This window comes from Ischnura elegans, chromosome 5 (assembly GCF_921293095.1).
Source record: "Ischnura elegans chromosome 5, ioIscEleg1.1, whole genome shotgun sequence".
Classification (NCBI taxonomy): Eukaryota; Metazoa; Arthropoda; class Insecta; order Odonata; family Coenagrionidae; genus Ischnura; species Ischnura elegans.
In genome coordinates, this window is record NC_060250.1 from 79,187,106 (window position 1) to 79,475,463 (window position 288,358).

Below are 288,358 nucleotides of genomic sequence, written 5' to 3' on the forward strand. Positions count from 1 at the left end.
ATATCTCGTTTCTATGTGTACTGAAATGTACAGATGTTTTATGCATTGGGGGTGTTACTAACGTAAAGGGATGAGTGAGAAGGAGAAAGGAGAAGGAATGCCAGGAGGTTGTTTTGAGGTGAAGGGGCGGTAGTGTGTAGACTGCCAAGGATCGGGGAATACCCAGATCGTTAGGACAGGTAGGAGTAGAAAATCCTTATCGCAAAAAAGGTTGGGAGTGCAAGGAGGCAATTAGATACAAAAGCTTGCTTTTTCTTCATCCTTCTAACGCTGCATGAAGGACAGGGAACAAAAGCCTTGTCAAAACGCCCCGCGGTGGCCCTCCCTTCATTCCAAGAAGGTCCAGCTCGGTGGGTCATTAGGGTGGTGAGAAGTTCAATCAAGTTTTGTGGGAGGGGGTAAGCAGGTGGTGAATGACGAATAAGGGAGCTTAGTGGGAAAGTATGGAGAGTCTCAATGTTTGGGTCAGTGAAACGCTAAGAAAGGAAACGGAAAGAAAATGTAAGGGAAGTCCTTCCAAAGTGAGGGTATTTTTGTCACCCCAGAGCATATTATCATCAGTTTCTCACGCAGATTTGGACGAAAAAAAGGCAGCTGCTCATTCTCCTCTACCACCAATAACGCATACTTCTAAGAATTTTTTTTTTTTTGGACTTCCCACCAATCCAGGAGTAAAACCTAATCTTATGCACTCCCACGCAAAACATTTACCCGTCCATATCTAAGGAAACCTTTCGCTTGGGCTACACGTCCCCAGTGGGGGAATGGGGCTCCGTGGTAGGAAAAGAGTACCGACTCTTCTAGCTCCATCTCCAAAGAAGCGTTGAGTTCTTTGACACGCCGCTTATCATCCCATATTATTTATATTTCAAAAGCCATAAGACTTGATTTTTTTTAATTTCAGGACATAAGCTCCCAGAATATTTGTAAGATTTGTCTTGATCGCCAGAATCTTGTAAAAATCACGAAAGTTACACTCGTCTCTTCACACTTAACCTACATCTGTTCCATTATTAACGTTTAATAACTTATCCTTCTATATACACTGCAAAGATATAACATATGGGTGGACGCTTTGAAGCAAAATTATGTCATATGGGCATAAACGAATTTTATTTGGTCATCATTTTTAGCATTTAGATACATAAAATTATAAACAATATAAACATTAAAAAGTGGAGTTTGCCGAGCTCTGCATATCAGAAAAATATTTCAAACAACAATTACTCACGAAATTAAAACTTTCACTCAAAAATAACATACAAAGGGAACTGAAATAAAGAGCATTACGGCAAGAAATGGAAAAGAATGCAGCGTTCAATTGTTTTTGTTATTACTTCAACAATAAGGGTTTAAATCTAGCAAAACACGGTAAGAAATAAAGATAATAGATGTATTTACCATTATCAATCAAAAAACTTGTAAATTCAGGCTAACTTTGAAAGATAATAGCAAAAAATGACGCGGCGCCGCTGCGGCGCCGAGAATCCAACGACGTAACTAATTTTGTAAATCCATATGAGGGTTAAGTACCCTCTCTTGGCTTCCTTTCAGCACAATGAGAAGCATTCATCTGGGAATAATGCAAAAGAATTGAAAAGGATGATTAATTAAAGGGAAATTCATGAAAAAAATGAGGCTGCAGTTACTGACAATGCTGCAAAAACTCAAAGGCTGGAATTCAACTTTTGATATGGCACTGAGAGTGGTATAAGTTCATTAATCTAACCTTTCCTTAAAAACCCTGGACTCCCCATATCTTGTGTCTTTAATCATTGAATAATTATAAATAATAGAAAAGTCATGTGCAATTTGTTTGGTGTTTTAGTATTGCAGAGGAAGTGAGAAGAAAAATATGTCATTGTATTAAAATTTATAGTTACATACATAAAGAGGATTAAAATTCTGACACCATAGGTAGTTAAATAGACCAGAAATTCCCACTCAAGTTATTATGTTAGCTCACAAGCTAATTGAGAAGACGCATAAATGCTTTCACCAAATTGAGGAAAACCAAATATGTATTATAATGTCCTTCCCAGGAGTGCTCAAATGCTGCTGGCGTTATTCTGGGTACCATTGTCGGTAAATTAAATGCTTCTGCCCACTATTGAAAGGAAGGAAGGGAGGGTAAGGTTGTGGATAGGAGGAATATAAATTTAATTATGTGATTCTCTCAGAGTGGGTGATGCTGGACAACTAGGTACTCGTTGGCTCAAGCACCTCTTCATCACAGAGAATCAGGAGAGGTTAGGAAACATGACAGGGTGATGAAAAGGAAAGAAAAAAATGAAGAAAGGGAAGTAATGGAAAATACTCAGGCTACTGCCGACAAACACCTAACTGACAAAGTCCTAACTGGACACCAAGAGAATCTACTGCACAAAACCACTGTCTCCCTCATAATATAATATTTAATAATGATCTCTCCATTTCTTCAGGGTTTTTCTTCCGCATCAGCTTGTTTGTGGATAACAGTTTCGCTGGCAGGATAGCCTGGCAATCCTGCCAGCAAAAATGTTATCCACAAACAAGCTGACGCGGATGAAAAACCCTGAAGAAATGCAGAGATCAAACCAATGCAGCGGAAACCTACATTCTAACAATATATAATAATGCCTCCTGAGGGGCTGGAGGGGGTAGCTACCTCCCCTCTCCTCCACTCAGGGGGGCAGCGAGGAATTAAGGCTTTGGGGGGGGGGAGAGGGGGGGGTTAAGGTGGGACTAATACCGGGGTGTTTGGGGGTATGGAATACCCACCAGGATAAGCGGTAGGTGCGAGATTAGTCAATTGCAGAATTTTAAGATAAATGGTTCAAAATGTTGAGTTTTACCGCTTTCTGAGGGAAATTTTATTAATCCTTACCCCATTCCATTAGTAATATCAATCCAATTAAGTAAAATGGATTAAACTTAAAAATTTCTCTGAGCTCTGGGGGGGGTTTTATCCCCCAAAACCACCCCCTCGCTGTGCCACTGCCTCCACTGACAGTGGCCTCTGCGGCTGTCTAAGGAAGTAACACAAAAAAATAAAAGGAGCAGTGGGCAATCCCAAGTGCTAGCATGAAAACGCCCCGAGACAAAATTGTTTCTTTTAACATATGCAACAAAAAATAGTTGCTTTGAAATATTCAGTCATAACCCAACCTCATTAAGTTATTTACTCTGGTTAGGTAAGGGGAGAAGAAGATAGAAATTTAGCAAGGGTTCTAGGCTGCTCATAACAAGAGGCACGGAGGGACTATGGGTTTACATCACATTCAGTTGAGTCCATACCGTGTCCATAGTATCACATCAGCAATCATAAGCCTTTAAAATTATTACATACACATTAAGAGTGTTAGCTGTTACCCTTGCAGTTCCACAAATTTGTAGAGAAGAAATTGAGCAAGGCCTGGGATAAATTAGGTCTAGAAATTACTGTGGGTTGATTTGGGGTGCTGTCATAGGATGGTAATGGATTTTTTAAGATGTCAGAATTATCTTCCAATGGTACACATATATTATCTCTTTGTGGATTTTTCTCAAGAATGATATCAATAGCACATGCCAATTTTTATCTGATGCTATTGATGTATTTATTTGATCCTTTTAACTTTTTTCACCCTCCCTTCCCATAAGCTTGATTATGCATATCAAACCCCCCTAAGGCTTCTGCAGTACACTACATGCTGTGAGACCCACAAGTGGACACCCCTGATGATTTGGGAAAGGATGCTAAATAAGAGATAAGAGGGAAGGGGATGGAAAAGCATGGGGTTTATTGCCAGTGTGGGTAGTGGTAGGTCCTATTCCGAACTAAAAAAACAAGAACTTCATGGAATAAGGGACTAGTTTGGATGGCAGTGAAATGAATGCCAATGTGATGTGTTCAATTCAAACCTACTATGACCCGTAGAAAATGTTATTACATCATTTTTAATCATTTCATTCCTTTTAAATTTCAATATCCCATATTTTGTTCTGTTAAAGAAGTTAACTTTAAACATTTTTCTGCAGGTATCAAGAGAATCTTTCTTTAATGTAGACCTTGTATTTTAATACTATTTGCCACTTTCTAAGAGTATTTATATTGCAAGAAATTAATGAGCTGTATTTCCATGTCTAATCTCTTCCATAAAAGTTTTCAATTATGATGTTATCTATATGCACAATCATGCTTTGCCTTCTTCTAACTTATTCTTGTAGATATCCCCCAAAAATTATGCTTTATCATTACCTCTAAGCACAATCATGTTTTGCCTTATCTAACTTATTTTTGTAGATATCCCCCAAAAATTATGCTCCACTGTGTAACATTCCTTTTCAACCATTTTAGGGATAGCTCCTGGAGTATGAAACTCATTAAGTCCTGCCATTTGGCCTAACTTTCTTGTGTTTTTCTCAAGAGGGTTTTGTTTTCCTTTGACTATTTTGCTACTCACTCTCCAGAAACCTACTGTCACATGCTGCAAAAGCACTGAACACACAGCAGGGAATAAGCAGCAGGAGGTATGCTCGCAGCAGCCAGTCCTACAAATGTACCAGGTATGTATGTCATAACAGCAGAAGGGTTAGTGTCTTTAGCAATTTAATTGAAGTAAACTAATTGTATGTTTTTCCTATTCTTTTCTTATGCAGTAGTTCATGAAGAAATGCATCTTTATTGTGACAGCACCCCATAAATAACAGCCAAAAGGTTTATTTCGTTGTGTGTTATATTTTGTTGTTTTACTTATTATTGTTCGCATTTTTTTTTATATCTTTTTGAATGAGTGAACAAATGAACAGTGAAAGTGATTGGAAATTAGTTCGCCTAGTTCCCACTATGTCGTCGCTGTTCATGCCCAGTGCTGACGACGTTAGTGGAGGGAATTTTGGGTAGTGAGTGAGGGAATAAAAAGGGATATGCAGAAGGAGAAGAGGAGTAGATAGTGATGCACAAGCAAGTGGTGACACACAAAGAGAGAGAAAAAGGTTCTAGTGAACGCACCACGACGGAGTTAACACGCCGAGAGGAGGAAAAGTGGGGAAAAGCTTTGCTTTTTGGACTACGTTACCCATGTTTCTAGGCATTGGAGGGTCGACGTTCTGGAAGAAGTACCTGCCACGATCCAACAGACGCACATGCGGACGCCATCTGTTTGTCAGAGTCTTCTATAGTTGATCCTCACCGGAAAGGAAGCGTAAGCTAACCACGCCATAGTCCCCTATTTCCTCTAGTGGAGCTTTTAAAGCTTAAAAGGTGTGCTCTAGTGCGTGCTTCATGCTCTCATGTATGTAAGGGTGAAGAAGAAGGACCATTTTGCTAATCTCTCACTGTACACTATCTACCTAAATTGCCTTGATGATTAAGTCATTTTCTTTTAAAGGCATTGCTAAAGGGTGTTAAATCTCATTGTTCATAATTATTGCAGTTTGTTGTACTATTCAAAGGGTATTTTGTGTTTTGAGGTTTCTTGTTCTCATGTTTTGATTTATTAAAATTGGTATATGTTAAAAAGAAATAGGCCTGGCATCCTGTTATTTAAGGAGGGATATTTGTCACCTTATTCGGCGATTCCTCTAGAACCCTTCAATTTTATTATTTAATGCAAATCAAACGGCGCTGTTAGCTTGAAATCCAAGTTCCCACATCTGGATCGCAGGAGGGGAGTGGTGGACGAAGGTCGTGAATCCTCTGACCCAGGAAAAAATAATTATGTATATGTCGCCCTGGCTGGCTAACCTCACTCGTCCAAATATCCTCGGAGAAAACGGAGGGGGGTGGGTAAAACCTTATCCGGGAGTTGGGACTGGCACAATATATACAAAAGAGGATGTCTGTTAGCCTGTCCCCTTGCCTTTCCATACAGCTGCATATTCTTAACTTATCTTTTCCAACTAACTTTTCTTTTACTAATCCTCTTGATGCAAACCTTTTTGTTGGGGTTTGTGTTCAAAAGAAATTTTTGGACTACGCAAGTACGCACACACAACTATCTATGTTTTGGAGCGGGGTATAAGCCAATCCCGTGCGCAATATAAGGAAATCGTTTTTTACATTGTTCACTATTCAGCGTCTTCCACTCACTGTCTCAGTTTGGATCAACCGTGGGATACATTGGGGGTGGGGTTCCTAGTTTCCCATTTCTGTGGGCAGTGGCGGATCCAGGATAGGGACAAGGGGGGCTAAGATTACGATTCTGTCTGGTGTAAATTGAATACCCAAAGGGGAGGGGGATCCAGAGAGGGTAACTCTATTGTTCTGAGGCCTTGGTGGCTCTTCCCTCCAAATATTAAACAAAGAAACTGCCCTGTTAGTCCTCAGAATCATTTATTTTGTGCGCACAAGAACACAAAAAGGAGCTAAGCTATGTTCACATCGTACAACTACTGTGTAAGGCGTATAGAGCCGGAGATAATCGACTTGAAAGAATGGACTCGAAATAGAGGTCGCGTTGTAGTGATTTGAATTTGGCGGCAAATGCTGAGCTACCGACGCTAACGCCATCAAAACGTAATGTAGGCAAAACTCTTCCCTAGCAATGACATTTTGCGTGGAGTTGATACACCATGACATTGGGTAACTGATGAATTCGGACAAATTCCGGTTAGTGACGTGCTTCGCATGTTCTCCATAGTGGCGGATACAGATAGGGGGCGCCCCCCCCCCCCTTGCGGGTCCGCCCGTATTGCCGAACATTGCAAAACCACAATTGTAACTTTTTTATCATAAGATGGCATTGTCTTTTACTTGTGTATAATCGCTTTAGATAATATTTTCTTATACTCAGCCTGTGACTTGATAATTTTTTATTACGATAAAAGTAAAGACAACTCAAGATATATTTTGCGCCCCCCTTGAGTTTTTTCTGTATCCGCTACAAGTTCTCCATGAACTATTGCCTTCGCTCTGAATTAGAAAATTTAACAAGACGATATATTTCATTTCCTTTATCCACACTGTATTATTATCAAAATAATATCACTGTATCATAGCCAAAACAACTCATTTCTGTTACCTGCAGTGAGAAGAGCAATGCAAATAATACCAAAAAATTATAGAAATATTAGCACTATAAATTTTGAAGCAAGGAAAACTTGATATTTACTTTTGAAATAATTTTGATAATCCGTGTTTGCGTTATTCAAAAATATATCCAGCCCTATGAAATGAATTTCCATTATGAAAAAGTGCGCTTGAGAAATGGGTCTCTATCCGAAGCAGTGGCGGCGCGTGCGTATACGCATGTTAGCAAGTGCACACCCAAAGATGAATGAATTATAAAAGAAAACTATTCCTTTACAACGAGAAGGATAAAAATCCTGTCTGCATATGCTAGAAACATGAACGCTACAGCTATCTCCTTTTCGAATTCACCGCTCTACAAGTGGCATCGCGCCGGGCCAAAGGCATTGGCCGGGCGCATTTTCGGTCTATGCGATCGCTTGATGGTGCTCTGGCGGGACGAAGTATGCGGGGGGTATATGCAGTTCAAATGGGTGATGGGAGCAGACTCAAAACGATGCGAGTGCGCACGCGCATATTTTTGGTGAGTGACTCGCAGGTAGTGTAGTGGTGTAGCCGCCACGTACACTACCTGCGCCCAGGAACCTAGTCCGTCTACAGAGTCATCTGTATGGTCGTTTTCTACAATACTTCCTCATAGGGTGTAAGGAAAGGAGAATGAATTTCGCCTACCGTCACTTGTAAAAGCGTGTTTAGAATAATTATTTTCATGCATGCTAATATTATTTCTGTTCATGCAATTTTAAGGTTAGAATATGCCAGTGATATGTTTTGCTTGCTATGTATTCTATTACGACGAAATATGATGCTCATGGATTAGTATTAACATAATATAATTAAATCATCCTATATCTGCTCTAATGCACACCCTAGATAAATTACCACCAGCCGCCACTGATCCGAAGGAAAGTAATAGGAATGAATGCATTAAACTAAAATATAGCAATCAGCTCGGAAGAGAACCTTTAGTATGGTAGAGGCTTGGGATTAGAAATTAACACGCACACACCAAACTATCAATACAGTATCAGATAAATAAATGAAGGGATTGTGCCAGACGATAGCAAAAAAAATAGTTGATGCATTAGATTCATTTGTCTGTTTAGGCGTACCAATAGGCAGTAGTGGAAAGAGCGCGGGAACGATAAATTAATTCCGATTAGCTATAAATGTTACATTCAATACAATGGATCAATCAACGGGCTGCACGATTAGATGGAAAGGGGTTCATTTGTAATCTGTAAATGGATCATCTGCACAAGTGAGGGTAGCCAATGGAAAAAACAAGGTGAGTAACAGTGGCGTATCCAGGGTATCCGGACTCCCGAAATATTGAGACACATTAATAATAAATTAAGCATGGAGCGGGGGAAAGTCTACAAATGATTGTGGAAGGTTAAACGGGATTTCCACCGGGTCAGGTTCTCCCACTCCATCTCGGCCGACGTTTCGATGGGCGAGTTGTCCATCATCTTCAGGTCATGTCGAGTCTTGTTCAGTTCAGTTCAACAAGGTTTATTTCAGCGAGAAAACAACATTATATAAAAATATGAAATATATAACAAGTAACATGATAACAAAATATATATCTAGCGGAGCTGTTTCGGCATACGCCTCTTCAGCACTACTGGGGTTGAACACTGGTAAGGGAGTGGTATTAGCCTGGCATATACCCTAAGGACGGCGGGAAACCAGTAAAACCGCCGTCAGGCCACCACGGTACAATAGGCTATGAAATATTAACGTGCCAAGGATTAACTACGTTAATATGTTAACAAGGATATACATATACACGATTAAGAAATAATAAATAAATAAAAATCGTCCTCCTTACATATGGATGACGGCGGTATCAACCGGGGCAGGTGTGATGTGATTGGTCGAGAGCTTCTCACGAATGCTCCTCAGCACTGGTTTCCATGAGGCGATCAGAGTGTAGCCAGTGTCACGGTTCATGGTGGTGTTGAGACGAATTTCAATGGCCTCCCTTGCCAGTCTTTCCCAAAATTTTTCTTTGCGACAAAGGACCTTGGTCTTCTCCCAACAGATGGCGTGGTCGGAGGAAATGCTGTGTTCGGCCACGGCCGATTTTTCAGGCTGCCCGAGTCTGAAATGTCTTCGGTGTTCTGTTAATCTTGTTTCGATGGTCCTCCCTGTCTCTCCAACGTACACCAGGTCGCATGTGCATGGTATCTGGTAGATACCCTGAGTCTGAAGTCCACAAGGATCCTTGGCCGTCACAAGTTGGCCTAGAAGTTTAGGTGGCGGGCGAAAGTAGGCTTCAATTCCATGCCTCTTGAGAATTCTGGTGATTTTTCCTGAAACGGTGGATATGAACGGAATGCCAGCCCTGGAAATCGGCTTCTGGCGTTCTTCCCCAGTCATTACGTTTTGTGTTGTAAAGGCCCTTTTTAGGGACTTAGATATATCTTTGCCGCTATAACAGTTCTGCAGAAAAGTCTTCTTTAGATGACGAAGCTCATTGGGAAGACTCTCCGCGTCGGAAATGGTTTTGGCACGATGTAGTAGGGTTGAAAAGATCGCCACTTTCAGTGAAGGGTGATGATGGCTTCGTCCGTTTAGGTATAGGTCCGTGTGCGTCGGCTTCCTGTAAACGCTGTGGCCCAACGTACCATCTTCCTTGCGGTGGATGAGGATGTCAAGGAAGGGTATCCTTTGGTTTTTCTGTCTCCAGGGTGAATTCGATGTTCGGATGTTAACCATTCATGTGATCAGGGAAGAGCTTCAAAGCATTGGGTCAATTGGGGCCATACGATGAAAGTGTCGTCTACGTAACGGAAGAAACACTTAGGTCTTAGAGGAGCAGATAAGAGGGCCTTTTCTGCGAAATCTTCCATGAAGAAATTGGCAATCACAGGAGAGAGTGGAGATCCCATTGCCACCCCATCAGCCTGTTCGTAAAACTGTTCGTCGTATTTGAAATACGTGGTGGTCAATGCGTGGTGAAACAGTTTCACCGGGTCTCCATCAAAATTTTCCTTCAGAAGCTTGAGTGTGTCAGTCAGCGGCACCCGGGTGAACAGTGATACGACGTCAAGGCTGGTCATCAGGTCCCCCTTCTCTAGTCAGATGTCGGGCAGTTTCTTCACAAACTCCGAGGAATTCTTACAGTGGTGAACACATTTTCCAACATGTGGTTGTAAAATCCCCGTGAGAAATTTTGCCACGTTGTAGGTAGGTGAACCAATGGCACTCACGATCGGTCTCAGGGGTACGTCCTTCTTGTGGATTTTTCGTGATCCATAGAGTCTTGGAGGAGCCGGTGCCGGAGGGTGTAGACTCTTGGCAGTATCCGTTGGCAGAGACGAACTCTTAATCAACGCGATCGTTCTCTTGGTGACAGAGGCAGTAGGATCTCTAGAAATTTTCCTGTAGGCTCCGTCTTGTAGTATGTCCTTGATTTTAATGGCGTAGTCGGCAGTGTTCATTAAGACAGTGGCATTCCCTTTGTCTGCTGGCAGCACTGTGATCTCTTTATTGCTGCGTAGTTCATGAATAGCCGCTCGCTCAGTCCTGGAGATATTGGGTCGTGGTGGAATGGCCCTTTTTAGGGCCATGGATATTTCAGCCCTAATTCGTCCGCCAAGTCTCCTGGAAGCGTCCGCGCGGCCGGTTCTATTCCGGAAATGTAGTCGCTGTAGGTAATGGTCCTAGGAGCTGGAGCAAAATTCAGCCCCTTGGAGAGAACTGTAATGGTGGCATCATCAAGGTTCTGGCTAGTAAGGTTGATCACCAGCCTCTTGGAGTCAAGTGGTGGAATCTTCGTTCTAGAGAACGATAGATTGTTAAACTTCTTCTTTAGTCTGTCGGTGTCTTTAGTGAGAATTAACTACCCCTTGGCCGCCGTCGCACAGTCTATGTACTCCCAATCCAAGGGTGAAAGAGTAGCTGCGAGGCGCAGGTTGAGCTCTTTCAGAGTCTTAGCCCATTGGTCAAGGCGTCTCCTTTTGTCATGGTTACGATCCCGGACAATAGCCATGCTGGCTCGTCTCCGGATTCGTTTCACGGCAGGTGAGTCAACCGATGAGCGGACGACAGCAAAAGGTGGTATGGCGTCTTCGTCGCGGCACGGAGGAGTAAGGCAAGAGAACTGAAGTCTTGCCTTTTCCTTCCGCAGTCCTTCCAGTTGGCAAATGCTTCTGTGAGTCTCCTCCCCGTATAGGTATGTGAAGAAAGATCACAGGCTTTCCCGGCGTATAGAACTGTGGAAGGTTACACGGGATTTCCACCGGGTCAGGTTCTTCAACTCAATCTCGGCCGACATTTCGATGGGCGAGTTGTCCATCGTCTTCACCGATTGATACCGCCGTCATCCATATATAAGGAGGACGATTTTCAAGAGTCTACATACCCTGAAGACGATGGAAAACTCGCCCATCGAAACGTCGGCCGATATGGACGGTTTATCCTTTTGTTTAAATAATGAAACAAAGAAAATTAAAAAAAAGAACGATACTTTGAAAATGCATGAAAAATGAAGTATTTCGATTCTGTAAAGTATATACCTAAATTAGTTTAAAACCCTATACTTAGTCCGCTGTTTTTTTATTTCACTCGGAATCCCCTGGTTTTGGACCCCACCTGACGAAATTCCTGGCTACGCCACTTGTGGGTGAACATTGGTTGAGGGGTGAGGCACTGAGACAAGGCTGTCATTTATCATCATAGCTTTTCAATGAATTAACACATGTTAATGCTGACGAGAGGTGAGGGAGGCGGGAGCGAACACTGCAACTGCATCAGCCTTCCACATTCTGCAGGGAAATTTGTCATGGAAGCCAGACCCTATTTTTCTGCCTTTGTGGACAAAGCAGGTAAAAGTTCACGTGATTTCCTTCTCATTCTTTCCCCCGAGGCCTATATGGCGAACACCACCCAATCAGGGACGAATAACTGGAATATCAGATAATTTGATGAATTACATTAACTGTCAAAATTTACAACACAAATAGTACATATTGTTATTTTCTCTTTAGGTAATTTGATAGCAAACACCAAGAAAATAAAGTAATTGATATCTACTCACATTGGTAAAATCTCCTCTTTGTATCTTATTTCTAGCATTCACTCTCCAGAGTTCATTGAGAGGATAACGTAAGGACAGTCTAGTACCTCAAGGGAATCAAATGCGACCGCTGAAAAAGTGAGGGAAGGACTAGTTTGTGTAGAAGGGGGGTTGCCAATGTCCCATTTCGGATGAAAGAGCTGGACCATAATGATAATAATAGTCTCTCAGGGAAAACGTTTTGCTCTGCAACTGCTTTGAAACCCTGTTGAAACTACTTTGAAAGATCAAAATCTGAAATGGAACTGCTGTGAAACTCATCTGTACCAAAAATTTCAAATATGAAGAAACTCATTTGTGAACCCATTTCGAACTGATATGTAGGTACAGAGTGTGTTCGTGTGAAATGCTTTCAACATATGTTGAACTCCTGAACGATTCGAAAAGATTTCCAGACGCAATCACTAGTATTTTAACTGCTGTGATATATAATATCATACGGATAATATTCATGTGTAACTGGTCTGCATACATTTGAAATTCCTTTTTCTACGACGCCAGGCGATAAGTAGACACATTTATTTTGGAATTAGCTTTAACGCTACGAAACATGTCATGGCGCGAAGGTTTGTTCCATTCGTTCGCTCGAGAAAATGAAAATTATCTGATGTATGAAGTCGAAATGCATTCACGGTCTAGTAAATAATCGCGTCAGTTAATCGAAATGAAAATCCAAAGTGAAAATTCGAAAGAGTTTAAAAAATAATTATTCTATTTTCCGTGTTTCGTTAACCGCATTTTAATGGCCGTTTCGAAATGCGATAAGGTTATCTTCTCTACGTGCCAAGAATCCTGGTTACGTAATATAACGTATTCAAAGGCAAATTCTGAAGTAAATAATGGCGTTTTTTAACGTACTAAAGGTCTCCCTATTGCCTGTAAATAATTTCTTCGGGAATTCTGAATACGGCCTTAGGAATTTCTCTTTCGTCGCCGAGTAGAAATAAAATTCAGCTGGTCCATTACAGGAATGCCATTGGCGTCACTTTAATTTACGGCCATGCTTTGCAACCATAGACATGATATTTACACACACACATATACATATATAGTACAGGGGCGCAGCTAGGAATAGGGTGGTTTCCTTCATCAATTAAAACGAAAGGTATTGATTGCAATTCGTTACCCACCATTACTGTATTCATAATACGATATAAAAATTATTTAGTTTTAGAAATACCGGTTTAGACGAATGGCAATGGTCCATTTTTATCCTCATTTGAAAAGGGCCAGATTGGCGCCCATGCGATGCCACTCCACGTGACGTCACAGGGACCTAGTTTCTATACGAGAAGATAGGAGTTATACATCGTCTGAGGTTACCAATGCATGCATGAGGCGCAGAGCTCAGGGAAACATGTCTTAATAATCACTTGTTAAAACTGGCTAAGGTCGGAAAGTTTTCTTCATTTGAAAAGGTATTAATAATCCTTATTTAAGCCAAGCGCTACCAGCCAGCAGGGTACTCAGCTACCCGCTAGCAGCCTGCGTCGTATCAGAGCTCAACTCGCCTCAAGGTCACCTAACAGGGCGGCAGCGGGAACCAGAAATACGCCACACGGAGAGAGATTTCCCGGCATTCATACTTACGCGTCTCGTTTTCGCGCGCTTGAAAATTTTCACTTTTCATTTAATCGCAAAAAATAGATATCGTCATTTAAAAATCTAAAAGCGTGAAATACGAACTCCAGGAGTAATAATCTTTCGATTTAGGCAATAAAAAAATAATAGGAAACCACCCTATTAAGGCTAGGGGGGGTTTTAGGCGCAACTAATACTTACGGGTGTGGGGTATTGCATACCCACCGGGGTAAGCAGGAGTTGCGGGGGCCCTCCTCCAGAAAAAAATTAAGAATAATGGTTCAAAATGGCGAGTTTTACGGCTTTCTGAGGGATATTTGATAAATTCTAACACTTTTCTATGAGTAATACTGATCCAAATAAGTAAAACGGATTAAACTTAAAAATTTCTCTGAGCTCTGGGGGGGGGGGGGGTTTATCCCTCAAACCCCCCCCCCCTCGCTGCGCCACTGATATAGTGTATACATTGACCTACGCAAGTTTTATGATGAAAAAATAATGCTACATGCTTCAACGAATCCTTAGAATATGACTTGAAAATTTTAAGTGGGTGTGAAGCCTGCCCTTAACTATATATATGCCCCACCATACCCAATCAAAAATTCCATTCCAGTTCCTAACACAAACCAAGACAACCTTATTTATTTTGGTTTGAGGTAATTTTTATTAACTGTGCAATATATTCATATTTTATAAAGTTGGCACATTTAAAAGCTGAAATACATGAAGTATCTCCTTAAACTAACTTGATTTTTTTTCGGAAAAGTAATAATTTACGTAGATTATTATTGCAAAAATGTAAATTTCGATGCTTTCGTAATTAACATCTAACTTATATGTTGAATTTTACGAAAATGTTTATTATATGTCGATATCAATAAAAAAGACATCCATATCGATGTATTGTCTTCCCGATCCCCGGACGATGGTTTGTTCCGTATTTTAGGACTTTTTTCGCCAAAAATGAATCCCTTCTTCGAAAGTGTTTCAATGTCGCGGTATCAGACCAGTAAGGGACCTCGGAAAAGCCTAAATTCGCATTTTCCATCGGATTTCCGGTTGTGTAACGTGACGAATTTCAAGAATAAACATCCCGAAACGAATGCATTTCACGCATAAATTAACGCCGAATGATCCACGACAATAACGCAAGACCGGAGTAAAGCTCTTGATAAGGACTTCCTTGACAACTGTTGTATAGTCTGTTATGTTATTTTATATTATTAGTTCTTTTTAATTACCACAATTTGACTCAGTCTGTTACTTCAACCATTGGTTTTATGATACCTGCTGTCTCCATGCGATCGAGCTCATTTCTAACTTTGGGCACTATTCAACAGGGTATCTTCCGTGCAGGGGAAACAACAGGTTTCACCTCAGAGTTAATGACAATTTTCACCTGTTGTGGGAGACAACCCACTCGGCCATTGAACAAGTCCTGATAATTAGCCAAAATTACACCTTCAGGATTTACTGATATTGTTTCGATCCTTGAAATTAATCCCAATGCCTCTGAAGATTTTAACCCAAGAATATTGGCACACTTTTGAGACGCCACATAAAATTCTATTGGATAAAAAATCCCTTGAAATCTGCTGTGCAAAACACATTTACCAATAACCGGAAGTTTGTCATTTGTAAACGAAGTAATTACCATTTTACATTTTTTTAATAAACCGGCATTCAATCCAAAAGCCGTGTACTGACAAAAACTAAGCACATTACAGTGCGCACCGGTGTCCACCTTAACCTGAAACACTTGCCGGTTCACTTCCAGACTAGCCGTGTACCAATCACTACCTTCCTGCATTTGTTGCTTCACTGAAGATACTACCACTGAAAGCTCGCTTATCTTTTGATCACTATCACTGTCCGGGAGTCCATTCATAAAGTTTACTTGCTGCCTTCCGCCTGCGGATCTACACATTCTAGCAAAATGATTATTTTTCTTACACCGAGAGCACTGTTTGCCGTATACCGGACAACGGCCATCTGAGTTAAGTGTGAATTTGGAACACTAACAGATAGCTTACTAAAAGAGCATAATAATATAAAATAACATAAAAGACTATACAACAACAACCAAAGCCCCTTACCCCATCTTAACTACGGGCGATAACAAGTTATGATAGTTTAGGAGCTTTTAGCCTGATCAGAAGACGACTACCTTGTCTTTTTTATCTTAGCCTCCTTGGAGTTTTACTCTCCCATCTACCGACCCCTGCACCGACTGGACAACGATTAGGGGTTACGAGAAAATGACTGCGCCATCTTTAGCGTCACCCTTTCGGTACATCGTGAGATCACTTCCGTCGAGTATTATCTCCATTCTCTTGCGCTAAGTTGTCGGCATGGCGTCCGGAAGTGGAAGCTTTGCCGCTGCGGCCGCCACGGCATTGAATCTGTTAACGGCCCTCACCAACTCGACTACCGCCCAGAATGAGCACGTAAACACCTACCGAGGGAGAAAGAGATCCCAGAAAACAGAATAAGAGTGTCACGCCCTTCCTTTGTATTCAGGACTCCCGCAGACGCCAGCCGCCCGAAATGGCGACAAGTAACTCATTTGCTTCGCTGAAATCTACTTTTATGGACCAAAATGACGTGATGGAGGCGACTAAGCAGCCGCCCCGACAAGACAGCCACAGTCCAACAAGAAACGGCCGCAGGCACTCTGCGTGTATGTCGTGACTATAATCACGTAGACCTAAGCCGCCTGAATTGGAGAACTGTGACTGATCAGAAGTTCACCGTCGCCTACTCTACGGACTCCAACCGCATAAAACTGACAAATGCAGAAGACTAAAACCTGATCAAGCAGCAATTAGAAAGCCAACGCACACAGGTGCAAACATGAAGTATCAGTAACGACAAAACCAAATTCTACACCATCTGGAACCTGCCTGGCTACTACGACCACGGGCAACTCCGAGAGAACGTGGAACTCTTGGGGATCCCGGACATACGCCGCGGCTATTTATTCCTTGTTGCCATAAAAGAGACGCCGGAATGGACGCTTCAGGAGATGAAGAAGCTTCGCAATATAGAAAACTCCAGAGTACGCTGGGACAAGTACACACACCTAGAACCGCAGATGTGCTGCCGGTGCAACCAGTTTAGGTGGTGCACCGGTGCAGGATATATCCATGATATAGCCAAGAGCAGTGGCGGATACAGAAAAAACTCAAGGGGGGGGGGCGCAACATATCTTGAATTGTCTTTCATTTTATCGTAATAAAAGATGATCAAGTCACAGGCAGAGTATATGAAAATTTAATTTAAAGTGATTATAAACATGTAAAAGACAATGCCATCTTATGAAATAAAAAAGTTACAATTGTGGTTTTGCAATGTTCGGCAATACATGCGGACCCGCAAGGGGGGGGCGCGCGCCCCCAGCGCCCCCCATCTGTATCCGCCACTGGCCAAGAGGCACTGCTCAGCAGCGCCTCGGTGCTTTAGGGACCACAAGGGACGACCATGCACCGATTAAGAACGGAAGCACATCAAATGCTGTGATTGCGGAGGAAATTATCCTGCATTCTTCCACACCTGCCCAAGATACCAAAAGCAATTCCCCAGACACCCACCGCCTTGGCCGCCTTACTGCAGAGACAATTGAAGACTTTTCCACTTGCCATGAACCAGCTCCTAGCCCGTAATAGTGACTAGACTAGTAAAAGATGTCTTCCTGGCGGAGGCATCCGGAGCAAAGTTCCCAAGCTCCTCACTATCGCTCAGAAGTGCCGAGGCGCTATCCTCTGCCTACAGGAGACTCACCCGTGGAAAGTCTACCAACTCACCTTCCCAGACTGGAAAGTCTACAGAGATGATCGCGACGGCAAAGGAGGTACTGCCATTGTAATCACCTCAATCATGTCATCAAGGCGCTGGCTGCTCCCGGACTCGCAAAATCTAGAGGCCACTGCTCTTGACACTTGCCTTGGCACCCTTCGTGTCACATCAGTATATCTGGCGCCCAGCTAAAGGTTCATCCCGGCAGACTTCGAGGCGATCTTAGACTTGCAGCACCCAGTTCTTGTGCTAGGTGACCTCAACACATAGCTTGAAGAATGGCGCTCTTGGGTAAGGAATCAGAAGGGACAGGTACTCCTTTCCTGGGCCTCTAGGAATGCAATCAAAACGATGGGACCACATGCTACCACGAGGATGAACTGAAATGGAGTAGAAGATGTTGTTGACATGGCCCTCCATCAAAAGCTACATTGTTCTCTGGCTCTTACAACATCACCAGTATTGGACAACGACCTCCACCTGGTTTACCTGTACTTTGTCTGCCAACCCACCTTGACACCACCGAGGTAGTCTGCAACTGGAGAGTGAAGAAGCAACACCTTGCAGATTCCATTACCGCGATCATCAACACAGCACCAACAAAGATGGTACCGACGACCCAATGGCAACCTTTCAACCTCCTGGAGCTGCCAGAATGCAAGATCGGACAGCACATAAAGCTGCTAAGGAGGCTCCAGAAAAGTGCAGAGGATGGGCAGCAATTTTGTTAAGCACAAACACATCTCAGACTGCTCATCAGCTCACTGGAGCAGCGGCAAGGAGTGGAATGGCAGGGTTGCCAAATTGGAGGAAGAGGATAGCACCCTGTGGAGATTGGCATAAACTCTAAGAACAAAAGGAACCGTTGAGGACTCTCCTTTAGCATTGCCCAATGGCATCCTCTGCACTAAAAAAGGCATCGTATGTTGCAGACTATTTGGAGAGATGCTTCACATCCAGTGTTCATCCTCTGGCTCCCAATGGACCTGACCTGCAACCGGAGGATATGGCAGTCGACTACCCTAAAGAAGAGCTGCCTAAACTGCACCCAAAAGATCCAAGGGCTGTGCGAGGGAAGCTTCCTTCCCTACCAAATCCTGGGTAGTGGGGTTGAAACTTACCTCAGGAGAATATCCTTTGAAAAGAATGGATGCCTTGATTTTCACCAGGGTTTATCATGAGAGTGAACCTTCACCATAAACTCAATGGTTGAAGACTAAATAAATGAAATTCTCATCATCAATGTGCATTACAGATAAAAAGCATTAAAATGATGAATTGAGTTTACATAAAAGCTTTGCTGAAAACTATGAGAAAACAAGAATTTTCAATACTTTTTGCTCCGATCACAAATAAAAAGTTGAAAGATCAATTTTTTACACAAGCAAAGAAGTAAGACAAAAGACATGGACAAGTAAAAACTATTACAGATGCTGTACTTACCTTTCAGAGAAGTGACGGTGACACCAAATAAATTTTAAGATCCAATTTCTATTAAAAATCACAGCATCATAAAAAAATAAGCTTGATGCAGAATGAAGGGCGAAAATCGGAATTTACTTGGGTAAGGAAATGAAGAATATTAAACATTAGGGGCAGAGATGTCACCTGGATACATGGAGATGGGAAAAAATATTTCAACTGTATTATGAATACAAATTATTCTTTAAAATTCGATTTTTAAATTCAAAATGTAAATTACACCAGAAAATTGAACACATTTTCAAAACGATTTATTAAAATAGAAAAAAAAATACAAGCACTTTTGCACTATAGAGTTCAAAATTTAGTCCAAGTAATTAAAATCTTTAAAAATTACCATGCCTAATTATTATTGGGAGCTGAAAATTTTTAAATATGTGTCACATATGCAACAAATTCATAAATAATTCCAGGGACTAAAAATTCATATAACTCCAGGTTTTCCCGGTCACTGGATACCCTGATGTAAGATTTTGAAGAAAAACCATGAGAAGAGACAGATCTGGAGTTTAACACTTCACGTTTACAGAATAGGCATAATGAGGAAGGAGGACAAGAAGACACAAGAAGCGCTAAAAATGTGGGAGTGAAGGAATAAATGGATAAAATGAAGTGGGCAGAGGAAGAGAAATAATAAAATGCAAGATTGAATGAGATTTGATTTTTTTAATACAAAACCTGTTGCCTGGCATCAGCCGAACAGATAAGTGAGAATGAAATACAAATAAAATGGTGATGAAATGAGTGAATGAAATTTAGATACATCAAAACAGACAGCCAGTGCTTGCATTAGCTTCCAATCACCTGCATTTATCCCCTTCTGCTCTTTTCAATGCAAGCATAACTGCAAACTATGCATTATGGAGGACTGGACAATAGGTGCCCATGTTTTAAAGTCCAATGGCAAACTTAACCCTTGAAACGTCAGTATCCAATGAAATTTTGCACCAACTGGTGGGAAACTATAGAAATCTTGTGGCAAACCACACACTGGAATTATCACAAGTTCTCCAATGCATTTCATACCAATACATTATGAAGATAATGGAAAAGAATTATCTCATTAATATGAAAATTTGAGCAGTGTATTTTCATAGCAATGACAGTTCTCACATAGACAATCAGGACATTATTCAACCCCATATTGCAACACGCAAGTTACTGAGCAAAACCAAATTTATGGTAAAAGTAAATCCTCAACTTAATGCAACCATAAAAAATACCTGCATTTAAGGTCTTATTCATTACATACACCACTTACCACTCCACCAGGACAATTTGTGAAGTGTTTACTCAAGAGTCCTCTATGGAAAAATTACATCACTAAAAAACTTACAACATTAAATGCAAAACAATACACTTATGCAACCAATAACAGCCACGGAAAGTCATAGAATGAAATGTAAGTGTTAAATGGTAGGCAACAAAATCACATGTACACATTTTACCTCATCTGGGCAGCTTTTTCTATCATTACATTTTTAATAAAAATAACTTATGCAACCCTGAGGATCATTACATATTTACAACTGTCTTTGACTAAAGCAGAAGTGTTAACCATGCCCCAGCAATGGTATACGAATGATTTTATACCTCCACTTGAGTCTTAGCTCAATAATTAAGAATTTCATAGATCCTATTTGCTTCCTACCTGCTTTCACACTGCAATAGCCACATTCTACCAGGTAAACTAACTGAATTCAACAAATACATAAACATACAATATGTAAATTAGCATGGTGTCTATGGATCATTCATACTGATGTTTACATATATGTACCCAGGGAACACCAACAATCAATTCCGAGGAATAAAATCCAATTATGTACATGGAAAGATAAAAACATTAACAGATTTCACCAAGATTCCCAAAATGTTACTTTTGGCTTAAAATCAACATATTGGTGTTTTCAGGGACTGCAGAATTGAACCAAAAGATTTAATACCCTACCCTCAACTGTGAGTACAGCAGAGTGCTGATGATCCCACTAATAATCAACCAATGATTGAATTATCTGCCAATCAACCCTCCAAAAAGTCCCCCACAGCCCATACCCGTACCCCCATACATCATAAGGTAGGTATATGAGAAATATCATAATTGCGCTAGGAACCCATCATGATTTTGAGATTACAATCACCACTTTAGATTTCCCATGTAATAGCAGCATATTCAATACACAGAATTGGCAGAAATAATTACATAAAACAGTCATAATAAGTCAATGAAGTGCTTTGGACAAATTAATCTCTAAAAACATTACTGGTACACAAAAATTGTACAAAATAAAAAGTATTTCAATGGAGCGGGAATGAAGATGAAAAAAAAGAGATAAAAACCAGAACTACAATTAAAGTTGAAAACGCATCTTTTTTATTATCACTCCATGATTCCCCCTTCATTAACATTAGCAGGCAGCACTCTACTGTAAATATTCGAAATAAAAAGACCATATCCACACATTCACTTCCAAAAGCAATTCTTAGAAAAACTTTCATATGCATTCGCAAAATATGCTCTCATATTTCAAACAAGTATATTCAGCCAAGACTACTACAGAGGATCAGACTCATGTACATGGCTATCAATGAGGTATTTCTCAATATCCTGTAGTTCTTTCAGTTGGATGGAATGCAAAATCCACTTGAGCTGCACAGCTTTTGCTTCAGGTGACCATTTCAAGTGGTTTTGATTATCTCCCTGGATTAATGACATGGATAGACAAAATACATAAATTAGGGACTATTATCCTTACTATTAATAGAAAAATACAACTCTATGTTATATTTATAGGTAAAAACTTTTCAACGGATGAAAAGAAGTTGATGTATTCTCATATGAATAGCCATTAAGTCAACATAATGCTAATCTATCGTAATCGCATGTATCGTATCGCATTACATCACATGTCTTCCTACCAAAATCAGGCTCAGGTAGAGATAATATTCGTTTGTACTTGCATATCAGAGCCAAAAGACTGAGAACACCCAAAATTATTGAAATACGTATCATGTGACATGAAACATGTATCACGTTGGATAAAATATTTTGATATGGGGTATCATACAGGGACAGCGTCCAGAGTACTGTGTACCGACTATGGAATTTCTCCCTGAATACAAATGCTAAAGAACAGCTCTGAGTGGGCTCTCAGTCATTTCTCAGCACAGTCTTTTTGGCTGCTACTTGTCTGAGCACTCATTGCTGATGAGAGGGAGCTCGAATATTGGCTCTAGGTGGCCAATGGTATGTTACTAGATGATTGAAAAGCTCCTATGTAGTGCCTGCTCAACATTTCCAATTGAGGGAGGCTGAGTAATGCTGCGTATGTGCCGAGAGAGGTAGAGAGACTCCCATGGGAAGCGAGAGCCCCGCGTGCTCACTACCTCTGTATGCACCCATTGTTTGCAATGCTACCATTGGTCTGCTTCTTTGACTTCCTTTCTGACAGCATCCAGGGCTAAATTTTAGGAGAACCAACTTAGGAAGCTATGAAAGAAATTTTCAAGGGTAGTAGAAACTCATCATTTTAATCTTGGAGTCAGAACATGAAATCTTGTAACGTAATGCACAACATAGGCTGAATATGGTCACATAAGGAAATTAAATTTTCTTTGCATGTTGGTACGAATGCTTCCACAGTGTTGCCTAATGAATGGCAGCATCTTCTTAACTATAATAACATAAATTTTTAACAACAAGCATGGATGAAAACCCCAGAAGATGCTGCAAATAAAATTTTTCTTTAGTTCCAAATATCTGCATCAATGTCAAATAAATTATAATAGAAATTTGAACCTTTCCACTATAAATTTTAATACATAGTAAACATACTGTTAAGGTAATTTTCACTCACATTTAAAAAAATAACTATGTACCTAGAGAGACTAATTCATGACTGCCTCCACAGGATTAAAGAAATTTTACTATTTATAGGCAGATCATTTATCTAAATTTTACTACTCAAAACTTACATTTGGGGCAATAAAAGTTGCTAAACTCGGAGTTACTATCAAGGAAAACCAGACGATACACAATTAAAGTAATAACTTAAACAAACCTTTAACTTAGTGGGGTGTACAATGTGTGTTGCCAATTCTGAATCAGTCTCCTCCAGAACAGTACCTCCATATCTATGCCTAGATAAGGATGAAATATGAGAGCACTTGCAACAGTACATGTAGAATTTTCTCTATAGTACATAAAAAAATTCTATCTTCATACCTATCACTGATGTACAAAATGAAGTTGATTACATCATGAAGACAAACAATAATACCAAACATTTTATTCCATTCTTTCTTAATTTTCTCCGCCTAGAAACTTTCATATTGAAAACAGATGACCAAACACAACCTGTGTTCTCCTGTTAATGCCCATATCACATACAGCATATATTGTTAGAACATATTAGATGTATTTATTTAATATTTTCCTTACCTCAATGGTATGAATTTTAAACAGCAATAGTTAGATACACAGAAACTCGGTTGATTCTTCAAGGTATGACATTGAGTGTTTACATGAAATGGACTGAACAGTCTGTTATAAAATAATCTTCAGTATGGAAAATTGTAAAATTATTTTCGTTTATTTATGCAACCATGATGAACAAGAAAAACTTAATGCCAACGTAAAAGCAGACATGAAGTTACACATGAGTAAAAACTATTCAATGTCAATCAACCAATTTATCATTAGACTGAGCTATTATTCCATCATTCTCACCATCTGACCCAGGAACTTGATCATTTGTGGGGGAAACAGGTTGCTGAGGAAATAAGAGGTGATAAAGTAATTACAGTTGAATGTGGTTCATGGTTCCCTGTCAATTGAAGCAGAGCTAATTTCTAAAATTTTAAGCCCATTTTACATGGGGCATGGAATTGCGCAGGTTAGAACTGCGATCCTATCTCTTTATGGCGTGGAATTGCACAAATGCATGGAAGAAAATGGAATTTGTTATTTTGCCATCTCTTGTCCACTCATTCTCATGTGTGTTCTTGCAATTATTCGCTTTACATGCACAATTTTGACTGCCCCTTCGTATACAACTCAGATTGCAAATATGTGCCCCATGTAAAACAACCTTTAGGCACAGGAATGCATTACCACAATTTAATCCACACCTGATTTTCAAATATAGGCCATCCCCCCCTAACACTTTTGATTTTTTTAAAACTTATCGTAAATGCTACAATTAGGAATCATGTTTTACCAAATGTAAAAAATGAGATTTTTTAAACCGTTTATTTATGTATGGTACTCACAAATGAGGGCAAATCATATCAAATTTACTTCATCCACTCACTTTAAAAATACCATCTTCAGTCAAACTTGAATTGGGACAAGAATTTAGGAATTTGGACCATTCCCTGACACCCAGATAAAACTAGATGTAAGGCATTGTTAGAGTTCATCAATTGTCAGAGCCAGTGCAGCACCGCATTATTGCACCCAATTTTCCCTGAAATATGCCGGAATGCCATTACGGCATGTTCTGACCCAAATTAAGTACTGAATTGAATGGAATCCCTGGTTGACCTCATGGGGATACACTCCCGGGGTAAGGCTAATAAGTTTGAGAGCCGTTAACAGAATTTGACTCACTCTACCTTAGGGGTACTGAACTCTGATGCAAGTTGAGCTAATTTTAGGGAATCAACTTGAACTAGAGTAATTTCTGCAACGTTCAGTCAGAAAACTTACAAAATGTGTTTACAAGGAAGCACCACCTCGGTAAGGATTCTGAAAATGCCTCCAGGGTAAGGATAAGCATGGAAGGGAAGGATGGAGAATCCCATACCCTCATAAGGATATTGCAGGCTACTACCAGTGAAACTGAACTTTCTATTCATAGAGAAAAGGTAGACCATTACATGAAATAATAATCTGAAGATATTTCCTTAGAATCCATGTTAATTAACCGGCTGACAATAGGACCATTTATTCTGATCCAAGTTAGCATTTTTATACAAATCTTAGGAAGATGAATGCGAAAATAATTTTTGCCATTCACTTGTTAATGAAAAATTGGAAGATCTCAATAAAAATATTTGAACTATGAATTATCAGCCATGCAATGAAATGGAGGGAAATGCTCAGAGCATCCATTGGGATGGATATCAGCAGTAAGCAACTTCAATACACTTCAAAACTCCTATTCAAGAAGGGGTAAGAGCTTCAAAATTTCACAACTGATATACTGAGAGTTGATGAATCAAAAAAGGTGGATGAGAAATGGGACACACACAGGACTGTTCTCGTGCATAATTACTTGGAATTTCACTTGAAAATGGCATTTTCAGGCGCCAAAACGAGACCCGTACAACACACGTGTAATGTGGGTTGCCTTCAACGCCTTGACGCTAGCAAAATGTGGATGAAGGATATTAGTGGAGACAAACGGAACTATCTTGCTCACGGAAAAGTAGAAGCCGCCGATAGGATAATAAGGAATTGCGAACTAATAATGTGAGACACAAGACAAAAAGAGGAGGGCAAAAGCTCAGGCATGTTGACCAATGACTGGGAAGGCATTAGGGAAGCACATAAAAGGAAAACAGATACAGCAGAGAGGATAACAGCAGAGAGAATAACAGCAGAGAGTTGCACTAGCAAAGGAGGCGTTCACGAATAGGAAAGAGCAGATGAGAGGATCGTTATGTACATAATAGCTTAAAGAAAAGGCTAGTGAGGAGTCTGACCTAATGAGCAGCGCTATGTGACGCAAAAGCATGGAAGGAAGGAGAATGAGAAAAAATTGGAGGCCTTTAAAATACGGGAATGGAGAAGGTGAAGTGGATGGAGAGGAGGAACGACAAAGAGCTGGACATGGTGGGTGAAGAGAAGCAGCTTCTAGATGAGATGTGGGGGAGAGAGAATGTTTGGATAAAGCGAATACTGAGTGGAGAGGGAATGTGTAATATTTCAAACCCTGCCGCGTGAACGGCGGTGAAATATACAAGAATTGCCATGAGAAAAAATTCCCCTGGACCGGGAATCGAACCACGGACCTTTGGCTTTCCGGGCCAATGCGCAGACCACTACGCTATCCAGGTTCTTTAATTCTCATGGCAATTGTACCGAGACTCATGGTACTAGGTGTTAGGCCCTCGCGGTCCATCAAGGATGGCAACGCGAGGGAGAAAGGACTTCCAAGAAGCCACAACCGGTTGAGAGCCTCAAACCTGCGATGGACCGCGAGGACCTAACACCTAGTACCATGAGTCTCGGTACAATTGCCATGAGAATTAAAGAACCTGGATAGCGTAGTGGTCTGCGCATTGGCCCGGAAAGCCAAAGGTCCGTGGTTCTATTCCCGGTCCAGGGGAATTTTTTCTCATGGCAATTCTTGTATATGGAGAGGGAATGTTGAAAACAGTTTTAGAAGGAATAATTTTGGGTAAATAAGGGAGAGGAAGAAAGAGAAAAAGCATTTTTGATAGAATGAAAGCGATCAGTCCTTGGTTAACATGTTGCGTACGGATGGCGAGAATTCTCGTCATTTTTTTCCTGAACGTTCCGGACGGATGACGAAGGTTCTCGTCATTTAGGTGCGTAAACTTAAAACAATTTTAAAGCGTACAATACGTATTCGTAAGTATGTTTTCAGTTATTGTTCGTTATTCATAATGAATTGATGCATCATAACGTTTGATTGGGTAAAGTTATTTTCTAAACATTAGCTTACCCCGGTATGCAACGTGTTAATTAAAAGTTAAGTGCAAATTAAAAAGGGAAGTTCATAAAGGGAGAGGACACTGCCAAGATACTTTGTAAATACTTAATGCAAGCCTACCTTAAATGGTAGAAAACTTGAATAATAATTTTGCAATGGAAAGGTTCATGGAGCTTAAGTTCCAGCATAACTATAAGTTCAAAAGGCAGGTAACAAGTTAGTTGGAGCTTTGGCAAAGCCTTAAAATCAAAGAAAATCTATGGGAGCAATGAAGGATGGAGGTCACCATTGCCAAATCATTTTGACTTGACCTCACATTGACATGACTTAGGATATAGTTTGTTCCATTATAAGAACAAATAAGAACAATAAGTATTAGGAGAATAAAAGATGACACTATGGGTAGGTTATTTAGACAAGTAACATCTCCAACAAAGGAAATAATACGGAAAAAGAATAAAAAATTAAATCCGTTCATTTAAACACATGGTTTTTAAAAGGATACGCCACAAAATGCCGTTCCAGCTCATGATTCTCTTTCTCTTCCTGTGGAATGACCAGCTTAATGCCTTTAAAAATGTTTGGGATTGGCTGAAATATAAAGATGGGATTAAAGAAGTAAATACATTCCCTTAAGTCTGTAGTTTCCTTGTAAAAGTTATTCAGATAGCGTCGTGATAAAGATCCATATATATGGTATGGTAAAACATATTAGGGCACTAAAATAAGATATACCTTTTTGGGTCCGGAACTTTTTTTTTCCTTCTCATTGCCTTTAAAAGACTTATCTTCTTCAGCTGAGTCCTGAAATCATATTAGGCAGAAATAAGTATTGCCAATCAATATTTCTTTCTCAACTCCATGAATTCCTCACTTTCAAAAAGTTAAGCACAAACCAATGAAAAATATTGAGACAATCATGATTTAATTCTGCCAACAATTATAGCGGTAGGCCACTAAATCACCAGAGAGTATCAAAATTAAAATAAATCAAAAGTAGCAGTTGGGGAAATAACAGCTAGTTAGGCAGCAAAGTACGTATTATGGCTTAGTAATGAATAATTAAATTTGAGAAGTAAATTGAAGTGGCACTAACTCAATCTTATACAATGATAATTTTGACTCCTTAATTCATCCAGCCACAATTCTAAGTGAACTGGCACTCATTACCAACATTTCATTAACATATCTACACTAATATTTTGCTGCACATGTAAATTCAAACTTCACAATCTCACAAAATGAGTGTAAGTGGCACAATTGAAAATGATTGACTGACTTATTAGAAAGAGAAAAGTGTCCAGTAACTTACTTTTTGAGAAGAATAATTTAATTCTAAACTCAAACCAATCTGAAATCAAACTAATCAAATCAATGGAATACCTTATGATTCACTTAAACGTTTACATCTTTTTATTTTTGGAATAACACTGACTGATAAAACGGGAAAAATATTAACCGATCGCATATGTAAAAATTATTGCAAAGATTTGAACTTGGACCTTTGAGTTGTCAGACTGGCTGTGATGCTACCAAATCCGTAATATATCTTACGCTAAAGATATCAACTGCTCAAAAAAATCAATTCCATTAAGGCTAATCTTGGATTTTATAGTCTACAAAATCACATGTGTAAAATTTAAGCCATTTGTATGTGAAATTTCATCCATAAAATCGTACATATATTAGAATACTAGTTCACAGAGCAATATCTCAGCCAATAATTCAATTTTAGTTTTGTGAACTTGATTTACATTCATAGTTTTAAATTATAAATATTTAATGAAAAACATTTTCATGTTTTATCTCACTAGGTATTCTAAAAGTTTACTGAAGATAAGTTAGACAAATGAAATTTTATTCCTTTTTGATAAAAGGTCTCATACAATAGGGTTGTTCAAGCCTATCAGAACGGTCTAAAAAAACGAATGTGTATCACTTCTGATGTAATTTCATTTCGATTGGGATGAATGACAGATGCGTTGAAAAAGTAATGATGGAATTATTAGCAATCAAAATTCGAACAATTTTAAACGCCGCCAAAAACGGTCGGCCATCTTGAAATAGAGGTGATGACGAAACAAGCCTGTACGGCTGGCCTGTACCCTCGATCGCTCGATGCCAAGCTGAGCACTCTGCATGCCGACTGGACATTTGCCAAGGTTTTTCCTTATTTTGAAATGGCCTATGTTGTGCATGAAGCTTCCGGATGGATCAAGGCGACATGAAATCCATTCTTCAAGTTAGGCAGGCAACGTATGTAGCGTTGACAGGAATTGAAAGTTTTGTATAGCTGCATTTGCTAGGAAACTACGTGCAGTGAACTTTCATTGTGCCTCTAGTGCAAGTGAACACAATTTGTGCCCTTAATGTACCCCTAAGTGAATGATTGCATAATGATTGAATGATGAAGTAAAGAGTGAAGTGAGTTGTGAATGTAACTGCTTCGACGAAATTATTCATTTCTTCCATGCTAGTTCAATCAACCCTATACATTTCGATCTAAGGTATCTAACTATTGCCTAGGGGATATGTTTCATATTTGATCTAGTTGTGCTTTAGGGATACATCGAACGCATATTAATTTCCAATCGTTTGTTCGCTTCTAAGTTCCGTTTGATTTTATTACCTATTAATTTTGAGCATTCACGAGTGTTTACATTTCACGAATTTCGTTGCGCTGTTGTTTGTTTTTGTTTTGATCATATTTTGGTTACGGTAAGAGTAATAGTGAAATTCGAAGTTTTTTGATGTTACAATAACCGATTTAGCTATTTGTTTCAGCCTATTCATTTCATTGTCCTCGAAATGTCAATGTGAAATAACGTAAACTGATTCTAAGTCGTTAGTGATGAGTGAGAAGTGAGGTGTGGAGAATCTTTCGAACTTCAAGGAGTGCAAATTCTTTTAGCGTGTGCAGAGTGATTGGAAAACCGATTATCATGTTTTATTAGTGTTTTATATTTATTGTGAGTCAAGCTTTTCATTGAAACAGTTGATTCGGAATATACTGATTATATGTATCAAAAAGACAACTCGTGAAATGTGTACGTTTTAGTGCTATTATGATATGATGAGCAATAAATATGTACAAGTAAGGGTAATTTTGCTTATTATTACTCTTATTAAAGGATAAATTTGGATTTTCTTTAAACACTGATCTGGCGGCAGACGCTGGAGATCTTGAAAAAAAGTGGAATAACCCTGCTGAGCCACTTAAACAACACTGCAGTAGGGCATCTACAGGCTTGTGACGTCACACATCAATTCAAGATGGAAGTAGGGCTTTTTGGCGTAACGTAAAATTTGTCACTGTTTAAAGCCTTCTCTAAACATGTACAATGAAGAAAATAGCATAATATTATTGTCATTGCTCCTTCTGAAGCACGATCTTTCGATTTCTTAAATAAAAAAAATATGGTGAACAACCCTATTGAGAAAATGGATTTACAGAGATTAGACACAAAAATATTCCTTTTTTATAAAATTAATGGTTTCAAAGGAAGTCATTATCACTAAAACACAAACTCATGAAAAGAAAAACTCACATAGGCAAAATAAAACTCCCGAGCTTTTGAAGCAGTAGCTTCTTTCTCAACATCTGAGCGGTGACTGGGGAGCAGGAAAGGAATATGTTGGACAAGGGAATAGGGTGAGAGGGGGAGATTTATGAGGAGGGAGGGTTAGCATGAGATGTTCAACCCAGAGAAGCTATTGGCTAGCAGATGCCAAATGCACGCCAATTCGAGTGTGTGGAGGTTGAGGGTGGAGTCACTCCTTTTTTATAAAAAATACATAATGAAAAAAATAATGGAAATCAATATCCCAAAATGAAAATTAATAAATTGGTCAAGGAATTGCTATCTGGACAGATTTTTCGAGACATGGCTTTGTAGACTCGTATTCTGACATAAGTTTTTACGTCTCAAATTTTACACATACCATTTTGTGGACTATAAATATAAGATATGCTTGAATGGAATGATTTAATGAGATACTACTCAATGGCTAGGAGTAGTCAATATGCTTCGGAAGATAGTCAAGCTACAGACATATACAATGGAGAGGTAGACAAATGAACAAATGAAATCCAACATGAGCCGAGGAAAATAGAGAGAACATCCACATGTGAACTGAAACCAGCCAATCACACTCACACCAATAACTGCAAAGACAAGATATGCAGACAAATTATTTTACATGAGACAAGAACTTGATGAACAAGGTGAAAAATTCTTACTTCTGATCCCTTGCTCTTTTTTTCTTTTTTGGAGACTTTATATTTTGAATCATCAGGTGAGGCAGAGTTGGACCCTGGTCCAGAGTCATGCTTATGCTTCTTTAATTTATTCTTTTCTTCACGTTCTTGACTATCCTGAAAGGAATGAAATTTTTAACATTTTTAGAATAAATTTATAGGTGAAATGGGAATTGACGGGCTTCATCTTTCACCTTCAGATTTAATGAGCACCTGATATATGTAGTGAGTGATTTCACAGGGTTATCATCATTCGTTAAACCAAGCTTACACTTCAGATGCTGCACTTCGAGCATACTTCGTTATGGGAGTAAGCAAAAATGTGAACACTAACAGAAAGATATACGGAGCAATCATTCGAATTGGGTAACCAAATATACTATGATGATGATAACATAAGCCCACCGAGTAAGTAAGGAGGAAGTGCTACAAAGAGTGAGAGAAAAAAGTAGAATTCTGTAACCCTAAGAAGAAGACGGGACAATTTACTTGGCCACATAGAGAGGCCTGACAAAGACAATCAAAGGACAACAGGACAGGAAGAAAGGCAGAGGAGGGACCAAAATGAGTTAAATAAGACAAATTACCAATCAGCTTAAGGTCGGAAGGTGATATTTGGTGGAATTTGTTCACAGGAAACATAATGAAGATACACTTTTGTATGTTCCACAAGAGTTTTTAATACCGACCCAGGTTTCGGCAGTACACACTGTCATTATCAAGGTGAATATACAAAAATTTTGCGAGCTTATATATACCTTAGAGAGAGGGGGGTTAAGACAGGGAGGAGGTGGTGATGGTGGGAGGGGAAAAGCTAACGAGGAATAGTTTCCTCAAGGTCAGTGGGTTTACTTGCCGAGTCCAGGCGAACTGATAATAAAGGGGAGGAGTGGGAGGGGTACAAAAGGTCGTTTACCACCCGTACATTTTTGTTTCGACATGCTCTTAAAATTTCGAACTGTTCAAGAAAATCCAACTTTTTACCTTTACAAAGATTGTAGAGAACCTTGACATTGAAATCACTGCTATGGTTGCAGTCTTATTACAAATTACCAAGTTCAGAGAGGTAGGGTAAAAGAGAAGAAATATCCCAGACAGCAAAGTCGCTTGTATACAATTTGTAAATCTCTTTTGCAGTTACAACTTGTATTAATGTTTGTAAACCATTGTATTCCAAAACCTACAAATAAATCAATAGTAAGACGACTGTAATACAGAACAGAAATACGAACGAAATTCAATTTTTGAGACCATCATATTTATCACGTACTTACTTTGTAAAACACGAGAAATAAGATTGTCCTTATGTTTTTAACGAAGCACTGTGTCACTATTGCCGAGAGTTAGATCAGCAAGTTCTTGTGCACGCGTAACTAAAAGTAACCACTAACTTTAGTTCAAAGATAATAAGTTCTTTTGTGATGTGACTCGAGATGAATGAGTGGTGTGATTGGTGACTCTCCGGTCTTTTTACACAAAAAGGAAATCAGGAAGTGTAATCTCATGAAATTTTCATTGATACCTATGCATGCACATGTCTTATACCAACCCAAGATACGAATCGAGAGGCAATTACTCTGCGATTTAGTTCGTGGCACTAAATGGAAAAAATAATAGCAAAAAAGTTAATTCAAGGTCAATAGTTAACAGTTGCCCATCAATAACTGACAGTTAACTATAGCATCTGGAGGTAACACCTGATGAGTCTTGCATTTATAATTCAGCTTAGTATTACAATTGTAATACAACCGACTCCGTTTTGTTTAAACCTTAGTAATACCATATCATTACAAATGTATTACCATAACTGCCGGGATATAAATATGAAAAGGTTAGCTGATTGTAGAACAGAGTGGAAAACTGTATAAAACTAATCTAGGGATTGTTGACTTATGACGCTGATGGAAAAACTAACAATTAAAAGAGATTAAAAAATATGAGTTTGGATGGAAACAATAAAATTTTAACTTAAAGACATGCTAAATGTAGTAGTATAATAGTGAATTAAAACTTACTTTATGCTTGCTATGCTTCCTATCTTTACTCCTCTCACTCTTAGATTCTTCTGCAGCTTTGACATCCTTTCTTTTCTTGCTGGGAACTGGATCTTCTACGCCAGATTTGTCATCGGAGCTATCCTGTATGTATAAGCATAGAAATTATTACCAACCGGGATAACGATGTAGCTAGATATTATAGAGGTATATTCTGAAAAATTCTTCTACATCCAGCCTCTCACTACAATCAATGGTTCACAAAAGTTGCCCTTCACTTAGAAATTTATTGACGTCGCAAAAGTGATCTTAAATCGAAAAAAATTGGCATGACGTAATTTTTTTGACTTATTGCGAGGAAATTTTGAATGGCTCATTCGGATTCCACCCGATATGGTCGGAAAAATACGCTACCCCGTCGGTATTTACGTTAATCAGAGCGGTCAAATAAACGCGGAAAACGTGGACCATTCAGTGTAAAAAAGGCAGTCGCTTGAAAACGGCCAATTTCAAAGAAGTTCACATCTGTGGAAGACAAACTTAAGACAATTTATTCTGCCAAAAAAATTACAAACAAAAATAAACATTATCGTCATAAATATAATCTACGCGGAATTTACAACATAACTTACAGAATTTTTTTTTCAAATAAATTGTACAATATTGATTAGAGCGTCATCTGCCGTCACGGTGTCTTGTACGTGAACAAAAAGGGGATAGAGTATACAACGCAGCATTCATTTTTTTTGGTACTATTAGCTACTCCGACCTCGACCTCGATTTATCCATAACGATCGTGTATAGATACAATGCGCTAAAGCGGCCGGTATGGCTCGATGAAATTCAATTCTAATGGGTATATTTCGACGCAGTAGCCTCAGTTGCTTCCTCCACCATATTTTCAGCTCGTATATAAACCACTCTTCTCATTAGTAATTCACTTTTGCGTCGAAAAACGATTTCCAGTCGAGCTTCATCATCACCGAGCGCCGATGTACTCCTAAAAATAATTTTAGCACTCAAGCGGACGGAAATAATTGTGGAACGAAAATTACTCATTGCATCAAAAAGTTAACCCACTGAGGCCAATATCTCCTTAGACATAAGTTGACTTCGCTAGCGGTCAAACGTAGCCAAGCTACGCCCCCGTCCAGGCAAATATAAACGCTTGCACGACCGCTGCCGAAACAAAGGCCCTTTGAATGGAAGGACCTTAAATCTCTTTTTCTAAGACCGTGGGAAGGACCCAGAACCCAAGAGGGGCAGGTTTGGAGTAAATATATGAAGAGCGCTTATCGTAGCACCGTAGTAGTCGTTAGCCGGTAGAGTCCGGCCGCAGAGAGTTGTCCGATGGCATTTAGAAGGGTCTAAATCGGGGTAGGGGGCAAGGTTGCCAGGTAAGAAAGCGGTTATATCTGACCTTTGTGCTGAGGAAATTAAAAAATCTATTGATGAACGTTCAAATTTGAAGTTAAATATTCCTTTTATTATACATGCGGACGAGAGATTCGTGAAGGAATTCACTAAAACTTTGTTGACAGCAGCGAAATACGAGGAATGACACTGATATAAGAAATTCAGATTGGAAAGCAGATAATAGAGTAATTTTTTCGTGATTGCTCCTCCACAGACGATGCTGAAACATCAAAAATTAGTCAAACTAACGAAGAAAGACGCACTTGGTGTGAATTTTGGTGCATTTGGGGCGTGGGAGAGGCGAGCGGGGAGGGGACGCGAGCGGCCTTAACCCAAACAAAATCCATTTAATCACAGCTGTCGGACAGTACCGGAATTGAAGCGCAGATTCAAAGTTCGCACACCTTTATAGCCACTCGAGAGGCCTCTTCATAGACCGTAGGCTTTTTTCTCGCGTTCTCGGATCTAAAAATATTTAATCACTTCTCTAAAAGTTGGTAACATCGATTTGTTTAACGCCGACGAGGCGCAAAATAAGGAACAAGTCGTCTCAATACGCATCCTTTTTTACATTCTACCATCTTCCGATTTATATTATCAAAGATGAACGCCCTCCTAGCAGCGCAAGCGGGATGAATTTTGCTGTATTATAGGCGTGGGAGGGGGAGAAGCGAGCGGGGAAGGGACAGGATCCGCCTGCCACTTTTGTATCCGCGACGCTGCGTGGGTGTTGGAATATAATCTTCGCGGAGCGGACCCAAATTAGGTATTCTGTGGCTGAACGGTGGCAGATACGTCAAAATTCACGAAATTTTTGCCATAAAAAGGAATGTAACGCGGCAAAATCTATAGGGAATGACCATAAAATATTACATTTTTCGAATTTTGACCCTCCACCCCTAGATCACATTTGAGCGAGGATCAGCGATTCACCCAGAGATCTCAAAAATTTCAGGCCACATTTTTGATCGGTTTCACAAATTTTTTCATTAGGCCAGATGGATTTGAAAAAAATCGATTTTTCGATCCGCCCAAATGAGTATATTATATTTTGCCTTACGTAGGTAATTACATCGTACAGGCAATTTTTATTGGATTTCCTACTTGTATTTTATTTTGTGTATTCAAATCTCTCCCATGTTACTGCCAAGTATTGCAATAAATTAGTCGTTGGGTGAATTTTATTGCGGTAAGAATACATAAAATCACGAAAAAACGCACAATCGATCAAATGCATACGATGAGAATTTAATTATCAATGACTGAATGCATCATATTGTAATCGTAATTAACAATATTAGATACTTTTCTTGTCACGGGAAACGAATGTTATATAGAATCAATTTCTGAACTTCGCGAGGTTACGTGAAAATGACTATGGTAATGAAAATACTGCTCCCATTATAGTGTGCATTATATCATTTGACGCATGTTGCCATATTTCAAGGCGAATGATCATGCTGAATGATCACGTGATCATTCGCAAGATCATGCGAGCAAAATAGAACATGTTCTAATTTTGACTGAATGATCATGTGCATGACGGTTCATTCGCAAAATTTCCGTTATGCACGGCGAATGATTTCATTCGCATGATCATTCACCGCGTATAGCGGCCTTAAGAACCGAAAGCTAAAAAATGACAAAATATGATGGTACCCTTTGCGCCATTAACTTTAAAAAAAGCTATAATGACATCAATTGCCGCCTAAATAGTTCACCATAAACGTCAATGTTTTCATTCATTGAGTCAATCCTAGATTTCCATTGTTTGAGAAAGCATTTTTATCGACGACGCCGTATCAAACCATTTTAAAAGGAGGGCCACGTAAACAAATTACCTCGTCCGTTGGCAGCAGTCTTGCAGTTACTCAACATAATTATTCACTCATACATCAAATATAATTTTATAAAATATTATTCACGGGGAAAGCCAACAATATTTTGCATATGACTTTATTCATGAATTTTGTGCAGGGTAAGTAACGTAAACTTTAGGATATAAATCTTACTTTTCTTCACGAAAAACGAAAATTCGCGAACGTTAAACCGAAACAGCACTAAGAACGTTAGCGACGTCATGAAAGATGAGATGAATTCGCCTGCTGGAGAGCAATAGCAGGGGATTATTAATCATAGCACTCATGGGTGGCTGCAAGAATTAGTGACAGGCGTACAAAAAATTATACGTCCCCTCTCCATCAATGAATAGGTTAAAAAAATTCGATATTTAACCACCTTGAAGTTCCTCCCATAAACTAAGACGTTAAACAGAATGTTTCTGAAGGAATCTGCAATGATTCAGGTGGTAGAGGAGACAGCTTAAGCGTTTTTTTTGTCTATAACATGGTATAGCAACTCCTTAGTTACTGAGCTATGGTAACGCAAACTTTTTTTGGATGCACTTTGCCGTTACCATAAAAATGGTTTTCTCGTGTCGCTAGCGTTTTCGACATTTTATTTAATACTCTGGATTTCAAAGGGCATTAAACGATTAAGGTTGGGAAAAAATGTGTGATTATAATTGCCTGCAACAATTAATCTTTGAGCTTAATTAAACGAGAGCTTTGAGCGAGTACCAACAATATCATTACACAATCTCACACGTTTTGAGAAAATCCAATCCATAAACGCACCCATAAGCAAAGTAAAATCATCCTCATGCCACAACAGTCTTCGGTAGAAATAGGATCAGTGCAGCGAAGCGATTACATAAATCAGGTGGAGGTGATGGGGTTTAATAGCAGGGATGGCAGCTGAGACAAAACGAAAATGTTACCCCACACAGTTGTTGGCGTTTAAGTTTTCTAGGCACACTCACGGAGGGGTTAACTCTTTCAGTTACTGAGCTATGGCAACGTAAACATTTTATACACTTTGCAGTTACCACGAAAACGGTTTTTCTTGGGTTTCCAGCTTTTTTGAAATTTTATTTAATACTCTGGATTTTAAAAACGTTAAATAATTAAGGTTAGACGAAAATGGGCGAAACAATCCCAAAACAGGTGAAATTGAGCAATCGTATTGTTGATAATCGCCCAAAGCCCTCGTTTAATTAGGCTCAACTTAATTCAACTCAAGCTCAACAACAAAACATTAATTAGTTCCCCTGAGAACATATTGGGATCAATTTACCAAAGAATAATATAAAGATACAAAATTTTAGAAGGGATTCCCTCCTCCATAGCCACGTGGGTCAGCTAAAAATCCAGGGCCGCTCCTTGCACGGCTAGCAGGGAGTCCATGTGGAGTCCTAAATCTTCCCATTTCACGCCCAAGGAAACACCAGGGAATTTAGAATCCTTATACGTCGGCTTGGTTCACTATGCGAAGGCCATCACAGTTCGTCCAGTTTTATTTGTCGTGAGAGGTTCCGTTCGCCGCTAGCGTCGGCGAATTTTATATTACATTTATTTCAAAAGCAGACAACCAGAGACATAAACAATGATGGCGTATAAGTTTGCGATGCTTCACTTCCTCGTATGGGAATTCGTTTTTACCCCGGACCATAAAGGATTTAAATAAATGATAATCGTAATTTCGTTGGATCATTTACTTTTTACGAGTAAACGGCTGGTGTCCAAATACCCCCTGCCATACGCCTCGTAGGCGGCTTGCGGGGTAGAATGTAGTTGTACATGTTAGCTACATTAAAGACCTGCGTCGATATCTATATTGTAAAAAATCATTTTTGCTTAAGCGGGTCACACGACACAACACTCACAGGCTAATGTGCAAATGAAATAACGCAAAATATGAGCGAATACAAGAATTAAATAAAAAAAAACCTTTCTAACATGGTTCATGCTTTCCGTACGAGTTACACGTAAAAGTTAAAATACAATCAACATAAAAAAGTTACATTTGAGAGTTAAAATATTTGGAGTTGATATAGATTTTCCATTATGCATGAAAATCTATATTTACTTATTTAACGCTTAAGTATAAATTTAAAATATAGGCCATTGGTTTCTGGAGCCATCCGCAGGCACATATCACTCGTAACGATTTAATTACGTGCGAGGAGTCGTAATTTGTCTTTACTACAAAGGCTCCGTAATAACCATGATAATGCATGCTCTCCCAGCCACAGGAATTTATACAAAATAAATAGCCAGTTAGATTCATATGACATTGAAAAAATAACACAAAAAAGAAGCCAAGCAAACATGTCACCACAAACGCACCAAATACATATGGTCCCTTAGTCTGCTACTTACGAAGACCTTTAAAGACTTAATCGAGAGCAAGAATATCCCGAGCACGTTTAGCAACCCCAATGAAAAATTGTATAAACCTGTATAAAATTTGTATACATTCTTATACACTGCCACGACAATTGTATAAAAATGCATACAAATTTTAAACAGGTATATACAATGTTTTCATAGGGGAAGACAATAAAGATTTTTTTTATATTCCACCGCTCTCCGAAGACAGCTGCCCAAAAAAACCGAACACACTTTAGGAAATTGAAGGTAAAAATCCGAGATTGTTTATAAAATTTTGTAGCCATATTAGTACATTCGTACATAAAATGTTGAATGACATTAGAATTCGAATTTCTTAATTAAAAACTGGTAACAGGTCGTCGCAACGTACGCATCAAGATGAGAATACCATTCAGGCACCACAGAATAAGTACTTATTTCTCATTTATGAGTTAAAACAAATACTACAACTACAGTCAAATGACGCCAGTTATACGAAACTGGCACTCTTTGAATAGGTATGCTAAGAGTTATTTAAGAATATGTGGATTGTTTTAATTTCCAGTTTATTCGTACATGACAGGGAATTTCAGTAATTGAGAATAAAACATAAACGAAACAAAATCATCAGAACGCACCATTGTCGCTCGACCGGCCGTATTTTTCCTTCGTTCGTTACATGTTTTTCTTTGAAAACACGCTATCATTTTGTTTCCGGGTATTCCGAGTGAACCCTTTTCAAATTTAACATGTTCCGTAAGATGGGGCCTTCACTTTGGCCGACTTCACTGTTTGTGCGTAAAAAAAATACGTTTAACTCATTAAATTTGATGCTGGATAATGATAAATAATTTCCATACTCCTTTTTTTGGGGTTATGAATATTTGTTACTCGAATGCCAGCAGCAATCGCACAGAAATGCCCTTCTGATTTTTTTTTTAGTTGGACCAGTGAAAACCCAAACTGGGGTTACCTTGTTCCACGTATGACATTTCATGGTATTGATGCTTGCTCTTCCTGATGGGTCAGTATTACTCCAAGAAGTAACTTTGCCCATCACATTACATCATCATACTTTTACATAATTTTAGAACCCTGAAAACAGTGAGAATCTTTAGCTTGTGCTGCCAACTAACGGTAACAGTAATCACTATGACAATATGCCGATTGAAAAAATCTGTTTGAAGATATAAAATATCTTTATAGATTGTGTGCCAAAGTTACCCAAGTTAAGATCTTACAGTACTTCAATTCTAAAAATTTCACATTCCAGAAAATGCCGACCTGAAATTTCATGCTTAAAATACAGGCAAATGTTAAACAAGGAAGACTCTAAATGTACTGGCAATTTCAGGACTAAATTTTAAACGAGAATACTTCACGATTATTGACTGGTCTAGCGGGAGTGATGTGCATGTAGCCTTTAGTATCTGTTTCGAAAAGTCATGGCGGAAACTCTTTTTCAAGAGTAATTGGACCCAATTATCCAAATATGCCTCCGCTAATAGGGAGAGAGGAGCCTCCCTAGAGAGAATAGAAACCTATTAACAGCGTGAACAAATTGCGCTCGATAGGTTCACTTTTATGCCCCATTTCACGGACACAGACTCGAAATACCGATACAGGGCATCGCAAACTGAGTAGAAGCTCCTAGCCAATGTGAACCCAGAAATACCGGAGTATTTCCACCACGCGCGGTGTCTGTTTTAACCGTTCTCTTACCACGCCTCCGACTAGACAAACACACGACGCGAGGCGGAAGAGCTAGAGGTGACTTGATTTGCATGTTACCACTGACCGTGATTCAAAGTCAGGAAAAAAATAAAATGAGGATGATGAGATAACGGTGAATAAGAAGGGTTTCGGGGGAATAAGAAGACCTACTGATTTGTCGCATCCATTACGAGCCAAGCACAGCGTTACTCGGACTTATCATCACATTTTTTTTTCTGTCGATGAAACTGCGCGGCTGGAGGGAAGGTGGATATGCAAAATTAAATTTCACGGGAGGTCCCTTTTGAGGGAGACCCTGGAATGGAAGGGGGATGTGGGGGACTCTGAGGAGGAGTACGCTCGATGGTTTACCTTGCACGCATAGGAGAGGTGCAGATGGGGAATGGGGGAAGAGATGGGATAGGGAAATGAGGACTGCGGAGAGTATAAAAAGGGGAGGAAACGAACAGCCGTCGCCAGTCTAGTTCGCAACCTCGCAGTCGGTAGCTGACGAGCGCGAAAAGAGGGCCTGAAGAGGAACTAATAGCACTGCGAAAGGGAAAGCCACACGACACATCTCCTATTCTCAGGGTACGCTTATGGTCGAGCCTAATCTTCTGCACGATGAAGATTGAGATACCGCAAAATAACTGGTTTATTTCATTTAATTCAGCCACCAGTTTATTATCTTTATATCCGCTGACGTTTGCATCACTCAATCATCATCACTAGTCAACAATCCTAACATTGAAAATTGCTTTTCGGATTGATGCCGGCTCGTCGACTCATTTTTGGTGGACGACCCTTACGGCCGCATTCCAGCACCCGTCTTTGGGTCCAAAAATGAGTCGACGCGGCATTAACGCGACAAAATATTATCAATGTAATCACAATGAGTCAGTCCATTGTACGCGAGAGGAAACAGAAACAAATCACTTGAGGTTAACTCTTAAGATAGAGAGGAAAAAAACGATTCGCATCTTAATTCTCACCATTACATTCGCTAATTCTGAAATTAGTATTGCCCTTGAATGGTTTCTTAAAATGCGATAAATATACATCAATCTCGGACTCAATCAATACATAAAAAACACGCCGTGCTAATATTTAGCACATGCAAAAATAATGTAGAGCTTTGGATTTTTTGGTCGAATCATCATCAGAGATTTTTCTTGGTGGTAGCAGGAACGCATAGAATCCTTTAAAAATGATCGCTAACGTCATTCGTTTCTGTCGACCCAAGGAAATAATTCACATTTTTTTAAAATCTCACATCTTACTTAATGACTATCGTATGCTTTCTTTTCATATCTCCTTGGCTCCTGTTTTAATTAGCTTCCATCATGCCATGAAAAACGATCACTTTTCAGAAATTGAAGTGCATTGATCAGCCTTCCTGTATTTATTTTATTTTCCAGCAAAGAAAATTTAGGAATCAACATGAATTTCAGCCACTCTGTCGTAGCTCACCCCCTTTTCCTGAGGTAAGTGAAACTAAAATTTTCTTTGAAGATCGAAATGTTTAGCTGGTGGTTAAGCGGATAGAGCAGACTAGGACTTTCATTGGCCATGGACTACCAATGAAAGCCCATAATGGTCCAATATTGTCTACCCCACAGAACACAGTATGGGCTACCCAATTATATTTATTACAGTCAAACATATTGCTCACTAAAATAATTTAAGCCTCAGCACACACCTTTTCAAGATAGCTTTCTCAGATATACATTCAAAGTCCACTTATTTGAGTACTGACACACCTGTTTTCATTTGTCTATGTAATATAATATATATCCAGAGTCACAAAAGGGCATTACCCCCACCCCCAAATAAGATTGTGGGGGAGGATAATCCCTCAGAAATCAGATATTCATTGGTTCTCATCTCATTGCCAACAATATTGGCTGCCAATGAATAGCCAACATTGGCCAAAATTGGGTGGCTAGTGCTGAGGGTTTTGGCTGAAACTGACTTGAAATGAGAAAAATTCATGTGAAATTGGAGGTCTTGAAACTACATATTTAGTTTCAATTTGTTAAAACTTATTCCACCTCCCAAGAAACTCGCATATGGAACAGTTCAAAATGTATTTCAATGATAATTTCTAGTAAATTATCACAAAAAATGTTTCAGAATGATGTTATGATTTTATGGATATGCTGAAGTCTTGATTCAAAAGTATTGATTAAATATTGGATAGGAAATGTTTATTGAGATAGGAAGAGGAAACTTGAGGATTTAACATTAAAAATAAAATGTGCTATCACAACTTATTTGTAATATTACTGAAGAAATGAAAAACAAGAAATATGAGTACATGTTTCACTTGATTAAATCATAAAATAGAAGTGGCATTCACCACATTCATGATTCAAATGTTGCTATAGAGGTAACTAAATACCATTAAAAACCGTAAAGGCTGCATAATAAATTAAACATTCATTTTTAAAATATTAGGAATATAACAAAAAAAGTTGGCAAGATCAATGAATTTCTCATAATGTGAAACGACCTTCTTTTAATTTCAGAGGAGCCTTGTCCCCATCATCAAACAATTTGCTGGACAGCGATGAGAATGCATTTCTTGGGTCCAGCATTGATGCTGACTACATGTCATACATTCATCCTCACTGGACAACCTTTCAAGCACCAGCAGCCTACCAGCATTTCCTCCTCGGCTTACTTTACGCTGTCATTCTAGTCGTTGGGATGACCGGTAACATGCTGGTCATCGTAACATTTTTCACGTAAGTGTACGAAGATGCCTCATAATCAAATGCTACAATATAACTTCATAAGAAACATAAAGTGGCATCATTAAACACTGTGTTGGGCCCAATGGTAGATCTATCACTATATCTACTATTCAAAACTATAAACTATCTATCCATGATATCTATCATGCAGTTCCGCCATGTGATTTTATTGTTGCTGGTCACGGTTTAGTCACTGAGTGACAATTTAAAAGAGACTTCTATTAGGAAAGAAAACACTACAAAAAGGCAAATAAGTGCCCTAAACATACGAGTTCTGTTATCTCATGAAATCTTGAAAATGTCACTTCATGATGAAATCATGAAGAGCAACAATAAAATTACAAGAGGAAGCAATGAAGTACAATTTTTCCAAACAATGCTACCACAAAGGTTATCCATGGGGTCCAACCCAATACAATAATTTAAATTTATAAAGATATTGAAAGTTATAGAAAAATTGGCTAAATATCAGAAGAAAATTATTTTTCAATAAGAATTGTCATGATCAAACATTTAAATTTAAGAAAATTCCAGCTAAAGGGTGATTAAATCCCTGGATCCATGCCCGGTGGGTTTTATTCTTGAATTAACAGCATGGTACAGTTTTTCTAGGGTAAATTGCACCTGTAGACTTTGATCACTACATCATTTAATTATGCATTGCTCTATGAAACTGTTGTAACTATGCAAGGTTTTGGTAATTACGACCTCCCAGCAATAAAATGAGTTTTTGATCAAGTTAACTCAACTAAGGTACAATCATGAAAAAAATTAGTTCACAGTAGCATTATAAAAAAAAACTTTCATCCGAAGTACAGTGATATGTAACATCATTCAAACAGAGGATCTAATTCAAAAATCCTTGAGCCAGAAATGCAATATACGGAGTGCTTTCTTCTCCAAAACTGTAGCACAGTATTTCATTAAACATTATAACCCTATGCTTCTAATAAATTTACAATGAAATCACACACAAGTTCTGAGACACTGTTTAAGGTATTTCGTATCATCAATTCCAGGACTAAGGGTCTGCGGACGCCATCAAACGCCTTTGTGGTAAATCTGGCCATTTTCGACACTCTCATGATGTCAAAGCTGCCCATGTTTGTACTGAATTCTGCTGTTGAGGGGCAAATATTTGGCAAGATTGGATGCGACATATACGGCTTGATTGGGTCATATTCTGGAATGGGAGCGGCAATAACCAACGCAGCAATTGCATTTGATAGATACAGGTAAATATGTTTACAAACAGATATGAGTTTAGTAACAGGAAAAGGTAATGAGCCTTAGTTACAGCAACTTTTTAAAATTTGTAATTCCTCAGGAGCACCAATCACTATTTGAAAATGTAACTATCTGAAGTCAAAGTATGATTACAGTAGATTTTCATAAAAATTTGCAAATATATCCTAAAAGGCAATTGCACAATATTTTGGTGCTCTTTAAAAAAATAAAGAGTGCATTACACCAATAATTCCCCATCAATTATGTATGTAATTGTATTATTACTGTGGATAACATTCTCAAGATTTTGGCCTAAACAAGAAGATATGGCAAATAGTTACTGCATCAAATTTTACTTCTATATTCAAGATGACTGCCTTCTCACAGGACAGAGGGCTGAGTTGAGAAAAACCTCACATTGTTCTATTTAATTTGAAGATGGATAAAAATGTTTCATTCATGGCAAGTTTCAGTATCAAATTTTACTTTCATATCCAGGACGATTGCCTTTCCACTAGACGGAAGGCTGGGGATGAAAGCAGCAATCGGACTCGTCATCTTCACTTGGTTATGGGCCACACCCTTCTCAATCCTGCCATTTTTTGAATGGTGGAGCAGATATGCTCCAGGTGAAAATAAAAACTTTGCCATGCTTAGATTAATGTTGACCAGCTTAGCTTCATCCCTGCAAGTAGCGATTCACTACGGGCCAAAACTAAACCACTGCACGAGCATCAATTTGCACTATATTTTTGTTTTGCTCCATAAATAAATATGTATACAAAGGAAACACTGGTATGTAATAGTATTTAGTTACACTGCTTTCATATACTCAATGAACTTAACACATTTCACTGGATTACCATAATTATTCATAGAATTAACACAGAAGATCCATACGTAAACAAGTGTTTTCTTTGCTATTTAGAGGCATTTCTACAAAGCTCACACAAAGTCAATCAAATATATAGTATTAATTTTAAGACTGTGTGAAACCAAGCACTTCTTACTTTCCAAATACCTTTGTTAGGTATTACTTTTAATATAGGGAATGAACCCTAGAACACAATGCTTTATCATTGAAAATGATCAGCTTTTAACTATGTATAAACAAAACCAAGAGGAAAAGTACAAGGTGCTTTATTTCTCTCAGTTTGACAACAAGAGCCTGCAACAGCATTATATTTATTTTGATTGCCATCAAAGCTTACTAAAAATGATGTAACTTATGCAAGCTTCATCTTAAGTATTCAAGAATCATAGCCGGAATGTCAAATATTTGGAAAAAATTTCTTCTAAGTAGTGAGCTATTCCTCAGCTAATTTGCCATCAGTATCCCAAACTAACACGGTTTCCCTTTCATTTGGACAGAGGGATACCTGACAACCTGCTCCTTTGACTACATGAAAGAGGGAAAGTCGACCCAGTTGTTCGTGATGACTATCTTTGCGTGGGCATATGTCTTCCCACTCCTAATGATCGCTCTATTCTATTCAAAGATACTAGGACACGTGCGAAACCATGAAAAAATGCTGAAGGAGCAGGTAATGAAACATTACAATATTTATGATTACAATTAAACCAGTTAAGGTAAGTTTATATGGCACATTTCATAATTATCCGAATTGTTACCTCTTCTCAAATTTAATTTTCTTCCTCAGTCAGGTCTGCACTCTTTCTCAACTCTGTTCTCTTCCTTCCCCTCATTCCTATACCATCCTCCTTTCTATTACGGTTTCCTGCACCAACCCTCCCCTCTATTTTATAATTTGACATAATTTATCAAAACCCTCTTGTCTCCTCTTTATCCCATGTAAAAGTTTCCTCTTTTCCCTATCACATCCACGGATTCCTCATTCCCTTTCCTATCCATCTATTTCACCTTCTCCATTCTCCACCGTAACCACATCTCAAACTAGCCTCCAAGATATTATCATCCTCCTTAACCAGCATCCACATTTTCACCCTTCAAAGCAGTACAGCCCATATGAGACTACTAACCGGCCTCTTCTTTTCTTTCGTACACAACAGTCATCTCATCAAACCTTTCTCATTCATTACAGCCCCCTCATGCCACACAAATTCTCTTCCTGAAATTTTTTGCTGCTGCGACAGTTGTCCTCCATTATGCGTTTCCCAAATGGCTCGTGTTTTACTTACTCAAGTTTGTGCAGACTCCGTTATATGACTGCTTTTTATGTAAAATTACACCTTCTAATCATTAAAAATTTGTGAATTTCTTACAAATCAAGAATGTGAATTTTCATCTTTCAGGCTAAAAGAATGAACGTCAAGTCATTATCACAAGGGGATAATGAGAAATCAGCTGAGATTCGCATTGCCAAAGTTGCCATTTCCATTGTGTTCCTCTACATTTGTGCATGGACACCCTATGCCCTAGTGGCCCTTATCGGCTGCTTTGGAGAAAAGTGAGTGGCAATACACCCAATAGTAAAACCTATCAACCGGCAAAGTTGGTTGTAAGGATCTCATCTCATTCCTGACGGGCACCCCAACATAACTGCCATTAAACATTCAATAAAAGTAACAGTTCAAAATTTTTCCCTTTATATAACCTCGTAGAGTGGCAGCAAGCATTAAAGAAGTTGGTGGTTTCCGTCAATACTTAGTGTAATTTGCTGAACATTTTGGATGAATGAAATTTAAACTTTGTTTTTCCACAAAGGATTTTCCAAAATTTTTTCTTCTGGTCTGTCCTGGTACCAGAAGATGACATTGACCGTCAAAACCATGGTCATGTTTTAATAAAAATTATGTGGAAAAACAAAGCTTAAATTTCATTCATTCAAAATGTGCAGCAAGCATTAGTAGAAACCAATTTAAAACTCTCACTGCAGAATAACTGAGCTTCCAAATTATGTTGCATAACAAAAAAAATTGGAAATTGAAAGAATTGAGAAATTATGAGTCAATATAACCTTGTCAGCAAAACCATTGCAAAATCGATAGTAACCCCAGCCAACTGAGATGAGCTAAAAAAATTATTTTCGGAGCATACGTGATTATGCACGAACTAATCACTTCTTTTTTAAATCTCTGTTTGCATTCCTGGACAGAACCATGATGACTCCAACCTTCAGCATGTTTCCAGCAATTGCATGCAAAACTGTGGCATGCATTGACCCATGGATTTACGCCATCAACCATCCACGATTCAGGTGAGTGATAGTAAAATCACCAAAGAAGAAGGTTCACCAAATTGCATGAGTAGTTAATTAAAACTGACGTAAAATATCAAGAAGTATTGGCAAATTTATCAGTAGAGAAATCAGATCATCAAATTTGTATATGCATCAACTACTGACTTCAACACTACAAACACACAAGAAAACAAAATGGTATAGCGAGATACATGTATAGGATGCTCATTACCTCAGGGTATGAGAACTATATATTTGTTCAAATTAAACATATTAAAACGGATATCAAACAAACCACGAATCCTGGCATCTAAAACTTCCAATTCTGAAATGATGAGGAGCTATTGTACCCAGTCAAAGTCCTGAGTAGAAATTTCTGTTGGCCTTTTCCTGAGAGAAATCTGAAAAATGTAACACTCAAATCTCAAAAACTGTTGGAAACCTTCTTTCTTCCGATTCCAGAAAATGACTGTCATAATGAAAAGTAACAAAAATGACTACAAATTGGATTGTAGTGGCACCCTTTTAACATCCTGTGTAAGTGATACATATACCATAAAGAACTGACGATAAGTAAACTGAAGATATCTAGTCTTTTCTACAATTAAAAAATGTTTATGGAACTTAAGCATAGATTCCACAGATGAATAAGAACTTCGAGGATTTTCCAAGGCTCATATTATAAATTTCCAGACTAAAAAGGATATAAAATTTATGAGCTAACTTGAAGGCCTGTGGTTCGATAATTTGTTCAATTGAAAATTTATTGAATGAATTCAACATCATGGAATCGCGTACAACCCTATCAATCTACTACAATTGCCCAGCAATTCACTTAATTAGTGCAGGAATTACATATCCTCTCCTATGCTTTTGTATAAGAGAGGCAAACACAAAAATTTTGAGGTTGAGGAATAGGATGATTCTCTGGTCTTATCTATTACTTACAGAACATTCCTGACTCTTTACATCCATTCCATCTCCAGAACAACACCATTTGCTTCCAAATGCAATGCAACAATTTTTTCTTTTCAAAGTTACATTGACTTATAAGTAAATTAAAACTATGGCTACACTCTGAAATATGGCATACCTCTGTTTTAAAAAATTGAAGATTTTCACACGGTTTTGAATGAAAATGTTTCCCGGTCTTAGTAGTGGGAGCTGCTTCGTAAAGCAGTCGATACTTTGAAAGGTGATTTTTCGGGACACCAGAATTTTTCTCCCTTTTACCCAGTTTGATAAAATTCCCACATTTCTAGGAATGCTAGACACCTTGAATTAAGTTTCACTTGCTACAAATAAACTCACAGTTTCAATTCAAGCAATGCTATTGAAGGAATCAGCGCATCAAAGGTATTCACTGTCATGAAAAGGTCTGTGAGAGAAATGGGGAGCTGGGAGATTTGCAAATGTCATCTGGCTGTATGCAGTGAATCCAAAAGTCATATTTTATATCCTCTTTCGTGGATTACACAGGGTGGATATCGCAAAATCAGGGTGGCCACTTGAAGTCCAGTTGAAATTCCATAAATTTTCCATTGCTTTCAGACTAATAGATAACACATTTTCCAGAGTATGCTATTTCACAAAATATCCATTGTAATTGACAATGTCAATGTGCTTACGTGGAGTTGAAGACAAAATCTACAACTGAGTAAGCAAAATTATGATATTAAATAAGTTTTAATATGCAACTTTCAATGCAAAAATATTTTTTTCCAGTTTCTCCACAACTCCAGGACTCTCCAGGTTTTCCATTAGAGTGACCATCCTATAAATATGTTTACTCATTATTTCCAGGACGGAAATCCAAAAGAAGGTTCCATGGCTGTGTATCTTTGGACCAGAGAAGGACAAGTCAGACAACAAGTCTATGGCATCTGAGGGAACTGAAGTCAAGTCTGAGCCAGCATAAACCATTTCAAGGTAGAAAAAAAAACAATAACCTGACTGGCCAGGTGAAAATTTTTGTTAAACAGACTCAATGCTCACCTGGAAAACTCTTCATGGCCATATGAATAAAAAACTAACTGTAACTTGCCTGACACCTGAAAATGGAATAAAGTACCAGCAATATCCTGAATGTGTGACATGTTATTTTACACAAGAAACCTCAGAAATGATATTCCCATTATTCTAAGAGCAAGGTACATGATCCTGCCCAACTCCAATGAAATGAACTTATTTTGAGGAATTATTGCCGGTAAAATTGCAAACAAAACTCATCAAAAATTTCATGTTGTGAAGGTTTTGTAACTAAGGAAGCCAAGTAATCAGCAATGGAAGAAGCGAGAAAGGTATAACCCACGCAAAGATAAGTTGTTGTACTAAAAGAAGCATTTTTTTGACTCGCTGCCATTCTCTTTAAATCATAGAAAAGTAAAATGTATGCACTCAAATGTGAAAGCCAACAGTTGCCATCCTTGATACTCTAGAATATGAATTCAGCATTAACTCTTGTTCCATTGTCATAGTTCATTTTAATGTCATCTCAAAACTAAGGAGAAATTTTTGCCTTTGCCTATGTCTTGGATAAATTCTCAAAAATAAAAAACGATCATGCTGAAGTGACGAAAGTCTACATAAACTCAACGATCAAGACTTCGTTTGAACTTTGTGCTTTATTCCCAGTCAGTCACTTTAAAATATTTGCGGCAATGTCTGAATGTGGTGTGAAGTGGAGATGATTTTGTTCTGTCTTCTTCATGCCACATTCGTCGTCAGTCGGAATGATGGAAGTCACATAAAATTACAATATTCAACCGTCAACACAGTAGAAAATTCCTGCCTAACAGTAAGAAATTGTTATCACTGTATCCCAGGGGCCTAACCAAAAATTCCTCATTACTAATGCCAATGAGGACCTAGTTCAAGCAGTCTTCAACTCTTTTGGGCATACACGAGGATGATCCCCATTACAAGGCCTTCATGTAGGAACAAGCAAGAATGGATATCCTGAAGTTGGGAATGGTCAGCTTCATGGCATCCAATGCATTTCATAACATTTTAGTGTGATCCTCATGAGTGCATTTACACTACTTCAAATATAGAGAATATATGGATTGCTTTGTTCTCAACGCCACACAGCATACATTTTTTAAAAGAAATTAAAAAGCATGCGAAATAGTGGCATAAAACAAACTGGGGCATCCTAAATGTAATCCTTTTCCCACAATTCTCATTGCAGTTGCAGGATTTAACACTGTTTTCCCAAGGTTTTGAAATACATGAAGGTAAAATGAAGATAACCCATGCAAGCTTGCATGCATCTGAGATGATGCAACAGGAAAATCACTTCTGGGGAATGACTTTCCCATAAACAAAACCACAAAATTTCTGTTCTTTGAATTCCATTAATGAGAGGTTTCACTGTACGAGGTGGGACACAAAAATAACCCCACGGAAATCACTGCGCGCATCGCTCTTATAGGTATTTTGGGGTTCTCCCACTAGATGGGTGTCATTTCATCATTTCTGAGTCAGTATGCAAGACGGCGTGGATATAGAGGGTTGCAACAAGCCACTGTGACATTTACATTCGAAGGGTTTTTTGACCTCTTCGATTTTTGAAATGGCTGATATTCGAGAACGCTGTGCAGCATTGAAATTTTTCTCTCTGCTCGGTAAAATTGACTCGGACACAATTATTATGTTGTCTACACCTTATAAGGAACAACCTTTAAAAATAACTCGAGTTCACAAGTGGTATTTTGCAATTAAAACGTGGCAACATGTTGATCGAAGACATTAAACGTCCAGACCGGCCTTCCAGGTCCAGAACTGATCAAAATGTGGAAAGAAACTCTTCTATTAACCTTGTGTGCAACGATAAGAGGCGTACTATTGACGGACGGACTCGCTGAACAAACAGGTCATTCGTGGAGTTCCATACAGCAAATTTTAGCTGCAGATAAGCAATTGAGACGAATTGCGGTGAAATTCATCCCCCGCTTGTTGCCCCCTGATCAAAATCTGCATGTGTTGCTGCTTGCCGCAACTTGTATTTTTGGTAAAAATTGCATGATATTGCTTCCTCACCCACCCTACTCACCAGATCTCGCAACTTTTGAGTTCCTTCCGTTAAACTGGATGAAAATGGTGATGAAAGGGAAATGTTTTGGTCATATTATGGAGGTGAAAATCAAAGGTGGCGCTGCAGGCATCGGAAAAGAAGAGTACCAAAGGTGTTTTGCGTAGTGGAAAAAAAGTTTTAACCTATGTATCAGCATAAATGGAGAGTACTTCAAAGGTGACTAACGTTTGCATGACAAAAAATTAAATTTTGAATTTAAAAAAAATTGCTTCCAGTTATATTTTTGAGTCCTACCTTGAATATCAAACATTCATGTAAATCATCACAGCATTACGATAACTTTGTTCGAATAATGTGTAAAGAAAAAAAATGAATAGGGAATATGACTATGCTGTATGTCTCATGCATGACATATATGATTAGCAGCAACTTTTGTGTCAGTTACAGGGATAACATTAATTCCTTTGAAGTAGAACCTTGTTGCCACAGCAAGACTTGAGTATTTCAATGACCGCTAGAGCTGCACTGGCGGAGTAATTAACACCTGATGCGTATGATATGTACCAAAGATAAAGTTTGGAACCAACATTAATTTAAAAAAATTTTTCCTACGGGATTTAACGTTTCACGAAATTTCATGTTGCTCCACTTAATTACAATTTTCATGGGACCACCAAAGGGCCCAGCAAAATAAAGTGGGAATGCCATGACTTGACCGGATTTTGCAATCTACTTTCACAATTTTCTAAATTTACCATAACATATGTACGTATGTAGATATTAGAGAATTGTCATTTCTAGAGATGGCATATGAAAAGGCAGCATGAAAATATAAACCCTACCACAAATTAAGAATAATTAAGCACCAAACAAATTTTTATGGTGATGGTTAATTGATTGAATTACTGATTAGAACCATAGACTTTTTATTATCCCGGATATTGCACCCCTTTCTAGATAGAATAAAATTCACCAAATTTCTTCATACATGGAAAGAATAATGGTCACCATGTAATTATAGCATTAAAAGAGGACCTACACAGCTCATAACATCAACACAAAGTTTCATTCTGACTCTTTCACATTGCATCGTAACACTATCAAAAATGTTTTCAATTAGCTTACATCCACAGATTAACTCAAGCTCACAGTCTTCATAAAAATAAAATGGTATATGTTATATTCACAAGCAGACCTGTGTACCAGCAGTAAAAATTCGATGGTGGAGGCATCCCAACATGTTTTTTCAGCATGCAGTGGCATCCATGCTGATGTTCTCTATTCCGTGAATTGGTTGCAAATAATTAAAAATTGACCACAAAGAATACATAAAAGACAAACTAAGATTGAATACTGAGTATGCATTCCAGTACTGAGTATACTCTGGACCTTATTTTCAGCAGATTAAGTGTTGCACTGCAGTGTGGGTGCAATGCAAGTTAAATGAGTTTCCAGAGTCAGTTTTGCAACGGCACATAGGCCTATTTGCAATGGAACCACTTCAATGAAATATGTGCATGGCCCTTACTTCTTTGAAGGCGATAATAGCAATGCTGTTACAGTGAACTCGGAGCGCTATGCCGAAATGATCACCAACTTCTTTTCTCCTTAAATACGATGATGAAGTGTTCCATTCCGACGTGTGTGGTTCCAACAGGATGGGGCTACCACCCACACAGCAAGAGAAATGATGAACGTTATTCACTAACTCTTCCGTGGTCACCTTATTTCCAGTTTGGTGATGTTTATTGGCCTCCACGGTCCCCAGATTTATCTATCTGTGATATTTTCCTATTGGGAAACCTCAAGGCTCATGTATATGAGCACAAGCCCCAAACTCTGGACAAGTTGAAGGAGACAAATCGTGTGGAAGTCACCCAAGTTGAGAGAACGAAGCTGGAGAAAGTCTATGCGAACTTTCAAGAATGCCTGCAGTAATGCATAGTCAAAAACGATCACCACATGACTGATGTGATTTTCCACACTTCATTGTGACAAATGGGATTTCATTGTGAACTCAATTTATTTAATAAATTTGTTTTTCAGTAAAATGTACCGATATTGTGATACATATTTGAAAAACTGTCTGTCCTTTGTGCTAGACCCTGCACATCCAACAGCCACTTACCTTGCTCTTGCTTTCCTTTTTCTTTTGCTTTTTCTTCCCTTCAACCTCTCCTTCTGAATCACTTCTTTCTTTCCCTGAAATTTGGTCCTCTGATAATGCTCTCTCTTCAGGATCCCTCTGCAACATACAATAAATAAATTTATTTTTAAAACAGCAGTTTGTGATGCTTAAACAAAATCCAGTAAGAAATTCATCCTTCAACTTACTTTATGCTTCTTCTCTTTCTCTTTCCCCTTCTCTTCTTGCAAATTTTTATCCATCTTCTCTTCTTCTGATTCACTGCTTTTACCCTTTTTACGTGGTAAATACCCTTCGGAATCAGAACTTTCAATATGTTCCTGAAAATGACATTTTCAAGTAGTAAGGACTTTCACTCTTCATTTCAAAACATACTAAGCTATTTACACATGCAAATATAATGGGTACCTGCTCGGCTACGAAATAAATGCGTAATGTGCATTACAAATAGGGAATCAAACCAGAGCAGAGTGTTCCCCATGTTAATTGCTCTACCCTGGAGCACTGAAGGCATTCACCAAGATCTACCACTTAACTACAGAGCTGAAAATTTTCATCAAGTCCTCCAGATAGGAGCAGAGAGCATGACGATAACTTAGCATTTCAGTTTGGGGGAGGCGACAAAGATTTCCATAATACCAAATGTATATGGCAACCCAAAGTGACTATTATCAAATTTGAACATTCAGAACCACATGGTGCTAGGGCAGGGCCCATTAATAATTACTCACTGTAATGTGAAATCTGTAACGTAAGACATCTTGGAAACCAAGAAATATAAGAAAATTGATGTTCAGTATTTGACGGCATATAAGATGCACCCTCATTTCAGTATGCACTAGAAAAAAAGTCCACACGAAGGCGCTGCACCCCAACAGCTTAAGTTAGTTCCTCTTAGATATTATACAATCCTATAAATCAAAGTGAGACAATAATGTAACGTATAAATATATCAAGCTTATTCGATCTCTCGCTCCCATTCATTCAATATCGCAGAAATGAGGAAAAAAATAGTAATATATATCAAAATAAATAAATTTTAAATGACATCACATAATAGCAATGTGCTAAATGATAACAATAACAACTAAAACATTAATCAACTGAATAAAAAATGTATAATAGTAAATATGTACAATGGACTCAGTATTGAATAGCAAGGTTAAGCCTTCACACATAAGATGCAGGTGATTTTTTTGAGCAATTATTTTGGGAAAAAGGTGCATTTCATGCACCGTCAAGTACAGTAATATCTGGAGGTCAATTTCAACCTCATCAATCAACTATTATGGTGAAACAAGGAGTTTCATAAGCAATTTTGTAATTAACTGAGGCCTCGTGGTACCCTTATGCTTTTGGCCAGGAGCACAACACTGCACTCCAAAGCGGCAGCATAAGAACTGCAAAGTGGGTTCGGATCGCTAAGGAACATTTTCCAAGCTCCAAAGATGCTCTCGCAATGCCTCCTCCCTGGCCTTCACTCCTCTCCAAACTCAAGAACTTGAAAATTTCTATGCTCTGCTACAAACTGTTATGATGGTTCACAAAAATACAGGTTTGGCAAAAAATATTCAGTTTTAAATTTACCCTTTAACCCCATTTTAAAATATGAGCCATCTGCTAGTTTCTTTGATTCTTAGCAATTAAAAAAAATATCAGTTGACTCAATCTAAAGGGGCTTTCAACAGATATCAGAGGGAATCTACAGATATCATGAAGGAGAGTTACTACATATGTGCCTTATAAGCATCACATAAGTAGTGGTTACTCCGAGGAACATTTTAATTGATAAAATGATCAAATGATGCAACCACAGATATGTGACAAATGAACTAACCTTTGGCCTCTTCTTGACAGGTGTATTGGAATGTTTTCCTTTTTTAGGGGTTTCAGGATCAGGTATTTCGGCATCCTCATTCATACCTTCGCTACCTTCATCATCATCCTTCTCTTTTTCATCATCATTCTCTTCCTCAGCTAGTCCAGTGAAGTCACAGTGTTCTTTCGATTTTTCATAAAGTACCTAATGAATACATACACTATTAATCACAGAACTATTAAAATAAATTCTTAGAAATTGCTTCACGAATCTTTACTATTAAATCTAAGCAACTAATAAAAATGATATTGCACTTCAAAAATGAAAAAATTGCCTTTTATCGTAGAATTGTCATTTATGCAAGCATATTAAGATTGACAGGGTACAAAGGAAGTTAAAATGAAGTCATAAAAGCCAGAATTATAAGGAAATTAAACTTCTAATACACTGAAATCATGATTAGCCTCTCCATCGATGAGAATGCAAAAAGAAATTAGATGTGACACACAGCATTATGTTGACTTCATGTGCTACAAGGTGAGGCTTACCTTCAACACAGAGTTATTGCATGGTTTATGACCGACTACATTATTCCCTAACCTAATCAAATAAAAACTATCAGATAAGTATGCTGAACACACCTGTAATTCTGGCAGTGAAGTAGCTTCCTTCCATGTTTTATCAGTCCTGATTGCTGTGACACGTGGAAATCGGACGGATATTCCATCTGCAGTATGGACTTCATGGCGTGTGAACTCAGCACCAACTATTTCCCACACTGGAGATTCCTTCAATTGGAAAAATAAAATGATGTATCACCATTCCATTTTCCACAAAATATCCATTTGCCTCCATTTCCATCATTAGACTCAAGTTTCATTTCAATACAAATTATTCCAAGAAGACTTTCATGACATTCCTGGGAAACCTCCAGTATTTCAATATGTACTCCTAAATAAAACCATCAGCTAAAAAAAGATATTTTGAGAATTCAAATAGCTTTTTCTTTTTGAGGGCATACGTAGAAAATCCTCTGAGGAAATATAATGCAGCATGTGAAAGCATAATAGAATAAAGAGTAAATAATAAATGGTCACTGCTATACAAAAATCATTTCACAATTTTTTTACAAAAAAATGAAAAGATTTATGCACCCATCATGTGTTTGACCCAGTTTAATTTGTATTCAAGTAAACCAAAAAGAGCACACAAAGGCCTTCACTTTTGGGGTTACCCACATTTAACAACTGCTGAAACTGAAAAGAGTACCCAGGGTGGACTTGAATCTGCAACTTTCAGTTTAGCAGGTAAGGACCACGGACCAGGCACAGGGCGGGCGAACTGTTGACAGCGTGCGACAGCTTGGCATTGGGCGAGTGTGCGCTTGAACTAACGCTATGGTTTGGTAAGATAGTTTTGATTAAAAAAAGTTATTGCGTAAAAAATGATTTCATAACTTGTATAATGTCACTCAGTTGGTATCTTTAATAATAAATAGGAAATATGAAATATGTGTGCTTCCTCTGTCTCACCCATTGACCAATCATGGATCGGCCGATGAAATTTCATCTCCTCAATTCGAACGTTTTGATCGCTATGAAAACATCTACTTACTGTGGACCGGTTAGATCTTGTGTTGTCGCGATGTACGGTTTTAGGCGTTGTTTGTATATAGTTGTTGATTCTATTTTAGTTTAATTCTCTCTGCATCAAGTTTTTAAGCCTCCGTGTGGTGTGTGAAGTGGTTGACAACGTTATATTTTCGAAAAAGTAGTCACGTATATTCAGCCCATTAACGCTTGTATGGTGATCTTGATTTTGCTTACGTATTTGTGTGTTTCAACAATCAATAATCTCATATTCAGTGCAGTGAAGTGGCCACTGGTAAAGGAATTTTCTTTGTGGTGTTCTTATTCCGTAATTTGTGATGACACTGAGGAATTATAGTTTGCTGGGTACTTATGTGTATAGGACTTATGCGTACACAAGTGAGGCATGGAGAGATGCTAGTCAGGCTTTCGCCATCCTGTGTTTAACGTTTATTAATTTACTAATTCAAATCATTGTACTTGCCAGCTGAGTGACTTTTTATGTGAACTTTTATAAAAGAAATTGGCATTTGCTTTGCACATTTTGTGATTTTATTTCAATGATATCCCGCATAGTATCCCTCCAGCATGCAACACGCAAAGCAAGAATAAAAGTGGAATGGGGATTGGAGGGGAGGGAAAGCGGTAGGGGAGGGTACCAGTTTACAGAAAACCTCCACCGAATGCGCTGCAGTCGCCCCAGTCCACTATGCTACGCTATCTATACTTTTTAACATTGAATGTCACATCTATGGTAAGGACTTAACCCCACCACCACCGGTTTTATGACTAGATCAGAAATAAGTTTCGGAAACAACAAGTCAGATGGGATTTCAAATTCTGTTTGCACTCTTCCTCACAAATTTTCAGGATTAACAATTTTCTTGGGCAAATAGAGTTCACAAAAACAAAAATCGAGGCAATATATTGCACATGGGTTATACAATAAGAAAGATGAAACTTTGCCAAGCCATCTTCCTCAGATTGGCCCCGTGATAACTTTTCATTGCTTACCTTGGGATCTGTAGCCACAAAATCAGGAACCATAGTTTTGGTACAAATGAGCCAATCAGGGACTCTAGAAGGATCCTTGCTAATTTTAATCATTTGAAGTTCAGTCTGAAAGAAAGACAGCACATTTAACCAACCTTAATATGATACTTATAGAAATAAAAAAATGGAGCAATCACAATTGGATAATATGGTAGTTACATACGTAAATGATAATTGTTGACTTTTACACATAATAAAACGTGCAACATGAAGGAAAAATTTTTGAAGGCTATTACATATTTTGGGTTGATGAAATGTTCTGTTCAGTATGATCACATAACATGAACATGCACAAAGTTAATCATATCGTGCAAATTTTCCAGGCAATCCTATGTCATTGTAATTTGTTATACTTCCATGAATTCGTCCAAAAGATCTATTCCATCTCTAATTTCAGCATTCATTTTCAATGATTTCCTTGCAATGAAATCTCGATATGCACCCAATATTAATATTTCATCATGTTGGTACTTTGTTCAGATTATGCCCTAAGTGCGAGTTTCTTTACGCCACACCGGGTCGCATCAGCCAACTCAAAAGTTGCCAAATTTGAAATTTCGGGCATGCTTGAACTTATCCAATTTTCGTAACTCTGAAAGCTTTGAAATCGTATATTCGTAAGAAGAGGACTTACTTTACATCCAATTTACGAGCGGTAATGAGTGGGTTAACATGATTCCACAGGTATGAAGCTTATCATATGATGTTGAGTGCACACTGAAGTATCTCCTACTGAAGAAAGAACCATAATTGATGCTCTTACGCACAGTGCACGAGGAGAACATAGCGTAATGGTTATAACATAGCGTAGTGCATATTCACCTAAATGCCATTCTTTATTCGTGGAACTTCGTTATAAAGTTATTTTTGAAGCCGGCGGGACTGGGACTGAGGTTGTAATTTTGTAATAACGTTTCTTTTAACATAGATTGGATAGGCCGTTTCGTCAGATCCAACCATTTGCTTCGTTATAACGAGGACTTCATAATAAGGTTGCTCATAATAACGAGAGCCTACTGTATCATTTCTGCAGCAGGCGTAGAGAAACGGCTTACCCACCACCAGTGCCATAGCGAGGGGGGAGGTCCATTGATTCCCCCACTTCATAAAAGAAAACAAAATATATTGAAAAATTATGAATTTACAAAAGATTTCTTTGACAAGTGAAGCTTTTCATTATGAAAAGTGAAAAAAACCCTCTTCTTAGTACCCTTTTTTAAAAATATTTTCCACACTGGTTTTGGATAACCCCCCCTCCTCCCGAACAAAATTCCTGGCTACCCCACTGCCCACCACAGTGCTCTAATACCTAGATGACTTAAGTTTTACAGCAGTATTCCACCAAACTTTAGAGCCTCCAATATTTGTTTAGATGGAAGTGGTGTACAATACTGATAACTCTGTCTCAACAATTAACTCTCTCTCTCTCAGTGGTTAAACCAGCATGTTTGTTTAAATAGGTGAGGGAAGAGCTTGACCCAGACTAAGCCACCAGCAAGTGATTTTTACACATTCAGGGTTATAAGGCCAGTTCCTTTCCTGGTTCTGGTACCTTTGAGGTTGCTTAAAGCTCCAAATTATTTGTACTAAAATAATGTAATTAGCTATGGAGTAAATATACATTATACGAGGACTGTCCAGAAAGTAACAGACATTTTGTCTTGGTGCGGCAGTGGGTAGGACAAGTGCCGCTATGTTGGCGTCAGTGTGTTCCTACACTCTGTGCGCAACCAGCCACGGTATCTTGCGCATCGTGCCAATCGTACTTTGTATACAGTAGTGAGTTAAAATGAGCACTGCAATTGAAAATTCTGCCAGTTGTCAAATACAAGCCAAGACAAGGTTTTTGTCGGCAAAAAATCACAAACCAATTGAAATTTATCGCCAGATTTGCAATGCATGCAGTCAAATAATCACTCAGAAAATTCTAATGACTGACACAAAACAAGCATCGAGGAAAACTCAGCAAGAAAGTTTTGTTTCTCCATCACAACACTCATCCACACATGGCCAATTGGATGGTTTTGGATGGGAAGTTTTCAATAACCCGCCGTAAAGCTCAGATTTGGTGCTGAGGGACTACCACCTGTTCCCATCGATGAAGATACGCCACGCTATGCAAACAATTTGACGCTGATGCTGAACTGCATGCAGGTGTACCTAAACCAGTGTTTGAACTTGCTGGTGACAGTTTCATACAGAGAGGGTATAGGAAAGCTTGTACCACGTCATGATAAATGCCTTAATTTACATGGTGGTAATGGATAAAAATAGCCAAAGAGTTTAACTTCAAAATGTATATGATTAAAATTTTGATTTTTACTTTGTTTATTTTTAATTTAAAAATGTCTGTTACTTTCTAGACAGCCCTTGTACATACACCTCTCACTTTGAGGATTTTTGGCTTTGGCCCAAAGGCTTTGTCAGGGATTTGAACCCATGGCCTCTTTATCAGTAGCTTCGTACTATGTATGTCAACATACTCACTTGTAGCTTTTCCAATGTCTTATCATCATGTCCTCCGTGAACTTTTGTTACTGTGCAAAACTTTTTTTTCTTTGGGTCCCAACAACCCATCAGAAAAATAGACATCATTCCACCTGTAAAATGAGATGAGAATGGAATTTACACGAAGAAATCAGAGGTTTTAAGGGCAAGTTGTAAGGGACAATAATCCAAGTATAGTACTGCACACTATTGTATAGTTATTTTGGAGATTTTTCGATACTCGAAGAAGACCATAACTAAAAAATATATAGGAGTTCAAAAGGAGTGGGCACATTCGAAGCTGTATTTCTCCAAACATTTTGGGGGAAGTGAACTGAGGGTAACAACTGTGTTTGGGGATGTATGACTGAACATGAAATTGCAGCAAACTAATGATGACTTCATTTCTAGAGATTTTACAAACATAGCTTTATACAAAATTTATGAGTGAAAACAATCCTGCTGGCATGAAAAATTAGTGGAAGTACGCAGAGTCAAACATACATAAACTAAAACAGAATAATTTGGTACTTGATCAAACATTTCCAAAACAATGTAAAACAAAGAAAAAATATGGCAAACCTTTAGATCCTGACCCAAACCATGCACCCAAAACAACAAGATCAGCTGAATCAGCCATGGCTCCACCCTTCAAATAATCCTTTTTGACTTTCAACCAATGTCTTTTACCAGGTTCATAAGCGCTCTGAAAAAAATAAACATAATATACATATTAAACAATATAATTTGAGATGAAGCAAAAACAGAAAACAATTCTAGCCTCTCTCTCTACAAATTACATTATCATATTTTAACTTAGGTTTATTCAGACGGATGAAGAATGGACAAAGAGCACGGCAAAATGATGTATAGGGAATAAATGATCAATTAAAGTGTGAAACTAAGAGGGTAAGGGAGGCTTGGTGGAAAAGACTGCGAGGAAATGGTAAAGTTTCAGAAGGAAGGGGAGGTAGGTGCGTTGTACGCCAAAGATAAGCCACTATCGGGTGTCTAATACATATTAAGGCTAAAGATGGAGGCATGCTAACCAAGTAGGAATAGGTACAGAGTAGATGGAAGGAATACATAGGTGGACGAACTGTATGACAGATGGAACAGGCCGGAGATACTGACTATAGAGGAGGAAAGTGCAGTGGAGGAGGATAATCTAGAGCCGGGGATCCTAGACGTGGAAATCGATAGAGCCCTTCAAGATATGAAAGCTAGGAAAGTGAAGACATGGACAATAGGGTGGGCCGAAAAAAGGTTTTTTTTTCCTGATCAAATTTGCCCTAAGCGGGAAAGTTGCGAAATGATATAAGGATATCGCACACAAAATTTTTTTCAAATTGGATAATATTAACCACTGCCGCCCGAGCTCTAAAGTTTAAAATTTTGCGAAAAATCAGGCTGATTTCAGAATCAAACGGCTATCAAGACAAATTTTATGAAAATATGGGATAATGGATAATATCAAAGAGTGGATACATGTTTATAGTTTATGAAAATGAAATTTGAAGTTTTTTTGACAAAATTATTGGTTAAAAAAATGTCTATAAATTAACAACAAAATTAGAGTATAGACCACCCGCACAACACAACTTATTTTTTGCCTACATTTCTAAAACTCCATTTTTGGGGCTAAATTGCAGGTAAAATAATATTTATTTCGATTGAATTTCATTTCTTATCAAATAAGTCATCATATGGTAGTAAATAATCCCACAAAAAAGTATTAATAAGGTAAATTATTTGAAATTAACATAAATCATAATGACGAATAACGCACCTGTGGAGCTATTTTCAACAAGAAATTCAGCCAAGGCTGAGAAAAAACAGAACCTGAACACCAAGCATTTCACTAAGTAGCTCTCTGCTAGTTTCGTAAAGAAACTACCCAGAACTCACCACGAGGAAGAGGCTACCATCGAGTTCCACACCTGTCCCCCAGCCAACCTTCCAAAGGACACGATTGTGAAAGCACATCAATTACTCTGACAAAACTATTTTGTGATTTTTTTCAAATTTCAGCTGAAAATCTCAGTCTCTATGATCAATTTAGTTTTAGAGAAGGAAAGTCAACTCGTGATGCAATAGTGATAATGAGGTCCCTGGTGGAGAGGAACCTAGAATATAACCAGGACATGTATGCCTGTTTAGTGGATTTTGAAAAAGCATTTGATAGGGTGAACTGGGTAAAGTTAATGGATATTCTCAAGAAAATAGGCATAGAATAAAGGGATAGGCAATCTCCATACGGTCCAGAATGGGCAAGTGAGGGTAGTAGGTGATGAATCTGCTTTTTAATGTGTTCACTGAGGAGATGGTAAGAGAGGAGTGGGATGAATTGGAAATTGGAGTAAAAGTGGGGGGAATTATGTTGAAATCAGTGAGCTTCAAAGGCGATTAGGTGTTGATTAGCAAGTCAGCAAGAGGGTTGCAGGCTCTAGTGAATGTGTCAGACAAGCATTGCAAGGAGTAGGGCATGAGGGTCAATCAGAAGAAGAGCAAGGTTGGGGAGTTTGGTCAAGTTTCGCGAGCTAGGAACGTGAGATTCAAGATAAAAATAGGGAGGGCAAAAACTTGAGCAGGTGGAGCAATTCAAATATTTGGGCAGCAAATTACAAGAAGATGGATAAAGCAGTACGGACATCAGGAAGAGAATTGGGTTAGCAAAAGAGGCATTCATAAATAGGATGGAGCTTATATGAGGATGATTAGGTAAGAATTTAAAGAAAATGCTGGTGAAGAGTCTGATTTGGAGTGTAGTGATCTTCCATATGGAAACATGCACTCTTAGGAAGGAGGATGAGAGAAGACTGGAGGCGTTCGAGATGTGGGTCTGTGGCTTCCCCTAGGATTTGAACCAAGGACCCCCTGATTAGTACCTAGCCCAACACACTAACCAATGGCCCTTCGAGGTGCTCACAAGGTGGACTGATAAAAATGCAAATTTCCATAATAACTTATATGGATTTTAAAAAGCTGTAGGGCATTCTTAACCTTAAGTCTGAAGGAAGGGAAGCCACGCAAAACTGGATTGTGCAGGTAGGAAACAGTTGACATTGCTTTTGCATCACTTCAGCCATGGCAGACTAATGACAAACTACCTGCAGCCATAACAATACTGAATAATATAATCACAGTCAAAGAGGATGGTTTTAGTGAGCAAGTACATTTATATTTTTCTAATATTAAATTATGAACTAAACTGCGAACTTGCAGCAAATTTACAGAGCGACATAACTCTCCGACACCTACTTTCATTCATTATAGCTAACAATACGGTATATTAATTAAAAAAATGAAAATTCTACATAGTTCATGATTTCAGATGCTCCCTTGTTTAGAAATTAAGAAAAAATAATTATTAAAATGAATGAAGTGCGATCACAGCTGACATGCAAAAGCTACAAAGCACTGAAATTTTTACATTTAAGATATTGCTGAAAGAAGCTTTAACAAATTAACTTAAGTAAGCATAGTAAACAAATAACAAATTAAATCACACAAGCAGGTCCCTGCTGGACCCCTTCTTAGGGCAGTAGACAGCCATGGCTGGAGGGCGTAGACACTATGCAGGGGGAGGACTACCAGAATGATCCAGAATGAATTATATTTATTAAAATTCTTGTTTTGTTTACTCAAGACAGTGCTAATTATGCTGTTCAATGAGACATTATTGAAATCAAGTTAACTGCTCAATTTCGGTATTCTGACTGCAAAATTTGTCAGTTTTGGAACAGGAGGGCGCCAAAGATTTCCAGGCTGGAGGGTACACTGGAACACGTCCCAGTGTCCCAGCATGGGCCTACAGCCAAGTTACATTGCACTAACCTTAAGATCTTTTAGAACAAGTCCTTCTAATCCTTGCTTCAACACTTTTGATATCATGGCTTCCAAGTCTTTCGGTTCCTGGAGATGAAAATACACTATTAAAATAAGAGAATGCCATCAATGGATAAGAAGCAGAGGTATTACCACACTCACATGTACTTCCTTCATTTCGGAAAACATCACATGATTCTTTATTTCTTTCATATTTTGGATCAAGAATTTTCTTCTTTCCACAATAGGCCTTGAAGAAAAATAAGTTAACAGTGACATAACATGATAATACCCACATTAAAATACCAGCACAGTGACTGTGCTTGAGCTGTACAAGAAACTCACAGGTGTAGGTGATAGCACTATTTTTCTTATTGTTTTATAACTACAAATTATTATAAAAATTACTTATCGTAACTTTGTCAGTCAGCTAAAAACACCAGCTCTTATTAATTGGAAATGTATTGAAACATAGTTGACAGCTACAGAGTCAAAAAAGACCATTTTTTTAAATCAAAGCATTAAAATAATAGATAACACGGAGAAAAAATTTAATTAAACTACACAAGGCTTGAAGAAATACTTTTTTTGGATAAGTTAATATCATACAGACACTAAATGTAGCTCAAGATATCAGTAAAAATAAGATTGACAGGAGAAAATAAATTTGATTTACTCACTCTTTCAGTAGAGACTTGCCATTGTAATACAAGCAGTCAAAAACAAATAAGCACACAGATGCATTTTGGAAAGCATTTTTCTGAAAAAATAGAAGGGCATTAAAAATCAACCTGCATTTAAATGTGGAGACAATGGTAGCTATAATACAAAAAAAAATAATCCTACCTTGTGAACTCCTAGCGTTCCAAAGGGCAAAGGCTTTCCACTTTCAGTGTCAACTAAGAGAATTTCACTGTCCAAAATAATATCCTCTCCATATGGGAAAGCCTTGGGAATGTAATCCTTAAAGTGAGCAATCTAAAGATAGACAAAAATATGCATAAACCACTCTCATTAATTACAAACAGTTTTCTGCAGTTCCGAAGAAAATTACATATAAAAGTACATGTATGGAAGCTTTGTTACTGTGTAATTTCACAATTACAAAATTTTTCCTAGAGAATGTTGCAGACAATTGTTGACAAAGAGGAATGCATTCAGCATTAATGAATTCAGTTAGTCAATTGAATTACTTAAATTAATTTTAATAACTTAAAATACAAGCTGACTACAATTACAAGCTATGAGTGAAGTCATAGCAAAATTAAGCAAAAAAGTTTTGCTACGTAAAAATGAATGTCATAATAACGAATTTGCTACATTTTAGTTCCTTGATATTTATTATGTTGAGGTTACACATACTATAATTTGAGGACTTACACTACCACCAGAATGGTAAAAATAAGTATAGACTTACTTTATGAGGGAGAACAGGTTTCAAACTTCTAGAAAAGTACTTGAAATCTTTTCCTTTCTTATGAACTTGAACTCGCTCACCATCATACTTAATTTCTGAAATCATGCCATTGGGGCATTTTTTCATTGCATACTCCACAGAGCGGCAAGGTTCTGCCTGAAATATATTTACATGAAATCAAAACCATAAACATCAAGCCTGTTCACAACAGAGATTAAATTATGGAATGCAGAAATATAACAAAAAATAAAACTTAACACAAAATTAGAGAAATTAGAAGAATGAGATAATTTCTCTTAAGAGATTGAAAATAGAAATCTATATTCCATGAGGTAAAGATTTAGGTACTTAAAAACAATCAAAAATAAGGTTTGTTTCAAATCATGGGACAAATTTTTACTTTGAATTACAGAGGAACCTCGATCTATCGTTTTTCAGGGGAACGGACGAAAAAACGATGAATGCGGGAAAACGATCGATGCGGGAATGTTTGGCTAGTTTGCATATGTCCCAGGAAACGCTGGATTTTGGCGCGTAATTATGATATTCGTTAAAGGATTCAAACAAGATTTTAGCCAATTACAGGAATACTAGTACTTTATAGAGACACTTCGGTCATATTGTTGATTCGAATAATAACTCTTTCAAATATCCTAAAGGAACACGCCACCTCGCTAAAAAATGTCTGCTCTTTACTCGGCATTTACCCTGCTATTATGGATTTCTCTCTGATGTAAAAATCCATGAAACGCCATTTCCAGTACACGTATCCACGAGAGCAATGTGCATTTTATGCCTAAAACAACCGCTTTCGCCGGCGCAGTGATTGGTTGTGAGATGGATCATATAGGCCAAAAATAGTCAATTATTTGTAATGTTCCTGTCTAATAAATATATTTTTCATGTAATTTAGGCAATGTAAAAAGCGTGAACAATGTTGCGTTAATCGTCGGTGGCACGCCGGCCTGAGCCTCTGCTTCATCCCACTTCTTCTTTTCACCAGGTAGCTCGCTCTACCCCACCCCTACTGTCATGTGCTAGCGGACAGCCCGAGGCGTTCTCCAATATTCACACACATCTATCCTGGATGCTTTACTTCATTTTCAATTATTTTCAGTTCATCTTTTAAAGTACTCACTTGTTTCTTCGGAAGGGCGATGGTCCGAAGATGGATGAAAAGAAAACTAATGAAAATGAAACCTGACTTTATTAAACCCACACGGAAAACACTTGCTAGTTTAAAGCCAACCCACCCTGGAAAGTACGGAACCACTTGTGCGAGGTGAAGTTCATAACTGATGCTATCGCATACGTCTTACGCAGAACATACTGCAGAGGGTGAAGCATAAACACATGACTGCGCCATGAAATTTTTTGTCCTAAAGAGAAGGCAAATTACACATTCTTTTCTAACTAGTTAGTAGGGAAAAACAAAATATCTTGAGAAGATATCCCTTCCTCAGTAACTCTTACAACTGAGACTTATAGTATAACTCGTAAATTGATAACTGATAATAACCTGATATCCTGTTTTTGGAAAAATGCCACATTTACTGCCGAGAAGCTCAGCTACGAGGATATCGAGTTTTGCCAGAAATCACCATTGTATTTTTCCAACTACATACTTCCTTGCTTTAAATGCTTAAATAAGGTTAGAAATACATCGTGTTTGGTCTCATTATTTTTTGAATTACGTGCACTTTACAAATATTTCAATCTAATAAAAGTATAATGCCAATTGCCGAAATTCATTGTTAGACTGCTAATAGGTGATTCATGCCGCAGTTGACCTCCAGAAACTGGGAACTTTGAAGCAGGTAGGCTGAAAAAGATCAGTGGGTAGGAAAAGGAAAGGGGGCGCGAAACACGTTTCTATTGTTCTTGTGTAACTTGATATTTTTTTTCGAAGCTAATGTCTTCGTAATACGATCCCTGCGCAAGCTGGGACCTTTTTTTATTTCGGAGAAGAGGAAAGCTTCAGAGGGGGGGAGGCGAGTGCTGAATGGAGGGGGATAGCGGATCTTGGGAAATGCGCTAATGTAGCTATACCAAGGCACTCCGCTTCTCCCAATAGTAGTTCAAACTCCTCGGGGTGTCTGTCGTTATTAGCCACAAATAACCCGTTGTAAACACTTCGTCTAATTTTCGTGAAACGATGGATGCAGGAAAATTATACGATGGGACCTCGATCTTCAAGTGATCAATGCGGGAAAACGATACTTTGGGGAATGATGGATGCTGGAAAAAATTAAATTGCCTTCATGGAATTTTATTTGAGACCAGGGATGGCGAACGATGAATGCGGGAAAACGATCAATGCGGGAACGATAGATCGGGGTTCCACTGTATTTACATCAAAGGCAAAATTTGCGATTAAATCATTTGGATTAGCTGGAATAAAAGAAATTTCACCTGGAAATTTCAATTTTCATTGTATGTATTCTTTTCCATTTCAACAAAACAAAAATAAATCCTTGAATCCCTTGAATACTGAAAAAGATAAGATAATCATTCAATAGAGTATGCCAAACAGTCAGACATTTAAAAAGATATACTTACAAGCATTGGTAGAACAGGTGTTAAAAGTGTCATTCCAATTTCCAATGAAGTACCTGCTTTGGCTTTCATGGGTTTGCTAGGAGACTGGGAGACCGATACATTTCCTCCTAAGACTTTATCTATGACTGCATCCAAATCACGAGAGGTTTGAAAAGCTTTGTAAGCATCAGGGTGCAAAGCCTCTAACCTAAATTGATGAGCAAAAAATTATGCAAAAATTAGGCATTTCAAGAATTTTCACTCAGGGAATACTATAAATGGTATTACTGTTGCTTGAAAAATAATTAAACAATTCATATCAAGCAGCTTTGCCAGAAAAATGGATATCAAATCACCTTAAAGGGTTCTTTAGCATTTATAAGATGATTAGAGTGACTCAAAAAAATACCAATAACCTTTAAGAACACTTAGGCAGGGAAAATCTGTCTCTTTTAATGAGAAAAAAGCATAAGAAATAAGTGATTTTAACAACTTCTGCAAATGCATCATACTTAGCATTTGGGACAGTGGATTTATTAAAGGTGATCATACCAATAAAACAGATTTGTTTGTTCAAGACACTCATTTTGAAATCTGCCAAATGAAAAAAAAAACACTTCACAAATGTCAACATTGCTAAGAAACCAATAATGAAAACTATAATGATAATGCAGCACAGTAATCAGCTGATCTCCACAAACATGACAGCATCAAGCAGATTTAACTGGAATTAACTGGGTCTGCGCAATTCATACGGTCTACATATTTACTGAAAATTCGCAAGTGCTAAATGAAAAACTGGAATCGAGAACTGAAACTAAGAGCCAAGCTAGAAAAAATTGGAACTGACCCAACCCCATGAAACACATGACGATTGTCATTGAATTTCAACTGCATAATTACTACAGATGTCAACAGGATCAGAAAAATGATCCAAAATAATTATTTTATTTTTGAGTAATAAATTTTTCAACCATTTTCAAAGAAAAACAGTAAAAATGTTATCCAATACAATAATGTTAATGCTGTAAATTTTTTGTGCAATAGAAATACTAAATTGACCTAATTTTTTCAAATTTATGCTTCCCTTAAATTCATAGCTCAAAAAAAGAATGTGTACATCTTACTCAGGGGCATATGTTACATGACAATATACAGTAACTCATCAAGATTATTTAAACATGATGCCAATTAAATAAAGTTCATTGAGAAATGTGTGATGCACTTTCTCAGAGAGGAAATAATTCATATTTTGTATTTCCTAGGAAAGGGGATTCTTTCACAGCAATAAACATGAATAACAAACGGCTAATCAAATAAAGTGCCTGTTTGCACTATAGGGAGTCCTATGCTATAATCCCCACTTGCTTGCTTTGTTGTTTGTTGTGGACCCATGTGGGTGAGGGCGTGATTGTTTAAAGTTATTGTTTATGCTGTTGCTGGCCATGAATGGTAGTAGTGAATGGTGAATGTGTCATAGTGTTGGATTGGTCTGGAGCCAACGTTACCCTGAGAAAGCCATCGACAGGAGCCCGACATTCAGTTGAGTGGTGATTTGGATAGTGCGGGACTCCTGGCACATATACAAATACAGTCTATTATTTTATAGTCGTATCCCGTACAGTGCCATTGCCAATTATAATTAAAAAATCTTCAGTCTCATTCTTAATGCATTCAGTTACATAGCGTATATTGTTGGAATAAAGTAAAGTAGGTAAGTGCTAGAGACAAACACCTAAATAAATGATTTTGAGATATAACAAGACCTACACACATTTTTCAAGCAAAAATATGTAGATACATACACATGCTTTGGGCCAGCTGATGTCTTGAGATCATGTACAATGAGGCGAATTACTATCTTCAAATCATTTGATGTGCATCTGAAAGAAAAAGAAAGCAAAAGTTTAGAGACAGTTCCAACATAAACTTTCCATATAGCCTTTGCCCTGGCACATAGTTTAAGCTCTCCACTTTTTTTGCTTTAGAGGTTGGTTCACTAATTATGAATAAATTCATCATTTTTTCCTCTCATGAGTTACCCTAAAATTTTTCTTAACATAATTTCCACAATAACCAAAAATTATTTGAAACTAAGCAATTCAACTTAACACTGTCGTAGGCAGAGAAAAAAATCTTTTATTGAACATAATGAACCAATGCGGGTGGAATCTAAAAATAGTTACAATCGGTCATTGTATATGGGTGCAAGACCCACAAAGTCACCCTGCAGCCCTTCTATTGTACAAGAGAAAGTGATTTCAACATAGCCCTCACTTTTGATGCTATTCAGAGTTTTCAACCCTTTTAGTGCAGCGGGCCGATATATCGGCTCTTATGTAGTACAGTAGAACTTGTTTAGTACGTTTCTGAAGGGACCACAAAAAATGAATGTACTATTTAGGAAAACGTGCTAGCCAGGCAAGTAGATAATAGCCATTGGGGTAATTGCACTCTGTGGAAAAGTCGTCATAGTTACAATTACATTGGGAAGTTCTCGTAGGATCGCCTTCCTGAACTCTTTCCAAAATGAAAATCAAGAAAATGAGCACTGCATTGAAAAAACAGCACCATGTGAATGAAAATCAATGTTTCATGGATTTCCCTTTACATAAAAACGGCATCATTCTCCCGTGATTTGTCATGCACATGTTTTAATAGGACAACTTAAGCGAAGTAATTACTTCTTTCTCACAGCTTACGACGAGAATATGATGATAACTCTGAGTAAATCATTTGGTTGTTTTAAAGCATCATAAAAATTGTAAAAACTTTATTTACCATGTTTAACATTAATCACGGCAACCACCTCGTGCATTCGTTCTTGGAACGAAACCATATATGTTGATTGTAATATCGATTGATATATCAATATTGATATGACAATTGATAATGCACTTAAAGATTATTACAAGCACATTTTTATATTTTACAGATTAAATTAACTTAAAAAACGTTGTCCCATGTAGTCTACTTTCTATTTCTTGTGCCAAAATCAACTATTTTTGCGCTAAGCTTCGCATGGAGATCCAAAGCATCGTCTGCTCCCGCAACACTTGTCAAGCAATGGCGTACATTGAGAAATGCCTTTTGGATGCATTAAGGTTGTAGAAAGAGAGGTGTGGGATGAAAATAAAAAGGTATACATATATGGCTGATAATAATAATATAACTTATGAATTTGAAAGTTTAAACACCTTCAGAAGATATGAAGAAACGACTTGCAGGTTGCGTTATGACAAGTAATTGAACATACTACCCAGGAAAGCAACACTACTTTTAAACATACAAACCCAGTAGTTTTACCTGTATTTTGTTCGGATGGTGCTGGGACCGAGAGAAATTGCTGTGTTATGGAGGAAAATGTGCTTAATAGGAACGTACTAACCAAGTTCCACTGTGCATTATTTAATTTGCTATAACTTATTACATTGATATATTTTATTTCAGTAAATATAAAAATATTACGTCCATATTAGCCAGTTTAACCTCAATAGTAAAAAACCGTTTATGGATTTGTAATAAAATTTGTAAACAGTGATAAGCAGGTTTTATGTTTTCTCAAACATTTTCTTGCGTCATATTATTTATCATGATCCACTAAAAATAATTCAATAACATATCTTTCAAGGATAGTTGCAATGGAGAGGTGTCTCTTATAGTTCGTAAACTTTTTCTTGACGAAGTAGTGACTTCATAAACCACTGTTCCTGAGATTTTGGGTCATAAGGCATTGTAAACATAAGAGGATATTTCTACTCTCTTCCTTACAATTGGTAAAATTAAATTTTAGAGACTCTAACACACCAAAAAAAGGGAAAATAATTACTAGAAACTTCCTTTAAGTTCACGGTCTCTAAATTAGTAGCTGAGGAGGATCACCTAGGGAAGGCAAACTATTTTAATTTTAAATAATTCCTCCACCATTGTTGTTCCCCTGAAATTGTTTTGCATGTAGTAGTTACATTCTTGATGAAAAAGGTATGGAACGAGAATTTTGCTCCATCAGTGACTGGCAAGCAGGAGGCACCATGATGCCATGCAGTGTCTAGGGTGCAGAGGGTCCCTACCCACTAAATAGTCATTGTAGCTAAATGGTCGCAGATATGACAATACCTATTTTTATCCAATGACCCATATCTAGACAAATTCTAATGGAAAAGACAATATCTTTTGACAAGTTTTGCATTTTTAGACTTTCAGCCTATCTCCCTATAAAAGGTCATGGAGTGAGGGTCAACAGTTGACCTAGGGGTCTCTAATGTTTAGAGTTTTATTTTGTGTTTTTTCCCATGTGCAAAATAAAAAAAAATCAATTTCCTCAATTTGAATTAAGGCTCATGCATTTGCACCAATCCCCTACATTCACATTACTTAAATTTATCAATGAAAAAATTAAACGTGGGGCAGGAGATTACAATACTCACTTCTTTGCCACTTTCGTTAAAAGGTGCAGCTGTTCTTCCTCTTTAGTAAGTTTGGATAGGTCTTCCAACCATTCATCAACCTGGAGGATTAAAAAAAAAATTTCAGACCAATGGTTAAGAGATACCAGGTTCCCCATTGTTACCCACAACTTACTCATGGAATAAATATAACATGTTTACATATAATACAAAAAAAGCAGCCACTAGCTGAGATAAATGCCTTTTTGAAAAATATTCAACGAATTAGACCCTTTACTAATAATATTAATCCATTCCAGAGGGACGATTATTCAGGAAATACAATTGTAGGTTGAATAGGGTAGTTTCTTTCATCAAAGAAAACGAAAGGCATTGATTGCTATTCATTACCCACCATCAGTGTATTCATAATATACAAATTATTTGGTTTTAGAAATACCGGTTTAGACGAATGGCAATGGTCAATTTTATCCTTATTTGAAAAAGACCAGATTGGCGCCCATGCCATGCCACTCCACATGACGTCACAGGGACCTAGTTTCTATGCGAGTAGATAGGAGTTTTACATCGTCTGAGATTACCAATACATGCATGAGGCACAGAGCTCAGGGAAACGTCTCTTAATAATCACCCATTAAAACTGGCTAAGGTTGGAAAGTTTTCTTCGTTTGATAAGGTATTAATAATCCTTATTTAAGCCAAGTGCTACCAGCTAGCAGGGTACTCTGCTACCTGCTAGCATCCTGCGTCGTATCAGCGCTCAAAGTCTCGCCCCAAGGTCTCCTCACTTGTGGCAGTGGGAACCATAACGATGTCACACGGGCTTTTCCCAGCATTCATACCGCCGTCGCATTTTCGCACGCTTGAAAATTTTCACTTTTCATTTAATCGCTAAAAATAGATATGTATCGTCATTTAAAAATGTAAAAGCGTGAAATACGTATTCCACTAGTAATAATCTTTCGATTTAGGCAATAAAAAAATAATAGGAAACCACCCTATTGGAAATATTTCTGGATGATGAATCAGTTTAAAGAGCATCAGCACATGTTAGGTTGCTATTTTATAAAATGTGTTTTGTATAAAAATAAGGTTTAAAATTACACAATTGATGACATATTGTGCAATGATAAACAAAATCGGTGAAATTTTAACAGCATACACAAAATCAGACCAGATTGTAAGCCAAATCCACCGTAAGTCAAATCCATCAAAAAGTCGGGAGCTAGAGCACACAGAAGTCGTACTGCCATCTCTCTGAGGAGGCAATGTTTCCAGCATAGAATAATTTTTCCTATCATCTCCAAGAATAACAAGAAGGGTAAAGAAGGATGGGTGGAGCAAAACCAGGCATTACTTTAACACCGACAAAAGTAATCAGGAAACAATAGCTTACATACCATATCTCAGCACATACCAGATGGAATATGCTCCTTTGAGTTCCCCAAAAGCACTCCAAAAGTGATCAAGCCTCTTTCGAGAAATCTAAGATTTGAACTTAAACATTAGGGGTGCTAAGACAATGCACCTGCCACAACATTAATTCAACACTTCACATATTAAGAAAAATGTCTACCCTAGGACATAATTGAGAATAACCAAAACCAGGGGGGAAAATTTTTGAAAAACAGGTTACTAAGTAGAGGGTTTTAAACTAATTTTTACACTTTTCATAATCGAAAAAACTTCATTTTTTAAAGAAATATTTTTTAAATTCATGATTTTTCAATATTTTATTTTCTTTTATGAAGGAAAATAATTGTTTTTTCATATTTCGGGGGGGTCCGGATCCCCCAGACCCTCCCCCTGGCTACGCCACTGCCTGGATCCAAATCATACCTCCATTTCATGAAAAATATTAGAAGAATACCTCATACATACGTCTTGCATTGTCACTTTACTCTTCTTGGCAGGGGGACATTTTGTGCTCTCCTCAAAAAATTCTCGGATGGTTTCAGACACATCACCTTTCTCCAAATCTTCTAGCATGTCATCCATAGAGCAGCCAAATATCTAATATCAGAGGAAGAAAAATTAATAAAGCAAAATTAAATAAATAACATCACAGCATGATGAACTCAAACAAAAAGGTTAGATTTATAGCTCAAGAATGATACGAATTTACAGCAAACAGATTAATTTTAATACATAGCTTTATTTCTCCAAACAATGGACAAGGAACACCTTGAATTATAAACACCATTAAAACCTTTTTCTCTTTAAATTACTCGGCAGTTAGGTGAGATTTCCTCAATAAAAAAAACGAGCTAAGGCCAATAGCATAGAAGAAAAGTGACATATCCAAGACCAATGCCACAAATCTACTAAAAATAATTTAAACCAAGCATATTCTACCAATTCAATTTCTACACAAAACACTAGGGCAAGTAGGGCAAAATAAAAAAATAATATCAAGAATTAAATTGTAATATGATGGATAAAGAAAGACTTAGATTGATACACGGCCAAGAAATTGAGAACAGCTTTGGACAGCCACTAATGAGGATGGGGAACATATGTATATGCATCTCAACTCGCTCCATGAGGAATTCACACTCGCTTGCAGACTAAGACTTGTGCGAATACCATCATAAGAATTATGTACTTTGCTGGTCAAATTCCCTTTCTTAATGAGTGGTCTACTCCTTTTCTACCACAACAAAGAATAATCCCTCTCTTCTAAATTCCACAAATTCTAAAAAGAATTTGTGATTTTCCGATGCAGCAGATTAGCGAATTTAGCGTCCATTCGGGACTTAGAAAAATTTTGGCTCCAGGGTGGAAAGATTTTTGTGTCAGGGATTATACAGGTAAGCGTAATATATTCAAATCTTGGCTACCTTGCTAAATAACTTGATCAGCTGTTTATTGTGCAGGTTGTATACTCTCTTCACAGCCATAGGTAATAGCAACCGAAACAACAGGTACACATCTCCTTTGTAGCTATCTGAAAAAAAGTGAGAGTGCTAAATTAAGTTAAAAGATAATAGTTTGCAAACTGTCACCCGATCAACATTTATCAGTTAAGTAGAAAAATGGAATTTAAAAATACCCAAGTGGTGTGACTTAAATATTGCTATCATGGTGAGCAATGATAGGTGGAATAAGACTACTCAATATCAGGATTAGTACATGAAAATGGGCTCGTTCACCAATTTTTTTGTAGATTACAATAGAGTTTGAAAAAAAAGAGACCAGTATTTTTCCTTTTTTGATCCGTTGCCAATTTCTCTAGCTATTACCAGCAAAATACCAATGGGGACCCCATTTGCTAAAAAGTTCATAACATCACTGACTCTTAATGAACTGGTCACCACTTATGCATTACTTCTTGGCCTCATCAATGCATCTCATGAAGTTCACTGCCACAAACACTCTTATGAGTGATTCTTTCCATCAAAGATTGGATCTCTGTGAATAAATTAATGGACCAGAACTTAAATGTAATCTCTAACTAATGAAAAGCAGATGGCAACTTTTACAATTTTTCATTTTCAAGCTATGACATAAAGGCTGCAAGAGGACGACTTTTCTATTTATTACTTGTCTTCCAATTCAATCTACCAAACTATATCATTAAATTGCAAAATCGGATCTGAGTGAAACACCCCATGCAGCCCTGGGGTAGATGATTCTTACTCCAAATTAATATTAGCATGACAATAATGATTGAGGAGCCAACACTGCTAAGAATTTACAGCTTGTACCATGAAGTTATTTCATTAATTTTTTGTATCATTCTATGAAATATTGGATTTCATTGCAATATAATAAGTATATTCAGGCCTATATCATTAAAAAATAATTATGTTATGATTTGAAGACCTTCAAATCAATATAAATTCACAATTCCTAACATGGTACATAATTTCATTATGATACAGTAGAAGATTCATTCAAAATGGATGCCAAAATTTTGGTAACTAATCATTTTTAGCTTCCATGGAGGATGGGATGAAATTTATCGATACATTGTAAATGTGTGCCATTCATTGGAAAGCTCAGAGATGAGAAACAATCTATCTAGACTTATAGACCGAGCACATGAGTGTCATTTGATAAGAAAATCTGATTTTTTCAAACCAATTTGGAATGTATTCGAATCATATTCAACGATATGACCTTCCATATGGTGGGGAAGCATGGGGTTGAAATCCAATTTTAGATATTTAGGCATATATACTTATTTAGAAATATAATATATAAGCAGATAGGTGCCATTACGACGATGTGGAAAATTACAAAGATGCACTTTATCAGTAACTTTTATTTTGCTTTCAATTTGATACAGCCGAAATAAAATTATATCAAATTCCCCATGCTGGTAATGGGCAAATGCGATATCTCTGCAGATCCCTAAGCTGCGAATAGTGATGGCAGTTAAAATAAAAAAAATAAAATTTTTGTTCATCAAAAATATAAAATTTTGCAGGATCATTGATGATTGCTCTCTTTAAAAAAGCCACCATCAAGTGATATTGAACATGCGCCGCGAATAAGACCACTTGTTAAATGAAAGACGAATCCCCGAATATAACTCCTGATTTATTCTGATGACCACTATATTCGCCGAAGCGAGCTATTGAGAACGCGCTCCTTGCAATGAGACAGACAAGCGCGCCAATCGAAATAAAAAGAGAAATGAAACCAGACGTCTCGCGTTCAGGATATAACCAGATTGAAGAAGAAAAAGCGGGCAGCTGGAGTTTTCGCGTGTGTCGGCCTCACTCGCCGTCAACGGATCGGCGAACGGCAACAATTAACTGCGCGCCAAACCCCATCCCACGCGTTTCATTGGTCTCCTCCGCATGTCAATTTCCCGCCTTTTGCCGCACGGCTTCAACCCATGGTGATGTGGCCGTTAACTCGATGTCAATTCTAACTCATTGCCTTCTTTTTATTCAAAGGCCACTCGCAGACGACTCGGCGCCGCGCAGAGTGACAGGGAAAACTTCTGTCTGATTAACAGAAGGATTCGAAGTCGATAGACTCCTAGTGGCATTTAAAGTGACTTTCAAGAAGGTAGAAGTAAGTATGCGTAAAAAGATTTTTTTCAATAACACCTGTAACGTGGGTAGAAAAATGATACGTAAGAGTGAAGAAGAGAGACAGAGCATTGATATCAGGTAGTGAACACCGAAAAAGAGTGCTAGAGAGTAATTTTTTTCAAGATTTTTGAACATTTATGAAAGTTTACATCAATTGAATATTAAGTGATTCCACTTTTTAGGATAAATATTAAGGTTACGCTCTTCAAAATGCAAGACAGTCTCGCTGAGCCAGTCAGATCAAAATAGAGTAATCAATTATTTATAATAAATATTTTCTGGCATAGAACATCAGGCCCGTAAACAGGATGGGGCATAAGGTACAAAATCTCAGTAATCAAAATTATATTTAAAAAATAAAGAAAAGCCTATTTTGTTTATACCTATGACGTTGGAGTCCCGGTATGGGGCAAGACCTACATTTCCAAATATGACTTTTACTAGGATAAAATTAAGAGAAATGCGTATTTAGAAAGAACTGTTGAGGGATCGAAGCTCAAATGAAAGGGAAAAGTTGGACGTGTGCATTCTGTACAACAGTATTATTCAGAAGTATACCAATACTTCTGAATAATACTGCTGAAGACCCCAGGTACCAAAAGGTAATAAAAATTAGGTCCTGGTTCCGCCACGGGGCCCGGCTGGGCTAATGTTAACCCTGACCTATATTGACGACTTTTAGGCAACGAAAACTGAGGAAACTGGACCATAAATATGGATAATACCACATCAAATGCGAGCAGGAGATGATGAATCACAACAGGATTTCCATTGCATTGACATAATAACTCTGCTCTCCGTCACTGACGATATGATAAAATTGGCACCACGGCGTCTAGTCTACTGGACTCGACGCGACGGCAAAGTTGAGAACTGAAGCCAATACCATCAGGCATAGCCGTCATGTCTAATATTCTTGTTTAGAATTTAGTGTAATTATCTAGATTTAGTCTAATTTTAAGTTTCTCTTTCTCGCGAACAAATCACTACACCGACAAGGATACACGCACGCCATTTACTGTATTTATTTGTTAACTGGCTGGTTAGGGTGAGAAATATCTCACCGGTACAGCTGTCAAGTTCGCGCCTACGGCGCGGCCATTCATGTGGAAAACTCAGTAAATACAGAATTATTGCATGACAAACTTGTCCCACTTTTTTTGGGTAACAGTAGTCGTCATAAGTATCCATTTCAAAATCATTTATCAACTGGGCAATTTTGACTGCTTAGTTTTAATATACTCTCAAATAATAAATATTTACCATCATTACAGCTGATTTCATCTCATTTATAAAGAGACATTTATATCTTATAAAGTCGCAAAATTCAACTCAAACATTTATCGCACACCCCTATTTACTCTTCAGCGCAATAGGTAGCCGTAATATAGCAAAAGTCAGACCAATTTAAAATGAATAGGGTAGAAATTCTCTGTTGCGCTACAAAAATAGCCTTTCAGATAGATACTACATTCACTAATAAAAGGAAACCAATTACTATGAATTCGTCTTAACTACACGGCATTCTTCCCCAACAGGGGCGTAGACATTGGTGGTCCAGTGCGACTGAAGCCCCTATGGTCCCAGATATAGTGATGAAAAGGAAATTAAATAAATTCACTTCACAATAAATATGTAATATAATTCATTAACACACCAATTCGAAACAAACTTACGCGCTTTTTATGCAATGATGCGACGCACAGTGGTCCGGATCCGGAAAAAGGTGGACAAAAATAATTTTTTCGACTTTCTTGAAACTCACTTAGACTATAGAAGTTATGTAGTAATATGTCTGGGTTATCACCTTTCATGCTTACTTTTTATAAAAAAAGTTGCTCGCTTAGATATATTGCGTCAAAGTAGCACTATTTCTAATGGAAACTTGATTTATCCGTTTTTTCGAAAATTACGCATTTTAGATCTATTTTTGGCTTTACGCCGCCGATTATATTCGTAAACTAACTTTGAACTGTAGTAATATAGACATTTCACTGTCATAAAATATATATTTCAACCTTATAGAGATGTTGATGATTGCTCTAGCATTATTTGAAGGGGAGTAATTTTTTCGGAAAAATTCGCATAAATGTTGAGTTATAAAAAAAGTGACGTCGATTTGCGCGAATTCGGCTTTGGTGACAATAAAGTACAGTATTATAAAGATATTAGTAAAGACATCAGCTGCAAATCTGTGCGAGTCAGCGAATAACAACGATTTATGTTCCTAGCCGCGGTAGACGTGAGCGTCGACACGCTAGCATCAGCGCAGTGTAGGCACATGGCAAAATGTGTCTCCCAATGTTTCATGGGCCAGAATCACAAAAATAAGAATTTTAGCATTTTAAAACCTATTTTATACTTTGTAATCATCCAAACTTTATTTTTGTGTGGACCAATAGAATAATTTCGGAACAATTTGAATTAGGTTAAGCGCAGTTGGGACGCTGGGAGAGGAGATAAAATATTTTCGTCGATCGCTTCTCAGAACGACTTCAATCGCGATTTGGTAATAGATTGAAGTAAATACGACAGGCTACATGCACTGCTACCGGGAAAACCCACAACCGCCTTCCCTTTCTTTCAATCCGAAGTGGCAAGAGACCCGTTATCCGAACACGTGTCGGACCTCAGGGAAGTGGGAAGGGGTCTTTAGTCGGGACATTTTGCCATCTTTTGTCATTGCCACTTGGCGCACCACCCAACTTGAGTTTATTGCTTTTCTAGGGGCGGTCTGGCTTGCAAGTGAAGCTGCACGTGTTAATAGATGAGGTCTTTACCCTCCACCCGCTTCCTTTTGGACGGATTTTATTGCAGGTCCACCGCTAGTATGTATTTTCGCTCAAATCAAAATATATCACATTTTCTTTACGGGGTCCAACCCTACCCCAACAAGTTATCCAGGGGAATACCCAAGGTTCTTAGAGTACCGTCTAAGAACCTTGGGGAATACCCACATTTCCATTGGTAAAGATTACTCCTCTTTTTAACCCCATCCAAATTTCGGTCGAAACATTTTGGTACCCTTCAGTTTCAACTTTTCTGTCGATGTGAACACATATCCATCACTAATTGCGAAGTCCTATTTTGGCTACAGTTTTTGTGATTTACAGTGATCTCGCAAAGAAGTTATAGTGTTGTGATAACTAAAAAAATTGTGATTAAGTGATTTATTAGTTCCTGACAACCACATAAATAAGGATTATGGAGCAGGTATACTATGTTTCATTTATTTCCGTTTCTTGTTTCCGTTTTTTTTAATTGGTCTGAGACGAGGCACCGCTCTAATTTTTCATATTTTCCCTTCTAATTGATATTTAAACTTTCTAGAAAGAAGACTGTTGTGTAGCTTTTTGCAAGCCTGTGTTTTTTATTGTTGACTGTCAACAATGTCATGGGGATTTACGCGGCGTAAACTGCACGAAAAAATGCTGGAGAAAAAAAGAGAAAACCATGGATGCTCGAAAAAGGAATTTGAATGCATATCTCGAGAGTTGTTTCAGATTACACGGAGACGAGGAGGCAAAACTAGAGCTTAATAATTTTTTAAAGATGAATTTTTTCTTATTCCAACGAGAGAAGATGGCGAGCTAGTTCGCGATCAAACTCTTCTTTTTTGAAGAGGAATTGCACTTGGTTGGACAAAATTGTTGATTTCCCTGATGTTGTATTTCGCAACCTTCAAAGCACCTCAGGTTCGTATTTTCCTTTTATTCTAATGGTGATATGGGGTACCCTGGGATATTGTTCTAGTCGTCTTATTTTTTAATAGGTACCTACGAATTTAAAAAGAGAATGGGCCTTTTAGTTGATGTGCCGAAGCCAAAATATGGTACATCCAGTGATGGAAACTCAGCTAGGCGCTTCTTCAAAAATTCTCGCCTATCGGCTGAAATTACAGGCGAGGGTCAATATTTTTGAATGCTTTCTTTTCATTGTTGCAATATAACATCTTTTTATTATTGCTTTATGCAGTACTTTTCACATGAAATAGCATAGTTAATAAATTTTCAGGAGTAGAGGAAGAGTTAATCTTTCAATTCTCAACAACTTTAAGGTCTTTGTCTTGCGGATTTTTGATTGATTCAGTAAAATTTAAAAAGTTTTGTATGGATACAGTGGAAAATTTTGTGAGACATTATGGTTGGTTTTACATGCCACCCACTGTGCACAAAGTGTTAATACATGGTGCAGATGTCATCGAGTCGGCTCTTCTTCATATTGGAGAACTGTCGGAGGAGGCCCAGGAATCTCGTAATAAAGACATTAGAATATATCGCGAGCATCACGCGAGAAAAATATCTCGACTTCACACTAATGAGGGTATTTTCTGGAGACTGATCCTAATATCGGATCCTTTTATTGGCACATTAGGAACTGAACTAAACAAATGCCGGGGCCTTAAAGATCTTCCGCAGGAGGTTCGTGATCTCTTCGTCTTGCAAGAGTCTCAACATTCTTCAAGTGAATGAGAAGAGGAGGATGGGTAGGATTCAGAAGAATCTGATGCTGAACAATTATAATACATAATTGTACATTTATGAGGAATTAACCATGCTTTTATGAGAATAAAAGAGTCACTTAAATACTATTTTGACACTTATTTAGTAATTACTTTTTAGTCCACACAGAAGAATCTCACGAAATCTGGAAATCGCACCTCTTTAACGTAAGTCAATGCACCCAAATACCCTACTTTTAGTCGTTTTTTTTGTTTATTGACTAATTTGAAAGATCATTAACTCATTCTATACAACTAATTATCATTTATTTTCATATTTTATCATGATTACCGTTTATCTATGCGGCCAGCGATACAATTAGCCAGTTAATAAGTAAAAATTCCACGATATCGCATGAAATAATAGTTTTTTCGTAAAAATAACTGCAGAAATGAAAATAGCTCGCCAAAAAACATGTAGGGAGCAATTTTTAAAGACATCCAACGAAAATATGATTTTGTCCAACTTTTTCGCGATCCGGACCACTGTGCGACGCGAGCTCAAAAAATATTAAGATATAATCTAGTCTCATCAACCTCCTAAGCCGTCTTTCCATTCGCGGCATGACGTGCAAGCATAGCTTTTCCGGTGAAATACAGCAGACTAGATGGTAAATTAATTCACATGAAGTAGTATGCAAAAAGCCTCAGAATTAAGCAATTGTTAACAAAAAATCACAATTTTCAAATAATGAGCTAATACTAGAAATACAAGACGATTACTTTCATACGACGCCCAGAGTCCTCTGGATTGTCGATAATACACTACATAGTTAATATGCCGATAATACAGTACACTACGTACACTAAAACCCTATGAGAGAGTAGAGTAGAGAACTGCCATCCAGAGGACTCTGACGACGCCATTCTCGTAGCGCCACGGCCCACGATTCTGGCAGTAGGTGTCGCTGTCTGTCGCCAACGGGCGCCTTCGTAGAAAGAACACACGAAAAACAATGATCACGAAATATTCACGCTGACTCCGGAGATATTTTACGGAAGCAAATTCCAGGAAGGCCCATCAAAAGTTATGGCCCTTCCTGGATATCAACGGCGCGGCGGCAGTTACGAAATACACATGAGTAACTTGTAATTTTCCGTCCATTAATCACGCCCAATTCTTTTAGGGTGTCCAAACAGGCGACTTCGTAAGAGAAGCGAACGAAAGAATAAATGATAACAAAATATTAAAGTTGACTCCGGAGATATTGCATTTTAAAAGCTAGAAACTAATTCACTTGTCGGGTGATTGAGACAAGTCCGCAGCCCAAACTTTAAGGGTTAAGGATCTGAAATTTTCGGTTGTGAAAATAAAAAAAATATTCATCGGGAGGAAAAATCTGAAAGCTGAAAAAAGGTCGACTAGTTCTTGACATGCATCGTCCATAATTAACTTGGGTGCCTTATGGAACAAAAATGTTTTCGTTAAAGTTAAATTTTGGAAAAAAAATTGAAACATGTCTGACAATGAGTATATTTTGAAAATCGATAATTATTTTCTTATGGCATTAACCTGTTTTTTTTTCATTTTGCATCAAAGGGTCTTCAACAGTGATGAGCTCATATCAACGGCGCGGCGGCAGATACGAAACAAGCATAAGTAACTAAGTGATTTTTCGCCCATTAATCATGGATAATTCTTTAAGGGCGTCACATGAGGCGACTTCGTTGGAGGGGCTAACTAAAAAATAATTGGCAACGAAATGTTGAAGTTGACTCCGGAGATATTTTACATCAAATATACATCTACAAATACCATGCGAGCCACCTCTAGGCTGTTTGGCAGGGGGTGATCAATCACTAGCATGCGGGAATGCAAGAGAATTACCACATGCACACCATACGGTCACAAAAATGTTACGCGTACTAGAAAATTATACTTCCACATTCACGCAAGGGCAAAACTTGGCAACTACCGTGAACCGGGACAACTCTTTCAAGTGGGACAACTTTGCCAGGTTTTGAAAAAATATTATGTTTGGTGCTCTACTAAGTTTCCTAATTATCCAAGAAAGGGCTTAAGTTTTCATCACACCGAAAAGATATTGAATGATAGCCTTTCCACACACTTTTAGTCCTACGAGATTTTTGCAGGTCTTTATTAGTGTTTTGTTTTCGTCGCGCCAAACTGAATATTTTGGTAGGTATTTTTGGGTCTCGCCCTGCCCATTTTTTCAAACGAAAGTAAAAACTTCTGGTATCATTCAATAGAGCATATAATTTACTTTCAGAATCGCTTTAAATGGTAAAATGTATGTTGTACTCAGGTTTAATAATATAACTTGGCAATGTTGCACCAGGAAGCGTGGTGGAAATGGGACAACTTTGCCAACTGACAATATTGCTATTTTTCATATTCTAGTACACTTTTTCCTAAGTGTTTTTTTTCATATTCGTTTTATAGACCGTTCAGATTCCAAGACGCTTTAATACCAAGTTGGGAGGCCGCAGGTATCAAAATTATGATGACACTACGCTGCAACTTGCTGTCACTGCAGTGATTAATAATGAAATGGGCAGTGGAAAAGCAGCCCTGAAATATAATATTCCACATAGGACAACTGACAGTAAGGTGAAGTGTCGCCATTCAAAGAATCCAGGGCGCCAGACGGCATTGAGCAAGGATAAGGAAGAAGAGATCGTCGAACATGTGCTTTTTTATGCTGACCGGGGAATGCCTTTTAATGCCATTGATTGATGATTGATTCGTTTTGTGTTCTTACACCATCGTCCAATCATATATGACAACCTTTTGATGTTTCAGTCTTCGCTCCTTGTAGTAAATAAATGGAGAGCCATACTGACATACTATACATTGTGGAACTACTAGCTATAAAACTCTCTAAAATAGAGCATTTCCAACACTTTTGGCAAAAATTCTCAGTGATTTGGATGAAGGAGGTAAAATGAGCTCAAACCTCATATCAGGATTCGAGAAATATGGCATCGTGCCACTCAATCCCAAAGAAGTTTAGTCTTGAATTCCGGATGCATAGAAAACTGATCGTAATGACACTCCTACAAGAGTAAGTGATTCATTTTTGAATTATCATCAAGCCTGTCACCGTAACCCAAACAAAAGTTCGCCATAGAGAAGAAGACTAAAATTAATGTGGACCCAGGAGAAACCATGGAAAAAACACACTTGATCACTTCCAAGCACCTTCACACATCATATTGGGGGAACTTTTAAATAGAAGAAAAATTAGGGGAATAACCATAGTATGTTCAGTGTTTTGAGTATCTGTGTGTACCATTCTATATTTAAGAGTTTTCTAAGTTAGAATTATTTATTCCATTGTTTTATTGAGGTTTCCGCTGGATATAACTCCGTTGGCAAAGTTGCCCCAGTTCCAGAGAATCTTTGTCAACTATGTTTTCAATTTTTTTAAAGTATAAACATTTACTTAAGTTGTGATTTTTTCACACATTTTGAAAGTAGATACCAAGAGTAATGGCTGATAATGGTTTTAAATCATTGTCGTACATGAACTTACAAGAATACAGTTGAAAAAGAAAAAAAAGTGGCAAAGTTGTCCCGGTTTACGGTACTCAAGAAGGCAATGTGCCTATGAAGCTAGAACATGCAGAGCATGCTATTAGAAACACTAGGACAATTAAGAAACGCATTAAGGAATACAATTTTACCTAGTCTTTCAGCTAGAAGGCTACACTACAACTCAACTAACCTATTTTCAAGTCCTGATGCTGCCGTTATAGTCTCTTATCGATTGCGGAAAAAACGGAATTCTGATTCTTTAAAATGGCCATTAATGTGCTCACTTCAACGGCGTCAAAAAAAGTTATAAAAATACGCATGAGCAACTTAGTGATTTTCCAAAGTTTCCAAGCAGGCATTCGCGGAGATTATGACGGTAGGCTGCGATTCTTCCTGGTTTCCTTCCGCATTTATCCAATTTACTGGACAATATTTTGCCAACGTTCCACTGAAGTGGACCTGAGGAAGCCAACCGGAATGTTGGCGAAATATTATCCAGTAAATTGGATAAACGCGGAAAGAAACCCGGAAGAATCGCTACCTTGGGAATTTTCCGTCCAATAATCACGGACAATTATTTCACGGTGTTCCAATCGGCGACTTAGTTGGAGGGGCAAAAGAAAAAAAATTAATCACGAAATATTCAAGTTGACTCCGGAGACATTTCACTCCAGCATCCAAGAATTACGTATGCGACGTACACAAAGGAGAGCTTTGTCCGTAAGTGCAAGCGACATCAATTGCTGGGCACCGCTGATGAGCAGCTGTTACTAATACACGCTAGGGAGGCAGCAGTCGCCTTTTCATGTGAACCATCACGGTGGCCTTCCGCTCATCCGGTTGCGTAAAATCGTCGACGCGAGCTGGAAAAGCGAGGAGTCGTCTTGTCTCAATCAGCTCGTCGTCGACGCCATTAATGAAGCGCGCCTCTTTCGAACCAATGGACCGGACTTTTTTGGCGCGCACATGACTCATTTGGCGGCTTGACCCTCACGGTCCGGGTCCACGGGAGCAACCGAACCTTAAGAGACAGACTTGCTCACTGGGGACGGATCAGGAGTCATTTGCCAAGGGGTCCGGTTGAGGGTTCATATTCAGAGGAAAAGGTGTAGCCAGGATTTTGAAATGGGACGTTTTCCGGAGATTTCGGGCAACTTCCGAGGTGTATGGAAAAAACCTCAGGGCAAAGGGGGGTCCTACCCACGGAAAATTTTGGCATTTTTGATGTTGAAAACGTGATTCTTAGGGCTAAAGAAACAGTAATTTTGTAATAGTATTTATTAAAACATTTTATTGAGGCCATCTTACACGTTTTTGGCGCCTCTTTAAAGGGCTGAAATAGGGTGGGGAGTTGTAACCTGGAAAACACCCCCCGGTACAACGTTCGTTCGGGGGCACGGGATGCACATGACGGAGCCGTGAAATAAAGGGTAGAGAAAACTTGAGTCACGAAATTTAAACCCTGGATAGGTGACGCCGATATGAACCAAAATTACTAACGATTAGAGATGCGTGAAAATCGCAAATGCGATGTAGATGCGATGTGCGCAAATAAATGCGATATAGATGCGATGACTGGAATTTTATGATATTTTTACGCAAATTTGCCTTTTCGATGGCAAAATTCGTACATTTTGTGCCGAGCGCAGTTTAAATGCTCCGCCGACACTCACCGCTTAAAGCATGTCAGCGACTGGCCAGCTATAAGTTGGCTGGGACTCTACGTGGCCGCGAACTACAAGTGGGCGCGGGCAAGCTTCACCTCCGCCACTATATATGTTATTCCTCAATTTATTATTGTTCGGCAACATAATTATTTAAAATATTCTGTATTTTGGCATATAACTGTGTTTCACTACATCTTATCGTCATCTACCTCAGTATGAAAATAAAAAATAGACGCTACAAAATGCGATAAACTGTTATTGAAAGAGCGATACAACAAAGTGCGATTTTCACGTATCTCTACTAATGATGTTTAGGTCGAGAACCATTTTCGAACAACTTCGAGCCAAGCGCTGCGATTGGCCGCGAGTTTGTCGAGTTGCCGCATGCTCTGGACGACTCATGACTTAGAATGCTTCGCCTGCCGGATGTATCGCGATATATCCAAGGCATCCGACAACAGGGAAAACTCGCGGCCAATAGGAGCGCTTGGCTAAAATTTTATGTTGTTGAAAAATTATGCGTTTTCGACCGAAACATCATTGAGGATTTTGGTCCCTACTGGAATAAGCTTACCTCCCATCGCGGCGGCGCCTCCTTCCTTGTTCCTTCCCGTCCTTCCCCTTCTGGGTGCAGAGGAGAAAAGCTCGCGCTTATAGCCCCTGCCCCAGGAGTGCATCCTTGCGAGCCCGCCCTGGAGTCTCGTTTCCACTGGCATAAGCTTATCTAACGATTTCATCGTTGGATTATTCTTCCTCATAGAATGATCCTCCAAAATCGTTAGAACATTAATAGCTTTGCTTGGTTTCGCCATTTAGTTGGGCCCTCTTCGCTTCTATAGCGTTGAGGCGTTTTCCCCATCCCGTCCCTTCCGCAGCAATCCTACCCCAGAGGCTTCGACGGGCTCCTATCGCGACGGCGCCTCTTTCCTTTTTCCTTCCTCTCCAGCCCCTCCCCGGGTGATCTGGTGTATAATTCATTGACTTGGTTCCCGGCCCCGGTGTGTTGTATCCTCGAAGGGCTCCCCTGAGCCCTCATTCTCTGGCATAAGCTATCCGCGGTTCAACTTTCGCGACAAAATGTTTCTCTACCCAGAAGAAATGTGACGTCTCCAGTCCACATCACCGTTTTGATACGGATTCTTGGAAATTCCCAGGCTCATTCATAATATCTCAATTCTAAAAATTGGTTAACTTCCGCCCTCCGGGAAAAGTCTTTCCCCGGATGACAAGAAACGTTTCATACGTCAAAACGGCACCACATCTGGTTGAAAAATCGAAAAAAATCATCCATACATTCAGTCATACCAAAGACTGCACCTGGTGAAGGAGAAGACACTCATCACTGTAGCAGCGCACCAGCAGCAATTTATACGATTATCCAGTGTTTATAATACATATAAAACATTTAGGTGAGAAATACTCCTACATTAGCAAGGGCATTCCCAGGATCATAAGTAGAGGGGGTGGCAAGCCATAGGATTTATGAGATCATTTCCATGAAAAAAATAGTTTTATTTTAGTTACATATCTTATACTAATATGTATCATTTTTCGTGAGTTTAAAGAAAATTTGTTGAATACTTTCGTTTCAGTTTGGTATTGATTTTGCTTAAAGACTTTTGCGATTTTTGCTTCTAGGGGGGGGGGGGGGGGGGCAGCTGCCCCCCCTGCCCCTCGCTGGGTACGCCCATGTACATAGGTAGGTCAACGAAGCCGATCCCGGTGACACCGACCGGCCAATGGGAAGAGCTGGAGTAGTCCGCGCAGTTGGTTTTCCTTGGTTCCCCTCCACACATCAGAGATCAAGCCTCTACAGTCTATGTGGTAGACATGAGGGGAGATAGGAAGGAAGGGGGAGCGGAGTGGAGCCCAGCAGCCTGGTAAGAAGCGTGGAGAGGTCAAGGGGTCGCCTTGCGGGAGGCTGACGACGGAGGAGCTGCCACAAGAGATATGACGAGAGGAGTGAAATGGAGTACGACGCCCACGCCTGGTGACCCGGGGGGAGGAGGTCCATTCGATGCGGCAGGCTGGACCGATTGACTCCGGAGAAGAGGACTGCATTTCAGGGGTGAGCCAATCGCTCATCAAATTCACCAACTCATGGTGCGAAAATTCCACAAAGAAAAAAAATCATTCGCCTTGACCGGGATTGGGAGCCGGATCTCTCGATTTACGGCCGAGTGCTTTAGCCAGTAAAGCTACCGAGTGCTGCGGAAATGTGTGGACTATACCGGACAAGATGGTTCACAAATTTCCTCTGAGGGGAATGACGTCTCGGTAGCTTATACCAGTCAGGACGTATTCTTACCCTCTGATTTCCGGCTTTCCTTAACTATCCCTATCTTTCCTTAACTATGAATTAATTTGTATATGTTTGTCCTTAAAGCGTCGTGTGGATGAATGAAGTAGAACAATGAAAAATAATAACATTCAACAGTATTTTCAAATAAAATAATAAATAATAGTAGTATTCAGGGGGTGGTGCGAGAAGTAGGGGGAATATTACGACGGAGATGCAAAATGGAGGTGGAAGAGAGATGAGAGTTGAAAAAGGATCAAAATTTAGGACACATTTTGAACAGGAGTTACTGGAAGAAGGGAGTTTGAATAGAAAAGAACGTTTAGAGACGGAATGACATTAGAAGTAATCTGACCTTTCCCAATTTTCCCTAGCAATCGCCCTCCTACAAGGTCTCCATAAATCCAGAAGTATATGCCCCAAATCCTCAATAACTTCTGCATTTCCACGCCTAGGCTTTGCAGGCCATCAGAATTTGAACCTAAGACCCTCCGATCAGAAGCCAAGTGCTACACAAACAAGGCCACCAATCTCACCCACAAAAACTTAACTATGGGTCCAAAAATTGAAATATTAAGAAAATGCGGAAATTAATCGAAAAGTCCCGTAAAAGAACACTATGAAAAAATACGAATACAGTCATAAACTCGAATTTGTCCTTGACACGTATGATTACAGCTGATCTCATACCAGAGGCATTCACAGAGGGATCACTCCACTACCCAGAATTAATTCCCGTTATTTTCCACGTATTTATCAGCTCAATTCCGAATATTCCGCAAGCAGAAGGAGAAAAATTCATGCGATAACTGGAGGGAAAGAAATCGACTGATGATTAATTGCTCTTGGCCGCTGAGAGGTTTCCGTTTCAGCCGAACTGCAACGCTAGAGTGTGAGTTTCTCCATTCTCCTAACTTCACAACAGAAAGCTTCGTATGAAAGCCTATGACTTTATGTAGGTCTTTAGTAAAATTTAGAGGTTTTATTGCCAGCTAAACAAATGTTTCATGTTGAAAAATTTGGCTAAATAATCACCGCTAAAGATTATATCAAGGCAACGACTAGACCAATGAAATAACAATACAATACGAAGAGTTTTATTAATAAATTCGGCTTGCCGGCCTCGGTGGCGGTGGGGTCAAATCCTCGCCTGCCAAACCGTAGGTCGTCAAGAAAGATTTTGTTCTTTCCCGGCGAATGAACTTACAAGGGGAGACCACGAAACTTGCTCCTCCTTTTTCAATGCCGTTTTTGTTATGGCCTTCGGAATGGTGAACACATACCTGAACTAGTAGTGGTTCCGTTGAATGGGCCTTAGTTTGGCTGTAATTAATTAATTTTCATGCGGCACTTTTCACAATCAGCGTATAGTTCCATAATGTCGCATCACTCAGCAGGCGGGTCAGGTGGGGTAGTGGTTAGCGTTTACGGCTACCACCCAGTGGACCAGGGTTCTGGGCTCCATGATGGCTGTAAAGTTTGTTGTCTTCATTGTGATAATACGGCGTCATCTTTTTCATTAATTTTAATTGCGACAAGCATAGACATGAGACTTTTTTTTAATCATCATAATGGCGTTTAGGTATTTAAGCAGTGTCATTTACAACGCGGAGGAGTGAAGGCTCGACTTTTTTCTCTCCTCAAAAACATACCGAAAGATAAGCGGGGGGCTAAAACAGTGGCTTTTTTCTTCGAAGAAATGACATTTGTTGGTGGGCATCTTGTTATTATATTGGAAGGGCTACGAAAGATTTTGGGAAGCGGCGAGCACAAGACACATTTGGTGTAATTGTTGCTTTTAACCCTCTAGCCGGCACGACTGTTATTTCCACACAACCGGGCGAATGGCGTACTTTGCCCATGTTATGTGCATATATTATAACACTCGATTTTTTAAAAATTAATCTTTATTTGTAGAAATTAGTAAAATCTTGTACATTTATAGGTGATACAGATATAAAGGTACAAGGTGGTACACGGCCGGTCGCGCGGCGTACTTTATAGGCCACGTGTGACGGGTTCCTCTCGCTGATCTAATAAAATTAGCTACAATATCTCGAACTTTGAAAACTCGCTATATAGACCGTCAAAGTACATTGTAGGAATACCCGAGACCATTCTAGCCCAGAATGGTCTCGGGTATTCCCGGGTATTAATAAGATGTTGCAATCCTTGGTTTTCGAAGGTTGACGTATTTTATACGCCAGCACGCCCGGTCCAGGGTCATCAACTTTTATTTCATCCTATTTGTTAATTAAAATCATATTTCGGAATGGTTCTTTTAGCACATAGGTACTGTGTAAGTAAACTCCTTTATAGTCGTGTTCTTATTATGTCTGTACGTATGTTGTTGATCGCCGCCAGCCTTTAATGGCACGTGCTCTCACAAGAATGGTTTTCATTTTTAATGTAGAAGTTGATCAGTATAAGCAATGAAAAAATTAACATTTTGGCGCACACTAGCCCTTGCTAGTGTACTCGTCGTATCTCCGTGTTTGAAATGACACTGCTTAAATACCTAAACGCCATTATGATGATAAAAAAAGTAGTCTCATTGACATTGTCATGGCACTCTTTTCACTCTTATATAACCAAACTGTTTCCTTTGCTAGTGTAGTCGTCGTATCTCCGTGTTTGAAATGACACTGCTTAAATACCTAAACGCCATTATGATGATTAAAAAAAAGTCTCATGTCTATGCTTGTCGCAATTAAAATTAATGAAAAAGATGACGCCGTATTATCACAATGAAGACAACAAAATTTACAGCCATCATGGAGCCCAGAACCCTGGTCCACTGGGTGGTAGCCGTAAACGCTAACCACTACCCCACCTGACCCGCCTGCTGAGTGATGCGACATTATGGAACTATACGCTGATTGTGAAAAGTGCCGCTTGAAAATTAATTAATTACAGCCAAACTAAGGCCAATTCAACGGAACCACTACTAGTTCAGGTATGTGTTCACCATTCCGAAGGCCATAACAAAAACGGCATTGAAAAAGGAGGAGCAAGTTTCGTGGTCTCCCCTTGTTAGTGAAGAGTTCTCGGGATCGCCACCGGGTCAGGAACTCCATAGCTGCCGACGTTTCGTTGTCCGACTCGGTCATCGTCCTCAGGGTAAGTCGTGGGTTCGAATCCCGCCTGGGTAGGTGATCCCTATCCGGGGCATGGGTGTTTGAACTTTATTAATATTGGAAACCCTCGTTGTAAAAGGCCGTTATGTGCTGTTTACGGAGGAGTTGATTAAAAAATATTTCTGCTTCAAAATTAGAGAGAAAACATAATAAAACCATTCCAAATAAATTCGGATTTCAAATAATTTTTTTCGTCGACGTAGTCGCGCTCTAGCTTCACCAAGCACCAAAGAAAGCGGTTATAAACTACGCCACTGTTTTCGTTAATTAATACTTCTCTCTTCATATAAAGTATAGTACATTTCCAACCTCCCTCCACGCATTGCCGACGCCGGATTTCTCTCCAACATTTCCTCCTTACCTTCCCCTATGGCGCAAATGACCTTAATTGTCGGTCGTCTCCTTGAAATACCATACCATGCCATGAATTGAAATTCCTCGTCTGGGAAAACGACCCCATTTATTGAGAAGAATACTGGAAAAATTACAAAGGCAGTGGTTCAGTTATACTGAGTTAAAAAAGGATCTTTTGGCCCTCATGTACCCCCAGTGTCTTTCCTCATCTAAAACTCCACAGTAACGTCGATTCGATGTTCAAACGCTATCAGCACCACAGTAAAAACTACGCTATCTTGATCTATCTCATTCGAAGATTTTTAGTCGACTCTCGCCCCCTAAGTGGGTAACGTAGGTTATCACAAGCCCTAGGACCTAAAAATTATTTCCACCACCAACGATTTTGTTCCTTATTTTGTTGTAGATCCAACCTCACAGCTATTATTCCAACCATGGAGTCAGTTCTCCCTTTACCTCACAACTGTTCAGTCCCCACCGTTGATTATCACTGCCCCTATTAACTCTCATTATCTCTACCAAATACCTTCTCTTTTAGCCCTCCAAAAATTTCTTTCTCGATTAATCATATAATATATCATATAATATAATCTCGGTTCACATTCCTTCCGATTTATTCAAATTATTTCGTACCCGTAACTCCGATTGCCAAGCTATTGAAATATTTTTTGCGCATCTTTGAAATCAATGCTGATCTATTCGAGGAAAATGTTTTAGACTGGGATAGACAAAGGTCATTTTCACGGCACTAACATTTCAGAGAGTTAGGCATATCCCAATTTAACCCTAATTTTTCATGGTATTCTAAGGAAAGAAGTATATTTTATATTTTCAATTCCACTTCTGGTCTACAAAAATTGTGAAAAGTACATGAAATGCTTTAGTTTCCCTCAGTTTACCATCAAAGTCCGACGGCATGGTTCCGTTCTTGAATGTGATTAGTTAAGCACAGAATCTTTCTCTGACACATGACGTCATTTACTACTTAAGCCTAACCGATGAACGCATTACTTCGATAGTGATGCGAAAACAGCGGACACCAGTTCGCATCAATGACCACATCCACGGAAAGGTCAATGGCATCGTGGACCGGGTCAAAGAGACGCACGAGAAAAAAAGAACTCGTTCGGCTGGGCCCAAAGATTCGTTCACGACGCAACACGGTTGCGTGCATGAGGCGTGGAAACCAGGTCGCCTTATGCACACAAGTGACATGGTTTGGTTTCGCGGCGGGCGTAGAGATACATTGAAAGAAATTCGCGGGCCACGACGATTGATTGAAAAATGGCGCGAGGCCATCTCACGAGCGCGCATTTCCAAACAAATATTGGCTGAACACAGGTCTGGAAGGATATGGGGGAGACAGATTAGAGGAAAATGAAGGAAGTGGCGGGGGAGCGTGGTGGCCTAGTGGTTGGGACACTTTGCTAAAGCTGCGGTTCAAATCGCGGATGAAGCCCTCGCTCACCTCAAATCACTCTCTTATAAATCTAGGTGGACCAGGGAAAGAAACTCAATAAACACATAATTTTCAATTATAAGCCTTCCCCCTTACCTTTAAGCCTTTGATTTTTTCAAATTTGCAATAAAAGTTACAACGAGGAATCATGTATTAACAAATATAAAGAAAAAAACATTAAAACTTTTTTTATCTACATACGTTACTCCTAAATGGAGACGAACCGTATCAAATTTAAATTAGCTATTGAATTTTAAAAAATGTCTTGAGTTTATCTATTATTGTCTACCAGGAAAGAAACTTAATTAATACATAATTTTCAATTATAAGCCTTCCCCCTTACCCTCAAACCTTCGATTTTTTTTAAATTGCAATAAAAGTTACAACGAGGAATCATGTTTTAACAAATATAAAAAAAACATTAAAACTTTTTAAATCTACATACGTTACCCCCAAATGAAGAAGAACCGTATCAAATTTAAATTATCTATTAAATTAAAAAAATTTCTTGAGTCGGACTTGAATTAGGAAGGATTCCTGACAACCACATCACACTACTAGTAGATGCGATGCGTTATTTGAGTACGCCTGATTCAGATTGCGCAATTACGTGCCCAGTGTAAAACGGCCTATAGAGCTTATCTATTTGTACGTGAAATCGAATCACTCTGCCCATCAGCGAAACGATAGGCGAGCTTTGTAAATCCATTTAAATATGCGGTGGGTGACAAAACATATAATTTCCAACAGAAGAATCCTCCATTACAATATTCGCGGGGTAAGCTTCCGCTAGGGCAGCGCTCGAATGCCCCCTTGTTTAGAGGCAGAGAGACTGTATGAGTAAAAGATACTCCCGATGAATGACAGGTTCTGCTACGAACTCCGTAGCGTGAGAAGATTCGCAGAGAAACACGTGTGACCTAGACATTCACGTGCGTACATCTCCAGGCACGAACGCTGCACATAATGAGAGCAGAGAGGGTCCAATGTGATGTTCACGGATCGGGGTTCAAGACTCCTCAATTTAGGAGGTTATGAGGGCACTCCAATTGCAGAAAATGACCACCTGCTATCGCTCCGACGGAGACTGTTTCCGATACAGGAGAGAAATTAGTGCGGATTGAGTACGTTCAACTGACACAAGAGAAAAGAACATTCTCCATCACGTCATCAAACGAAACGGGATAAAGACAAAAAAAATGGGAAGGGAAAAGTGACATAAAGCATCGATTGATCTTTTGGGTCGCGATAAGGCCAACTGGACGGGACGAAGCGGAAATACTATCTCTTCCACGCAGATGTCTCTTGTAGTGAGTAAACCCAAAGGAACCAGAAAAAAATATGAGCGAGAGGACAACGCCATGCTCTGATATGAGAGGGTGATCTTTTCTTTGAGACGAAAAAAAGGAGGAACAAAAATGGGTAGGGTAAGATACGACACTGCATAGCTTGATGCAATGATAGAGATTACTTGCTCCATAGATATCAACATTGAAGGATGACATCGCACTGCGTAGGAAGGAAAACTTTCGGTCCCAATTTTCCCAACCGGTTAAATTTACAATACTTCCATGGACGGCTTCAAGGAGGTATGGAGGTACTTAGCCCTTCATTTTTTTTGGCGTATTCCTCTTTTAATTCTTTCAAGATAAAACTGAAAATTTCAGGGCGTGTAAAATTAAACTTTCGTGACATTTAACAAGTACCTCAATACACATGTTTCCTTAATACACAATACTGAGATAAATAATTCATATCCAATGTGCAGAAAATTTTTGAAAGACTCTAATCTAAAAATCTGATCTAATACCTGATCGGGAGATATCAGTTAGTGACAGTTTCTCACTTCGATAAGAACTAAGATATTAGGCATGAGTCTCTGAGAGTTCGTGGCTAAGGCGTTAAGCCCTTCAATGAGGGATTTATTACCAAAAAAGATCAAGATACAAAACAAAAAAAATACATATAATACTATTAGCATACGAATTAGCAAGCAGTGAAAATCATAAAATAAGACATATAAAAATTACTTTTAAATGAAGCGGCACTCATGATGGCATAAAAAATATTAGCAAGGAATACTGAATTTTACAACCTGCTGAGAATATCGACTTTTTTCGGAGACCTAGGTTCTAGAGCATGGAAAAGAGGTTAATGGCGACACATAAAACCTTGCTCAATACAATCGGCAATGTATTATAGCTGGCTAAACGAGGCTGGCTCGTTACATCAACCGATGAATTGATTTCGGTTACTTTTGATACCACGAAATTCTTCATTATTCAAAGACTGAAATAAATTTTCGAATAAATACATTGAAATTGTAGTTGGAAAATATTTCCATTATACGAAATACACGAATTTGGTCTTACCAAAGTGGTATCAAAAGGGATCCACCCTTTACGTTAGGGTAAACGGAGGATTATTTTAATGACTTTACTGAAAACATCTTTGTGACATAACTAAAGGCGGCTTCGGTCACTGTGCAACTTGAAGATATATCGCAATTTACTGCCTTCATAAATATTTAACAACAACTTCTTCACAGCTTTTAAAAAAAACCCACCATAATTCCTGTGAAGCCCCCAATAAAAATATAACTCTCAAAAGATCTCTCTTTAGAGGATTCGTTATTTTTCAATGTTAACTGATGAGTTATCAGCCCGTTCATTTAGTTCGTATCCCACGCAACGAGTTCAACAGATTGTATCATCAATTAGTTTCAATTAGCCTTCGATTAATATTTCACCACGCAAAACTATTCCGGGAATTCATAACGGACTTACAGCTCGGTAATTTCCTCGCACGCATTTCATTCCCTACCTTTTCTATGAATAGATAATTGCTGCATACTTCCAATCAATTATCCAATTGGCCGTTTTCAAGCATGAAGAGGAGCAATCACGCATTAGATAAATGACTAACATCCACGCATCGTTAATTTCCCAGAAAAATCCGTGTCCGCACATGGCAACCACATTTTAAAATATTACCGATGCTATATCCATTTATATCACTTCAATTAACATTTCAGCGAAAAGGTTATTCAAAAAAGGCTCAAAATACCCAAAATTCCCTGAAAAACAAATACCCCGACGTTATCAAATCCGTATTTCAACCTAATGCCCATTCAAACTGCTCTTTGTGACACTTGAAATCATATATTTTTCTTCGCACGTCCACGAATACTGCACGTAGAGAAATACTTTTACAAATATTTACTTACATAAATCCAACGCCGTTTTTCGCATACATATTAGGAAACAATTTTCATTTTGAATAGGCTGGGCACAAAAAGTAGTAAATAATTTATGGAAAAATATAGGAAAAGGCACAAATACCTGAGAAGAGCAAAATACTTGTAATAACTACTTATTATGTAGTCAACCAGTTGGTTTACTATACGATCTGGTACTTTTTCTTGATGATGAGAAAAAATAACCCGCATATGAGATGCTTATCTGTGGCTTCCACAAAATAAGGACTTCGGATCATGCAGTTGTCAGAAGAAAGGAAATGGCAAGCTAAAGATATATTAGGACAGGTAACATTCACATGTATTCAAAGAAGAATCGAACTAATTCTAGACGAGATACTTCTTTGGCGCTAATGCTTCTCCATCTCGGGATTCTTTCTCTGTTCCTACAAATGAAGTCATATTTTACGAATATAACGAGACCAAATCTCATGGACAAAAAAACGTTTTTTAATGACAAATTATATTCAGCATAAAATAACTGTTATTTACATAAATAACTCCTTTAGTTATTACAAAATATGAAAGATTAGCACCTCAGAAATCATACGTTTGCAACTCATTCAGGCCAGATAAAAAAAAATTATATTCATTTAGCAAAAACATGGATTACATTGAGTGGCTTAATTCAAATTCATGACGTAATTAATGAACGTCAGCCTACATCAGAGTTACAGGATGAGAATACAGATGGGCCAATTTAATCATTGAAAACCCCCTTTTGTTGCTTGAGTCATCAACAGAACGATGGCAAAATAATTCATAGCTCGCGCTTGCATAGTCCGCGAAATCTCTCAGTTTTAATCAATTCTAAAGCTACTCAACCGTCATTTATGCTCAAGTAATACACAATATTCTGAGATTGTTTGCAAAATTGAAAGAGGGCGTAGCACCGCAATAGCGAAGTCACGGTATCAGCTACTGCCAATACCCAATCGAATGGTGGTTTCTCTTATTAAATATTTGACAAATTCTAGTTGGTGAAAAACTAACAGATTAGTCCCTTGATATATACGGGGGTAAACAAAACGAAGTGTTACCGTGAAAACTGAAACAAAGTGATAGAGATAATCCTTCAAATCTATTTCCTAGCGAAAATGCCCCCTTCTTGTAAGCCCAACTTCATTTCATTCTTAAGTGATTCTATTCGCTAACCCAACACCCTTTCCTTTAACACGGTTTTCAAAATCACCTCACACCTAGGTATTCCATCCATCCAAACCTTGTCTCCTCAAGTACGTCAGAAATATCCTCTCCACAAGCACTGGATCTAGGATAATGACAAAGGGAGGGCTAGGTGGAGGGCCTTGAGGAGGGGGGGGGGGAGCAGCAGTAGAGGGAGTCCGAGCAAAATTACCATTCTATCTATTGTATATTGGATCTACATCTACATAATGCCCCGCAAGCCGCCTAAAAGGCGCGTGGCAGGGGGTTTTAGGACACCAGCCGTTTACGAATAAAAAGGAAGTGCTCTAAGGAAATTACGACTAGCATTAATTGATATCCTTTATGGCTTGGGGGAAAAACGATTTCACATATCTATCCGCTAGGCCAAACATCTCTCTTAATTCATCGCTTCTGTCGGACCTGGAGGTATAGTGCGGTTCTAATATTATGTTCTCCGTGTCGCTCTTGAAGATATCCATTCTAAATTGTTCAAGCAATCTAAGCCTAGCGCAAAGACGACTATAGCCCCCTTTAGCCTCTCTCTGCATCCGCCACTGCTCTCCACATCCACCCAAGTAGCATTTCCTCGTTTCTTTCATTGATATTTAGAAAGATTCCACTTTCCATCCATCCCACAATCTCCATTCTTTTTCATACACACATCTAGAACTCCTTCACTCTTTTCTCGACCTCTTCCCTGAGCGTCACGTTCCCGAACCGTGAAGTGCTGCGATCCACATCAGACTCTTCACAATCCCTTACTTTAAAACCTTGCATAATGATAATTTCATCAGTTCTCCCCAGCCAAATACGCCTCCCCAGCTAAAGCACTTTTCTTCATAATATGCTTACTGGTGTGGTTGTTCGCTATTAACTCTGATCATAAGAGGAATGGGGAAGAGAATATTTGAATGGCTTCCTGAGAAATTGGGAAATTGAAAGCCTTGTTTTTTGCCGGAAGAAGGAAAAATTAAGAAGGGAGAGAACTTTTTTCTCGAGCCTTTCCCAGAATGATTTTACAGGAGGGAAGGAGACTGATAGTTGCTCGGGTTCGCCACATACCACTTCCTGTTCACCCGTTATAACAGTTGACAAAAATACTAATGGCTTACTACAGAAAGTCTTACAAAACCTTTCGGTTCCGAAGGAGTATAAGTTAATGTAGCTTCTCCGAAGTAACAAATTGTTTAGCATCGCACCCGACGGCAGTTGGTTGAATGAACTTGAGGAAAACATTCCAGTAAAGCGGGTGGGTTTCGAACACGAACCCCCTGTATTAATAAGCCAACGCAGATGCATTAGATGGACCCGGACCTAAAAGCAATAATGCAAGGAGAGAAAAATTGATTTCAATTGCCCTAATACTTGAAATCATGAACGGTACTTCATCTGATCTTTTATAATCCCATGCCACATGCTCTTCACAAAGGAAAACGCTTTCAAATCAGCGTAGTTCGAAATAAATGGCGTATTTATAGGTATAACTCAATATAAGAAGAGGAGATGAAGCATTGTGTAGCTCTTAAATTTATATCAGGTATTAATTGCCCTGAATTTAAAAATACGTAGAACGTACTTGTTTCAAGGCCGAGAATACGATTGAACCTATCAGAAGCGATTGAAATAAAACAGAGATTCAGATTTGGTAATTATTCGAAAACGACCGTTAAATACCATGAACACATCTAAATCACTCTTGATTCAGCCTTTAGATAACAAACTTTGCGTTGATATTTCCACAGGAGTGTGCAAGCCACGTGTCGGTTGAGTGCGGATATTTGACGACACTGCACATAGTCGTCCTCCTTGCTCTTTGTACTTAACTCAATGATATTCAATCGCAAACGCCTCAATTACTCTGAGCTTCAATTTACGCATCCAGAGTAGTTCCTTTTTCTGAGTCACTTCGCTATTTGGGGGTGTACAACGGTTTCACCCGGGATAGGAATCCGGTATCCCTCGGACATAGGCTAAGAACTCTACCCACTGGACTACCACGCACCATTTAATCGCGATGGATCTGACAGGCACAGCACGAGAGTTTTCATTTCTCCGCACCTCTGTGCGGTATAGACTCTTGAGCCTTTATGCATAAGCTTTATGTTTTGACACACTCTATGCAGCCTTTCACTCTTCGCAATTTATGTTGACATATCAGTGGCGGATTATTCACCATAAGTGAGCAAAATAATTTCTTTTTCCCCAACCTAATATTTACATCAAGACATTTTTTGCTCGATCAAAATCATTATTTCACCATAATGACGATGGACAAGTCTAATTAAATCGGTGGTAATACAGAAAAGAATTCACGCAACATTCTCTGCTCTCATTTTACCTAAGAACTCCCGGAAAGTGATCAAATTTTACAAAAGGGAAAAATTTGGCAATTTTATTCACGAAAATAGGATAAACACGTATTTATATCAGTATTAGAAGTTAAAGGACTAAAATTAGGATACCGTTCAAGATGAGAGTTCAACCGGTTAAAAAGACAGGTGATGGTTGAGATCCAACACGAAATGAGATGAAAAAACCTTGGATAAAACAGAAGAATTTTATTGAATTTTTCATAAGGCCAGGTCTCAATATGGTTGTGTCCGTGATTATTGCGAAAGCGATATAAAAGCATTATTAGATAAATAAGATAAGGAAATAAAAATAAAACTGATCTTATAGAGTTCACAGGCTAAATACATTATATATAATAATACTTAATGGCCTGAAGAGCAAGTTTAATCGCACCTTGCTGGATTGGCCTGGGGCCGTATGGGGCATGTAAAGGATTCTACGGATAGCACGAAAGACATCATGTAAGTGTTCAACTACATTAATAATAGTGCTTTAAACTTAAAAGTACACCAGTGAGCCATGCTAAGAGTTAATAATGTTTTTTTCACATCTGTGCCTGTCAGGCATATTGCGCCTGAACGAAGCAGTACCAATATTGCGCCTGACGGAAGGTTAAGAACTCAGGTAACTTGTTGCAGGAATACCATGACAAATTACAACAAAGAGGATGGTAAATTAAGAAAATACAAAAATCGAGAATTTAACCATAAGGATGGCTTTCGCGACTAATTATCAACTTGCTACTACTTCTATATCACTTAAAAACCTTCAGTTGAGTATAATTTAAAAAATTCTTTCGATATTTTTCATTCGCGTACATGTAGTTTACTAAATTGTCTCTCATGTCTATCAAAATATGCACAGGAAAAACTTTTCACTCAAAATTGTACGCCAAATGGTAATTTTTATCACCATTAGCAATTGAATTACTGTAGCCGACATCAAGCAGAGAAAGCTCTAGTCTTCGATAAAAGGATAGAGATGATCTAATGAAACAGTAATCAAAGGACGGATATTGAAATTGAACTGAAACCTAATGCACCAGACTGACGTCAAGTTGGACGCAATTGCAGTTAAACAAGAGTCTATTTTCTTTTCGAAACAAATCGAATTATGATTCCAATATATTCGTGGGAAACCAACTTGATTGCACATATTTACGAACGAAACATGCATCGTACTGTCTACTCGAGAACAATCATTGCGTTCACTCTTAAAAGATCGAATATCCTATCCATGCAACTACTGAAAATAAAGACGGCGAAGAGAAAATACCGCACTTATGAACAAGAAAACTTATACCATAAGAAGGATTTGGTTCTTTCCCGGCGAATGCTGTTGATGAAATCTTCTCGGGAAATCAGCCGGGTGATGATGGCCATTGCTGCCAACGTTTCGATGGCCTTCTCTGCCATCGTCTTCAGGGCGAAACGTTGGCAGCAATGGCCATCATCACCCGGCTGATTTCCCGAGAAGATTTCATTATACCATAAGAATAATTTTAATGCCAGAAATGCCACAGGAATGGCTACAGATATCATGGTGTATGGAAAAAAAAACTATTTTGACGCACTGTACTTGTTACTTCGTAAATCTATAGCATGAGAAGGTCAATACAGAAGATTATGAAGAGCGAATTGCAGCATAGCTTTCAATTGCCGGTCAAATCCACAGAGTTAAGGTTACAATTAAATTACGTACCGACAGGAATGGTTGTTCATTATCGCATCTTTTATAATATTATCGCTATACTTTATATAAGTAATTACTTCTAGGCTGCATGAGTTGTACGCACTTAAATATAACACGAAAATTATGTGAAAAATTAAGTTGGGTCAAAACTTATCCTTTCATGCATTCACTGCAAGTAATTACTTGCGGTTTCTAATTCATCGAATTGGTAATATTCTTTTCATTGTCTTTACTTTTAATTTACGACGCAGAGCGGTAACCATTCTTACTATTTATGGTATCAGCATAGAATGGTGGAGGTAAGTTGACCATAAGGAATGAAAGAGAGAAGCGAAAGAGGCCGCCGAAAATTATTTTCGTAGGGTGAGACATACATCCGAGACGAGACATATACCACGCTGCCGCCTGTAGTAAAAGCGGAGGTGAAATGAAAACCAGCTGACTGTCATGTATAACATAAATATAGCCCCCAACAGTCAGAATTTTCACGGTGTAGCGATGTCAACTCTTAATTTAATTCGCTGAATATATTCGAGACAGAATCTAGTTCATTTCCACTTCGGTATGAGGTTGTTACTCCTACTTGCTGTTTCAGATTTTAAATCACCTTAAGAGCTAAGGTTTTTACTCATTCCTGACTAAAAGTGGAGATTTAGAAGAGAAACCGAATAGCAAAAAAGGGACAGAAAGATCTCTTAGGAAATGAAACGTAGCTCTCTAAATACCGAAAGTAAAAAATAACCGAATGAGTAGTCCTTTAAGGTTTCTGAATTACGTTGTTCTACCCACCACCAACCGAAATGTGATTTTTATTTCCGTAATTCCCCGAGTTCACTAACAAGGGGAGTGTCACAAAATGGGTCTCAGATTTCAATCAAAATTTGTAGTGTTGTAGTCCATCGGTAGCTGTCCACGAATCACCCACCATATGGGGTTATATAACCAATAGTTTAAACAAAAAACGGGGTCAAACATTTACAAGCCTAATACATTCCCTTAGAAATTCGCTACGCGTTGCGACACCGAAATAACACACTTGAAAGTAGGCATCCGTGAGAAAAAAAGGAAAAACTGCAGACGCATTGCAGAAATACAAAATTTTCCGCGAAATTCATAGAAATAATGATGAATAGCAGGATTCTGTAAAATGAAAAGCAAAAAAAAAAAAATAAGAAAAAATGTCGACTCCGAGAATTAATCCGGTGACCTCCGGACAAGTGTCGTGCACCGTAACCACCGGACTATATTTCATTCGTAATGGGGGTCTGTTTCTAAGGGAATAAATATATTAGGCCTGTTAATGTTTAAACGCGTTTTTTATTTTTACTATTGTTTCTATAATTCCATACGGTGGGTGATTCGTGGACAGCTCCCGATATACTACAACACTACAAAGTTTGATTGAAATCCAGACCCAGTTTTGTTACACCCCCCCATGTAAGTTTTGTGATGCTGTTACTGACTGAGTTAATTCATTTTATTGTTTACTGATAAGTTTAATGATAATTTTTGTGTTCAAAGAAGCCTCTTTTTCACATTGCCGAATGATAACGTTACCTGAATGCCTATTGTTAACAATTCCTAGGACAATTTCACTTATTTGACTCTTAATTCCCTGACTGGCTTATTCCCGCATTAATTTCTTGCAAGCCAATGTAAATCAATATTGTATACCAAAGGAGTTAACTCCTAGACCAATTAATACATTTATAATTATTATTACCTCTAGCAAGTAAGATATATGCCACGCTGTGGATAATTATACCAATCGCAGCAAAATCTTCCAGAAATTTTCCAACACTCTAAAATTCATGTTTGTAATATGGAATATTGACAATAGAGAAGCTGGAAAGATTAAAAAGAAGCGCTTCTTTAGTTCCTCGGCAACTAACTGAGCATTCAGCGTCGAATCACGGAAGTCCTAAATCGGCTTTAAGATACGGAAGGGGACAGTCATGGACTCATTCGATGCTCTAGTGCACCTACCACAGACGCAACAAAATCCTCCTTATGACGTTATTATTTCCCAGCGAATTCATTGCGTGAAGTCTTTTCAGATTCTCCACCGGTTAACTTCGTTTTATATCACCAACGTTTCAATGAGAGACTCGTCCATCGTCATCAGGGCGAAAGAATAATTTTGAGTGAACAAAAAATGTTGAGCTGTAACTATAGACAATTACATAAATCAGGCTTAATTGGATTCCACACATTGCTAAGTTTTATGCCCTGTGTCTCGATTAAAGGTATTTTTATTAAGTCTAAAGGTGCGTTCACATTGTGTGACAAGCCATAAAAAAACAATGCGTAGTTTCCGCGGCGTTGTCTAGATGATGTCTCCATGTTTCTGGGTTTCACCGCGTGGATTTTCTTTGTGACGACAGTTTCTCCGGTATTCCAACCGGCGTCTTCAGGGCGATCCACGCGGTGAAACCCAGAAACATGGAGACATCATAAAAAAACAAGTTTTATATCATATGCTTTAAGAAAAAGTTAAAAATCCGGTTAAAAATGTTATATATAACTTGTTTTATACTACATGTTACACAGTGTAAACGCACCATACGGCTTACTAAGGAGGCCATACGGATAAGGCTTAAAAAAACCTTAAATCGAGAGACAGGGTATAGACGCGTGGAATCCCATTTTAAAGATAATAAAAAAATGATATAAATCCTCTTCTTTACCCGAATCAACTCGATTTTTCCGGGCGATCATGAGTAACCTGATTGTTAATATTATTTATATTTACATCACGACATTTTTTGCTCGATCAAAATCATTATTTCACCATAATGACGATGGACAGGTGTTGAATATTTGTGTATAAAACGAATTAAATCGGTGGAAATTCCGAAAAGACTTCACGGAACATACTCTGCTCTCATTTTACCTTTGAACTCCCTGAAAGTCATCGAATTTTACAAAAGGGAAAAATTTGGCAATTTTATTCATGAAAATAGGATAAACACGCACTTATATCAGTATTAGAAATTAAAGGACTAAAATAAGGATACTGTTCAAGATGAGAGTTCTACCGGTTAAAAAGACAGGTAATGGTTGAGATCCGACACGAAATGAGACGAAAAAACCTTATTCTTGGACAAAAAAGAAGAATTTATTGAACTTTTCATAAAGCCAGGTCTCAACATGGTTGTGTCCGTGAGCATTGCGAAAAAAATGGCAGTTTTTATCAGTTGACTTCCTGATACTGATGTTTTTTCTTTATTTCTAAAATTATATCAGAACCGGTAGCAAAGAATTCCGCGAATCAGTCCTTTAAATCTATTGAAATCTAATAATAAACGATGTAACGCAGCGAAATACCACCATGTTATTTATTTTTACTTTTTATTGGCTCCAAAAAGTATGAGCTGCTCACAGCACAGAAGTTAAACAGAAAACATAATATTTCACCCAACTGTAATGATTAAAGGAATACACTAAAATGAATTTAAGAAAATGATGCAGACAACAAAGAATTTTCAGAAATCATACCGGAGAAGGAGAGATTTCACAATCCCTTTCCTTTTCATATCAATGATCACACACCAATGACGCAGGATACCGATGACCTGAACTCGGGTGAGCCCGTCTAATGGAGTCAGAAGTAATGATTTCACTACTGAAAACAAACGCATTCATTCCTTGGTTGGAAATTTTCACTCGGCACCTTTTTTGACCGCTAAATCACTATACTTTACGACCTTCACCAGACAAAAAGGATACCGAGGCACTTCGAAAATAAAACCACAAAATGCTTTCTCGCATTATAATAATAATCTTCACCCGGTGTGGAGCTCGAGAAACCTTTTTAAACCACGTAAAGAAGTTTGAATTCTCAGCCCATCAAGATCCTGACGGATACCGCAAGGATAAACCCTTGAGACCGGACTTAAGTCTTAAGCATTTAAACCCCGCAACTAAAGAGGCAGGGAGGTACAGACAGGCAGAAGAGACCGTGCCGTGTCGAGAGGGTCCCTTTTACCTTCGTTGGGTGTCGAGAAGGCTGAGGTGTCGAGACGACGGTTTATTGAAGGTTGAGGGAGAATGGTTCGCTTTTGCACTGTTTGTCTAGATGAGAACTGTCCCTAGAAATATGAAAGATCATTCTAAGAAAATATGATTCAGAGGTTTTTCTCTCTGAGTGCAGCAGCACTACTGATGAAAAATAGAAGAACAAATGGCAAGAGTAATACGAGAATAAAACAAATATCATAAATAAAATAGACTATGGATAGACAACACAGAGGATTGGAATTTCAGAAATGCTTTCATGGTAAGCTATGCCCAGACTAGGATATGCTTGACTGGCGGCAGCTGCAGAACCTAGACGATTTGGAAATATGCCGTCACCACTGGAACGCTGAAGGTCAAACAGATAGGGAGCATCAACCTAGATTGTATTCTCTCGCTGAGCTAGTCTTTTTTTATCAGAATTTGAGAACCTTCTTCTGAGAAGTCCTTCAACAAATTTCCCTGAAAATTAGGAAATAATGGGAAGGCTGTGACGGGATGGCTTCAAACAGATTTTTCGAACAGGCCTAAACCACACAGCGCGGCAATTACTTTTACATATGACTCCATCAAATCAATAACCAAACTGACTTCGTGAAAAATACCTGGGAAAACAAGATATATTATAAGGAAAAACAAAAGAAATTGCGTACTGTACCAAACAATTTGGCCCCAGGCGAGGTAATAATGACAAGAAGGTTAGAAAACTTTAAAAACCAAGAAATACTAATCAGAAGTGAACACAAAAGAAGAAATCGCGGCTACATTTTTATGAGAAAATAAAAATAATGCGGCCTTACTCGAGATCAAAATTGAGGAGGTGGTGGGCTAGAGGAGATGTTTTCCAAACGCAACGTAATCGACATAGGAATAAATATGATACTAGCGGGTTGAGCAATACAGAAAAACACATTTCTACGTAAAATAGATAACTGACAGCTAGGAAGACTAACTTGAAGCCATGGAACAACTTGAAATCTATGATATACAGTAATTAATAATAGCAGATTCCGCGATAAAAAGACGGGTATACAGCATCTTTCAATTCTTGGTACAACTGCAAGCGCAATGCTGCATATTTGGCGGCAGCAAAATAATTCTAAACTTTTAAGATAATATTTATACATACTTTGAGATAATATTTATACATACTTTGAACTACAGTGGAAGTCAATCATACATGAGGGAAGGTCGGTTTGAATAAAAGCATAGAGTATATTACAAATATAATACAGATTCTAATTTCGAAATAAAATATTATCAAATTACATATTCTCCTATGGAAAAGAAAATTTTCTGCCATGTGCATGGAGGAGCCAATTAATGAAGAAAAAGCAGTCCATCGTTCCAGTTTTCGCCTATATGGAAATGAAGGCTTCCATTCGGCAATTACCGCACGAGAGAGGACTACTATTTTATAAAACTTGCGGCACTTCATCAGCAAGAAACAGTTTACTTCATCAGTCTAAATTAAATGATAATTCCTTAATTTTGTTAATATCAGTTGCAAAAGATCACTGAAAGCCCTTAGTCCATACACAGTACTTGCCATCGAGAAAAAGCGTAATTTAAGTTTCATCCTTAACCTTTTCGCGGAATTTATTTTCTAGAGAAATATCTGAAAATGAAATAGCAGTTAATATAGATAAAAATGTAGGTAATTATCACAACTGAGGTAAAAGAGAAAAAAGTCATATGCAAGAAATAACGAGATGAAAAAGATGGCCATTTGGCTAAACATTTCGGCCAAATGTTTATACACCAGGAATTGTATCAAAAATACGAAATACGTTTACATCACAGAGAGATCATCGCATTCCTAGCAGTTGAAATAATAATGCTGCCTTCAATATGCACAAACAAAAGAGCTCGGCCCTATCATAGGACATATCACCCCCACTCGACCCCAGACTACCGTTTAAAGCCCACTCTGTCATACTCAAAATTTTGATGGTATTTAGAGTAGAGCCTTGTCGTCAATTGATTTCTCTCATATACGAAAGTATATGAAAAGTAAATTCTCCAAAGGCAAAGGCATCGCAGCATGCAGCACTACGAAAAATCTAGCCACCCTGCCATGCTTATTGGTCCTTCCCCCTTGCCGTCGCAAAAGCAGTTTCTCATTAGCAAGATAATTTTCGGCGCAGCACCCATTCGCGATGGGCGTCCCGATTGTTACTCCCGCCGAGTGTGAACTGCGGTTTGTCATTAAGTTTTTGCATGCCAAGAGGGTTGCTCCAATTGAAATTCATCGCCAATTGGAAGATGTGTATTGTCCGAAGTACATAGACTCAAAAAAATATTCGGAAGTGGTGCCGAAAATAGGGTAGTTTCCTTCATCAAAGAAAACGAAAGGCATTGATTGCGATTCGCTACCCACCATTAGTGTATTCATAATATACTAATTTGGATTTACAAATCCCAGTTTAGACGAATGGCAATGGACAATTTTAACCGCATTTGAAAAAGGCCAGATTGGCGCCCATGCGATGCCACTCCACGTGACGTCACAGGGACTTAGTTTCTATACGAGTAGATAGTGGTTTTAGATCGTCTGAGATTACCAATGCATGCCTGAGGCACATAGCTCAGGGAAACATGTCTTAATAATCACCTATTAAAACTGCCTATGGTCCCTTATTTAATATGGTTATAATCCTTATTTATGCCAAGCGCTACCTGCTAGCAGGGTACTCTGCTACCTGCTAACAGCCTGCATCTCAGCGGCGCACACATCCTCGACCCAAGGTCACCTCACTTTGCGACAGCGGGAACCAGAATGACGTCACACGGGATTTTCCCAGCCAAGCGCAACATGCTAGCCTGCATCGCAGCGAAGCACATACCGTCGCCTCAAGGTTACCTCACACGGCGACAGCGGGAACCAGAATGACGTCACGCGGGGTTTTCCCAGCATTCATACTTAGCCGTCGCGTTTTCGCGCGCTTGAAAATTTTCAATTTTCATTTTATCGCGAAAAATAGATATCGCCATTTAAAAATCTAAAAGCGTGAAATGCGTACTCCAGGAGTAATAATATTTCGATTTAGGCAATAAAAATAATAGGAAACCACCCTATTTACTGCTTGACGCCTCAACGATCATGACGAGGAGTGGAATTCTTAAAGCCGTTTTACACGGGGCATGGAATTTCGCAGGTTAGCACAGTATTCATTTCTAAAATGGCATGGAATTTCGCGAATGCATGAACAAAATTAGAACAGGGGCTATTTTGCCATCTCAAGTCCACGCATTCTCACATGTGTTATAGCAATTCACCGCTTTACACGACGCAATTTTGACTACGCCTTCGTACACACGTCCGATTGTGCAAGTACGTGCCCCGTGTAAAACGGCCTTTAAACTCAGCGGGAAAGATTATGGCTACCGTATTCTGAGACAGAAAATGCGTCATGCTGGTTGATTTCATACTCAAGGGTGCAAAAATCAACTACGCGAGACACTTTGAGACCTTAAGCAAACTTCGAAGGGCTGTTCAGAACAAAAGACGCGGCAGGTTGACAAAAGGCGTACGATAACACTAGGACAAAGCGTGATTGATCAATGATCAACCACCTTACAGTCCAGACATCACTCCCTGTGAATATCATCTCTTTCCTGCCCTCAGACAAGAACAAACGAAAATTTACGAACGACGACGACGTTCAAGAAGCTGTTCTTACCTTCCTGCGGGAAGGGGCGTGAAGCTGGTTCGAGGAGGGAGAACGAAAGTTCATCTCACGGATGCGGAAAGCCATCGATTGCAAGGGCGACTACATCGGAAAATTGCTAATGTTCAAGGTTTCTAACCATGTAATATGCATTGGAGAAACATCTCAGAAACTATGAACAAAAATTTGGACACCTTACTTTTCATACGCCCCTCGTTAAAACTGAACATTCGGGAAATTAATGAGGTAAAATTTCCAAATCCGAGGTACCAGTAAATGTTGACCAGGGTCTAATACATAAGAATTCTGAATATTTTCAGATGATATCATGAATTGAAAACAAGATATAAATTTAGAAAATATACAGTTCGAGCGAGAGGAATGCTTCCTCTAAAGCGAAATATTCAAGATAGTAAGATATGCCAAAATAACATGAGAAGTCATGGATCTATAGCTACGAGCCTGAATCAAAACGCCAATCTTCAGTATGGGTTTTCCAAAGTAAGCTCAAACCGACAAAAGTTGTTCGCTCTCGCAGCGTTTCCAAGAAAATGGTCGCATCGTTCGTAGCCAAATCAGGGCATGTAGCGACGACTGCTCTTGAAAAATCAAAGAACAGTTAATACTCGATGGTATACGACCATTTGCTTGCCGGAAGTGATCGCTGAGCTTCGGAAAGATAACCCAAATCGACGCATTACGCTCCATCACGACAATGCAAGCTCACACACCGCTCGAGTCACAAAGTCGTTTTTGGAACAGCAAAACGTAGGAATTCTTGATCATCCTCCATGCAGCCCGGAATGAAGCCCCAATGATTTTTTCACATTCCCCAGAATCAAGAATATGCTACGAAGAAGGCGCTTCCAGACGTGTGAAGAAGCGGTTGATGCCTACAAAACAGTCATTTTGACTACTCCTACTTCCGAATGGAATAAATGTTGTAACGACTGGTTCCATCCAATACAAAAGTGCATTGATTATCGTGGAGAGTACTTTGAAAAACAATAAAAAATTGCGTTATTGTACCTATTATAATTTTCTCCATTCCCGACACTTAAAAGGCTACCCTCGTACCTTTCCCGAGCTCTGAAAGACCTCTTTCTTCATAGTTTGAGCATCTCCCATCGAGTGAGGATACACTATCATTTACTACTTGTCACGCGAAAAATAATACCTATGTTTAATTTCGTTCAAACTCTAGGTAAACAGCTCTTATTATGGCCTATTTCTCCGCAAAATTCGCATCGCTCTATCGAAGTTTTTTAAACCAATTTAAACACGCGGTGGGTGAAAAAAATTTAATGGCCGACTGGAGAAATGCGTGAAGATTTTATACCATCAGTTGCAAAATGACCTAGCAGTCGACGCACCCTAATTCTCCATTCTACCACTATTATACCCTCGTGCTCCAAGACCGAGGTCGGAGAAAGAGTAAACAAACGACGAAGAAGAAAAAAATGACGAGGGCGCACGGCCGGCGATCTTCAGATGACCGTCCCATCGATGCCACTTCTCCTCCATCACGACAAGAGGGTGGGGGGCTGGATCGGGTGAGAGACACATCGCGAGCGTATATAAACTCCACTCCGTCGGCTTCAGAGACGAAATAACGGTGCACACTCAAACGCTGAGTCTCCTCAAGTTTTCCCAAGATCTCGTTCCAAGCTGCTCAACTTCATTCGAACTTCTTCCCAAATAATCACAGTACAGCTTACAGGCTGAACACTCGAATATCTTCCGGGGAGAAAAACCGCGAATTAAGGGTACCATATATTTTTCTCCACATTAGGTGACTCTAGTGCATTAAAATCAGTTGGATTTTCTCCACGCTCGCAAGGAAGACAAAGAAGAAACTGCGGCCGCTTTTTTTATCGGGGAGTTCACCGGACATAACAGAGTGGGGAGGACATACTTGGGGAAACCAAACGTGAGTAAACACGCATTTTTTTAATGACACTAACCTATCCTCGTGATTAACGTAGATCAGCAGTACTCAACCTTTTTGTTCTCCCGTACACCTCTACATGCATATAACTAATATTGTACCCCCAAAACGGTAACGTTCACATTTTATTCCATAATTTCACTACGGGTTGGTGAGACTTTTAGTTATAAATAATTTTTAAAAAAGAAACTTTGTTTTGAATATCACATATAATATGTATACATATTTCCTGGTTAAGAGATACGTAGTTTCTGGCGTCCGCTATCACCGATTATCTTCGGCGTACCCCCGACTGGTTCGTCGCGTACCCCAAAGAAAGTACGCGTACCACCGATTGGGAACCTCTGGCGTAGATAAATCTTTCTACGGATTATGGCCGGATGAAAATTGGCTCCAAAGCAATTTTTCGGCAGCTGGATCTATTGTTCGTAACCTTAGAGTAACAGTAGGTTATTAATTTTTTTATCTTTTGGCGACTGCTAATACTAAGATAAAATTTTCCTAAGAAAGCGGCAACATTGAGAAATAAATCAATCGACCAAGTCACGCCATCGCTTGCTGTTATCATTTGAGGATCCCGAAGAAGTCACATGTCAATGGCAAATATCTTTCATCACCACCAAAAAATTCCGACCGCCTAACAGCCCTAAGGATATTTGAAAATGATTTTATGTACTATGTTAACCACGAAATGGTACGGGCCAAGTTTTTATTACTCAGCAAGACATTCAAAACCTTTCCAAATCATTTATTTTCCCATCCATTATCTTACTTAGAAAAGAATAAATTCACTCAATGGACGCAAGTTTCAACGAATAAAGTTAGTAATTAATATTTGAATCACGTGCTCCAGTAAAAAAATGAATAAGATGTGGAGAACAAATAACTGTTCTTTGAGGCAACGATAAAAAATTAATGAACACAGCCTCAACATCCGAAATAAGGAGGGTAGTTTAACACTTCAGCGTCACCACACACAAGATTTACCCGTTGGATATGGCATCAAGATAAATTTTAGGCCATTAGTAGAACGGAGTGCATTCTCACCAAGCGATCGGCGCGTTGGTCTACCGTTTGCCGCAGAAAGTAAATGCAACTTATATCAGTGAGAAAGCATATCGCTCTTAGAAGTAGAATACCACTCTCCCGCAAAATACGCGAGTGAGGCGTCTAATAATACGCTTTGTATCTACGCACGGATGCAGTAGAAGAAAGCTACTTAATAACGACAGCGTTAAATTGGGGACGAAGGACATAATAAAACGAAGTTTATCTACCGGGAAACGAGCCGAATCTAAGAAATTGAAACAATTGTTTTTCTCTTTACCAAATTAGGGATAAAAATGAAACCCTAAATACGAATAAACATAGAAAAGCATTTTTTAGCATCAAATGAACGTGCCAATTAATTTTGAGAATTTCAACGTATTCGCTGACGATTTAAAAATGTAATTAAAAACTGAAAACTATTCTGTTGATAACGGCATTGCGTTTGTGATAAATCCTACCGTCAAATTTATCAAATGCATAAGGAAGTCGGTGGAATTTGAACAATTGCTAACAAATTTTCCTCAGACCTGAGGAAAACAAATGGAAAAATTCATAGGTGAATAAAGGATAACTCAACGGCGTAGTTGAATCTTTTGTTAACGAATCACCGAAAATAGAAGAAACCATAACGAAATTTCGCGAATTCCACACGCAACATTCAATACTTACCCAAAACTTCGCGCGCAGTTACGATTTTCCTTAGATTAGACAGATTTGCGATTAAAATGCAAACAAAAATTTTTTTTACGGCTAATAAAATTAATGCATAGTCGCGATACATCCGGTAAGTGGGGCGGCAACTGTAAAGGCCGCTATACATGGTGAATGATCATGCGAATGATTATGCTGAATGATCATGTGAATGAAATCAGCGGCCTTAATGCTTTGCCTCCTCGCTGGACTGGGTTTAAGGATCAACGGATAGTTTTAAGTTAATACTTAAATCTGTGATATTATACAAATTAAAGCAATTACTAAAAAAATAATAACTAGTAATAAGTATTATTGCGAAGAGGAGTTCTCATGTCTAAGATTGGCCACTACGCGTTACAACGGTTAAACTTAGTTTAGCAACAGCGTAATTCTCTACTGAACATGCGTTGAAAATCCCACCAGCTGCTATTTTTATGTAATTAGAAACCATCCCTTAAATTGACAGAAAATTAGGAAAATAAGAAATAAGCAATTTAGTATATCACCCTTTCATTCGCATCATATGCTGCACTTCTTATATGAGACCCATAAGCAAGGATAACTAAAGGGAGATTATGAGGTTTCCAATTTCAATGTAATTATTTTATTCACTTGTGGCGAGGATAAAATCTGTGAAGAAATTCTTGGTAATAATTGTTTTCCCAACTATTGTAATTTCATTTCATACATTTGCTTATCTTATGATGGAATTGAAAGTAAAAAAATGCCTATCTAGAAGAGTAGCGGTAAAAAATTAAGCTGATACTGAATGAATCACTTCACGCAGCATCGATCACATTCAGGACAAAATTCTGAATAAAAAATCAGAAACCTCAACAACCAACGAATGAATGCGTGACTTCTCACAGAATGGTGCACACATAATATAATATTTGTCCATATTTATTAACAAGCCCCACAAGAAAGACTTATTATAGAAGTATGAATCTATTCCTCGAGTCACGGATGGTCTACCTCTAATCTAAAGCAAATAAATCCTGAAAGGAAACAATAGTTCCACTGGGTCCATAAGAAAGAAAAAATATCAATTAAAATTCTCATCTTGATTACTTCCATTAAGCCAATTTCACATGGGGCACACAATTGCGCAGGTTATAACTGCATTTATTTCTTATTATGGCGAATTGTGCAAATGCTCGAAGGAAAGTAGAATAGGGGCTACTTTGCCATCTCACGTCCATGAATTCTCGCATGCGTTCTAGCAATTTACCGCTTTACACGACGCAATTTTGACTGCAACCATAAGATTGGGTATTACGTAACCCGCTGTGAAGTCATGGCAAAATTAGCAGTGCCGGAACGCACTTTACTTAACTTTTTTTAGGAGTGAAATATTACTCTGTGTGTTTTTTATTACAAGTTATTATTTACATTTTATTACTAAATGTTTTGTTTTGGCTACGAAAGTACTAAAAATTTTGAGGCAACAAAATTGATAAAATTGTTATTTGACAATTATATCTTTTGTTAACGGCGTTCCGGCACCATGACACCACAGATACCCCGTGACGCCTTTACAAATTTTCAACTGCATGAAGTGGGTTGCAGTCAAAAGGCCCGCTCCTAAAATTCCCAACGACAAAAGCCCCGAGACAAAACGCCCGGGACAAAATCCCTGCGGCCTTATGTCCTCAGGCGGTTTTGTCGCAGGGCCTTACGTCCTCAGCGGGTTTTTCACTGGGGATTCTGCGCCGGTATTATGTCGGTAACCAGCAAGAAGTAGAGGTACTGCAGCAGTTTTTTTGCGAAAACTCCGGTCAAATACAGAGTCACGGAGAATCACTTGACCACCAGATATAACTGGACTGTACTGAAGGACGATAGAGGAAAAGGCATCGCCCTTTCCACCACCAATAACTTCAACCCGTCACCGTCAATGACCATCTCGAGAATAGGGAAGGTGGCGGAAGGGTAGAGCCAATTTAGTATCGGAACAACCTTGTGGAGGGTCAAATACGCTTTTTCCTTCCAGGAAATAAAGAACGATGCACCGTTTTCGATTCGCTCAACAGGAAAACTTTAACCTTGAGAGAGGCAAAGACGCGGCGAAGGCTAATGATTAAAGTTCCTCAAGGGCGTTTTATACGACACATTTACTTTTTTTCAGAATCATGTCCAGAGACAAGGGTACGGAGGGGAAAGGGGACATAATTAAGGTATTATGTCGCCCACGCCGTACTGAACAGACTACTGAAGTACGATTATTCCCTCAAAATCTGCAACAAATACTGACTCTGCAGTATAATAGGCCGGCCGGCAACCGACAAATGAATGTCATAAGTTTATAAAAAGGAACGTGTAAAGGAATCGCGTTCAAACAACACAGGAATCGATAAAAGTGAGGATCAAGATGTCCTTTCAACAAAATATAATCCAAAATGCTATCCAAAGTGGACTACAAAGAAGTTTAAATATTCTGTTGGAGCGGTCAATTAAAAAGATTTTAAAAAGGACGAAAACGAATAGCCTAAGGTCCGAAGAGACTGTTAAACGACTCCTAAGTCAAAGGTAACTCCGATAACATCGCCAAATGACATCACTCGCAACATTATTCATCAACCACTTCTTACAAATATGTTGTGTCCTTTCCAGAATATTTGTCAGGAAATATTTATTTGAAAAATGTCATTCGTACATAAAACTCAAGTTTTTTTTCCTAAAATTTATAAATACCTAAGGTGACAAGGAAATGGGTAAAATTTTGATTTTATAAATGACGTACTTACTCCCACTACGCCTCTTAAAAGTTTTTGATACGTTTTTTTAAGCCTTAATTAAGATTTTTGAGAAAGGCCATGTTAACATTAGTAAAAATTTCAGTGATTGTCACATAAAGCGTGCTTTTGTGTTTTATTGTTAGCCCTAATGAGGGGAAATAAATTGACAGACGCCATTATTCTGTATTAAAAAAAAACTCAACAAGACTTCAGAGAGGACATAAAATATTACCGAGAAATTAATTATTCGCTTAAAATTAATCATAAAAAATATAACAGATTTTTATCCATTACCTCTCACATTCAATATAAAAACTGGGATTGAGACAAAATTAGACACTGTATGGGGCCGGCGATCCACAAACTTCCATTTATTATCAAAGGTTCCCCCAATAGGAAACGACTGCATTCGAATCCGTGGCCAAAACCCTGAAGAACTTGGATTTGTACCATACCTCGGAGCAAATATAAACTATAGCGATTACGGGCTTCTGAACCTGCGACCACGATAGGACTGATAAAATACTCATTAGCCTACTACGACAATTGTGTTTGTCTGTATGTTGTTCATTTCGATTGGAAATTTTATTTACATTAAATTTAATATACACGTCAGTATTATTTAGTAACCAAGTAAGAAGTCAGGATTTCAACATTAATAACAGGTATTTTAAACGCTCAAGTTTGCCATTTCCTTTAATAATACTGAAGTTGGGGTTACAATATAAGCCTTAGCTTTCGAATCCACTTTAGGTGAACTTTTATATATTTATTATGAGGAGGCTACAGTTAAACTCCTACATGGAGAAGTTTGAAATGGCGAATTTTAATTCGCGCTATCTTACAATTCACATCATTTCATTTTTACAGACTCCCTCGCCCAGCTGTTGTGAAGCCGTAAGAAAGCTATTGAAATTTTTAAAACTCAGACTTGAGCTTGGAAGTAGTTAACACAAGGTTTCATAGGCCATTCCGTCATACCGGATGTACAGGATATTTGGGAACGAATACGAAACCAGAACAGGGTAATAAGTATAAAATTTGATCCATGGATGTGTAGTAAACGTGACTATCCATGGACCCTGGATACAATTTAACGCTTGCAGACCAATGAAGAAATTTTTCTGGCTGGGAGTCACTAAAGAGTTGGAGGCTAGATTAGTTGAGCGATAGGGAAGTTTCCTTCATCAAAGAAAATGAAAGGCATTGATTGCGATTCGTTACCCACCATTAGTGTATTCGTATAAAAATTATTTGGTTTTAGAAATCCAGTTTTGACGAATGTTATTGGTGAATTTTTTCCTCTTATGAAAAAGGCCAGATTGGCGCCCATACGATGCCACTTCACGTGACGTCATAGGGACCTAGATGCTATGCGAGTAGTCAGGAGTTTCACATCGTCTGAGATAACCCATGCATGCATGTGGCACAGAGCTCAAGGAAACATCTCTTAATGATTATTACTTATAATCACTCATTAAAATGCCTATGGTCGGAAAGTTTCCTTCGTTTGATTGGGTATTAATAATCCTTATTTAAGCCAAGCGCTACCTGCTAGCGGGGTACTCTGCTACCTGCTAGCAGCCTCCACCGTAGTATCGCTCATAGCCTCGCACCACGATGGCCTCACACGGAGGCAGCCAGAACCAGAATGACGTCACACGGGCTTTTCCCAGCATTCATACTTAGCCGTCGCGTTTTCGCGCGCTTGAAAATTTTCACGCTTCATTTTATCGCGAAAAATAGATATCGTCATTTAAAATCTAAATGCGTGAAATACGTACTCCAGGAGTAATTATCTTTCGATTTAGGCAATAAAAAAATAAGAAACCACCCCATTAAGAATAGCTATCTTCTAGAGCGATTCGGGTTCGGAAATCATCATTTTCGAAATTTATTATATTTCAAAGTACGACAGAAACGATAGATTAAGGAAAATATTTGGCCGAACGGATAGTTAGAAGCATCCGCTTTTCCCTGAAAAAAATTACAGGAATTAAGTTAATGCTAGGCGGGACTCACCTTTTTATTTGTTGACGGCTAGTGTCCTTAAACCCACCGACTCGCGCCTATTAAGGCGGCTTGCGGGGTAGTATGTAGATGAAGACAGAATTCATGAGGATGGCGATATTTTTTTAACTCTCTTAGTACCACCAAAATAATTAGGTGGTACTAGCGAGAAGTGCCGAGGTGAATTTAAAAATTTCTCAGTATTTTATTAAAAAGCTACATCAAGTTATTATTTTAGACATGAGTGTAGTGATTTTTAATTTTACAAGAAAGGAATAAATTTTTTGTTATAGTATTATAATTCATTTATTAAGTTATAAAAAAAATTCATTGACTTATTACGATTTTATATCTCGTATACATTCGAGCCGATAAATCGGCTTGTGGCACTTTTCACCCGGGGCACATAACGTCCGTGTAGCAAAATCCGGCATATCGGCCCGTGGTCTACTTTAATTTTTAGGGTTACTTTATACCCTGATAGAGAGGGTTAATTTAAATCTATCACCCCGAAAACAACTCAAATTGTCCTTTACGTCAGGGGTTTGAAACAAACATCACTGGTCGCCCACTAACCTACCCAAGCGAGACTCGAACCCGCGATCTTCATTATGGCAGGCGAGGGCTGAACTCCATCACCACCAAGGCCGGCAACAATAGCCAGAGCTTCCGCGATCACACAAGGTTCGGCAGGGGAAAAGACCCAAGAACACGTGCATTCCCCACATCTCCCCCCTTCCCCCTTCGCTTCACCCTCCCAATCCGTCTTTCATCAAAAACTAATAAAGCGGCTCGATAAAAGCCGCATCTTCGCGTCGTCATTGTCGGGACTAGCGTCCGACAAGGCTATATCACGAGGCATCAAACAGGCGGCATCGTTCCCGAACGGATAAGATCGTAAAAATTACGACTCTACACCAAGTGATGCGCGACGCTTGAAAATGGCCGCTAGAAAAATAGAGGAAAACAAAGTTGAATGTCTTCTTCCATTCTCTTTCCTGCTACCCCAATCAAAAAGGTTTCTGATGGCGTCTGAATTAATCAACGTTCAATTCTCACTCTGCCTTCCTCCCAAGGAACATGAAACGCGACAACATCGGCCGAGGTCGGAATGCCGTACCAAAAGGTTTAGCACTACATATTGAAATTGGTAGAGCCTATTTGAAAATCATTCATTGAAGTTCATTTTTGCAAAATTCACACAATTGCTCCTCTTTTTCACCAACTTCAACACGACTTACGAGCCATGGAGACATGCTGAACATAAGTAAACAACCTACAAGCCCCTTTTATACTGACTTAATTTCGCGTAACTTGTCTAGTTAAGACAGCTCGAAAGCTAATCATGGTCCTACCATAATCCTGAAACTTTTTTTTAAGGACCTTCGTATAAGTAGCATGACTCTCAATATTCAAAACTATGCTCCTTGCATATAGATAATTATACGAGATAGTTAGGTTAATGGAATAAGTAAAGGATCTTCAGGTACTCCCTATGGACTCGTTCGCCGTATGACTGCGTCGAAAATAGTTGGACGTGAAAAACATTAAAGTGGACATATACTACATCCTTGACGTATTTCATTTATTAGCATGTTTCACAATATTCTGCCTCACACCGTTGATTCAAAGAGATGTTTACTCTTTTCTCATCTAATGATAAAATGCTAAGTCGAGTTTTATGTTTTTCTAGACCATCATACGCTCTTCTCATTGTCAATTGTCTACTACTTACGCCAAACTAGGCCGTCGCGAAGACAGCTATAAGCCACAGGATTCTCAAGTCTGTAGCAAGAATTGTTGTCACTCCGCGCGCACTAAATACAGATTTCAAAATAACCTCTCGCGGCCCTACCACTCATCGATAATAACTTTTCACGATGAAATACACGGAAGTAATACGTAACTAACAAGGGGAGACCACGTACCTTGCTCCGTCTTTTTCGATGCCATATTTTTTATGGCATTCGGAATGACGAACACATCTCGGAATTTGTAGTGGTTCCATTGAATGAGCCTCCGTTTGGCTGCAATTAATTAATTTTCATACGGTGCGAGCTCTATTCTCACCAATCCATACCAAACTACAGGTTGAATCACTTGGGTAATTGCATGGATTTATTCGTCCGCTTTCATCTGTATTTGCCCCCTCAACTATCGTATCAACAACGTCTCGGTCCGGTTCGAGCTCTATCCTCACCTATCCATACCAACCCACGGGTTTGAGTCACTTGGGTGAGTGCATCGATTTATTCGTCCGCTTTCACCAGTATTTGCCCGCCCCACTCTAATCCTACCACAAACACCTGTTCAGCCATGGATGCAACCAAGCACTCACACTGCGCAAGAAATTCAGACCATTTTAAGGAGGAAGAGGTGGTCACCGCGGCGCCGTGGTTGTGAGCTGGACGAATCGAACGCGCCAACCGAGCGGGGCCCAATTATAACGCAGCAGAGGAGGCGTTGGAGGTAAGACGTGCGACATTGCGGCCGCATCTGCACTCCTAAGGCCTCCCAATTGCGCAAAGCAAACAACGCCCACGCGCGGAAAAATTGAAGCGACTCAAAAAAGGTTTTGGCGAGAAATTTCCAACCCAAGCCTTCTGCACCTACATTCTCCTCCACTCCTCCCAATTATCCGCATCTCTTCGCAAACATTTTGAAGGCGTAAGGAGGACACGATCGAATAGTTTATTTGCCTCTTAATAGAACGCATACCTCCTGCCCCACGGGTTTCTTTGGGTGAAGGATTACTCGCTTTAAACTTAAGCTATCATCTTCAAAATTTCTGGATTTATAAATTAGACCGTAGTAAACATTTGCTTCCACCACAGGTTAGAAAATTTTATCCGTTGTCATTTAACGGTGAAAGCTAAATTTTGCATAACAGTTAAACTTTACAATACTCTCCTCAGATGTAATTTTTTTAACATTTGAGATACGAGCAGTGCTTAATTTCGGCCGGTACGCGCCGCGCCAGTTCCTCTCCGGGAAAATAGGGTAAAAAAATTCACAATTGCTCATTATAACAGTTATTACAAGTTTTAAAATATCGGAAGTTTTTTTTAGGGGGGCTTGCATTGGAGAAAACATGCGGATTAAATGTGTTGGCATGCGTTCCGGTGGGTACCTATAATTTTAGAAATTACGCACTCGACACGGGGAAATGTTGAACAGGGTCTTCTCTGCTTATGTTGACCACGTTCCACTCTATACCCTGACATTTTCAAGATGATATCATTAGTTTAACGCGAGTAATCTTTCACCAAAATAGGGCCGTCGAGAAAAAGGTAAGCGTCCTCATAAGTGGAACCATTTATCTTAATCTCGAAATTTACAGGATGTGTTGAGATGACTATTTTCAGCATTTACATTTTTTTTCAAATAAAAAATATCCTCACAAAATATACTGACAAGGAGACTTTGCGTAAGCTTAAGACGAAACCGTTCGAGTAAGAAATTAAATATGTGAAATTTAATCGGTAATTCTATTTCACATGAAGTAGTTTCACGAAGCAACGCCTGAAACCATTGATCATATTATGCTATCATCTTGAAAATTTCAAGTTTCAAATGATGTCGCACCGTGACGACAATGTTCGAGTATGAAATTAAATATGTGAAATTTAATCGGAATTTCTATTTCATATTAAGTAGTTTCACGAAGCAACGCCTGAAACCATTGATCATATTACGCTATCATCTTGAAAATTTCAAGTTTTATGGAGTAGATCCTGGTTAACATTTACATGTATCTCAAATTTAAAAATTTGATGAAAGGGCAAATGTTAACTAGGTTCTACTCCATAAAACTTGAAATTTTAAAGATGATAGCATAATATGATCAATGGTTTCAGGCGTTGCTTCGTGAAACTACTTCATATGAAATAGAATTACCGATTAAATTTCACATATTTAATGTCTCATTCGAACGGTTTCGTCACGGTGCGACATAATTTGGTGTAGAAACAGGAAATACCAACTCTTAAATAAACTAGGTAAGTGTGGGCGGAAGGGTAATGACATAAGGTACGGTAAGGTAATGTGAAGGGAAGTGAAATTCGAAGTGAACCAAAATGAAAGGGTTTTCCCCAGGGATACACTTCGAACGTCTCGTCCCTTCAAACAACCTTACCCCACCTTCTTACAAGTGAAACTTACAAAGTTATTTTATTTAATGTTGATTCAGTGTCTTGGATTATAGGTCTATTTGCATCATACGCTCTTCTCATTGACAAATTTCAGCTAGGAATTTCCGCCAAGGCCGTCGCGATCAAGGCTTGAGGCATTGGTGTCACTATAGTCACCGCCAACTCTTACGAAATTATTAGATGTTGTGCATAGACAAGGAAGAAAGTAGAAGTAGATAGAGCACTTTTCAACTGATCGGTCTTCGATTCGAATCCCGGGCTGGTCACTTCCTCCGGTTTGATAGTATTATTGTCAACGTATGTACCACCAGTGGAAATATCTAATAGACCCCTTTGGACCGTGACATCAAAATGACTTGAGTACGTGTAAACTAAAAAAATACAGAAAGAAAAGACAATCCCCGGTTTAAAAATCATGGAATGCAATAAAAAATCCGGAAATATAGGAAGATAAACGGCCTGGTTGTGGCAGAATAAAATTCTGGAGATAAGAGGATACACATAAGTGAGAATAACACGGAAAATTCAATTTCCGATTGAAAATATCGCGAAGTTGTTATGAAAGATTTGGGAAGAGAAAGCAAACAACATCGTGACAGCTTAGTTAGATTACATGTTATTGAGTATTCACAGCGGTATAATCCAATTCGACCTCAATGACTTTTCTAAAAGGATATCAAGTATGGGTTTCTGTAAATTTCCGTGAACTAAACTCATCTTAAAAGTGCTCTATATCACATGAAATAAATCTAAGGCTTGAACCGATATTATTTATGATCAAACAAATTTCCGGGAAATGAAGTATTTATGCGCGTAAATCGTAGCGGCTAATTCTGCTTATTAATGAAGGTCAGCGCTGAAGCGGCAGTGGAAGCCCGAGGACAATTTGAACATTTATTCTCATTAGTTTTCAAATCTCAAGTTGGTAATGCGGATCATTATGCCCAAACTCATCGCCTCTGACTGATTAATTCCTCGATTAAAAGCATGGTTGAGTTTACACATATGCTGTCTGAACGCCCGTAGACTCGCGAATATCTTAACACTTTGTTTAGATGAAGCCTGTTATCACAATAATCTTGCAAGTAGAGCGTGATGGTTAATTAGGAAGAACACTTGGCTACTCATTACAGGGCCCCTGGGTTCATATCCCGCGTGAAGCCTTCAGAAGACTCAAAAAAAATCCTCCATCTGAGACGTGGTCCAAGGGAAGGGAATGGGTCGTTCACAAAAATTCGAAATCTAAATTTCTTATAAGTATTTGGTAGATGGAAAGTTAAGATAAGTAATGGTGAGAACGAAGGCTTTATCATGGCAGATAAGGTTGTTCCGTCTCATTGTCAAAGTTTTCATGAGTATTCTCTTCTAGCAAATTCTTCTTAGGACTTCTTCATTACTTACTAGGGTCGATCCATTTGATCCTCTTCATTCGTGTTCCTGCCATCCGCCAAACATTAGCCGGGGTGGGTCGACCGCTTGCGTTATAATAAGTTACGAATCTTTGAAAAATTGTCAATCAAAAGTAAGCGTAATTTGTAATTATTTACTGCATTTCTGATTTATACGTGTGATTTCACGAAAAAATAGTCTAAACACGATGGAATTAAGTCAATTAGTTTCGTAACACTTTGTGGCTACAAAAATTGTATTTTGCTTTTTTTTAAAGCGATACACAACTAATTGACATAATTCCATCGTGTTTAGACCCATTTTTCATGAAATCACACGTAGAAAACAAAGCTGTAATATAAAATTACCAATAACGCTTACTTTTGTGCGATAATTTTTTAGGTATTCGTGACTTATTGTAAGGAACGCGGTCAATCTCACCCCGGCTATTGTTTTCCGGACCTCGGATACGCGGCTATTGTTGGGCTCTCGAGCGGTGCCTAAATATCTTAGCTGCCTTCCCAGTTTGGACAGACTATAGACGAATTTTTCCCCCAATGGTAAAGTTTTTTCTTCGACTTTCATCTCGACTTAACCTCATGGCATTACCATACGCCCACGGTAACCCAGGACAGGACAAGAGGCAAAGGCATAGCGCGGCTGCGGATGGATCGCGGTTACCGGCGTGGGACGGCCCCCGCGGCGCATTAATTATCGCGGCAACGTCATCTCGCCGAGGACAGCAAACATGACTACATACTCGGCCTCCGTATCCCATAACTTTTCCCGAAAGCGCCACGCCAACGTCAGAGGTGGAGTGCGAGCCTACGTCAGAGCTGAAATTCAATTTACAAGTCCACCGAAACAATCGAAAGGGAAACGAAATCGCCGAGAGAAAATTGAAATGTGGACGAGATGAGGGCGAGGACATGTTTACAGTCCACTTCAGAGCGGGCAACGAGTGGTTATCGGACGTGAGAAACTTGAATGGCTTCCATTGTTTCTGTGGCTTGGATTTATACTCGTCTACTATGAAGACTAAACCCTAGTTAACAAAGATATATCTAGTCTTAACTTGCATGGGAACAGGGTTGGGCAAAAAACAGGCCGAGGAGTATTTGAAATACAAAATACCGCTCCAAATGTATTTTAAATACAAAATACGAAACACTTTTGATTACGGTATTTGAAAAACAAACAAAATAGTACATGAAATACCTTTTAAAAAATACATTTGCATGGATCCTAAGAGATCTGAAATAATATAACCTGCCCTGGCACGTTATGGATAGTAGCAAACAAGAATAGAACGATTATGAGAAAAATGAAGTATTCTCTGAAGCATAATGTTACAGAAGTGCTATTAGGACTATATCAGAAGTATTTTACTTTATTCTTTATGCATTTTTTATTTTAGAATGGAAAAATACCAAAATCGGTATTTGAAATACAAAGTACAAGATACATTCAGGTCGTATATTTTAAATACCAAATACAAATATCAAATATATTTCACATAAGTAAATGGAGAGCTGCGTAAAACCAATCTTAGGATTGTTGATTAATGGTGATGCTGATGAAACTACGATTGAGTGAAGAGTTGAAAAGATAAAAAAAGGCGTCTGTGGGTTTAACAACGCAACTTAAAATTGCTTACTTTGACTAAGGATATATTTAATTGAGACCGGCCCACATTTAACTCAAAATTAAGCAAGGAAGCATTTTCATTCGAAAGACTAAAAACTATCCGAAGTCCTCTTAAATCGATTTCACAATTGATGCGAGCTATGATTTTAATAAAGCCTTAGTCATTAATTGGTCTGGTTCATGAAAACCCAACGTCTTAGCCCTCTCTACGCCTATCGGCTGTGCCACTACATAATTTCACGCGCGAAAAAGTATTTTTACAGCTAGATAGACGTGTAAAAACCCGAGGCTTACATTGTAGAAGCCTCATTTAAGAATTTAAACTCTTTGCCTTTTCCCTACTTCAACAATTCAAAACCCATTTTCGCGTAAAAGGCAACTCTTAAGTCTCGTATGTATGCCATGATAAAAGCATCCGCCATTAGCCTATGAGTTAAATATAAAAAAACTTCGAGGCTTCGCAACGGAGAAGCATTGGACTTGGCTAAGCGTTACACCGGAGATCCGCATGAGATGAGAAAAAGGGCAGGTGTGCACGAGTCTAGGCGCGAGTGCAGCAAAAAGAAGGACAGTGGATGTAGGAGGGAATGCTTTTCTGAAAATAAAAATACAACGAAATGCTGCCACCAGCCAAATCCGATCGTGCGTGATAAAGGCAAAGGTATACAGGAGCAGATTGGATGCGCGGGTGCAAATAGAAAGCAAGTCCACCGGCGAGGAAATAGACAAAGATGGGGAAATTGAGAAAAGCACTCTGAATCAATTCCCCAAAATCCAGGGTGCTTCGTCACATTATCCGAATGTCACTGCACTAAGTCACCATAAATACCATAATGAAAAGCCTAAATGAAAAAAAATATATTAAAAAAAAATCATTGCACTATCTTGGTATTCGGGGGGAATCATCGTCGAGTTGTCCCTGTTCACATACCTGGCCAACGCGACGTTTCGGAGGCGATCCAGCACTCCATCGTCTGGGCACCACAAGCAATCAACTGATCAAAGCCTTAGTCATTACCTAATTGGTCAAGATCGTTTGGTGGGCCCAGAAGATGCACTGCTCCATCGCCTTCGAGACGTCGCTCAGGTATGTGAACAGTGACAACTCGACGCGGATACAATCCGAATACCGAGATAGTGCAATGATTAATTTTAGCCGCGTAAACTCCCAGTCACCATCTCTTTCCAGAAAAAAATGTCTCCAATGGCACCGTTTTTTCCCACTTCTGCAATCTATTTCGTAAACACTACATTACGTACTTTGGCATATTTCATCCTATGTATAAGAATTATAATTGCAACTGCGGTGAAACCGGCTCTCCTCTCCGCATCTCTTCTAGAAGTTTCCTTTTCACGCTCAAAATGTCTATAACTTCCTCATTCCTTTTCCTCTCCAAGCACTTCAACTTCTCCACACCACATCTCAATCACCTCCAGTCTTTTCTTGCCCATTCTCAAAAGCATCCACGTTTCTGCACCGTAAAGCGCTGCTCTGCAGGTCAGACTTGGGTCGTGTAAGCGGTAAATTGAGAGAACATATTCGCAAATGCATGCACTCAAGGTAGCAAAATGGCCCGTGCTAAATTAAAGCGCGCGCGATTGAGAAAAGCATGCAACTTTCGATAAAGATGCATTATTTCGCTCTTCGTTTGTTACGGATAAACGTGTTATGCGAAGAAAGACTTTCCCGGCGTATGTAAGCACTGTATGTTTCTCGGGCTTCCACTCTGGTTCAAAACTCCATCGTTGCCATTTCCAAGAGCGCGTTGCTCATCGTCTAACCATCCTGAAGATGTCCTCGTAGGCGAATATGGAGTTTTTAACCCGATTGGATTAACGTGCGTTCTCTCATTCGAAAAATCTTTAAAATTGCATTTAAATCTTTCAATGAATGCAATGACATGTGAGCGGTGCCGCACTATTAAGGAGGGAAATTTTCCCTCTGGAAACTACGAAGGCCAATAACTTACAGAGCAGGAGCCAGGAATGTTCACACATATTGACATTTCATCCGTTATTCGCCAATAAATTTCGCTACGCCGTGGGCCTCTTTCCCGAAAACTCTTTGCTTTCAGGAAAATATTCTTGGTACTACACCGAATTAAATCGCCCTCGGAAATTCTGGGAACTTACGTTAAAATTCCATCGCCACGCTGTGTGTTTAGGCATGTCGATATTCTTTTAGAACTTTGGCGGAACGTTTACAAATTCCGATCATTAAAAGAAAAGGGAGAATACAGCAGTTTCTCCGAAGAATGCGCAAGTTTGGATACCTATGAAGGTTACTTGGGACGAGTGCATAATTTATTCATTGAAAAGAGAAGGAAATGTCCGAAAATAGTTCGGAGAAAAGAGATTTTGGTACTCTGTTTTGTGGCGGCAGGTATAATGAATTCACCCTGAATATTTTTAGATAACAAGCCATGGGTTAAGTTTCGTTATGAGGCATTTCTCCTTTTCCATGTGTCCCAGGCGGGAGCCATTTCAGAATGATGCAACTAGACATTTCACTTAGAACAGGAGCAAGAAATTTCACTCTGATGCACATTATCAATTGTAATCAATCAACTCATATAAACAATGTAACAAAACTACGTGGCAATGTGATACCCATATTTTGAATAAGGTAATAGGACCTGCGGTTATTATTAAATAAAATTATGAACAGAATAATTCCTTACATATGGCTTCATATTATTATGGCTTCTCAATTAAGTCCACATTGTATCTATCATGTTTAACGGGAAATGTGTGTACAATCTGGACCTGATTTGGATTTCCAATATCTTCCATTCATATTCACTAACAACTATACCATAAAATTCCCTTGTTTTTGTTATAATAAAAAAATGTTTCATTTTTTCCGTAACGGCTACATGACACAAAGATGCATCACTTTGGTGAGATTACATCATTTTTATAGTACAAAAAGGAAGGATCGACAAAATAAACAAACCTTATACAGCAATAAATATATCATCAATTAGCGCCGAAAACATGTTTGGGAAAAAAGTTTTTTGACCCGGTGTCGTGAACTCTCTTCACCTTAGGATTCAATCTAGATTGATCTCCACATTTTTTGCTTTCTACAATACTAATTTAAGTTCTTGAACGGATTAATGAAACATTTTTAATATTGTAAAGAACGCGAGCAGATTATAGGGAATACAAATAACGCATATTTGTTAAGATAAAACCTAATAGGGTTTATTAAAATTAATTTTTCCTTCATACAATTCATCTACACAACCTATAATATACTTACCGCCATTTCACACATACCTTGACGAGCAAAATGAATAATTGAATCATTTTCAGCAGACACAACCTTCCTTCATTTGACCTGTCACCTTAAGTTGAACCGCTAAAGTTGCATATTTGAAGAGTACCTGCGTCATGTACCGACGTTCGTCATAACCCCGGATCGACCACGTAACTCCGGCATCGCGATTGCACGATTTGTGACGCACGAGGCTTTTTCCCAGCAGGGGAAATGTTTTCACATTCCTATATTTAGCCCCTAATAACTCCGGGATGGAGCAGAAAATTCTACGCTTGAAAAAAAATTGAAGCCATGGACTCCGGGTGTAACTTTTCGGGGCTATAAATCACTCCGAAACGAAACAAGCATTTCATAACCAGAACGTTTCATTAAAATATCGCAGTAAAACTAGCTCCGGGCTTCAGGGCATCGCCAAGTTATAATTGATATAACGCCCCGCGGTCTCAAAAAAGAAACTTTGATTTAATAGTTATACGCCTTTTGGTTTGAATTCGTAGAAAAGCTATTCAAAATTGATTCTAAAGGGTCCATAAAAAATTGAAAAGAACAAAAATAATTCCAGGATAAAAAAAAAAGAATTCGTTAAAATGATGTTGAAATGCAGGATATGATATATCTAATGTTTTCTTAGAGAAAAACGTTTTTATGAATAGTTTAACCATGAGAAAGCTAGCAGATACCATAACACAAGTGAAGAGAAATAATGGGGAGATAGAAACAGACATCCAAGGGAGAAGTTCACCATGAAAATGTATAAGCCAGGATTCTAACCCGCATCTCAAGATCCGGGTTTGAATCCTCGGTAAGACAAAATATTAAAATTCATGGCGTCTTTCACCCTCGGTGAATTTAACTTTGCACTTGTGCGTATGAATGCGGGATTAAGTCACTTGATTCATGCAATGCTTAGAACTACAGGAGCATAACAAAAAAATTAATTTGCATTCAAAGCGATTGAATAGTTTTAACTATAATATTTCAGTCACAAGTACTTCCACACAAAATACTAAGCACCAAGGGCGGGTCTAGGATTTTTTTCTGGGGGTCACAAGGCTCTGATAGGTAAACGGTCTTCTCATATTTGAGATTAATGCCTCGTTCACATTACGATCGTCCGAGCCGTCGTCGGAACTATCGTGCATTCACATTACGATGGTTGAAACCTGTGCTGCCCTCAAGTGCTGACATCTAAAGTGAACGGGAAATTGAATGTTAACAAAGCTGTTGAGGTATGCATGGACAAGATATTACTGTGTTTATCGTGTATTTACCGAATAATTTTTCTTCCGCTTATATTCTTCCTTCCAAGGACAAATCCATGAAATGTCCATGGAAAAAATAGAGCTTCACGAGCTTTTCGTCTTTCTCTTGTCGCTTCCGTTTCCGGTCTCCCAGCGCCTAACCATCGTAAAGTGGCAACGTTCGGAACTACGTCAACTATAGTCAGAACTTGCATTCACACGGCTAGTTCGGTCAACTATCGTTAGGACGACGGCTCGGACGATCGTAATGTGAATGAGGCATAAGAAAAATATACAACAATTGATGAACGAAATATTATCTTTAGATTTTGATATAAATATTTTAAATATGAAATTACGTGATTGAGGCTCCGTAATACAAAAAAAATAATGACAATCGTATTAAAAGCTTGTCTAGATGTTTTAAGCGTCTGGGGCGGGGGGGAGGTTAGTTGGCACGTGTCCCCGTGCCCCTCCCCTAAATCCGCCTGTGCTAAGCACACATGTATTCATAGTTACATACGTGGTTGAAGTTTTATTAATATTCATCCAACAGCTTCTACTTTTCAATTATACGTTTATCGCATGGTCCAACACATTTTCAGAACATTTTAATATATTAGACCCCTAGCGTCTTCTCATAAGTCATTTTACAGAACATTTCACAGTAATTCATACCACGGGAAATTCAGTGATTACGTTAACGTCTCATATACATTTTTACAAGTCACTTTGGGGGAAGATTGGGGTCGTTATTTCATACATTATCTAATGTTCGCAGAAAGATGGAATCTTATGCTGTTTTCGATCAACAAAGGACGTAACTTAGCAGCTTTTTATGGAGAAAATTGACATAAACTTGGACCACCAGTTAAAACACAGCCTATCCATTTGAAATTCTCATTGCTGCACCATGCACCTACCTACAAACCGAAACAATAGCTACGTTGCCGACAAGTTTATTAGTACATTGATAAAACACTTTTCGGGCTAATTCACCGCGTCAAAAATACCAAAAATGACCTGAATTGAAAGTGGCGAGTTAGGGTAGTTCCGTGGCTGAAGCCAATTCCAACCACATAAAAACTCTTAATTAAAACTTTCGCAGGTGATTGTCATGGAGATTAATTTTTTTTGGGTTATTTCGCCCCGCCATTGTATGGGTGGCCCCAGGCCCTTGCATTTCCCGACCGATGCCGGTGGCTTTTTCAAGACGGTCATCTACTTCAAGGGATTCCCTAGAAAAAGCGACCGGCATCGTAAATGCAGAAGGTACCCAAACAATGACGCGGTGAAGTAGCCCAAAAAAATTTTAATCACTATAACGACCACAAGCGAAAGTTTTAATTAAGAGATTCATGCGGTCGGACTTGGCTACAGTCACTGAACTACTCCATCACGCCGGTAGCGTTTTGGGTTAAGATTGATAGTTTATACTATAGGCAGTCAAATCTGCAGACAATGGGTATTCTACGGCGATACGCAAATACAGGTAGCAGCTATTGATAATATAATTGGTACATACTAGATGTTATATATATGCAACTATGAAAAGGGAGGTTGGGATTAAAAAAAGGCGTTATAATTTAAAAATGACACTATTTGAGGTGAAATTTGTAGAAAAGCTTGGCAACATAAATGTCATTGAGACAATATAAATATTGGTAGAAAACAAAGAGAAAAATTACACTTAAAAATGACAAGGAAATTACGAAAATTTTCCAGAGGCCGGTCGCGCAAAAATAGTACGTTATTTAACTAAGAAAGCAAAGTAACGAGGTTGAGCAATAGAAACTATCGATTAAAAGTTCAAGCGAAAGCTCACGGCGTTACGCACAGGACCACGTTTAAACTGGAAAACTGTAACAAAAAAAACCGATTGTCGCAGGTGGAAGAACAACGCTGGCGGGCTCATATTTACGATTTTCGGTGCTAACTTAGAAATATGTATACTGCGTAGGTCTTCAAGGAATATGAATGCATAAGAGTCACAAGAGTGTGTTGGCTATATGTTCCTTGTTAACAAATAGGTCGATTTTTAAAATGAAATGAATGCGGCCACAACCTTAGTGTCAATATTAATCCTCAATGAGGCTTTCATCAAAATGAAATGGAAAACCACCATGGAAACGTGAAGCGTGAGGCTAAATATCCCCGCACTATAGCAACAAACACTCCTTTTCTCCGAAAAAGACTAATTTTATCAGGTAACACCACACACGTCATCAAAAACATATAACAAATTCTTTATCGTCATCTCTGGTCAACAATCCAAAGATTGGGTTGACTCTCCACTCAATTTTCCTATCAGATAATATTTTCATATCAACGTGTTTCTGATAAATTCAATTGATTCGGCTTTTACTTCGTGAAAATCCATTTGGAAATGAAAATACACAACCTTGGTAACTTTTCACCGGAAAAACTACGTGTTTCCTCTTTTTCACATCCTTTACCTGTTCCATGCATCTTGCTCGAGGTCTTCATTTTCTGTTCTTGCCATCAGCATATCCTATCACGATACTCTTCATCAGGCCATCACGTCTCAAGATATGGCCGATTAAGATGTTCCGTCTTCTTATCAAGGTTTGCACGAGGATTAGCTTCTCCCCTACTATTCTTAGGACTTTCCCATACCTTACTCGGGTCGATCCATTGAATCCTCATCATTCTTTTGCAGCACCACATTTATAAAGCCTTTACCCTTGATTTCTCCGCTGCTGCCATTGTCCATGCCTCACTTCCGTATAGAAGCATTCTCCTGATGCAAATTCTAATAAATTGTTTCCTTCCTTCTCTGCTTAAATTTCCCTCCGTAAGCCTGGGATACTCGATTAATAATTTCTTTCCTGCATTTTCCATCGCAAGTTATTCTATTTCCCAAATAACGGAAGTCATTCAGCTCTTCCATTTCTTTCCCTATGTTAATGTTAGGCTTCACTTCTTCTCTTTTAGTGCAAACTAATATGTTAGTTTTCTTTGTGATTACCTTCTGCTGATACGTATTTATTATCCCACACATATTTAACAGAATATTCTTCAAATCATTCTCCTACCTATTATCTCTCTTTGCCTATGAAGGTTATGTCATAGGCAAATCTAAGCATGCTGATTTATTTATAATACCTATGTGATCGCATAACAATTATTACTTAAATAACAACAAATCGTTTAAAAAAGCATGGCGAGTCTCAGTAACGTCTTTAGAAGTCCTTGTCGGATTCCTCAAATTATCGACCAAGGGAAATGTAACTCATCTTCTATGAAAAAACAGGAAAACGCGGTACCTACAGAGACCTGTACCCTTCGTGACAAAAATGAAGCAGAGAGAATATCACCCAGTACTCACCTCCGTCAGAGCCCTTCTCGAGGAGGTTCTTGATGATGGCTGTTTTCTCGGTGTAGGCGGCCGTGTTGGATACCTCGGCGCAGAGGCGGCGGAATTCGCGGAAGGCGTGGTCCTTGTGGTCGGGGTTGGAGGGCGGCGGACGATGGCTCGGCGCCGCCAACGGGCCATCCTCTCCATCGGCCGCACCTCCATCCTCCGCAGCCTCTTTTGGGGCCACGCGGTCGCTACCTAAAACGGAGAAAGGAAAACAATCCACAACAGGGTGGGCCAAAAAATGACCCAGGAGAAAAGTTGTGTACTCATACCATGACCACAAATCAAAATTTTATCAAAAGAGGATGATATGAACCACTGCCGCTGCGGATTATAACTGAAATTAAACTTATCTTTTGAGTAAAAACAATGAAATATCTTAGAAGAACGATAATAGTCTAAGAGAACTTTACATGATTTTTCTACAACAATTATAAATGTGACTTATTTTTTTAAAAGATTATTTTTCTAGGGTGACAATAATAAATATACATTTAATTTTTTCCAAGGTTTAACCAAACTTTTCAGCGAAAGTTTTCTTGCGATTAGCCGTCTTCGAACGCCATGATGTCCGAAATTCCGCTTTATCCTAGGAACTGTGACATTATCTGCATGAGTACACGATACCTAGCTACGTTGAATGTGGGGTTGGGCATATTATTTTATCTCCATTCCACCGAAAACAGCACTAAAGGCAAAAAATAGGGGTTTTCCAATAAAAACACAATTAAACGTACTTAAATATCCATGCCGTAGATAGGGGCAACCAAGCTAAGCGGGACTGGAAGCCGCGGCCTCCTGTTTGGCAGGCGAGGACTTACCCCGCTGCCATCGAGGCCGGTATGATACCTTGACCGATGAAATCTTCACTAACCTATGAGAGCGATGATCTCTTCTTTGTATTCGTCATCTAGCTCGTCCCAACCTTCCAACTCCTCCTCCGGACACTTGAGCCTCCGTGTCGTGGCTCTGGCCTTCTGGTACGAGTCGAAGAAGCACTTGGGGTGGAACCAGTTCTTCATCAATCCGCCTCCAAAAGGACTGGGAACTATCTTCGCAAGGCGTAGCGTATGCACTTCTATCTTATCCTATGGGACAAAGGATAAAAATATGCAAAATCAGTGTCTTAATTCAAATTGAGAGAAATTAAGAGAAGACCACTTTTTCACTATCTTCCTTCCTTTTTATACGTTTGTTTTAGCCCTGAAGAATTTTTATGCAACTGAAAAACGTTGGTCTGTACTAATGAACACATGGATTAGAAACAAAATCTCTCCATGAATTTCGTTGGTGTGCCTTATCTCCATTTTGGAGAAATATAAGGGATTTGGATTTTTTAAGATTACAAATAAAGCAAACACTTTATCAAAACATCTCATTTTTCGCAATAACTCCGTCATATTCTAAAGTAAAACATTCTAACTATATTTTCGTATCTAAAGGAAGGATCGCAAGTGCGAAAATCACGTTAACAGCTTCGAAAATTATCGAGAATATGGGCTTAATACATCGCATGAGTTAAAAAAACAAGACTTTTTGTTCTAGAATATTTCTCAATATCATCCAGGGGGCGATTCACAATGCTTATTTTGCTGTGATCTTAATGGACTAGCGCGACGAAGTTATTACTCCCAATATGATAGTAAAAAACAATAATAATCCAGGTCAAAAAAATATGAGGACCTAAAATAAAAGACACTAATGGATAACTTCAAACATTTCTGGCAGAAATATCCTAAAAAAAAATCATTCGTCTTGACCGGGATACGAACACAACTCCCTCGATTTCCGGTCAAGTGATTCAGCCAGTTAAGCTATCGAGGCGTCATTCCTTCCTGTGGATATCGCGGTCAAGGCGAATGATTTTTTTCTCTGGGGATCTTTCGTACAATTGTGCATTGCGGGTGACTCCCGTAAAGTTATCACCATGGGTAGGCCCGGTATACTTAAAAATATTTCTCCCAGATACCACAGGGACACCGAAAGATTGGTCCAATAAAATGATACCAGCAGGAAATTAAAAAAATATAAATTTACCAAGTAATTGATGGTCATACCTTGCATTTTTTACACCCAGCCCGACCGGTCTTAGCTTTCTCGGCAGCAAACCATTTCTTCTCCTCCTCGGGCTCACTATCCGCTGCATCTGACATGGCCTCGGGTTGAGCAACCGCTTACCCTACCTGAAGCGAAAAAAAGTAATTACATAATAACCAGTGGCATCGTCCCGTACACGGAACGACATGATAAGAGTAACAACAATTTTACCAAAAACACAAGTATCTCTACTGCAACAATTTCATCAAATTGCGTGTAGACCAATTAAAAATAGGGCAACTAAAATAAATATTCCTTCTCACGAGGAAATGCATCATATTTGGAAAAAATGAAAATTATAAGTAGGCGCACTTAGTGAGGGCTTTAATAAAATTTCCCAGAGACAATACCTATTACATATAACGCTACATGGAAGCTGTATATAAATATTTCTTACAGAATAATGACTGTTAAAAGTCAAATTAAAATAGTAAAACCCTTAAAATGCATTTTATTTTTTAACATTAAAGGAAAAAGTGTTCGATAAACATAATGAACTGAAACCTGCACTCTTCGATCATCTGAAGACTTGATATGCACTGGCACTGCAGCATATAATAAGCTGAAAAAAATCATGCGGAGTGATTGTGTCCACGAGTGCATACACGTATAAGCGAAAATGAGGGAAGGTTGCTACGAACTGTGTGAAATAAGAGTTCCGGGGAGCGCTATCGCGCTCTCCTTGCTATGTCACTCTTAGATGCTAATAGTTCACTTTTCACATTCAATAGTCAATATTCCTTTTATTAAAACATTAACTATTTTCTTTTAGATTTAAAAATTAACTAATTTACCAAAAATTCGTTAAATAATGCATAAAAAAGTGAAACCGCATATAATTACGTTTTCCTAAAGTTTTTGAACATATACCATAAGTTGTTTTTGAAACCTAATTCTTTTTTACTAGTCCACTGCAAAATCAGCAAAAATGCCTCGGCACTTCTAGCATAGTATATAAAAATAATAATAATAATTGTTTATTACTCCAAAAAATAAAAGTACAGAATAGGCTTTTTTTTACATAAAACGGAGTAACTTTAGGTAGCCATTAAGGACCTGTTTTTTGGCTACCATCATTTGCATAGGGTCATGCTGACATATAAACATTTGAATTGAAGCAAGCACAACATTTGAATCGGCTGGCACTCAAAAGGTTAACGGCTAGTTAAGTACTAAAGAAAGGAAAAAGAGTACAAAATACTAGATTATTCCTAACGTCTTCATTCTTAAATAATAGTACCAATATCATCCACCTCATCGATATGAAGTTTTACACAACCATACCTTTCAAAGCGCTTTCTGATGGCTAACACGTTACTAGCGACCTACACCTACCCACACCACCTTCATCACTGGATAAAATTTAGTTTAATAATATAAAACTAGGATTCCGCTGAAAATGAGAGTTAAATAGGAGCGGCTGAGAGTGGGTTGATTCCACCATAGTTCAACACTTGTTTGTCAATTTCTTTCCATGACGATGTCCACGATAGTCATAGCCTTCAATCCCTTAGCAAAACAAACAAAGTTTGGCGATTTAAAATATAAAAAAACTGGACATCACTAATAAAACCTACACCATGTATTGATCATTTTGTACATTATAGTCTTTTACAGAAGAAAGAGACCCACGACCAATGCTAACCAGGGGTGCAGCTAGGAATTAAGGCTGGGGGGTTAAGGTGCAACTAATACCGGGGTGTGTGGGGGTATGGAATACCCACCAGAATAAACGGTAGGTCCGAGATTAATAAATTGCGGAATTTTAAGACAAACGGTTCAAAATGGAGAGTTTTACGGCTTTCTGAGGGATATTTTATAAATACTTAAACTATTCTATTAGTAATATCAATCCAATTAAGTAAAATGGACGAAACTTTAAAATTTCTCTGAGCTCTGGGGGTGGGGGGGTTTATCCCCCAAAACCCCCCCTCGCTGCGCCACTGATGCTAACTATCTCTATCGCATAACTGCGCTCACTATCTCTACCGTATGACTGCGCTTACAGCAGCGAACTTATTTGGCATTACAACAGGTGCCTTGCCAACATCCAGTTCATATTTTTTACTCATGCAGTCGAATTAGAGTTATTGAGGTTCTCCATGAGCATCGACCGAATGTGAGGTGCATATTTCTCGTCGAACACACTAAAAACTAAGATAACCGAAGACTTCTCGGAATATTTTCAATGGAAAAACCTTGGAAGTTAAAACCGCCAGCTAAATGTATCCCAGAGCGCTTGAATGAATGAAAAAGGAGTGCCAAGAGAAACATTTTTATACACTTAAGAAACGTTTCCTATAGATGGCAACTAAAAATTTTAGACAAAGACCCAAAATGCACGTCAAGATAATCAATTTGAAAACAACTTCCTGCTGCAAAGGTTGGCTTTGAAAACTTAATTAACACGTCGAGCGGGAAACCATTTATCTGCAATTTACAGAAAAGTAAGTTTCACCGCAATTAAGATCTTTAAAGTGAATAATAACCAGGAACAAACTTTCAGAAGCCAAAGGAAATACTTCAAAACTTATATCAAGACAGGAATGAAACACTTAATTCTGAACTAACAGGTGAGGTGGATAAAAATTTGAAAGCCTTTTTTTTACCGGGATTGTCTACCTGAAAAATAAGTTTTAAGACGTCAAAGTAAACAGTCGCGCGAATTTTCTCCCAAATGATCGTAAGAATGGAATGTATCCAAATGAACATCGAATAGCCCTTCCAGGAAGAATTGTTTGAAAACCAAGACACCCATTCAAAAATTTAGGCACCTAGGAATCCGTTTAAACTAAGCGTAAAAGGTATCCCGTCATTAGCATCGATCATTTCCTACGGTATAGTTCTCTAAAACATTTTATCTTTGGTCCATAATTTCTGACTGCCGAAGTATTTTGTAGGGCCTAATAATAATGAGTATACTCCAGTGGCGAACAAAGATAATATTTTTGGCGCCGATACCAATTATAAGTTATTAGTAATTACAAAAAATGTTTTAAATTAGTTTTTGGTATCTAAATTCAGACAATAAGTAAAAAAATAATAATAATACGTTCATTCTTAAAAAATAATTTTGTTTTAAAAAGGAATTACTTTATATCACCATTTTCTCACGCGCATTATGCTTTAATTTATTTAGAGTAATTATTTTTTTTCCATTTTGGGGAGGTGGGGGAAGGGGCGGGCCCCATTCTTCTATTCCACCCTGGAATGCACTATTGCTCCATTCATTCAACACACTATATGGATCATAAGTACCGATGTATGGGTGGTCGATATTTTCCTTTATAGTTTTTCATCAAGATCCAAAATTTTAAACAGGAAACTTAAACTAATTATTTTAAAATTCACTTCCCGTTTTTGCATCCCCTTTTCCATTTCATTTCCTGATTAAGAAATAATCCTCCAATCACAGACTTCTAATGGCAAAATATACCAACTATCCCGCACATATATATCTGCCAGAGCTCACGTCAAATCCCCAATTCGAAGAGCCAAATGAGGGATTAATGGATGAGACAGATCAAACCCCACTAATGCCGCCTTCCGGAGTGTGTACCTTTTTTTCCTAAACAACCTGACATCGCGAGGTAGTTTTCCAAACCCTCTAACTTAGGTAGAAGAAACTTAAATACGAAAACGACAATGAGACCTACGTAAGACGATAAAATTGCCCGATCAAGTACAGTAGTGAACAAGTTCAGCTTCAAAATTGCTCGATATAAATAACTACAATTCTTAAAAGCGTGAACAAAAACCTGAATGTAAGTTTTAAATCCTTAATAAGCTCAATCATTCGTTCTGCTTTTCCTTCCGGCACAAGTTCGTATAGTTTGAGGTACAGTGTAAATCAGACTTTCAAAGCTATGAATAAGTGAAAGTACATTATACTGACAAGCTATGTAGAAAATCTCGCACCAAAAAAGTTTACCTCAAGCTACTAGGACAGCAACACGAGCTTTGATGAGGAAAGACGTCACCAATCACAGCAAATAGTCGGATAGATGCAATTATTGAAATAAATTCCCAAGAGGCCTAATGAATCTAATCAATAAAATCAGCGAAACAGCGAACATGTATTTAAGATCCACAAGGATTACTACAGGATACTTGTATTTTAATAAATACCAATTTAATTCAATTCCCACTCCCGAGGGCAATCCAGCAATTCGATGTCATTAAATTATGGCATCTAATAAGGTGATCGGAGGTTCGCTGAAGTAAAAGTAAAATATAGGTCCATAAGTATATTAGATTTGCCATTGGCTTTTAACCTTCCAACAGACCTCTGTGAGAAACAATTTATAGAAGCCAAAAATTACGACGTACAATATAAATATGATATTAGGGGAAAAATATGAAATCTACGTCATATATGTAAAGATAAATACGACGAATCGCCACCGCTTTTTGAGATTGGAGGTTGGGATAAGCCTGTTTACCAAGAGAATAGCCTAGAGGCCAATACCGCGCGAATTATAATTGAAAAACAAAACACAAACACATCTTTTTCTCCATTACCTCAAATTCCCATCGCCCACATACCACAAATTTATAGTTTTCTCTGATGGCCCAATAAAAAAAATTCAACACAAACAGAGAAAAGAAGGCACGGGAAGAGATAAAGGGGAAGGAAAAGCTTTACCGAAGGGGAGAGGGGGGATGGGGATGATAAAAAAAAAACACGCAGGACGCACGTGCGTAATTTAAGCTCACGGGATTGGAAGGGGCTGAAAGAAGGGATCTCTAACCGCAGATAGAATTCTGGAATGACGGGATTGAGCGAGCGGTGTGGAGTGAGGATGGAAATTAGTTTCGGATTCAATTTAGAAGAAACTTTGTGTTCTTCTACAGGTCTATTTATTGTTAAACCAATGCGTTAAATCGCTTACAGGCATCATTAGGGAACCGAATCTTTGTCTTTCAACTCCCCGATGATGTCGTACAGCGGTGAAATGCGTAGGTTAAGTGATAAAAAGAAGCAAAAGAGAACAATACAGAGTTAACTCTTAAATGAATAATAGCTATTTCTACGAAGTGAAGCCTCGAGCTGTTGGTCTCATTATTTTAGGAATGTTGTCGCCCACTTGAGAACAAAAGACTTTTTTATGTCGTACAAACATTTATCTCCAGCCAATGAAAATGAGAAATGGATACAATACACTCACTTGAAAAAGGAATTTAATTTTTTTAATTACACTCGGCCGGCGAGAAATAATTACAGACAAATTTTTGTCCATCAATAGGAACATTTGGGAGTTGAATTCATTCTCGGAGTAAATGATGAATCCAAACCCAAAATGTGATATAAATAAAACAAGAGTGCAGAATAACTCACTACAAGATTATTTCTTCTTCGACAAAATTCCAAACTTCGTTATTTATGCTATAACTGTAGTTCATACCAGTAGAAATAATATATACCTCTTACAATTAGATTTCGGCACCTTTAACTGCCTTGAATAATAGCACTAGGCAACGAAAGCAGACGTAATATGATAGGGTAGTGATCAGGGGAAAATATTTCCAAATGATGAACCTAATCACAGCGAAAGCCTTGGAATAACTTTTTTAAAGTATTAAAATTTGGAAGAAAAAGAGATGGAAAGGAAGAAAAAAAGAAATATGACTTTGATTATATAAGAAAGTTGCAAAATACACCTGCTCTCATCCCAAAACAGACTAAAAGGTGGGGTCGTTAGTACAGCCAGTTTTAACAGCTACGACAACAAAGAGAGGTGAAGGGGCGGAGAGCGACGAAATGAGTAACGTCACTGCGTGACCCCTAACCGAGTGACGTCATCGCTATCCCGCTCCAATCACATGACACGTCTATCGTGAGCCTGCTTGCCACCTGCGAAGCATTTCTATATTCCAGGTAGATATTTATGTATCCGAGTGCCTACATTACGTCCTTAAGATTGGCCTCCCGATCTTTTCCGAGCAGAGCGAGTTAGGCGTGGGTGGGCCGAAGGGAACGCCGCCGTTGCAGCGTCCGTCAGAATGTTTCGCTTTTCCGGAAGACCGACTATGGAAGGGTGGATGGGGTGGGGATTAATCTCCTCGCCCACTTCTTTCTCCCACCCCATCCTACGTCACCAGGCACATTGTTCCCACCTGGCTGGTTATGCCAACTCCCCCTCCCTCTCCCCTTCCCACTCCCATTTCTCCACCTCTCCTCGACCCCATTCTTTCCCCCAAAAGCGTGGCTTATGATGCCATTCATGAACTCTCCGCACACGCCACGAATGAAAGGAGTCTCCGCCTCTTCAGGGGTCCATTAAGGAGGAACCAGTCAGAGATTGAGGGTACCTGAGATTCTAAGTTTTTCCTGGATGTACACAATTACTTATACCACTTTTTTATATAAGAGCACGACCCGGGTTTCAATGAATAATCATCATCATCAGGCGCTAATTATGATTTGTTTATCTTATTGTTACCTAGTTACTTGATGAATTTTAAAACGGACGCCAGAATAGCGGAAAAGGATGGGTAGAGATATTCATTTATAAGAGTAAAAATTAAGATTAAAAAAAAATTATTGAAAGTCAAGACAGTACTCTTATAAATGAATATCTCTACCCATACTTTTCCCCTATTATGACGGCCGTTTTAAAATTCATCAAGTAACTAGGTAACAATAAGATAAACAAATCATAATTAGCGCCTGATGATGATGATTATTCATTGAAACCCGGGTCGCGCTCTTACATAAAAAAAGTGGTATAAGTAATTGTGTATATCGAGGAAAAACTTATAATGGAATACCACAAGGTTAACCAAGAGTTAGTGAATTTTTTTTTAACCTGAGATACTGCTTAATGATCACACTTTCGGCCAGAATTGAAAGCAGGAAGTGAAAGGGATGGCAGTCGAAGTAAAATTACAAAAATAAAATTATGAAATCACATTAAAAGTTTTCGCGAAAAAATGTAACTGTGATTCGACGCCTTCTTAAGACCATTAAGGAGGAACTAGCAAAATGCAGAGGATGTGAGGTTATGCTTAACGACCACACTGAAGGATTGAATGCGATTTCCAGAAATTGGAATTGCAAGGGACAGCAGGGACAGTATTAAAAGTTAGTCGAAAATTAGATATACAATAAGAATATCACATTAAAATGCTATCGCGATGTTTTTTTAAAAATGTGATTCGATTAACGAAGCATAATAACTTCGTTTAAAGAATGAACAACCTTGCGTCGTGCATGTAAAAAAAAACTTCGATAAATAGGAGACCGGATACGTCCCTTTTTAGGTACACTGATTATACGAAGCAGATGGCCCCAATATAAACTATCTCCAACCTGGATCATAAACATTACACAGTTTATGATTTCACCATTCACGACATGGCTTCAGCTAGTAGTTTTTAGTGGCGCATGCAACGCAATTCTAGCAACACATTGTGTTGTGATCACCACTCATAAAACGAAATGCAATATATATTCGTGCAATAACCTATTGAAATATCTAAAAAAAAATGAATCAAACGTTACCGTAACTATTACTCCTCATTGTAAGATAAAGCAAGACCTTGCTGGAACAGGTTGGATGAATATTAAAACATACCAAACATTTCAGGTGGTTTTCAGGACATCATGTGGTAGAAGGGAAGTTCGAAGCGGTTTCATTCAACGGGCAGAGAGATATACAAACAGGGCGGATTTAAGGAGCTCAAGCATCACATGCGCCGTGTGGAGGATTTCCCACACACACAGGACAGCGTGACTGAAAACGGCCGACTGACTGAGGAATGGCCTTTAAAACTGTGTGTTCATCGCCCCACACACGATGGATTTCGCGACGCAAACCGAAAAATATGGACCACGTTCCAAAAAAAGGGCGGAATTGATCGGAAAAAAATGTCAACAACCCATTCTTCACCCGCACTATTTTAAGCCCGTCCTTTCGGCGCTTTCCGGGAGCCAGCAGCATTATTATTCTTTTCGAAAAGGAGGATTGAAGAAAGGCACAATGTCCCCACGAATATGGAGAGGACAAACCATCTTTTTTCACCAAGGGGCCGCTTCGCGCTAATCGTTTCGATTAAGGTACGTCCCACGTCGAATGCCGAAGGTTCGGTTGGACGCGGATTGGGCTAGAATATTGTGAACGTGGTAAACAGAAGAGAGATGCATAAAGAAATACCTTCTGATGATAAGAAACGGTAAAGAACGACAAAGGGGAGCAGAGGGCCAAATATCACGGATTTAGGTAACTGGTGCTGGAATTGTGGTGATATTGGGCACAATTTTCATGGTTAACTATGGCAACTATTCATGTGAAATGCGTATGATAGACAAAATTTCCGTTTGACGAGTTATTTCAACTACTTAGATGATATTACGCGGCTTCACACGATAAAATATGATGCCAAAGTGATATGAATAAAAGTGATAAAGTGATATGAATAAGATATTTAAATCGAGCAACGTTTTACTTGGAATTCTGCCACAGAATGCAGGAAAGAATAAGAAACAAATATGTGAGTTGGAAAAAATTTCATTAAATTCCTATTCGAATCTATGACTTGGTAGGTTAATTCAATATTTTGCCTTGGCTGTAATAGATATTTTCTATTTAACTAAAATTACGAGGGCAAGCCAATTCATTGCATAAACGAAGTATCGTATGTTCAAATAAATTCACATCGCGAATTAGCTATGCACTATACTATTGATACGCATTTATATAAATAGCTAATTCTTTAAGATGACTTAAAGGCACTGAAAGAAGCTTTTCATGAGTAACCGAATAAAAATAAGTGTAAGTTTAGCACACCTACACGAATTAATAAGGCTACTCAACGCTCATTACTATTTACTAAGCGAGACCTGATGTGCGCGGAAACTTTTCTTCCTTTAATTAAGGCTAGAAATTTCCATAAGCAATAAATTGAGTTAGTCAACTGAAAAGAATTTAAATAGTTCATTTTTTCAACGTGGGGACGGAACAGATCGGAAGGCGGACTTTTCCGAGAGTCTTGAAATTACTCCAACTATTAGGATGGAGGTGGAAAATGAAGTCGATTTAAATCATTGCATCAAAAAGTTTAAAGTCTTCAGCTTCATTGTTCTAGAAAGAATGAAAAAAGCCTTTTCTTCTAAAATTCCGACTGACTATGAGTAGCCAGTCATTTCACACTAAAAATTGTTAATAGATTATTAAAAGTTGTTCACCAAATTAAAAGCAATTAAAAAATTTTAAAAAATATTCAAAGTATAGTTTTTCAACAAATGAAAATAGTACGCAAAAAGTACCCTACATTTCCATACAACTGGAAAACTGGTATCGCCGCGTCGTCAAAAACGTGAGTGGAAGGAAAAGAAAAGCACTAATATCAAAATGTAATTCCATAATTTAGATGCATAGGATTATACCATATAACATTCACGAGGCCAGGGCCATAAATCATAGCGTAGAGCCATAAACATGGTTGGTAATTTAGAATTGGCGACCGACAGCTATGGTCATCTGCGCCGCTGGACGGAAAGAATGGAGAAAAATCCACTGCGATCGTTTTATAACGCATCCCAACTCAGGGCAGCTAGGCGTCATGAACAGAGTAAGTAGCCAAATTCCCGAAAAGCTCAGCATGGCCACAAAGTGCAGAGACATTATCATGCTATGTTAGGCGGCTAGAATTAGCGACTGTAATGGTCTCGATAGAATAAAGTAAATCTGAATAATCAATTCAATCTTGATGTTTTTGCAGTTGCACACATTCATTATGGGCTCGTTAATGAACATTTTTTACTCATAATCCTAAGTCATCAATCGCAAGATTAGTTTGACGCAGGTCTCCATTCCGCTCTCCTGCTATCAGCTGACCTTCTCATACTTACGTATTTCTTCTCTTTAGAATCCTTAATAATCTGCTCAATGTAACTAATTCTAATTCGTCCTTTGTCTTTCCTACCAACCAGTTTCCCTCCGACGATTGCCTTCATCAGGCCATCATGCCTCACAATGCGCCCAATTAACATAGGCGCCGACTCCATGGGGCTTGAGGGGGCCCGAGCCCCCTCAAAAATCCGTTATGGGTGTGAGGTAAAAATGTGTCGGGCTTGTCGATTTTCCTCGGAGTGTCCAGATATCGAGATTCGAGTTATCAGGGATCTAATGTTGATCATATGACTCTTCTAAAATGCTTAAAAAACTTAATACTCACTACTTATAAAATTTCCCGGGCAAGATCTCCGGTTTGGGCACCCCCAATATTTTTTGTAAGTCGGCGTCCCTGCCAATTAAGTTTTTGTTTCTTAATTAAGACCGGTTTTCAAAAAAATTCTCATTTCTCCTAATATTAATAGGATTCTATCGATCCATTTATCATCTGAATTCTCTTTAAGCCGCACATTTTGAATGCTTAAACTCAACTACTTATCTGCTGCTTTCGACATCCATACCTCGCTGCCTTAAAAAAAATGTGCCCCACATCAGGTGAATCATTTCCTGCCGACAGGTATTTTTTTGGTTCCTATCTATCACCTTCTTGTCTAGCTATTAAATGAGAAAAATCGACGAACTTATCCCTTTACCAGACAAGTTGATGACGTCACGCACTCATGCCCAGCGGGTCTCTTTGCATCTCAGCTATTCCTTGGCCTCGCGTGATTTGCTGTGGTTTGCACTCCTGTGAAAGGTCCTATCTGGACGAGTTAACTATCCAAACTTCTAATGGCATAACCAACACATGAAAAGTGAGCGGCATATTTCTCATTCGGGTCGTACCGCGTTGCATAGGTTACCTTCCGACGTTTCGCGACCCCTGCCGGTCGCTTCTTTAAAGGTGATCGGGCTGCTTTCGGCGTGGGTCAAAATTTATACCTTTCAAGTCGGTGGCTTTGGTGTGGTAAGGGAAATGAGGGAGGGGAGATAGGTGGAGGACAAGAGTGTTCAAAACGGGCATCCAGAAATTGCTCAGTTGGAGGCCGCCATCCCTGTTGAAATTGAGTTTTTGTCTTTCGGATTTCTATTCGAAGACCCGACAGACACGAAAAAGTTTATTTTAACAACCATGAACCACGAAAGCCTCAAGAAAGGCATACTTCTTGTTTATTCATTAAAACGATATGAAAGAATGGCTCTATATGAATTTTTTATAGCAACTTATCTTTCCTTTAAATGAATTGCGATTTTGGGTCTTGGCGAACCATCATATTTCATACAACAAAAAACTCGATAAAATTAGAAAAGTTATGCGTAAACAAAGCTCAGCCACCATGAATAAGAAAAAAGGCGAGGAAAGATTTACAAGTCGAAGTGGACTTCTATGATAATGGGTAAAAAATATACCTGGAATTATAATTACGCACAGAAGCGCCCCACGAGGCCACTATACTTATTGTTAGTGACGACAGAAGTGGAAAAACAAAAGATTTTCTGGTGGCAAACGAGAAATATTTTCCGGTCATCTATATTGTGAGAAAATGCAATTAAATTTTCTCTTACGATTACTCATTCACAAGTTATTAAATGGAAAAGTAGCAAGCTGTAACAATATTTTTCTCCACTAGTAGTTAAATCAACGTTGACGCTTGCGATATACCCAAAATCATACATTCCTACTGCGCTCAAAATGACTGCTTCAACTTCACTAAGGCATCGATTCAAGATCAACACTTCCTGAATCGAGTCTAACTCCTTTCGTAATGCTTCGCAGTCACCGTCCACACGAGCGAAATGAGCCGAGTAGTTGTCAATAGTTGTTGTTAATAGCTATCCATCTCGACTCGTAAAGCTTTCAGCATAGCTGCCTCTAAATGACAGAAACACAGGGGACCGAATAAAGGAGTAGAGAATTTGAATACAGAGCTCTCTAACAGAGATAAGGATTTCTCCGCAAAACCACACTCATTACAGGATTTGAAAACGGACCACACAGAATTAATGATAATACTGTAGCCATCACAAGCAGATACCCGCTAATACTAAACCATTGACACTCAAACCTTCAAGAAACTACCATAACAAACAGTATCCATGAATACCTTTACAAAATAATGTAGTCCGGGCGCAATAAATTTTCAAACGGTGGCGCAAAACGGTATATACCTTTACCTCCAGACGAAAGTTCATACGCCGGATTCGTGGTATGAATAAACATGATATTAGTAAAAAAAATGTGTATCAAAAGCAGCAATCACCGCATAAGAATGTTTGTCCCAGTTTGACGTGGCATTGAAAAAGATTCAACAATGAAGAAGACGATACAATTTATTAGCTATTATTATGCAAAAATAGCAGTTCCCGTCAGTTACTAGTGATGCCGATGGCAAATATGATTTCAAAGCACTAGTAGTGAATCAGCAGAAAATTGTACGAAATATCCTCAGTTAATGCATCATACACGACTGACTAAGCTGCACTATGAGGCGTTACCAATACATTTAGAAACAGTATAAAGGACTTTCAGCCGACGGACACTTAAGCCAAAATTACGAACCTAAGTGAATAAGTTGCAATACTTGCGAATTGTAAGGCAATACAACAAAACAAGAGAAAAACAGAGAATTCAACTAATTTCGGCAATGACTTATGATCATTATTGGAAGTTAAGTTATATCATTGAGTGGAATAAAATTTTGTGAAATTAACAATGGAGAATCGTTCTCATAAATTAAGGTCAAAAGCTCCCATGTAAATTACACATTCCCATTGGCCTTGACAATAATGATACGGTAAAGATCCGACGAGTGAAAGATGAAGGACAAAATAGTTTAATTCCCATAACATACACGCGATAAGATAACACTGCAACGAACAGGCAAACATTTTACGATAAAAAATAAAGCACATCGAGACCAGAGAGATAACTAAGCGCAGAGAAGGAATAAAAATATTACGAATCGAATCGGAAAGTTTGGCGGTTAAAAAGAAAATGTTGGGGTGATAAGAACTCGCGTGCGACGGAGAAAAAGAGGTTATCTCAGAGGCGTGGGGGAAGAGGAATCTTGGGAATCAGCCATGGGATGTGAGGGTCTGATCGGTTCCATGAGGTCTTGGGCGACCACCACATGGGATCTTAAGAGGAAGCATCATTCCCGCTTGGCTGGTCTTATTTCCACTTCATTTTTATATTGAACTCGTTCACAACTTACGCTATCAACTTGATATTTTAAGAGTATTTAGAGTAATCCCTTTTCAACGTATACCTGCACTCCAAATATAAACATTTTACCCGAGAAAGCGTGCTGAGGTAAACTTTTCAGATTAAATATGTTAAAAAATGTTGACAAGAGTTAATTCCCGGAATTTCAACTCGATATCTATATGTTTGATCTTAGGTTTTCCCGGCGTATCTAGTGCAGAAAGGTTTCTCGGGTTTTCCACCGGTTAATGCTCTCCATGTCTCACGACGCTTCGAGCAGCGACTTGCTGTTCATCTTTTTAGGGGATTTTCTGAATGCCGTTTCTCAAAATTTGACATGTATATTAGGGTGGGCCGAAAAAAGGTTTTTTTTCCTGATCAAATTTGCCCTATGCGGGAAAGTTGCGAAATGATATAAGGATCTCGCACACAAAATTTTTTTCAAATCGGATAATATTAACCACTGCCGCCCGAGCTCTAAAGTTTAAAATTTTGCGAAAAATCAGGCTGATTTCTGAATCAAACGGCTATGAAGACGAATTTTATGAAAATATGGGATAATGGATAATATCAAAGAGTGGATACATGTTTATTAATTATGGAAATGAAATTTGAAGTATTTTTGACAAAATCTATGGTTGAAAAAATGTCTATGAATTAACAACAAAATTGGAGTATAGACCACCCGCACAACTCAACTCATTTTTGCCTACATTTCTAAAATTCCATTTTGGGGGCTAAATTGCAGGTAAAATAATATTTATTTCGATTGAATTTCATTTCTTATCAAATAAGTCATCACATGGTAGTAAATAACCCCACAAAAAGTAATAATGAGGTAAATTATTTGAAATTAACATCAATCATAATGACGAATAACGTACCTGTGGAGCTATTTTCAACAAGAAATTCAGCCAAGGCTGAGAAAAAACATAACCTGAACACCAAGAATTTCACTAAGAAGCTCTCTGCTAGTTTCGTAAAGAAACTACCCAGAACTCACCACGAGGAAGAGGCTACCATCGAGTTCCACCCGTGTCCCCCCCAGCCAACCTTCCGAAGGACACGATTGTGAAAGCACATCAATTACTCTGACAAAATTATTTTGTGATTTTTTTCGAATTTCGGCTGAATTTCTCCGTCTCTTATGCATGATAATGCCCATCCATGCCTGCGTTCTATACTGCACACGGATTTTGATGCTAACATTATCATTTGTACCATCCTTTCAGCTGCTTGTGAATGGCCAGGAAAAGGTACTTCTAATACAGATCTTTCCGTAAAAAGGTCTTCCAAGTTTTTGTTTGTCATCCCAGCTACTATTGGTGGTTGATTTAGCTCAATTGGTTCCTAGTCAACCGAGTCAATATAATTTTGAGCATCGAAGGTTAGAAAGATTTTGTGCTTTCCCGGCGAATGGGCTGAATGAAGAGTTCTCGGGATCGCCACCGGGTCAGGAACTCCATATCTGCCGTCGTTTCGATGTCCGACTCGGTCATCGTCCTCAGCGCTGTGAAGTGTTCATTCACAGCCCTGAGGACGATGACCGAGTCGGGCATCGAGACGTCGGCAGGTATGGAGTTCCTGACCCGGTGGCGATCCCGAGAACTCTTCACTCCATCAAAGGTTAGCTTTGGAAAATTCGAATTTCCTCAATTCCTCCTGCTGAGTTTCTCTTGATTTCAATGTATTTGTGATCGCCATTGCACGGATTTGTCTGCGTTCATTGGCTAACATTGCAAGCAGAATATTCTCTGCGTGAGCAAAATTTCATTTCCCTGAATCATAGAGTAGCGGCGTTATTTGATGTCTCTATCTATATGTTTCATAAGAAGAATCATGTTCATAATATGCTTCGGGCCTTCTGTTCAATATTGTCTCAATTTAATTGAAAACCGCATTGGGGCGTAAGCTTCGATAACAAATTTTGTCAGGGTCGTCAGTTCTTTTGACGGTGCTGAACGATAGTTCATTGCAATGAAGCAGGCAAACAAACCAATGCAAAGGTCTTCTTATGGCCATTTCCATTCTCCTGATTAATCCGGCATGGCTTCCGGTGTTAACCTCAGTTCCATCGCACACAATTGCTTGGAGTCCATCGATAATGATCATTTCCTCCCCTAGAAAATTCGTTATGGAATCTTAAGAGGCCAATAGCTTTGCTGACACATGGGGTGACATGCCATAAGTAGCGTAAACCGGGCTCTTGAACGAGAGTTACATGCTCATTACCTATTGTTTTTCACTTTGATTGACTATAAACGAAAGCAGAGTCTTTCCTCTCGTCGAAGTGAAGCGCTTGCAGTTTAACAGTTCCCACATTCCTCCGAAGAGACGTGCGCAATCTTTCTCTTTTCCTTCTAACTTTGTTCTTGTCAACAAAAAGTACATTGACTCCTTGAGTAACCAACCCGATATCTATTAGGTGCGCAGATGCAAGTGCTGCAGAGGAATGGTTTGATATGCAGAATTATTCACAGGATGATGCAAATCTTGGCAATTTCAAATTACTTACACTAGCCTTTTTCCATGAAATCCTCTCCTTCACTTGCATTACATAACTCTCCGTACAATGTCATTTCATCACCTGAGTCTTCCGAGCAGAAGTGTTATGACAAAAAATAGGGTGGAATATTCGGGTGTTCATTTTTTCCTTCCAACCTGCAAAGCCTCGTCTTCCTATTTTTAGTCTCCTGCACATCGATGGCGCCTATAATCATTTCCCTACCACTTCTCTGTCGTTAGGGAATTCCCATTATAAACTAGGCATTTTCGAAAGAATATCACAAACAGAATCAGTCTCACTAAAGCAATTTACATGCCGCAATATCAAAAAGCTGACGCGCGTGACGAAGAAAGCATTCTTGTTGACAGATCGAATAATATTGCGATTATTTCCATGATATTGAATAATTTGTAAAACAATTTGCCTATATCCAAAAACTGGGATAGAGGATCTATGCCAAATGCCTTCAATGGCATAAGTCACTGTCCCCGCGATACCCGGCAGAGAAATAATGGTATTTTAACTTTCTTCTTCAATGTACCGTGAGTACAAAAACATTTTCATCATCTCTTCATAAGTGGGCAAATCATTACCCATGAAATTTTCGGGTGCAACAAATATCACGCACTCCACTCCACGGTACGCTTTCCCTCTATTCTAACTATTGCGTCCATCCTCCCGTAATCCTTTGGAAGGTTGGCTGGGGGGGACACGGGTGGAACTCGATGGTAGCCTCTTCCTCGTGGTGAGTTCTGGGTAGTTTCTTTACGAAACTAGCAGAGAGCTTCTTAGTGAAATTCTTGGTGTTCAGGTTATGTTTTTTCTCAGCCTTGGCTGAATTTCTTGTTGAAAATAGCTCCACAGGTACGTTATTCGTCATTATGATTGATGTTAATTTCAAATAATTTACCTCATTATTACTTTTTGTGGGGTTATTTACTACCATGTGATGACTTATTTGATAAGAAATGAAATTCAATCGAAATAAATATTATTTTACCTGCAATTTAGCCCCCAAAATGGAATTTTAGAAATGTAGGCAAAAATGAGTTGAGTTGTGCGGGTGGTCTATACTCCAATTTTGTTGTTAATTCATAGACATTTTTTCAACCATAGATTTTGTCAAAAATACTTCAAATTTCATTTCCATAATTAATAAACATGTATCCACTCTTTGATATTATCCATTATCCCATATTTTCATAAAATTCGTCTTCATAGCCGTTTGATTCAGAAATCAGCCTGATTTTTCGCAAAATTTTAAACTTTAGAGCTCGGGCGGCAGTGGTTAATATTATCCGATTTGAAAAAAATTTTGTGTGCGAGATCCTTATATAATTTCGCAACTTTCCCGCATAGGGCAAATTTGATCAGGAAAAAAAAACCTTTTTTCGGCCCACCCTAATGTATATATACCCTCCCAACCATGTTCAAGTGTAATCTGATTGGTTCCTGCGGGTTCTACTTTTCCCGTCATTTTTATTATGCATATAAAGGGTTTCATTATTGGTCTCCAAGCATCGCTGATTTAGAACCCCGTGTCTCTGTTGATATTGTTGCGGTTGATACGGATATGAATGTATTCCTTGACGCGGCGGCCCCAGTAGCCATGTGCACGGCAGAGCAGTTTCGTGTCCTTCCATTGTATGGCATGGATCTCACTGCTGCTATGCTCCGCCACTGAAAAGTTTTCCGGCTGGGCCAGCCATAAAAGCCTCTGATGTTCCTTCGTCCTCGTTTCAATGGTACGACTGGTCTCTCCAATACATGTCTTCCCGCAATCGCATGGGACCTCATAAACTCCTGGTGTCTTCACACCTGATATCTACATATATTAATTTTGTAGCGTACCAGTCTGTCTGCATTTTGCGCAATCATACTTTAGGGCCTATCTTAATCGCAAGAAATGCTATAGGGATAGGGTTTGGTGCGTTCGACGCAGATTTTTTGCACACACAAAATGTAGCTCGCCTCTGCGTTAAGTTGCGGGCAAAGAAACGAGCAAAAAAGGACCAAAAACAGTCTGCCCACAAAACGTGAGAGAGACAGTAGCAAGCCACAATCAATTCCTGTCTCCCCACTGCAGTGGTTCTCCTTAGCAAAACTCTACCAAAGGAGAGCCAGGCAATGTCATGCAACAATTAATTCCATGTTCCCCAAACCCCCTGTGAACATTTCTCGCCACTGGTCCATGATTCACGCGATTGGGCCATGATTCTTATGATTGAGCCATGACAAGCAACAAGGTAGCGATCGGTAGCCCACAAAGGCCGACCTGGGTGCAGGGCACTGTTGGTCGTTAGTGAGTATTAAAAAAGTAATAAGTGACGAAAAAGGAAATGTCAAGCGGGGTGACACGTCATCTTACTATTTCCCGAGTTTTAACGGAGAGAAAATAAAAATTAAAGGAGCAATCGAAAAATAAGAACTTTCATCGAGTTCAACATTCAACCCAGTTGATGTTTCCCATTTCTGTCGACTTTTCTGGGAGCAAGTCTCGCCGAAAATCTTCGGCCAAAGTGGAAGGAAAATGAAACAACTTCCGCCTCAACATGAAGGGATTCAATCAAACACAGTTTACTGAAAGTCACTGAAACGCTAATTAACGAGCCAATGTGCATCACGTTTCACAAATAAACACCAAATTACTAAATCGTTATCATTAATAAAATAACCAACTAGTTCAAAAATCTTTGAGGCCAGGTTGTAAAAAGATCAAGAACATTGCGGAGTTATTAAAATAAATAATTGCAATTTTACTCATGTCACTATATCATCTTCAAGGTACGAAATGGCAACTATTTTGTACACTGAAGATGATATAGTAGTATCGGAACCTAGGTCGGATTAAAAATTTTTAAATCTTAGAAAAATACAAGTATTTATTTTAATAAGGAAAAATTCAACTCCATCACGCTTGAATCTTCGGATTTTATTATTGCCGGTTTAAAATTACGACCCCCATAAGTAAGCTGCCTTTGCTTCTTACGCGCAAGTAATTATTATAACGAAATTGAATTTTTAAGGATGTTTCAAATTAATGAATAGATATCACCCTAAGAGAACCATCACTTTCCCAATCGCATCCGAGTCAGTAATTTTTTTTTTCGGGACAAGCGACAACCTCTTGGTGACCTTAAGGGATATCAAACAGGACGATGCGCTCGAGTGGCATTCCGCGAAGCTTCGACACGAGTGCCATTTTGTTTACTCCTCCGCCACACTAGGTCGCCCCTCGCGCGAAGAGATAACAACAAGTTAGCTCGCATCATCACAAAACGGAGCGACGAAACCATCTTCGTTGGAAGTTTCGCGAATGAAGTGACAACTGAAGTGACTGGAATGCGATGTATATGCTTGAACTGCAAGATCTGCACGCCAAAATAATCCATGCTTCACTTACATAACCGCATGCGGCCCAGCGGTTAATTTATTGCGAACCCCAGAGACTATAGAAAATATTCTATCGCGCCACACAATATAAAATATACATCGACACACTCGTCAAAAATAAACAATATCACAATAGCCTTGATTGATTGAACTTTTAAACCAATAATGGTTATAACACTTTGAAATTATTTGTTTTCCTTAATTTCATTGATGTGGTGGTAGAGTTACGTGGAGAATTGTGGTCCTCTGGACGCTACTTCGTTGGTGCCTGAGAAAAATGCTCGTCATATTTTTCCACGGAATCAAATACGACTGCCCGAGCTCGGGTCCCTGGTAGGAAATAAACATACCAAGGTATACTTGGGCCTGGCTTTCAAGAGTTAATATATGCTTTTTCCATAGTTAGGGAGCATGCATTTTTGGTCTAATGTACTTACGTAGCCTCGCTATAAAAAAGCGATTTAGCTACAATGGAGAGAATAGCAATTTTACGGTAAGAGATATGGATAAATTTTTTAATGCAACAGCCAGAACTATATATTTGTAAATTAATACCTTGCAATAAATATTAATATGTAATTACTATGACTATTCATCAAAAGTTATGCCAATTACGCTATTACTTAATGACTGATTTCATGGTTCAGCCTTTAATAGTCATTGAATCCAGAGATTACAGCACCCAATAGAGTTACTTACCGCTAGTCTGATGTAACTAGTATTACTGGAGTAAAATGTCCAAATTTTACTACGGGAGTAAAATTTGAACATTTTAATCCCGTATTTTCGCTGATGGGATTTTTCAAATTAAAGATACAGGTAAATGCTGACGAGGGCCAAATCTGTATATCTTGAAAACGCCACCAGGACAGCTTCCGTTACAAATAGCATGTCGTGAAATACGACAAGAAGACGTCAGTTTGAGCGAGTTTTATGCCTCTTCACATTTACTCCAGTCTCTACACGGATGAAATCTTTCAAATTAAAGATACAGGCCAATATTATAGTGCAATGCGAATGCAGGTTGACTAAGCCTAAATCTTGAAACTGCGACGATACCAACTGAAGTTACATATAAAATGTCGTGAAGAAAGGCGACCAGTTGAGTGAGAGTAGTGCGTCCTCTTCTCCTTTACTCCAGTCTTTTCGCGGATAAATTTATTCAAATTAAAGAAACAAGTCAATATTGACGAAGTCCAAATCTTGAAAATGGCACGATGACAGCTTAAGTTACAAGCAACATGTCGTGAAAGATACAAAAGATGACTAGTCGAGCTAGTATGACAATCCTCTTCGCACACCTCCGACAAACACGTGAAAAGGCCATGATAATCTTTTAATCATAGCGCTTAACACGAGCAGGCTTACTACCTCAATGGTGACTGAGCACATTTGTTTGAACGAATGATTTATTTCGCGTTCCGCAGGACTGCTTAGGAAGGCGTTTGCTAGAATGGTCGAGGGCATCGGAAAGCTGATTACGGTCGCAGATGGCATCGTATCCCGCAATGGCGCGTATTGGTGACATCATTTGCTGGACGAGCCGAGGCAAGACCTTCACGTGAGAGCACGCATCGCTGGGCACGCTCTATAAACCCTGCCCCGACGATGATTTAGGAAGCGGGAGAGTTGAGTAGGGAAGATTTGTAAATGAAGTCTGCTGTTCGCCCTAGGAGGGGAGGCAGTGGTCACGTAAGATAATTTCAAAAAGGACAGGAACGGAGCTAGGAGCAACAGCGTCGCAAAAGCATGATTTGTACGGGATCCCACGATTCAATCCACGATGATTAGAAAAGAGAATCCTGAAGTCGGCCCCTGAATGTGTTGTCAACCACCGCGCATTTGAATGGATTAACAAACGTCGACACTCGCGTCGTTTAAGGGCAAATTGATCCGAGTTTCACGGAGAAATAAGATATAATTAGGTGTATTAACCGAAACTTATACAATGATGGTTTGATCTATCAAATTCATTACTTTTCAATACTATTCCTCGCAATGAAAAACATTATACTGCAAAATATTGGAAAAAAAAGTGGATCACAATGCTTTCATCACCGCGCCGCGGACATTTTTGAAAACCAATTAAAATGCGGCCGAAGTAGCAACAGAAATAAGGCTGCTATGGGAAGGAATTGGGCAAATGGGTAGTCCCGTTGGTTGAGACGTAGAGAAGATTGAAAATGTTTCTGTTGGCCTTAGAGAGAGGCAGTGGTCACGTCGAATACTTTCAAAAAGGACAGGAACGGAACAAGTCAACCAACATGACAATCGATGTATTCGAACCTTGTAATTGGATTTTTATTGTCTTACACTGCGCTAAAATGATACCAACCATAAAATGGCGAGTATCACCGATTAATATTAACGAATATAACTTTTGATGGAGGAAGGATGCCATACCAATTAAAAATTACACATGCACTTTGTAATTACCATGAAAAACATTGCACCATGCAATGACTTTGTACGCCGACACGTTCACAGGTGTAAAGATACAGCAACATACAAAGTATTTGACACGAATCGGTAAGAAAGAGTATTCGGACTAGTTATGTTTACTCGACAGGGATTCGAAATACCGGATTTGGTCGGCGAGCCATCACACCAGATAGCCATCTAACTCAATTTGGAAGGAGATTTCTCATTAAAGCATTATGATTGGCTTTAAGCATCACATTTATGATTGGCTTTCTTCCCCTTTGTTGCGAAATATTCTCAACAGCGATGGAATAAACTTTTTATTGACTATAGAAACTCTAAAAAAAGTCATTTTGTCCCAAGTATGCAATAATGCAGAATTCCAATAACTGTAACCAGTAATTCACTTTGCCCTAAAAAATAAACAAATGCATATCTCCAAAAATTTGGATTTTTTTTAAACGCATGGTAGTTCTTTTTCAATGTTAACAAGTGCAAACGCAAAATATTCGAATACTCTTTCCGATATAAAATTAATTTTCTTTCACAATAAGCTCCGACCGCTTAAGAGTATTAATACAACGGGAAAATCCACCAGCAAAAACATTTTGCAAGATGGCTTTTCATCCTTCCGGCTTCAATTCGGCAACGTCTTTATTTCACAACATGGAAGTGGGTCAAGGAAAGGATAATGACGACTCTACATACGTCACAAGAACATAAGTATCAAGGATTCGTGCCAATTTGGGATCTTACATATGACTGCAGCGAGTCAAATTTATTAGCCAAAACAGGCCAAACTTTTCGCGCAGCCATTTGATTTAGGTCAACCTCTCCGCGAAAAAATCTTGTTCCTCATGGGCCCACGGTACAAACCCAGCGATGAGGTTTTATGTGAACCAATGAACCAATGTCTGAGAAAAGTGAACCAATGCCCCTGAGAAACTAACTTGTTCACCACACATTGTCTTATTCATGAACGAAACTCAAAAGCTCAATTCCATGAAGAGGAGTTAGTGTTAATAACTTTTTTAGATACCAACAATATTTTTGCATTTATTTTATTAAAAAAAAAACAATTTAAATTTCACGAAAAAAATGTAAGAAAGATTTTGTTCCAAGAAGAATGCCAACTGCCACGCTGCACTTAAATGTACCCGAGAAGAACATGCCAGTCATAATTAGTGGTTAAAATTTAGGACCTCAAGGTTACACGCTCTTCTTCTGACGAGCGTTACCTAACGATGTCTATAAGCTCTTTCACACCCTTATCTCCCCCAATTACCTAGTAGTATTTTTCCATGATTAACGATTTCCTAATCCTCCTCCTCGCAATGAATTCAATCGACTTCCACGCCTCTTTTATATTTTTATTGTCTTAACCCTTTCCCCGAAGTCTCCATGCACCTTCCTGTCGTCATCGAATTGGCCATTCTCTTCCACTATCATTTTTTCATATTCTACTCATATTAAGCCTTTATGTCACTTTATCAAGATTAGGTTGCGGCCTCAACCACCGTCGAGAATCTGCGACAATTTTTTACACTGTACCTACCCCTCGGTATCAAAAATGGTATAAATGTAGTTAAAAAATGTATAGTACGAGGAGAAGACACCCTAAGCAATGTTTTAAGGACAAAAAAGTTCTAAAGCATTTATTACCATATGCTTACCCGTAAAGCATTTATTACCATATACTGCAACTGAAATTGAAAATATGAAAGGTCTCTGCTTTCATTTGTCACCTCAATTCAAAATATTCATCAGCATTAACTACTAATATACACACTTTGAACGTATTTATAGCCGTTCCAAATATAATCACGACATAAAATCATTAAGAATCAAAAAGTATAAAAGGTCATTCAAATATCACACCAATCAAAAAAATGTAAAAATAAAAAAAATTAGAAAGTTTTACCGCAACGATAATTAAGTAATTGATTCACTATAGTTTATTCTCACGCAGTTTTCCAATTTTTTTCCCCCAGTGAAAGTCATACACGAAGGGTATATTAATTTGTTATTCATAGGAGCCGCAGGAAAGTGTTGTATTTTCCTCATAAATAAACTACAAGTCAAGGGGTAAAGCTTCCATTTCCAAAGTTTAGAGATCACGTGCTTCGATAATATATTCATAGAGTAAATGCAACTAAAAAGGTACACATCATTAGCATTCATGAAGAAAAATATCCGTTATAATAGAGCGCATTCCTGACGGAAATATCATCCAATAATTGTGTTCTCCGTGTCACTTGAGTAAACAGCAGAAATTAAATGCCTATACCTCAGGAACCATGATAAGTAAAAACATTCATAAAAAATAAATCTCCCTCAAATTACGAGGTAACAGAAAGTAAAATACCCCGAGGAAAACGTGAAATTTTATCCCTAAAAAATAACAGCCCAAAACATTTTTTCAGCAATAGGCTATGTTGAATTTAGATGATTATTTGTACTAAAATTCACCAACACAATTAGCACATATTTATAGCCGTTCAAAATATAAGCAGAACACAAAATCATTAAGAACAAGGCGGAAACATGTAAGGTCATTAAAATGTCACTTCAATAAAAAAATATGAGCATCAAAAAATCAAAAAGTTTAATCGTAACGATAATTAAGGTTTGCTTGTTAATGCTATGCTCTGTGAAGGACCAGCAGCCTGAAACTCAGAATTTCCTTCAGGGCTCGATGTAACGATCCGTACTGGAAACTGCTTAATTAACTCAGCAATCCTAACCTTTTATGAGCCAATATCGTTATTTTCCTTAATTTATAAAATCTTTTCAGCGCCTTTATTTGCTAATGATTGCCACTACTCTCCCGTATTGAATTTTGTTTCAGTAATTGCGAAACCTGTTGAATTTGGATCTTCCATAGTTTATTCGAAAGACATCTCATAAAACTAATTTTTAATGAAATGTGAACTACTTATAGGATACTTTACGTACTAGTACGTTCTTGTGAATACAATCAAAGGCGGATCGACTCAATAATTTTCTCTATGATTGATGCCGTTTGACAGCTGACACGTAAGTGATGAGATCATACTCAATACTATCTCGTCTGCTGATATAATGGCATTCCATCCGAGAATCGCTAAGGAAATCCCAGAAGCTTACGTCCACGTTTGTTTTGAATTGCTTATCTTTCCTGGTTGGGCAACTAACCTAACACAGACGGGAGGACGAGGAAAAATCCTTCAATACTTAGACGCATCAATCCTAGAGAACGCACCAATCATAGCAGCAAAGCCAGAGAACCTTGGAGACAATGTCTTCCACGAAACTAAGATATTACGCACATAACGTACAGCATGTTCCTTTCCATAAGATAAGGTAAGCTAAGATAAGGATAAGCGTCTGTCATGCCAACCACAATTCATCACTAGCATTGAATTTAATGATATAACTTACGAATGCGTTAATCCCCTTGTAACGGTCGTATTTTGCTTTTTTTTCGCGAAGAATTAGTCGTTCACAACTTCTTCTATCACATTGATATTTCTGGGTTACATGGAATTAAATCTTGATAGATTTCGCATGCATGTAAAAAATACAAAGATTTAAAATTTGAGAAAATACAGAGGACTTTTTGTATCTTGAGAACAAGCAAATGTTGAATGCGTTCTGCTCTCTATGCTTTGAAAATTGAAAAATGATAGCGTTAGTGTTTATAGCTAGTGGGTCAATCTCCAATAAACGTACATTTTCTACGGGCAACATTTAAACAAATTAATTTTTGTTTATTGAGAACCAAAATTGTGTAAATACTGTTTGTCAATCATACAATCTAATGACGTAAGTGGCAGAGATCGTTAGTAATATTTGTACACTATTTTATTTTTACTTTTGTGCTATCTACGGACATAATATGTATGCAGTCCACGGACATAGCAGAAGAGGAATATTGTGTTTACTCACGAGAAAACTTTTTTAAAATTTGTCAATTAACATTCTCTAACTAGCCTTAGTGTAGGTATCATCTTGTCCGTTACCATCCGTCATATCCATGGACTGCAGATTTCACGAAAATGACGTCTACGGACATGACGATTTCCTCTAAATTAGGATATAGTTGGGACTTACAATAAGTTAAGGCACTGTCCTTACTACATTGAACTTGCATTTTACATCTGCAAAAGATATTTCAATTGTAATTAGTAAAAGATTTTACTTCCACTAATTTTTACCTGCCCACGGACATGACTGATGATCTTGGCTCTTTCAAAAAACTGAACCAAAATTTTTCCTCCAGCGTTAAAACATTCTCTAAAGCAAGTATAAACTCAAACAATCCAATATAGCTGTGAATATCTTTTTATACACTGTTTGTTCAGGGCTGCCACCATATCCTATGAATAATTCCCCCTTTTTTCTTTGTTCCACGGTCATTGCTTTTTTTCGATAGGACAAATGTTTTTTTTATATTTTATAATAAATATTATAAAATAAAATCAACCCAAAAAGACCATTTTCAAATGTTTATATTGTTGTAACTTGTTTAATTGTAGATTTTATAATACACTATTTCGTAAAGGTTTTTAATGCAATAAACACCTCTTCGAAAATCTATGTGGGACTGTCCAAGGACATGACGAATCATAGTCTATGGACATTAAATTTTGGGAAAATAATTTTTTTTCTTTGATAATTTGTCACTTAAATTATTAAAAGGGTGCATAAAATTATATGCCACTTTATTTTTGATTAACCAGTTTTGGTTTTTTTTATGGAAGTCCATGGACATAATTACGTACGATTGTGGGAGAATGACTCTAGTAATACGACACGAACCGACCGATCGAACGGGAGTGATGCTTGACCTCAAGAATGATAAAAATACGAAAAAAAAGGAAACGACCTCACGACATATCCCTAGAGGGTAGAAAAATTATTGCCACCGTTCACCATTGAATTCATTATACCGATTGAGAAGAAGGTTCCACTTATAAGAGAGCAGCATCAAGATTTCCCACGCCATCAGCGACAAGTGATTGATATACCTCACTGACGAAGAAGTGCTCGATTTACTGGTAAATTTCATTTAAAAAGAGTTGAAAATGTCTGAAACGTATAACGTCAAGCTAACATGGTCCTCAAACCAAGTGGGATCATGCTTCATCACACGCGCTATAAAATCCTCGCTTGAAATGGTTGAAATGACCCTGAAAGCGCAAAACGTAACCACGATTTCTTAAATAGCACTTTTTGAGTTTATAAATAGTATTCACTTGCACGGTAATGTTGTAGTATTTATTTAAAAGCATTTCCCGGTAAGTTTGAAATTAATACAACAGCTAGTTAGGGATGGGATGGTTCTATTCTTACACGGTTACATCCGTTCTTGAGCTTAGGACAAGAATCGGAGTCGAAGCAAAAAAAAGTACCGAAATAATTAACGCGAGACCCTATTTCAAAACTTTTATAGCGCGCAATTTACAGTGCAAAATTTTAATAAAGCGATAAACATAAAATGATGTGAAGTGGATCCAATCACTAGCGTTGTAATTTCATGTGTTATTTTAGGCAGATTCCGTTTAACTTAAAAAAAATTATTTACAGCTTTACAAAATTATTAAATGAAAATAAAACACTTGGTCAAGAACTCAAACGAAGACCAAATAGCAGTAACAGAACGGAAATCCACACCGCAGTAAAGCGGAAACCCCCAAACCTCACAATTAATTTATCCCCAATGTGTCGATGAAACGCAGCCCATCTACTGAACCGAAGTTTTCCCGCAATCGAATTGAAACAGGAAGTTACTAACGAGTACATATTTGCGGTGCCCTTCTTCGGTTTTCCCGCTTAGGTCAATTACGGAGAAATACTGCGAATACGAATTTATTGAATACCAAATACTATTTCTACCACATCATCTCGATTCTACGTATTCAATCACAGTAAACGCAGCAGTTACGACGTGGTATTAGAGGCTTAATTACATCATATTCTACATACTTGGGCACCGCAAAGAAAACTGTTTGATTATCGCGGATATTTTTTGTGCGCACGATTTGGACTGCTTGTCGCATCTTATGCTCACCAGCCCACGCCACTTTGATCGGTACAGTCCTCCAATTTCCACAGAGGAGGAGGACGCCTCGGAAGATTAACTGGCTAAAGCATTCGACAGGAAATCGGGATATCCGGGTTCGAATCCCGGCCAGTCTCTCTCAAATAAAGGATCTCATCGTTCACATTGAACTCTGATCATCGTAGTGTCATGTTTAAGGTACTTACTTAAAATCACATACCTTTGTGTCATTCATCGTGTATAATGACATGTTTAATTTGACGCCAAATATACTACAGGTGAATGATATTTTTCTTTGTGGATTTTTCACATCGAGGATATTATTCAACCACCCTTTAAACGGAAATTTGATGTCTCTTTCACCACATCGGAGTCATATCCGCCAATTACTACTTTTTGCTTCCGATCACTCAATATCGTCACATATTAGAAGTTTTTTTTACATTCATGTTGATATTAGCAATTGCTTTATGCTGTGGAATAGTAAAAACAATAGCATTAATACCTTGTTCATCTTAGAATAAATTCCATATCCATTACAACTTTATGGGAATGCACACCTTATGGTGATACGCAGTGAAACGACTTGATCAGCTCAAGCCATCAACATTGACTTGATCAACTACCTGAATAACAATAAGTGAACAAGATCAACCTTAACAAAACATCAAGAGAATGTTATGGACAATATGCTTATGAAACGATGTGAACTATGTTATGAGCTAAAGTAATGACAGAAAATCTCATTTGTAAAAGAGCCCTGGCGCAGGGGAAGGGTGGGTCGGTTTGTGGCCTCACCAGGGCCAGATCAAACAAGACAAGATACCTCTCCGTGCTCCGTTCTTAAGTCCGTGAGTTGGTTTGAGAGTAGAGCTCATCCCGGACAAAGCAATATCGAGTGAGTTCACTAAGTCTGGGTAGGGAGGGCAGTTCTTTTTCTTGAGTCTCTTCGTACCTTGGGATTTACATTTTTTATGATATGTTAAGGCTTCGTCCGGAATTTGACCATTCGCCCACCTCAAAGCTCCACATGCTAAGCCACCACGATGTCCATTATAATGATTTTTTCTAATTTTTTACAGGAAACACCTAGTGGCTGAGGAAAATCAAACAGTGACTCCCAACTGAAGTCGTGAACAAATCATAAGAAGGTAGTTCCGAAGGAATCCCTCGTATCCGAAAAAAAGGCTAGCAGAAGAAACCGAAAAAGGGAATAAGAAAGGAAGGGAGAAGTGAGCATTTTGATCCCGGGAGGGTTCAGAGCGGGCATCGGGCAGCAGTAGTCAGCGCGGAAGTGGTGATCCGGGAGGGAGGCAGGCGAAGGCCAAGCACGGACCGGGACCAGCCAGCGTGACTCGCCACAACCATGTGTCTTCGCATCGAGAGTGGAGGCCGCCTTGGAGGCGCGTTTCATGAGCAGGGCAAGCAGAAGAGGGGACGAGGGACGGGCGGGTGGCGGGGATGGGGGACACAGGAGGCGAAGAAAGCGACTGGTGAGTACACGCCGACCACTCGGGACTTACAATACTACTCTTATGATTTACTAAAATTGGTAAATTATTGGGAGCAAAAAACTTTCTAACAATTAAACTATTCGATACCCATGAAGTCGAACATTTTACGATCATCAACTGGTAAATGCAATTACCACTACCCATAAAAAACATCCGTTTAATGGAAGGACAGTATTCAACGAATGTCATTTTAGAGTGGGTTAATATGTCGCAACCAGTGGACGTCTAAAGAGTGTCGCCCAAGCATGATCTCTCGAAACCACTCGGGACTGTAATAAATTATTGGGAGCAAGAAAATTACTATCAATTACATGATCTGTTGTATGACATACTAAGTCAAACACATTTTTAGGATCATCGTAAATGCAAATACCAATGCCAATTTTTTTATATACTATGAATTAGGAGGGCAAGTTTCCACTAACTGTCGTCTTCGAATGCGCGAATATTTCTAAACCGGTGGTCGTCTATAAAACAGTTTTAAATAGTGAAAAATTTCTATTTTATTCGAAACTAGAAAAAGGAGAAGTTCCAACGCATCAATGAAAGTACCTCAATCAATATGGGTTTCTTTGGGAGTTGATGATTAAGAATAGTAAAAATATTGCCTTTACTAAATATATTACACCACATATTGCCAAATTTTGGATGGTGATTTCATCTCGTTTATAGTAATGGCGAAGAAAAAATAAATTACCGAAACTGGTTTACTGGTGAACGGTAAATAGTTGGCACTGCGGAAATAATAACTGGTAAGGTCGTCAGGAAATTTCTTTGTTACGCCTCTTAAAAAAAAAAAAAAACTACATGCATCAGCCCAGGATGATTCAATCCTGGTTACACCCTAGCCTTCACCTAGTTGGATACACCAAAAATCATAAAAAAAATAAAAAAAGCTTTCCCTGGCACATTAGCTACCTGCTTTCGCCAAGTACACCTGAGTTTGTTATTACGTCAAAATGACGCGACTTTCGTGGCTCGTAAGCTTCGTTCCCTTACGGAATAGGGCCCGAGTACGGAGGCAAGGGGAAGGGAAAGCGGTAGGAATGGGGGGGGGGGAGTTTTGGGGGAGGGCAGGAAAGCGACAGGTGAGTGTGGGCGAGGGATGATGTCAGAACCCCTTTGCCTTTTAGTTTTACGACCGACTTCCCAACGCTCCCGCGCGGTTAAGAGGAGGAAACAGTTGTAAATCCCCCCAAAAAAAACAACGCCAAGGAGGGGTGGAGGTCGGACAGTGTAATGATTACGGACGACGTTTCCCCGAAGCGACAATGCCTCCCCAACGGAGCTTCAGTCTCTCGAATTTGAACCTTTTAAAATATGTGCGATCTAATTTTAGAAGGCACACGGGAAAGTTCTCTCTCAAGAGCTATTATTTCTAGAAGCAGGAATGATGTATCGACGAATTTTATAGGGGTTCTCTGTCTCCTGGTGCGTTGCATTCTCTTCAAAACACAACGAGGAATAGATGAGCTGAGGGCATCACGTGAACGGGATCCTGCGGATACAGTCGTATGGCGAGTTTCTCGAAAACAACAGAGCGGAGGAAGGCGCAGCATAATTTACAACAATGGGGTCCAAGGACAAATGAAATACTCGAATTACGTGGTCCATGGGTAGGTTGACATGGATATGATTCTCTACTACACGTAGAAACAAATACGGAGAAATAACGATGCACCGAAGGTCTCCAATGATATCTCCGATGATGAACAAGATAAGAAAGAATTTCCGTAGGAGCACTCTGAAACAGTTTGTGAAAATATTGAAATGGTGGCATAGTAGCACATTTGAGCAGGAATGATGAAGCTACGACTTCAGAATTTTAGTCACCAAACCCTCTCATCTTAATGAAGTCAAAATATAAACCAATTTTTTTACATTAAAAATTATACGTAATACTAGTAAAATATGCAATGTCTAAAATAAACAAAAAAATAAATGTTAACTTTCATTTCACAATGAGGTTCCACCAAGTGAAGTTATCAAGTTTGCGACATGAAATCGTGCATTAACTGTCCTTCCATTAGTTAAACCACTCATTAAGGAGGACCAGAGGGTCAGCGAGTTTTCAATGTTCGTCACATTTTATTCCTATAAATTTGGTTAGGAATTTTGTCTTTGGCCGATACGTTTACTTCCTCAACTACTATCCCTTGAATCACTAGCTACAATTTTACTAACAACCACAAACTTTGATTCCACCAACTGTGGTAATTGCAACATGTGGAAAATGTTTTTACACCTTCTTCCAGGTGGCTATTGGGTAGAAATAGCAAATAACACGTGTAACCATGAACGAAAGTACAAAATTATAATCGCTGTCCAATATCTTTCAGCAGTAAAAAAATCTCTTTTACTTCGCTTCCGTCATTTATTAAGGGAGGTGGCACACTGCTTTTACCTTTTTGGGCCTCCCTGGTACATTGAAAACATAAATATATAGTATAGCCACGAGAAATCTCAATATTTTTCTTTAAAGAAACCATAAGAGAATCTGCACTCACGCAAATAAAGACACAAGTTAACCCATTTATTCAGAGGAATTACTTCGAAAGGAATTTCGGAAATGATGAGGACCGAATAAAAAAAGTAAATACCCGACGCAATAGTTTTGGTTTTTTAATTACCCATTAAATTCAAATCGTCAATAAAATATCTTGACTTCGCTACGGCTCATTGCCATCGGCGACTTTGATATCCCGAAAGGTGGGCCTCCGGAGCATGCAGACAAGACATTTACGTTGCATAAGTGCAAGGGGCGAGAGCACCTGAAATTCTATGGGATTAGGTCACCCGAGAACAACCAGTTGCACGGTCGACGCTTTAGAATGATCATCCACCACAAGTGCCAGTACAGTTACATATGCCTAGAACCAGGGTTGATAAAAATCATGTTTTTGTTTCAAAAAAATTATTTTTGTTGATTTTTTGATTTAAATCGGATTTTATTGATTTAAATGAGATTTTTATGATTCTCCATTCATCAAAAATTCAGTTATTTGCAATACTAACTATTTGGGCAGCATATTGGAGAATGATCGTTTGCAGAAACAATAAGAGGCAACATACTCTAAACTTAATACAACATTTAGTCAATCAGGGGAGAGAACTATGGAAATGCCAATGGTATCCAATTAAAAATTACACCGGCATAATATAAAATTGCCATTGGAAGTATCAAATGTGCTATATTATGCGGTTCTAAAGCATATGAAGTTTAGAACAATTCCGTAATTGCAACTTTGTATGGTGCCTACGCTTAGAAGTTAAATCAGAAAACAAATTTTTTTCAACGGATACACTAGTATTCTAACCAAAGCCATTTTTTTTAATTTTCATGTTACATGCATTCCTACAGTATCATTTCTATTTAAGAGCCACCATTGTGCTGATAACTGTCGATTCATTGTATTAATTAAGAAATAAAAATCAAAATTATACACTTACAGCTTCCTTTTCTTGACTCTTTAAAAATCAAACGTATAGATCACGTTATGATTTAAATCACCTGATTTTTTAAAATAAAAATCAAGTGATTTAAATCAAAGTGATTTAATTCACTCAACCCTGCCTAGAACCCATTCAAACAAAAGAAATTGTACAAATGAGAATAGATGAATACAAAACTAGGCATCACCATACCAAAACATATCTCATAGGCTCACCATTTTTTAAGTTCGAAGCCCTGAGGTCTTTCTCATGAATTGCGTTCGTAAATTAATCCACTTTCCCATCCTAACCACTTTGACTTCATCCTTAACACAATTATAGGCTATCCCCATTGCACAGAAATCTTCCATCCACGAAAATCCATTGAAATAGATACTTTATGAGTAAATTTAAACCTTCATAGCACAGTAATCCTTGTATAACACATTTGTACTTAGGTTAACATTCAAGAAAACACTTCAAACTAACGATTACAGAAAAAAGGCATTTCATACAATAAGTGCTTGAAAAATAAAAGAAATTCCTCACACGATGCAACTTTTAAAAAATTAGTGCGGCCGAAATCTATAAGGAAAAAATACTTTTGAACAAAACGCAGTGTGGCCGCAATAAATACAAATAATGGCCATGGACAAGAAAAATTTCGACGAAGCGTATGAAAGGAAATGTATGAGAGGAATTAATAAGTACTTTCATTCATCCCACCGATTCAGCTAAGTAAAAAGTTGCCATAAATATAACCAATCTTGCAGGTTACTTACGAAAGGAAACAAAATGTTGGATACTTTATGTCGAATCGCACCTAAAACACACAAAAATACTTGATCACCGTGAGACCACTGGACAATATAACTGGAAACCGGTTGAAGAACCAAATATAGAACAAAGAACCCTATGTTAATACCCCCATCGCATTCAATTCAGATTAATAAATACAACAAAAATAACATGTAACACGTTTGAACGCGAACCTATTTAGGCAAGCAAAAGGGATTGGCAAAAATTCTGAGTTACCAAGACTCAATTCGCGGCGCATAAATTCTTCAGAGAAATTAGCCGATCCAGAGACGGAAATCATCCAGAGAATTCTACGTCTCTCAGTCTTAAAGCAACACCCACAAAACAAAAGAACCACGGAGGATGAATAATTAATGCGAACGAATGTCTTTCTCGAAACGGGAAAATATTTTTAGACCTATAAAGGAGAGAATTCCGCGAAAGTTGAACTCGGCTGACGCAGAAATAACAAGGAAATCGAAATCATTGAAAAGGATACCAGAAGTTTTCCTTCTGTTTGTCATTTCATGACCCCGAGATATCATGCATATTACAATGACTAGAGATACAATTGTTCAAACCCGAAGAAACAATCACAGAATGGGAGACAATAACCTTCGAGGAGTCAGATCAAGTTGAATTTTAAGCAATTACGGCGACTATTACTTGCACAAATTCAATTACCTTTATATGTAACTCCTTCCTCAATTTCAGAGAAAAAAATATATTTACACCAAACGAAAAAAGATGCTACATTAATGTAAGTGACGGACACACAGATTTTTGAAATCACATTACAGTATATATGAGGTAAAGTTTTCCGAAAATGAATTATTCTTCACACTTGTTCCATCACCATGATTTTATGCACTCCGCGACATAAAAACTCAAATTCCACCCGGATAACTATGAAATCAATATAAAATTCAAGTAAACATGTGCATCAAAGTGATTTTATTTAACTAGATTAAATTATACATCGTGTGATTTAGCAATTTAATTTAGTTTTATATTAGCGATTATTTCATGAGAAATAATTGCTAAAATACAACTAAGTTACAGTCCCTTGGCTTCAATGAAACCGGAGTCGGTATAACAAAATCTAGAACAAAAGTTGGATCGTTTTTCTACCGAACACGCAATTTGAGGATGAAAGGAACAGGTTGATCCTGAACGAAGTTAAAGCATTCGTAAACTTACCACTGGTTGAAGAAAAGCTCGGAGTGTTCTCAACTAAGAGGAGTCTTTTACCCACCAAAACTCTCTGAGGCAGAATGACTGTTAAAGCATGACGCAAATGGGCAGGCCGTGGCGTGGAGTTCCTTTTCATCACTCCATCTCACACGAAGTTAAGGACGGAAAAGTTATGACCACGAAAATAAACGCGGCGAAATTGTGAGGTAAAACTTAATGAATAACGTAGGAGTGGAGTCACAGGTAGCAGGGAAAATCCTTGTTCTTTAATACTCATCTCTTATTTCGGGTGAAATAAGTGCGTCAGGGGGCAATTACGTTTTCAATGGGTCATTTCATGCATGCAACACAAGCAAGACATCACCAGGAACTACCACAATAGAACAACAGACCGAGACTGCTACAAAAAACACGGAGATGCTTTAACGCAAGCTCAATGTACCTAGAGCGCGTATGTTAATTCTGGAGACTCCGTCAACGACCCTTAATTAAGCTGCCTAATTGGAATTTTTGTTTTTAGCATGAAAATGAATTCTCTTATACTCCATTTAACTAATAAAAATAATATACAAATACAACACATAAATATTAATATGAAATTAATGCACGCATTTACATGTCAACAATAGTAGTAAGTCAACTATTTATACTCTTAGTAAGCAAACAATACGCCTTCGTTACTGACAGCGATGGTATAATAAATTTTGGTAACCGCTACGAGAAAAATATTGCATGCAGGACAAATAAGAACCCAGCCATGACAGCAATTTCCTAGATACCGAGCTACTGCGTTCATAAAAGCGGCTCCCAACACATAGGGCTCGAATTCTAGGAGTGACTTGGATTTAAAACAATAATTCCAATTCCTTTTAGAGGATTACATGGAGAGAAATTCAACTGAATACCTAGGAAAACATAGAAGAGGTAAACAATATAGAGTACTCTAGCAAAATTGAGAGCGGGCTAATGCTGAGGCTGTTTCCCTTCATGCTGCCTTATAGTCATTCCAACAGAGGACATATTCACTGGAACACTGATTATTAACGGGCCAAACATATAGGAATCATCCTGAAATCTTTTTTATCGATCGTCGTTCCTAGATCAGCCTTCAAAACATCGTTGCTCTTTCCTGCGTCTCCTTGGGAGTCACCACAGCTATACTAAAACGGAAATACCAACAAATTTAAGTTTATCCTCTTCCTGAGGGTATTGAGAATAGCTAAAGTCAAAGAGGCTACGTTTGCTAGACAGGTATTTAACATAAGTTTCTGATATGATCGAGTACGCGCCAGCCTGGTGGCTCTGGCTTACAATATAACAGTCGCAGAGCATACCACTCACCTCCTAGCAGCAATGGTACGGTTATACCAAGAGGTTGTAAACATACTGGAGACGGCACCACTGGTTTCGAGCGCGGAGCGAAGTGCGGCAGGAATGGGGGTGCTTGGGTAGGACAAGCCACGCCCACTTTGACCAAAACATTGACAATCCCAAAAGGGTAAATTCTTACTATTTGGTGAAATTTTTGGTCATAACTCGTTAATACGTTAAAATAGCATAGGAACCCACAATGTAAACCCTTTTTTTCTTACTTCATTGGTAGGCTTCGTGAAGTTATGATTCAAATATCTTTTCCCACGGAAAAATTATTATCAATCACCACGGTTACGTTCTACAACCAGCTCAGCTGAAAATAAAATTTTACGATAATGCACAAGTCATTTGCCTGCACTTATATTGGCATTTAATCTTATTATAGCCAAATACACCAACGAATGAAGTTCACCATGAAAAAATATTTGACTTAGCCGGGATTCGAACCCGAATCTCCCGATTGCCGGTCAGGCGTGTTAACCACTTCCACCACCAAGCCATTTTCTCAGTACGAACTTCGGGATGGGTTTTACCGAACAAGGTGCTGACGTTACAAGTCCACACTGTGGCACATGTGGCGAGGGTCGTTCTTACTAAGCCACTGTCGGGGTGTTGGGGGAAAAAACCCTTGCTTTGTCGCTGGTATACGACGACGAATTTCAAAGCACTGCAGGATCAAGTGACTTTGTACGCAGTCACGCGCATGGGTGAACCCCGAAAGTGGCTTGGTACGCACGACCCTCGCCACATGTGAAAAATGAAGAAAAAATTCCCATTCATGGAGGATCTGGTGAATGATATCAATGAAATAAAAAAATCCTCGAAGAGCAAGGAGACCCAGGGAAAGGAACTTCCCTCCTTGCTGTATCTGTGATATTCACACGCCTTTGGTCTAGTCCCGGAAGAGCACTACCTTCACCTATCAAAACAAAACTTCTCGTTGAATCACAGAGACACCTGACACAACAATGAACGTGAAAAAAGTACCAAACGGCAAAGACTCCCACATAGTGTATTATGCAATTAAACTTGGTTCCTTTTCATACTAATATAAATCAAAAATTCTAAAAATACACCGCAAAAAAGAAACACATACACTTCGCCTTAGTCTTAAAATATAAAAAACCAGAATTACAACCAGGGAGATCAATGAATGAGAAGAAAAACCAGACATCCGGAATAAAAAGAATAAAAAATGTCTGAGATTGATTAAAACTCAAGGGGTTTAATTTGACATCTCCACAGAATATGAAAAGCGCTCCCCTTGTTGGCACCGCTTGATTTTTTATAAAGAAAGAAAAAGGAATGGAATAAGGGGATATGAAAAATGACTGTGAAAACAAGGTCAAGAAAAATGAGGCGAAAAGGTACACCGCACAAGCAACAAACAGACCTACGCAGTGAAATGAAATCCGACAAACGGCCGGAAATGAAACTTTCTTGCCTAAAATAATTTTTAAATGACAAGGGTCCAAAGAATATGGGCAAACTCTGCGGAATGGGGATGCAGAAACACAAAAGATGGCTAATTTTTACTCGAAAAACGAGCTTACACTTAAAATGTGTTTTCGCTGACGGCAAAAAACGAAAGTCCTTAAAAGTGCAAGAATAGCTACATGAATTTGGTTCGCAATGACAACCCCTGTTTTAAGTATCGCATTTTCATATCCTCTACAATATCGTAACTTCGATCGTTTTATACAGAGCTTGCCACACAAATTCTTCTCGTAGCACAACATTGGACATTGCCTATTAAGGAGAGTCCGATAAATTTGAGGCTTTTTGTATCGACTCAAGCAGAGGTGCTAGGTTGAGCAAGAAAGGAATTGCTGACAACGGTTGACAGAATCCCAGAGTCGTATTTAGCCTGCTCCTGAAGAAAGGCGCCAAGAGGGCTACAACTTAGCGTTCACTCCAACCCAAGGATTGCTCAGCCTTAAGTATTTACATTGACACAGAACCGAAGCAGAGATTCCGATCCCCAGAGAAAAAACATGATATGACTTTTATCATTGTATTTTTATTATTATCTGTTTTCCCCGTAAACGGCGCCAACATAGCCTTTTACTACGGGGATTATTCAGCAATTAACAATGAACGATCAACGATCAAAAACACCCGTGTCCTGGAAGACCCAGGCGAAACTCGACCCAGGATCTTCTGTTTGGTAGTAAAGAACTCTACCTCGCTGCCACCGAGGTCTACAATTTTTTCATTTAGTACTAATCATTTCGAAGATATATATAATAGTTTTATAAAGAAATCTTCCTCGGAATGTAATTACTAGTATAACAAAAACTCGCAGATATTTCATCAGAGCGATGAATCAAAGTATTGATTTGGCTTCGCATTAGCGTGAAATCTCCGGCAGCAATAAGCTACTTGGTTTTTACGATCATACAAACGAAAACGTTAAATCCATTTGACACCATCAGAGTATCGAGCTATTTCTAAGAGATACATAAGTTAATAATGAAAACGTTATGATGATGATGATTATATCACCTTGTCACGCCGCATTTTTAACAAAAATTAGTACATTACTTTTTTGATAGAAAAACAACATTGCCACTATCTATGAAATAACCTATAGAGGCTAATATTTGCACGAGCCGAAAATTGCAACACCCATTTTAACTCCCGTTCATCTCACAAACGGATGTTGAAACTGAAGAGAGTTCCAAGAAGCACACTAGCAGGAAAATAGTTTATATGGGTAAAATCATTTAACTATTTTTTAGGATTACTTTAATTAATTGTGTTACTTGCATTCGTATTATTCCCAAAATGTTGTTTTGCGAGCCCTGGTAAAAGAATTTCAACGGTGAACCAAGTGCCGGCGGTCCCTCCTCATTCTGTGCATCCCTGATTTATCTTGCCATACTAAAAAAATCGCTAATAAGAGAATGCATAATCCTTCACAGTCTCTTTAATCTAAAACGATATGTAAACAATGGCTCAAAAATGTAGACCTTTGCGTTTCATAAAATAACATTGATAAAATATTGACCAAACAAAAGGATTCACTGCTGCTACCAAATATTTCAACGCCAAAAAGGTGAAAATTTCTCCTCCCGGATGTTTTCCTTTGAACCCGCCTTTCATGCAAAATGCATGGCGGCCTGAAAATTCGCCTTCAAAAATACAAAGGACTGACCATCCACAGGTACATGGTTAACATATATAGGTAGTCAACTAGGTCATTTAAAATTTTACGATGACCACATCACGTGAAAGAAAGGAGGATCTGGTCGGAATATGGACTGGTAGATAATAACGCGGTGACTTCAGCAAAGTTTGGAAGGATGACCACTACGTAGCCTTAATCAGCTTCGGTAAAGAAGCATCTTTCATTTTAAGGATTTAATTATTTGCAATACGGTACGGATAGTGGCATTGTGAATTTTTGATAGAGAAAGGTTATTTTATAACTATTTTTCACAACTTTTCCAGATAAGTATAGTCTTTGGCTGCCTTTTAAAATGATCCAGTGGAAGCTTCTACATGTTATTAGAGGTTACATGAGGTCATTCTAAGTTGCAAACTGAAATTTAGGCCAAAATTCAACATATTAAGTTCTCCTTTTGAATTCTTTCGAAGAGATTTCGAAAGATTGAGAATGTTATCGAAATTGATGTTTTGGGGGAGGAAATATTTGGACTAATTCATTAGACGCTAGGACTTGTGATCCATTTTCTTGGTCTTGCTGGATCTTGCCTCCGCCACGACAAGGCAGGTCTTCTTATTGAACTCTTTCCATGCCAAATACTCGAGAACAGTCAAATTCCTCGTCAGTTTGAAATGCCATGACTGCCAAATGGCTCCTCTTAGAGTAACGGAAATTTATTTCTTTGAGTAAACTTTTCCGTCTTACTTTAATGTTCAGGTGTCCGTCGAGTCTTTAGTATAGCGGGAAAGAACTGATGAATTTAGGAAAGATATCGTTTTGCTTGCAATTTTTAAGACTGCGGATGTCTTCACCGATCAGTGAAATTCTAGTTTTGAGTTGAGTGACTTTATTCAGCTCATTAGAATGGAAAGTAAACAGGTAAGGTGAGCTCTACGGCCTCAATAGTGAGACAGAAAAGTAGTCTCCAATCGCCGTAAGGTAATACTTAGTCACAGGTACGAAAGAAATAACTGTGTTGGTTTGCTGGAACGGTAGGACTCACAGCAGTGACCAACCTCAGTCTCTCAATCGGTACCCCTTCATAAGCTCTCATTTAACTCGAAGGATCAGGCACTTCCTAATCAAGTATAATATTATGAGGGATGAAGAGGCGTCGCTAAGGTTGCCTTCATTGAGATACCACTTACACAAACCTATATGCAACACTCACTCCTCGAGCTCAACTCCAGGAACAAATTCTTTGGCTTTAGCGATGGTACGGTTAACACGAACGGGATAATTGCATCGGTCTCGAAATCAAAGATTCACTTCTCAACACAATTTAGGGTCGGTTCTTCATACCGACAAAATAGTGACTGATCATATACGTTGGACAACGTTAGGAATACAAAGGTGGAGGGGGAGGTGAATGTAAGGTAAGGAGGGAGGGAAAATTAACGTTTGAAGATGGGTGTGGGAGAAGGAATGAATGGATGACCGTTAGGGATGGGTGGATTGGGAAATTACTGGTGACGGTTGGACCCATTATGGTCTCAAATGAAACAAAGGAAATAGGGCAGAATTAGGGTGGGTCCCTCGTCACTTTAAAAAAAAGGCGCTCTTTATTTTTGTAAATGAAAATACTGCTGTAAGCGTCTAGTAGGTAATTTGATTTTTCTCTCATAAATACTCTTAGGTATTTCGGTGTCCTTGTGTTCGTCAAGTGTTGTGCTCCACTAGATTAATTTGGTTTATTGTTTAAGTAGTACGAAAAGTGTTCTTTTTATCTAGTGAAGACGTTGCGCCGTGTTTGATCTATAATAAAGGAAGCTTGGCAGGCATTGAAGTTTTACAACGCAATTTTTATGTAGAGGTATCTTATCATCCGTGTTGCCCAACAGCTCCGTTTAAGACTTAGTCTAGATCTTTTGCTAAGGCAGGAAAGAACAGAAGTTTTATGTTCCTATTTATTTGGCCTTTCTTATGACATGGTTTAGTTGTTTATCAATTGTTTAAATTCGTGTTTTTTTCAAAATAGAGTCATTGATGTAGTTTGGAACCCATTCCGTTCAGCTTAATCTTTAATGAAGTTCACTTTTTTATCAAAAGCTGTGGTGCTCAGAGGAACGCTTAAGAGAGTATGTGTAAGGGGATGGAAAGCAGAAAATCTGTGGCTTGGGGGAACAAATGAGTTATTGAGTACGCAGTTAGGTGGGTTTCCGGTATATATCGTATTATATTCTGTTTTCTGATAGCGCTAAGGATAAATCAAGGACAGGAATGGTATTAATCCTTTCATTTCTAAGGTAAGCTAAATAGAGGGAAAAATGCTATTAAAATTGTCCACAAAATCCTAAATGGGCATTTTTTAAACTTCAAAAAACGGCAAAAATATAGCCGACAAAGCTTTAATAAATGGAAGGGAAATTTGAGAATCTCTCTTCGAAGGTATTTTCAAAATACGTCATGAAGACCTTGGCTAGGAGAGGTGAAAGAGAATTTCCCATTGTAGTGCCGAAATCCAGTTTTCAATATTTCCCTTTAAACCTAAAATAATTTTGGTTCCTGCATAAATTCACAAGACGTATGCATGCTCTCATCTACGGTTTCGGAATCAATTGACGGGGATTGAAATCAGGTTTTTAATGATTGGATGGCACTGTCATTGGGGGACACTTGAACATAAATTTCTGCGTCGAAAGAAACCATAATTTCGCTTTCAGAGAAAACGTAGTCTTCTTTTATTTAGAAAGCCATGGTTGTTCTTGTTGGAGTTGGACTATTTAAAGCCAATTGTGGAAAATGCATAACTACTCATTTCGATAAGTGGCAGTTGGGGAGTCATCCTGGGCACAATGTGTGTCATGGGGCAATTGATTCTGTGTACTTAAAGTAGGCAATAAAACCTAGGGAGGATAGGGTTGGACATATTAAGTTTGAAATGCGGGCTTTATCAATTAAAAGTAGACAACCTTTTCGTGCCTTAAAATAATTGTGGAAAAGAGAAAGGACCTTTTATTTCAATACGTCGAATTTGCACTCCATTACACCTAAATCAGTTGAATTTTAGTACAAATTTGAACTAAGATATTGATTGTTCGAAATAATTCTTAAAGATATCGGAATATGGACGCGGTGACTTGTCCAAATGTTTGGTTTATCGAGGATGACCACAAGGTTACCTTAATCAGCTTTGATATGGAGGCACTTTTTATTTTAAGGATTTATTTATTCGAAATTGGCGTTTTGGAAATCGGGTTTCTGAATTTTGGATCGGGAAAGGTTATTTTTTAACTGCTTTTCACAACTTTTCCCGACATAGTCTTTAGTTGCCTTGTCAAAAAATGCCTCCAACAGAAACCGTTAACGAGCCTTAATAACCCTACCTTACGAGTTGAATGAGTGGTTTCGACAGGTTTCCGGATGAGAAGTTGGAGTTGGTCACTGCTGCGGATTCAAACGTTCCAGCAAACCAATACAGTAATTTACTTGGTACCTGTGACGAAATCCGTAACGTTACAGCCATTGGAGGCTAATTTTCTGTTCCACTGTTGAGGCCTTGAAAGCTCTTCATTATGCATTCCTCTGAAAGTTCTTTCATTATGGCTTTCCTATCATCTGAGATACATGAATTCACTCAACTCAAAACTAAAATCCCACTAATCGGTAAAGACATCCGATTTTGTAAAAATTGCAATCAAAACGATATCTTTCCTAAATTAATCAGGTCACTCCCGCAATACAAAAGATGCAACGGAAACCTGTACATTTAAGTAATACTTTTAAATTTTACGCGAGGGAATTTATTTACTGCAATTACTTTTATTATTTATATTTGCCCACGATTTGCGATTATATCTGCCCGAAAGAAATATATGGCCATAGTCGCAACATGAGCTCATTTTGATCGGAGATGAAGTAAAAATTGAATACAATTAATTTGATATTTCACTACTTCAAGGAAGAGACCGGAAATCCAAATTAACTTGAACCACAATAACGGTATTTTCCAATCAGGCATTCTCCGAATCAAGCAAAACGTAACGAAATAAAAATGATTAAAACTATTTCCGGTAGGTCTCTAGCGGAGGCACCTAAAATATTCCGTCGCCTCCATGAAAAATATATATTATTTTATGATACGATAATTATCGCATGAAAATGATGAGAAACAATACATAACGGAGTTGAAATGACCCGTCATAAAAACTTATGCGAAACAAGGTTTTGGGAGAATAAGAATGGTGGGGTACTTTTTTAATTAGCGAGAGGTAGAAGATAAAGTATTGCGGGTAAACTTCATTTCGCCCATACGAGAGAGTAATTTCGTGCTCGCAGGTTTGGCTTTCGTACGAAGAAGGTAGAAGAGTCACGATTTCAGTAAAAGAAAACTATCATTCAACAATTCCACAGCGAAAGCTAGATATATTCATACAGAGACAACTAAGAGTTAGCTTATCGAAAAAAAATAGGAGTGAAGCCATTATTCAGAAAATAGCACTAGTCTACTAAGTATGAATTAATGATGAACGGTTTTAACGCTAAACCTTAAAACCACTATCGCCTTCGCTTTGGTTTTTTCATCAATGAATATTAAGTACATCAAAACGTTTTGATGGAAAGAATCGAAGTGATAGTTTGAAAATATGATGCAATAATCATTTCCAGGCGGATTATTTTCGCGAAGTTTCCTCGGGATTCCCAAATAAAATGTCCCTAAAAATTTCCGTCACCCGGAAAAGAAAGACAGTGAACTCGTTTGCTAAGAACCAAAATTACAATTTAATTCATGAATGCGGTAACATTATCACTTGAATGTACGCACCAAAAACAGAGTTAATGGAGCACATTTTAGTATTAATCCGCCAAATAAAATTAAGTATGATCTTCTAGCAAAAATAAAGAAATTTCAACACTTTTGTCTATACATGAAAATTTTCATGTCTACTATATTTTCTGAACATTACATTCTTTGCCGAGCCCGAAGATCTATCGCATGATGTTTTCGAGACTAATCCGTAAATCGACATAGAAACACACAACAAATGAGAGCTCATAGAAGTTAATGCACGTATAAATGAATACTTCAAGTAGCTCGGTGGCATCTTATGCCCATGAGTATTGCAAACATTGCACTTCGAATGAATCAATTGGAGTCCCGGTCATGGCGAAAAATTCTTCCTTTGGCGAGACATTTTCAGCTTTTGGGTGCGGAGCAGGTAAATACGATAACGATAGTGTTGGCTTTCCGTCCAGAGGGAAAGGGATAAAATATCGCAGGTGGAGGCAATTTCCTCTGGTTCACTAAAGAGCCGATACAGAGTTAAGTCTTCTACAAATACACCCTGTTTGGCGCCTTTTTTCGAGGAGGTGTGTTCTGATTGGTCAAGGTCCTTGAAGACCCGTTTCCACGCTCTGGCATGTGGGTAGCCGTCCTCACGCTTCAGGTTTCTCGGTGTTTTTGCAATTTTAATTGCCTCCCTAACGACCCTTGGGTTGTAGCGGCCATCTTCATTTCATAAACACTTCCGATACTAACTCGGGTGCTGTTTGGATGGCATATCAGGTACCTCACTCCGCCCAAGGTTGTCACAACATTAGTGGGCCAAGAATTCTTAACTCCTATAGAAATGAGTTCAGCAATTTCTGTCCGAATCACGTCCGAAAGAGCGTACCGATCGGGTGGAACGGATGAATCGAAAACTAAAGGTGATGAAAGACATGCCAGAAATCCGAACCGAAAGGTAATGAAAAGCATGACAGAAATGCCGATTTATGCGCGTCGGAAAAGACGTCAATTCAAGTAGTTGGTACACAGTCGCAGCCCCATCGAGGCCCTTCTAAGCCAGCCAACGCCAACACCGGATTTATTGTCATTACCACCCCCTCACTGACGCAAATGACCTCACACGACCTCACGGAAACAAGCGGTAACAGAGGGCTTGACTATTGACCGAAGGGTCCCGCGTTCATTTCCCGGGAGACACCATCGAACATACTCAAACAAATATCGTCGCTGTGCGTGGCCACCCTGGCAAAGGAGCTGCCCCCTTATCATGAGGTGTGCAATTCACACTTAGTCCGGGGTGAGCTTTACCATCGCATAACGAAAACAAAGCAAGACGTTGAAGCACTGAGCGAGAGAGAGCCTTCACTGGGAGTGTGGTAGGCCTAGTGGGTAGAGCTCCAGCCTTCTGACCCTGGGGTCCCGGGTAGTATCACTAAGTGAGTGATAGGACTGTTACAATACCAATTTTAACACTTAAAGACTAAAAAAAATCAGGGAAGCCCTACCAGGAACTGATCTGGGTGTATTACATGGAAAAAGAGAAAAAAAAATGAGTAGAACCAAATCTTTGGCCATACCACTAAGGGCGGGATGCAAAACTCCCTCAGTGGCGTGGAAAACGCATTGGGAGCTAGAGGGGGGGGGGTAGGGTACAGGGAAGAGGGGGAAAAAGACAGGGCACGAGCGCAGGGTACCCTGGAGAGAGGGGAAGGTGAAGTCGTGGGTGGGTGCGGACGAGAGGAAAGGGGGAGGGGGAAAGGACAAAGGGTGGGAAAAGGGAGGGGTGGTCCACCGTCGCCCGCTGCCATATAAAATGGGTCATGACCCGCGGTGGGGGCGGGATTCGTCCACGAAACTCTAACAAGACCGCAACGGAACCGCGCGCGCCTCATACAACACCGCCGATTACGACACGCAAGCCCTCCCGTGATATAGAGACAGAAAAAGAATCAAACGGGTTGACAATCCGCGCACCGGAGGTCCGCGAAAACACACTTCACTTCCAAAAGCGACCGACAGAAAGGCGGGGAACTTGGCGAGAGCGTTCGGCGGACGGCGCGGGGACGGTTGCCGGCGAGGGGTGAGACGGCCTCCCTCCCTCTTTTCCTCCGCGGACCGAGGGTCCGAAAAATCTCACTCGACCACTGAGGAGAGAAGGCGGCTTTCGCCGAGGTTTGTCCGACGCGGGCGAGAGAGAGCGCTTCGGCGGTCCGATATGGGTGCAACAGGTGAGTCTCCCCTTTTACTCGTACCGTATAGTACATTAGCTTTCATGGATTCTTTCCCGCGAGGTTTCGCGAGCGTGTCGAGTGAAATCATTGGGATAGCTCACCAGATTTGTTTTAATTAATGATTACAATGCAGTTTTACAAAATTAAGGCATTAACGTATTTTTCCGTAAACGACTTTTTTCGCCCTATAGTAAAATTATTAGTAAAGAGTTTTACCAGTTTATGCAAAGCCCTATATACCGGAGTTAAGAGTTTAGGGGGCCAGCAATCCTGCCGGGGCTATGAAATACCCCCATTCGCACGGGGAGAGGTCCCCAGGGTTTTTCCCTGGAAAACTCGTTTAACTTAGCCTCTTAAAACAGCATTTTATGTACTATCTAAGACTAAAATTCACTTAAACTTTGGATGTTTTTGTTTTCATTCTACTAGAATGTACGGGTTTCGTACTTTTTTCAGAAAAATTACCATTTTAGTTCCTCCCCTGGCCTCCACTAATCTCAGCCCATGTCTTCGCCCATTTCTCGAGGAACTCGCGACGAAAAAATAACCGGCCTAAACCCTTTCTCTAATAAGTTGACGAGGTCACGAAATCATACTAAGCGAATTATCGCTCCCCAACTACTCGTCCGGCTAGTGCATGGGCCTCGCGTAGGGGCATGACACGAGGATGAGCTTCAAAGTCCAAAAGTCTAAAGGAATTAATAGCTGAGGTTCCTTAAGTTGCACTTAGTTTCTGCACACCGCGAAAGTAAGTAAATTAGTTTTCTCTTAAACGGCGATCCCTTCAACAGCTATACCAGCACTCCCAACGTAATACATTGTCATAAATTAAATTTAACTCTAACAATCAGCAAGAAAAAAGAAATAATACCATACCGATTTTGACAGCAGGCGTAATTTTTTTATATCTGTGACAACTGAATTAGTCGACGTAAAACCATATCGTTTTCTCTTCGTAGCAATACCTTTTAGGATAGACCGATTGGTTTTTAAAAAAATGTTTAAAAGCCTTTTAAAAATTAATGTCTCGACGACATAAAAACTTCATTTGTTCCAGATGTGTATATACTATGACGCTAATTCAATTTATGAGTCATTTTATACTTTTCACAAAATTACGCCCTCCTCTGACCAATTGTCATTTGATTTTTATCGACCCTCGAGTAATAAGAAGTTGCCAGGACAAACTTGCGATCAACATTCAAAAGTGATTATCATAATGTTTTTAACTACTCGGTGATTTTATTACAGGCCTAAGTTGCACTAAACGTGTGGTGTTCTTGTTAGCTTTAATAATTTGTTAATCCATTACATGGCGGGATACATGGAGATACCAGTAAGTTAGGTAAATTTTGTTACCTTACTTATTATAAATGTCCACCTTCTCGTCTTCCCACATGCAAAATTCTTTATATAAGACATCCACGTACATGTTGACAAAAATTAAATCATGTTTACCAAGAAAATTTCACGATGATAAGGTTATTATAAAATAAGTAATTGGTCAAGAAAAAAATACCGTTCAAAATAAAAAATACATCCTTTTAAGGAAGTTGCTGCATTTATGTCTGCTGCTAAAATCCAACATGGGCCCCTCAAAATTTTTGCTTGATTTCAGATATTCTCCAACCTCCAAAGCAAACGACTTTCTTTGCCATCCTCTTTCACTAATCGCTTTAATACGTTTTCGTCATCAATGTGAGTGAGGAAAATACTTCCATTAACTCGTGAGAGATTATCACCTTGGATTCTTATCCTGGAATACATGAAAATCACACATAATACTCTCCTTTATCTCGTTTATTTATTTCCCCAATGACGTGCTTGACACGTATTTTCCATAAACATTGAAATGAGTATCATTGCCCGTCCATTGCCTTAACTTCAATCCCGTTTTTTCCGTCAGCAACTCAAATGTTCCCCTATAAGCTTTCACAAAACACACGCTTCCTTTCCAACTCTCACGTTGCGACAATACCCATCATAATTTTTTATATTTAATTCACGAAAAATAAATTCATTCTAGAAGGCAATTGGAGATATTTACAGTTCTGTAAATTACTAAATCGATAAAAAGGTTGCAGTCATCTATCAAACAATTGTTACTCAAAAGATAAAATAAACCATCCCGTAAATTCAAAATTCGAATGAATTGCAGAAAAATGTACATGAACAAGGAATTGTTTATAGGATTAGTAATTCCATTACATCACGATGATGTCACTATGGAAGCCCCAAACTTCAGCGAAGCGTTTCTTTATCTTTATAATTATCTTTTTAATAAGTGAAATTTTAAACTAGTATTTAAATTAAGTCTAAAACCAGCAAATTCAACTGCTCGGGAATACGAATTATCTGAAAACTTGCCCACTTAGTTTTCATAAATTGAATAGTTTAACATACATATAAATGAACATATGTTAATGAAATTGGAAATAAAAGCGAATATAATGGGACCTTGAATATCGATTCCTAAGCTCGGAAATTATACGAGTGCTCGCAAATGCTACTACAACAGGGAGCCTAATGCATTGCCAGCCACTTTTCAACACCTAGCATTAATCAGCATTTAACGAGGATTAGCGGCAAAAAAGAGTCCAGGATTTTAAACAGGAATGGTATAGCATTATAATTACTCGTTGAGATGCATGTAGCTCTTGCGTGTTGCCTTTGAATTAGGAAATAAATGGTAAAATGACATGCTATTAGTGGGCGTAGTTAAGAGTTAATAAAAATAGAAACATTCAGCTAAATAAAATTTAAAAAAATTATACACTCACATACACCCATAGAGCAAACTATGGTAAAAAAATAGTCCAAACGTACTCCCCTATTGTGGACGCTAAAGCACCTACGGAATGAGATACTCTGGAGAAATAAATATTTTTTATAATCCGAACAAACTTGACAGTATGAATCAGGATCACTTTGAAGCAAATCAATTTGAAATGCTTCCCTTGGGATACGATTTCGCCGGGAGTCAAGAATTAACGAAAGACGAGCAAAAAAATCAAAACTTGATATATCGGTTGATTCCTCATCAAACGGCTCATTAAAATACGTGGGTGCAATTATGTTTTAAATGCAGACTTTTTCCTTTTATTCCTAAGTGATTGACGTTAATCGAGATATCATCGTCGTGATTTGCATAAAATGACTGCTCCGAATATTTAGCGTCACCCACACGGAGTAATCAGATATAAAGCTTGTTGAAGGGTTTGAATGTTCTGCACAAAAATTAACCAAGAGAAACAACACTGACATAACTGTAACATCACTATTTCGCGATCAAATGGGTTAGAAGCACAAAAATGTATCGGTAATTAAAGAATCACAGGAATAATTAACGTTCCCTTAGGCAAATGGTAATCATAACAATATTTTAGCCCCTTATGCCAGCTAAACAATAAAAAAGGTGATATTCATTCAATTATTCCCATCATAAAACACATGAATTCCTCAAATTTAATTTTCCAGAGTCCTTCAAAAGAAACTATCATGTCCTCAAAATAGCCGAAGAAAACCGACCTTCGCTAGGGATTCAATATAATGAATATTTGCATAGACCGAATTATTTCATATATTTATAAGCCCCATACAAGAATATAGTGAATTACTGGAAATAACTCGTTACACAAATCACAGGCATTGGCTAGGTTGCACCTATATAAGTAATCCATTATATAACATAATCTCCATTAGGTACATAATTAAAGCTTCCTTTCAAAACATATTAGTTCCGTAAAGTCAACAATAAAAATTCAAGTGCACACAATCCCGATACTTTATATTCACAAAAAATATAAATTTAATATTTATCTCAGAATAAAAGTGGAATCTAAAGCTCGAAGTATACTAGGGATTCACTTAAAGTTAGCGAAAAAACTCGTTATAGAGAATTTGACTGAGAACGTGGATTCAAATTAAATCGGCTTTTCACAGAATATCTGGAGAGACAAGAGGTGGATGCGAAAACGCTGCGTTCAAAACTTGCCCTTATTCATTTCTATTGCAGTACTCTCAATAATTAAGTTTTTCGAGCTAAAAAAAATTGCCAACACCGGAATTAACTGACCCCCATTGCCGATTAATATTCTAAGTAGTCCCGAGGCTTGCATTAAGTATTTACTCACATCGATAGAAGGAAATATTCCATTGAAAATTACAAAAGTTATGTCAGAATAATACCTAAAATTTACGGAGGCATAGAGAACAGAAAGCTTGAAAATGAAATTCTTTCTACTGCTTCGAATGTTCCTAATTCGTGGAAATATTAATTATGGATCGTATTTATCTTATCTATTTATTTGTGTAAAAAGGAGGAACAAGTAGAGAGAAATAGCTGACAATGGAATATACCCATCTAGACGACCAATAGAAAACTTAACCCCCTCCGGCACAATAATCACACGGCAACCAGTGGAATTTAATTACGCAACAGATATGCAAATTAAAGTTTCATCCACGCAGACTATCCAACCAGCACGACAATGAAGAAGCGAGGGCCTTATAATGAACATATTTAAGTGGTGTGCAGGCCTGTGGGTTAGGGATGACTAGGAGGGGAAGTACCTCGTAAATGCGAATCTGTGGACCCTAGCGGGGACTTTACGAAAAATAGCGGGGAATTACGAAACGATAGTAACGATTGCATTCGGTCGGATTTAGGTACGTATCCGTCCACATCATCATCTAATTAACCTGTCAATGTAATAAAAAAACACGGAACGGGTTGTATTGGAAAACCAGATAGTTACTCAAGACGAGCGATGGGGTTATTCAATAAAGTGAACAGTTGGAGACTCAACAGGGATGAAAACGTTGAGGGGGATAATTTATGAAACAAAAGTCTGTTGGACAAAATTCCACGAGGAAACTCGCGTAAGGAGGTGAACTCGGGAAAAAGATGGCAATTTCAAAAGCGAGGAAATATCCTCGGGAATCTTTTCTCCGTCGAATGGTTTCCTCAACCGTAACCTGATCGCTTGAGGAATATACCGGGAAACAAACGAAGTGCATGAGAGAACAATGGCGATTTTTAAAGGAAAAAAATTGACGATCACACTTGTCACTGACAAGGTGAGGCACTAAGGTCTCTTCAAGTATATCGCGGACGAATTGCCGACACAGATAGAAGTAAAAAAAAATTACTTCCAAGCTTTCTTCAACACAAGAATGAGTGCACGAGGAATAGTGACCAAGAGAATAGAATATTTTTATTATGCTCTAGGTAAAACCTATGAGAGCAAGACAAAAAATGGAAAATGCAGGAAATGTTTTAAATCTTAATAAAGGCATTTTGACAAGTAGTAGATATTTATACAAACGATGTAAAATATTCAATTACAAGAGAGAGGTTTCCTACGCAATTGTCGTCATAATCAAGGGCGCTAAGAGCTTACAGCGTACTTCCAAGCGAAAGTTACTCGATAAGTACAGAAACCGTTGTCATAGGCAACATTAAGAGGGATAGAGCAGGCACATGTCCCAGAGAAAACGGGAAAATAAGCAAAGCTATACGAAGGGAATGAAATGATTCAACCATACGGCAATATTGTACTCCTTTTCAAGATAAAAAAATGAATCGAATGAGAATTTATTTCCTAAATTTATGTAAACAACTGGCACAATAGAACGCAAGGAATTAGGCGGAAAAATAGATGCCTGATGTAGTAGTCGGTTCTCTTAGAGTTTATTACACAGAATGCATTTTGAATAGTAATATCGATGCAAAGTTATAAAAGAGTATAGCCTTTCGTGCTATATGTATTTTCTAGCAATTATAGTAAAATTTGGTTCAATAATCATCTTTGAGAGTTATATATAAGTGAGGGTGGCAATCATCCCATTTCAAAATTAATATTCGAAAACGCATAATGGATCCGGTTGCCACCGATCTGAATCAATACCACCAGCACAAAATTTAGTGCATTATTTGCAATCAAAATTCTGCTCCTTAAATGTGTAAGTACGAACATTTCCCAGAAAATATCTAAAATAGTAACACAACAAGGTGCCATTCAAAGAGAGTCTAAGTCCAAGTATGTATCGCTGGTGTTGTGAAAGCCACAGTTCCCGGCTTAAAGCCGTCTCCTGGGTTTTTCGCTAAAAATCATTTCAGAAACATTTTTATATTGGTCACTTAAAATTATCATAGTCATGGCATTATACATTTGGGTAAATAAATTATCAGAGAGCAGTGAAATTCATAAATCAACAATGAAATAACTATATAGTCCATGAAATGAAGCTCTTAAAAAGTGAAAAACCTTGCATTTTATTCTAACTGAATCTATTTGCATAAAAATTTGGGATTAGAATAATCCTACCCTTTACTTCAAAATCTATACTATGCCGATTGGCGATTTTTCATCTAAACTACCGCAAAATGCCAAAAGTTAAATAACTACATTTTAAAGTTTTGGAAGGGTAAAATTTAGTTTGTATTGGTTGAATAATGATTATTTAATGCTTTGGAATATGATATCAGAATATTTCAACCCTTAAAAATCAACCCTTATTGGGGGTTAATATAAAAATTATTTACCCTGCAAAAAATTATTATGCGTCAGTGTTTTCATTTACGAATGTTGCTGCTTCAGATATGTACTAATTTTGTTTGGCAACTTACCCCTTAAAAACGACCCCGAGTAATATTTCAATGCTTGATTTTTATACATAGTCCCTTGGTTTTTAATGATAAAAAGTTTATTTAAAAATTATTTTGTAGGTTTTTTAAGAGTTAAGGGCCCATTTAAAGTTCGTTCCTTCGAATACCTTAGTTTTGAAAGAGGGCGCGTTTAAAGAGCTTAAATAAGTTGATGCTCGCTGGTAAATAGAGACTTAGAACGAACATATTTCACAAAATATTTATTATACAGGAAATTTAAACCAGTAAAAATTTATGGGATTATAGAGGCTACAATTTGCTAACTCAGAAAGTTTTCGTATCTCCATTATCTTTGGAGTTATTTAGAAAATAATAACTTTTTACGAAATTGTAGAAATTTCTTTTTCACTATTTCATCGAATTTTTTGAAGTAATGATTGTAAATTGATTATAATTTAATTATTTATTGATATTATCTAAATAATAAAGAGAAAGAAATACATTAAGAGAACTGCAACAGGATTACGATCAATTTTAGTTAAAGTGGTAATTCGGTTACCGTTTTCACTGATAATTTCGTAGGAAAATGTAAAGACTGACTTAATGTTTATCACAACTCACTCAAATTTCATGCTAAAAAATTATTTTTTGATTCTAAAGAAAGGTTGGAAAACAAATTAAAACAAATGTTTCCATTTTTTCCCGAAAAATGTTTAGTTTTCCCGCTATTTGACATTGAATATCTAAAATATGGCGTTTCACAAACAAAAGATAGTCATCAACAAGCCATATCTCGATTCCTACTGGTTTCCAAGAAAACATAAAAAATAATTTTATTTGTTGTTTTATTAGCTACAATTTTATAATTTTTTGATAAATGCATATTTTTCAAGTTATCTGCGAAAAGCAAATAAAAAACGTTGATTTTTTTAATGAAAAACTGTAACTTTCAATCGTGAATAACTCGAAAAATATTAATGTAACGAAAAAAATTGCTAATAATATTTTCTGCTTATAATTAGTTTGCCCATCGATTTCTCTGGTCAAAATTTAATAAAAAAATTCCACCCCCGAGATGGGGTGGAAACCATCCCCAGGGTAAAAGCGCCCGTCGGAATTATGTAGATTTTGATGCCTGGTCCATTCCCTACCTACTGTCAAAATTTCAAGTAAATCCATCCAGTTTGAAAAAATTGCAAACCAAAGTACTTCATTTTCTGGAATATTATTATTTCGTATAAAACTAAATGGAAGGATTGAGGAAAACTGTAAGCAGTAAATTATTTATTAATCAGAAAATCTCCAAGCTCCACTACTCCATTGAATGTCCCACCCCGAAGTTTATTTTGATGGGTGAGAGCAGAGCTAAAACCAAAAAGCCACAGTACATTTCATCCTTGGGGAACAGAGGACAGTTGTTGGGTCATCTCGCTGTTGGAGTAGTTTTTGTTTTGGGGTGCTCGAAAGGATGGTCCACTAATAATCTTACGAATGAAATAATGCTAAATGGGGCTGAAAGTAGGTTTTCATGAATCTAAGTGTGAGGAAGCGTCGTAACTTAGAGGCTAGAGCACTTGGCTACTAACTGAGGGGTCTAGGGTTCAAAGCGCGGACGAAACCTTTAGACAGGGCCATCAAAAATCCTATGAGTGAGAGGAAAAGAAATTACCCCTCCCCCATTATATCCTGAATACATTATCTGAACTTCTGTAGCTTAGATTAGGGTAAGCTCTATCCTTACCAATTCTAACCAACCTTAGCGCTAAATAACTACGGGAGTGAATCTAAGCCTATTGTTAAATTACCAGCTGGTCTTTTTTCATAACAAAAAGAATGAAACTCCTCAACAAAAATTCCTTGGCGTTTACCACAATTCGTAACACGATCTCCTAATATTCCAACACTATTACTGCCAGCACATTTAATTCGAAAGCCAAAGAACCAAGTTTGAATCCTAAGCGGATCAAATGATTTTACCACTCTGAATATCATCCGAGGTTTTCATGTCTTTGCAGCTGTATGCGTGACTATGCATGACGTCAATTATTAAAACGTAACTCTTAAATAATTTACGTTGATTATTATTCCTATCGCAACAATTTACTGCTTTCCGAGAAGTGAGACAAGGAAATCGCTGATAATAATTACACAAGTAAACACAGATTAATAAATTGGGCGTTTTCAGACAATCTGGCGGATTAATGCCTGGGTTCATATCACCCTTAGGTGCGCAGAAACCGGAGAATATCAATAGCGGTAGAGGAAATTTCCCAGTCTTATACTAATTAGGTACATATTACATTAGTAAGGAAATACGATTACAGCTATATTAAAGCAATATAAAACAATGAATAATCTCGTCGAGAACAACATATTTACTAACGTACTTCCAGCTATCTTCTGGCCACTTGAAAAGGAGGAAAACTGATGTCGTGAAAGAGATAGGGGCGCCCCCCTGCGTCACACCTTAGCCGTATTTAATAAACAGGGACACTGTGACCTTTAAGCATGCGTCTAGGTGACTTATGTCGTTCCCTAACTGAGATAATAACGGTAAAGTTTGGGGTCAAGCTGATGCAACTAAACCTCGTGCACATTAATAATGCCACTCATACCACCGTGGTGATTGCAGATTCTTAATTTATCCACTCAGACTAAAGAGTTGGCATCATTTCTACCCATATTACATTTTCGCCCACACCTCACCCAGCCTTGACCCGAAAATGTCCTCAGGATGGGAGGGTACACAAACATTTAACAATTCCATCCAGTACATTCTTTTAGCTTTTTTTAACCTACCCTATCTTATCTTTTTCACAATGGTTCTTCCTACATGAACGCTACGTAGGAAAGGAAAAAGGAAAAATAGACAAAGCAATCGAAAATAATTACAGGATTAGAAATATTTGGAAGTGTGTCCTACAATAGACAGTTTGATCATACTCCTTAACATGCATTCTCCAACTTATTATCGTATTGTATCAAAATATTTCCAGTGTTCTAAAAAATGTCCACATGTAGAATTCGTAAAGTGAGCACACGGAAAGACTAGAAAGTAAGAAAACTAAAGAGAAGAAAGAAAGTTCTAGTCAATATAAAACAGTCTTAGGAAAAAAAACTTCGAGCAGATAAAACGTCTCATACAAGAAAAGGTCAACATGCTTTGAAATGTGGTTAAAATGACAAGCGAAAAATTTCAATTCCGTGACTTCATGGACAATTTATTTTACTTGCAAGATTTTGTCTTCCAACAACATCCACGATAGCGGCGCAATAAATGAAAAGAATAATTCATGAAAACATATTATAATGACGAGCTCAGTAATTCTACACTCGCCCACGATAAACACCCACACTCACTTTAGGGTTTAGAAAAATAAGGTATAATTTTTGCTTCCTTTACCAATCCTCATTACACAAAGTATTCAATAATCTCCACCGGCGATGAGTTAGGGTGATCGAAGGAAGATACGCATTTTCACTTGAGGACTAGTGATTCAGCATCAGAGATTTACATCTTGCTAATTAAAGAAGTCCTGGCATTAATATTATAATTAAATCATTGGGTTGGCGATACGTCCCAAGCATCAAGGCAAACTTCTTGATAGAAAATTCCATATTATAGCTTTAGTGAAGAATTCGAAGTGACCATAAATGTGGAAGAACATTACTTCTGAGCCAATGCCGCAAATCTTCAACTAGCAGCAACTGGCGAAAATTTGTGAAGGAATAGACACAAGTGCCAACTACTATTTTAACGTAGTAAAGTCCTAAGTTCCCTAATATCAAAAGCGTACATGTTCCACGTCAAACAGAAGCACACTGCGTGGTGTAGAATGTTTTCACGAAGTTAAAGTTGCATTTGATTAACTTTCCAATAGCAAGACAACCGAGTTCATGGATAGATTTTTTTTTTTAACGTTTCCAAAAGACTTAAAGCTTTTTCCTCCCTCGTAACAGTTCAACAGCAACAATGTGCATCCGGCATAACATTTGGATTATTCCCAATGTAAAATACAGCAAGGTAGATATAGATCTACATGCTACTAGCGGCATCCATCGGCGTATGGAGGGAGGTGTTGGGACGCTAACAGCTAACTGGTAGGAGAACAAAAAAATATACGAGCGCTCCGTGAAAGATTTGACTGTCTTTAGTGCGACTTGTCAAGAGTGTCTTGAGTCAAGAGTAACTTAAGTCCTCTATTGTTCGGTGTACAAAAATATTACCATATCTATTCAGCAACACGTCTATATCATTTTACAATTTCTGTTGGGCGCCTAAATAATAGTAGTCGGAAATTACTTCAAGGAGATTAAACGTCTCATAAGAGAAACGGTCAACATGCCTACAAATGTGAGAGGCAATTGCGGTTAAAATGACAATTTAACCAGCAGGATCTCGTCTTGAGGGTGAGTTTAGTAATGGTGTCCATCCAATCAAAGCAGAAACATAAATGCATAATTCCCGGTTTTCCATGAAAATGTAACAAATTTCCAGGTAAATCTTACGTGATTAATGCGATAGATAAGACTTTTAAAACACACAAAGTTACTGCAATACTTTAAAGTAATATTATATACATGTACTTCCAAGGACAAGGAATAGATTAGTTGACAAACATTTCATTTAAAATTTAAATTTATTCGATGCCAGTCAAAATGCTGCCTCGACCTCAAAAGTAGATGTTGACGTCACCTGGCATTCTATTCTTCGTGTTTCTGAATTTTACTAGTCAAGAGGGCTAGACATGACGATTCAGTTGTCTTGTATGAAATTCCACGTTTCGATGCGGCTGTCAAAGCTCTAATTAGATACTGCACTTAAAATTACGACAAACAAATTTTATGCCAGAAAATGGGTGTTGAACTGGCTAAATTTTACGTGAAAAGTATTTGAAATAAAAGATTTTTAAATTCCCGGTCGGAGAAAAATTCGTGAATAATTCACGCAAAGTTCCAGGGACTAGATATTCACGCACAATTCACGATTCAAAAGGCTTTCCCGGTCGCTGGACTCCCTGTTAGTACAGTCGTGGATTCCGAACTTTACTTTTGTGCAGGTCCACCCAAGCCGTACGTCAGAGATTTTCCGCCCGCACTTCCTCTCCCGAAGCAATCTTTGGTAGCATTCTCTCTCCCACACTCTGCAAACGACGAAAATGACGTCAATTACGACGGGCGAACGATAAATAGAAATCACACACGACTTTCAGTCGCGTCGTATCATCGATTGCCCCCTCAGCGATCGCACAACAAGCGTCAAATAGCAGGTCTCCATTTATGAAGCAATCACTCCCCTGTCCACAGACATAGGTTTTAACTCTTTGACCTCATCCAATTACACATCGAAGGGACACGAAGAGTTCCACCGAGACGCACAAATGTATAACTTTCCCGGCTTACGTTTGCAATCCCTTCTATGGTTTCAATTTTGGGCGAATACAGGATCAATTTCAAAACATATGCAACTCAGAGTGACCAAATATACGAGTATCGTATCAGTACATCAACCTTATCCATTAAATTAAAAATCCAAATTTACCAATTTCCGCATTTTAGACGTTTTTGAAACGGATCGAGTTGAGTCAAATCATAAATTGCGATTAATATTTGAAACTTACTCGAGGTTTATAAGTCGATAGTGTAAATATCCTATCAACATTCCTAAGTAGGCTTCCGCGGAGATTATGACTGTAGGCAGCGATTCTTCCGAGTTTCTTTCCGCGTTTATCCATTTTAATGGACAATATTTCGCCAACGTTCCAGTACCGTCTTCATATACACCCTATTCGGCGCCTATTTTGTAGAGGTATGCCCTGATTGGTCGAAATCTTTGAAGATCCGTTTCTATGCGCTGGAGAGAGTGTAGCCATCTTCGCGGTTGAAGTTCTAGGGTGTTTTAGCGATTTCAATTGCCTCTCTGATGATCCTTGGGTAATAGCGGCTTTCTTTATTCAATAGAAAGGCGTTTAAACAAGAATACGATCGAATAACGAAAGCAGAGAGCAAGAATGGATGATAAACAACGGAACTAACTATGGATTACGGGAAAAAAGAGGGATAGATGGGGTTGGCATATAAAAAAGGTTAAAAAACACAAAGGTTTTCAAGAGAACGGAAGGGTATGCTCTCAGAATACCAACATAAAGTCGTTATTGGGAGAAAAGAGGGGACAAGCAACACAAAAAACAAGGGCTGAAAATGTGAGGATATCAACTGAGCAAGAGGATTCAGCGTGGAGGTTTTCGGGGTTACTATGTACCGCGCAAACTCATCTCTACACACGGCAATTTCGCCGGCATACACAAGGATGAGCAAGTAGATGTTCATAATAGGTGAAAGAAACATGACAAGTATTTGAGTGATAACATGAATAGACCAGAAAGATTGAATACATAGGTAGAAAGTGCAGTGAAATCGGATGATCTTATATCTGGAATTCTTGACACCGAAATCACCATTTGCTGTATGAAATCAATGACAGCAGTGAGCGTGGACAATATCCCATCTGATGTTTTGAAGAATTCAGTGAAGGCTGGTAGGATAAAGGTTTTCAAAGCGTGTTCACAGGATATAGTATTAAGAGGGTTCTTGGCGGTAGGATGTGGTGAAGACAGTTAGCTAGCAAGTGGTGCTGAGAATTATTAATAGATGAATAGAGGCACAGATGCGAAAATGGAACTCTACACTCACCATATCGAAAAAGGGAGTAACCTATAGATGGAGTTACCAGGGTATAGCTTTTAACAAGGTCGGTAAAAGCCAGGTCGTGTCACGCACTTGACCAATGTAATCCGCCATCTTGAGTCTCTAGCGCGGCGGGAATTCAAATTTTACGTGCATTTAAACGGGAGACATAGGTAAAAGGAAACACGGTTTTCTCACAACGTAATCAATGCAGGGAAGTGAAAGTTTTGTTATAGATAGTTAATAAAATGAAAATTTATGATACGTCTGTATTTTGAGTCTATGGTCAACGGTTCGACTCTGGAAAAATTGTCAACTCACGGGAAAAATAAATTTCGCATTGCAGCGCTCTGGATGCATGGGTTGTAAGGCACCATGTCTTACTTCCTTATTTAGGAAATCTGGTACATGAAATTTTCTATGGTTATAGAAAATTATAATATACTTGCGAACACGGGCAGTTTTTGACACTGAAGACCTCGGTTCGACTCTGGAAAAATTGTCAACCCACGCGACAAAAATGTCTTACTTCAGCGCTCCGGGTGCATAGGTACAAGGAACAATGTTTTATTCCTTTATTTATGAAGTTAGATTCATGAAATCATCCAAGATTATAGAAAATTATAGTTTACTTAATAATACGGCCGGTTTTTTAGTCTGACGACCTCGATTTGACTCTGGAAAAATTTACAAGCCAAGCGAAATAAAATACGCTCTACAGCGCTCCGTGTGTATAGGTACAAGGAACCATGTCTCACTTCCTTAATTAGGAAGTCAGGTGCATGATATTTTCCATGGTCATAGGAAATTATAGTATACTTGATAATAGGGGCGGCTTTTGACCCTGAAGACCTCGGTTCGACTCTGGAAAATTCCCAACCCACGCGACAAAATTTTTCTTACTTCAGCGTTCCGAGTGCATAGGTACAAGGAACCATGTTTTATTCCCTTATTTATCAAGTTAAATTCATGAAATCTTCCAAAAAGATAGGGAATTATAGTATACTTGATAATGCGGGCGGCATTTTACCCTAAAGACCTCGGTTCGACTCTGAAAAAATTTCCAACCCACGCGACAAACATTTTCTTACTTCAGCGCTCCGGGTGAATAGGTACAAGGAACCATGTTTTATTCCCTTATTTATGAAGTTAGATTCATGAAATATTCCAAAGTGATAGTAAATTATAGTATACTTGATAATACGGGCAGATTTTTAGTCTGAGGACCTTGATTTGATTTTTTTTAAATGCCCAAATCAAGCGAAAAAAAAATTCGTTCTACAGCGCTCCGTGTGTATAGGTACAAGGAACCATGTCTCATTTCCATATTTAGGAACTCAGGTGCATGAAATTTTTACATGGTCGTATGGAGTTATAGTATACTTCATAATACGGGCGGTTTTTGACCCTGAGGATCTCGGTTCGACTCTGAAAAAATCCCCAACCCACGCGAAAAAATAATTTCGCCCTACAGCGCACCGGGTGCATAGGTAAAAGGAACCATGTCTCATTTCCATATTTAGGAACTCAGGTGCATGAAATTTTTACATGGTCGTATGGAATTATAGTATACTTCATAATACGGGCGGTTTTTGACCCTGAGGATCTCGGTTCGACTCTGAAAAAATCCCCAACCCACGCGAAAAAAAAATTTCGCCCTACAGCGCACCGGGTGCATAGGTATAAGGAACCATGTCTCATTTCCATATTTAGGAACTCAGGTTCATGACATTTTACACGGCCATAGGGAATTATAGTATACTTCCTAATCTGGGCGGTTGTTTAGTCTCAGGGCCTTGTTTCAACCCTGAAAAAATGTCCAACTCACGCGACAAAACATTCCCATCATAGTGCTCTGTGTGAATAGTTTCTAATGTATCTAGATTTTTCTACTTTATTTTGAAAGTAAGGTGCATGGAATTTTTCATGGCCATAGGCAATTATACACTTTGCTCTACCGCATAGGTTCTAGGATTCACTAATTACTTTCTTTTTCCGGATTGATTACTAATATATTAGGGTTTCAGCATAGATATAATAATAATAGGGTAGTTTCCTTCATCAAAGAAAACGAAAGGCATTGATTGCGATTCGTTACCCACCATTAGTGTATTCATAATACACAAATTATTTGGTTTTTGAAATACCGGTTTAGACGAATGGCAAGGGTCAAATTTTATCCTCATTTGAAAAAGGCCAGATTGGCGCCCATGCGATGCCACTCCACGTGACGTCACAGGGACCTAGTTTCTATACGAGAAGATAGGAGTTATACATCGTCTGAGGTTACCAATGCATGCATGAGGCACAGAGCTCAGGGAAACATGTCTTAATAATCACCTACTAAAACTGGCTAAGGTCGGAAAGTTTTCTTCGTTTGATAAGGTATTAATAAACCTTTTTTAAGCCAAGCGCTACCATTCAGCAAGGCACTCAGCTACCCGCTGGCAGCCTGCGACGTATCAGCGCTAAGCCTCGCCTCAAGATCACCTCACCGGGCGGGAGGGGGAACCAGAAATACGACGTACGGAGATATTTCCCGGCATTCATACTTGAGCGTCGCGTTTTCGCGCGCTTGAAAATTTTCACTTTTCATTTAATCGCGAAAAATAGATATTGTCATTTAAAAATCTAAAAGCGTGAAATACGTACTCCAGGAGTAATAATCTTTCGATTAAGGCAATAAAAAAATAATAGGAAACCACCCTATTATTCTTATTGGTCCCATGACTTTACATTGTTAAATATAGTACAAGTCAATACAAAAAATACATACACATTTGAAGCTTATTTGTGCTAAAATAGCTTTTGTTAACAAGGAAGAGTTTCAGATTGTAGTTGAAATTTGCCCTCGTAGGAGCATTTTTTAAGCATGAAGGCAGGGCATTACAGACCTGGGTAGGTATATGAATATATATACGTAGAAGGCAACGTTAGGCTATGTATGTGCTTCAATACCTCATTTTCTGTTACCGGAAAGAGGGCCATTGAGGACCTTATATGTTGACAGGGGTCAGTATTAAAGCTGTCCCAACATATTATTGAATTCTGCATGCATAGGGGCACATTGGCGAGGTACTGATTGGCAAACACTGCCATTTGCATGGGATCGGTTTTTATTACTTACCATGATATTTTGGTCAGGTTTTTCGCCAGACTGATAACTCTACTGTAATATTATTTCTTAGTTCGTAATACAAGGTCCCTGTACATTTTTTAAACTCAAAATAATATGATTTCTCCATATGATAATAATGTACTCTCATTGAATGCTTATTAATTGTCTTAAGTTGAGGCCTATGTTGATTAGTTAGAAATTGTAAATATTGCCAATCCCAATAATAAATGTAATACTAGAATAATCCGCATGCAAATATTCCAAGAATCATGGCGAATAATGTGACACAGTAATATCAGTGTGCACTCAGGTGAGCCTTTAGGTACATTTAAGATTTTACAAATAACTGCAATAAATGAATACACATCAGAGCATTAATTAGAATAGGATGGATTCCAAACTCAATCACTGATATTGAGGCATCAAATGCTGCACGAAGGAAATGCATTCCAAATTGAGCAATTAGACTCAGACAATTAACAATGACAAGAAAATCATGGATGTAAATAACTGAAGCAAAAAGCGCGATGTTATTGTACATTTCCATTTGTTTCTTCTGCAATCTATCGACCACAGAGCCATTCTTTTAGGATCAGAACAGTGGCGCCGACTCCATGGGGCCTGAGGGGGCCTGAGCCCCCTCAAAGATTCGTTTGGGGGGGCGGAGCCCCCTCAATAATTCAAGAAAATAATTAAGTTATATTATGCCTTGTGAAATCACAAAAATATATTGGCGATTTTTATTTCCCATGCTTGACGATAGTCAGTGGCGCCGACTCCATGGGGCTTGAGAGGGCCCGAGTCCCCCCAAAAATTCGTTATGGGGGTGAAGCAAAAATGTGTATGGCTTTTCGATTATCTTCTGAGTGTCAAGTTATCGAGAATCGAGTTTTCAGGTTTCTAATGTTGATCAGATGGAATCTAAAATGCTTTAAAAAACTTTAAAACTCACTCTTTATAAATTTTCCCGGGAAAGGCCCCCGGATTGCCCCCCCCCCCCCAATATTTTTTATAAGTCGGCACCCCTGACGATAGTTACCTTTTAAAATAAATTAAACAACGAGTGTTGAAAAAAATAATTATAAGGTTAAGCAGGTTAACTGAATCAAGTGTTGTGAATCATGGTAGTGTTTCGGTGCTGCGACACACTTTCAATTTAACCTCTTCCTGGGGCAAGACTTCCGATATGGGCCCCCCCAATATTTTTTATAAGTCGGCGCCCCTGGATCAGAAGGAAAACGAAATATTCTTACTCCGTTTTTCGTGGAATTGGAGCAATGCGGAGAAATGCAACACACAATTTTTTGAAATTAATTCACATGCCCTATGCTAACACCATGTAAACAACAGACAGGCGGGAACCAAGATGGGAGCGTGTCACGACCTGGCTTTTACCGACCTTGGCTTTTAAGTACTCTTAAGAAAATTGCCGTACAATCGACGACTCGTTCGACTAGACAAAAAGCGATTTATTGTTAATTAATAACTACATTATACCAGCCCAGATAGAATACGTAAGGGTACCTGATTAATTACAGAACAGATCGATCACTGATTCTTCGAATATTAAAGCGGCAGAATTGATGCTAAAATCAGCGTTGCTCACGGGTGACCGGGCATTGATCAGAGAGTTGGTAAAGATTTGCAGGCGATTTTGTACGTATTGGATGATGAATGAAAGCAATACTGCACAACGACTGATCACAGAAAGATCAAAGTCAATAAGTTTGGTGAACAGAACTAATAATTCGACCCTTTGTGTCACAGTATAGGTATGATTACTAACTGAGCAATTTAACTAATTGTTGAGCGCATTAAAATAAAACAGACATAGCAGTAAGGATAACAGAAATAGAAGAGCAATGCTACAGGACGCATTTAAAAATAGACTACAGGTGATGAGTGGGTCACGGCGAACGAGTTCAAAGAAGAGGCTGGCGAAGAAGAGAATTAGAGATTTACGGAAAATAAACATGAATACCGAGGAAGGAAGGAGATAAAGAGGTTCGAGGAATCCGAGATGTGGATTTGGAGAAGAATGGAGTGGTTGAAATGGACGGAGAAAAAAGAACGAGGAAGTTGTACACTTGGCAGGAGAAGAGAGGAAGGAGATTGTGCGCTCTCACATAACATAGGAGCACCACTTTGAAGCTATAGAAAGCTCCCACTCTCGTTCGAATTATAACATTGAGTAATTCCCTTCAGATATTCAGAGAAATATCAGGTATTCAGAGATATTATAAATATTCAGCGAGGGGAGCATTTTCAAAATGACACCATGGACAAAAGAGTTTATAATCGCACTAAAATACTTTAAATTCATCGAGGTGAACGCACTACACTGGTCCAGAGAACAGTCAGAAAAATACGCGGCGAGATCAATAGATAGATATCACTGCAATAGATATCATTGTATAGATGAAGTATTTTTTCCTAATTACAGGGTGGAAACATGGAAACAAATAGGGATATCAGTTTTCAGAATCAGTGGCATTTTATCTGTAAACATATTTCAAAAAGCGATTATGAGCTTGGTGACCATCCACAAGGAGAAAATTATTAATTCAAAAAACTGCGAAAACATAATTTCCTTTTATAAAATCCGAGCCATTCAGTCGGTTGATGTCGTATCGGATCCCTAGACGTTTCGTTCAAGAGGCGTAACTCTTAACTTTTGTTCCCTCCTAGTTTAGTTGTCATACGTTTGAACAGTGAGGAGCATGCGTATGCCGATGAGGCCTATTTTTCGATTAGATTTTTTTCAACGATAAATTTAGTATGTGGGAATTATTTGTTCGCTTTGTCCCTTTGTGATTATTTTCAATGGGGTTTCTTGAAATCTCGTGTTTAATTGAACCGTCCAAGAACAAAACAAGCTTTTAAGACCAAAATCCAGACAAAAATAGCCAACATAACTCCTGCTATGCTCTATATATGCTACAGAGTCATGACATACGCCAGAAATCGGTTTACTCAGTGTATGGAGAGCGGAGATGGCACCCTCCTGATGTGAACATCAAAACTGCGTGAAAAAGAGCTTGAGATATGTGCATGGATTATGCAAAACATAAAAAAATTTCTGATTCATACAATAAGTTTTCTTAGGTTTTGAGAAAAGGAAGTTATGCAGATGCAACCTGTATGAATAGTTTTTTGCTTGTGGAAGGTCACCAAGCTCATAAAAGTTTTTTGAAGTTTTTTATTATTATTATTAAAATGCTACTGATTCTGAGATGTTTTGTTCCCATTTTGATTCTGAGATGTATGTTCCCATTTTTGAATAATGGCTTCAGTGTAGTTTCCTATTTTGATAGCACACATCGGTACTGTGCATAGCCTCCATAATTGTCTCCTTGACACAGTTCCTACGCCATAATTCATGCATTCGTTAAAGATATATTTTTACTCCAAATATACATTTAAGTTATAGTTTAGCGAGGACATAGCCAGGCACTTGAGGCACTTAGACATTGGGGCACGACTCGGAGGGTTCTGGGGAAAGTGTGAACATTTTTATCCCTAAAAATAACTCTTTATGCTATTTTGGCACTTAACAATTGATGTGCCGTCAGGAAGGTGAATTGATAAAACATATTGATGGAGTAGAATGAATTTTTTTAAAGGTTATATTTGTATGCTAATTGGTTTGCACTGTGCCCCCCCCCCCGCCAATGGCCAATAAACAAAGAAATAGAATAAAAAACCAGACAACCCCTACCGACTTATTTCACAGCGGCGATTGTTTTGTGGGAACTAGGAAAGCGGTTACGAGCCCTGGCAATCACGGTTAGAAGCCTGCTTATCTGAGCGGAGGCGGACATGGCCTTTAGCGAGGCAAAGTATTCAGTTATTGCGCCCGCTCTGAGGCTTTCTGCTTTATTAACCACAGTGTAGAGTACATAGCTCCTAAATAATTTAATAAATTAATTATATTATTAAGTAAATTAATTACGTAAACATTTTCTGCGATAATCAATTGCTTTTAGGGGGGCAAGTGCCCTTTGTGCCCCCCTTGGCTACGCCACTGGTGATACGAAAGTTCTGTAGCGACAACACAAAAATAGATTTTAAGCCATTTCAGAATTCACGAGGCAAAATTTACTGGGTTGAGGTACTCAAACCGCACAGTTCAATTCGCAAACGCCCTTTCCTCAGTATATCAGACAACTATTAAATATAAAATAAATATTTTTACGCTCCAAAGAGCGTTCGCTGCAATATAGCGAAACCCACACGCCAATACTAGAAATCTGAATCCGTTCGTCACCAGATATGTGGCCCTTTCCGCTAGGAAGACTCGAGGGTACTCGAGGGCTAGCACGAGCAATAGATTAAATAATACGTGCTGAAATGAAGCACCCTTTCATAATCTAATGAAACACCAACCCGTGAAAAACTGACGATAGAAAACGCTTTTTTACACGCAAAACTTACTTTAGAATTAGGGTAAGAGCTTAAATAAAAATATTTACCTCAAAAAAGCTCACTAGAAATGGCCACGTTATGTGGAGAGGGTTAACTACATTTTCAACAAGTGAGATGAAAATAATCACCATAAACCATTTCGTCACAAACATTAGGTATTTATATTCATGACTATTTTTATAATAGAATATGATATCATTTCCGTCTCGGATTTACTATGAAATCAGAACCAAATACTCCATATTAAAATTAAAGTAGTCGTTTCGTCTCCATATTTATTACAATATTCCTAAACGATCCTTTTACGCTCCACATCATAGTGACTTCAATAATCAACACGTTTGTCCCTTCCAAATAACAAGCATGGTCTAAAATTATGAAGCTTACCTTTTACCTTCGTCGATCGACGTTAACAAATGCCAAAATGTACACACAATCACGATTTTAGTATTCAAATTTCTCATGTGACAGGCCGAAAGGAAAATTTGTGAAAAGAATTAAAAAAACATACGTATTCATCGATTACAGACCGCATTAAACAGACAACGAGAGGGATGAGATCATACGAAGCGCTAATCCAAATGACAGCTAAAAAAAGCTTAAAAAATTTCCAAGAGTTAAGTTTAATAATCTTCCTAGAAACTAATTTCACTAATGACTTAAAAAAATGGCCAAACTTGTACGACAATTAAAGAACGTCCAAAATTACGTACGTATTTATTAATATTTGAAGATCATAGTACGTGGAATCTTTTCACATGAAAACAAGAAATTTACTTACGTGTTTTCCAATTCTTTACTACATTAAATCAACGGAAAACACTAAATTGTCTTCTTACTTTTATATGATCACCTCTATCATGGAACCACATGGAAAATACATTTTTCTATATCTAGAAACCCTCCAACGACATCGGTTTTACCATTAAAATTACTAAAATTAACGATAATCCATAATGCCATTCATTTTATATGATCAGAAGTTTTGCACGCGCAACGTCATACGAGAAAATTAACTGTCTTTCCCACAAGCATTACGACCGCTGTAAAAGAAATCAGAGGTGACTTGATGCATCGCAGCATCAGCCAGTGAATGTAATAGCATTGCATATTGCAGAATATTCCAAAAATAGGTCAACGAGATTAAGCGCGGCTCATTTGAGAAAAGAATCAAGACCTAACCACGCGGAGATGCGTCCGAAAGAATAGAGTTCCGAGGATTACGATCCGGTTCGCTATCAACCTCGAGTCATCATGACAGCTATCATAACGTTACGGCCAAATCGGGGTGGTTTTCCTCGTCATTAAACGGGGAAATGCGGTTTCTATTAATGGAAGGATGTCTCGACACGTACGAGAGAAGGCAACATTAGCACTGGGTAAATAAGTCTCCGATCACTCCAGGGAAACGGATAAAAATAAGCTAACATTCCTAAATGACAACGTCAATTACATTTGTTAGAACAGGGTGACGTAGATGACTTTATTTCAGTACAATACCTGGATGCGCTATGTGACAGTAAATCCGGAAGTTACTGTATCCGCCTCTGCCCCTCACGAGCCAATAATATGCATTAATAATGCACGAATTCCTTATCTGATTATCGCCCCTAATTAAATGCATCCGAATCATTATTAAAAGTAAGCAATCAAAAGGCTCGTTAGACGAAGATTTCCGCTCAATTCTTCTATCAGCTAGTCTTTCAACACTTATAAAATTGTTTTATTTCACATCATCCACCGTCTGCTCCAAGTAACAGATACCTGGCAGCCTTTTGCCATTCATCTCTTCAAACTGCCCTTCCACGTTTGAAGAAATATTTGCATCCCTTACTCAGTGATTAAAACCGAAAGTTAATTAAAATAAGTGAGGGCAGAGCTCACTCCGGACAAAGTTCCAGGTTGACTCTGATCGGAATTAATCTGATAGACATTCATTCTAAACGGTTGATTCTCATTTGTTGGTAACGCGGTATTGATTTTTATCTATTATAAAACTGTCATTCAGTGATGATATGATCCCTTGTGGCAAGTCGCCGTAGTGAAAATTTTTGTACTAAACAAATTCCGATCGGTTTTCGTTTCGAACTGTTTATTCTGATTGGTTGCAATGCGATCGGGATTTGTTAATTTTTCAAATCTGTACTCCGTTGACTCACCAGGGTTCCCACTCTAACCACATTATAAAATTCACGGTTTTTTTTCCAGGTTTTCACGGTCTAAATGTCATAAAATTCACGGTTTGTGGATAAGGCATTTTAGGCAGAAATATTGATCACGTAACAATCATCGGCCGCACGTTAACTAAAAATGTAGCAAACGCAACAGATGCCATGAATGCAAACGCAGCAATGACAGTGCTATCTCTCATGACGTCACCTACTTATCGTTAGCAAAATTCATGTCCGGCTAAAAGGGTGAGTGGGAAAATGGAGAGAGCAGGGTGGCAGGGAAGTGAAGAAGCGCCTGATTTTTTGCCAGGATTAATGTCTTCCAATCGCAGGCTTAAGGTCAATGTGCTGTCATGGCACACACGGACCAATTAATAGATAGTTGCGCTTTCGAATTCACGTGTGCAGGTAAATGCGTGGACAGTCTGCACGTGACTCGACCTTGAAACATGATCGAAATATCCTTTTTTCTTTTAATCCATCTATCGTAGCTCTACATTCAAGTTTGAGAGATTTCTAAGGTTTTATGACGAAATTCACGACTATTTCCAGGATTTTTCACGGTAGACGAAATTCACGGCTTATTCACGGTTTTAAGGTTTTCACGGTTGAGTGGGGACCCTGCTCACTGAGAGGGCTAAAATCGTCATCACAATGAAATTTTTTTTAAATACAATCAATCCAGAACGCATTGAGAACCAATCGGAATCAACGGTCCGGAATGAAAACCCAACGGAATAATTTCGATCACAGTCTTCTAGCACAACCCATCAGGTGCGGGAAATCCACACAATCAGGGTGGAGGGGGCCGGTTACTTTCTTCGTATCGCCTGACTCTTCAAGGATTAGATTTCCCTGAAATCTTTATCCGGGATGTGAAACCTTCGATCAGCAGCTAAGCAGTCCACCATTGAGGTTATCAAGCTTCCACATTTTTGACAAGCTATTTGTGTACAAATAATAGCAAAAAAGCAGCCACGAATCACATTTGAGAAACATTCAAGTTGAGAATTAAAAATTAATTCACCAACAAAAAAAAAACACTTCCTTTGCTTCAATTAGGGTAAATATGGGAGAGATGCCGCACATTTTGTAAAATAACAATATTTTGTCCTATTTTGCTTTTCCGAATAAACTAAGTAGTAAATATGATGACTAGTCTTGTTTCTGAAGTACAAACAAAAACGTATACTTATATTATTCTTCTCTGAGCTGTAGCAATCATTTTTGTATAACATTACCTCGCGGCATCTATCCCGTATGCTGCGGGTGACACGCCGCACCCATAAGGCTGATACAGGCTGTACACCGCATGTAATTAAAGGGACTAAAACTGATTTCTTTATTCTACAGCTGCACTAAAAAAGAAAAATTGTAGCATTATTGAAGTTATAGGAAAATTTAATTAAAATTTATTATAGGAAAATAAAATACGCAAATACTTTTGATATTTTTTTTACTATTTTTCTAATTAATAGTATATGTCTCAGATTTTAATGCAACTGAAATGCAGGTGGTAAAACTAGAGCTATGTATATATCATTAAACGCATATATATTATATTATAAATATACACATGTAAAAACCAAGAAATTTAACTAACATGGGCTATATGTATCTATTTTTTCTTGAAAAATACAAGATGAACCAAAGAAGTTCAGTTAACAGGGGCTTAGTCAGGGAGATTTTTCTAGAATTCCAAAATACAAGTTATTCCAAAATACAAGTTATACAAAAAATTAATTAATGAAATTAATCCAATTTATACCTTGCTTACGTCAAACCTTGCTGTTACCTACAAACTTAGCATTGCAATGTTCATAAGATGCTTACAAATAATTAAATATTACGCAACACAAAAACAATTCTTAGCTCTAGAATGCACACTAAAACAGCTATAACGTTGCTAATTCCGTGCGGCGCATATCGCGGATGAGAGTAATGTGGCTTGTGTGCCGAAGTTCATTGGGGCGTATCTCCCTTTCTCTTCGGGTGAGACGCCGCACTTCGTGGCTCTATGGCCTCTGAGGCCAATTTGGCGTAACTAGACTGAAAACGTTCCGAGCCAAACTTACTGTTGCTGAAAACCTCAAACAATCGTTATGTAGCAGTATTTAAACGTCCGATACGAATTTAGTGCACGGAGAAGAAAAATTTGAAGGTAAAATACCAGACTTATCTCAGTATTTGCGCATGAAAATCAGTAAAACCTAAGAAAAACAAACGGGACATCCTCACTTATTCCCCGGCATCTACTTTTCCCCTGCATTGCACATCTGCCCGCAATGTGTTAGGAAACAACGACACTAAAGGGGTGCGTAGTCTATCCCGTATGCGGCCTCTCTCCCCGAATAAGCCTATTTAAAATCGTCATCTATGGACAAAATTTTACTATTAGGGTTCCACAGGACATTATATATTTATTTATCTCGATAAAATACCAAATGTCAACATGTCTACTTTAATCTTACACGCACGAATTATGAGGAAAAGGTCTCCAGGCTAGAAATTCGAAAGCAAAATTCTGTTTCAGGACGAAACTTTATATTTGCAAATCGACGATGCGTTTCCTGGCGTGGGAGGTGGAACACGCAGAACGTAAATATAGCATATAGTTATCAAACGATCAAACGTGTCCACTCAAACGGAAACAAAAAAATCTTTGACACATAACGATGGCAAAATATAGCGAAGGTATTTATAATGTAAGATAACTTTTCCAATCAGAAATGAATTGGGGGGACTATATTAAAACAAAAGGAATTACTAAGGCTTTAAGGGCACGGAATTTCTAGATTTTCGTCAAAGCCACAGTCATGAAGTTCACATTTTCCATACGGAGTCAATCACAAAAACCGCCAAAGACCTTTTTCACATATTATACGGAATACAATATATACATTTTCGAGCACTCGAATGTATCTTCATTGATCATTAATTTTCAACGAGTGAAAGCCGAATCGATCGACTAATGCATAACTTTTTTTTCCGAACGCAATCAAACGAGCATGTCCGAAAATATATCACGCACTTATTACAACCATTAACTTCCGTTTATATGAAAAGGCACTGCAATTTGGAAAGGCAATTTACGCATTTAAAACAGCGAAAAGATCGTAAATGTATACTGAAAATTAATGATAGTGTTAGCCACCAATATAAAAGTGATTCAAGGGAATGACAAAATTATGAATATATACAGAGATTAAAATAAGCACGGAAAGATTATAACTCATACGTCAATGACCCATAAATTAAAAGATTTCAACTCCTCCAAGTAAAATAAGAAAGAATATTACCTAGGCGGTATTAGGAAAGAGACAAATTTGTGGAATCTGCAGGAACAAAAACCCTATTGCCATTTGCTAGCATGAAACTGTTACTTTGGAGGAATAAAATCATCGGAACAATAATAGGAAAACGCGGCATAGAAAATATGATGCAAACATTTTCAAATGTAAATTAACTCTAAAATCTAAACAATACGCTCGTCAATACAATGTCTCCTCTGAGACGACCCTAAAATCCAGTCTAAAAAACGTCAAAATTAGACTTTTTAGCTACGACGCAAAGTATGGCGTAAAATTGAACGGAGAAGTGATTCAGCACATAGCAAACACGAAAGCACGCCAAACCGCTTAGAACAAGCTGAGCTGAGCCATTCTTGAACCTCTCGATGTCCCGTAATACGAATTCGAGGAACAGCGACAAAAAGGTTCCACGGGTTCAAGCAGGCGTTCACCACCACTCACCTTTCTCAGGGATAACCTTCGCGGACCCCTTTGAGCTTTCAGAAAAAAAGTAAATAAACGAAGAAGCGGAATTATTTTAAGCCGCTTCCTCCATTTTAACAGGAACACCCGAACGTGTAGGCGGACAGAGGGTAGGTACATATTTTTCCGTGAGATGGAAGCTCAGCCTTGCCGTCTCCTCAATAGAGCGCATGCACCGAGAGAAACGAAAAAGCCGCGTCCACATATTTATGACGCATATGGGATGAAATGTCGGAGGTAAAATTTACGGGGGCAATCGAGAAGCCTTCTCTATTCAACACGGAGAAGGGCTCAGGGATATTTATTATTACTGTCGTGAGAAATTATTTCTTTTTTGCTGACCAAACACACGCGCATGTCTCAACATGAAACTTATTTTCAATGAAATATTCACAATTATAGAGATAGATGCAAGCCTTTATAATGATACTACGTGATAGGATCAGTATTATTTCTTTCTAGTAACACAATAGCGCTTTCACAGAAAATTTACAGAAACCCTATCAAGAATTTGCATTGTTTGATTAATTTTATTTGACGAAACATTATTTCCGCCGATATATCATCCAAATACAAACATATCCTAAATAAGCTCTTCTGAAATGCAATATAACATCAACTGAAAATTAAAAATTCGACTCTACTGGCTATAACTGATTCAGAAGGTTTCTTCTTCAGTCATCGCAAATAAACAAAAGCGAAATCGTACCAAGGAAAAAAAACTAATCACATGTTAAAAGTACTTGATTGGAGAACAGGGAAAGAGGTGATTGTACTTACATCAATGCTTACCAATTCCACGTAAACCCCTACTTGGGCCTAAGATTAACGCTTAAGGATGAGACAGAATCCGTTGAGATATCGCGAGGAATCGACAGTAGTGTTTCATCCAATAATTGAGTCATATGACCAAAACTCCATACAAAACGTTTTCCAGGACCAAATTGCTCGTGTTGCAATTAAAGCTACCGACCCTTTTGCCAAACTCATCTTTGCATATAATGATTTCCTTATGCACGCCACAGGGTATAGAAATGTAATGGATCAAGCAGAAAAAAAATTTAGGAAAAATATAAACCTTTATTTTAAAATTCCTGTCAATATGGAAACAAATGGGCACTGAGAAAATTCAGCAATTCCGAATACTTTTAACGAAAGGAAAGCTTTATAAGTAACTTGAATGTATCTTAATAGGACGCAAACAAATTGTAAATTTCCTCGAAAAGTCTTAAATTAATTTTCTCTATTAGCAATAAGCTTCCAAATCTGCAATTCGTCTTTGTAAAAATACCTTAACTTACACACAACTTACAAACGAAAATAAATTATATCTGTCTCTAGGCAGATAGCGCAACGGAATTGTCCCGTGCAACAAAAGGCCATGATGATCATATTTAAACGCTAAAATTTTAGCATTAAAAATTCTAACGTACAAGCATTTTATAAATACAATAAGCTGTGATTTATTGGCGAACTGAAAAACGAATATATGTTAAGGGGCATTTTTGTAAGGTAGGAAAAACACTATGTTTCTCGTCTACGCACAATGAGTATTTGTTTCTAGGAGAAAAGATATACCGTATTAAGTTGACGAGATATCAGAAAGCTTCAAAAAGATAAAAATCATGCCTAATTAGGTGCTTTCATTAGCAGTGAAACTAAGTCAACCGTCTCCACGAGAGAATGCCCTATAGCCAAGATGGAATAAGGGTAAGCCATGATGGCCTTCACCATTAGTTCCACAGGCCAACGTAAGTATTTTCGATGAGAGGCAAGAGTTAAAGATAGTGAATCTTTCAAGAATGTGGAATGGAAGCCCCAAGTCCAAGCCTCAGTCGGCAGAAAATGCCATTCCGAGACCTTGGGGAAGACTGACATCACCAACTTCAAGAGCGATATCAAAGTGGAAAAAAATCATCTTAACATTCTATCGCTATGCAAGGACAAGTTCACAGTCTGAGCTCCAATGGTTTCAGAATTTAAAGATTGGATTGAAAACTGCGAATGAGCATACGCGATTTGGTTGACGAGCATGAAAATGTTTCAACTCTAGAGTTTAAACGTGGTATAAGTACATGGGAAAGGCAACTGACACCAAGGGGTATTTGTACCATGAGAAGAGATAAGGAAGTAAGGGTGGAAAGAAACCTGGCGTCGGCATTAGCCTGCTAATAAAAAGAGGCGCCGAGGGACCACAGCTTCACGTCCTCTCCGACGGACGGAGTGCTGAACTTGAATTGCCCTCCGCACAGCACCCAAGCAGGGATACGAGGACTTCTGAAAAATCTCCATCACCGCCGAGTTAAGAACCCAATCCCATGGGGTAGGAAGCCAAAACTCTAACGACCACACCAACCCGATATCCTACGGTTGTCAACCAATATGACCCATCACACCCCTACAGTTATTTCGGATTATGCCATTTCAATCTTTGCCGTATGTGCATAAGTCATTTTTTTACTATTATAGATATTTACTCCTTGGGTTCGGACGGTTCACCGAATGATAACGCAATAAAGTAATCTCTGATTGAGGGGCAAGACATCTCAAAGAACGAGGCTGGTGCCCTGACGTCAACTCCATGATCATTGAGAAAAACATTTGATGCGAAAAATACAAAGTTTAAGTTATTCTATCAGGATACTGCGAAAATAAACATTGATAACTGAAAAAATATTGCAAACGGAAGTTTTATACGATGAAGGAAGAGATAGACCGCATATTTTCCTTGATCAACGTATGAATGCAAATATGATATTACTATGATGATAGGCAATACTTCAACAGGGGAGACAAATTTTTGCCAATAAACATAGGATCGCAACTCCTTATAGTCTGTATACCGTAGGGCGACGAAAACATTTCTTTGGATGCTTTTGGCAGTTGCCATGTAAACGGTTTTTCTTGGGTATTCAGCCTTTTCGGCATTTTATTTAAGGTCATTAAATAATAGGGTGGTTTCCTATTATTTTTTTATTGCCTAAATCGAAATACTGTTACTCCCAGAGTACGTATTTCACGCTTTTAGATTTTTAAATGACGATATCTATTTTTCGCGATTAAATGAAAAGTGAAAATTTTCAAGCGCATGAAAACGTGACGGCTAAGTATGAATGCCGGGTAAACTCCGTGTGACGTCGTTCTGGTTCCCGCTGCCGCAAGTGAGGTGACCTTGGGGCGAGAATATTGTGCGCCGCTGCGATGCTGGCTGCTAACAGGTAGCAGAGTACCCTGCTAGCAGGTAGCGCTTGGCTTAAATAAGGATTATTAACACCCTATCAAACGAATGAAACTTTCCGACCTTAGGCAGTTTTAATTGGTGATTATTGAGAGATGTTTCCTTGAAGTCTGTGCCTCATGCATGTATTGGTAACCTCAGACGATGTAAAACTCCTATCTACTCGTATAGAAACTAGGTCCCCGTGACGGTACGTGGAGTGGCATCGCATGGGCACCAACCTGGCCTTTTTCAAATGAGGATAAAATTGACCATTACCATTCGTCTAAACCGGTATTTCTAAAACCAAATAATTTGTATGTTATGAGTACACTAATGGTGGGTAACGAATCGCAATCAATGCCTTTCATTTTCTTTGATGAAGGAAACCCCCCTATTAATGTTGGACGAGAATGTGCGACTAATTGTTCCGTTATACACGGTGAATGATCATGCGAATGAAATCATTCGCCGTGTATAACGGCCTATAGACCTGGCAATACTGTGGGGTTTTAATATGATGTTCCCGGTGTCGCTCTTAAGATATCCATTCCTTATTGCTCCAGCCATCTGAATCATAATAATCGGGTCATTTTGACAAAACAATTTGATGCATCACCAAAATATTTCACACGATTACTGAACAAGATCACTTGAGCAACGTATGGGTAGGCTAGTGCCGACGTTGGGTATTTATACACCCTTCCAACCTCGCAAGAAATGACCTGAACTATCGGGAACTCCTACCAGCTATGTACTTAGAATATAAGACGATATAAAAAAATGCAGCAGGGAATCCCTGAGGAAGAAACTTATCTCTTGCTTAAAGATGAAAGTCGGCGACTATTACGCACTCAAACTCCAAGACGGAATACGCGGAAGCATTTTCCCAAACGACACACGTCTCCAGGAAAAATACCTCATTCCCACCAGAATCCTTGTACCTTCCCGTCCATCACATCACAAACCTCAGATAATCCACGAGCGTCACTAGTATTTGTTTCTCAACACTTATCTACGATCCAAAGGTTCCGCCCTCACTCACTCGCTTTCCAACAAACCCAACATCATTACTTTCTCACGCGGGCTAGCATAAACATCAAGTGACATAAACTGGTATAGGGAGCTGTAGGCGTGGCAAGACGTAACCGAGGAGGGACAGAAAAAGTGATAATTCTTCGGTGGCAAAAAGGCGGAATGAGCCGAGCGGAGCTACGGGATTTTCTCCAAAGCAGAGCCCTCTCAACGAATTCCGAATGCAGAGGAAGGTGAAATAGCATTCATTAGAGGAGGGACGGAGATCAACGATTATGCATTTAGCCGGTAAATAGCCATTATGCTAAGCGAAAAAGGAGCTGCCAATGAATCTCTAATCGAAATTTTCGCCTTGAGAGGATTTATACCTTCCTCTAGAGCGATCGCATTTAGTCTTTTCTGGCGATAAATCGCTCGCTTAAAACTTAGGATATCATCTTTATATATTCTGACATTCAGGGTAAAACATTGCCAGCATTTGCTTATTTCTCCAAAATTAATATAAAATGTACTATTAAAAATTGCCTCCAAGAAAATGGTGAAGCCAAATTTTCAATTTTGAAATACAGGCCTATGTTGACCAGGGTCAAGGCATGAGCAATACAATTTTCAAGATGGTATCACACGTTTTAAGCGAGAAATTCGTCACTTAAAGTGGCCGGGAGGATTGGAAAAATTCACTCGATCAGTACGCCGGATTAGATAATTGATGTGAAAATTCATCCTGGAATAGCAAAGCCAAAGGTCCAGTACTGCGTCGTTCCTCCTCTTCGTATACTTCACCCCTCTATTCTTTTCCACACCCACATCTCGAACGCCTCCAGTCTTCTCTCCTCTTCCTTCCTATGTGTCCAAATCTCATTCTATTACTTTACATTTGAAATGATATTTTAATCAGCCAACATTATAATGCAGTATCACTGAAGAACACGACGAATTCATCGCGAGTGATTCATTAAAATACTTTACTAAGTGTTTCTTTATTTTCATCATTTTTGCGGGGATTGGGGTTGACCCCTTTTGTCCCATAAACTAGTCCTAGATGTTGTCTACCGAGATAAATTTGTTTAAATCTTCTGATTGCCATCCTGGTCTTCATATTCATGCTTTTAGGCGTTTTTCTGGTTTTCGAATCTTGTTGCAAGGGTTGATTTTTCACAAGAATTCCGATCAGTTTTAGATACCCATTCTCATCCTCCTTCCTAAGTGTCCACGTTTCAGCACCGCAAAGCGCTACAACGGATACCCAAAATTCGCACAGCACAGCTTTTACGCGAATCCTCTTATCCTCTTTTATCTTTGGCCACAGGTATGAGCGCGGGGAGCGGTGTTGGCGTGTCGAGGCGGCCTGGCCACCCGTTCAGGAGTCATCGCATGAACGTGGCCACCCTCCTCCTGCTGTTGTCGTGGGGCGTAGGTGGAGGAGTGAGGGCCATGCCGAGGGGCCTGGCGTCCCCGTCACAGTTCCAAGACCCCGCCGCCTCCCTGCCCATCCTTGACGAGGTGGCCGTCGCCGAGATTAGGGAGCACCTGGCCAATGCTGAACCGGTGAGTGGTGGGCAAGTAGTGTGAAATCAATGGTTTGCGAGGTTACTTTAAGGAATCGAGACATGGTTGATTAAAAGTAAACTTTGTTGCGTTCCTCACAATTTTTATTAAAAGTCTGGACCAGTTTCAACTTTTCCAGGCCATTATCAAGAGGTGAAATAGATATGAAGACTAAGCGGTACGTACAGTTATATGTAGGATCTCACATCCATTGAACGGGGGAAAGGGGGGGGAGAAGGGGCACTTAAAGGACGGTGATGAGTAGGTGATTAGGAAGCTATGAATATGGGGGGAGGGAGAAAGGTCAATAATGGTAAGTGAACAGGCAAACAACTGATGGGTCAGTGCCAACATATCTGACTATGGGGGTGGTGATGGGGGACGGGAACTGAATAAAAAGGTGAGAGGTTAAAAGGGATAAGGTTATTTTTTAAAAATAATTCTTATATACCTTCAGACGTGATAAAATTTCGAAGTGTGAACTTAAGCCCAGGGCGTAATTTTGGTCGTTCCGCGTTCCGGCACCTCCCAGAGGAAATAGGATCGTGTAAAAAAATCGAGCTTTTATTATTTTGGTATAGTATATTCTTCATTGAAACTTCAATTACAAGTTAAATAAAATCGGTCGTTTACGGGGGTGGGCTTGTATTTGAAAATTGTGTGGATTAAACGTACCAAACATGCCCTGCTTATGCCCCGTTCACAACAACTTAACTTGGCGGAGCCCTTTCTTGCATTCTTTTTGATGCAGGGATGTCAATAGTTCCAATTCCGCCAACCCTTGGACTTCTCTGATCCAAAAGAAACGAGTGGTCTATAATAGGAACCTGTTTTCCTTGGGACAGACATATTTGGGAAAGTTGGCACATTTGCAGATGGATATATCAAATAGTTTGTAGCCTCCTCAGTTAATGACTTCAAAAAGTCATCCTTTGTTTGCTGAACTGCCGTTTTACTCTTCAGGATTTTCTTTGCCCTATTGTGTTCATCATGCAGCATGAAATGAGTTTAGTTACTCTGGTTTACGTAGCTGCTGGAATAGACTCTCTCTTCCTAATAACACAAACTTGGATAGAAACTTCAGTGATATCTTCTTAAGGCCGTTTTACACGGTACACGGAATTGCGCAGTCTGACGGACGTGTGAAGGCGCAATCAAAATTGCGTCGTGTAAAGCGGTGAATTGCTAGAACACATGCGAGAATGCGTGGATGCGAGACGGCAAAGTAGCCCCTGTTCTAATTTCGTTCATGCATTCGCGCAATTCCACGCCATTTTAGAAATTAATGTAGCTCTAACCTGCGCAATTCCGTGTACCGTGTAAAACGGCCTTTACACAGAAATGAAGTGAATACAGCTGATGATGGCACAAAAGAGCATGCTCCCACCTTTATGACTATCTTTGACATTTTCAGACATGATTTTCACGTTTTTGACTGAAAACATACCTATTTCGTGTGATTTATCACATGCAGAGAGTAAAATGAGGTGTCGTGTTGAGAGTTGCCCAACCCACAAAAGTTGTTTTTGGGAACACGATTGAAGGTCATTTTCTTTATAATTAAAAGCCATATGGCTGATGTATTTTGTCAAAATTATCAATTTAAGTCCAAAGTTACACCCAATGCAAAAATTGAGGTCTCGCTCAAACCAAATTTAAATTATTAACTTTTTTAAAACGTTTTTCGCTAAGAATTTCGAAATTTTAAGGCAAATTGGCGGACAGAAGATATTTACCGATTAGGAAAAAAGCATAGTTGTAATACCCATCCTGGTACACAACTTATTCCGGGTATTTTATTACTGTACCTTAAATCACACGGTAAGCGGTGAATTGCAGGTACTTAGTGTTTTTGAGATCAAAAGAAACTTATTAAACCAAGTTTGCAACGTAGGTATTTTTTTGTGAAGCAAACACCACCCATATTCATATTTCATTTGAATAAAGAAAACTCCACACAAAGGGTTTCTGTACTTGAAAACTATTTCCATCATTCCTTCTCCGATAGCTCAAAACCCATTTTCTGCACGGGTAACAACAAGCGTTTATACGTAGAGTGGCAACTGGTACGTAATAGATTTCACAACAAAAAAGATATAATTTTACAACCAAAAATCATAAAATTCGATGCTAAGGAGTCTTAAAAGCAACTAGGAGTCACCCAGAAGTTCTGATTGTCTACTGCAATACCTACAACCGGCTAAGGGTTCGACCTCCTGGGAAATTACATACACCTGGTTTTCAATCGAACTTAATAATGCAACGAGCACATAAAATAGAGACTAATATCCATGGATAAAATGTAACTGCACTATAACATTTCAATGTAAGAAGCGGCTATTTTTCAACACTGATTTGAGATTCTCCGAAAAGTGACGAGCCAAATCACATGACCATAAGATGAGACAATAATTTAGAATTTTCGAGATTATACGATTCGCTCTAAAAATACTGATGAGGAAAGACTCGTATTTTGAACGGCAAAAGTGACATCAACGGATGACGAAACGGTCACATGCGAGGGATTTAATCTGCCGGCAGCTACGTGTGTTTTCGCTCGGGCGAGAAAGAAAACGGCAGATATGAGCGAGATGAAGTTGATGATGCGACAAAGCAAGACGGCAAGCAGCGTGGAAGATCAACAACGCTTTGAACTCGCTTAGCAACCGCCAGGGGGCAAGCGAGAGAGACAGAGAGAGAAAGCCAAATCGCGCACTTTTCAAGGATGTCGATGACTTCACTTAAATTGGATCAACGCCGATCACTCCTGTTCTATCTGGTTATCTCTCCAGCGACACGCTTCTTTTTTTTCGAATGCACTCCCTGCCCTTAAGGATTCTTAACCGGAAGCGGTTCAAATACAAGAAAATCTCAGCCTAGCAAACACCAGACAGTTAAGGTAGTTAGTGCGGCATCGGCTCAGTCAAGTGATGTACTCGGGCTACCTATTATTTATGCAAAATAGTCGCAAAAAAAACTTCAAATAAAGAAAACATGATCAGGAATGACGTGTGAGTGCAATTTTGTACCTCAGCACGATGAAAACGTCAAAAATGATTTTTAAAAGGTATTTAAAGTTGTCCACTTGACTAGTTTCAACACTGCTTCTAATCTTTGCGCACTGAACTATTGACGACGCTTTTGACTAAATATTGACAATCTAAGGGATAAATCCTAAATTATTATATTTATTCATAAACAAAGGATATGTAGTACGTATGTGAAAGCCAAAAAAATAAATATATTTGCGAAATTCGGCGAAGTCGGAACCGTGGTTTTCGATGTTGGCATTTGAGATTCCCAGCCGCCTTACCAGTTTCAGGGGCAATTTTTCGCAAATATTTTTCTTATTTAATCATGAAATTGTATTTTCCCGTACATATTTAGATTCTTCAATAAATTTTTCTTTTAATGAGTGCCGTCTCAACAACATCTTGTTACAAACAACTTCGCTACCTCGAAAAAACCATATTTCTCCACATGAGCCCGAGTTAAATTATCCTAATTATACCGTCAGATAATTCGAAAACATCATTTGGGATTCCCTTTTTCTTTGGATCATTTAAAGTGCGTCTTTCAAAGAATATGTGACCAAAGTTTCATCAAAGTCTTGTAACTTTTACCGAGGAGCTGTAACTATGTTAAGGTTTCTGGATTCATTTAAGGACATTCATTCATTTTTCATCGAAACCCGGGTCGCTTTATGCAAAAAAGAAGCGGTATAAGTAAAAGTTAAGTAACCAAGAAACCTTATAATGGAATACCACACAGTAAAAAATGAGTTCGTGAATTTTTTAAACTTACGTATACTTCAATTTAATTTTATAAAATTAGAGACCAACGCCTAGAATTCACACTAAAATATATATGCCGGGTAGCCAATGATTTTTCAAACAGAAATTCATATACTTTCCAACTTTTCAGTTTTACCATACAAGAGATAAAAATGTAATTATTGGCGGATGAATTTTACACGAAAATCGATTTGGGAGAAATAAAGGCGTAAAAATGAATTATTACAAGCACGAAAAAAAATCTCTTGGGCGACATCTTGAACTAGGGATGCCCAAATATCAAAGACACACACACGTGCGTAAGAGAACACGGAGAAATGATCCCTGGACTGATCACCTTTCCAGATTCTTTTGCCATTTTCTCAAGGATTCCATGCACAATGAAATTCCTAGACTTCCCTGACTAACCTCGTTTTCAAGAAGTGGCCACCCTGTATACAATAAATTAAGCCGCACGGGTTGGGAAAACGACACGCGAAAACCAGCAGTTACAACACTATTTGAACTTAGTCTTCCGCATAAAGTGAAAAGAGCCACCGAAAAATGAAGAGAATTTGTCCATGCTGTGAAATTTAAGGGTCATTTATCCAGCATGAGCATTGTGATGTCAGCGTCCAACCTTACAGAATCTTTCTTAAGCAGACTTACAATAACATCAATTTCTTTACGAAGAAAACCTTAGGAGCAGCAATCGTACGAATGACAGAGAACTTCAGAAATGAGAAATTAGGAGTTTACTAATTGTTATTGAAAAATCTATATTTGATTTTCATCTCAGAATAAATGTCGCAAATAATGTGTGTACCTACAATTTTCACTCATCTTCCTTATGCATCAATGAGGACATATGCATGAGTTTCGCGACAAATGTAGATAGAGATTTTTAGAGTAATCATAAACGTTAGATTACATACGCTAACTGGTTGAGGCCATTATACTGTAGAATTTCATTATAAGGAAGGAATTTAAAAACTTCGCTTTCTACAAATTAAACTTTTGTTTCCGGCTAGTTTCGATAAACTGCATCATCCTCCATACTAGTACAATAAATCCATACTAATAAAACAAATTACACTAGTATTAGGAAGACAATACAGACTAGTCTTAGACAGTAAAAGCTTAATTGTAAATAGCAAAGTTTTTATTTTCCTTAACGTTAGAATAATTAAGATTACCGGAAGGAAGATAAATGACTTAGAATTAAACTAAAATACTGAAATGAGCAGCAATGAGGTAACAAAGGGGAAGAGAACGGCTCTAACAAAGTAAGGGTTATACAAGAAGAACGAGAACGCATGATAACATACTTTTTCTCTATCTATGATACATGCTAGATGTGACGACAAGCCCATATCAACATCCCTAATTTTTTCTTCGAAATAATCAGCCATGGCAGTCAGCATAATGACGACTATCCTCACGTTGAAAGTTTAACTCATCATTTATTGTCACTGAAATGGCCATTGTTAAAATAAATTCATCTCCGCAGGCTTTTGTTTCCGAATTCTGCCTGCATTTTCAAAACTTTTTAACGCTGGGGTTCAAGCGTTAGTGGTCAATGTTATTCGATCTCGCGATTATGAAATACAATATCCTTCTGCAGATTCCCGCACGATGGAAATTCGATTTCGAAAAAGTAATTTTATCGGCCCATAATTAACAAATAGAATTTAAGTTATTTGTAATGTAAGAATAATCGAACAATTACCCTAACTACACAGCAAAAGCAATGACGAGATATCAGCGCCAGAAATCATATGACGGATGAATGGTTATTTCCTTGGTGTTTCAATAACCTCCACCCTTTATCATGCACAAATATTGGGACTGTCCCGCCGAAATAGGGAAGTGCGGTTACTAACTAAAACAAATAATAACCCTATAGGATGGGAAAATATCCTCGGGTTTTACACCAGGTACATGTCCTTTAAGACCACAGTTGTGCAGGAATACTTTACCATAATCCTCTGGATTTAGCTGAGACGTATAACCCGGGAATAATTTACTTAAGGGAAAAGCCTGAAATCATTCGAAGTGAGATCTATTGATTTCCCGGCGAATATAGTTTAAAAAAAAAAAGGCTATTCGGACTTCTCTCCGAGTTCTCTCTCTTCATTTGGCCTGAAATCTATCGTACTCAACTGGTAGTGTCCGAAATCGGCTTCCATAATTACTTGAATCAGACCGTTATCGATTGAATGATTATAATTCCAGGTTCGCCCGTACTTACACGTTGCATATATTTTATTTCTTCCATATCGCGGGAGCAGCAAGAGAGAGAACAGAGGCTGGCATTGCTGTATCAACTGATCAAGCAATACATGGCGGAGGCGGGGGCGACGGGCGACGCGCGGATGGCCATACCACCACCGCTGCTGCACAGCGCCGCGGCCAACCTCAGGATGCACCCCGGGCACCAAATGGCCGACGCGGCGCTCTTGCCGGGCGCCGCCGGCGAAGACGCGTCCGAGGCCGACGACGTCGCCGAGGAAGAGAACAAACCCAAGAGGGTGTCGTCCGCCTGTAAGTAGCCCGACACCACTCTCTTTCTACTGTGTACCGATACAAATGAATGGAAAGACTTTAATTGTTTCTAAATAAAATTATAGATGCTTTCTCACAATCAAAGGGAATAGAAATGTATTGCGATACTATACTTCTCGTAAAAATATACTGAAATCATTTTGATTATTAAGAATCAGTTTTTTGCGGAATCCAATGGCAGCATTAGCTAACTAAAATCGGGTTACTTTGGTTGTTGCTAATTTCTAAAACAATTAAGTTGTTGTTTGCTGGTTACACACTTAAGGATGATGATTATTCTCACTAAATCAAAATAAGTTATGAGTGAGGATGTACCCGTTTTTAAAATTCCCTAAAATATGACATTTTTCTAATTACTGATATAGATTTTCTTGTTCCTCGACAGATATGTCACTCTGCCACTTCAAGATCTGCAACATGGGACGGAAAAGAAATTACCGCTACCCAACCCCTTGGGTCCGAGTTTAGGCTTGCAGCGACTGGGAGGAAGCAGTGAACCGCACCGGATCGCACGTTGATATTCCCTCTCCAGACTCCGAAGAGAATGTTAACTCCAACACCCTATCCCAAATACAAACCCTCAAAGCCACACCCCTTACTCGAAACACCCGAAACGGAACGGTCGTCTTCAAAACCCTAACAAAATAAATTATTTCTCATCACAAGAATCACCCTATCCAGATCTCTGAGGTGAAATAAAACAAAAATTCGAGAACACTCATCATGGGCGGTGACTTAATAGAGACTTCAGGATGTATTAAAATTATACTGAGTTTTTCAAAATATTGAGCACGATTTAACTTTAAACAGAGTGAAGAAAACGTTAATTCCCACAGTTTTTTTTTAATTAATCACCACATTTACGCACATGCATTTCGAAAAAATGTGTAATTAATTTAAATTTGATGACGCGCACGGAGAAGAGTCCTACGCATCTATAGGAATGAACTTAAACTATTCACTTCCTTCCCAAATTGGTCCTATTTTATGGGGCAACAGTTTCGGGAAAGATCCGAATAATGGACGTTCAACCGATAACCCCTGAATCCTTCGTAACAACATCAATTGGACTTGTTAACTCTCAGCACCCAAAGAGGAAGGCTGATTTAAGCAAATTACACTAGACTTGACCCCCTGCCACCGAGACAAATTTCTGGCTACGTGCCTGGGGCAGCAGAAGAAGGGGAAAGGAAAAGTGAAGGTTTTTGTGACCGGCCGAGGAGGTCGATTTGATCCACTCGCGAAAAAACAAAAAAGAAGAGATAAAAGGGCGACAGTATTCGCGCCCTTGCCCTTTGACCCTGAGAACACAAACTGGCTATAGAGAGATCAGGCAGGAGATCAGCTTCCACCCCCCGCTAAGATGGCGACTGAGACTAGCAGACTCCACCCCCACACTCAACCCCATCAGATGCCAGCGCCGTCGCGTGGGGTCCGGTCAACAACCTGCGATGACTATCAAATACTACTAGCCACGCGGACCACTGAAATTCACACAGGGGGACGACGATGTCACGGATGTAGGCTATGGATTTGCAGATACCATCCAGTAGGCGATGCCAAAACATTCCTCGCTAGATGAGACAGCACTGCCTATAGTTATAACACAATTTAAAAGTTGGGGATATGACTAGTGAGACTTCAGCACTTCTAATAAGATTTAAAACGGTGGAACAGCGAGAAATCAGCCTCGCATACACATACAAAAACATTCGTCAATAGATGACACAAAGTTGCCGACTGTTAAGGCCTGGTTTCACGGTACAATAACCCGCAAGAGTTATTGTCTGTTAGCGTGAATTTTTTGTGTGGAGCGGAACGGAACATGTACGAATGCATGGGCCAAATTAATGGGCGTTCTCTGAGTTGCAGATTAAAAAAATATCCAAAATGAAGACGAAAATATTAAACAGTGGGGAGGGAATATCTCCAAAATTCAGAGGTCCTCATCTTTCGCGCCCTTAAGCACCCACGTGGATACTTTGACAACATCCAAGGAACCAAAGACAACTCGGCCCACGGAAAAGCCTTCACTGTCACTCCCTACCCTTTGATGTGCCTGCAAAAAAAAGAAGTCCGAGGAGAGAAGGATCGGAGATGGTACTTACCTTTCACTCACCCCTACCGCTACGGCAGCTTCAAAAGAAACCCCTTCCCCTCCTCAAAACCCTCAGTTGACGCGTGGATCCGGACAAATGGAGAGACTGGGACTGTGGAGAAAGTGTATAGCAGTGCGAGATTGAGTTAATAAATCTTAGTGATATTCCGTACATAGAGTGCATAAAAATATCCTCAATACAATCTGATGCAAACAAATTTGCATGTTAAATTATTGAATTCCAAAGTGTATATGTGTTTGTCCAAATTTGGTTACCACTAAATTATGGAGGAGAATCAAAGAAAAATGAAGGCAATGCAATCAAGTAAACGATAGTATTATTTTCTGATATTTTTTTTAGTTTTGCTTGCTTTTTTTCTGATTGGTAAATTATACTATTATTAATATTATTATACATTAATTTTAAGCGCAAGATTACTTAATTATACTTATATAAAGATTACTTTTACCTTTGTTATGGAGAATAAATATTATTTTATACAATTGTAATTTCAACTCAAGCTGGAACTTTTCTAATATTCCGTTTTCACTTATTTATTCATTGTATATATGTTATATTTAAATTTCACGTATTTTAAGTATGGAGTAACCAGCTAGAGAGAAAACACAAAAACAGCAGCAAAATTGGCCATCCATGCTTAATTTCTTCAGAACAGTATTTTTTTTCAAGATAATGAGAATTCTGCGCTTTGAGCCAATCGATCAAAAATATACTTTTTCCGTTTTTAAATAAATGAAATTGGGAATGGTTATAAAAAACGAGGAAAAGAAATGCCACTATACTTGGCATGGAATATGGCCAATCACAGGCATGGGTACCACATTCCGTCAGTGAGTAGAAAACGTTTCCAATTTCAACTCAAAATAAAGCAGCGCAAGGATGGTTCAAAGGCTGTTTTGGATTATTTATTGTTATTACAATGTGTACAGATGACTATCATTACAAATTTTCACTGTGTGTTTTCTTCAGGAATAAATTCTAGAGGCAATACAAATTGATCGCAAATAAAACTTTGTAATAAAATCTCATTCAAGGCTTACTCATTTTATTTGAAAAGAAAAACCTTCCATTTTACCTATTTCAGGCTTACAAGTATTGGATATCAAATCCATCTGGTTCACACAGGAATGTTGCGCTCAAAACTTATTTTTTATTACAAAGTTTTACTTACTTTTCATTCATACCATAACTATGATAAAGCTATTCATGCCTGGTGGAGGCCATATATCAGCATATCTTTCATAAGTAAATCAATAATTTTCTCTGTAAGAGAGGTGAAGAATTTATTTTATAATTTAAAAGCTGTGATATGCAATTATCCATTCAAATTTCAAGTGATTATAAATATCCTCCACAAAAATAAAAGGCACAGGGTAAAGCAACAAGCAAATGCCAACTTAATGGCATTTCCTCTCACTCAAGGGAATTCAATGTGAAAACCATGGAAAATAATGACGATGATGATGCAAAGTGTAAATCATTAACAGCATAGTTGAGTATGATACAAACATGAGACATCTGATGTGAAAATCATCATTATTGAAACTGATATAATTTGAAGTCATTACCAGTATCTACACATTGCCATTCTCCTACGTCCTAATTTTTTTAACTGTAGCCAATCATCACTGCTGCATGGGTGAGGACTATATAAGTTTTCCACAAGGTCGAATTCAACGTAACTGCATACAATAATAAATCATTGCCATCCACTTTCCTCAGACCTCGATACGCTCTTCATCATCCTCACGGCTCATTAACCCTCTTTGTGCGGCGGGCCAATAAATCGGCTCTTACGAAGTTCATTATTTAATTTGTTATATTACATTCTTATTACATTTCCATAACTTATTTCAGTAAACGCAAAAATATTTTGTCAATATTAACCAGTTTAACCGCATCAATAAAAAAAAACTGCATATGGATATGTAATAAAATAGCTTTGTATTGTTTAATTTTCCTAGTTGCTACATTTTATGAAAATATCCTCTGCATTTCTTGCCAGTACCCCATGAAGAAGGATAGCACTGAGAGGGTTAATACTAACTAGGCCCAGAGGATGAATCACAATTCATCATTAGGAAGCAATACGAAGGCTAGTTTGACACAGCTTTTCACTCCACACTCCCTTCAGCTAAGCTTCTCATATTTAAGTATTTCTACACTTTCACATCCTTAATAACCTGTGATATGTAACTCAATTTGGGCCTCCTTCTGCCATCATTCCCATCAACTCAACCATCAAAATGTTAGCAATATTGCAAAAACTGACCCTAAGGAAAATCCATGTAGCATTCATTAATATCAAATGCCAGGAAAGAATAAAATCTTATCCATGACAGCTTTGCCTCTCTTGCATTTTCTATAAATTGTGATCATGACCCATCTTGAACTATTTTGCTCATAAAATAACCAGAGTCACAAAAGGAAATAAACAACTGATAATTATAAAAAAACACAAAATAGTAAAATAGCTTTTAGTTAGCTGATATTATCATGGGAATGCATAAGAAAAACTGATTCTTGATAATTTACAAAAATATAAAAAACCTACAAGTAGCATTTTCAATTTCAAACCCATAATTGCAAAAGATTCAAACGAGCAAATAATGGAAGAGACACAAGTCAGAATTTGGTTAAGGTGTGACAGCTATGTCACAATCCTTTCTGTAAAAATATGCACCAACATTTCCATCATAAGAATTCCATTTATTCCATCAGTTTCAATCCAAAAGATGGGGGCTTAAGATCATGTCGCGGTAAGTGGATAGGAAGAAATAAAGCGAAGCACTGATTGACAGCACAACAGCTATCAATGAAAGGAAGTACAAAATGTGACACAGGAGACCAAAAGGAATAAAATTTGTGGTCTAGCGGAAGAGACAATAAGACGACCATCTGAGTCTAAGAAGGTATTCACCCATTGAAATTTATTAAAAAACACAATTGATTTTGGTATGAAACCATTGGGTGGAATTTATTCTCAGCAATGATGATGCTTCCGCTAAGAAATTGATCTCAGGAAGGGGATCATAGTTACTTCTCTTTTCCGAAAAAATTGCAATGTGTAAAAAAGTGCAATTGATGCAAGGAATTACAGAAAAGTTCCTTATCTTTATCCAATGATGGAAAATTCAAATCACTACATTTTACATAATAAATAATGGCATTTTTCTAACCAAAGACAGTATCTGCAATTCATTAACTGTACACAAAACTGTATTTAAGTTGTATTATGCAGAAGCTTAAGCATAAAATGCGATGCAACATAAAAATATTCACGTCAAACTTTTTCCAAGACAAACCAAAAGAGATCAAATAAGGTAGCATCCCTTAATAATACCTACATCTTCACTGCACGTGTTCAAACCTATTAATGCCATCACTTTGACTTTTCCCACTTAATAGCAAATGATCCATTCACAGAAAAAAATCAAAGCAACAACTCTGACAGCCTAAAAAAAATATACATAAAAAATATTCTTCCCAAATTCCCACCAGGTTGACTTAATTAGGACTTACTTTTTGTTTAGGTTTGTGAGTTCATGGCTTCTAATGAAGAAGAAAATTTTTCAAAGGCTGAAATTAGGCAAGGTTTCCTCATCATATCAGGGATAAGAAAATAATAAGATAAGGGTATTAATACTCCTTATTTAAGCCAAGCGCTACCTGCTGGCAGGCAACTCTAAGATACCGCCATGCTCGGCAGCAAGCAGCCTGCATCGTAGCAGCATTCATAGCCTCGCACAGCAGCAGCCAGACGTCACAAAGGCTTTTCCCAGCATTCACACTTATCCTCAGCGTTTTCGCGCTCTAGAAAATTTTCTCTTTTCATTAAATCGCGAAAAATAGATGTTGTCATTTAAAAATCTAAAAGCATGAAGTACGTACTCCAGTAGTATTAATCTTTCTATCTACACAATAAAAAAAAATAGGAAGCCACCCGATTGCATTTTCAAATCGGGAAGTAGAAACACAACATTTTCTTTTCACATTGTTTTAAAAAATGCATTCTTAATAAGTCATTTAGGCCGGCCAGTGGCTAAGTAACCAACCATGATAGCAAGTTAATTGGAATAAACAGTAGAATAAAATATCAGAATTTTTCGAAAAAGGAAAATAAAATTTTTTTTCACCTTTTTGTCAGTTCAAATGAAAAAGCACTTTTTTCAAATAATGAAAATGTTATGTTTATTTTTGAAGTGCCTGTTACTAAGCAAGAGGGAGTTTGACTTCTCATCCCCATTTGTCAACGAAACAAAAGCAAGGCCTGAATTATAAAAGCCCTTCCACATAAATGACAATACGGTTGTTTCCTATTATTTTTTTATCGAAATCAATAGATTATTACTCCATGAGTACGTATTTCATGCTTTTAGATTTTTAAATGACGATATCTATTTTTCGCGATTAAATGAAAAGTGAAAATTAAAAAAAAAAAAAAAAAATGCAACGGGTAAGTATGAATGCCGGGAAAACTCCCGTGTGACGTCGTTCTGGTTCCCGCTGCCGCAAGTGAGGTGACCTTGGGGCGAAGCTCTGAGCGCTGATACGACGCAGGATGCTAGTAGGTAGCAGAGTACCATGCTAGCTGGTAGCGCTTGACTTAAATAATGATAATTAATACCTTATCAAACGAGGAAAACTTTCCGACCTTAGCCAGTTTTAATAGGTGATTATTAAGACATGTTTCCCTGAGCTCTGTGCCTCATGCATGCATTGGTAACCTCAGACGATGTAAAACTCCTATCTACTCATATAGAAACTAGGTCCCTGTGACGTCACGTGGAGTGGAATCGCATGGGCGCCAATCTGGCCTTTTTCAAATGAGGATAAAATTGACCCTTGCCATTCGTCTAAGCCGGTATTTCTAAAACCAAATAATTTGTATATTATGAATACACTAATGGTGGGTAACGAATCGCAATCAATGCCTATCGTTTTCTTTGATGAAGGAAACTACCCTATTATTATTTCTAAGTATGATCATTCAAACTGCTGCCAACAACTGTACACAAACATTAAATTAATCAGATTGTTTCTATGACTGCTATTTGAAAGTCTAAAAATAAAGATTTTACCATCAACATTCAAAAGGTAGTTCAAAATTTAGAGTCATTATTCCATTAATATAATCTGATTGCAATTGGTGATTTTCTCTAGAATGGAAACAAATGTCTCCCGGAAAGATTGCCCATGCCAAGACATCCCATACCATTATAACCCTGTGCTGAAGAGGCACACAAAAAACTGGCTTGCACCAAGATGGCCATGCGCGCATAGCTGTGCCAAGATATCTTAGACTTATAAAGAGCCCCCCTTTTACGATGCAAGGCATATTTTGTATACATTTACTGATGACTTAACAAGGGATTGAAAAATCCAATGCAAAGTAGATACATGAGTAAAGTGTGAAGAGACCTAAAAAGATCAAGACCACATTGACCACATTCTATTGAAACAAAGATTTAGGAACCAGGTGAAGGATTACAAAATCTATGCAAGGACTACTATCAACAGTGACCATAACTATGTAGCAGCTACATATATATACAGGCAGCAGCTGTAAAATTTCTTGGTAGAAGAAAAGTTGTCACGATAGCATGGTAAGGAACCACTTCAAGGAATGGGGCATGAGATGTTTTACCCTGAGGGACAAAAATGGAGAACTAATGATTGAAAATTAAGACAGTGAAGAGATGGAAAATATATCAGGAAGAGTTAAACAAGGGAAACAGCGTAACAATGAAAGCTATCAAAAACAGAAAGAAAGTTGATAAAGGTAACATGCAAAACCCCATTTTAAGATCAGAATTTGATGCGACAGTAAAAATGCAGAAGAAAAGACTTTGAACCAATTGTACCAAATCATACATGAAATATATTTAACAGGTGATATACCAATGAACTTTGAGAGGAACATCAATCAAATTCCCAAGAGAAATACAGCGGAGAACTGTGAAAATATAAGGACCATAACATCTGAAAACATTGACAGATACTGACAAGGATCATCTTCAGAAGAATAAAATGAAGAGTAGAAGAATACTTAGAATATGATCAATTCAGATTCAGAAAATTCAAAGAAACTAGGATAGCCATATTGGCCCTTAGGATGATCATAAGAAAGAGAATAGACAAGAAAAAGCCCACGCTCATCGAGTTTATAGTTTTACAGTAGCCATTTGATGATGAAATTGGAATTCAATGCTTAGAATCCTGAAAGTAATACCATTATTTACAGTGACAAGAGAATCATCCACAGCTTACATAAAAACCAATTAGTTGGTAAACAGAATAACTAGCAATGGAAGAAACGAGAAAGAAATTAGTAGAAGAATACCGCAGGGGAAGAGAGAACTCCACCAGAAGAATGATCTACTTACTGAAGGAAATTTGAACAAAGAAGTAAGGAAACAATTTTTAAGAAATTACAATTGGAGCATTTTCAATGCCTCACTTAACTCCAGAAGTGAGGAATGGAAAATGATGGCAACAAAAAATCGATGGTGGAGCCTTTCAACATGAGGTACAACAAAAGAACATTGAGGATCAAATGGATTGGCCATGTAATATTTGAGAAAGTCCTAAGAGAAGTAGGAGGTAAAAGAAACATTGTGAAAAACTTGAATACAACTTAATCAGCTACATCTTGAAGCATCATAGCCTGATGAAGAAAATCATCGAAGGACAAGTGGATGGCAGGAACAGAAAAGGAAGACATTGAATAAAATAGGTATACAGAACAAGACAAATGTGAAATAGAAGAAATATGTATATAGCAGTGAAAAGATTAGCTGGTAGGATAATTGGGTGGTGTCAAAACAATAATAGGATTGTTGACCAGTAATGATGAGAAGCCAGCTGAAATTGTAAAAAAGCTTGAGATAGGAGCTACTTTAGGGATATAGGTATTTTGGGAGATGGGTATTTACATGAGAAGAATAGAGATTCTTCTTGTAGGCTATAATCCTACACAGTACATTGTCCACCCTAAGAGCTTTGCAGTAAGGCACTGAATCCCCATCCCAAAGATTACAAGAAATGAGACAGTGTACATGAGGAAATTGTGACCAATAAGATAAAATTTTGGGATATGTTTATTTTTATGGCTAATTTTAGAGATACATATATATTGTACTGTACTGTATTGTTTACTTGACATTGCTAAGATTAGCGCTGGTGATATCAACAAGTTTTTAGGGCAACATCAAGTATGAGTATGAATTACATTAAATTCATTGAAAAATGAAATCAGGCAAGTAGCTAACATAAACTTCCTGTCCTGGAGGCCTCGGTCCAAATCCAGGCAGTGGTGGAGATTTTGCAGACATGGCTTGCACCCTGCCTGTACCTCCATCAAGTACCCTACTCAGTATGACACTATTCACACTGGTAATGGAATAAGTAATGCATTTACTTATGCAACAAAAGATTTAAGTCAAGACCAACATGCTTGTGTCATAAATTAAAAGTTAATTTACCAAGAATGTATTGTTTATGAGTCACTAGCAACAAAATACATACTAATTAGCTTCCATGGTACTGGTGTCAAGAAAGAATATTTACAGATTGCATTTATAGTAGTTTTTGAAATTTTTAAAGATGAATATGAATAAATAATTACTGTCATTGAGGTGTACGCATTACCTCAAACCTAACAAAGATGCATACAACATATTTTCACCTATTTCATTTACACTCCAATAGTAATAAATATGAGCTTCAAGTTGTGATCAAAAAATTCACTATAGCCTTTAATATCTTAGAAAATAACAACTATTAAAAAACAATTAATTAACCATCTCATTGCCAATAGCAAATGTCGAACAAAATGTCTTGACTCAATTAACATTACGAGTAAATGCCTATCGCTGGATTCAATACATGAGCAATTTTTAACATACAAAGGCCAAAGAATTAAGGAAAAGATTGAGAGTAGAAAAAAGCCTTTTAACAGCATGAAAAATCAAGAAACATGAAGAAATATTGCCACGATAAGATGTTGAAAGACTCACTCGGAGTGGTAGATATTGTTTTTCTTCTCTTCTTCTTAGATTACCTATTATCACTCACAGCCTATTTTTTATGGGAAACTAAATGATTAATAAAATTAGTGACATGTTAGACCTCCACCTGAAAAATCTATCTATATTGGGAAAATAGGTAGATTATTAGAACTACCGTATTTCTCCGAATATAGTCCCCCCCACCTAATTTTGAGGCTTCAGTTTCGGGAAAAGTTAAAAAAATGCATTTGAATATAGTCCCCCCCTTTACTTTTACCACAGGCATTTTTGGAAAAAATGGGGAGACTATATTCAGACATATACGGTAAATGTTGGGTAATAAAAAAAACTTGGTACACAGCAACAGAACTCGGTTGAAAGGTTCATTAACCAACTCATTCCTTCATGTGGCTATCTATGTTCAAGGCTGACCTTTTAGACCACCCAGTGCATCCACTGGGATAAAAAACGATGGGTTCACCTCTACATATATACATTAATTTGAGGCAAGTCAGTTCAAACGTAGAATAATCAGTCATGGCCAAAAAGAAATAGCATTCCAAGGTTGCACTGATTTATCCTAGCTAAATTAGGCCATCAACATGATGTTGTGAAGATGACGAGAGTTGGCAATAGGAGGTCTTAAACCACCTATTATGCCTCTCATCATTTAGGGAGCAGCTCTTCTTCATGAGTAATGTAAAAGGAGACCACGGACAGTGGTCAGTACAGCAACAGATTAAACTACACGCATGGTAACATTTACTTCAACAGCCGCAGTATTGTGATGTGGAAGACAAGAGGAAACCAACACATAAAAAAGGTAGCAGCTACTTTATACATCAAACATGATGGGGTTCTCAAGAGTAAAACATTACAGATGAAAACCATGTAAACTAAAAATTCAGATATCTCCATGGTGACTTCCCGAGAGAGTACATCAGTCAAGTAGAATAAAATTCTAAGGATAGGAACATGAAATGAGATATCCCTAGGTGTCTGGGGAATACTAAAGAATTTTATGGAAGAAATATGGAGATTCAACCAACATTCTTAGGATCAGCGAAATGAAGTGAACTGAAGAAGGAGACAGAATTGGGAGCTACAGAATACTACACATGAGGAATGGTAAATGGTACTGCTGGAGTGGGAATTATACTTAGAAAGAGTCCAGGGATGCTAGAAAAAAGCTAATTGTAGCTTAATCAGAGGATAGTAATGGTGAAGATAACGACCGATCCAGTAGTAATTGGAGGGAATACGTTGGTGAGGTAGCTAGATAGAAGAACTGGCTCACCATCCAGACGGTTTGGATTCTCACCATGGCGGTGGCAGATATTTTTCTGGAACTTAGGCTTTTCAGCAAGATTCATTTGTGTCGACGGCTTTCCGGAGCAGCTGCGTAGTGCACTTTGTCACATGAGCTTTCACGGCCATTGCAGGTTGCATCATCAGGCGATGAATTTCAAGTGCAATATGCAGCTGCTACCGAAAGCCATTGGCACCAGATATTTCCTGATTTGCCCAATCACTTCTTTAGTGTTTTGCCGAGGGCAGGGCAGGAGGGAAGTACAATACTCTGTCCAGTAGATGGAATGTTAAGCCATGTTCCCCTTAGCACCTTTCATTAAGCGCAGCCAAATGCCAATGCCAGGTTTCTCTCCACCCATCTTTCCCTACCCTTTCCTCATGGTCCAAATGACCTCAGCCATCTATACCATACCATGGATGTATTCCATACACCAGGGAAAGACGTTTACCAAGACATCATGGAAGTAATCAAGCTCATAGGAGACAAGGAGAATCTTATCATACTAGGCAATAGGATTGCTGTTGCTGTCAGAAGTCAAGATAGAAGAATAACTTGAAAATATGAAAGAGAAGAAAGACTCCCAAAATTCTGTGTAGTATACAAGTTAGTAGTTGCCAACACATGATTTAAAATTCACAGCCAAAGAGGGAAACTTAAAGGAAATAAGTCCAGGAGACCTTAAAGATTCCTAAATATCATCATAGTTAGTCAACAATCCTAAGATTGGTTTGACGCAGCTCTCCATTCCTCTCTCCTATCCGCTAAACTTTTCATTGCGATGTATTTCTTCTCTTTCACGTCCTTTATGACCTTTCCTATGGAACTCATTCGGGGCCATTCCTTGCTCTACTTCCCTTCCACCTGTCTTTCAACAATTGCCTTCATCAGGCCATCATGCCTCAAAATGTGGCTGAACAAGTGCTCAGTCTTCTACATAAGGATTTTAGGAAGCTTCTCTTTTCTCCAACTCATCCAAACACTTCCTCGTTACTGACCCGGTTGATCCATTTTATCTTCATCATTCTTCAGTAGCACCACATTTCAAATGCTTCCACTCTTGACTTCTCTGCTGGTGTCAACATCCATGCCTTGCTTCCATAGAGAAACATACTCCATATGTAGCATCTGATGAGTTTTTTACTTACTCCTATGCTTGTATTTTCAGCTGTAAGATGATTTTTCTTTTCGTAGAAAGACCTCTTTACCTGAGCTATTCTACTACTTCTTTCTTGCTTTGTCCATCATTGGTAATTCGGCTTCCCAGGTAAGAAATCTCTTTCACCTCTACAAACTTATGCTTTCCTAGGTTAATGCTTGTCTTGGCCTCCACCCTTTTGCGGCATACTAATACCTTAGTCTTATTTATTGATTTTCAGCTGATATCTGTCCATTGTCCTTTCCATATTTGTCAAAGTCTTCTTCAAATCCTTCTCTGACTCGGCTATGACTGCTATGCTGTCAGCAAATCGCAGCATACTTATTTTTTCTCTGTGAATATTGACATCTGTAGCTTTCTCCTTGATTTCATTGATGGCTTTCTCTATGCAAACATTGAAAATTAAGGGGGAAGGTGCACAACCTTGTCTCAACTCTTTTCTTATTCTTGCTTATGCACTGTTGGGTCCAGCTTTAATCACAGCTACTTGGTTTTTATAACAGCTTTGAACAATTCTACAATTATTGTAGAGCACTCAGATTTCTTTCAGAATTCTAAGCTTTGAATTCCATTTCACGTTATCAAATGCCTTCTCTAATTTGACAAATGCTATGAAATTTAGTTTGTTTTTCTCCATTCTCTTCTCTACGCAGCCTAAGAGCCAAAATTGCTTCTCTTGTGCCCTTGCTTTTCCTAAATCCGAATTGGTCTTCATACAAGAATTCTTCTGCTCATTGTTTTATTCTACTGTAAACGATTCTGGTCACAATCTTCGACGCATGCGTCGTCAGGCTTATGGTCCTAAAGTCTTCGCACTTCTCTGCTCTCTTCTTTTTGGGTATGGAAATGATGATATTCTTCTCAAAGTCACCAGGTAAATCTAATGAGTACATATTGATGATATTTTTATACAGTTGAGTTAAGACCTTTCCTCCTGCATTTTTATTAGCTCTGCTGGAATGTCATCCATTCCTTGGGCCTTATTCTTTCGCAGGTCTCTTATTGCAGCATCAAATTCCGATCTTAAGATGCTCACTCCCATATCATCATTTTCTACTTCATTTTCCTCTTCAATAATTTTTGAGTTGAGTTTGCTTCCATTGTATAATCCTTCCATCTCTCGGGTTAGTCTTCATTTTCTTTAAGATATTTCCTTACTTGTCCCTTATGAATTACATCTTGTGCTTTGTTCTTTGAAATGGTTCCTCACTATTCTATAGGCCGCTTCCACTTTCCCTTGAACGAGGTTATTTTGCGCATCCTCGCATATATTCCTCATCCACACCTCTCTGGCTTTCCCGACTTTGTCGCAAATCTTGTTCTTTATTCTCTTGTAGCAAGCCTGTCCTTCCTCAGTATTCCCATTCTTATTGACAAGAGGAATCAAAGTAGCTGACATCAGGTGGCCAATTTCAGAAATGATACAGAGGTGATCGGCCGGTTTGTTTACTAATGCTACAGCCTAGCGGTGAGCGAAACGGGTGCGTTTTCAGCAAATTTGTGAAGCGAATACTGATGTATATTTCAGTTCTGAATGATGGATGAAGTAATTTTCTCCACATCTGACGTTTTGGAGTTCAATAGAGACTTCAAGAGGTTCTTCGTCGAGGGCTATGAAGTGGAATGCTGTAATCACATATTGGAAGCTGTCATGGTTGAAGCACTGGAATATTTGGTTCTTGTAATGGGCTTTTTCATACAAACAAGCGTTCTTAATGGCGTGTTACACGAGATACATGCTTTTCAGAAGAAAATTGGCACTTCTTTTTCCGTTTTAGTGGGTAATGTTTGACGATTTTATCAACCATCTTTTTCAAGTAGGCTTCCGCGGAGATTATGATGGTATCTGGTGCTTTTTCCGGGTCTTCTTCCGCGTGTATCCATTTTGTAGGACAATATTTCGCCAACGTTCCAGTTGGCTTCCTCAGGTCCACTGAAGTGTTGATGCAGAAAGTTGTTCATCTTATATACACCCCGTTTGCCGCCTTTTTTGTGGAGGTGTGCCCTGATTGGTCAGGATCTTTGAAGACCCTTTTCCACGCGTGGACCAACCCGGTTTTGACGGGCCCTCGGGTGGAAGATGTCCCGGCGATCGTGGGGGGGGGGGGGGATCGCCACGGAAAAAGTTTGTGCGAGTTTGGGAGAAATTACATATCTCAAGCAGACTAATTCCCGGCGATTGGTGGGTAGTCGCCTGGGAAATATTCATATCATCAACCTAATTTAGTGCTGCCACCTGGATTCCCTTCCAGATGTCAATACTTTCTATGATCTTCAATGACGTCTAGGACTTGATCCGTGATCCATGGCTTTTTCTCAACACATTTTCTTCTCCCTAGAACCTCTTCAGCAGCCTCCTGAAGCCCACTTTTGATATTTGCCCAGCTATTCTCCACTGATTTCTTGATGTGATCTAATCCTAACTTGCTCTCCACTACTTCTTGAAAGGCCTGTTGATTTTTTGGCTCCTTGAGTTTCTCTAATTGCCCCAAGTTCTTCGCCGATTACTTTAATTTCTTGAATTTCAGATGGCATTTCATCATCACTAGATTATGATCACTGTCGATATCTGCTCCCGGGTAGCTTTTACAGTCCTTTATCTGAATCCTAAACCTCTGCTCCGCTAAAATATAATACAGTTGAAACCTTCTTTTGTCTCCTGTCAATTTCCATGTATAACTCCTTCACATATGATTCTTAAATAGTGTGTAGGCAACCACAAATTTGTGCTCTGTGCAGAATTCCAGGAGCCTTTTTCCTCTTTCATTTTGATTACCTAATCCATATTTTCCAGTTATTCTTCCATCCTGACCTTCCCTGATGACAGCGTTCCAATACTTAAAACAATTAGGTTTTCTTCACGCCTTACCTATTTGATTACTTCCCTGATATCATTGTAGACATCTTCAACTTCTTCATCCTCGTGGTCTGTCGTAGGCATGTAAACATGTACCACTAGGGTATATACCAGCAGAGATGGGCAGTATCGAAAATACTTGTATTTGAAATACGTATTTTCGATACATTTGTAGTTTGTAATTTGTATCGGAAATACATTTTCTGAGAGTATTTTGTATTTTGTAATGAAAATACATCTAAAGAGTAATTTGTATTTTTAAAATACATTCAAAATCAAAATACATGTAATTTTTTTGTGTGTAATTTGTAAGAGCGCGCGACGATATGGCAGGGATACCGAATTAGTATTAGCCTGCCATCTATGGGGCAATAAATTGCCCCTTAATTTACTTCTGTATAAACCTATTCAGATGACCCGGGACATTCCTCATTCAATGTTTTAAATAGGAATGAAATTGAAGTATTGCAATTTCTAGGTGACAAATCGAAATGTCTGTCAACGTTAAGTGCATATCCGGCTGTAAAAAAGTTGTTTTTACGTTATAACTCTGGCCTCACATCCAGTGCTCCTGTGGAAAGGTTATTTTCTTTTGCAGGATTTATTCGAAATTGCAAAAGAAGTAATTTAGCAGTCTCTATGTTTGAAACATTATTGCTTTTGAAGGGAAAGGAGCATTAAGGAGGAGTAAGTGAGACTAGTGAAATAAACAAATTATTACCATATATTCCCCATATTATTTAAGAGATTTTGCCCTGGATAATGGTCTGATTGTCAATTACTTATAAATACGTTGTAAGAATGTTTGAGCCTCTCATTCTAAAAATAGTTCATATTTGAATTGATTTTAATTTTTTACTAGATAAGAACTTCGGTTAAGGTATGTATTTTGTATTTTAAGAATGTATTTTGAAATTACATTTGTATTTAGTATCGAAAATACAATTTTTAGAAGTAATTTGTATTTTGTATTTGAAATACAGATTTTAAAAGTAATTTGTATTTTGTATCTAAAATACATTTGACGTGTATTTTGCCCATCTCTGTATACCAGCTTAGTCTCTAACTTTACCATAACTATCCTTTTATTGTACAGTAATAAGCTTTTCACATGCATTCCAGTGCTCTTTCTGAGAATTTTCCAAACCCCAGCACTACAGTTTAGGGATCCTGTGTTTATAATCCCATAGCTTTCACTCCAGAAGTCTCCCTCCTCAGGCCACTTCATTTTGCTAATTCCTAGCAGAGGGTTCCCACTCCAACTACATTATAAAATTCACGGTTTTCTCCAGGTTTTCACGGTCTAAATGTCATCAAATTCACGGTTTGTTGATAAGGCATTTTAGGCAGAAATATTGATCACGTAACAATCATCGGCCGCACGTCAACTAAAAATGTAACAAACGCAACAGATGTCTTGAATGCAAACGCGGCAATGAAAGTGCCATCTATTACGACGTGACCTTTAGTTAGCAAAAATTCAGGTCCGGCCAAAGGGCGTGAGTAGGAAAATGGAGAGAGCAGGGTGGCAGGGAGAAGAAGTGCCTGATGTTTTGCCAGGGTTAATGTCTTCCAATCGCAGGCTTAAGGTCAATGTGCTGTCATGGCACACGGACCAATTAATAATGTGCTTCGAATACACGTGTGTAGAAAAATGTGTGGACAGTATCTGCACGTGACTCGGCCTTGAGACATGATCGAAACATCGATTTTTCTTTTAATCTGTCTATCGTTGTTCTACAATCTAGTTTGAGAGATTTCTAAGGTTTTATGACGAAATTCACGGCTATTTCCAGGTTTATTCACGGTAGACGTAATTTACGGCTTATTTATGGTTTTAAGGTTTTCACGGTTGAGTGGGAACCCTGTAGCATGTCTACATTCAGTACTTGCATTTCCACCTTAAGGTTTTCTAGCTTACCGCAATTCGTAAGTGATCTCATGTTCCATGTACCTATCCTCATAACTTTATCACAATTGACTGCTGTACCCTCTCGGGTAGCCCTCACCTGTAGATCCAAATGGGGGACTGTTTTACCTCCGGATTTTTTTTACCGCAGAGAATTCCCTCATGTCAAATTATTTAAAGTTTGAGTAGCTGCGACTCCTCGGGATAATAATGTGGTGGTTTCCCCTTACCTTCCACATTGCAGTATTTCTCCACAGCCGTTAAAGTAAATGTTACCATGCCTGCATTAAAATGAGTGTCGCTGTACTGACCACTGTGGTCTCCACCTTCCCTCATACGAAGAAGAGCCGCTGCCCTCTTCCCTGGGTGATGTGAGCCATAATTGTTGGCGGCCTCCCATCGCCAAGTCACGGCATCTTCACAAGTTTAATACATGTATCATTTAGATGGCCTATCTTATCCAGGAATAGACCCATACCACCTCGCAATGCCGCCGCTTTTTGCCCGCGACTGCTAATTCGACAAGTGAACTCACTTATATCGCAACTAACCTCTACATCTAGAGGTTAACCCACCATCCACAACCCTGTGGATGCACTCGGTCGCTTAAAGTTCAGCCACGAGATTATTATCCACAGTAAACATGAAAATGTAGCATTGATAAAATTTGGACCCAGATATGAAGGGGCAAGATTAAGGAAAGGAGTGATACCTAGCAGTGCTTTGCCCTCTAAAATTTTCCATGCTTACATCAAGAAAGCCAAAAATGATACCTAAGAAAAGGCTTAAGCAGAGAAAATCTGGGGGAAAAAATTAGAATGCTGTGACTACCCAATAACATAGATGTATAAGCAGAGACTGCAAAGGATGTGAAGGAGATTCTGATAAATATGGGGAGGACAATGGGCAGATATAAACTCAAAATCAGTAAAGAGAAATTTCAGAGAATAATATATTGGTACTTAGAGGAAGTAAAAAGTCAAGAATAACAATAAAATGTGGAATAAAAACTGAAAGAGGAGTATGAATTCAGCTATCTAGGAAGCAGAATAACTAGCAATGGAAGATGCAAGAAAAATATTGGTAGAAGACTGGCCCAGGCCAAGAGAGCATTCCACAATTAAAAAGATCTCCTTATAATATGAAATTTGGGCTAGAAGTATACAAACAATAATTCAGAGGTTATAGCAGTTTGCAGTATGCTGCTGATATGAGTGAGACAGTGAGGGATGGAAGATGATGGCAGTAGAGAAATCAACGGTGGAGGATTTCACATCTGTGATGGAACAGATTTGAGCAGCAACAGCAACAGACAGTAAGCGACACCTGAAGCCGATAATGCAATGGAAAGTTCTTAAGAGAAATACGCATGCATTCGTCAGAGGGTGAAATTGAAGAACATATAAGTCCTAGTTCAATTAGAGGCACAATTGTTCATAAAGTAACATTCAATTTTCCTGGATACAAGTTATGACAGTGTTCGTCGTCTTATAACGACACGTAATGAAATAATCTTTTGTTTTCACTTTATAAGACGATTTTTAGACTGATCAAGGATATGGATTTATAAAAGGTTTAAAAAATTGCTGACTGATCACATACCGAATGGCACTGGAGTGTAACTTCCGTGGCTCGTAATCTTCTGCGTTATTACTGTGGCAGTGTCACTGTGTATTATCACTGTCAAAAGAAAGGAAAGATAAGAAAAATACATTGAATTCCAGCACTTAGCTCCGTGGGACTTAAGTATTTGATAAATAATATTCCAGCTGTGTTTTTTAGTTAATACACAGATGATACGAAAATACGACAATCAAGTAATGACATTTTTATGAGCATTACGTTATTCTCTGATGACAAACTTCAATCATAAGTAGAATAAAGATCAAATTACCGTCTAATAACGGCAAAATAGAAGTATGTTATGATTTTCTTTGCATTTAACACTGAGAATCACTTTGCCATGTGTCTTCTAAACGCTTCAAAACATTTGAGATGCGTACCGGCAGAAAGCGGGTCTTTCCCTGCTAGTTGCTGCCATCTGAGCGGCATTTACGTGAACTACCAAAGTTCTTGAGGGCCGTCTTCGATTTTCGAAAATTTAGCGGAAGTAACCAAATTAAGTTTGCATACCACATTGACCGAAATCGATGAATACTAATTTATACGAAGTGAATTCATACAGTATATTCATAAAAATAAACCAGTAAATCATCCTAAATTTGACCCAAATCACAGAATTAGGTGTTTTAGATGCTTGGTATGCTAAATATGTGTAGTAATTTAAAAATATATTCATTCTTAAAAATAGCGGTAAATGCAATAGTTTCTCAATCTAAATTTTCCCCTAATACTCCATCGTTTTACTATTCAGATGCAACCAAAAAATTCAAAGACCACATACTTCACATACTCCGTCATACTTCATACTTTTTTGACCCATTACAAAAGCTGAAGAGGCAAACATTTTTATCGCATTCTTCGAAAGGACCTTTATTCCTATTTCTCTGAAAAAAAATATTCTCAAAAATAGCATCAGCTCATCAAAAAATATCCAGGCATTTGTCTTTTACTAATGGCTATCGTAAAAGTAAAAAAAAAAATCACGGACATTTTTTGAGTTCTGGATAATTATCTGGATAGACTCTATTTTTAATAATTATTGTGGCCGGATTTATTAAAACTCTCAGGGTATTTTCCCTGAATCATATGTATCTTCTTATTGTACATAACTATTTATACCTTTGCTGGAATCAAAGTTTTAAAATATTGTTGACACTATTTCATTTTAAATAAGAAAATTGCACATGAAACAAAAGGCTCTAAATAAAGAAAAATGTTGGTCACATGAAGGGAATCTTTAATTATATGAAATGAACGACTTTAGCTATATATTTTTTAACTCTTGTAAGTTTGTGTATCAATTTTTGTAGCCATTTTAACCCGGTAAATATCTTAAAAATCAGTTCTCTTTTCCATGTATCACCGTAAATGAGCATATAGAAAAATCGACTTAGACTGCCGTTGGGTGCAATACCTAGAGTACAAAACGAAAAAAGAAGCAACTCCCCTGTTACGAAAATTAAAGTACGAATTCGATAGCTATCTTCTTAAGAGACAAAAAAAATCGTCATCATGTAAGGGTAAAAATTCAGATGTTAAGTATAATACACACACGTAACAGGTATTGGTTGTATTGCGAAGGTCTAAGGCTGCGAGGATGCTCGATTGGAAGATAAAAAGGGGGTCGTGAGCTTCGCATTTGTGTTGATCGAACAAGCAAAGCTTATATGAATATCGTTTCCTAGGCATTTAAATTCTTAGGAGAAAATTCCATCGCTGCAAAATGTATTTGGTTTGCATAGCCCCTGTTGTGGATGTACGCTGTAATGCCATTGAAATGCCTAAACATTTTAAATACATCGGCAAAGGTAAAAGTACATGCTAGCTGAAATAAAACGGCACTCATCAAACCTACATATTCTTTAAGGGAAACCTCTTGTTTAACCAAGTGAATTATGACTGAACACATTTTCATTGGCATTAAGTGGAACAATAGGGGTTTCTGAACATGCAAGGGATTGGAAGAAGAAGATGAGGAGAGGAGTTAGATGTTCTCTAAAAAATATGGTGAGAAGGGAAGGTCTTACGCTTCACAGTCAGGAATTTTTCAAGTCGAATATTTCCCTAAGCTCTAAAGAATAATATGAACTCCTGTTAAAACACTATGTAACCGCAAATCACTGGCAGTATCCTCTAGGGGAATACTATTATATTATTGGTATAGCGAGAGAGATAATCATATTGGCGGCGGAAGAGATCATCGTATTCCACAAGGCCTCGCATTCTTTCGATGCCTTATGAGCAAACATGCGAGTTTGAACATTATTTCCCATACCCATAAACCCCAGCACGGCGGAAATTTGATTGAATCATTTTCATATGTAAAAAAAATGAAAAAATTTTGATTATTTAACGATCATAAAATTAAATGCGCCCTGAAAATTCAAATAAATTCAATTCCTCAATGTTCCTGGGGGGAAAAAAGGTAATTCGAGCCAACAGATTAACATAGTTTTCCAAAGCTCTAATTAGCAGTTGATTTGGAATAGCTAGTAAAACAGAATGAATTTAATCCCAATTAAATGTCCTCCAAACCTCGCAATCCTCTGAGTATCTTCCTTGGCTTAATTATCATTATTTATTTTGGCAGCACCTGTGGTAGGAAATAATACGCACTGCTGAGCACGATCTAAATAGGTACTTAGGCCCAGTCGCAGTGGCAGAAAAGGAAAACATTGGGATATGTTAAAGACATAATTGATTTAAATCGACAGCTTTTTATTCCTTTATTTCTGTTCCAGAGCTATGCATACATTGTTACACCAAGATAGTTCTGGATGAATTAGCAATCAATGACTTCATTCTGACAATGATAATTTTTTATCCGTATTTTAGCGTACTTGACTCTATCTTTAAATATTAACCCTATATTACTAAACCTGGCTCAGAGTCACTTGGTCACAAAACCTTCGTCATTTTGACGCTATTTTTATCTTTTAATGAGGTTATTTTTGCGCTTTAAATCGATGAACTTTAACTTTAATTATTGTTAATGCACCTACCTATACTTTAAAGTAAAATTCATATGTATTTCATTGAAAATATTTTTAAATATTTCTTTTTACCATGATTTATAGCAAAAATTTTGATATTAGGGGCGGGGAAAATACTTAAAATACCATAAAATACGCATTTTTAAAAATCACCAAATGATTTTCCAAAACTGTGGAATTTTTATTTGACGCGTCGTAAAAATTGCGAAAGTTTAGTGATCCAGGGTTAAAACCAAACTTCTGATTTTAATAAATTGCTTTACATTTTTTCCATTTAAATGTTCTGAAAATAGATGAAAATATCTCTAAAAAGAACTCACGTTAAAAGTCATCAATACGTTTTACTTACACATTTTAGTGTGGGTTCACAATTATTTGATGCGAAATTATCCCAATGTTCGTCAAAAGAGGTATAGAGAAGTTTCCTAAATGGTGCCAGGTCAATTACTTTGCTGAAATGAATTCACCATTAAAAAACAGTTCAAACTATGAGCATAGCATTGAGAAAATTTATTTATTAAACGGAGAAATAAAATTTATACGCTTTTTATGGGCCATTTTGTGAAAAACAGGCTCTTTTGTATCGAGGCAATGGTGTCATTGTTGCCATATGTTACTCACTCTTTCCATCATCATGATTAGTCTGGCAATATCAAATCCTTAAACATTTTTATGGAGAATAAATCACCTGAGTTTAGCATTTTAATGTTGAATAAAGCACATTTGGAGGAATTTTGTTCAGGAACATCCATGCAGCTGTAACTTATATCCTTGAGGTACTCGTACATATCAGTGAAATGGATGGCTATTGAATTGCCTTTGAGTACGTAGTGAAATCACAATAAAATATTTATTTTTTCTTCGTTTATATATTCATCAAACTGGTTTCACCATTTAAATCTCTATCAAGGAGTGGCCGGATGTTGGCTAAAATGTAGACAGCGCCCAAAGCACTTAATGAAAGTGGGGTTAAGTACGAGTTTATAATGCATTGTCTTCCTATGACTCGATCATCTACTTCGGTTAACCAAAGTCAAATACCGAAACAAAAGAATCCTCGAGAAAGTCTTTCTGTCTAAGGAAATATTTTTCTCCTCCGAAAGCGGTGAGTAGTTACCATGGAATCTCTCAAACGTGGACCACAGGTGGTCCGAAGAGATTTTATACTCACGGGAAAGCAAGCAGCCCTTTACTGAGGCTTCATTTGGAGCGCAAGAACCCCATGTTAAACACTTAGGATAAGAGATCCTACTCTGCCAGCAAATTACGAAAGAGAAGGTGGGTTTAGTTATACCTAGTGGCTCCCCTCATAATAGTGTTCTACTTTTACGGTACATATTCCACAATACATACGTGTCTGAGGATAGCAATTATTTTCTCGCTAGACACTTTTATAAAACATTCTCTGGGATAAATAAAATTTCTAAGAGTAAAATGACTGTATTTCACTAATTAAGTTACACGGAAAAGGAGCACTAGTGCATAAGAAAATGATATTTAACTGATAAATAAATTATTTTACAGATTACACAATAATGGAAAAATTATTTAAAATAGCTTTTTTCAAGTATGAATTAGTACATTTTTGCTCAAGTAATACAATAATTTTGGTATTTTCGATGATACTAATATTTTTGAAAAATCGCAGGGGGGTTGAAAACAGTTTGAACCCCTTTCAGAAATAAAGACTGTAATGAACTGTCAATCGAGTCGACATAACAATACGCATATATCAGAGGAAGTCGATCGGCTGATAAAATCACCTCCAGCAACGCATCGTTTTGACTCGGAAGAATAAGTCAAAGCATGTCCAAATAATATCCTATGTGCAAAGTCCGTGTTTTCGCTCATGCATATATGACCGTTCGTGTACCAACTGATTTTAAACAAGGCAAGAAGATTTTTAATACCAATGATTTAGGTCAGAGTAATGAGGCTTAAATAAGTTTTAAGCGATTAAGGAGTACAGAATGTTTCAAAAGTTGCTTTATAGCTAGCCTTGGATTCATTACCGGTGATCGATCATAATCTCATGCTTGATAACAATATCTTCCAAAATTTATCTTGATAATCATTCGCAGATGCAATGGATTCCTTCCATATGAAATCTTGCCTTTTCCATTTTTCAATATACGAATATCTCGTAATAAACTCTATAATAGCAATACTTATTTCCAGCATATACGTTTCTAAAATTAAAGGTAATTTAACTGGACTTTACCAGATCCTTATCATAATGACATTACCTACACCAGAGGGAAACACATTTATGCAGTGGCGAATGACGAACCAGGCAATATGGGCAGTTTCAGAAGGGCCCAATTCACAGCATAACACTGTTGGAGGAATTTTGATACATACAAAAGAAAAGACAAATTTCGAATTAGCGAAAATCGTAAATAAGAGCTCTCCGGGGACAAATTTTCACCGACGATAACCGGTTTTAAGAGAATGGACTTTTACGGTCTCATAATCGCCCATGGGGAAACGTCGTAGGTTTTGCTTAACTGCTTACAGGCCTTTCAATGATATATATCTATGGGCGCTGGAAACGAAGATGGCAACTCAAATGCCACCGTATCACAAAACGCAGGAAGGATTGAAAAGTGAACCAAGGGAGTGTTCAAGAACTAGTTACGCACATTTTTGACCATTTTTGACCCTTTATTCCTCCGTATTACCAAAAATAATCATTTTTTCAAACCCTTCCCCCACCCTCATTTGCTTTCGTAAGCGTTTTCGATTTTTTACGTTTGATTTCAATTATGGGAACCAAATATATCGTAATAAGAGGTTATCATAAATGAACGGTGCGGTTTCAGCAATTCATAGGAAGGTAACAATAGGGACATTCATAGACTTTGTATTGGTATCCCTGACAGACCAAATTATAAATGCATATTAAAAAAATTAATGATAAATTCGCGAACTAAACCACTTAATGAACAAGGTTAACGAAGAAATGACATTTATTCACAAATAAATGTAACTTATGTTTGGACAGAAGTTGAGCATCGTTTGGAAATTTGTCTCGTAACTAAAGGCGCACATATTAAAAATTAATAATTATGTAAAATATTTTTGAGACGACAATTACGAAAAAAGCATAAACTGAATGCAATTCTGATTTCATTTAAGCCATGTTCAAAACAGCACCATTCTTTTTTAATAACTCTGCATTTTTGAAGAATTTATTTAGTAATGCCACACGAGGATCATGATAAAGAGTATTAATGTGTACTTCATCGGTATTGATGACAAAAATTAAATTTGTTTAAGGATTTATAAATAAATTATTTCTGGTATATGTAGTGATACTATTTGAGCGATTTGTATTGCGCAGAAAAAATTACTTTGAGCGCAAAATCAACAGTGAACTCTATTCAACCACTCCTCTTTTGTTCACTGAAGAGGAGCACCTTCCTATTCTCCGTAAGGAATGCTATTCCGCTCCTTCTCACTTGCCAGCATAGGTAAGCAAACTCGCTATCTACACTCCCCAAGGGGTGCTTACATAATGCTGGAACATCCTCCACATCAAATGACGTAGTTTGATGACGCTCCTTGAACAAATCCGTGCGCTGTAAAATCGAAAATGGCTTGATGTATTGCAAATCTCATAGGAATATTATTGGAATGAGAACTCTCGTGCAAAACGCAATCGATAAAGTTCGATTCGGCAATGGCCTGGTTTCAATTTCTTCGTCCTCTCTAGCACTTGTCAAACCTGATCGATGACAGCTGGTCTTCGTAGCAGGAAAAGGACGCCCATATGAAGTTTTTGACCTTTCTACGAAAGAAATATTGGTTTGAGTTACGTGCGGAGAACAGCTACGGGAAGGAAACGGATTGAGCTGACGGATACGACTAGGAAAAGGTAGTAAGGTTTTTTTTCGTTGCAGCTATGAATTCCCTTTCTCTTATGTCACCATGATGTAGGAAATGAAGGTTGATATAGGTATTGAAGGTTTTTCCCCATGATATAGGTATTGAAGGTTTTTCGTACTTGCCAAGATGCGAAAGGAAAGAAAACGTCTTCTTGAAAGAAAATTGACACATAACACACGCCTGCCTGTGATATCTTGGATCCGGAAATGTTTGAAGATACTAACAACTTGCTTGACACCCTGCACAGGAAACTTATGAAACCATGGTATGAAAATAGCTTAAAGAAGTTAATATTAACATTTAACAATGGTATCTCCTAGAATTGATAAACAATATCGAATAAAAATAGAACATACTTAGCATCAACGGCTGGTTATCTCATTTCATTTGTTTATGAAAAATTATTTCCTGCAATAAATTGAGGTCAAAATTCAGAATGACATATAAAAAAATTACTTTGTAAAAGAACAGTTTTACATGTACGGAATAGTTAAATCAAATTTGTGGCTAAATCCTTCTTATGAATGGCAGTAGTAGTATAATCAAATCAAAGATCATTGTTGTAAATGTTTTTGCACATTTATTGACACATATAGACCTTAAAAATTTGAAATATTCTCCATAAATTTCATATCTGTTAGACATCCGTTAAGAGGACGCTAGTGTACAGTAATTGAAATGCAGCTAAAGTGAAAGAGAAATTAAATAATGTACATGAGATATAAAATCAGCAGAATAACTCTGGAGACGAAAGAATTCCACCAAAAGAAAGATCTAATTAATGCAGGAAATTTAAACATAGAAAACAATTTATCGGAACTTACATTTGGAGTATGATTCTCTACGGAAGTGAGGCATGGACAATGACGGTAAAGGAAGTCATGGGTGGAATGCCTCCGAAATATGATGCGACAAAAGAATGACGAGCATCAATTGGATCGACCTATTTAGCATAATGGAATGAGGAAGTCCTAAGATGAGCAGGAAAGAAGAGAAGCCTCATGAAAAACCTTGATAAGAAGACGAAAAATCAGTATAGGCCACATCTTGAGACACGATGGCCTAATGTAGACAACAGTCGAGGGACAAGTAGATGGCAAGTACGGAAAGGGAAGACTTCGAATGAAATATATTCAACCGGTTGAGAATAGGGTGGTTTCCTATTATTTTTTTTGCATGAATCGAAAGATTATTACTCCTGGAGTACGCATTTCACGCTCTTAGATTTTCGAATCACGATATCTATTTTTCGCGATTAAACGAAAAGTGAAAATTTTCAAGCGCGCGAAAACGCGACGGCTAAGTAGGAATGATGGGAAAAGTCCGTGTGACGTATTTCTGGTTCCCGCTGCCGCCCTGTGAGGTGACCTTGAGGCGAGGCTTGAGCGCTGATACGAGTTAGCAGAGTACCCTGCTAGCAGGTAGCGCTTGGCTTAAATATGGATTATTGCTACCTTATCAAACGAAGGAAACTTTCCGACCTTAGACAAATTTAATAAGTGATTATTGAGAGATGTTTCCCTGAGCTCTGTGACTCATGCATACATTGGCAATCTCAGACGATGTAAAACTCATATCCTCTCGTGTAGAAACTAGGTCCCTGTGACGTGACGTGGAGAGGAATCGCACGGTCGGCAATCTTGCCTTTTTCAAATCAGGTTAAAATTGACCATTGCCATTCGTTCAAACTGAGATTTCTAAAACCAAATAATTTGTATATTATGAAAACCCTAATGGTGGGTAACGAATCGCAATCAATGCATTTCGTTTTATTTGATGAAGGAAACTACCCTATGATGAGAAACGCGTATGTGTGAATGTATTGGCTGCTAAGAGAATTATTATTATTTCTATGGAAAAATTGTTACAAGTCTACAATAAAGTTGGGTGATAACGTAAAATCAGAAAATATATAAAGACAAGAATATAAAATACGAGGTACCAGCGTGCTCGATAAGTTTCATCACACACAAAAATATACAAAAACAGAAATACAAAACATAAAATACTAAGTACCAAAACATTTTTGAAAAAGCCCTCAAAATCCATTTCTACACAATAGACAACACACAAGAATATATGAAGACCAAAGCAAAAATATGAAACACCAATTCAAAATTCAAAAAATAAACTTTTGGAAAAGCCCTCGGAATTCAAATTTATTTAGCCTAGTAATAAATATCTCGGCGTTAGTTGGGAAGGATAAAAAAAATTGAGTGTGGTGCTTCGTCAAACCAATCTTAGAATTCTTGACCAGAGATGATGATGAGTAGTGATACGTGAAAATCGCATATGCGATAAATGCGATGTTGATGCGATACACGTGAATAAATGCGACATAGGCGCGATGATAGAACTTTTATGATATTTAAACCGCATCTTTGTCTTTTCGGCATGATTCGTAAATTTAGCGCCGAGCGCTACGATGTATTTTCATCGGCAGCTACTAGAGAGGTTGAGAGAGAACCCGGGTAGCCTCTGCGATTTTATGCAAATATGTCATGCCATCTGCCTAGAAAAAACTGAGTTTGGCAATGCTGCATTTCCGGTCTTGTATCCCTTCCCCGTGCTTCGGAAGAAATAAATGTGTTAACAGACGCTACCCCAGGACGAGGTGGAGTAGTAATTCAGGAGTGGAATCTCTCACAATCCTTTACCATTCTATACCTCTCTTCCATCAATGCGGCGGAAGCCTATGCTGTCCTTTATGGGATACAACTTGTATTTGACTTGCTGAGAAATTTTAATTTGTCTAATGTGCTTGTCAAAATGTATGTTGATAATTCTTGTGCATATTTCTCTTTATGTAAAGATAATGTACTCATATTTGTGTTAAATCCCATTCTTATTTCAATGTATATGAATTTATTAATAAAGTAAGATCAGTTCGGGACACCAGTTAGCATCGTGGATGCAGAGAGCCGGTACAATCTAGTTGTGACTGACAGACGCTACCAGTCTAAGGAAGAAAGTGTTGAAACTTCTTCAGTTTTGATATTCAACTTGTGTAAATGATATCCAAGCTACTAATATCATTTTTAAATTATTTACTTTACATCTTATTCCTTAATTTATTATTGCTATATCCCGTAATTATTTAAACTATGCCGTATTTTTTCAAATGAGTGTGTTTCATCATACTTTGTCGTCTACTACAAGTGATACATTATGAAAATAAAGAAAAAAATAGATGCTACAAAATGTTATAAAATATAATTTAAAGTGCTATAAAATTAAAATGAAAGTGCTCTTTTCACGTATCTCTAATGATGAGGTATAATTTAAAAGAATCGCGCCACGTACATAGGCAGGGCTTTTTTTCCTTTGCGGCATAACGGAATTTTCTTTTAGTTCACATAAGTTTACTTATCCACAAATTACCAAAATGAATTACACATGCGGGTATTAACTCTTAGATGCCACATAGTTTCAACACCTTTTTTGTCATAAAAAGTGCCATACACTTATACAACCACAATTCGATTTATACAGCATTATTTTTGAAGGATTCGATCAATGTGAGTGTCGTAATTAAAGGTGATGACTTCGTCCACTGTAAATACCGCCTCCATGCTCTTCCTATTATTCACTATTTAGTTCCCGATGAGATTGAAACAATGTTATGTCGTCGTAATTAGATAATTGCATTAGAATCAGAGAAAACAAACCCTTTTGATTTGATATTTACACAACCTACGCAATGATTGGTACCCACCTAGTTGGATTATCCGATCCCTTCAATTGAGCGTTTCCTCAACACCCTGCAATTCAAACTACGAAATTCAGGAAGCTCCCTTTTAAATAAACACCAATCTCTGAACAGATGATTGAATTCTCCACGATTCGTATTGACCAAAAGCACTAAATTCGTGGATCATTATCGACGAATAGATAAAAGTTGATTAGTAGAAGATCGTTTTACGTGTGCAGGATTTAAAAAGAAAAATATCCAAAAGTTATTGATTCGTTTGGTAGTCAGGTGTTGGGATAAGATTTTCCAGTGACTTCAATGTGAAATTTAATGGTAGATGGATGAGAAAACGGTGTATGCAAATGCACCATGCACCTCACTCTTTCAGGGATGCAACCAGAGAGTTTGTTTGGATATAAGAAGGTAGAGCTCACCTCAAGCCATGCCACAGGGAGTGAAATATTTTAATGTTCGGTAGGGTATTAGTTGAAGATATTAGGGAAAAGTCTTGATAGAATTTTGCTGGCGTCTTTATTTTGGTAGCGGGTAACAAAAGAAAAGATAGGAAAATTATTTATTTTGTTGCCATGCATGCATGACTAAGTTGCATGCATGAATCGCAAACTAAATTTAAATTGAATCAGCTACTAGTTAACAATTGATTCGGTGAAATGTACTAGAATCGACCAGGAAATAAGTGTTACAAAATCCTATGAGGATTAATAAAAAATCCGAGCCTTGAGAGGCGGGCATTATTCGTTTTGACAGCGATAAGAAACACTAGAAGTTTAGCATATTTAAATGTATTCACTTTCTGGAATGACGCCGAGGAAGAAAGAATTCAAAATTTAGAACGACAAATTCAAGGGAACTGCTAAATTCGTGAGTCGGAAATATGAGAATATTCCTCTTTCGACGGAGAAAGGACTTTTTTGTTCACACCGCCACGCATAATCTCATCAAACCCTCTTATAACGACATTATGCAATACAGAAACACGCAATTTGGATTCAATCATCTACATCAAGTCAGCCAAAAGGAAACTGACGGAATTAGGAGGGAAATTATTTAAGAAAATGAGATATACAGGACGCAACGGAGACGTTACATTAGAGAACAATTAGATCACACAGCATATGACTTGACTGAATTAAACAGACACCTTCACTTATATTTGTTTACTTCTGATAGAATACAAACGCTGTTAACGGGCATAAATGCTATATGCTATTAATAAGGTCTAGGTTCTGGTTTTTGGAAAGTTAATTCCATATTCCCGCGATAAAAATATGTTAAGATATTAAATGTATCGAAAATAATGTCTCTAATTTCAATTCCAGAAAATGATTAAAGATATACTATGAACTACCCTTAATGAATCATGATAATGCAAGATTTTGTTTAAATCTGAATCGACGAAATTGAAATAATCGTTCGACTAAAGTCAAGGAAAAGCAGCGAAGTATTTCAATTTCATCATAAAAATTCATCAATGAAATTAGGGGTGTTTTTCCAAGCAATTTTTTCTTCAGAAGCGAATAATGGTGGGCTGTAATTTCCGTTCAACCACACCACAGAAAAACTGGTATAAGGTTTATTTACATTTTTGATTGGCTATCAAGGGGCTAAGCTCTCGAAAAAGTATTAACCAATAGCTACATACGACTAGAAACGTACTCCTTATTTTTTCCGAAAGTAAATACAAAACAGATTATATATCAGATCTTGAATCATAATTCTATATTGGTTATGCTAAAATATTTTTCACCCTTTCTTAATAATATTTCAGCATTCACTTTACACTGGACGTTCGAAAGACCATCAGTAACTCAATTTATAAATAAATGAAAACAATATTATGGAGATATTTCCAACTTTTAGGCACACACAGGAGAATGGGAAGCAAAAGAAAGAAATAGGGACAAAAAATGGGCGAACATTAGCAGGGAAAAGAGTGCACCAGGACGGAAATAAACTCGATGTTCTTTCAACATCAGAACGACCATTTTGGCGTCGGAGGCATACATATGGATTAATGGGCTAATTTGAATCCCTCGGCTTTTTGTTTGGCGAATACCACGCTCAGTGAGCTCGGGAAATACGGAAGAGCGGAAACAAAATTGGGAATCATTCCTAGATTTCGATTCCTTGGAGCTATAGTCAATGGATTCGTTTTCACATACGTCAGCAATATACCTCCCATTACACTGCCACAGCGGGGAAAGCGCAAACTTGCCCAATGGCAACAGATTGTTTATTACACATCTCCCGTCGGATAAGCGAGGTTGTTCGAATATTGATGAATCCATGTTCCTCTCCCAAACTCCTCGCATATGGAAAACGAGTCTATATATTAGCGTACGAACTTGTTCCTATGATAACTTTCAATTGGAAAGGAATTTTTCGAATGCAGCTTAACATCCAACGCTATAATTCCTACGCATAGATTTACTTTATTTAAAATTAAGAGTTTCCTTTATTCGTGAGAGTGGACCTTTTATATATTTTGAACATGAGAGATGCAATGAGTAACGAAATTGCTATGATTATCAATACTACTTGAATTTCCCTAAGATAGAGCTTCTCTGCATGATTCAATGAAATACGATATCTTAAACTCCGCGAGCGATAAAAATTCCTATAGCCACTAAATGCCAATAAAAAATGAATAAAGACACAAAATTAAAAAGTATGAGGTGAAATTCCCCATAAACTATGCTTTTATGATTGTATACTGGATTCAAGGCACGTAAATTAAAATTAAAAGCAAAGGAATACTAAAAAGTGGGAAAGAGAACATAAACTAAATGGTATAGAAGGCAGATGGAACGAGAGGACAAGGTCTGGAAGAACAATTCAAAAACCACAGAGCTAATTGTTAGTGCGAATTGATTTATGAAACATAATCTACAAGTTTACATAACACAGACGTTGGACGAATTTGGCTGGGAGCCGCTAGAGACTCGAAAGCTTCGCGCTAGGCTTAGATTGCTTGAGCAACGGATAATGTAAATCTTTGAGAGCGACATGGAGAACATCATATTAAACCCCACTTCATTTACACGTTTAAAATAAGTCATAAAGAAAGGGAGATATTTTTCTCAACGGATAGGGATGAGGATTCGTTTTTCCCCCGCACGATAAAAGACTAATAACGTAATTTCGTTTGATAATTTCCTTTTTGTGCGTAAACGGCAGGTGTCCTAACACCCTCTGTCACACGCCTTTTAGGCGGCTTGCGGGGTAGTATGTAAATGTATATCTATGGTACGTAATCTGTTTTATATGTCCTTTCGGAAAAAGAATAACGCATAAGTTTCTACCCATTCATTGCTGCTGCTAAATAATGTTTTGACGCCACTTGATATCCAAATATTCCTATAAAAAAACATATAAATCTTATTTCAATTTTCCCCTGTAGTCTTGGATTTTGTATTTTAAATCGTTGCACACTCTGTGATTGCTGGCTGTGTGATGGACGAGGAATTTACCAACCATAGTGTGCGTAGCGCAGCGCAATTTCTCGAAGTTATTCAACAACCGAATAATTTTTTATCGTCACGCCGAGCCATCTCCAAAAATCCGCAGTTACGTACGCGTTGCGCAAATACGTTATTCAGTAAAGTAAACTCTCCTGCATCTTGGAGGTTTAAATTGCAGTTAATCACTGCATTATGTTTATTTAACAATATTGGTAATTTATTGACTATAAAAGGGCATGCATGACTCAATGAAATACGAAGTCTTCAACTCAACTACTCGTAACATTTGAGATGACCGTTAGCCTTAACCGTTGGTGAGGTTGCGATAGCTTTGGAATGAATAAAGGGCAAAGAGAAAATTGGGGGTTTGCAATGACCGACTCGTAAATAATGCTTCCAAGAAGACCTTAATTTAACCCATGGTGGAACACATGGAGTGCAAAGGTACTCGTAAGAAGACACTGTGCGCACTCATATTTCAAAAATGTTCTCCATTCTTTTTAAAACGCCTCAAGCCTCTCCTCCTCTTATTTTCCAAGGTCTGTGCAATTGATTAATGACGAAAAGACTGAGTGAAACTGAGTAGATGTAAACAAAATATCTGTGCAAGGAACGTGTAAATTTTAGAAAAAATATCAAGAAGCACATGAATTGGCACAACCGAGGATCTTCATACAACATCCAGCATCTCTCATTGGGGATGTAGCGAAAAAATCCACACTAATCTCTTTCTTAATACTTTTATTGATGATGGAATGCAATGGTAAGATTAGCTCTCTTCGGAAGCACTGATACAGAAAAACCAATTTCTTGATATTACATTTGATGCAACTGGCAGTCTTTATATTTTAAGAGAATTTCTTACTTTTAAATCTCTCACAGCCTTCTCCATAGTTCTAATTATTTTTGCAGTTCTGGAATATCTTTCCTAATTGCATCGACCACCAGCCGTTGCTTCGTTGCAAAGAGGATTTTGAGCGTTGTAATCTTTTAAATAAACGACTCTCTTAGGATTTACCTGGAGATTTTCGCAAGAAATCTTATCTCTTCAACTTTATCCGATACCTTTCAATTGACGTTCGTCAATCATCGACACAAGATTCCAATAGTTCCAAACTGTGTTAGCTCCCTCACAACTTTCATCCAAGAGTTTGAGCCATATAAGAATGAACGCCATGCGCAAGTTTTTTAAAGAAGAAAAATCAGAGGCTATTGTACCGGTGATGCTTGGACAGGAAAAGCTGCAGGAAGGAATTTTCTCCATCAGACATATTTTAAATTATCTTGAAACGTGCCGGTGGACACATGAGAGATATAATTAGCAGGCGGAGAATTGAAATAGACAGGTATATCGAAACAATGATCTTGACATCGAGGTCATTAACTTAAAACAAAAGCCAATGGGTACGTAAACATTCATTTAAATTCGCGGCGTAGATGCAAGTAAAAAAAAAACTTTCAAGGGAAAGTATAAATATTACAAAAAAAATATTGAATTCAAACATTGAAACGACCACTGATATTGCGACATCAAGTGATCATCATGACGTGTCTCAGAGTTTACTGACTGTTTGAACTATTTTTCATATGCCCATGAATGTATAAAACGTATCGGTAGAAAATGTGACATTTGTACTGTATTTAAAGTATTTAAAAAAATAAAGCGTTGTTTACGCAAGGAAAGGTATTTTAAGTAAGAGTGCATTTGACTCTAACATTAGTCACATGACACGAGATAGCATGTAATGTTTCCTGACTTTATTCGAGTAATAACAATCGGTGAGTGATAGTTACCGAGTTATTTACGTCCAATTGCCGGTAAGCTGTCAAACACAGAGTCATGACTGGCTATAATTTCCGTTCCAAAGACCCTTAATTATTAACGAGCATCAGTAAATGCATCTTATGGGATCTCTCTAAGCATCAACAAATGAAGATTTTCAGAAATTATTCGGAGTATGAGTTCAATAGTTAATGGTGATTCCGAAAGTAAAATAAAAATTAAACTTGCACTATGTATTTTTTCACTATTCGAATGCTTTCATCGTAATTTAGTTTTCTTCCCATCGGTTGCAGTCTAAATATGGTATTTGGCGGTTACTTGCGAGAAAAATTGCATAACTATAGTTGCCATAATTCTTCACTCATTTAAAAAAAATATAACATGTTTATCTTCACACTTCTTTATTATGACAGAAAAGGCATCTTTTTATCAACCCACAGTGGCTTTAAGTCCCACCGTAATGTGACTTTTGATGACACTACGACATCTGCACACACTGTAATTCACGAAAAACATTTAAATATCCTTTTAAATTTACAATATCCATAATTTTTTTCTATTTATACATCTGCAAAATACCAGTAACTTTAAAATAAACAAATGATGACATATAAAGGCTGTATAATATAGAATTTCCTCCGTAAAAATCACTGCCTCACAAAAATTGGCATAGGAAGAAAAGGACGAAGCAGTTTCTGTGAATCGTGTAGGCTAAAATTTATCGTGATATTTTACTCAAAACAGATTTCATATTCCTGTTATTATCTATATTTTAAATAAAATAACTAAAAAGTTCGGTTCCGCCTGTTGCCATTCGCAATATCCTTTTTCCTTTCCATTTAAGTCACCAGGTGGTGGCGTAACAACTAAACTTAGACAGTGATTTCAATCTTAGCCAAATTAATCCTGCAAGATTGAGACAATCGAATTAGGAGAGTAATCTGATATGATATTCAGCTCTTGCGCATGACGCGTCTCAGGAATGTTAATAAGGACCGTGTGAAAATGGTTAATAAAGAGAGGTTACAAGAGAAAGCATGGTCATTTTCCTCTATTCTCTATCTTTCACAATTCCTGAAAGCAGAGTTCATTTCATCAGCAGCCTTACCCACCTTAAAACAGGAGAGAATCATGCAATATGCATAATCCATATTTTGATAGGTACGCTTTTCTTAGATACGTTTGTGGAAGAGTTTATGGAGATTGGATTTGGTTTGATTTATTTCTTTTACCTTGCCCAGATGAGGCCACAATCCGGCCCCCTCTTCCTCTGGACCAGGGCTCTCTTTTATAAATACGGAAATGAAGGAATACAGTCATCAGTAAATTGATGTGGAAATTGGTGTCGCAGATACAGGTCGTATGAGAAATGTATGATTATCATGAGTCTCATACATGTATAGCAATGCGTTGCTATCACCAGGTGACAAATATGAAAGATTAGTTTAGGACGAAATTAGTTCTCTGAAATGAGAGGTGACAAAGAAATATATGAAAATTTACCACCAATGATTATAAAAGATTGATGACGCTGGGAATGAATACGGTTGAGAAATTACTAAAATGAAAATTCTTCACTGCTTCTTCTCATTTTCTGGAGGAAGTTATTTTTAATTAATATTAAAAATAACATTAAAACATTAACATTAAAAATTTACATTAAAAATAACTTCAAATGGATAATTGATTTTACTAGAAAATATAATATGAAAAGAGATAACGTAGAAACTCATGCAAAAATTGTTAGTGTCAGATACTTAGTAATTGGTAAAGTTAAGATAAGCAACAGTTATAATTTTAGCCCTTGAAGCTGCTGGAGTATAATGTTATCCTTAAAAAAACATGATTTTAACCAAATATTAAATTTTTCGTTTGCTCTTAAGCTTTATTAGCTTTTACATGGGAACATATATATATATTTATGATTTGCACGGATAGAATCTAGTTTTATTTCACACCGATTGTTTACTGCTACAAAATCTTCATAAACCGTTTCTTTTTATGAAATCATGTTAAATTATTTACCTCTGGAAACTTTTTAAATAAAAGTGTAACTAGCTAAAACTTGAGGTGGCATGATTTGAATACGATACAAAATTATTCACGGCATTCTACTTTCTAATATGTAAGAGAAGGCTGAATAATCAGTGTAGGCAGGAAATTGCAAGACTCGAACAAGTTGTTTAAGTTACAAATAACGCCGAAACAGGATAAATCGACTTTAGAACCGAACTAGATAAGAAAAGTTTTGAGATACTAGAATGGTAATTTTCATCTTGATGACCGCGAGGCGATTAACAACGCTTTAACGTTATATTTTGGCTCAATTCGTAACACAAGCAGGGAAAGCACAAACAGAAGCGCTAACTAGGCTTGGCAGCGCCCCCCTTTCCACAAAAGAGGCGAAATTCGGTTAGATTCAAGTCGCTCGAGGCTGCTGATTCAATCACACAGGGTTACCTGGGAAACGAAAATAATCCCACTTAATTTGAGTTCTCGGAAAACAATCTGCGAGCGCTAAACGCTCCGAACTCTTCGTGGCCGTCCGATGTGGTGATGAAATGAGCGCACACCCTGATCCATCACATTTAAAATGTCAAATTTTTTCTCGTCCAATGATGGATGGAGGTAATATTTTCGGTATCACTCACGTTTCGCCAAACTCCTCTCTTTGGAGAAAAGTTTCAAAGACCCAAATGCTATTTTTCGATATACGACTACGTTATCCAAACAGGGTATTTAATACAACTTATCCTTCAATTTATTGGAAACCAAAAAAGTAATATGAAAAGTAACTGATGAGATCTGCCATAAGAATTGTAGAAAATAAATTTTATTCACATTTCTAGCAGATCAAACATTTAATTATATTCCTAAAATTTTCAAATATGTTATAAGTACATGAAGACATAGGTACATGATTATTAAAATATTTGTTACAATGATAAAATAAAAAAATAAAAATGATTCAGTTGTAGATTATTTAAAAAGAGGAAAATAGAATTTTGACAAGCCCTTTTTTGCAACGAATTACATTTTTTTATTGATTGTAACTAAGCTAATAAAGTTCATAATTAAATATAATTTTTTATAAAAAAAAATTGCTTTCATTTTCGTTATCTGGTCTTTTATTACAACGGTTCTTTTCTAAACATGAGTCATTTCTTTAAAGACTATTTTTTTTTAAATTTTAGAATCTAAAATTTTGGTATTTTCGAAGTCATAATTTGCTATTATTTAGACAGTGGTTTGAAAGGGCACATAGGGTAATTCTCTTGTTTTACATGAATAATTTATTTTGACAGGATATCCTATTTCGTGGTGGTGAATTTATTTTTGGAAATAGTTATGGAGTTACTAAGCAATTATTACGGAATAAATATGGAGCAATGTGGTACCTATCTTCACCGTAAAGAATTGATGCTGATAGGCGAGGCCGTTACCTTGGATCAACATATGTATATACGTAAGTTTATTTTACCACCACGATTATATCGATTATATTGAGGATACTGTATGAACCCTGTATGCTTTATTCTTATACTTTCTTTTTATAACCGGCCAAGATGAAAGGTTATAATGGTGGAACGTGGATTGGCTCGTTGAAGAGGAATGATCAGCAGGGCTCTGCAAGATGCACACACGGATTTTTGCATGCACTACCTCGGGTCTCCCTGGAAAGCCCATAAATTATACACGCACGACGGAAGAACGGCAGTTAGTGCTTTTTTATTATCAAAGAGCGTTAGGATGAAAGACGCAGGATATTGAGTACATGTAAAGCCTTTTCCTAATATTACCTGAATCCGAGTCAATTTTTTCCCAAAGGATGATATATTACGGTATCTCAGATACTTCTGGCCTCAGGCTCCAGGCTATGCTATTCAAACTGAGGTATGTGTAGTTAATATTTCAACAGCAGTGAAGATGTATGCATATAAGGGGGTATCTAAGTTGCCTTTAACCTAAATTGATTTATTTGTAATTAAAGGGAAATTACAATTTAGAAGTAATTGAGATGGAATAATTATGGAACAATGTGATGCCAATGTTTTTATATAAAGAATAGATGCTGACTGTTGTGGTCGTTAGCTTAGATTAACATGTGTAAAGTAAATACATAATCATGAAAATATTAGCTAACAGAAGAATTCAGCGGGGAAAGAAATTCAGATATCCCATAATTGCTGACGAATGATGACTGCTGCGGTGCGTAATTATCGCCTTCCTGCGCGAGGTAGTAGTGTGAAATGAATATACTAGGGTAGAGCGGGAGTTGGCTAAATTGTAGGGGGAATAATTTGGAGGGTTACACTTAGGGCCGTATTTTTCAAACGACTAGAAAGGGTTTGAACTCCATGACACCCTTCCGCTCGCTACGACGCGTGCTTAGTTCACTGAAGTCTTTTTTTCTCGCAGTATCCGGAAGTTTGTGCCCGTTCGACCATGAAGTGTCCTCTGACACTTTTTTGTGATGTGAAACTGTGTGGAGTCAATTTTAAGCAGAAAATAAAGAACACTAAAAAGAGTTAATGGATCAACTAATTTTTTTGTAGTCATCATCTTATCAACAAGAAGCCCTAATCTCGACAAAGATGATGATGAGCTGGGTAATTATGGAAACTCTCAAGCATCTTAGGATAAATTAATGCTACATAGAAAGAGGTTTGAGGTTACGAGGGAAGAAGAACGAGAACTTCCTATTGGCGACTTCATTTACTACACCAGACTGAGGCGACGCAGCGGAAAAATACTTCCGCTTTCCAAGCGGCGGAGGAAATGCACGTGGATATGAGGCGAACGGCAATCCGCAAGCCGGCAATCTGTTTTGCGCGTATCTCTCACGGGATTCACAAAACTTAATTCCGCGACGAAACGGTCTGCTATTTATATTCATGCAGCTCTCCGGGGCGAGCGTCGCGAAACGTGTCGGGGTGCAGCATTTGCGGCACCGTCGGTTGCCATGATGACCCCCGGATACAAGCCGCAAAAAGGCATTAAATCTAAATGGAAATGAAAGAGCACCAAATGAGCTAAAGAAGCGAAGGTTTCTCCGAGCCGAAGTGCATGTGGATTACAAATGAAAAGGCATGAAGAAAGGGGAAATGCACCCAACCGATATTAATGCTAAAATCGTTTTCACCGCTCCCTGCCACTTTTTTTTTTGCGAATTACATATTCTACCCATAAGGTATTTATGTACTTAAAAAGTGTTAAAAAAGTCTACTTTCAGAACGGTAACTTGTGTAAGATATTGCTTAAGCAGTATAAGTGGAGTCTCCGCATGCTATTAGTTATTTTACCCCCAACGCCTCATATAACTTCCAAAATATTAAAAAAATTTAAAAATATAATATTCCAGAAATGTTTTCTTTATTTTTCTCCAAAAATATTTCACCTACTACCGGATGAATATAAAAAAGAAAAAAATATGTTATATTCAAAACAAGTTCATAAATGGTTGTTTCAATATGATGATATTGATATTTTATTCAAAAACTCGCGAGTAAATGTATAAAATCTGTAAAATAATTTTGTAAAATAAGTTGGCTGTATGCCTACTGCGGCAAAAAACTGCAACATGTATATTACTGTAATATTACGTTCTTTTACTTACAAATATTCGCACGGTATACGGTTACTCCCACACAGGTTTCGGTCTTAGGGGTAACTTAGAGCCTCCCTAATTATGTGTGGTTCTATTAATTGGGACCATCACAACCATTTTAAAAAGCACATTTATTTCCCGATGTGTCAAATGAAGAGCAACATCCCATAAGAATTTCAGACAGAAGAAATGAAAAGTAAGTTACGCAATTACTATGTTCATAAGTAACTCCTAGCTTCCCGAAAGCGGTCAAATATTGGTAGTAATACATCTGATATCGTTGCTTACAATTCTTCAATAGGTATGGTTTGACTACTGAACCGTTTTCGTCACATATGTTTCCATGGAAAATTCCATCCTTTACGATTAAAAAACAGCTTATCCATAAACCAAGTTTTGACCCTTGAAAACTAACAGGTTTTTGATAGTTTTTCACTACCAAAAACTCATCCTCTTTAAGATAATCAATGAATAGGTAAGTTCATTTTTGAGCTTGTATTGGAAACGTGAAATTATTAATAATTAATGTTATGAAATTTCATTGAGACGATATGACTAATCACGAGAAGACAAGCAGGAACAACGAGGAAGAGATATCTTTTCCAAACTAAGGGCCCCCGCAGTGCGAAGAAAAATCCAAATCATGCTAGGTCAACCCACGTCTTTTAACGACCAAACGGAATGACTAACGATAACCGTCATAAGGTTTAAAGGCTTCATTTATCACTCCTTTCTCTCATGGCGACCTATATTTTTATTCAGGAACGGCTATGTATTGTTTTCATGTAATGCTTACGCAGCGGATAAAAACAAATCACACACTACCTCATAAACCGAAAATAAGGGCATCATATTCCCTATCAAGGTCGAATATTAAAAATACTTACTTTTATATATTTTTATTTAACTGTTATCTAAAAAGACCTCTGAGTAACAAGAATGCATAATGTCTAGGGGATTATTATTATTATTAGTCAGATAAACACAACTGCCTATTTATAGCTGGCATTATTAAAGGAATCAAAACGACTGAATTAATTACCTTGAAAAAAAAGCCTCGGCCTATGGTTCCTTGGAGTAAGCTCACTATGGGCTTTATGGAGCACGTGTTGCAGAGCAAAATTAGGAGTTTTAAGGAGAATGGAAACGTTACGTTATAGAGCATCGATCTGGCGCTTCAAGTGTAACCTTCAACCCATGCGCTCGAGGGAATACCAGCGCGCCACGGTCTAGAAACTTTCTCTTACGTTTTTTACTATCACTATTAGCACAATTAAAAAAAAATATTTTATGTTTTACCAACTCTTTAATTCCAAAGAGGATCGGGTTGGTCACCTAAGAAGTAGGTTGTGTTCTTTTTAATCCTTTCTAACCCAGGGCTGCTTCTGGGAGAAATCAAATTTCAACATTTTTCACTATGAAAACTGGAAAATTTTTCTCTCAATCACCATCATCGTGGCAGCTAAATATCTCGCCATTGCAGTTAACAGCAAAAAATAATGCGTAGTTTAGATATTTCCTAAACTGAACAGAAAATTTACACATTTTTGATGTTGCTTAGAAGCAACATTGGGCTATAATGGGTTAATCGACGAACCGCTAAGAATTCAGTGCCATTTGAAGATTTCCGATTTCCGTCTCAACCCCCAAAAAATCTACATTCTTTATAATAAATCAAGCAGGCCTACGATGTTTGCGTTTCTCATTTATTATAGCTGAATTTCATGCAACGTCAGCAGTGAATCCGAAAATGGCTTTCGTTTCCTTCTAATATGTCAATTCCTTTACAAATTTATGAATTAGAAAAAAGTTGAAGAATTTTATAATTAGATTCAATATTTAATAATGAATAAAGTATGATGAAGATTTGAGATTTAATAAATTGCTTTAGAATTATCAATTGTTGTTATCACTATATTATATTTATATCCGAGTGAGAGTATTTTAGCATAATTGATTTCGTTTCTCCGACCGTCGATGAAAGTTTCTGATAATATCGCATGCCTTTAATATTATTTTCTTTAGGATTATTGGATGGATTATGAAATTGAGGTGAAGTGGAAAACTTTCCATGAAACTGCGACGTGCAATAGCTGACATAATTAAAGCCATTACGTCTACATGGTTTTGCTTCCAAATTCCATCTAGGTCTAGTCCGAGGGTTTTATATTTTTCACATTTTTTCGTGATATTTCTGATAGATATTTTAATCGCAGGGAATTGATATGTCAATAAGGTAGGTAACTTTCTTATTTGGCTCTGATTATTATGTCTACACGCTATTTACTATTACGCGCTATATACTATTACGCGCTATTGCTTTATCGGTGTATATTGTCTGGTTCGAATATTGTTTATATTCTGTTTTGTAATAATTCCTGTATAGGGTTGTTCGCATAATTTTCAAAAATTTGCACTTTCTCAGCTTGCTTACACTAACTGAAAAATTCACCTATCCTAAAGGAAAATTAGGATTAGGCTCGGATGCCAAGGAAGGTAATTCACCCTATCTTACTCTGTCCGATCATACCCGGCCCAGAAATCTTATAACAATCAGGCAAATCCACGGTAAAGCTACGGTACTACGAAAAAAAAACTTTTTATCCGAGGTCAATCAGGTGTTTTTGAATTCCCAGGTCTTCAATTTCTTTTTTTAACCTTTTCGATAACCCACCTTCCGCTGAGATAATTATTTGGTGAATACTGAGTTCTCTCGATTTCCAAATATTTTTTTAATTTCAGCGGTCAAATTTTGATATTGTTGGATTTTCTCTCTTTCCGTCAGCTAAATGTTGTGATTCAGTGGCACTGCTACATCAACTTTATTATTATTATCATAATTACAATAATTAACACGAACAAAAATTGTTATTGGGGATCAATTCCTGGAGCAAGTGCCGCACTTCCAGCACTTAAGGGTGCGATATAACATATTACGAGGACAAAGATTTTATAAATAAAGTTAATACTTTCCAGAGAATATGTGGCACATTTAGAAGAACTCTAAAAAACAAAACGAGAAAAGAAACACAAATAAGATATTATAAAGTGATGGCAGTCCCTACGGTACTCTACGGATCAGAATGTTTTATGCCAAAAAAGAATGAATTAAGGCAGATAAAATCATCCGAAATGAAATTCTTAAGATCAGTGAAAGCCTGCACAAGATTGGATAAATTAAGAAACACTCAAGTAAGAGATGAACTGGGTGCCTAGGCAGTCACTGATAAACTACAAGACTACAAACACAGATGGAAGGAGCATATACTTCGATTGCCAAATGAACGGATTCCAAAACAAGCAATGGAATATCAACCATTTGGCAAGAGAGGTATAGGAAGACCAAGAAAAAGACAGTAATGTGGAGCCGGAAGAGGCTTAGTAGCCTAATCTTGGAAGGAAGAAGAAGACTATTATAAACTGTCTTGTCTGGTCCTACTAAAGTTTATATTCCCTGTTTTATAATACTCTCTGAGAGGAATTATTCATATTATTACTATCTCTTTTCATGGTGCATACGTTTTAGCTCTCCCTCCATCGTTTCCACTAAACAGTGTCTACATTAGTTCGAACTTCGCTTCGATTGGGTTTTCCAAGACTGAAGCGATCGATGCAACAGTGTTAATTTTAGAGCGGTGCCCTGGTCTCAACTTTATTAAAGAAAATTAGGTCCCTTGTAAGGATATAATCCACTTTCGTACAAGAGAAAAATCACTCGAAGGGTCCTTCCTTTCGCAGTGGTGTGGGACCCTCTTTCCGCTCGTCCTCGCCCTGACTGTCCACGGTCGCTGCTAACGAGAGAGGTCAACGATGCGCATGATTCAAACGACGCCGGGGGTTCGTTTGGGTGCAATTTTGGTCGCAGAAATATTTTTTATGTTTTCATTTTTTCCGGCCGGGGCTCGACCTACGAGAATGATGGAAGGTAAGGAAAATGTCGAGGGATGAGTTAAGAGGCAAAAAAGTTCAGGGGGAGTCGAGACCATAGCATGGAAAGTGAAGATAAGAAGGGTGTGCGAACCTTCCCCGGTGAGGCTGCTGTCGATAGGATGGTTCGGGGAAATAATAATTTTTTTTAACGCATAAATTGGTGAGCAAAGGGAAGCAAAGAGGCAAGGTGGCATGAAAAAAAGGGTAAGAAAATCAAGGGATTACTCGTGAAAACAGGGAGGGTCGAAATCCTTGTGATATTTTTGGAGGCGAAGGAAAATATATCCACGTGTTCTCTCTATTGAGCAGTGACGAGGAGAATTAAGATGACGCGTCACTCCCGATAAACTGTTATTTTCCCTTGAGGACTTGGGCGAGTTACGAGATCGTGTGATTCAGACTTGATGCAGGTGTTTTTATTTGATGCATGTGTTTTTATGACCGGAATCACTTTTGTATATGCTTACTTTGTTTTCTGTTTTTGAGTTCATTTGTTGTTTGTTTTATTTGTCTGTGAGCATGTATGTTTTTGTTTTGATTTTTTTTGACTGACTTGTTGCTATGGTGATAAGAAGAGATAAATAAGAGATTGTTAGACAGAGAGCCATCTTGAAGTGAATGTACATTAGGAATAATTATAAATACAGTGTCAAGTGATATTTATGTTTAATTTAATCGTTGTGGTACGTTAGACTTAATGGGACGTATCACTCCGATCCGATCATTCGTATTTCACCTTTTTCCTGGCGTATCACTTGTATGAAACTTAGGCTAACTTGATGATGGGAATAATAATGGCTTTGAAATTTCCCACTTACGTTTATTCACTCGACCAGTTTCGAAATTCACTGTGTCATTATCAAGGATGGTAAATTCATTGCAAATACAAGTATGCTCTTGATTCCAAATTACTTTCCACGCTTCAGTCCAGTTTAATGAAAAAATTATCGATAAATTATACCGAAGCACTGCAACGAAAAATTAGCTTCAAAGTTTTGGGGCGTTTACAGGAAAAAATATCGTGGGTAGGATGCATATTATTCTTTTGATGAAATAACCGCATACACCATTGAAATTGAGTTGAGTGGTTTCTTAGATGCCTTGGTATTTTTTCCTTTGTTTACTTCTGCATTCAATATAAAATCCAAATTTTTATTTCATTCCATAATGTCTTCTTCAACAATTCACGGTCTGAATCAATGAAACACGGTTAAAAAGCGCATGAAATACACAAATGAATGCCACACAGTGCCTTCCTAAAATTTCAAGCTAATTTTCACGTTAATTCAAAAATGGCGTACCTAACCCCAAGCTGATAGGGGTTTTCGCTAATTTCACTAGTGTCCCATCGCCATGGCGTAGTTCCACAAGGTTGAACCAGAAATAGTTGAATCATTACGATATTATGCTGAAATTTAAGGGAGCATAATTTAGACCCATGTCATCATTTAAATATATCTCATATATGGAACGTTCCAAACTTGTTTTTTGTCTGTAATAACAATTACTATTTGGAAATATTTATACATTTTCTGAGGGGTTTTATTCCTACGTGCCAGGAAAAGTTAAACACAATTTCCTAAGTATAAATCAAGAAATAAGCGGGAGAAAACAAAAACGACCGATCGAGACGGAAATATGTGACCCCTTTAAGCCTGGATAACACTTTACTTAGACGAAATTCGAGGATTCGATCAAGTATCTGTGCATACCGGAAATTCGTCATCATCACCATGATCCCATGGTTGTTCTCATAATTGGTACGCTAATAGTTTGATATTCCCTTCTCTAACGACCCAGTGATCACCGGCCAATGAAGTTTACTCTTCGTATACTTTTCATAGTGCAACGGACTCGTTTACTCGTGCCCGATATTGCAATTTAGAAAAAATAATCGGTATATGGAAAGGACATATAAGTTTAGAAGAAAATATACTCCCCACTCAGGATTTTTCACGCAAAAAAAGGGAATATTGCATCGCACTTTCCATGCTTTCTTTGGTGACGTGATTCGAATATTTGTTCGAATATTCTCGGTGAGAAAGAACATTCCAATGAGGGAAGGAATCCCTAGCAAAAGTGTAAACAACAACGAATTATATGAAGGCCATGCACAAGACCGTAAAGCTGCTGAGAAATGTTGCAACTCAAGGAATGAGTCCACGACGTCATAAACTCATCTGTGAAAGGGTGAATACCGTTGATTATTCGCGATGAATATCTCATAAAATTGGTATAGGACAAAAGGGGGGGCTTCTTCTTTTTCAAACTCCATTAAAATCGATAATATAGAAAATATGGTGAACGAGCCTATTTACAATTTATTTACATACCTGCATTTCCACGCATTATCGTGAGACGTAAAGTAATCATAAAAAATTAACGGCCCTAGCACCAGTCAACTGTCATGATCTACATCCTACGAGTGCTCTATGAACTTTGCCTTTGGCCATATTATTTCTGTGCAGATTTAAGGAAAATAGCCGTCAAAACATATTTTCCTAGCCCGGAATAAATTATTCTGCATGGGCCATCAGGTAAATAAATGATTAATAATAGTTATTAGCATTTAAAAATTACCTTTTCCTACTAAGCTATACTTTGATGTAAGAAAAACGAGCTGAGGAAGCCTTAAATAAGAATTCCTACCTAAGCCTGCTGAATGCATTATTCGTGTAACTAGGTCCTGGTATACACTGTCTGTCATTTTATTATCCCATGACAAACAAAAACTTTCTTCGGGACCAATATTTAGTATTATAAACCAATAACCAACCCGGGACATTGGTAGAGGAAGTTGGACGTGGATTAATAAGATATTACGGAGAAAATTACCCAACTTTAAGATTAATTAAATAGTAGAAGAGAATTCAATGATCAACTCGCAATCAATGTTTAGCAAAACTCGTTAGCAGAATAAAAGTATCTTTCCAAAAGATGTTTTCGTGAACCCTAAAGTAAATAAATCTCAATTCCCCAGCTCATAAGAACGTAAGTTCACGTGACTAGCTTGGAGTAGGTATAATAAATAACCACGGGATCAGTGTTGGGATCACGACTGTAAGTCAGAAGTGATATTTTCATTACCCAAGGTGATGCACAGGGGATAATGTGGCGACAGGTAACGGTTGTAAACAACGAAACAAAAGCAAGGTAAAAAATTCCGCCTCGATGCGTACTCGCATAGTAAGGGATGATGCAATTACGATAGGGGGGAATGAAAATTTAAGATCATGAGATAGCCGATGGTCACACGAAGGGGAATAATGTAGATTTTAATGTTGCGAATGCGAAGTTAATCTTGCACTCTCTGAAGACCATTCACTTGGTTTAACTTTATAGTATATGAAGAGTTTAAAAGCTACTCATGGTACTCCCAGGAGGAGTAAATAAACAATCTCAGTCCTTTTACGGAAGAAGATTCAGAATGAGATGTGTACGCGATTTGGTCCGGAAGTTAGCAATTCCCAAGCTAGTAGATGTCTGGGGGAGAAGAATTATGGTACAGTCCACATTTTCAAAACGAATACAGGAAAATACTGGCCAATTATTCGATTAAAAAGTTTCCGAAAGTTACGTTCACTCCAAGATACCAATTCAAAGAGTTGGCATAGTTTTAATGAATGAACCCACTAGGCGTATTATAATCCAAAATATACCTCCAAGACCTTCAGTAAAAAGAGACATGAAACCTTTTGTATGGTCCTGTGACCAAAATAATAAGCATTATCAATTTAAAAATACGTTGCGGTCAATTATATTATAAGTAAATTGGAATAAATATGGTAATCTCATCGTGCCTCTCCCACCATGTAAATCATAATTGATGGAATTTATATAAACGGTTACCGGAGATTTCTCCGTTAATACTGTTTAAGCCGTTCGAATTCATTATTTCATACTAATACGAGAGCTATTCCCTTGTTCAAGAAACAATTGATGACTTATTATTTACTACAGGTTGGATAAAGGATGTAAAAGAAAAGAAATACGTCGCTATAAGAAGGTTAGCGGATAGGAGATAGAAGTGGAGAGCTGCGTCAAACCAATCTTAGGATTGTTGACTATTGATGATGATTATTTACTAAAACTAGAGGTAGAATATTAATTTACTTATGCGTTAATTTTTGTAAAACAATTTCATCACTGCGGTTTTTACCAAGCTATAGTTTTATCATTTAGGTATTTTCCTCTTTCCAGTGTGACTTCTGTAATGTGACTGATGCACATGTATTCTAAAATAATTCAAATTAATTGTTAGTGGGCAAAGATGATTGTGATATAAATTAACGTCATCCATTACTGGGAGCAATTTAATGCAGGCATAAAAATGTGATAAGATACAAAACGGGAGACAAAACAAGAACTTCAACAGGGAAGACAGGTTGGATGAAATCTTATATGAACCTTACCCGAATACATGGGAGGTGGAACTGGTTTTATCTTACCAAAATAGAACTCTATCTAGTTTTCAGAATACTGGGTAGAAACAAGGAACTCAAGTTTAAATGGGAAGGTATTATATTAACTTGAGCGTAAGTAGCTTTTGGTCAATATGTAATAATTAACGTAGCATAAGGATTCAAATTCACACCTATGTTTTTAATAGTTCATCTGCTTACATTACGCACTGAGTTAAAAATTGAAGATCGACATACAGGATTTCATACAATTACTTCTACCGCGATAATTCATCCAGTAGTAGAATGAAAAGTACATATATAAGTACAAATACATATATACAAGTACATATATAAGTGCAAATAAGTCCAACCACATAAGTTTTTCTGCAGAAAGATTTCAAACATATTGAATATAATCATGGCCAAAGATCGTTTGATATTACATTTTGATTGCAATACATCTCTTCAGTGGTTAGCTATTTCCTATCACACCGTGATTTTTAGATGCTTTATTGGAATCCAGCGCTGGCGATTACAGATCGCAATTTGACTAAGTAACAGGTGAGATCACTGCTTTGCTTAAGAATGTCTTCCAATCATTTATATATATTGGCCCAAAAACCAAGCGGAGACTATTAGTTTCGAATGTGAGCATTTTCGTGAGGAAAAATCATTGTAAATTGATGCCGATATAGGCTAGCTCAACAGGGTTGTTAACAAAATAACGATAGGTAGAGTGAATGCATTAGGACAGTTTAACTTGAAACTCACGGTAAAGTGGATTGGATATTAAATCACCGCAAGAGGGCTCAATATTTTTCACGTAATGCAGATTAAATTGTCTCTGGTCACGCTACATGCTCGATCACGGAGAGTGAAAATTTATCAGATCAATTCCATCATCACTTTTGAGTGAGGCCATCGAGAAAAAACATGCCCGTTTAATTACGAATTTTATCAACGTTACTTTGCATTTACTTATATGCAGTGCGTAAACTTTTTCTCGGTGTATGCTGTCGTGCGGATTGAAAATCGCAATATGGGAGACTCCATCTCTCATAATGTGCATGAAGCTATGGGTAGCACAAGCGGTTAATCACGTTTTATTTGATATCCTTGTGTGCATACTGCTGAATCAGCGGTTCTGATAAAGGGAAGAACTTTACTGCTGAGCGTTTTTTCATGCGGCCATCTTTTAGGCTTCGAACTAGATATGTCGCCGCTGGTTCCAAAAACTAGCCCTCGCCGTGCTGCCAACGTCGAGTCAGCTGAAAATATAATTGGGAGTATGAAATAATATGAACGCTCAATTCTAAGATGCGTTCTCAATAAGGTCGCCGCCGCCGCAATTGAATTTTTACTTCTAACGCGTATACCTACTTCGAAGAAATGGATGGTGGAGGCTGATACTTTTCGGTAGTCCTTTGTTGGATATGAGGTAAAGGTACTTTAAAATTCCACTACACTGGCACTTTTCCATATGAATATTTATTTAAATATGAGTCAACATGTTTCACTGCACTGCACTGCAGCGAAAACTCACAGCATCTCCGTCAGCCTTCCCCCTTCCTCACCACAGTCTAAGGCCCCTATTAGCCGAGGCAACCAGACGCGCCACCGAACGCGCCACCGGTTGCGCGTCTGGTTGCCTCGGCTAATAGGGGCCTAAGCAACCCAAGGTGGAAGGCGCGGTTGCAGGGCTCAGGCGACTGGAAAGTCTGGTGGCGCGTCCGGTTGCCTCGGCTAATAGGACTCATTTGATTCTATGCCCCACGACTGACCATTCCACCGGTGGCGCGTCCGGTTGCGCGTCTGGTTGCCTCGGCTAATAGGGGCCTAACGCTCCGCTGAAAATTATCGGGGATCGGGTTGCTATGATGGCTATGGTGATATCGGCTCGGATTAATAGACTAGGGTTCAAATCTCGGCAGTGTCAGAAATTTTTCAGAGATTGCCCGATCCCTGCCTGAGTGGTGTGCGGAGGAAATTTTAAGCGCAGCACTCCGTCCGACGGATGGGACATTAAGACGTGGTCCCTTTGCCGCCTTTCGATGAGAGGAAGTTAATGCTGACACCGGGTTTCACTCCCTTCCTGCTATACCCACCCATATTTATTCCCTCATGGCGCAAATGACCTCAGCTGTCGGTCGCCTCCTCTAAATACCATACCTCTAAATTTCTAACCCTCACCTCAGCCCTACCTTCAAATCTCTCCCACACCCTCTTAATCCGTGAGTAGGACCATATTCTCCTTCCACTTCCATCCTTCCTCACGTGACTATTTATTCTGGCATGGCTGAGTTATATGTTAGTCCTGATGATACAGTAAGTCCTGCAGTCGAAAGAAACATGATGCTTCATTTTAAAATGAATATTTATATGGAAAAGTGTCTTTACTTCATATCATTCGTACCTACTTCAAACTCAAGAGGAAAACGGTTAGAGCTTCAGCGTCGTATATTTTTATTGTGTAATCCGTGCTATGTGAAGTTAATTTCAGTTTAAATAAATTGATTTCAGGTAAACATTGTTTTACAAAGATGACACAGCTATTTTCGAATGCCGTTGGGCATAAAAAATACGAGTAAAAAATGAGGATATTGGCAGACTACACTGGATAATTCACAGGCTTACTAATGCCAAAATATCGAAAAGTCGTGATTGTTTCTAAATGCCGCGAAAGCCTTGATTTTAGGTAGAAAGTTTTTAAAGTCTATTTCTTTTTCTTGAAAATAAGAAATATTTCCAGTACCACTGCTAAGGCAGAAATACCAAATATATTCTAAGAGATCAACTAGTTTTCCCGGAGATTCGTGCTGAAAAAAATATCATGATACCTGTTCCATGAATATTTAAATATATAAAAATAAAATAAAACTTTTTCTAGAACAGTTGTATGTTTTATAATTTCCATATTCTAATTAAACAAAATGAGAGTATGAATTTTAAAAGCCTTGTAACTTTTAGTTTTATGATAAAAATAGGTCTGGAGCTGTATTAAAAATATATTCAGTCTCTCAGACCACCCCATAGAATGGTAAAACCTTAACTATCAAGCGTCTGCTTTGACAAAATGTTTACATGCAGTAAACATATCACATTTACGCTTGTGTGAGTTAGAGCTTTTCTGTATTCCTTAAATCTAATATAAAAAGGAACCTGAAATAGAAAAATAAACATACAAGGAATTTTTAACTCAATTCGATGACAAAGTCCCCCACTCGCCTCGTTTGGACATTTAATGATTAGCTGTTCTGAATGCGGTTAAAAGATGGATTATATCAACGTATAATGCAGAAATCATAATATAATGCAATTTTTTACTTTAATTTTGTAGGGAACTCGAGCAGTGGCCCAGCGAGGGGGGTTTTTGGGGGATAAAACCCGCCCAGAGCTCAGAGAAATTTTTAATATTAATCCATTTTACTTAATTGGATTGATATTACTATTAGAGTAGTGTAAGGATTAATGAAATAACCCTCAGAAAGCCTAAACTCACACTCACTATTTTGAACAATTCATCTTAAAATTCAGCAATTTATTAATCTCGCACCTGCCGCTTATCCTGGTGGGTATACCACTCCCCCACACACCCCGGTTTTAGTTGCACCCAAACCTCCCCTAGCCCTAAGTCATAGCTGCGCCCCTGATTTGGAGTACCATTCAAATGTCGTCAATTTTCAATTTACCAACTCTATTACTTCACGCGCTACTTTAGGTGAATAATGACATTAAAAGATAAAGAATTTTGACTCTCACGGTTGATTGAAAAATAGAGAACTGGCATATCGTGGCGAAGTGTATTTAAAAAATATAAATACAAATGAATTTCAACTATAAGAACTGAATTGAATAATGGCGCGATGTTTTCAAAAGAATTTCTAATACCATAATTTGCGCAACATTTTACGTGATTTAAAGACATAACTCTTGTTGAAGTTTGGCATATCAATGAATATCAACATTCAGAAAAGTAACGAAATAGATAAAAAGGGATTTCTATTATTTTGTGAGCAACTAAATATATAAATGAAAGGATGATGAATATATTAATAAAATGACCTTCCATTCTTATGGATGTCATCACAATGAATACATACTATGGAGAAATATAGTCTCATTTAAGATATTTCAAAAGAGCAGGAAAAATGCAAACGTTGTTAAAAAATTACCATCATCGTTGTTGTACACTTTGCCTTGTTTAAAAAAATCTCGCTAAGTGGAATTTGCAGATAAAAATTAAAACTTCTGTACGCAATTAAAAAACTAGAAAATAATAAGCATCTTAAAATTTACTCTTAAAACAATTCAAATTTTAACAAAAGCGTGGTTGTTAATGTCCGTAACGGCTGCTTGCGGCAATAATTAATGACCCTATGAATATTCGACCACAGCGTCCAGGTACCCTGCAACGCACAGCAGGATGGATGACATGAATAAGCACTTCAAATCTAGTTTGAATCTTTTCCGGTGCTCAGAGTCAGTGTGATGATAATGGCGACGGTGCACCGGGACCAAGATGCGGTATGTTAGCACCGGCAGTTCAGAATGAGACAACTTTTTTTGCAACAACTCAACAAGTAATTTCATTCAGAAAAGAAGAGAGCAAGGACGGAAAGAACAGGTGCGTCATATTTTGCCTTTAATTACGATGGGCGTATGAAAAATCACCGCATAGTAACAGACGGCTAGAGTCCATGAACATAAACAACAAATGGTAATGTCTATACTTTAATATGTAACTCCATCATCTACTATGGTTTTGCCACTCTACGTAATTTTCTAGGTGATGAAACAGACACTCTCTCATTTAAATATACCAGGGCTAAGGTATGAGGGGGAGGAGGTATATAGGTGAGGGGAGTGAGAAGGGAAAGAATTTGGATGAACAAATGAACGAAGGCTGATGACATAAAACAGACAACGAGGTGGGATGTGGGTGAAGGTCAAGGTTTTTTCGACGCATACATTTTTCATGCATTTATCGCATTTGCACCACGTGAAGCCTGAAACGATTTCATAATGTGACCGGTAGTGTTTGAAATTTAAGGGACCCTCGAAAAATCCTATACGTAGGGATAGGATTTTCTTTCAAGCATCTTCGATTTTGCTGGAATTATAATCAGGGCACTGAGGATGGAGAGTGAACCCTGTAGCCACCACATCAACTTGATACCCTTAGACTACAACATGCTTGGCGCAAATAATATAAACATAACCACCTGCAATTAATAAACAATACTGATATTAAAATAAACTAGTTTATGATGTTAATTTTGCAGAGTTTAACGAAATCAATATTTAAAATAAACTAGTTTAAGGAACTGTATGTGAATTTATGAATGTGTATTCCAAGCATTTGCATTCGAAAAGTATAATCTTGCCGGCCTCTGTGGCACCGGGTAAATGTCTCCGTCTGCCAAATTAAATGTCGCGGGTTCGAATCCCCCTAGGTGGATTTACCACCATCTAGGGCACGTATTTATGAGATTGTCGAACAAGTAAATAGCCAGAGAGGACAATCTAGTCCTAAATTCGCTGGTAATTAAAACGAAATTAGCATTATTAGCCTTGGTAGCGGCGGGGTAAAGTCCTTGTTTGCCACACAAGAGGTCGCGGATTCGAGTCCTGCTGGGGCATGTTGCCCCAATCCAGGACATGGATGTTCGTGTACGTTATATTATCAAGTTTAAAAATCCGATGTAAAACGCCGATGGTGCTGCCATCGGTGGTGCAGAAATAAATAAATACTTTAATTACATCGTATTGAACATTAAGAGCTCTCATTAACTCATTCATTAAAACTATTCTTTTCCTTAATCATCCTCAGCATAATAGCATATACTAAAGAAAAAGGAATTTCGTATTGTCGTTGCATTTGCTCATTAAGTTGAAGTCCTCAGGCGTTTTTTCTATCTTCCTTTCTCAGTCGAAAATGTCTCCTTTCCTTAGTCTTTGTGCTATCGCAGTTGATTAATTGTGATTCTGATTAAATGTGTTAAAGTTCCAGTTAAATGTGAGTGTCCGTGATGATCCATATTGTTCCCTCCAATTTATTTCTATGGATCTTTTGAAGGCGAAGTTTTTTTTAGCGATAATACGATGATGTCCCATCAGAGAGCAAACATTTGTTTAAGATAGTTCAGGTATGCACTTTAATGTTACCATTGCGTCAGTTAAAGTGGGATAACTTGCGAAAATATGCAGAAAACATTAATATAAAATTAATGAAAATTTCCAAGTTAAAATTAACACTTGCAATTTAAAATACAACTTCATTTTTACAAAACCTCTTCCTGAGGAAGTAAACTAAGTGGATAGCTAGACACCGGTGACCAAGTACGAACCAGTGCACCTTTATGTTGCATTGCGTCAGTTTAGGTGTGTTCCCAGATGCTATTATATGCTATCATGACGAGGATTTTTCCAGATTTATTTTCGTAGAGGCATGGGGGATGTCACCAAAAGAATTAATTTTATCACATTTTTGACGGATAGTAGAATCTTCATAATTATTTTAAGAAATATTTGAGTTCGAAATATAGAGACATCAAATTTCCCTCGAAATTGATAAATTTAGTCCGAAACTCCTGGAGTGATTTAGTGAATTCAAGCAATTATACGAAGGTAAAACGAATTGAATTAAAAATATAAATTGATATATACGCAAAGAGGGGCGGATTGAGCATTAAATATGATGGGGAGTCATGTCCTGGGTCCGGAGTGTACGGAAAGAGCGTTCATCCGATTATATTTTTATTAGAATAGGCATTTGTAACGCATTTTGGAGCTTAAAATTTCATTTTTATTCTTAATAATAGATTAAATTAAACCATTGAAGACATTTAAGGACACAAAAACGATTAAACTAATAAAAAGTAGAAATATTTAATAAAATTTTGGGGTAATGACCCCTTGACCCCTAATGAACCAGCCCCTGTAGCCAAATAAAATTGAGATTTACAGAAAAAATCAGATCCCAACATCATTTCTCTCCTACCGAAATAGAAGATGGATGAAAAAGTTCAAAATACATCTATTGAGATGAACTTAGTAATCAGCCTGCGCAAAATATATGGCACCCAATTACTAATCGTGGCTGAAAGCTGTCTTTTAGCACTTGTATCACATAGATTGGAACCAAGACCACTACACAGCCTGCATCATGACCTACCGGTACTCCAATGAAAACACCTCACTACTCTTTGAGGAATGCTCAAGGACAATCCATTTAAATAGCGTGACCGTTTACTGAAAGAACAAAGCTCCACGGTCAAAAAATAAAAGAAAATAGGCCTCACTTAAGTGCCAAATCGATAAGATGCTAGATTCACAGCAAAGCAATTTTATAAAAATCCTGATATTTATGTACTCCGGATTTTTCATATTGCCTCAAAGAGAGTGAACCACAGAGTTTTAACTCTTAGGCTCGTTTGAAAAATATGCAAAATTTACGTAACTCACGATAGAGGCCTATTAACCTACTAAAACCCTTTATTCTATAAAGGTAGATAAAAAGTTTTAAAGAGAGTAAGGGGACATTAAAAGGACTAAGGGTAGCATAAATCGCGCCAGCATTAATGCCAGTAATACTCGCAAGCTTGATTTCAATCGGCAAGCAAGAGTTTTGATAGACTTAAAATTTTAAACTGCACCATTTCAAAGCTATAGCACTCAATAAACCAAGATCCGATCGTTTTTGAGATAGAAACAGATTTGTGCTCAATCAGATGTGAGGAAACGGAGGTTCTTGAAAATGGATTGAAGAAACTAGCCGAAAGATTCAAATAAATGAGAAATTTACAGATAATTTCACAACGGGAAATATTTAGATAACGCAAAAGTCCTTAGGATAAAGGCACAGGGTGCAGGGTTATGCTATATACATGCTTTCACAGAAATATATTCCACAGTCATTGTATACCGATGAAAGACTCCTGTTATGTATTGCCTATATATTGATATGAATGCCCTTTTCTGTCTATAATGTAGAAATAGATTGAATACTCTTATCGAGATACATAAAGTCACTTAAATATTAAATTTAAATTTGAAATGATGAGTTATTTGGAATAGTTTCCTTTTAAACGGACAAGCGGTCAGCGGACAAAATGTCAGCGAAGACAATTCAGAGGTTTACGTTGTAAACTGCGCGCAAACCGAAAGCCTTAACATCAGGTTGGCTTTTGGCTAAATTCAAAGAAATGACTTGGAAGTTTTAAGTTGTTTTGAATAACTCTTAAAGCTACATAAGCTGAGGATTCAAGATAAAATATTTTTACATGAATGAAACCTCCTCTTTAGTTCAAATTAATATTAGGGTATGAACTCTGAGGGCATGAGAATGATGATATTAGAAGGCATAGAGGGAAGCAAAAAAAGTGTAAGATCTGGGCTTTATTAAGAAAATAAATATAGGAGGATTTGAGCGGCACATAATATCAGAAACTGAAAAAAAAGACATGAAAACTGACTGGAAGAGCGATGACGACCAGTTCAAGGGTTGAATCTTAAATGGAAGGCGACATTTTCGGTCCATATATATGCTGAATAGCATCTTAAATTGCAAAATAGTAGCCATCTAAACAAAGAATAATCTAATACAGGGAATGTTTCCCTTGTATTGACATTTCCCATGCATTGACGGGAATATTTCCCATGCATTTGAAATACAATCCAACCAGTAAAACCAGAAGAATCACAATAAAGATACATCTTTTCGATGATATTTCTCGAAACACATAAAATCCACAAATTAATACCCTTATTAAAAAGAAAGGCTATCCCACGAAGGGCAAAGGGCAAGATGACGATATATCAAGAGTGACCAACGCGCTTGACGCATATGGTAATATCCGATCAGCCCACCTGAAGATTACGAAAGGGTGACGGCGAGTATCGCCATTGTGTGTGCTCCTAAAATGGATGGATTACTGATAAACCTCGTGTGGAAGGACGATGCATTAGTAGTACGGCGTTTCGTGGCCCAGAAATTTTTTTTTCAAACTTCCCACGCCACGGAAAAAAAGTGTTATCGGCCTAAATCCTTTAAGTGCAGTCGCACGTGGGGAGATAGTGCGCAAAAGGAGGCAGCTCGCGACGCGTCACAGCGGCACCCACCTGATCGAAGATAGATAGGCAAAGCTGCGCTCTTGGCTGGACCCCAGAGAAGGAGAATGGCTGAAGGGAATTCCTCTGTACATACTGCAACAATCCTAGGATACTGCAGACCTCCTTTTCCCAATACCATGTTCGTAGTTCCTTCAGTTCTCCGATGTTCTGTTTCCATGGGGGTCAACTGAAAATAAGCACAAAGAAAATCAAGATATTAGTATGCCGCAGAAGGGAAGAAGTCAAGGCTAACATTAATTGGTAATTATTGAAAAATATTTGACTCCTTATGTGTTACTTCAAATAACGGAAAGGTTGTTCCAATACGGACCTAATATAACATTTGGTAAACATAAACTGTAAGAGGTGGATTAATTATTTTATTTGGGAATCAGGATAACTAGCGATGGGAGAAGCAAGAAAGAAATTATCAGCAGCTCAAGCAAAGATAGCATTTCACCAAAAGATAGACCTGCTTACAGCGGGAAACTTGAACATGTACTAGAGTCATTAGTGATTCTATAATACCATTCTCATGGGTTATTTGCCCACAGGTTCAGACACTACATCTGAGTTAAAAAAGACCGTAAGGTCGCAAGGTTAGCTGGCCCGAATCTCCAGAGAATCTAAGAGGTAAAGCTATCACTGTGCCTTTCTTGCGTAGAGTTCAGCTATTCATCAATCGAAGGAGTAGGTAAGTTTATATTTTCGAAACCATGATTTATGAGAGGCATTTCCTTGGTATTAGAGTGTTGAAAAATGATGGATTGGGCAGATCAACACCTTGGATACGTCGACAAAAGAATAACACAAAGAAAAAAACTCCATTCCACGCAAGAAGCATAACAAAAGTAACACTGATGACATAGCCCCTAACGCAGCAACCACGTTATCATTCTAATATACCTCCAATGGTTACCAAGATGTAGATAATAAGATAAAATAACACGTCCAGTTAATTAAATTATTTATTCCATAAGAAATACGCTTTTTTACAGCACTATATGACGTATATGACTGACTGGAATTTTGTTACTGCACAGCCTTTACGGGTCTTCCACACCCATTACAGCAATAAAAAATACGCAAATATTGTATATCCATTCATAAGGGAAATATTTCTTTTATCTATTATTACGATTTTACTAAAGGAGTTACTATTGTCCTTACTAACTCCTAATAGAAAGCATTCCCCTTTATTTTACGTCGTACATTTTTCAATTTTCCTCCAAAAAATTATTGTGAATTTGAAAGGGGGTTGCTTAACCTTGACTGATGTCAACGTCTTTGTGCGATTTTAATGACGGTGCAAAGGCGTAAGTCGAAGTCAAGGTAATAAAAAGTATGGAGAAAATAAAATCCCAGCGTAAGCTAACGGCGTTGCGGAGTTAAGTGATTTGCGAATAGAAGATTATTTTCCATAGAGTTTATATTAGAGTTTAGTTCATACTATTTTATTTATGAATTGTATGTATGCCATTTTCCAAAAGCCAGTAGTTGCGGGAGGAAGAATTATGGAGCGGGGTTTCTTTTTTCCGAATTTCATTGCCAACTTTGAAGTACATCTAATTATTTAAATGAACTTCAATGCCTATAACTCTAAGTTGAATAGAGTAATTTGGAGAACCTATCTCTACCCGAACGCTGGCCTCATGATCCATGCTCCAAAAGGAGTCAATCGTTAAATTCAGCGTAGAATGCAAAAACTACGCTGAGACGCCATGCTGTCACTTCCTCCTCCGTTCATTTATGTCTTCCAAATATTTCATATCCCCTATTATACTATCATGGATGGCGTAAGCTTTCACGAGGACTGCCCAAGTTAGTGTTTTACCCTCATACAGTGGAATACTGCAAAATTGACTCGCAGACTGTTGAATTTAACTTGTCATCATGCACATGGATAGGATGTGATCAATACTAGCTCATCGACAAAAAATCAGAGGCGTTATCTGGTTGATATTATCATTTATTATTCACAAAACAAGGAAATGAGCTATAGCTTGCTTAGTGGAGATCCAATTAATATATGAATAATGAAGGGACTGGGAGTGAATGAAATTGACTTGCATTAAGCCATAAAGGTACTCAAAAACTCCAATATATCATATGAACTTCAATTGAGACATTGTATAAGATTATGCGTGACCATTTTTACAGTTGGTTTTGCTGACTTTAAGAAGTTTATTATTAATTTATGTGTTTATTATTATTTTAGAACAAAATTAAAAATTTTCATGAAAGCTGAGGAAAAATGCGTTACCTTGTAAGTACAGTTATACAAGGCAATATGAAACAGATAATATATTCGTACAATGGTCAGCGACACATAGGTCAATTCTAGTTGGAAAATAGCTACAGCCATTGGTTAATGGAAAGCTACAGCAAGTTGCTTCATCAATTACACTGGTATGCATTCTTGCCTATAACCCATAATCACCCCGAGAATTCACTTTATTTGCTCACATGGATACTTTGCTCCCGATAGAAAGGCGGAAAATTTAAAGAAATGGATGATATCTGAAGCGTGTAACAGGTCTGTGATTACACAATATCCATCTCCTCATCGTAATTTGCGGTAGAGAAGAAAATGTACATCACAATGTTGTGAAAGAAACAATGCAGCGACAAATATGTGCATAATATGCCTATGAGTAAAGGTTATTTCATATCCCGAGATCTTATTATATTAACCTCAAGTTACTTCATGACAAAGTATATGATTAATACCACTGAGGAATTCACTCATCAATTAAAGAAAAAGGTCCAAGGATATATGATTCAATTTATTGCAATCATAAGAATTATTTCAAGGTGAAGAAATCAGAACTGCTGAAAGATCATACTGGAGCCTAATCAAATTATTTAAAAGCAAAATTCTATCAAAAACCACTAAAATAAGAATGTATAAAACCATAGTACAACCTGTAGTTATATATGGATCAGAAACGTGGGCATTCACCAAAAAATCTCAGAAGAGCCTCAGTACTTTCGAAAATAAGATATTGAGAAGGATTTTTGGACCGATAAAAGAAGGAGATACATGGAGGATAAGGAAGAATAGAGAATTGAAAGAATTGTATAGGGAGCCAGATATTGTGGGCGTAGTAAAAAGTAGGAGGTTGAGGTGGCTGGGCCACATTCAACGCAGAAATGAGAGAGAAATGATAAGACAAGTGTTAAGAGGCAAGCCAGAGGGTAGGAGACAACTAGGAAGACCAAGGATGCGATGGATTGACGAGGTGACGAAGGACTTGAGAAGAATGGGAGCAGACATAGAGCTGGCAGAAGACAGAAGTGCATGGAGGCGCATGGTTGGTGAGGCCAAAGACCACTTAGATTTACAATGGCCACAGGAGTAAGAGAGTAAGAGTAAGTAAGAAGAAATCAGAAAGTTGAGTTAATATTTTTTCTTATTATTTTTGTAGGATGAATAACATGGAAAGGTTTTGATTTTTATTGCAGAGAAAACTGCCATTAAAAAAGAAACAAGGCTACAAATTATAGGGCTTATATATAATACATCAACTGACATGAAATTCACTTTCGACAATGAAGACTTATCGTTACAGGTTTAAATAAAGATACAGACAAATCAAGCACCTAATGCTGACCAATAATACATATGATTCTCAGGAACAGTTGAAGTAAGCTGCTACATGAACGTCTACAGAAAATTTGTTTAAAGTTCGTCTCAAAAATTTTTCAGTCAAAGTCAAACAAAGCCAAACTAATGCTTAAATTATCGGAAAACTAGTCAAGTATATCGCTAATTGCTTTCAAAGAGGGAAACTCATTGCAAAGATAGTCATCTCCTTGCCACCGCGGTGTAGTGTTTGACCATAAGTCAGTGCGAAAAGGAATATTAAGTCATGCGGAATATATTTTTTCGCGCCGTATGGCATGCTTTATAATGAAGCGATATAAATTAAAAAATAAACATAATCCACAAGACGGAGTTTCAGACAGTAAGTACTGACCTTACATATTGGCTGAAAAAACAAGATAATACTTTATCCGCAAGTTTTACTTTGGTAGGTACTACGCGTTTCAGCCGCTAGGTCATAATCAGGCACATGGAGAAATTGACTAAGGCAGGCGAGATGTAGTGGTTGAAAAAAATAAGAGAGTACTTTTTTAACAAGTTATACATTAGTAATATGTGTTTTAACTGCTAGATCACCATGGAGCACATACCTAGATGATGAAAAAGCGGTTGATACGCGAAGTACTAAAGTAAAACTTGTGGAAAGAGTGCTATCTTGTTTTCTCCAACCAATATATACTCTTCCCACTACATCTCGCCTGCCACAGTCAACTAACCTTCAATTTTAAACAAAAGATAACGCTCACCGGTTGTGGATTGAAAAATGAAGGTTAGAGGTCAGAGGTCATGTTGCATCACATCACTCGTAACAATGGCAAACGGGAAAATATCTCGGTCCATAATTTCATTACCTTAAACCGTTCAAAAGTGAGACCATTCGGCTGAAAGCATTGATATCGTATCTTGTCCATTCCACGAGCTCTGTAATTTATAATACCACGCAGCGTTGAAGTACAACAGCAGCTCCATTCACACCATTGTGCATAGGGATTTAAGGCTTGTCATCCGAATAAAACAACCATTTCAATGGAATCAATGGTGTATGAATAAAAGGATACTTGTAAACTTAACCATATTTTGGTGTTACATATGAGATGAATTCAAATGGTAAGTGGGAATCCAGTGGTGTTTTAAAATTGATTACGAAACAGGCACAAACATGAAAACGTTGTGATACATTCTGCAAGGCCTCGGAAATTTTCGATCCTCGAAAATATGACCTCGACGACTTGAAATAATCGCTTTCCAAAAATCGATATTAGTCGAATTAGCGACACCAAGATAACAATACGTTGATGAGAATACCACACCGGATATGATTCTACATTTCTCCTATAGTTTCGATGACCTACTCGTCCATCATCCTCAGGGAGTCAGGAATCCAATAAAATCAAATTTGGCTCTCTGAATCCCTGATGACGTTGGGCGAGTCACTCATTGAAACATTGAAAGGAGGTATGGAGAATATCACCCAGTCTAGAACCCGAGAATTTTCCCTGTCTTTGTTCGCCGGGAAAAATTCAGACATGACAGGTTGGTGCTATGACTTAAAAATTCCTGCAAATTTAATAAAAAAGTTTTATGCGAATTTTTTTATAATATCCCTCCTTCCACCTGGTAACTAACAAAATGCGGGAGATATGGTCATACTAAAAAAACGGAGGTATTTAGAACAGTTGTCTAATAGGCGAATTGAGGGCAAGAACGAATGGAATAACCTAGAGCAAGCACCAATTTTTGATACCCTAGAAAAATCATTCATTTTATGAAAATAATCTGAGATCACGAAGTTACTGCGCTCTTTCTCAAAATCCTCAGTAAAGTCTGTAAAGGGAATGCCCGAAAAAAAGCCACTTTATTATTGTTCACAGAGATTCAACTCGTGGAGTTAGAAGTGAATGCCTGGAAAGAATGCATATCGCGAGAAGTGGGTGGTATGAAAAGTTATGGTGCGACGGGAACTGCACGTAAGTGACATAAAAAAGAATAGCGATAAGATTATCCATACGAAAGAGTAAACACGCAAATTTATTTTTTATGAACTTATGTCCTGTGAAAATTGAATCCATGACCTACCTTCTTACATTATAAGTTCATTCAGCATTATTCGCACGTGCAATTATGCGTGGGCAAAAAAATTAATGGCAGGTAGATGGAAGTATAAAGCTAAAAATATAAATAAAACCCCTTCACATTAAAGCCACAGCAAGATTTTTTTTGGGTACTCGACACGGAAAAATTCAAATATTTGGGTCAGCTATTCTCTGTGTAGCTCATCGGAAGTTCAAAGCCTTCAACAATAGTAAAGAAAAAAATTGCTAGAAGGCAGAGAGTTAACGTAGTAAAAATTAAACTTCTTTTCACCTTAGAATTTTTAGTTAAAAATTCACATGATATGTTAACCTATTCAACCACCATGAAAAACATTAATTTATAACACCCGCAGTGTGATAAAAATATAATTAGAAAAATGAATTTTTGATATTCGAGGTGTGTATAGAAATTTTTACCGTCTTTTTATTTTAATAATAAAAAAGCCTGAATAGATTCAAGCATTAATAAATTCCTTGAGTGAATACCGAAAAATGCATGAGCTGCTTCCAAATTGATTCCAGCTCATTAAAAAGGCCACAAGTATGTAACATTGTCACCAGCTATCGGCATTTTGGGTTTTTGTTAACTTTAATTTTTTTATCACCTAACGGACAGTAGTCATTTATATTAACGAACGTACGAAATGAATATTAAATTGTAATCTCAGATCAAAATCAATATCTAAAATTTGAAAAAACCACAGAATTAACGAATCTTCATTTTACATGCGGCCCAGTACCTTAAAATGAGAAAAAAAAATAGTACAGCGTTTTATTCATTGATTCCAAATTATTTGATGCCGATGACGTTGCGTAGAGATTCTGTCATGCTACCTTCAATTTCTTCGGAAACGATTTTTTTCGCTAAGGAATCATTTGATATGAAATACATATTAAAAAATAGGGTACAGATATTTTATTGGCATATTATATACCTAGTTTCCTAAATATTATAACCACAAAACTCGTTAATAACTGTATGAAGAATTCTGCTAACTTTACACTAAAGGGTATGATAACTTTGATTCGTTCTGGTATGAAGACCTTACATTTGAAGTAAGCTTAAGGGAAGAAGAAAAACATTTTTGAATGTTTTGCATTTTGATTAATAATTATATCTATGGATATTATGTCTGGCTACACCGTGAGGAAAATAACTATCTGATATAAGCGTCAAAAACAATTTTTGCCTCTTCATAGCCCACAATCACAAGTTGAGAGTGCTCATAGGGGAGTATTCATAGGGGAAAATATATATATTCTTTGACCGGAATATGATTTTCTCCGTTGGAAGTCACCCCACCTGGGTGCTACATCCTAATGCATCCGCCTGTACGTACTTTTCTCGACTTACCAGAAATATTACGGGGATTTAGGTTCGAGTCCTGGTCAAGGTTAATAAAAAAATTGTAAAATTCCTGAACATTCCGTGCACTTGTGGGACTTCGTAAACGCTCCACTCGCTACGTCTGAACAAATTTTTCTTAAATATTTTTAGGAAAAAGAGGGAAATGTTTAAACTTAGAATTAAGAGGTGCTTGTAGATTTTAGTCAATTTTAGGATAGAGGGGAAGAAAAATGTCAAGAGAATATTCTTAATTTAAAAATATTTTATTAAGACTTCTATCAGAGCCACATTTCCTCTCACATTGAGGCCTTTAATTGAATTATTTAAGCAAAGTTTCTTATCCATGTTAAAATATAAACAAAAACTGGTAATTTCCAGACAGTTATAAATAACACCTCGTCCGACCATGGCTCAATGCTCTATGTCATTTCTAAGGAATTTAAAGAGAATTTTGAAACCATTGTGGGTGTAGTGTTATATATTAAAGTTTCATGTTGTTTATACTTCATCATGGATATATCGCATTTACACCGTGTCAAGCGTAAAACGATTTCATTAATTTTCTTATTCCTGGGACCCAAAATTCTTTGCCTGATTAATAAAAAATAAATTACCTGATTCTATTACTCGGGCAAAAGTTGAATGTAAACATGGAAGAAATGTGAACTGTTGGTTGTAATTGATGACGTGTCAAATTTGTATTGACGATGTGTAAAGCGGTATGTGTACTTCAGAGCGGTGTCCACTATCTTGAGTTCATATTTTTTTAAATGTATTTTCCTTCTTTATTTGAATAGAAGTTATGATTTGTTGATTTATAGGACGGTCTATTATTTTCCGGCTCTCCCTGCAAAAGTATTGTGGCCAGGTTGTATAGGGACGCACTCTAAGAATGTTTTCGCATGGAACCCCCAACGCAGAATTTCTCTTAAATGGCACCAATATTCCACAATACATATAGTACTGAATGGAAGAGGTGAGAAGCCAAGGAGCACAAATAATTTTTTTACCCAGATCAAGTTACAGGCATTGATAAAAGAAATAAACAAAAACTTGGTGGCCAAGGGATATGAGTGAATTCTATTCTGTACTGACATCGAGTCGAAAATTTACATGAACACCTGAATATGTAGTTGATATCGTTTGTTTTATTTATCTAATTTCTGTCTATAACTCTGTTTAGAAGAAAATCACTTGTGACCCTTGGCATCTCACCCCCTCCATTGTCGTCGTGATATTTCTGGAATAAAATCATAATTAAAATTACTCGTTTATAATTTCTCACGGCTTTTCGTGCACCACCCAAAAAAATACTTGAAAAATCCACCGTAACCACGGCACCGCCCGCAGCGTCACCAATCAACGTGATTCAAACCCTCAATCCTCATCATTTTCCCCTTCGCCACTAATAGATCATATTTTGCGCGACCACGGAGGAAAGGACGCGTCCACACACGCGGCCGTCAGAGTTGATGAACGAACGAATTGGTGACCGCCGGCAATATGAGAACGAGCCTGATTAAAAGTATCAATCTCGGCCAATCGATTAGGAAAATTAAGGAGAGGGAGAGGGCGAGGAAAAAACGCGAAAGAGGATTAGCACGATGCCGGTGACAGCGCGGGGAGGGAGGAGACGGGACGTTCGATAAGCAAGTTTGCGCCCACGCCGCGGTTTACGTCAGGAGCGCGCCAGACGACACATGGGCCATTTAACAAGGGCGAGAGGAGTTTCCGATGCACAGGGAAGAGAGTGAGTATGAGACGCTACTGGTGTTTGCTGGCCACTCGAGAATAATGCATCACGGGCGAAGTTTTCGAGTGGACAAGCCGCTCTCGTGCAGCGAGATGGAACTTAGATTAGAGGGAAAAAAGGATTTTTTTTGCGGATGGAAAAACTATAGGCGTAGTAGGGATTACGAGACATCGTTTACTTTGATTTAACGTTTTCCACGAAAATGAAATGAGTACTGTGCTGCGCGGTCATAGATTTTGTGAACGAAAGCTTAGTAGGAGAAGGATTAGTTGTAGGTCGTTTCTAGTGGCACACAAACATAACAACCCTTGATAAAAGAAAGATAAATATCCAATAATTAATAATAATAGACAATTTTCATGCACTGGCTCTAAGGGAATGCAAATAAGTCGAACGTTACTTAAATTTTTACAACATGAATTTGCAGTGGAAAAT

At 38.0% G+C, this 288,358-nt stretch overlaps 4 protein-coding genes and 1 non-coding gene across 7 annotated transcripts; 2 read left to right on the forward strand and 3 right to left on the reverse strand.

Annotated features, from left to right (window-relative positions):
- Positions 1 to 4,441: 4,441 nt before the first annotated feature.
- On the reverse strand, positions 4,442 to 9,376 carry LOC124159733. The gene is made up of 2 exons (XM_046535643.1): positions 8,887 to 9,376; positions 4,442 to 4,512 (listed from the first exon to the last, which is right to left on the reverse strand). The coding sequence occupies exons 1-2, from the start codon at positions 9,374 to 9,376 to the stop codon at positions 4,442 to 4,444; spliced, it is 561 nt and encodes a 186-aa protein (XP_046391599.1).
- Positions 9,377 to 19,581: 10,205 nt separating this feature from the next.
- On the reverse strand, positions 19,582 to 223,438 carry LOC124159105 (DNA ligase 3). The gene is made up of 27 exons (XM_046534655.1): positions 223,356 to 223,438; positions 136,381 to 136,506; positions 135,198 to 135,411; positions 134,291 to 134,518; positions 75,513 to 75,619; positions 74,554 to 74,685; positions 72,694 to 72,773; positions 70,072 to 70,149; positions 68,288 to 68,474; positions 65,729 to 65,884; positions 65,158 to 65,289; positions 64,992 to 65,071; positions 64,474 to 64,561; positions 64,321 to 64,398; positions 61,066 to 61,189; positions 60,484 to 60,596; positions 57,958 to 58,062; positions 55,996 to 56,142; positions 55,373 to 55,558; positions 53,724 to 53,855; positions 53,518 to 53,634; positions 32,891 to 33,013; positions 30,858 to 30,992; positions 27,353 to 27,421; positions 27,123 to 27,208; positions 22,997 to 23,069; positions 19,582 to 21,636 (listed from the first exon to the last, which is right to left on the reverse strand). The coding sequence occupies exons 2-27, from the start codon at positions 136,474 to 136,476 to the stop codon at positions 21,490 to 21,492; spliced, it is 3,213 nt and encodes a 1,070-aa protein (XP_046390611.1). The 5' UTR covers positions 136,477 to 136,506; positions 223,356 to 223,438; the 3' UTR covers positions 19,582 to 21,489.
- Trnas-gga lies at positions 25,925 to 25,997 on the reverse strand. The gene has a single exon. It is a non-coding gene; the product is annotated as a tRNA-Ser (tRNA).
- LOC124159106 (opsin, blue-sensitive-like) lies at positions 40,677 to 49,439 on the forward strand. Its single transcript, XM_046534656.1, has 9 exons — positions 40,677 to 40,800; positions 41,628 to 41,693; positions 42,738 to 42,956; positions 43,985 to 44,200; positions 44,691 to 44,821; positions 45,564 to 45,736; positions 46,467 to 46,621; positions 47,270 to 47,371; positions 49,157 to 49,439. The coding sequence occupies exons 2-9, from the start codon at positions 41,650 to 41,652 to the stop codon at positions 49,269 to 49,271; spliced, it is 1,155 nt and encodes a 384-aa protein (XP_046390612.1). The 5' UTR covers positions 40,677 to 40,800; positions 41,628 to 41,649; the 3' UTR covers positions 49,272 to 49,439.
- LOC124159107 lies at positions 112,364 to 224,395 on the forward strand. 3 transcript variants are annotated; one of them, XM_046534657.1, is made up of 5 exons: positions 112,364 to 112,721; positions 164,967 to 165,377; positions 214,671 to 214,909; positions 220,974 to 221,226; positions 221,633 to 224,395. In XM_046534657.1, the coding sequence occupies exons 2-5, from the start codon at positions 165,251 to 165,253 to the stop codon at positions 221,713 to 221,715; spliced, it is 702 nt and encodes a 233-aa protein (XP_046390613.1). In that variant the 5' UTR covers positions 112,364 to 112,721; positions 164,967 to 165,250; the 3' UTR covers positions 221,716 to 224,395. The 3 variants fall into 3 exon arrangements, with proteins under 3 accessions (XP_046390613.1, XP_046390615.1, XP_046390614.1); XM_046534659.1 differs by lacking the exons at positions 112,364 to 112,721; positions 164,967 to 165,377 and adding an exon at positions 181,944 to 182,322; XM_046534658.1 differs by lacking the exons at positions 112,364 to 112,721; positions 164,967 to 165,377 and adding an exon at positions 213,306 to 213,649.
- Positions 224,396 to 288,358: the final 63,963 nt, after the last annotated feature.

Excerpts from the sequence above, each read along its gene's own strand:
- LOC124159107 (XM_046534657.1), top strand. The coding sequence starts at position 165,251 with ATGTGTCTTCGCATCGAGAGTGGAGGCCGCCTTGGAGGCGCGTTTCAT. Across the intron at positions 165,378-214,670 it reads GGAGGCGAAGAAAGCGACTG|GTATGAGCGCGGGGAGCGGT; the intron begins GTGAGTACACGC and ends CTTTGGCCACAG. Across the intron at positions 214,910-220,973 it reads ACCTGGCCAATGCTGAACCG|CAAGAGAGAGAACAGAGGCT; the intron begins GTGAGTGGTGGG and ends TCGCGGGAGCAG.
- LOC124159106 (XM_046534656.1), top strand. The coding sequence starts at position 41,650 with ATGAATTTCAGCCACTCTGTCGTAGCTCACCCCCTTTTCCTGAG. Across the intron at positions 44,822-45,563 it reads GTGGAGCAGATATGCTCCAG|AGGGATACCTGACAACCTGC; the intron begins GTGAAAATAAAA and ends TCATTTGGACAG. Across the intron at positions 46,622-47,269 it reads ATCGGCTGCTTTGGAGAAAA|AACCATGATGACTCCAACCT; the intron begins GTGAGTGGCAAT and ends ATTCCTGGACAG.
- LOC124159105 (XM_046534655.1), bottom strand. The coding sequence starts at position 136,476 with ATGTCAGATGCAGCGGATAGTGAGCCCGAGGAGGAGAAGAAATGGTTT. Across the intron at positions 135,412-136,380 it reads CTGGGTGTAAAAAATGCAAG|GATAAGATAGAAGTGCATAC; the intron begins GTATGACCATCA and ends TTTGTCCCATAG. Across the intron at positions 27,422-30,857 it reads AAAAGAGCAAGGGATCAGAA|GACTCAGCTGAAGAAGATAA; the intron begins GTAAGAATTTTT and ends ATATGATTTCAG.
- LOC124159733 (XM_046535643.1), bottom strand. The coding sequence starts at position 9,376 with ATGACTGGGGAAGAACGCCAGAAGCCGATTTCCAGGGCTGGCATTCCG. Across the intron at positions 4,513-8,886 it reads ACCAGTGCTGAGGAGCATTC|GACTGGCTGCTGCGAGCATA; the intron begins GTGAGAAGCTCT and ends GTACATTTGTAG.